General features: G+C 40.2%; 22 protein-coding genes across 25 annotated transcripts; 8 read left to right on the plus strand and 14 right to left on the minus strand.

Moving 5' to 3' along the window:
• Positions 1-2,926: 2,926 nt before the first annotated feature.
• On the minus strand, positions 2,927-8,084 carry cUnh7orf57 (chromosome Un C7orf57 homolog). Its single transcript, XM_083890940.1, has 8 exons — positions 8,022-8,084; positions 7,244-7,309; positions 6,822-6,995; positions 5,343-5,433; positions 4,885-5,014; positions 4,082-4,146; positions 3,798-3,895; positions 2,927-3,339 (listed from the first exon to the last, which is right to left on the minus strand). Exons 2-8 carry the CDS (start codon positions 7,302-7,304, stop codon positions 3,281-3,283), a joined length of 678 nt encoding a protein of 225 aa, XP_083747066.1. The 5' UTR covers positions 7,305-7,309; positions 8,022-8,084; the 3' UTR covers positions 2,927-3,280.
• Positions 8,085-9,311: 1,227 nt separating this feature from the next.
• Positions 9,312-11,925, minus strand: LOC310931350 (four and a half LIM domains protein 2-like; the record flags this gene model as incomplete). The annotated part of the gene is made up of 5 exons (XM_083894481.1): positions 9,312-9,463; positions 10,023-10,209; positions 10,825-10,994; positions 11,352-11,526; positions 11,770-11,925. 5 exons carry the CDS (start codon positions 11,923-11,925, stop codon positions 9,312-9,314), a joined length of 840 nt encoding a protein of 279 aa, XP_083750607.1.
• Positions 11,926-17,610: 5,685 nt separating this feature from the next.
• On the plus strand, positions 17,611-19,649 carry LOC310924547 (PI-PLC X domain-containing protein 1-like). Its single transcript, XM_083886330.1, has 7 exons — positions 17,611-17,765; positions 17,955-18,091; positions 18,269-18,394; positions 18,470-18,625; positions 18,748-18,860; positions 18,947-19,017; positions 19,088-19,649. Exons 1-7 carry the CDS (start codon positions 17,663-17,665, stop codon positions 19,354-19,356), a joined length of 975 nt encoding a protein of 324 aa, XP_083742456.1. The 5' UTR covers positions 17,611-17,662; the 3' UTR covers positions 19,357-19,649.
• Positions 19,650-20,271: 622 nt separating this feature from the next.
• Positions 20,272-45,128, minus strand: LOC310925577 (collagen alpha-1(XVIII) chain-like). 3 transcript variants are annotated; one of them, XM_083887558.1, is made up of 41 exons: positions 44,599-45,128; positions 34,552-35,093; positions 33,481-33,561; positions 33,337-33,396; positions 33,101-33,173; positions 31,385-31,527; positions 31,280-31,297; positions 30,433-30,639; positions 30,320-30,346; positions 30,177-30,239; positions 30,010-30,093; positions 29,875-29,925; positions 29,663-29,803; positions 29,528-29,581; positions 29,253-29,297; positions 29,032-29,094; positions 28,517-28,648; positions 28,380-28,445; positions 28,266-28,292; positions 27,935-28,033; positions 27,782-27,817; positions 27,368-27,451; positions 26,957-26,992; positions 26,809-26,868; positions 26,404-26,481; positions 26,268-26,303; positions 26,115-26,168; positions 25,948-26,019; positions 25,778-25,843; positions 25,614-25,644; positions 25,419-25,472; positions 25,282-25,316; positions 25,084-25,191; positions 24,835-24,982; positions 24,677-24,741; positions 24,392-24,520; positions 24,270-24,302; positions 23,635-24,192; positions 23,334-23,531; positions 22,701-22,810; positions 20,272-22,583 (listed from the first exon to the last, which is right to left on the minus strand). In XM_083887558.1, the coding sequence occupies exons 1-41, from the start codon at positions 44,915-44,917 to the stop codon at positions 22,370-22,372; spliced, it is 4,500 nt and encodes a 1,499-aa protein (XP_083743684.1). In that variant the 5' UTR covers positions 44,918-45,128; the 3' UTR covers positions 20,272-22,369. The 3 variants fall into 3 exon arrangements, with proteins under 3 accessions (XP_083743684.1, XP_083743682.1, XP_083743683.1); XM_083887556.1 differs by lacking the exon at positions 44,599-45,128 and adding an exon at positions 43,579-44,340; XM_083887557.1 differs by lacking the exons at positions 29,032-29,094; positions 44,599-45,128 and adding an exon at positions 43,579-44,340.
• A 16,780-nt stretch (positions 45,129-61,908) lies between these two features.
• LOC310927408 (abl interactor 2-like) lies at positions 61,909-78,072 on the minus strand. The gene is made up of 10 exons (XM_083889702.1): positions 77,950-78,072; positions 74,998-75,165; positions 74,613-74,789; positions 72,608-72,711; positions 70,733-70,879; positions 69,134-69,258; positions 66,786-66,950; positions 65,546-65,632; positions 64,645-64,830; positions 61,909-64,537 (listed from the first exon to the last, which is right to left on the minus strand). The coding sequence occupies exons 1-10, from the start codon at positions 78,064-78,066 to the stop codon at positions 64,362-64,364; spliced, it is 1,452 nt and encodes a 483-aa protein (XP_083745828.1). The 5' UTR covers positions 78,067-78,072; the 3' UTR covers positions 61,909-64,361.
• Positions 78,073-78,718: 646 nt separating this feature from the next.
• cyp20a1 (cytochrome P450, family 20, subfamily A, polypeptide 1) lies at positions 78,719-82,609 on the minus strand. The gene is made up of 13 exons (XM_083899353.1): positions 82,455-82,609; positions 81,869-81,918; positions 81,529-81,695; positions 81,293-81,438; positions 81,047-81,214; positions 80,764-80,842; positions 80,394-80,506; positions 80,249-80,303; positions 79,896-80,016; positions 79,673-79,784; positions 79,448-79,512; positions 79,279-79,368; positions 78,719-79,097 (listed from the first exon to the last, which is right to left on the minus strand). Exons 1-13 carry the CDS (start codon positions 82,524-82,526, stop codon positions 78,947-78,949), a joined length of 1,389 nt encoding a protein of 462 aa, XP_083755479.1. The 5' UTR covers positions 82,527-82,609; the 3' UTR covers positions 78,719-78,946.
• Positions 82,610-83,220: 611 nt separating this feature from the next.
• Positions 83,221-87,935, minus strand: LOC310937318 (transmembrane protein 237B-like; the record flags this gene model as incomplete). The annotated part of the gene is made up of 14 exons (XM_083901548.1): positions 87,867-87,935; positions 87,641-87,676; positions 86,168-86,199; positions 86,018-86,031; positions 85,850-85,921; positions 85,355-85,483; positions 85,135-85,228; positions 84,668-84,831; positions 84,450-84,582; positions 84,164-84,355; positions 83,743-83,816; positions 83,569-83,656; positions 83,367-83,488; positions 83,221-83,282 (listed from the first exon to the last, which is right to left on the minus strand). Exons 1-14 carry the CDS (start codon positions 87,885-87,887, stop codon positions 83,221-83,223), a joined length of 1,233 nt encoding a protein of 410 aa, XP_083757674.1. The 5' UTR covers positions 87,888-87,935.
• Positions 87,936-88,813: 878 nt separating this feature from the next.
• On the minus strand, positions 88,814-98,819 carry mpp4b (MAGUK p55 scaffold protein 4b). The gene is made up of 22 exons (XM_083899394.1): positions 98,402-98,819; positions 97,318-97,449; positions 97,105-97,226; positions 96,580-96,657; positions 96,396-96,479; positions 95,766-95,897; positions 93,379-93,460; positions 92,875-92,960; positions 92,694-92,768; positions 92,406-92,602; positions 92,089-92,147; positions 91,962-91,976; positions 91,835-91,876; positions 91,541-91,561; positions 91,398-91,412; positions 91,237-91,275; positions 90,979-91,152; positions 90,459-90,539; positions 90,123-90,216; positions 89,633-89,741; positions 89,384-89,518; positions 88,814-89,089 (listed from the first exon to the last, which is right to left on the minus strand). The coding sequence occupies exons 2-22, from the start codon at positions 97,373-97,375 to the stop codon at positions 88,895-88,897; spliced, it is 1,893 nt and encodes a 630-aa protein (XP_083755520.1). The 5' UTR covers positions 97,376-97,449; positions 98,402-98,819; the 3' UTR covers positions 88,814-88,894.
• A 381-nt stretch (positions 98,820-99,200) lies between these two features.
• als2b (alsin Rho guanine nucleotide exchange factor ALS2 b) lies at positions 99,201-117,282 on the minus strand. Of its 2 annotated transcripts, none has more exons than XM_083902109.1 (35): positions 117,159-117,282; positions 116,697-116,770; positions 116,079-116,224; positions 115,024-115,997; positions 114,536-114,902; positions 113,392-113,566; positions 113,219-113,315; positions 112,694-112,771; positions 112,348-112,596; positions 111,910-112,081; positions 111,623-111,812; positions 111,471-111,536; positions 111,150-111,312; positions 110,691-110,822; positions 110,436-110,564; positions 110,268-110,291; positions 108,071-108,141; positions 107,887-107,953; positions 107,605-107,807; positions 106,695-106,760; positions 106,514-106,612; positions 106,253-106,417; positions 106,041-106,152; positions 105,709-105,786; positions 105,318-105,451; positions 105,065-105,229; positions 104,828-104,945; positions 104,596-104,753; positions 104,050-104,166; positions 103,779-103,955; positions 103,625-103,682; positions 103,219-103,280; positions 102,514-102,663; positions 102,266-102,362; positions 99,201-99,216 (listed from the first exon to the last, which is right to left on the minus strand). In XM_083902109.1, the coding sequence occupies exons 2-35, from the start codon at positions 116,714-116,716 to the stop codon at positions 99,208-99,210; spliced, it is 5,088 nt and encodes a 1,695-aa protein (XP_083758235.1). In that variant the 5' UTR covers positions 116,717-116,770; positions 117,159-117,282; the 3' UTR covers positions 99,201-99,207. The 2 variants fall into 2 exon arrangements, with proteins under 2 accessions (XP_083758235.1, XP_083758234.1); XM_083902108.1 differs by lacking the exon at positions 99,201-99,216 and adding an exon at positions 99,341-101,799.
• Positions 117,283-118,722: 1,440 nt separating this feature from the next.
• atg3 (autophagy related 3) lies at positions 118,723-124,276 on the minus strand. Its single transcript, XM_083895752.1, has 12 exons — positions 124,114-124,276; positions 123,797-123,838; positions 123,641-123,690; positions 123,357-123,427; positions 122,661-122,768; positions 122,412-122,464; positions 122,180-122,276; positions 122,056-122,090; positions 121,794-121,946; positions 121,576-121,703; positions 121,358-121,426; positions 118,723-121,133 (listed from the first exon to the last, which is right to left on the minus strand). Exons 1-12 carry the CDS (start codon positions 124,183-124,185, stop codon positions 121,052-121,054), a joined length of 960 nt encoding a protein of 319 aa, XP_083751878.1. The 5' UTR covers positions 124,186-124,276; the 3' UTR covers positions 118,723-121,051.
• Positions 124,277-125,121: 845 nt separating this feature from the next.
• Positions 125,122-128,768, plus strand: cars2 (cysteinyl-tRNA synthetase 2, mitochondrial). The gene is made up of 14 exons (XM_083902190.1): positions 125,122-125,152; positions 125,246-125,363; positions 125,760-125,831; positions 126,008-126,113; positions 126,204-126,284; positions 126,441-126,570; positions 126,762-126,895; positions 127,072-127,139; positions 127,236-127,302; positions 127,456-127,594; positions 127,677-127,800; positions 128,160-128,258; positions 128,363-128,554; positions 128,640-128,768. The coding sequence occupies exons 2-14, from the start codon at positions 125,316-125,318 to the stop codon at positions 128,733-128,735; spliced, it is 1,356 nt and encodes a 451-aa protein (XP_083758316.1). The 5' UTR covers positions 125,122-125,152; positions 125,246-125,315; the 3' UTR covers positions 128,736-128,768.
• A 730-nt stretch (positions 128,769-129,498) lies between these two features.
• ddrgk1 (DDRGK domain containing 1) lies at positions 129,499-132,118 on the minus strand. The gene is made up of 8 exons (XM_083888505.1): positions 131,967-132,118; positions 131,235-131,393; positions 130,925-131,058; positions 130,723-130,824; positions 130,504-130,626; positions 130,377-130,415; positions 129,957-130,062; positions 129,499-129,835 (listed from the first exon to the last, which is right to left on the minus strand). The coding sequence occupies exons 1-8, from the start codon at positions 132,052-132,054 to the stop codon at positions 129,675-129,677; spliced, it is 912 nt and encodes a 303-aa protein (XP_083744631.1). The 5' UTR covers positions 132,055-132,118; the 3' UTR covers positions 129,499-129,674.
• A 14,381-nt stretch (positions 132,119-146,499) lies between these two features.
• On the plus strand, positions 146,500-152,152 carry atp1b1b (ATPase Na+/K+ transporting subunit beta 1b; the record flags this gene model as incomplete). The annotated part of the gene is made up of 6 exons (XM_083901211.1): positions 146,500-146,590; positions 150,214-150,342; positions 151,079-151,234; positions 151,382-151,566; positions 151,690-151,773; positions 151,892-152,152. 6 exons carry the CDS (start codon positions 146,500-146,502, stop codon positions 152,150-152,152), a joined length of 906 nt encoding a protein of 301 aa, XP_083757337.1.
• Positions 152,153-155,634: 3,482 nt separating this feature from the next.
• On the plus strand, positions 155,635-165,386 carry LOC310928982 (ubiquitin-protein ligase E3A-like). Its single transcript, XM_083891662.1, has 11 exons — positions 155,635-155,902; positions 157,126-157,170; positions 157,905-158,209; positions 158,398-159,647; positions 159,739-159,883; positions 160,185-160,390; positions 160,502-160,666; positions 161,385-161,540; positions 161,641-161,714; positions 161,937-162,080; positions 162,504-165,386. Exons 1-11 carry the CDS (start codon positions 155,826-155,828, stop codon positions 162,622-162,624), a joined length of 2,688 nt encoding a protein of 895 aa, XP_083747788.1. The 5' UTR covers positions 155,635-155,825; the 3' UTR covers positions 162,625-165,386.
• Positions 165,387-166,187: 801 nt separating this feature from the next.
• Positions 166,188-169,215, minus strand: LOC310935579 (cyclic nucleotide-gated channel alpha-3-like; the record flags this gene model as incomplete). The annotated part of the gene is made up of 6 exons (XM_083899509.1): positions 166,188-167,542; positions 167,626-167,732; positions 167,818-167,919; positions 168,385-168,513; positions 168,814-168,864; positions 169,118-169,215. 6 exons carry the CDS (start codon positions 169,213-169,215, stop codon positions 166,188-166,190), a joined length of 1,842 nt encoding a protein of 613 aa, XP_083755635.1.
• A 6,778-nt stretch (positions 169,216-175,993) lies between these two features.
• Positions 175,994-182,906, plus strand: ddx4 (DEAD (Asp-Glu-Ala-Asp) box polypeptide 4; the record flags this gene model as incomplete). The annotated part of the gene is made up of 17 exons (XM_083899622.1): positions 175,994-176,014; positions 176,643-176,699; positions 177,285-177,305; positions 178,164-178,214; positions 178,632-178,667; positions 178,742-178,787; positions 179,097-179,144; positions 179,238-179,380; positions 180,203-180,355; positions 180,434-180,588; positions 180,702-180,831; positions 180,913-181,079; positions 181,407-181,552; positions 182,076-182,175; positions 182,252-182,522; positions 182,629-182,739; positions 182,835-182,906. The coding sequence occupies 17 exons, from the start codon at positions 175,994-175,996 to the stop codon at positions 182,904-182,906; spliced, it is 1,728 nt and encodes a 575-aa protein (XP_083755748.1).
• Positions 182,907-184,384: 1,478 nt separating this feature from the next.
• On the plus strand, positions 184,385-188,594 carry ccdc14 (coiled-coil domain containing 14; the record flags this gene model as incomplete). The annotated part of the gene is made up of 11 exons (XM_083899741.1): positions 184,385-184,461; positions 185,085-185,143; positions 185,250-185,313; positions 185,631-185,703; positions 186,014-186,112; positions 186,187-186,708; positions 186,957-187,071; positions 187,214-187,293; positions 187,450-187,593; positions 187,856-187,958; positions 188,189-188,594. The coding sequence occupies exons 1-11, from the start codon at positions 184,438-184,440 to the stop codon at positions 188,592-188,594; spliced, it is 1,689 nt and encodes a 562-aa protein (XP_083755867.1). The 5' UTR covers positions 184,385-184,437.
• Positions 188,595-190,669: 2,075 nt separating this feature from the next.
• LOC310935872 (ankyrin repeat domain-containing protein 10-like) lies at positions 190,670-194,990 on the minus strand (the record flags this gene model as incomplete). The annotated part of the gene is made up of 6 exons (XM_083899862.1): positions 190,670-191,043; positions 191,137-191,220; positions 191,297-191,526; positions 193,471-193,562; positions 193,708-193,860; positions 194,742-194,990. The coding sequence occupies 6 exons, from the start codon at positions 194,988-194,990 to the stop codon at positions 190,670-190,672; spliced, it is 1,182 nt and encodes a 393-aa protein (XP_083755988.1).
• Positions 194,991-195,825: 835 nt separating this feature from the next.
• On the plus strand, positions 195,826-198,322 carry hsf2bp (heat shock transcription factor 2 binding protein; the record flags this gene model as incomplete). The annotated part of the gene is made up of 9 exons (XM_083899980.1): positions 195,826-195,903; positions 196,188-196,323; positions 196,452-196,555; positions 196,659-196,808; positions 196,903-197,044; positions 197,303-197,420; positions 197,549-197,652; positions 197,810-198,009; positions 198,293-198,322. The coding sequence occupies 9 exons, from the start codon at positions 195,826-195,828 to the stop codon at positions 198,320-198,322; spliced, it is 1,062 nt and encodes a 353-aa protein (XP_083756106.1).
• Positions 198,323-203,191: 4,869 nt separating this feature from the next.
• Positions 203,192-204,172, minus strand: LOC310937570 (trace amine-associated receptor 13c-like; the record flags this gene model as incomplete). The annotated part of the gene is made up of 1 exon (XM_083901856.1): positions 203,192-204,172. One exon carries the CDS (start codon positions 204,170-204,172, stop codon positions 203,192-203,194), a length of 981 nt encoding a protein of 326 aa, XP_083757982.1.
• A 6,991-nt stretch (positions 204,173-211,163) lies between these two features.
• gpd2 (glycerol-3-phosphate dehydrogenase 2 (mitochondrial)) lies at positions 211,164-231,100 on the minus strand. Its single transcript, XM_083901870.1, has 17 exons — positions 231,052-231,100; positions 226,828-226,934; positions 224,437-224,608; positions 223,714-223,838; positions 223,522-223,619; positions 223,246-223,409; positions 221,323-221,487; positions 220,732-220,876; positions 219,920-220,113; positions 219,276-219,410; positions 219,007-219,182; positions 216,062-216,193; positions 215,821-215,979; positions 215,496-215,608; positions 215,158-215,236; positions 214,974-215,072; positions 211,164-212,930 (listed from the first exon to the last, which is right to left on the minus strand). The coding sequence occupies exons 2-17, from the start codon at positions 226,927-226,929 to the stop codon at positions 212,805-212,807; spliced, it is 2,184 nt and encodes a 727-aa protein (XP_083757996.1). The 5' UTR covers positions 226,930-226,934; positions 231,052-231,100; the 3' UTR covers positions 211,164-212,804.
• Positions 231,101-233,157: 2,057 nt separating this feature from the next.
• LOC310937539 (nuclear receptor subfamily 4 group A member 2-like) lies at positions 233,158-236,850 on the plus strand (the record flags this gene model as incomplete). The annotated part of the gene is made up of 6 exons (XM_083901822.1): positions 233,158-233,976; positions 235,260-235,389; positions 235,557-235,714; positions 235,801-236,000; positions 236,308-236,486; positions 236,591-236,850. 6 exons carry the CDS (start codon positions 233,158-233,160, stop codon positions 236,848-236,850), a joined length of 1,746 nt encoding a protein of 581 aa, XP_083757948.1.
• Between the last annotated feature and the right edge of the window lie 16,309 nt (positions 236,851-253,159).

Raw genomic sequence — 253,159 nt, forward strand, 5'->3', positions numbered from 1 at the left:
AAAAAAAGAATGCAAACCCAAGCCATACTTTTGAGATAATATCCCATAATTATGAGATGCTGTGTCATAATAATGAGTTACTATTTCGAAATTATGACATAGTATATTATAATTATGAGACAAGTTAGTTGAGTATGAGATACCACATATCTCATAACTATGGGATGTTATCATAATGAGATATACTATAATATATCTCATAATTATGACTTACTGTCTCACAATTATGACTTAATATATACTTTTATGTTACAAGTGGCGAAAACAGACTTACATAAGCAGGTGGTTTAATTGGTCACTTGCTCCTTCAGGGTCCGTCACTGCAGCAGTCCCACTGGAAACCGAAAGTAAAAGTTAAGTTCCAGCGTCCTCTCGTGCTACAGTACTGTCAGCTGGAGTTTGTCTTCCTTGGGTGTTATCTCCCGTCTGAGTCCATTATTTTAATTACTGATATAAAAAACAAAAACTTGTATGATTTATTTAATAGATTTTTTGTTAACTGCAAAAATACTGTTTGTTTTGGAGATGTACGTTTTTACTCTTGATAGGAAACAAACATATTTCAATCATATTTCAGTCAAACTTCAAATGTAATGGTCCCCAGAGTGAAATTATCAAGAAATGGCGTCTTGTGAGTGACTTTATATTGAGCAAAATTATATTTTCTCCTAAATTTCAGTTTCCCAAATGAGCATTTTTAAAATTTTTGGTATTCATTTGCTTGAAATGCACAATCATTGCATACTTGTTTCTTGGCAAAATCCATTCAAGGTGATGATTTGTTTTTCCCTTTAAATGCTCTTGATTTGTTTCTTTATGATTCATGTAAAACCTGAATGTGGAAATTACAGTTTATCAGTCTTCCAAATAAAAAAATAACACTACTCATTTACATGCACATGCCCATTTATTTAAATGATAATTACGAGTGTGTGCAGTCATTTAAAAAAGCATGGTTTTATGTAGAGTTGGACCAGGTGTGGATTTTTCCTCACTACAAACACTTTAACAGCTGCTGTCTTTGCTCTCCTCTGATAGATCTGCATTTAAACATGTATTATTACCATAATAATCGGAAATAAAAAAAACCTCCGCTAAGTTATGCCAATAAAGGTGCTTGCAAACTGATAATAGCTCCAACTCACTGGGAGAGGATGAAGAAACTTCACTAAGATTTAAACTCTAAACACTGTACCTGAATATGTTAACAGTTCATTGAAAAAAACAAAACCTGTTCTTCAAAGCAATACTAAATAATAATACATTTCCATTCCTTTCACTGCTAAATAAGACCCAGTGTCATTAAACACAGTAAAGCATCTAATTTTTGGAACAGCACTTGAGACCGCTTTAATACTACATACAGATAAATTATGCATCACTGCTTAAATAGATTAGTGTTGCGAGAAAGTGACAAAATGACAGTTTTGCTTAACATGACACATCAAGTTAATTCTTTTCAAACGAGAGTCTGTTACTGCTGCATCATTCCCAGGATACAGGACGACCTTGGAGCTGAAAACTTGTCGTTAGACTAAGATACATTCAATTTTAATCATCAGGAACAAATGTGCCTGCAAGATTTTGACGTCACACTCAAAAACGCCATAACTCAAGGCCTTCACTGTCAATCAAATAGTAATTGCACAGGAAGTCAGGACAGGAAGAGATGGGGACAGGGACGGTAGTAATTTATTGATTAGACTCTAATTTGTCTTTTTCTCTCTCTTGTTTTAGAAGCGCTTCCTTGTGGTTGTGATGGTGTACCGTGACAGAGCTGCAGCAAAGAGCTGGACTCGCACTGAGGCTGCTGCAGTACTCCGCCTTTACACACGGGACTTGTTTTTAAACCAGGTGAGCTGCCAGCATGCCCCACATTTGAAGCTTCTTCTTATTAAAAATGATAAAGCACTAACTTTTCCTCTCATCTGAACAGACAAAATCCCACCAGGCAGAAAAACACATGTGATGAGATGGAGGGTTTGCTTGTGAGCAGGTTGTGTATTAATACTAACTTCTCCTGGTGTCTACCAAGTCAAAACACTGCATGACCAGGGGAAAACTGCTTAGTTGGCATGTTCAGAACTAACTCTTTTTGAAAGAAAAAAAAAAACTGCTCTGCCTTAAACTTCACAGGAAATTACAGTGAGATTGACTCTTGGGTTGTCAGTCTGCAGAAGGTGGCTGCTTTTGTTCCTAAAACTTCACAGAATGTTTTATCTGTTGTTGCACAAAGCTGGAGGTGAATGCAACTCAGTGATGTTGAGGAAAACACCTAATCGGTAGCAAGCTTCTGACATAACAGGACAAGCTTGGCAGTCTTATTAACACGCGCTTCCTAAATAATAGGCAGTGGTGTGAAATTTAAATGTGCAGGCAGTTTCTCTTCTCATGCTAAAACCGTATTTGAGATAATTACACAATTTCAGCCGAATGCGTTTTCTTTTGACGATGCTTATTCTGATTACAAGACAAAAAATCTTCATAAAAACACAGCTTGCAGTGTAAAACACTATTATAAATGAATGAATGTTTCTGTTTGAGGAAAACCTTAAAGACTGAAAAGAAGAGAAGCCTTTTGCAGAGCAGCAACCTAAAAATCATGTTTGGCCCCTTTTATTAACCAGACAACCACTGCGGATATAGCCACCAGTACACACTTTGGCATGTGGTCACAGCTGCAGGGTTACCGTCTCAACGAATGATCATATCCACCTCTACAGCTGAGGACACACACACACACACCTCGGACATCCCATCAGAAAGCAGGAGCCCTCGATCAAAACAAATGTTTCACATCACTGGAACCACAATTCATTATAGCACACCTAACACTAAAATTCACTAACTCAACCTTCATACAACCAGGGAGGGGAGTTAACGGCAGCCGCCAGCCAAATGGAAGATTTAGCAGGTAAGGCTGTTTTTAGATTTCAACCCGAATTGTTATTTTAACTCCCAGCGCACAACTTGTCTTTCAAATTGAGGCACGACAAAACACGGACTGAACAAAATAATACTGCGCGTACCAACACGTCTACTTAATAAAATATGTGCCAACTCGTTTTTTTTAAATTAAAGCAAACAAAAATGACAGTACCTTTTGCATAAACATGAATAATAATAATAATAATAATAAAAAAAAAAAAAGTCAGTGGATGTACAATTAATGCAAGTGAATCTGAGACGGGCAGAGTGGCGTGTTTGTGGAATTGTGACACCATGAACTGGAGTCAGGACGACCCCCGCTCTTTTCCCTCTAGATGAGAACCTGTGCACACTACTCCACGTCATCCACATCCTCCGTTGCAATGGTGCTGGTTTGCTCTGAGGTCATACCTACAAGAAAAAAGTAAGAAAAATACATACAGATAATCTTATTGCAAGTGAGTCAAAAAACATTAAAAACAGGTAAATTCATTGTTTTTTTAAGAAAAACTAACAAAGCTTTGCATCCATTGGTCGACATTTAAAGACATTCTAGTCACACACTCTTAGGTTGTGAGTTCATAGTCCCATAATAAAGACGAGTATGTTGACAATGTTTATACCTCAGGGGAGAAAAGGGAGGTAAAAATGTTCGACTGCCAGCTTTTTTTGAAACATTACCTATAAGGGACACTCACAGAAATCTTACAGAAATCAGTGGATAAATAAAAAAAATTGTAACAAAACGAAACTTCTTCAAAAGCCTTATATCCTAATGCTGTCTTGTGTAACTTGTACTTGAAAAAAGATAACAACTAGTAATGTGCATGTGGACTGTACTGTGCATTATAATAATCAAGGAGTCATACTTGAGGCATCGTCATCATTGGGAGACTTCTGCTCTTCCACATAACCGTGACTCAGCAGCATGGTCATGCTGACAGGAGGAGCCTTCTTATCATGACATCTGGAGAGAGAGAGAGAGATGGCAGACAGCACCATTACTGTCTTTGTCTGACAACAACCACCACCTCTAATTTAACCATAAAACCGTTCATCCAGAGTTTGAAGGGTTAACTTGAGTGAAAAGTGTCGAAAACACATTGGGATGTTAAATAATTGATTAGACCTGGACGAAAAGAGATCTACTCACACTCTCTTGTATTTGTTGGTTAGAGAGAGACCCTCCAACTCGCTGGCAACACCGTCAGGAGACTCCTGCAGCAATGAAATGTCACCAAACCACAGTTAATACGAACTCCACTCAAAACCACAAATGAACTTGTGGAGTATCTGACTAATAAATTATTATTAAAACAAGTTTGGGTGAAATTAGTCGTGCGATGAAGATGATTGAAGAGACACTTGAGCAATAAAACAAAAATGTGCACCATTCCCTGGAGTCAACCAAACAAAACTCAACACACCATCTAAACAAATCATAGACATATAGCCATTATACATTTGCTTATTATACTGTATTCAAAAAACAGGACTCTCTTGTAACAGCAAATGCTGATATGTTATTAACATTTTAGTCCATGTTTACATTCTAATACTAAATAATGTTTGCAATTATTGCACTTCACCTACATATGATATTATTTCAAGATATCAGCCTTGCTGTTTATTGAAAAAAATTCTTCAATTACTTAAACATGAGGTGATTTTGAAATGCATGTATAGCTTATATTTCAAATGAATGTCTTATTTTATCAGGTCATTTCCAAGCAACACTTACCTGAAACTTTATGAATATTTCCACAAAATTGCCATAGAGCCAAAGTACACCGGCAGAAAATGAAACCCACATGAAATGTAACAAAAATACGAAATAATGGAACGATGGATCACGTGAAAATAAGAGGAATGGTGATGGTAAAAAATTAAAATAATAAAATATGACAGGTATTGGTATGGTGTCCATGTTGGGGGTGACTAGTTTGGTCTATTCACCTTAACTTTATCAGGGAAAAAGCTATCAGTCTCTCTTTCCCAGGACCCATTGTTATCAGTGCCAAACGGCGCAAACAGGGGCTGGCTGCCCCCCTTCATCTGGCTGTTGGGAGACGTTGCTTTGTTTCCACTGTAAGCACAAAACCATGGTGACATACGATGTGAATTTATTGCTCGCCACCCTTTACATCGTGGCATATTTTGCCTGTTTGCGTAATTGCTCGACATAGCAGTTCATCACGTTTTCAAATGAAACCCAGGAACAAGTTTTTTTCCATTTATGACCTATTTTTTTTATATTTTACAGGTACATAATCACCAGTATACTGACATAAGAAAACAAGATTTACACAAGACTCTGATATGATGAAAAAAGGACTCCGGGTTAAACGGTACACCTATCGTGTCTCATGTGGACGACACATCATCAGGACAGATTACTTATTTCAGTGTCTTACCTCTTTGACTCATCAGGTCCAAACCAGCTTGTGGGTGGATTGTACACTTTCTTTGGTTGATCCTCCCCATCAACATCATGACTCAACAGTCCTGCAGGGAGAGACACAATATTGCAAATGTAACCAAAAACCTGCCAGCGATCATGACCACTGCATCACACCTTCAAAACACAATGTGTCATTTAACTTGCGTTAGCTTCAGGGATAAATAATTGCCCAAGTCCTCTACAGTGTAAGTGTGAATTTTTTTTTACAACGCATATTGTGATATTTAAAAAATACAAGAATTCCCACTAAATTACTTGAATAGCTCCATTTGGAAAGAATTAGGTTGATTCACCATGGTCAATGATCTAACATGTCATTCCCTAAAATAAAGGGGTTCATCTGTGAACAAAGAAGATTGCTGGTCTTGAAATAAGAGTGTTGAATCGTAAAATAGAGAGGAGAAAACGAAACCTATTATTACTTGAATGAACAAAACAGATCAGTGATTGTGCCACACACAGTCTGCTGCACTGAACAATCACAGCTCGTCTGTGCCCGGGAGTAAGACACGGCTTGTGTGTGAGACTCTGTATGTGAGCTTGCTGCGCTCACACAGTGCTTCTCTGTGTGTGAGCGTGCTCGACTCTCTGCAGAATTGTGCATTTCCTTCTCAGAAAGTATTCAAATGTCTCTAAATTTCTCACTAATTGGCCCTGTAAAGTCGCACACAGAAACGGCACAAAAAGTAAACAAACATTATTTCCCTTTCTTTCCCCTGGCTCGGTTCATTCATAACTCTGTTATTATATTTGTAATAATTATATGTTTTTGGTGGAGTGTTACAGCACAACTTCCAGTCTTGGCATGTGTACTACAGCTGCCGAAGATATTTCCTGATAAGATGCCCTGTTGACATGAATTTGGACAGTAGCACTTTGGTGGTAAGAAAATCACTTCAAGAATGTCTTGCCTTATCGTCACATATCTCCACAATTAACAGAGGGACAGTAGATTAACTAAGACAAACTTGAATTTAAAAAGAAATAATGTATTGTTTAGTCAAAGACATCTGTGCTGAAATCACAAAAAAGCCACAAATATTAAGACATAAAATTGTATGAACAAACACTTTACAAATAGATAACAGCTACTTCATCTTTAATCTACACTTTTCCTAATTGAGTTTGGCTCGTTTTTCCCCATTTGTCAGTGGCCATCTGTGCTCTTTTATCAAACTAAAAGCAATTAGGCTTCTGTTAAATGAGTATGGGGAAACATGTTTAAATTGGAGATTAATGAAGTCTGGCATAGTGTTCCTCCAGAGGACAAAGACAGATAGGAGAGCAAAATCATTGGGAGAAGATATTTTATCAAAATGCAACACAATACAATATGCAAGCTAATACACAATGGAATTAGCACGAGTGTGTGTAAATATCTACCATAAATAGTCAGTCATAATGAGGCATTACATTCTGAGTTTTTATTTACCTTTGTGTCCTCCCTGTTTTGCAAGCTTAATGTAGTCCGAGTCACTCTCAAATATCCCAACTCGCCGTCCACTGGTCCTCTCCACTGGAGTGCTTTCATCGGCAGTCTGGGACAGACCAGGGATCTGAGAGGACGGTCCAGTCACGCCGCTGGTCACAGGCCCTGGCTTTATGCCTGCAATAAACATATGCCTCAGAATCAGTCACTTGCTTTACTAAATGTGGCTCCATCTACAAGCAATGGTTTTCTCTCCATTTACCCTACATGCTAGGTTGATGTGCACAAATCTGCAGTAGCATATGTGGTTTTGATCATACAAATATCTTTGTCATGACATATTGTATTATTATTATTGTATGTTGTCACTCAATGACCCAAATTATCTTAAAGTATTTATCAAAATGCCACCAGACCCTGCTCACCTCCAGGCTTGGTCCTCCGATGGTTGGGCACAGCAGGGTTGCTCACAGCCGGGTTGCTCATTTCAACTGTAAACACAAAACAATTTCATGATCACACAAAATAACTGCATACTATCTAAAATGACATACAATAATTTTTAAAACTAGTGGAGATAAATAATACACTAATACACTAATACACTAATATAAATAATAATAAAATAAAAATGATGGATTTCACTTGGTAGCATGTCTGTATTCGTAGTTTAAAGCCAGAAATATTGACAACACATAGACAATGATTTATTTAGCTTATAGTGTAGCATTAAAACCATTATTTTAACGGAATTTTCCCTTGAGTTCCATTATAACGACAGCAGAAGCTCGACTGCATAATTATATCCTTTAAGCAACTGATAGATTAAACGTGCCACAGCAGTAGATACTTGGCACTTTTTTCAAATTTTCAATAAAACAGTACCCTACTTTGCAGAAAGAGTATCAATAACGACGAGTGATGAATCGATATTCGATGCATATACATAATAATATCCATTTACACAAAACACACGAGTTGAGAAACACATTCGTAGCTTATTTCTTTAGTGTTTTAAATTGTATAGTTTTTGCTTAGCATTGTGGCTAACAAAGCCTTGCTCATTTAGTTAGCCGCCTACCTAGCCAACGCGGTAGCTTTTACAGCTATAACCTTTTTCTGCACTCCAGCGATGCAATTTTTTTAAAAAGCGATACGACGGGTTAGCGATGCGAATCCCAGAAAACCGGACACATAGCTTACAGTATATGTTATCCTTCTTTTGTTGAAATTTTTAAGTGGATTATGTCAGTTAAACGCCGATAGCTTCTTTTTTCATCTGCAGACAGGGACGAACACACTTCCTGTGGCACCTGCTGCCGACATCCGGTTTGCTATACAAAGATCGTCTATGTACAGTAAGTCTCCATACAACCAAATATTGAACCTTCCTTAAAATCAAGAACTATATCACAAAGCCATAACGTCAAAGTGACTAAACATAATTATACACCCTAACCTATTATATGTTTATATATCATTTATCACAATTAACGTTTTTGTAATTTAGAGTTTGAATTGGAAACTGGACAGAGTGAGACTTCTCTCGAAAAACCGTCTTTTATTTTATATTTTAGTACACACAGACGATCTTTGTCATCTTCAAACCAAAAACCAGTGGAGCAATTCAACCCCAGATGTGAATTTTATCAAGAACTTTATTATTCACTACTATTCAGATGTTGTTGCCCTTTAAAATATTTTAATAAATAATTTTATCAACCATGAAGATGATCAGCTTTTGCCAAAATGGTCAAAACTCTTCAGTGTTGCAGTGATTCTTCTTTTCTTGTTAATGGGTTGCAGGTGGGCTATGTTTTAACTGCTGACCTCAGTATTTAAAAAATTACACATAAAAATAGTGTATTCTTAACAAGGGCTTGGATGCATCCGGAAAGCACAAGTAATATGTGTATTACCAATTATTAATTCAATGGATAAAGATACTGTTTCCTCAGTGTAAATGGTGTAATTCTCTAGCACAACAGTAGCTATTTGAAATACTTTTCAAACCACGGATCCACAGGTACATTCAACAAATCAAAACACCTTTATTGATTGACACAGATTTAAATTCCATCAAACAAAATATTTGTAATAAGACCAAACAGTATTAGTAATAGTACAATTCAGTAAAATAAATTGCTATTGTAGTGTCATCCATAAAAACAATTAAACATGTTCTTGATGGGCTCTGAAACATCTGTCAATCCTGGCTTTGTTGATGCCACACGCAGACTATCATTATTTCACTGCCGGTTGTTTTTAATTTTACAAATGATTAACATTTCTAAGAAACTAATTAAGCAGTTAAAATACAATTTAAAAGTTAAAATTAGGGATTGTCATTGCATGCAGAAAATAGGTTAATGTGTGAGAAATTGATAAATGATGGCATATAATGCAAAAAAGGTGGGGTTAAGAGAATTTTTTTTCCAAGGCTCTTTTAATGGCAGCCATCTTGGACAAACTCCTTTCAGCTTTGGAGTGCACTCAGAACTCTTTGCCGCAATCGGCGCAAAGGACGTCATCTTTGCACGTCAGGAAACCTCGGCCAACCAGGGACACGCAGCACTTCTTGCAGTTGAAGCAGTTGGGGTGCCACTGGCGCTGCTCAAAGGAGATGTACTTGCTTCCCCCGAGACCTGAGACAAAGGCAGTGAAGTGGAGGCGTAAGTAACGTGTGATGTGCTTTACAAGGAGAACAAACAGCCTTAACTGGTCTCATGATCCCTGTAATGTAATATTCTGTAATTGATCATGATTGGATACACAGGACGCCAAGGAGAAGCATATGACCTGGGAATGTTTCTGTGTCACTTATAGTTGCTCCCGTTGACCTTTACTTTGAGTATTTTGCTCATAATTGGTTTCATATGAAGGTCCTATGACTTTAAGAATGCAAAATAAAACAAAATTGTTATTTTTCTAAGTAACTTTAAAAGTCAAACATTGAGGATTTATATTTTCTGGATGGCGTAGCGTTTTAAATGAACACAGATTATATTACTAGTCGAGATTAGCCCGACAATGTACCTGAGAAAACATTGTATGAATGTATCTGTCACGTGTTGATGACATTAAACTGGGAATTAATGTTTTCCCAGGTAGAGAAAATTAAACCACTTTAAATTCATTAATTCTCCAAATTCAGTCAAGCAGATTTGCATAAACAAAGGTCATTGTGACAGAAGGTACATTTACCGCTGATGGGGATGGTGCAGGAGGCACATTTCTTAGCAAACAGGTTGCAGAAGCATTCAAGGCAGTAGGTGAAGTCGTCCCGAGAGGTGAAGCGCTGGCCGGCCAGCTGCTGCTTACAGCCGATGCAAACAAAGCACTCCTTATGCCAGGGCTGCTCACGGTAGTTCACTCCTCCAGTGGTGATGGGCTGGAAGTTAAACAGGAAATTAGGATAATTAGGAAAAATAGGATTACATGATGATTAACATAGAGCTTTCTAAGATTTTACACATGCTTTCAACCACACAGCTCAATGTCTTCCTCAGCAGACAGACAGTCTGACGACTCTCAAGGTCAAAAATGCATGTTCTTGTGCAACAAAGAACCTCGTTTTTTACTGTCATACCTGCTCATATGCACGTCAAATATGTACAATAATAGTAATAATCTAAAGTTATGCAACTGCATGACATAAAATGTTAACTTTTCTTCTTCTCCAAATTTCAGCCAGAACTTAATTTAAACCCTTTCATTTAACAGCTAGCTTTGCCCCTTTACTTTAAATTATTTAATTTACTGTAAGGGCTTTATACATGAACTTTAAACTTGACATGTACATTTCACTCAGTAAAAGCATAAACAAATATAATACATATCTTTAAAATACTGAGTATAAAGGATAACAAAAGTCACACATTTTGCATCAATGTACTGATTTACAATCACATTTCATTGACAGAAGCTGGAGAGAACCAGAGCTTCCTGTCAATGGTGAGACAACTGAATTTAAATCACAGCCAAGTTAATATTTAAATGGTTTCACCTGCTTGCATTGGACACACTGCAGAGCAAACAGCTTCTCGTAGCAGGGCAGGCAGTAGTTGTTGGCTTCCTTCTGGACGAAGGTCCTGGTGCCGATGGGCTGCTGGCAACGGTTGCAGGTGAAACAGTTCTCATGCCAACTGTTGACCTTGTGCTCCATCTTTTTAGTGCCTGGTTGGTGGAGGGAGGGTTTGGGGAGTTGTGTGTAAGAAGAAAAGACTGAATCATGCATTTCAGCATCCAATTGGAGCTGATTCCATGTGTCCTTCCTATACCCAGTGAAACTGTCATTACCAATAATAACATGTGGGTTTATTGAAATCAATGATTTTCATGATATCATTCATTGTATGATTACAATTGTCCTAATGGTATTCAAGTCAACCAGCTCATGTCATACTGCAGTTACAAGTCTAACATAATAGGAAAAACAATTGCTTTTGGTTGATTTTGAAATTAAAATGTCCACATTTCGCTTCATCTGTGTGGCGTTTAAACATTATTTAATGTACAATCAGGCCTCCTAACCTGGCATGATGGTCTTCAGACATGCATTGCACTTGGCAGAGAATTTGTTGCTGTAGCACTCGATGCACATCAACATGTCATCCCTGGTGGCAAAGGGTCGTTCCACCAGAGACCGGCTGCATTCCATGCAGAGGAAGCATTCGCTGTGCCAGTGACGGTCCTTAAATGATAGATCCTGGAGAAGTAAATGGAAGTAAAAGAGTTTAATGTCAAATTTAAATAACAGAGAAGCCTATTAAGTTACTAGTAAGACAAGAAAGCACATTTTAAGATAGGCTTCATTGTGGTGGAGATAAGACATACAGTCAGTTTTGAGTAAAAACAGGTTATGGTTCAGGTTAGCTGTAAACACTGATGGGAAAATGTAGTATATATAAATGAAAAAAAGGGGAAAATCCAGTCAAATCTAAAATGTCACCTTGTTGGTGCAGCCAATGAGCTTATGGCACACTTCACAGTTGTGGGAGAAAAGTGCCTCATAGCACTTAAGGCAGTATGGCTCCTCCTCCTTCAGGATGTACTTGTTCCCATATAAGGACTGCTTACATTCCGTGCAGTCGCAGCAGTCAGCCATACTGGTTAATATGCCCTTTGATTCCTCAGTCCTGTTAATAAATTGAATCAAAGGAGAGTGGCATGAACTTAACTGAACTGCAGCCAGGACATTCCCAACATCAAGCTCTATGTGAGCTTAAGAACTTTGATTTCAATTAATTACATCCATCATGGAAGTTGTGGCTTTGACCACAGTTGTCTGTCTCTTAGTAAGCAAGAATTTTGATTTCATTTTCTGAGAAATTAGCTTAGAGTCCAAGAAGCAAACCATCAAAGCAATTATATTGAATTTATTTAAGTTTTAAAAACACTATCACACTCATTTAGTCCAGTATGTCACATGATCATGACTTTGCACAAGCCTTGAGAGATGATTGAATTCTGAGTAGTACATATAATTAAGGCATAAGAATGCAGCCAACAACACAATTGAGAGAAGAGTAGATGCCTTCAATTTAAATATTACTTGGCACGATGTGACTTTTAAATCCAGTTAAGCTTACTCATTCAATGAGAGATGAATTGTAATTAAAAGTGAGAACATTGGTTATAACCTGGAGGGAAGAAAAGTGACAAGCACATTTTAACAACTTTTAACAAATTTACTAAAGGAAAGAACATATGGAGTGAGATTACAATTTATTTCCCTTTTCTTTTTCAGACTGTAAACCTCTGTACGCGAATGGTAAGCTATGGACAACATCACTGTAGCTACATTTGTTTAAGACGGTGCTTAATGCTTGAATATCTGAAATAAAGGAAAATCCAACCCAAGCATGTTGATTTTAAGCATTATTATAATTTCTAGGATATAAATTGTTGCCCGTCGTATTTTTACACAACTGAAATATTTGCGAATGAATGAATGGATTTTCTGTCTGAACACCCTTCCTTTAATCCCTATGTAAACCCTTACAACCTTCCTATTAATATTTTTAGATTTAGATCTGTATAAAACTCTTGCATCCCTTCAAACATTGCACTATGAACAATGTTCACTGTTCGAACACCTGTGTCATCCCCTGATCATTCCTCTCCAAACAATCCCGTCACATTATAATCCTTAAAGCCTTAAAATATTAAGTCAGTGTGTTAATTTGTGACAAAATGCTGCACAAGAAGATCAAATAAGTCTCTAAGGCACATGTAAGATGTGTTACAGGTATAAAATCACCAAAGTCCTATGAAATTGTTTTAATTATACAAAGATTCAAAATAAGTGAAGGAGTTGTTACCTGCGAGTGAATCCTGAGTGTCAGAGGAGGAACCTGTTCACAGACGGAGACCAGTGGAGTCTGACCAGCAAACTGTAGTTCATCTGCTTTATGAGAGCACGATGTGTGACTGACACTGGGGCAGGAGGTTGGAGGCAGTTATCTGACCAGAGTGGGCAGGTCACTTTATATCCAGACTACTATAAATTCAAGCAAAAATACGGAGAATCCTGATGTGAAATGAGGAACTCTTGTGCACAACACTTAGGGAAATGGTGTCCACTATCAAACTTAAAGTTACATTTGTCATTATATTACTGATTATATTACTTTTGTAAATACAGTCAAAAAGTGATCTTTATTTTGGAAGTGAATCCAAAAATCTGCAGTCAAACGGTAAAGATGGCAGCATCTCAAAGTATAAAAATCAGTATATTTTACTTTTTACTTTCAACTTTTACTTTTTCTGTCAAAGAAAGTCAAAACTATGCATATTATGACTGTTTTGTAATCCCTACATGTTACTAGGTAAAATAATAATATTACAGTAATAAATTATTTCAAAATAAACAATTTATCTGGCTTTTAAAACTCCTAAAACAGGTGGTTAAAGGTGCAATGAAGCAACCGAGTTGGGATTAGTTTCTTCAAATTACTAATCCTCCTGATTTTTGAGTGTGAAAATACACTTTTGTCAGTGTACTTTTGACACTGACTACATCAGCAGAAACTGCACAAAAAACACAAAATAACATCCGACACGTTCTCCATCATCCTGTGAGAGCAGGAAGCTGACGATGGAACGACATAACCTGTGGTTCTATGCAGCAATGTGACATGATACACATGGAGAGAAATAACATCATAATCATGGGTGAGACTCGCTTGAAATTTTGTGCAATCTCAGTAAAAACAGCCTTCTGGATATAAGTGCAAATGGAAACTTATAATGTGAGCGTGGCAGACGATGTGCTGTTTTGAATGCTTTCTAATGAAGAAATGGAATTAAGGCTTTTTTTATGTGTCATTCAGATTTGTTTGACATGAAGAGTCCTCTTTGAAATGGCCCACAGAGCAAGAAACTTGCAAAGACAATAATTAATGAGGACAAGTCGTCTGCCAAATTTCAATTAGAAAGTTAATGATCAAGAAAACATGTTGGCACAAACAACAACAAAACATTTCGTTGAATCAACATGAGAAGAACTCAGATTTAGGGTGAATGCACGCACTGTCCTGGATCTGAGTTCATCATGTGAACTGAGGCTTTGACATAAGAGGCAGATGAAAAGTTAACAAAGGTTCAATTAAATCAAGAACCTGAGGCTGCGCTGATAGAACTCTATTAATTACTGTAGGTTTTATTTAGTTTTACTTGATTGGTTTATTGGTCACTGAAAGAAAAAGGAGACATTCTGACTAACACTGTTAAAGGTGCAACCTAAAAATAGTGTGGAAAATAGCAATACTGATTCACTCAACGTGAACAAGGGGATGCAGGTGTTTTCACACACATCACAACATAATGGAGCTGTTTTGAGGGACTCACACACTCACTAAAACACTCAACGCCATATCTTTACTGCATTGTTTGAATGTTTAATATCTTGTTGAAGCCAGGGTCATGGGCCTCCTCTCAAGTCACAAGCTTCTGTAAAATCTGTAAAAGGGCAGCGAGAGATGAGCAATGAACTTTACTATGGAAGTCACTGAGAAGTCCCATGACTTGAAATTTAGAAGAAAAGAAAAAAAGAATAAACAACATTTAATTCGATTCAATTGACAATAATTTGAATTTAATTTGAGTGGCAATTCACATTCTTTCCTCTTCTTAACAGCCCTACAGTATTTAGTAAAAACGCTGTCCTGTTGTACTGATTTGCTTCGCATATATGATATTCCAGGTGTTTCCAGGTGTGTATTTCCATCTTGTCTGGTGGTGAAAGCAAGAATTTGTTTACGTCTGTGACAAAAGTATTTTTCTCTTTTTCAGATCATTCACTGAGTTGGTTGTGTGAGAAGAATCCCAGTGGGAAAACAATATCTGAATTACTCAGATCAGCCTGTCTGGCACCGACAACCAAGTCACTTTAATCACCTCCTCTTTTCTCCTCATTCTGGAGATCCGTTTTAACTTTAACAGGCTGATCTTGACCATGTCTACATGCTGAATTTGATACAATTGCTGCCAAACAATTGCTGCCAAAATTTACCTGCAAAAGTCCATATGTTATGTGTCCTTATGTCACATAAGGACACATAACATTTACATTCTGCTCTGACCTTCATTTACTTATCGTTCGCATTTTTTGTGTGTGTCATGCATTCCTCAGCAGCACACAGTGCGCAAATATATCAGGATAATCTAATATTGCAGTAATTGTGATCATGTGGAGGGTGAACGTACAGTTGGGATCCTACTATTCTACTACTTTTCTTTACTTTAATTCACTTTTTTAAATTACAGGGTATTTCACTGCCATTTACTGTAACCTATTGTATTGCAAACTTATCTTATCTTATCTTTTATAGCCAACTTATGAGGATAAATAACATTTAGATCTTTAGATATATATTTAGATATATACATATACATATATATACATACATAAAACAACGTTGGCACCGCACGAAAATCATGAGGATGATGAAGCAGTAGAAGATTAATCAATAAATGAATAAAGCATGTCTACATTCATGGCATTGGGCTCTGCACTAAATGCAATTGTAATGTAAATGTATTTTTTCTTACTTGTATTTATTCCTTACACAATGTACTCATTTAATCTGCTTTCTGAACGTAATTTGCAGTGCTCGATCATGTGTTGTGTTGACATTCTTGTTTGTCACTATATAAACAAACAAACAACCTTTTACCTCTTACCCCCTGACGTGAAATAAACTGCTTTGTGTCAAATTGGCGACAGAGAAAAAGATCTGAGCGAAATGTCTATCCAAGTGTCCATGCAATTACAACAAATGCACTTCTTAGATCCAGTCGTTTTAAAGAAACATCGAATAAGATTACATCTAAATTAAGGAATAAACTGTTTCTCAAGAACTGAAAGAAGCAAATGCAGTTTGGAGTCACGGGGGGGTTATCTAATGGGCTCACTGAGTTCAATTTAGTTTGACTTTTTGCTGTATTCTTGGTAATATTGACAGTTAGGGTTAAAGGGACACTATGTAGTATTTATGGGTTTATATAACCCAAAATCCACTTTTTTATACATATTATGTGCTCCTGCATTGTCTAGTCGATGTATAATAGTTTTTGTTTCATTTTCGTAGTGTTTCAAAAAGTCATGTAAAATAACATGGTCGCGGGCCGCGGTTGCATTGCCACTGTTAGCAGTGAGACGCCATGTTTCTACCGGAGCCTGTAAGGACAAACGCGAGAGAACAAATCAAGCGTCTCTTTACTTGTAGCGGAAGTCCCGCCTCCACTCTCTCCGCTTCGTCTGCTATGGCCGCGGTAACTCGCCCTCTCCCTCGCCTCACGAACCTCATCTGCCGACATGGAGAAAGACGAAAAGGACGACATTTGACCGGCTGAGGATACCGTAGCGCTCAGGGAAGGGAGGGGGTGAGCAGAGCAGCAGGTCTTTGTTGTAAATTTCAGCCTCTCCTCTAGATGGCACCATAAACTACTTACTTCACCTTTAAAGGCTAATTAATTAAGTTAATTCTGACAGGATGTTTGTTTCCAGCTAGTTTCTCCATCAGTAATTTGTTTGAACTTTTTTTTTGTGCATTTACTTTATTTATGTATTATTATCTTATTTAATTTTAATAAATTAATTAATCAATTAATTAATTATCGTTTATAATATCGTTTATTGACCTTGTTTGTGTGTTGTATTGGTTTTACGTTCTGTTTTTTTATTGTTATCCTGTCTGTTTTATGTATTTATGTGATGTACAGCACTTTGGTCAATTTGGTTGTTTTTAAATGTGCTAGAGAAATAAATTGGATTATTGGACTGGATTGGATTATTATATTTGTGGTATTTTACATAACAGGAGAATATGCTAACATGGGAAATTTTGTTATCAAGTGCATTTATAGTTTGATTATTGCGAACAGCTGACAGTGCTAATTTAAATTACAACCAATAATTTAAAAGCTGTAGCCTGTAATTCGTCGCATCTAATGGTTAGAATGCATGCCACAAATACTACAGTGGCCTTAACATACCAAATATGATATTTTTACTCTTCTTTTGCATTGTATGGTTATACAGAAAATGCACACTCTTGCTGGTTTGAGTTATATTTCAGTGACTAAATTAACCTGTAACGACAATATAATGCGAATGTGGCCTTTATTTTGAAAATAAACTCTTTGTGTATCAGCTTTAATTTTGAAAACAGGAAGTTGCAATTACGTTAACGACGCTAGTGGAGCTCGAACCCGGAAGAATTTGTAAACAGAGGAGTCTTTTTTCCTGAATAAAACAACAGAAAGTATCGACCGACATGAAATAATTAAACAGCGAAATGACAATATTCAAGTGACGAAGACGAAGGAAGGAGAAGAAGATGGAGGACGAACAGTGGACACATCTCGAAAGGAACCCGGACTGGATGTCCTCTCTGCCCGAGGAACTGTTGGATGTTCCGCTGTGGAATTTGGCCATACCCGGTAAAGAAAACAACAGGCCCCAGAGGGTAAACTGGGATCTTTTTTTTCAATAAATATTTAAATAAATAGACTTTGAACACACTCACACGGATGAGTTGGTTGATTTTAGATTGCATGTGAACTTCCTGTATAATGGGTGTTCTTCAAAAGTATGTGGACACTCAACATCTGGCTGTCCCATTCTTGTAGGAAGCCATGACAGCATGTCCTTCTGTCTGGATAAGTCCTCACCTGTACTGAGATCAGAGTCCTGCCTCCTCAGAGTCCTGGACAGTCTGTTTCCCTGCTGGACTCGTCCCTGTGTTTACCGCTGGGCCACCACACAGGTGAGATCTACACACGCACCTGCACAAAATGCAATATACCCTTCATTTAAATCATAGTAACACATTCTTTATTCATTTTTCAAAATGACACACTTTACATAGTATTTATTTCCCCTTATATTTTAATATTACATTTGTCGTAACAAAAATGTGCTAGGTGTGTTTTTTTGTGTGTAGCAATCAGTTCTCAGTGATCAGTGTGATCTCGGGATTCGATTTTTGGACCTACGGATCGCCAGGAAGCCATCGGGAGGCAGCAAATTATACTTTGCCCATGGCATCTACACAATCGTCTCTGTCAAGGTAACACAAATCCAGCGGAGTACTAAAATCAGAGGCTGTGGACTGGAACTGATAACTAAATCTGTGTGTATGTAGGAGGCTCTGTATGAGCTCGCTGCCTGGCTGGATGCTCATCCTAAAGAGATTGTGATCATTTCGTGCTCGCATTTTGATTCGCTGAGAGATGAAGATCATGTCCGTCTTGTGGAGAGCATCATCGCGCTGTTTGGAGAAAAGCTATGCGTCCCACAGGTAAAAAATAACAATAATAATTGTTTTGTTTACTGATAAAAATATCTGAAACTGATATCAGGTTTTTTTTCTGAAACTGTGCTGATTCAGCTGTATGTGTGTGTGTGTGTGTGTACATGAAGGACACACTTACTCTGCGCTCATGCTGGTCCAGATATCAACAGGTCATCGTTTCCTATGGAAATAAGCAGGTGGTGCTGCAGCATCCTGAGCTGTGGACTGAGATACCTTACTGGTAAAATACTCCCTTGAACTTCCTCTCTAATTTGAAATTACAATTACACTAACGTGACTGGCCTGTTGGTGGCACACTGTCTCCAGGTATGCTGACAGTCCAAACCCTAAGAAGGTGATCTCTTATCTGGAAGACCAGAAGCACAGAAGAAGGCCAGGTATTAAAATCATTAAGCATCATGAATAAACATTTAAGGACAAAAACGACAATCTGCTCTTTTTTTCCAGCTGGTTTTTACGTCAGCGGCCTTAACCTGACAGAAGACGCGCCTTACGTCGTCCTCCATCCCCTCCAGAACATGAGGAAGATGACGACGAAGGCTCTTTGGATGCTGCTGAACTGGGCGGGCGAGCAGCAGCCGGGGCCTGAGGACGGTGGAGTCAACATCATCTGCTGTGACTTTGTGGACATCAGTCAGTTCTGCTCCCTTGTGATTGGCCTGAACTACAAACTGCTGGGCGGAGCCAAGCACGCTCGCCACTCGTTCGGCTTTTAGAAAACCGGGTCATGCATGCTGACTGCGTCTGCGATACAACATACAAAACACACCTTCACACACACAAAACAACGTCTTCCTGTTTACACCGATGTGCCTGTCCCAAAATCACTATTATTAAATAACATATCACCTGATGGCGATTTCACACTGCAGATCACCAATACCGTCTCATCATGTGAATACATGAACCCCATGAACCCCTATAAACTATAAGCTCAGTTTAACTGATGTGAAAATATATATTTTTTATTATAGTTGCATTGCCATATTGCCATTCATTTTCTGTCTCTTTATGCTCCATCTGTACTATAAATAGAATTTTTTTATTATTGTAATTGTATTTTAAAAACAATATTTAGCATCTGGACTGAACACTTTGTTGCATTGTGTAAATAAATATTTCAAATATACTCTCATAACTGGTGTGAAATTGTCCTTTTTTATAATATGCAGCATGCAATATCATTACTGATTGTAAATTAATTAATTAAAGGGGGTTATATTAGTGTAAGGGTACTGAATGTTCGTTAAGAGACTAATTAGGTCTTAATCGCCCCTCACACAGTGGTTAGTCATTACACAGTGGAATAATTTCCCTGTATCAATTTAGGTTAATGATAAACATGAATGTTTTTCTGCTAAAATTGGGTAAAAAAGATGGGTCTTTGAGATAAATGTACTCAAATTCATGCTATGCTGCCCCCTTTGGGCCAAAACAAAGAAGTGGTTCTATCACACCCAAGCAGGGCTCTCACTCAAATGAGAGGGGGGGGGGGGGGGTCACTGAGCATCTAGTCTGGTCAGTTGGGGGCCAGTGAATTGAAAAAGAGCTGTTTTAGTTAGGTGTCACACAACAACTTAAACTTGAAAATTATGACATACACTCCAGACAAATCACAGCTTCACCTGAGATCACATCTCACAATTCCACATTGGTTTATTCACTGAGACGCAGCTTTTTCCAGGAAAGTCGCTCACAAAACAAAGGAGACAGACTGAATTCTGCAAGCGGTAATGCACACGTAAATGGATTTGTTGATGGCTCGACTAATACATGACGTTTGGTTTTGGCCAACAATAAGGTTTAATCCCTTCTCCTGTCCTGCTCTCCAATTTAAAAGCAAAACGACAACAAACAAGCACCAGTGCATAAAACAGTTATGGCTGAATTCTTTCCAGGTCTCTGTACATTAAATTGTATTTGTATGTTCACAAACTTTGTATCAGTGGAAAACTGAAACTGTAATCTCAGGAGTATAACCCATAATAATCAGCTTTGTGTGGGATTTTGCACATTAGCTGTAAGTACATATGTTAGGAAATGTCTGGGAAAGTGTTCACATCACACATTGTACACTCTTAGAAATAAAAGTGCCAAGTAGAACCATATAAGGTTCTTCGGCTTGTCCTCATAGGAGAACCCCTTTTGGCTTCAGGTAGAACCTTTTTCATAAAGGTTCCAGCTGGAACCCTTTTGGAGGGTTCCACCAAGAACCCTTTTAAATCCCTTTATTCAGGGAAGGGGTTTTAAAGGCTTACTGGAACCATTAGTGTTACCAAGAACCCTTGAAAGAAGCAAACGGTTCCAGGTAGAACCTCAGCCCTTGTAGAAGGAGCCTTTTGGAACCCTTATTTCTAAGAGTATAACTGAACAAGGAAAAATCAGTCTATAAAAAATAAATATCCCTTTGTTATTGCTAAAATTACGACTTGAAAATAACATCCCATGTAAGAGTGTAACGTGGGTTAAGGGTTACATCAATGAATAGGAGAAGAAATTCAAAAGAAAAAAACAAATCATAAACATTGTGTATCTTACTCATGGATGATGAAAACAACTTTAAAATGCATTTCAATTGTTCCATGTTCCATCACAGTGCACGAAAAACATTTTTATAAAGATCAGTAAATGTGGTATTTAAGACACAGGGAACCTTGTTTCAAAGGTTTGAACACTGTTTTTCAGACACTTGAGGAGTACACTTTCATGTCAGAGGCAGGAAAAGACAAAAGGAAACGGGAATTCACAATTCTGCAGTGATCAGGGCAACGTTTCAACGAACGATGACAGTGGTGTGTCCCACAATATTTCATTCATCTCGTCTAAAATCTTCTTAGGAATGTACATGTGGCACGTCATTTAGAAAGGAACATTTCCAAAATAAAATGGTTTAGACTGTCAGAATCCCTTTTTATGTATTATATGGTCCTCCTTTAGATATTCCTTAAGCATCTGACAAGAAATCTGGTGAGGCTGCTTTCTGTTTTTATAGTCCATGGACAATGGAATAATAATAATTAAAACAAAGAAATAAAAGACTTGCACTTTCTCATATGGCTTTTGAACTGTATCTACTCATTTTTTGTATTTTATAAGACTAATCATAAAATACAAAATACAAATTAGTGTTTGTTATTATTTGACTGTGTAAAGCATGTTGGGTTGCATTGTTATAAATAAATTATTGTTATTATTATTACCTAAAAAATTGATTGAAGTGAGAAAACTGAACTAAATGCAATTGTTTAATTTCATAATGTCTTGTTAAAATTCTCACCTTTCCATGCAGTTAAACATAGGGTGAGAAGATTTGAAAGCTACGTTCAAAACATGTATAGTTTAAAAACAGATGATTCTTAGAAGGAACTCACTTAACCTCCATTGCTTTGGGGGTTAAAATATCAACACCTGGATAAATGTAAACTTTGCCAGCAAGAAGCACGGTAATTTCAATGTTTTGTATCAGCATATGTGCTGACAAAATGACACAACACAAAAGAAAGACCATTAAAACACTAGATTAAAAAAGGATCTGGCAACCTACGTGGCTGCCAGAGGGAGTGTTAGTGTGTGTCACCTGAGTTTCACTTAGGTTCAACATGTGGTTTAATCCTGAAGAGCACCATGTTAGATCAGCTAACAAACATTAAGTCATTATTACTAGAAAAAAATGTATTTACAAGGCACTACATATGGAGTGTGTATGTGTGTGTGTGCATGTGTGTGTCTCTATCTCTTGGCTTGACCAATGTAGCTATTCTCGATGCACAGCACGACGTAAGAGCTGGAGCAGCTGCTGGAGCTCTGCTCGAGGAGGTTGCCACTCTGGAGTGACGACGACATCCCAGTCCGCGCCCGGTCACTCACGCGCCACGTCTCGCAGTAGCCGTCTACGAACTGCTGCCCACTACTGGTCGACCCATGCCACATCGACTTCTCTGGCCTGGGAGAACACAAACAGTGTGTACACTGAGTTCTTGCTGCTTTATTTTCAGAATATTAAAAACAGTAATTGTTTACTGGTAATTTTTATCTTTTTAATTTGTATTTTTTTCGTCACCATGTGTTGTCAGTGAGGACATTTTTGCCATCAAAGGAGTAGATCGGCACATTATCCTTCATTTTGCCATCGTTGAAAATGGCGTCCCAGTTGTCAAACAGAAGCTCATCCTGTGGAAGAGGAGACAACACAATGAGCACACACATCTGGAGATGTTTCCTTCACTTAAAAATTAATAACTTTTTAATCTACACTATACCGTTCAAAAGTTTGGGCTCAACTATCCAATTTGTTTTTATTTTCCATTAATAGACGCACTTTTATTCATCAAAAGAGTTGCAAAATGAAAAGAAAATATAGTCAAGATAAGAAATAATGATTTTTAATCAAAATAATAATTTTGCCCAGCATGGTGGTTGCTGGAAATGGGCCTCTATATTCCATTAAAAACCAGACGTTTGCAGCTAGAATAGTCATTTACCACATTAACAATGTATAGAGTGTATTTCTGATTCATTTAATGTTATATTCATTGGAAAAAAGTGCTTTTCCTTCAAAAATAAGGACTTTTTTTAGTCATCTTCTACAGGGATGAAGTCTTTACTCACATAATTCTGATTAGTAGAATGGTTATCTTGTGTGCCTGATCTGTGTATGTGACTCAGTTTGTTTTGTAAAACCTCCGTTAAATACCTTCAGGTTGACAATCGGCACACGCTCCTTGTCTGCCTTGCGCACTATGCTGTGGAGATCCTGTAGTCTGGCAGACAGGAAGGCCCGAAATGTTCCCTTCATCCCGATGGCCTGAGCCTGCGTGAAGCACAGAAAGTCTGCACCGCGGATTCCCCTCATGGAGCCTGTCTGGGGGCTGTTCAAGGCGATAAGGTGGAGCTGTGGAAACACCAACGTGAACGGTCACATATCTATAGCTCTGTTGTTTAAAGCAGTGCAGCTTCAGATGTGAAAAAGTCATTTTAAAAGTGACTTCACTTACACCCGGACCTGAAGTGTGATGGTGGACTGGAACATGGGGCACAGGTGGAGGAGGTCTTCGTTGAGGTGTGACAGCGTAGCGACCGTCTGGATATGTTGGGTGTTCGTGGGCGGTATGGACGGAAAACCTACCGTCTGGTTGGTTTATTCGCTCTGTGTAACTTGGATATCTCGGATCTGTTGGTGCAGGGTACCGCGGATCGGGCTGATACCGATGATCGGGCTGATACCGATGATCGGGCTGATACCGTGGGTCAGGGTGAGGCTGTGGTTCAGGATCAGGCCGTGGGTCAGGATCAGGCCGTGGGTCAGGTTGAGGATGTAGGTCAGGGTGATGCTGTGGGTCAGGGTGATGCTGTGGATCAGGGTGAGGCTGTGGGTCAGGGTGAGTCGGGTATCGAGTTTCAGGGTTTGATGGGTGTCGAGGATCTGTGTGTGTCGTATGGTGCACGTTGGGCTGTGAGCGACCATCAGGTGGACTCTGAGAGTCGGTGTTGGTGTGGTGATCTGGGGAGAAGGGGACGACTGGCGGGGGCTGCACAGCTGCAATCTCATTAGCCTGCAAATAATGTTCATGATATGTATTTAACAGGGCAATTTACATACTGAGTAAAAGAAGGAAAAAAAAGCACTCACATCCTCTCTGGGCAAAGCAATGTAGCCCCCGAGCTGAAACATAAGCATGAAGGGGACATCCACATTAATTACGTAATAAACCTTAATTATTCAGTGTTTTTATGTTCACTGAATGTGTTTACCTGGACTTGTCGAACTCCATCTCGAACACGTAAGTACAGATCTGTTTGGTCTAAAATGTAGACCAGAGAGCCTTCAGGTTGTCTTCTAGCAGTGGCCGCCATGGTGTCATAAGACCTCAACACCGTTACCTACGAGCATGAACCAATGAGTGGAATAAGAACATTAGGATAGGATTACAACCAACATGTTTTACATAGTGAATGTGCAATGACAAGAACTACATAAAATGTCCTACTCTTTGGTAAACTTTTTGTATTTAACAAGCAGAAAGAAGATCTCCTCACCCCAGAAGAATGTCCAGGTAGTCCTGGTACTCCAGGTGGCCCCGGAGGCCCAGGAATATTGATAGCTGTCAAGTAAAGAAATGACGTCACATGAGCTCAAATCAGACTGAACACACGTTATGTCTTATTTTAGAATATGTGGGTGTGCTCTGACTCACTCTGTGTGTCTCTGTAGGTTCCCGACAGAGAGGGTCCAGGAGGTCCAGGTGGTCCAGGTTCCCCTGGCCGCCCATCGTAGCCTCTTCCAGGTTGACCAGGTGGCCCCTGAGGGCCTGGTGGGCCAACAATGGAGTCACCTCTAGGTCCCTGATAGGACAAAAATATACAATCTGAGTTTCAGCTCCAGTTAATGAACAAAATTAGGTAATTTCGATTGTCTATGGGAAATGAAAATGGCAAAATCTTACTGGAGGTCCAGGAACTCCTTGAGCTCCACTCCCTCCGTAGCGCGAGTCATAATATCCTCCTGATTCTCCTTTCTCTCCTTTCATTCCAGGTTCACCTTTCATCTCATGCTGGTCAAATCAATGTCAAGGAATATGAAGTGAAATCTTACAGCTTCGCATAAACAACCACTTCGACAGGTCTACAGAGTTGAGGCTTACCATTAATGTGTGAATGTCATAGTTGGACCCAATACCTGGATCGGAAACAAAATGTCTTGCTTTACAACTGTCTTAACGCTAAAAACATAATTAATACATAAACATTTACAGCATGTCCACCAATAGAAGTGTGATACCTGGTATTTCAAGTAGCCCTGGTAATCCACGATCACCTTTTTCTCCTTTGACATCTAAAAACAAAGCAGAGAAAACCTTTTTCATCTCTTGTGACAGAAAAGAAGTCTTCGACATGTCCCAGCACACAATGTCAAAACTCGTCAAAGAAACAGCATAAAACCTCGATTAGCATTCACAATATGCAGTGATCTTACCGGGGTAGTATCTGCTGTAATCATCATGTCCCTAAAAGGAAAAGACAAATATAATCTTAAAAAAATGTACTGTAAGAAGCACCAATCTTTGATTCTCTCCACCTTCTTTTTTTTAATTTAAAATCCACAACACTCAGGTGAAGATATATAATGTCTGGACTTACTGTTAGTCTGTTGATGGGTGCAGGAGGTCCAGGAGGTCCAGGAGGGCCTGCTGGACCTGGAGGACCCTAGGAGAAAACAAATATCAATTACCGTGTGTGTATGTGTTGAAGGACTGACTATACAAGGCATGAATAACTTAAATGTATTGAATAATAAGCCAGATACTTACAGGATATGCATATTCAGATCCACCTCTTGAATCTCCCCTCTCTCCTTTGGCTCCATTCAGGCCAGGTCGCCCCTATAAACAAACATTATAAATATAATTTTTTATTTATATATAATATATATGTTTTATATTTAGCATATTTTCATTTCAAATTTAAAGATAGCTACCGGTCGTCCTGGAAACCCAATCTCTCCCTTCTGGCCTGAAGGTCCACCTGGTCCCTGGAGGGAAAAATGGTGATATGGATTTATTGCGATTGTGGTGTGATAATATTGTATTTATGAAATATGAGCAAAATATTAAAAAAATATGGTACGCACTGGAGGTCCAACAGGACCAGCAGGTCCCATCTCACCCTGTAAATAAAGGTCAACTGTAAACACTGACATTTTTACACAACAATCAATAGATGTTTGGACATTTATATTAAGGAATAATGTCACAGAGGTTTTTTACCGGCTGTCCTGCAAGGCCACCCAGGTACATCGGTGTCCCGTCAGGTCCCATGATGATACCAGGCTCACCTTTCTGTCCCTGAATAACACATTTTACCACAGAAGTTTAACACAATTCATTCTATAGCGCTATATCTCATATTATTTGATTACCATGGTGGGCCTATATGCAATTTGGAGTCATTAGTGAACCTAACTACAACAAACATGTCTCTCAACAAATCTCCTTTAAAAAATGCATTACAATTTCACGATTTCAGCCTTCACATATTGAGACTTTGAAATATAGCTACTTATTTTTACATTTTTTGCAGTATAAAATGTGGAAGAAATACATCTAATATGAATGTTTTGGGTGTGTAAAATAAAACTATTCTCAAACTAGAATAGATTAGAACTGTTCTACCTTAGCTGCAAATCCTGGAGGACCTTCATCTCCTTTGTCTCCTTTGGGTCCGACAGGTCCCTTCATCAGAACACACATTTACATGAATCACTTCCATGTATGTACATTAACAGGATTCTTCCATGTGCAACAGTGTGATGATACATACCGGGAATCCGGCTCGACCTGGAAGACCATTTCCTCCCTATAGGACAGAGAAAAAAAACAGTGTGAAGAAAATATTTTCAAATTTTCATAAGAAACAATTAATGTTAGACTTGAATTTAGGTTTATAGTGAGGTTAGAGTGAGTAGACGGTCATTTAAAGGACCAAAGGGTGTGTTGCACTCACCTGCCCCCCTTCGGTCCAATATGCGTCGTTATACTACAGCAAGACAAAGTTAGGTCAGTTAGTGCGGAGGTGAACGAACAATCCAGCGTGCGGTAACTGTTAGTGAATATGAGTAACTCAAACAGCAACAAGCCATTTTTAGTGAACAAGCAGTGACGTAGCAAACATTCATGATCATGTGCAGGTTATTTTGTTGTTGTTTTTTTAAGTCAGTGACTCAATTCTCACATCTCCTGTCTGGTAGACGATCTCTCCTGGAGGCCCTGGAGATCCGGGAGGTCCCGGTGGTCCACCTTCTCGCCCTGGCAGACCCTGCAACACAAAATTACAAAAATGATGCACAATAAAAGACAGTAAATTGCAGAAGTAGAAACATGGACAACAAATAATACAGTTGCAGCAGTTCAGTCAATATTTCAGTACACTACAAAAGTTATAAATCAAATCTGCATCCGACCAAAAGCGCACATAAGGACATTTTACGACCCCAAAATGAATCTTTTTTTATTTTTCTCAGCTCAAACACTGACGTTGTGCATAGAAATCAATTTTTTTTTTATCAGGCATGGATATTGGAAATGTGGTTCACACAATACATCCACTCAACCTTTTTCCTTCATATGAGACAAATGCATAACTCACCATTTCGCCTTTTTCTCCTCTGTCTCCCCTTTCACCCTAGAAATGGAACAAAAATGATTAGTATAGCGCCATGAAAACTAACAAGTCTAGTCAAATCAAATGGTCGAGTCTAAAAAACATGTGGTTTTTAATAAAAACAGTTGATGTACATACAGGCTGCCCAGCGAATCCGTCCATGCCTGATAACCCAGCCGGTCCTCTTGGTCCCTCTGCTCCTTTTTCTCCATGGCTGCCTGGTAAACCTGGTTTACCCTGGAATTCAAAATTATTAAAACATTACTAATAGTAACAAGGGATTATAGTGACAGATTGGTAAATGTTTTCAATCATACAGTATGTGTCACTTTTCTTGGGCTTTTTGGTTCCTGACAGCTTTACAATGTGCTAACTGTGTTGATGAAATTAGATTTTCCTTGGTTTAATACAAATTGTATTGATGTTTGCAATGAATAAACACAAATGCACACAGACTCTTTGTACTTACGGGTAAACCTGCGATACCAGGTGGACCCTGTTAAGACATGATGCAGGACAACGTCAGATATGACACGTGTAGTGAAGAGAAGGACAGTAGTGCAATGGATGAGTAAATAGTTACCTGTGGTCCAGGTGGGCCTGCAATTCCAGGTAAGCCATTGGTCATGTCGTATCCATCCTGGTCACTCTTTGTAAAGAGGAAGATGATTAAGACAGATTGCTAAAACTCTATGTGCAAAGTCTTTTTTGTCTACTTACATAGCCAATGCGGTGTGGTGGCCCCGGTGGTCCAGGAGGTCCTGGAGGACCAACTGGTCCCATGGGACCTGGAAGGCCTGCAAGCCCAGTTTGCCCTGTTACACCTGGCTGTCCAGGGTTGCCATGAGAACCCTAGGAAATAGAAATATGGACGTTTTGGTTTAGTGAAACATGGAAATACCTGTCAGTGCAGCCGCAGCAGAATACTTCAGAAGTAATGCCACAAATAGGTGAAATGCAACATGCAGAGCCAGAAAACCAGAGAGCCAAAGGACTGAGATCCAGAAAAACATCACACAAGTGAAAGACAGCAGAAGAACAAGGGGAATTATTTGTCCTCGGACTTTTGTTGGGTTAGAAAAACACAGTTTTGAGGATTATTTGGGTTCAAAAGTTCAGAAACTGGGGCCATAGCAAAATTTGGTTGCAAAAACAAGATGGACTACGAAAAGGAAACTGATAAAAATGACATCACAAAATCAGAAACCCCCCCAGCACAGTGACCCGTTACACACCGTAGAGGATGGAGTAAAGTAAGAGAATAGGCCCGTGAAAAAGTTGGAGTCTTGCATGTTTTGCTGGAGGAAGGCGACAAATAACAGAGATCTATTTGTGCATTTGTGTGCTCCTACCACAAAGTGTCCATGAAAACACAACATTCTTTTTTTTTTGTTTTTAATAAAAGCCACAGATTTGAGATTGAAGGATTAAAAAAACCAAAAAAACTCAAACTTACCTTTTCACCAGCTGTTCCAGGAAGACCCAGCTCTCCGCTGTCACCCTGGAGCAAAACAGATGGACAAATAAAAGGACAAGGACATCACACATGCTTTGTGGTCTCGTCTGCAGCTCATTGTCTCATTGCAGGCTCATTGCAGCTCACAATAATCAGAAAAAAACTGTACAAATATCTGCTGGTTTCCTGAAGTATAAAGAGCCACGATGTGTGTGGGTTTTTTTTGTATTCTTTGAGAAGCATTTAGCCATTCACCTCAATCTGTTCATTCTCACCTTATGTCCTCCGAGTCCAGGTTGGCCTGGTGCACCAGGAGGACCAGGAGGACCCTGAAACGGCAAACATGATTAATTCATGAAGAAAGTAATGCTTTAGGACAATAAACAATCATAAAAAGTAAGAACACTTACTGGCAGACCAGGGACCCCATCTAGTCCAGGTGGTCCAGGAGGTCCAAAGGCTATGGGACCATCGGGACTAAGTGCCACTGAGGTACCTGGGATCCCCGGAGGCCCAGGGGGGCCAGGGAGACCAGGAAGACCACGGAAACCCTGGAAAACAAACCACAATATGATTACATTGTGTAAAAACTCAATATACACTTTAATGACAGTCAACATACCCGGAATTTGTCCAAATCTGGGAAACCTGAGCCCTCCATGTCCACAAATGTCTAACAAAACACAATTTAATTAAGTATAGTGACCAATAAGTCAAGAAAACTTGAATACTGAAAGAAATTGAAGTGTGGACATACTGGGCGATCGCCACTGCCAGGTCCAGGAGGTCCTGGTGGACCTGGTGGTCCTCTGGCTCCAGGCTGACCCTCTCCACGGTCACCCTGCAAAGATTTAGAAGCCATCGATTATTATATTCTATGAAGCCCTTTGATAAAATGTACAACTCCATCATTGTATACTGTACCTTTTCACCTTTGGTACCAGGTGTTCCAGAATTTCCTGGGAGACCTGGCGGCCCAGCAGGACCCTAAAAACAGCAACATAACAATGAAATGTAAATTTCCACAAAGAAAGATTTCTTGGTAAGGAATTTTCTAAGGAACTTACAGATTTTCCATCCTCTCCTGGATCACCCTGGAAGACAATCAACAGTGAATGACTGTTCTATCATTCTGTATCTGTATCTAAAAACAAATCTCCAAACTCCATTTCCAACTCACAGGTTCACCATCAGCTCCTCGAGGTCCTATGGCGCCAGCCAACCCTGGCAGTCCAGAAGGACCAGGAGGTCCAGACACCTGCTGCACGACAGAGCCATCCCCGAGTCGGACAACCTCAGCTGCAGGCCCGGGAGGACCGCTGGGCCCAGCAGGCCCAAGTGCCCCACGTTCTCCTTTCTTGCCGGGGTATCCGAAGCCAGAACTGCCCTAGTGAGGAGGGAAAACAGAGAAATCACCAATAGAATACATAAAATGAAAATGTATAAAGGAAGACATGTTATTTAAAATTACATTTTTCTGTCAAAGAAAATCTGCACTTCAGTGAGGTGCAGAATCTACATAGACATACATATATATATACTGTATGTAACACACTGGTTATGACAAGTATTAGATGAATTGGATACGTGTTCATCCATTAATTTGTGTTTTTCAAGATGCTTAACAAGGTACAGTGAGATATCCAAGCTTATCTGTGCAACCTCTAACACTGCGCTGCACATAGAAGTAGTGTATGAACGTGTGAATACTACAAAAATACTACAAAAGCACTATATAAATACAAAATATTTACCATCATTTGGGCTAATAAACTAATAGCAACTGAAAAAGAACCATTTACAAGCCTTATTTATGTTTATTTATGTTAAGTTATGTATTATGTTTGCTTCTAAGTCTGGTTATGGTTTATGTTTATTAAGGATTTAACACTTAATTTCAGGGGGGTTGACCTTGATTGTCTGTTCATTTTTGTAGCATTGTTTTGCTGTGTGTTGTGTATTGCATAGATTTGAAAATACAATTTTAAAAGGAATGATCGACAATGCCAGAGATGATATGAACTTACCTTTTCACCCTTTTCTCCCTGGAAAAACAGAAACAATCAGACAAATCAGTCATAAGTCACTGATATCACTGAATGATACAGCTGAAAACAAGCACAGTCATTTACCTTCTGTCCGCCTTCTCCACCCTGAGAGGAGACCCCAGAGCCAAGGCTGAATCCTGACTCTCCCTTCGGCCCTGCAGGACCTAAGTCACCCTTTAAGCCTTTCTCTCCGCGGTCGCCTTTCTCACCTTTAGCACCACCGGGACCTGAAGGAGGCGTCACGTGGAATGGGTTACACAATGATCAGCACCACTTGCATATGCATGAGTAAAGACAAACTAAAATTGCTTGGTTTGTGGTCAAAAATAAGACATCTGAGAAAACACTGATCAACATTTTCTCGATTAATCGAGAAAATAATTGACAGATTAATCAATGTTGAAAATAATCTTTAGTTGCAGCTCTAATCAGGTCCACAACTGCCTTCTTTTACTTGAGCTTCTTGGCGTTAATTGCATAAACAAATTGGTGGCAGGTGGAGAAATAATTCTCACAAACTCAAACAACAGACGAAAAGAAAATGTGCAAAAAAGTCTGATGACACTGATTCACCACCACCACCATTAAAAACAAACTTGTTTCATGCATGACATGAAACATAAAACAATGAAATCAACGTGCACCAAAAAGCACCAAAAAGCAAAACAGACAAGTCTGTAATGCAGGGACTGATGTTTTTTTCCACCTCTTCATGAAGCTGATACAGTAGATGCAATGAAGTAATCTGCTCTGTAGAGGGCGACGCTGCATCATTCAAACCCGTCGATGAGACTGGATTCAGAAGTTCATGTGTATATTTTAATGTAGGAATCTCTAAGTAAATGTAAAACGATTTCTGTGATGTCACCACCAGCCTGTGTCCAGGGGAAAAATGTGCATTAAGTTATTAATTTCACACTGTCACCTGTTGTGATTCAACACAGTTATGTAGGAATATACCATATATAGGCACAAAACAGCAAGCAGAACCCACTGTGAGCCAACCACAACATCACTATTGTGTTTCAGTAATGTTTATATGTGAGAAATCAAATGTCATACAGTGAAACTGGAGCTTGTTTCTTATATGAAACAAAGGAAAAAGGAGTAGGACAACTCCATTTATATGAGCAGATTGAAAGGGAGCAACAAGCAAACCACCACCAGCGTGCTCACAGCTCCAGAATGACAGGACTAATCTGAATCAATATCCTATTGCCCCCAGAGACCCACCTCTAGGGCCTGGTGATCCAGACTGGCTGTAGTCCACTGACGGCTGCTGATACCTGACGTCTGAAGTCAACACAAACACAACATTACCTGCTGCTCAGTTGGATTACAGAGCAGCGAATGTAAGTTGTTAATTTGTGTCTGAATTTTCCAGAGGTAATAATTGACGAGACACAGTGTAGGACTTTGATATGTCCTATTTGTTTTAATTTGGGCATATTTTTAATTTAAGTTAAATGCTCAAACAAACAAGAAAATCGTTCTGCATCTTCAATAGTCCTCCTGAGGGCACTCAAGAGTTACAGTTCCACTCTGCAGAGAATGCTGCAACCCTGCAGCAACAACTCGCCCACACGCTCAGGTCCAAACAGGCACTCTAATGCACATATTTCTGCATAAAAACAAACTGATTCTATATGACACTTATTTGGCAGCAGCTGCTGCATGATTTAAAATGTATTTGCCACAGTCTGTTTAACTTCACTGTGATCAGCATTTTGGCAGGTGCATGTTGAAGATTTGCACTCAGGGATTCTAAAGTGGGTGATGAGGACTTTGTTTTTCTTTTACCTGTTTTGAGTCTAGTTCCTTCTGAGGAGATCAGTGGTGGCTCAGGTACTGGACGGAAAGGTGCAGCGGTGGTCTAAAAAATAGGACAGAGGAGAGCGGATTAGTGGATTATTAGCCGAAATTGTGTGTGTAATTGGATAATCTCGGAAAAGTAAGGGTCAAACTATCCAGATTTAACCCTAAATTTTGTCCAACAAAAGCAGCTGGCTGTGCAGAATACCAAATGAAAAACTGACCTTCACAGTGTGTCCTGTTTGTCTCCCTTCACCGTCACCACTGCCAAAGTCTCCAGAAGCCTAAGAAACAGCGAGGGGGGGAAAAAGGTGATTAAAGCGAAGCCACGCATTTTCACCATATAAAATTTCAGCATGAATACTCACAGCATCAGAGTCGTCCTCATCATCGCACAAACGCTCAGCTGCCTGAGAGTTTCCCACCACTTTGAGCTCTGCAATCTCCCCCTAAACACACAAAAACACACACAAACAGTGGGAAAACATTTTATTTCACCATGACACGACTCATTATACTCAATCAGGCATGAATTGTCTCGCTTTTACCACAAACAGATGGAAACTATGAGAGAAATGAGTCACACAGGGCTGAATATTGTGTCAGCTGCTTTTGCCACTCTGTCTCTGGTTGTTTTGACTCTTCAAAATGACACACACAGTTTTGATGTTTGACACAAGACTCAGGGTTGCCCGAGGTGTGGCACACGTGCCAAAGTTGGCCCGCTAAAGGGTTCCTTTTCCTTCAATATGTTAAAAACCTATTATTTTTGAAGTTCAATACTGCAAAAGCTTTGTGACCATTGCATGTCGTCACCTGGGTCACTGACTAGTGCAAGGTTAAAGCTCAGAGGTGAGGTCAAGTAAAACATTTACAAGAAAAGAGGAGGTTTAAGTCTGTCCTTCCTGGGGCCAGTGACCCAGACGCAAACCTGTCATGAAGTGCCACAGGGAGATATTAAAGAGGTCAAACCTGCACAGTGTTTTATATTCTGACTTCTCCAGCTCCCGTGGGTGACTTTTGTAGCATAGCAATTTTTGATTAATTTCTTTCAGATGAGTAAACATTATTCAAATCTCAAGCATTTCCTCTGCTGGAAACATGGAGTTTATGGTTAGAAACGGGACTCTAGTGTGTTTTATTGAACGGCACTTAGAATGCTGTGTTAGAATTTAAATATGGAAATTCATATTATATTACTTTCATCCTCAGAAGATGATTATGGGTCTTTTTTTTCTATACTTGATGAGATAAAAACTAAACTAAAATAATAATAATATAAAATAAAAAAATATATATATAAAAAGGTGGGTCTTAATTAAAACCAATCTTGGTTAACCATCCTATTTTGTCTGGAAGAAGATTTAGCTTGCAGCTTTGGTGTGGTTATCTATGTCTGCAACACTTTATGATCTTTTTTTTTTTTATTATTTCTTTACCTGGAACTTGTCAGCATCAGCTCCTCCTGCCTGACCCACAAAGATCCCCGCTCCTGAGTCCAGCTCCATTGGGTCCGGGGAACGCTCAAACTTCACCAGCTGCGGCTCAGAGTCGCAGCCGTGGTAGAACGTCACCTGCTCCTCAAAGACGGACAGCGAGAAGCGACTCCAGGTGTTCACCAAGCTCGGCACCTCAAACCTGGCCGCCTCATATGAAGCCTCAGAGTCGGGCTCGGTGTAGAAGAACTGCACTGACTGACGGCCGGAATTCACCTCACTGAGCTTGACCCCGACATACATGATCTTCTGAGGCCCATCAGTGATGGAGAAGAGGACGGAGGCAGCAGGAGTGGTGGGCCTGAGGTGGAAGGTGAGGGAGAAGTGGCGGTAGAATGGGTTGGGGACGTGGGCCAAAGCCGGTTGGCCCGACACAGCTCCGGCGGTAAAGGCATACGCGGGCTCCCCCCTCGGCCCGTTCACCGTGTTGAAAGCACCAGGTGGAGGGCCTCCTATCAGCTGAAGCAAGGAGATGCCTCTCTCCTCTAGAAGCGGAGAGAGGAACATGAAAATGGAGTCTTAATGTTAAAGATAAAAATCAGATAATCAGATAAAACTACCTTCAAGAGCAACTGGAAACACAGAAATGACTTGCATGTGATTTCTATTTCAAATCATTAGGGTTTAACTGGACTATCTAGAAGCACTCTGGCAGCATTAGTTTCAAACAGAGACACTGAAGCACAGAAATGATCAGCAAGTCACAAGTTCTTTGGAAGAGAATTAACTATCCACAGAGCTCTCTACCAGTCAATATGAAAAATCCAGGAGGTGTTTCCTTTGAGATGAAGGAATTCGTATTAAACTTAGAAAACGTGTCTGGATGTGTTATTGATTGTTAAACTTAAATGAGTCAACATCTCCGACAGCGAGCCGAGCTGCTCGTTATCCGGGTCCAAAAGCAAACCACAGATTCAGTCAGAGATTGCAGCACAGTCGATTTTGAAGATCTCACCATGCACCACGCCAAAAAACAGAACATTTGTAGGAGAAAAAAACTCACAATATATTACTTTGCTTATTGAATTCCCATTTATCACCTGATTCTTGCCAATATACAGCATACGCTAAAGCATATTGTTTGTTTTTGAGTAAACCAGTGCTTTAACTCAAGCCACAACAGACTGATTAACTCTGACATTCAGTTTCATAATGTTTATGGTACACTGTGTGCGTGTGTGTGTACGACTGGAGGGGTCAGTGGAAATTAAAGGAAACTGCTGATATTTCAGTTCCCATATAGACTAAAATAGCCTAAAAAGGGACGAGGCAGCAGCCTAGAGACCTACGATTACTTTCTCACATACAGTCATCGCAAGGGAGAAAGCACTTTAGCCTGGCGGAAGCTTGAACACAGCGATCTCCTGAGGGCGCTGTCATCGCAGATTCATGAGAGCACCTCACCAAACACTACAATCTGCGGATTAAAGGGTCACACATGTCAGTGGTGGTGGGGGTTTCCCAATGTTTCTGAACTAATGTGAAAGTATCAAAGTTTACTGTCAAAGTCTCTAAGAAAGAACAGAGACGCCTCTACAATAAAGAAACACAAAATTGAGGCTGCGCACTGGCTGATTAATGGTTGTACTAGTCCAGTATGGAGCATTAAAGGCTAAAAATTAGATTTCCTTCAACAGGATATTACATAAAACCTTTTGTTTCACTCCAATCCAACTCTCCATGAACAATTTCAACTCATACATAAAAATCTTCTTGTTTTCAAAGCCTTAGAATAAGTCTTTTATATGTACTTTAGGCAAGGGCCTTGCTTTACAGAGACAGCCATCTTGTGCTGACAAACCAACCAGAGCATCTATTTTGTGTTTTCAAGCGAAAGCTGACTACACAAACGAAGAAGAACAACATCATTTCTGGTATGCAAGGGCCACCGTAGTTCTAGTTCCTGATATAATCTGCACTCTCACCATTAGATAGCACTAATTCTTGCATACTGGAACTTTAAAAGGTGCCATATGTAAGAATGTGGCCAAAAACAGTTACTACATTCAAATTCAAAATACCGAGGTCTTTTAGGTTTCGTTTTCTGACGTAACTGGCAACCTGTGGTCGCTCGGCAGTTGAGACTCTACTGACTGCAATGATTGGTAGACGGTGGTAGGTGGTGCCACATGCCAGAACATGATTTCAAAACATAAACATGATTTGCAGTCTGCAAAAGATTTTTTAATGCAAATATTTTGGCTGTACTGTTGTTGTTGGTGAGTTCAGTTTGTTATATGAACATTATTCCTGAGACTCTGTGACATATTAGGAGGATTTTATGGCCAGTTGCTTTACATGTATTACATAATGCACCTTTAAGCATGAAGTCAATGAAGTCAAGTACTAAAACAAGTATAAACTATAAAAGCAAAATCACTCTGTTTTTCTGTGGCACTTTTACAGTTACATTTCTATTTCCTGAGGAGAATTAGACAGGCCTGCTCAGCCTCTACCTATTACAAAAGTTACATTTTGTTGAGCCATGGAAACTTATTAAGTGGTCAAGCAGTTAATAACCAACTGCACATCTGCACAGGCCAACCCAACACTGGCAGGGAGTAATCCTAAACACATGTTCACACACAAACACAGCAGTGGCGGGTATTATATTGTCTCGACCTGTGCTGCTACATCCTGTGGGACTTGGTCCAACTGGAGCTGGAATAGGACGCGCTGGCCGGGTGGTCAGCTTCCCACTGAGGGCACCTGCCATTGGTTAATCTCACACCGACACAGCTGCTGCTGCAGCTGCTGCTCCAATCGGTTGGGTCAGATTATGTATGTGGAATTAATTATTTTAGATGACAGTGTGGAAACTTGCATGACAGCATCTGAAGTACTCCCGTTTCATTCATACACGCTCGTATGTGGACGTCCGCCGAGCAGCGGATCTTCCACTACCAAGGAAGGAACAGTAAAGCTTCACATGAATAACTTCTCTTAGAGGACCTGAGCTTAATAATTACACACTTTTCTTTATCACGGCTCAAATCTCAGTCTCTGAATTTAATTATGTTTTTCCTGTGAAGCAGTGGTTCCGAACCCTCTGGGCTGCACAAGAGGGTCTCAACCCAAAACATTAAGAGGAGGGAAGCCAGAAAACCATTACCCAAACTGTTTCAATTATGTCCCTGAATGTCATTTAACGTACTGTATCTTTCCAGTCTTCCAGAAATAAAAAAGAAAGAAAGAAACAGATCTGGTTGTATTTCATCACATAGTGCGGCGGCATCATCTCTCACTTCAGTTGCACTGAGTCAAGTGACGTCTCTGAGGCAGACGCTAAACATTTCATACTATTGCACATGTGCAGAAGTGCTCCTGTGTCAAATCATTGAGATTTTCAGTTTGAATGGGATTGCAAATAGCTGCATGTAAACAAAAAGAATGTATTTTTATTTTGTTTTAAACAATGCTATTAGCAAATTGCAAATGCAGTAATTTATTAAAATTAAGTAAATGACCTAATTATTTCAATGTCAGTGATTGTTTCAATGATTTAACTGTTCTATTCTTAATTGTTCTCGTCCATAATTTAAATAACTTAATAGTGAATATTTCGATGGCATATCTCATGGTATCACTTTTTTATCACATCCTTACCCATAAGGTGCAGCTACAACATCAAAAGCTGTTTATATCTGTATGAAACAAACTAAACTACATACATACTGTCATTCTTAGTCCAGTATGTAAAAATAGTGACATCTAATGGTGAGACCACAAATTGTAACAAATGGCTGATTCCTAACATACCAGAAAGTATGTATTTAATCGGTATATACAACTATGAAAATCAAGCAATACTTATTTTAAACCAATTATACACTTACTGTATATACTGTACACCTTTGACATGTACCTTATATAATGTGTGCAAGACAAGAGCAGAGTTTCAACTTTGTGTCAGCAGTTTGAACTCTTTGAACTCCATTAATCTGGAGCTAATTCTAACGGTTAGACGTGTGTCTAATGTAATGGTTGTCCATTACATTGCTCATCCAGTCTCTAGAACCTTTGTTCTCAAATTGTGGTATATGTACCATCAGTGGTACATGAGCTTCCTCTGGTGCCACTTGGAGGAAACCCTGTTCTACACTCTTAGAAATAAGTGTTCCAAAAGGGTTCTTCTACAAGGGCTGAGGTTCTACCTGGAACCATTTGCTTCTGAAAAACCCTTTCCCAAAGAAAGGTTTTTTCAAGGGTTCTTGGTAACACTAATGGTTCCAGTAAGAACCATTTTGATCCAGAGAACCCTTGAAAACCCCTTTCCTGAATAAAGGGCTTTAAAAGGGTTCTTGGTGGAACCCTCCAAAAGGGTTCAAGGTGGAACCTTTATAAAAAGATTCTACCTGGAGCCAAAAAGGGTTCTCCTATGAGGACAACCCGAAGAACCTTATATGGTTCTACTTAGCACTTTTATTTCTAAGAGTGTACCGAATGTACCAGGGTATGTGATCAAAGTGGCATTTTGATTTGAAGGAATTTTGACCTGAGTGTATAAAAAATTAAACAAAAAAATTAAAAAATAAATTATAAAAGTTAGAGTGACCTTATCTCGCTCCATCTTAATCATACTGGTGTCTGAAGTATGTGAGGATGAGGAGGATGATGAGAGAGCACATGATCTTATCTGCCTCCTGTGAAAAGTCCATAAAGCTGACTTTGCTCAGCCAATTTACAACCCTGTATTTTAACACTGAACATAATGGTGGTAGTTGGAGAGCTCGATATTTTCTCAGAGGGTGCTTGTTAAAAAAAAGGTTGAGAACCACTGCTCTAGAGCAACAATGAGAGGCTGAGGACAGAGCTGCAGCCACTCGGTTAACTCAATGAAGTAAAATTTCCTCAAGAGAGCAGGTGGAAGCTGGAACCAAAACGTGGGAACATCATCATGTCTCCTCTCTGACCTCTCCTTCCTCCGTGCGAACACTGTATAGAAGACTACATAACATGCAGCAATGTTTAAAATAATGTACTGCGTTCCAGAGGATTAATGAAGTGCCAAGTCTGTATTTTCCAAGATGAATCCCTGGAGAAATCCTCTGCCCTTTACACTGAACGAAGAGACATGGACAGACAGTTGGACAGACGCAGGCGGGAAGGAATTGCGTGTCAGATGTCCATGGGAAAGTGGACCATGAGGGACTTTACTAGGACGAGGCACAAAGACAAAGAATCAGTCCCAAAGGTCTGCATGGTTTTAACATGCCAGTTGAAATTGGCTGAAACGTCACTGTGGAATACTCCCACAGGCCTCTGTAGACCACAGTTTAAATTATGAACATAAGTTTGTCTTTTAGAGAATTAGCAGAACAGTGTATGCAGTCCTGATGTGCCGTATGGGATTAATAAATCATCCCTAGTACTGTTTATTCTGTACATATAACTCATGTCCATGTTTTACAGTATATATTCAGATTAAACACTGTTTAACATTCTATATTTCTGATACTTCCTGGTCCTTATAATGCATATTTACTATTTATTACCTTTATTTTTTTTACTGTGTGCTGCTGTAATATTTCCCCGTTGTTGGACTTATAATGAATTATCTTGTCCTATGTTATGTTATCTTATCCTAAAAAAATGATGCAATGGAATGAAGGAATCTGACGATATGACGTTTTAAACATATGTTGAAAATGTATAATGATTAATGTAAAAGTCTGCACAAAAACAGAACTCATTCACTCGTTATGTATAATTAAATAAAGAGCAGTCTTCCATTATGTGAAAGCAATCTTGTATTTTTAGTTTGTTGAAACATTATCAAAGCATGACTCAACCAGAAATTATTTTACCTCAGTCTGAAAGATTGTGCTCCATATTTGGAAAAATTAGCAGTTCAATAACAAACTAATTTAAGTGTGTAATGATACCACTGTGAGGAATGTCTGCTGCTGCTTCACCTTAAACCAAGTTAAGGGGGGGGAAAAGATTTTGCTTTTAAATCTTGAGCGTCTTATTAAGAGACCTTTCCCACAACAAGAAACACTCACTGTTAATTAAGCCAGTGGATTCATCCATTTACTCCCTAAGCTCAAGTTCTACTCTCCGGGGACCAAACCAACTGGACTTCACACGTCTGACAGGCTGAGTAGAATCACTAAACACTTTAAACAGAGGTGACACAGCTGCCACACACTCACACTTTAATCCATGTTTGAATAAACTCAGACCCAATTAAAGTTGACTGATGGGGGGATCAGTGAGGAGAAAGCAATAATGTGACATCAGTGGGGTTTTTTTCTCTGTCCCATCAACCTTTTCTCTGAGCATTCAAATCTGAAGTAGTCTGGTCTCTTGGCTGTAATCCAATCCAAATATTTCCAGTCAGCAGCAGCAGCAGCAGGTACCACAGGCATGAACAGACACATACTTCATTTTCAACAATAACATGTGGAACTACCCTGTACTTAGTAACTTATGCCTTTTTGCATTTCATTCTTCCACTTTCACAGTAATGCAATGGACTAAAAATGCATCCTGCGACGTGTTGCATCATGTGCAAGTGGAGAATTGGGGCAATTTTTCCTTTCTTCTCACACTCTGTACGCCTCCATGCACAGTGTTTTGACTGCACTATATAACTGGACTACTGTTCTTGACCATCCATTAAATACATAAAATAATATGTTTTGTCTTCTCTTCAGTTAAAGAAATGCACCAATCTTTGAGTCCAGTTGAATGTATACATGAAGTAGTAATTCGAGCAACTGCCTTATCCAGGTGTTTGTCCGTGATTCAAAAAATTTGGTTTGATTTTTTTGAAATTTGACAATTTCAGTCATGTTTACATGTATGTATGTATGTACGCAGTCATTCCATAATTAAACGTACTAACTGGTACAGCCTTGCTGCGGACAACCAGTCAAATACTGAGCGAATCTGAGTCTGTTTAATGATGTAATTGTTAACTGGACCAAAACACAGGTTCATGTTCAGCTTTCTTTATGAGAATAGTGACTGTGTCTGTGAGTCAGCGTGAGTAAGAGAGCGGGTCATTCCGTGCTGGCACAAACTTTGTCCGGACATCATCTATCATCAAGTCAGCTAAAAACTCCACAGGAGGCGTCTGACTGCGCCCTCCGACCTCTGGCACAGACTTGAGCCGCCTCGTCTCATCCCTGTCACAGGGCTCTCTTGTTATCAAGAGTGACACCGTTGCCTTTTCGTCGCGCTAAGGCCACATTCTCTCTACAGAGCAGACCATTTTCCCACCCACATAGACTATCATAAATGCCATCCTCAGGCTTCCCTCCCAAACACACATGGCCCGATTGTTTTCTGTCTTCGGAACTTGACATGCACATCAGACCATGCGCCTCTGAATCTGTACAAAATTCCATACTCGCTGATCAGAAATCGTGAAATATGATAACAAAAAGACAGAAATGTGCGACCGGCATGCAAGATGCTGCACAAGAGAAAGCCCTGATTTTCTTGTCCAACCAAGAGAATCAGTCCAGAAATGTGCACACAGGCGTTTTTGAAATCCACACTCAGTAAAAACAGCCTGATGACGAACATAATGATGTGTCATATCATGAATTCCAATTTCAATAAATGTCAAAAACAGTCCGTTTCACTGCACATGGGGCCTCAGCTGCAGGACTTTATTGTATAACAGTCACTAGACTCAGTTCATAGCAAAAAAGCATTGCATAAGTTAGTGATGAGGACAGTTTATGGCAGAGTTCAAAGGTTTTCCAAACAAGAACTATGCTAATGGTGTACGTATGAATCTTCTGTACATTAAATATTACCATGGGATAAAAAAAATTATTTAGTGCAGTCATCCATTTAACCCCTAAATAGACGACGCCATATGAGAAACTTTATGGGGTTCTCCAGAGCATTTCCTGTCTTGAATGTTTCTTCTCAGGGAAAAGCTTCTGAGCTGCTTTTTTAATATAAATGCACAAAAAAAACTATGAGAGAGAAATATTACAAATAATTTCAACTTCCACTTATTGTTAATCCATGTTTAACCATAAATTAAAGCTGCGACTACAGTCAAAGAACCTGTCACGTATCATTGCTGACCATTGCTGATGTATCGTCCAAAAACGATGCTTTTGCAGATGCAGTGTTGTTCTGTGACAAAGACAAATCACATGGACGTAGCATGCACCCTGGGACAGTGAAGAGTGGCGCCATGCACCTTCGTGCTCGTCGACCTTTAGCCGCGACGTGCAGTGGACAGTGAGAGTGACACGACAACAGGAGCAACAGTTACACGGCCAAGACCAAAACCGAGTGTTTTTGCATGTTTTCTCCCATTAATTGTTTTGAACTTTACATGACTGTGGCACCCAACCTCCAAACCTCGAAATGAAATCACAACAAAGACGAACTGTTTTCTCTCTACCCTTCAGGCATCCTTGTTTTCTATTGTTTGATGTGCAACTTGCAGAGACCTGATAGTAAAGACATTCATCAAATGGGACATAATGCTGTGAATACATCAGTTAATATAATAATCTTATAATGTAATATAACGGTATTCATCAAGGGCACCATTACATGTCATTTTTGGCTAAATTCTTAATGCTAGATCTTTTCTAAGACTTATATATTCATTACAATAATGCCACTAATACTGAAGTAAATACCATCAATGTTTCTACAATGTCAAACAATGTTATTTATATGTTGTTTACCATATTGAAGTCTTTTAGGATTATTTTCCTGCTGTTTGGAGGTCAATTTTAATATTGAGGGCATTCTAAATCCCAAAATTTGGTTTGAAAACTAGTCATGTAACGTTTTTTTTGCATTAAAAAATAAAAAAAGTGGTAAAAAAAAACATGCAAAACCATTTTCAAAGTGACGGGCAAAGATATCCAAAATGGCGTATGTGCTCGGACGTACAAACAGACATAGACTAGCGACAAAAAGTGACATGACATCGGATTCAAAATGTATCACCGTAGAGGATACATTCTAACCCGCCGGGGTTACCTTTCCAGTTACTAACTGATACGCATGTGGGCTCCTGTGATCTTTCGGGCAGGAGGTGACACTCCACTGGGAGACGCCCGTCTTGCAGGGACGCCCAACAGCTGTCTCGCAGAACGTGGCAGAATCTGCGACAGGGCAGGTGCGTGGGAACATGGGGCGATGGGCACCTGGGTGCCAGCAGGAGGCAGAGGAACCACTCTGTGCCATGATGACACTTGTTCCTCAACAGCCACACCCACTTATGTAGGAACGCCCCCACCTCTTCCACAGATGTGTGGTTGAGAAAGTTAGGCAGCATGAACAAATCTGGCCGTTTGCCCGAGCACATCGGCCAATCAGAGGGCACCGGGAGACACGATGGGCCAGAAGCATTGATGCTACTATTAGCAAGAGTCGGCTTTGAATCCAGAACAACCTCCAGAGTCCCATTCATGTTCAAAACATCACTGGTTACATTGTTAGGAAGAACTTTTTCACGTCTAAAGACTACTGGTTCTAGATCCTTGACCAGATCACCTGTGGACCCTGATCCTGACTCAGATCCTGAGCTGGATTCCCTCCCTGATTGTGACTCAGATCCCGGTCTAGAATCTGACACAGATCCTGAGCCAGACCCCGACCCTGATTCTGATCCTGACCGAGATTCTGACTCAGATCCTGAGCCAGATCCCGACCCTGATTCTGAACCTGACCGAGATTCTGACTCAGATCCTGAGCCAGATCCCGACCCTGATTCTGATCCTGAGCTAGTTTCTGACCCAGATCCTGACCCAGATCCTGACCCAGATCCTGACCCAGATCCTGACCCAGATCCTGACCCAGATCCTGACCCAGATCCTGACCCAGATCCTGACCCAGATCCTGACCCAGATCCTGACCCAGATCCCGAACCAGATACTGGCTCAAATCCTAAATCAGATCCCGAACCTGATCCTGAGTCAGATCCTGACCCAGATCCATCCCCTGCCCCAAACCCAGACCTCTTCCCCACCATTTCCCTTTTGTATGTGTCTGTATTACCCGTGGTGTTAGGGTTAGCGCTCTCCACCTTCTCAGTCAGGCCTCCATTAGTGGTCGTGGTTGCCTGCGTCCTATCCCATGTTTCCACAAACTTACGGATTCCTGTGGCAATGTTGTTGATTTCTTCCCCAACACCAGACAAGTTGTCATCTTCCTCCTCCTTCTTTGTGCCAGGTGTCGTGGTTGCACCTGTCATTCCCGTTACTGTCGTCTCAGTTGGGATTTCGGTGGTGGGCTCTGGATTTGTGTTCCAAAACCAGGCCTCCAAACTCCCAGCACAGAGAACCAGGAGAAGCAACCACACTTGGATCCTAAACATGGTGCTGGTTCCTGCTAAAGTTCTCCAAGAGTCTCCGTGTGGCACACAGCGCTTTCACTGTTCCTCCAAAGCACCACCTGTTAGCCAGCCGCTCAATCTCAGTCTAATCCAAGCCGTTCTGAGCGTCCACTGAATGAAAGCAGAGGCATAAAACTCTGCTCACACTCACAGACCCTCCCTCTGGAGCTCCCAGTGCATGGCTGCTGAAAAATCTCTAACATGAACAGGGGGGGAGACCCAAGTGAGGAGGCAGGCGTGTTATATACTGATGCTGGAAGTCATTGGTTACTCAAGAGTTGCCCCAACACTCAGCAAAACTCCTCCCTACATAAGCTCTGCGAGCAGAACACTCAGTCCCCAAAGACCTTCTCCGCAGTGTGGAGAAAAACCAGGCAAGTGTTCCTGTTACCACAGTGTGACACACCCGTCACACGCAGAAATACCCTAAAAATTATAGAGTTTTTAAAAAAAATATTTACACCGCAATACACAATTAGGTTCAGTGTCTACACTCCACGTACAAATGAATCTACAGGTTGAGAAGAATTGCCCTTGAGCTGCAAAAAGCAAGGTTGTCAGAGACACAGGTACACAAGTGGTACAGTCTTAACCACTGCTCTTACAAACACATTAATATAGGTTTTCTTCAAAAAGAACACTTAGACAATTAGAGACAGAAGCCTCAACAATTTTCAGTTCAATGTCAGTGTGCAGTAAATAAAAAATGCCATTACGCCAGAGCACCATCAAAACACCATTAACTCTATACTTTGACAATGACAACATTCAATTTCAAAGTGTAGACTTCGTTGTTTGCCAATGGTGTTTTTTTTTGTATTATGATTTTGATTTGAAAACAACTGCTCACATTCAAATTTTTAAATTTTAAATTTCCATCACTGATGGAAAGTCTCTCAATGCAGTGGTGCCACAATTATTGCCAAACTCTAGTGTGATAAAGATCATTGTTTGCTCACACCGGAGCCCAGAAACCTTTGAATGAGCTGTATTATCCTAGAGTTGATCAGAAAAGAATGTTGAATACTTCTAATTTTAACATGAGCTTGTTCTAGTTTCTTAAATGTTCTAATTATTATTGTAAATGAAATATAATTCATGATTTTGCATACATTTTGCATATACTGTACCAGGCTGCAGCCTGACATGGTTGTCCAGTAGTACAATAAAATTAAAACTGTGGAGATGAAGAATGGTAAATAGTCATGGCTTTGCACTAATAACAAACAATAACGTAGCATCAGACAGGTTCCAATAACGTGCAGCAGATAAAGAGTCTTTGTCCTGTTTTACCAGCAGGAAAGTGACAAGTGATGTGTTCAGTGACAGTACTGTACGTTTTTTTCGTGGCGATTAACGGATCAATGTTGGAAAAGGGGAAGCAATGGGCTAAAACACGCGAGCGTGAAAAAGTGAACTTGAGAAGGTCGGAGGAGAGAAGAGCAGCAGCACACTGTGAGATGAATGACTGACAGCAGCTGTGCGAGCGAAGCAGCCGTGGAGGGCGTGTCTGATTGGATCAGCGTCTTTAAGCCGCTCTCTCCGGGGAACAACTCCATTGCCTCATCGCTGAAAATCCTCGGAAAATGTACCATCTCCAGGTTCTCACAGATGAGCGATAAGGGAAGTAGGGACCCCCCTCCCCCCTCCTCCCTCGCTCCTTTTTTTCTTCCTCTTCCTCCTCCTCTTCCTCCTCCTCCACACTGCCCCGAGTGCCCCCATCATCCAGCTACCCGCCTCATCTGCCAAGCTGGGACATCCAGCTGTTGCACATTCCAGCCCTCGGACCTCCCACACCCACGCTGCATGCGACATTAGGAGGTTTGGAATCTGCCACATTCTGATCAATTGTGCTTTCATACTGTATATGTCACACATGTACTGTATGGATTGTGTATACGAGCATTCAGTCTGACTACTACATAATGGAAACTTTGTTTGTTCTACGCATGTGTGAAGTGTTGTTTCTTCCTGGCTGCACTCAGTTAAAACCGTTTACCACAATTTGGGGAATAAATTGAATGTTATATTTTGTTTAAGTAGTTTTTCTGATAAAATAAATATAAGTCTTTTTGTTATCTTTCTTTTTCTTATTTTATATATCAGTCAGCTGAGCCTCGTGTGGAGGATAAAGTGGTAGAAAACGGATGGATGGATGTTTTTTTAAGTTATCTTCCATTTAGTAATTATTTCACAACTGAGTAAAAATACATATCAACCATTTAGACAGGTTACAGTAGGAAAATCGCAGGTTTAAACAATCCAATCGACGATGGCTGTGTTCCATTGGGCTTGCTCAGTCTCAGCCTGCATGCTGGTTCACTGTCACACTGTCCAGAGCCACTGATAATGTGGTTTTCCTGCTGAAACACGCCTAAATGTACGATAATCATGCATCAAAATGGTTGCTTTACAATAACACTGTCATTATGCTCATTATATCAACACAACAATGCTCATTCATTAACACTGAGCCAAACTTCCACTTACAATGCTTTAAATTGTAAAGCTAATTTTGACATTATATGATAAACTGCAATGGAAAAAGTGAATTATTTGTTGAATATTTTGTATTTTTTCAGTAACTACAGCGTCACAAACGCAGCGCCACAAGGAGATGTAAATGTTATTAGCCCTCTAAGTAGTATTTTCTTCCCTTTGTTTGAGCTACAACAGAAAATTATTGAAAGCAGGAAAACTACTGGCTGAGCTATGGCTGCACTGCACTGAAATGGAGCGGAGGAAGTCGCAGACAGCTGTTTCTCTGTTCCTCCCCCTGCTGATTTAGACTCATTTATAAATACAAAACAGTATTCAATCCAGTGCTGGAAACATATAGTCCAAATGATGTGAATTAAATCAGATGTTATTGCGCCTGTCTGATCCTATTCTATGGTTAAATTGATGACTTGATGCCCCTCAGTCACTTTATCCCACTGCCATGATTGGCTCATATGCTTCAAATTTATAATAATTGCCAAAAGCAATTAGACTTTGTTTTATAGGGGCAGCTGGATGTCTTGTACAATATTTTATTGCAAAGCGGATCCTGCTGTGTTTTTTTTTCTTTTTTTTTCTTCTGCTGTGCTAAAAACACGTACAAGAAACACAGGGAAGACTCTCTCTTTCTCTCTCGGATTATCAATATATGAGCGTCGATGCTCTCCAGACTCTCCCACTCTGTGTTTCCAACACTTTTCATCACTATCAGCTGCACAGGGCCATGATCAGGGCAAGTAAACACAACGCCAGTGAATGCCTTCTCATTTTGTGTATTATGCACCGACATAATGTGCATATACATGCAGTTATATTCAGTGTCAGAAGAAAGAACTCCTTTACCTCCTCGAACAGTGAGATACCATCAGTTTTACTGCATTTTTCTTCCCTCTTTATCTAAACCTGGTTCAGGCCCATGCAGTTAATGAGTGCAGATTTCCAAGACAGCCTTTCAATTACTACTGAAAAAAAAAAGCCTGGTCTGAACATGTTGATTTTATTTTGAGGAGAAGCCCTCAGGATATCAAGTGTTCCCTTTTAAAATAAGTCTTTCCATGGTGGAAAAAAAGCACAAACCTTTCCTTTATGATACCAGTGTGTAACATTTAGGAGGGTTTATTGAAATAATTTGAATATACTATATGTTGTTTTGTTTTTAAACTAAAACTACATCCTTTCTGGCATGTGAAGGCCACCTGAAATGTTACCATTCGGTGTCACTAATTCGTACAAACTAGACCTTTAACTGAAGCGAAGAGGCACACGTGTGTCAACAAACTAGATAAAGAGACAGTGAGCGGTAAAGGAGGGCGTCTCGTCTCGGAGGGGATACTGAAAAAGGAAAACAGGGAGGTGATAAGTTGCAGCTGTGATAAATTAAAACTTCATCTTATCACCATGGCAACAAAGTTCCTCCCTAGCTGAAACACTATCAGGAGATGAAACGCAAGAGACATTATTACTTTAAAAGTTGTTGCGATGTGTTTGTGCTTGAGCTGATTATATCTCAAGGAGAAAAGGTTGGTATCTTTTAAAGTCTGATGTTTATGTCCTGTAACTGCAAACATACTTTTTAGAGCCATAAATGATCCTAAACATAATGGGATTTCATCAAAGCCTTCCACACTCTTCTTTTCATAATAAAGATACAGATGCAGGAAAACCCTCTGAAGTAAATGTGTGTGTGTGTGTGTGTGTCCATGCTGAGATTTCTCAGGCCTGGCAGCTTCACTGCCTCAGCGTTTAATTGGCGGATCATGTTTCAGTTTCCCAGAGGGGAACCCCACAGTTCACACGCTCCCATCTATGTCTTTAACCGTAAAGTACGGCTGAAGGAAGACACATGGTGTCAGCAGTGAGGTACCGCATCGCAAAGTCTATCTGCTTCTTTTCTCTTTTTTCCACCTTTGTCTGTCATACTTTGGCAGCATCTCAATTACTATCACTGTGTTTTATTATTAGAAGATTAATATACACTGCCTGTACAAAATAATACAACATTGTATCGTAACTGAACAGTAATTATGTCATATAGTATACTACAGTGATTTAGCAGGATTTATAAATACTGTCTTTACTAAGAAAAAGACAACAAGTTCCCTGTAGTAATTTCATGTTGAACACAAAATATGATTATACTGTGCTTTATCACAGTTAACGCCTGTGAAATCGTGAACATATAAACCTATGGATGCACAGAGACAAAATTATCAGATAAAATGCAGCTGAAACTGTGCGTGAACTGCATTTCAGTGCAATAGTATGAGAAAAGACACACAAATCTTGTTGGAAGATGTCTTAAAATTAATTTGCACCTTCTAAAAAAGGTAATAAACGAAATCCTGCATGATTCGATGCAGGGGTTTCTCACTCCTGGTCCTGGGGAGCCACTGTCCTGCATGAGGTGTGTTGGAGTAGGGAAAACACCTAAAACATACAGGACAGTAGCTCCCCAGAACCAGAAGTGAGAAACCCTGATTTGATGTCATGCAAATGCCAAAAAGAAACAAGTTGAAATGCTGCCACCTGCTGCCTACACTCTGAAATACTATTTAGATCAACTTGTGGACAAAGAGCGGCCAAAAGGGAGCCTCTTTGCACCAAATCTGAGGTAAAAAACATATTTAAATTTGAAATTTGAAATGCAATTTGTCTCTCAAAGTTTTACAATGCAGAAATGCCCGCTGTTCTTTCCAGTTAAATTGAAGAAGCCCCCCGGAGGGCATCTTGGCAAAAGCTCTGCAGAAATCAACACCCAGTGATGACACTTATCCCTCCTCCTCCTCCTGCTCCTTCCACAGCCTGCGGTATTTGCTCAAGTGGGTTTATGGCACGGACAGAAGACAGGACTCGTATGAGACAGTTCTCATTGACCCTTTATCAAGTATCAATGCACGATTCACTGAGCAACACTGAAAGGCAGGGAGGCTGAAGACCAGACAGAGCTGTTCCTTTGTGTGTAGAACACCAACTCAATGCAGACATTTGTTGGAGCAGTAATGAGAAATAATGAGGTAAGTTGTTAAAAAATGTAAGTAAAAGCCAGACAGAGATGAACTGATTCCTCCTCTGATGGAGATTTTTTTCAGTTTATCTAAAGTCCGTCATAGGTGCATGTTTGCTCCATGAGTCTGAGCAGATGTGACATTCAAGTCAAGTGCAAAGGCCTCAGTGCTGCGGTAATGCTCACATTCCTGCAGCACAGACTTACTACTCGAGGGCAAGCATGGCTCATAACCCCAGTAATGCACCCAAAAACCACAGAAGCTACTGCACGAGGGAACAAAAGCAAGATCACAGCTCGACACGTCTTGAAAACAGCATTAACATGCCGTGTCACGTGAGAATATTACATTCAAACTTCAAGGAACAAGAAGTAAAGTTTTTTTCTCAGCTGAAGAAAAAACACATTTGGTTCATTGAGACTTGGGTGTGAGGCGTCTCCACAAGACGGGACATAATAAATCAGAACTTTAAAGCAATTATAAATCCCCTGTGGGCAACATGTCAGTCATAAAGACACTCAATACTCTTGTCGACACTTTACTCTCATGTCATTATGACACCTGTCCTTAATGAAAGTGGTATCCTCCGGCAGTTTAGTCACTGTTAAATTGAGAGAATTTGCAACGGTTCAACGTGCAGCTCCTGTGTCCCCACAAGCTAAAAATGCAGATTTTCTCTATGGACTTTGGTGCTGGACAGTGAGTGGATTACAGACACAACAACACACAACAACAACACACAAGTGACTCTTTAACACCGAAGCCTCAAAATGTCCGTCTGGACTTTTATTTTGCTTGATTTAACCATAAAAGGACCAGAAAATGTCCTGTAACTAAGAGCCTGTCCGTTTTTTCCAGAATAACTTCCAATATCTGGCAGTTACTTAAAATTCACTGCATGTTAAAACACTGTTTTAACAATTTATGACAGTTTATTACGAAAACACTGCAGTTGTACATGAACAACATATTCTGCGTGTTAAATTTGAGATTTGAACAGTGTAAAACATATGTAAAATAACATTTGTTTGAGTCTTTGTCTCAATGTGGGAAAACAGGCCAAAAAAATGGAAACTATGGACAGGTGTTTTTCCCACTTTCTCCTCTCTGGCGACAAAGACGCTGATTCGCTGGCTTCCTAAAACAGCACGAGTGGATTTGACATGCAACTTCTCAGCTTTCAAAAAAAAATAGCACAAAACGTCGCTTGACTACGTTAATGCAAATTGCGCTTATCGTCTGTGACATGCTTGGTGTTAAAGGGTTAAAACACTTTAAAAAAAACTTGAATGGTCACTTAAAAACATGTCTTCAAACCTAAAAATTCAAACCAAATTTTTGAGAGTGCAAAACCAAGAAAACTAAAAAAGAAGCACACATATGACCATATCGATGCAATGGAATGCAAATCGCAACAAACGACCGTGAACCGGCTTTACGCACAATTGAGGTTTGGTCATCAATCAGTGTGCAGTAAACCTGCCAACTCTGTCAAACTCTGACCAGCAACAACACGAGGATCGGCCTCTGAGCTCCTTCTTCCGTGCCACTTCTTGGCTGATTTACGGCAGCAGAGTGATTATGAATCAGCTTTAAGAGGTCTGAGGCCTCTGACTTGGCAGCAGGCCGGCCCCTCTGGAGGACATGAACGTTGGAACCTTGTTAGGCCTCCACAGTGGAAATGATGAAGAGCTTCACCTCCTCATGTCATTCTCACGTCTTCATCTATTGTGAACAAGAACACTGTTCTGTTTCATGTAAATAGCCTCAGACTGACTGACGCTCACAATCAGCTCTTTGTCTCTTTGCACAAACCTGTGCAATAATATCATATCACTTTGCACTTTTAGAATACTGTACTCTGAAGAGTAAATAACCATTTACATCTTTCTGTTTTGCAGAAAACTTCCCAAAAACATTATATTCTTTCATGTTTTCCGTGTCTTTCACGTCTGCAACCTGGTGTTATTCATGATGTTGCCTGTCTTTAAGGTCTTCCTTGAAAAAACATGTTCTTATTCAAAGTAGGATTTTTTTCCTGATTAAATAAATTAAAAAATATATTGCTACACTAATTGGTTTGTTAACATTGTGTCCTTTAATTTAATTCTAAGACAAAAAAGATAATTCAGTGATTGCATTGTATAAAACTCAATATCGCTGGAATTTTTGTCAAAATTATTTAAAAAATGTGTTTAAAAAGTGGGTAAGAATGATGAAAAGTTATTATAGAACATTGACATGTAAATATGGCTAATATCAGTCATTTTGAGAACAATAATCCTGTAATTTTACATCTCATTGGTGCAGGAAAGGTTTTGTCTCATGCTTAATTGGTCAGATTTAAATATTACAACAAATTACAGTGAACATAGGGCTGAAAATAAGAAAATAAATCCTCTTTTTCACTATGACAATCGTTATTTGCAGGAAAAACAAACAATATTGTCACCAACAGCACAGACTAAAATAGTTCCAAGTCACAAGCAACCTGAATATGAGCCCATTTTGTGACAGGAGGGATTTAAAGCTCAAACCAGAATTCTGATTCACATTAATTTCAGCTGAACCTTTGGCTGAGTGCTGACAGATCAGAGCAGGTGGGACAAAACAAACTGTGATGTTATCTCCACCAGTATCCCCCCACCTGAAAGCCACCAGCTCTGCAGCTGGGAAAACAAGGGAACAGGGAACATGGCAGCTTCACAGCGGCGGCTCTGACATCAGAGAAGAGGCTGCGGCAGAAAAAGATGGAAGATGGGGGAAGCAAAACATCCTCTCATCTCTCAGCATGAGATCACACACACACATACACACACTCCTCCACACTTCCGCTGTCACCTTCGACTATCTGACGGCAGGTACAAAAACACCCACAGCTGCCTCGATCGCGGGCCTCATTGTTTACACGCTGCTGTAAAGAGCTTTTGTGTTTCATTTGTTACTGTCTGCACGTCTAATCAGTCCACAGGAGCCTGGCTGAGGTCATAAGAGCAGTGATTGCAGATTAAATCGGGAATTAGTGACAGTGGCTAAGAGTCCTCTGGGTTATGGTGACAGTGAGGAGGAATTAAGGATGCAACGTGATATTTCCTGCAGAACAATTGCAATTCTAAACAATTGTAAAAGAAAATCACAAAGGTTGCAACTTCATCCTTCTATGTTTGGATTGTTCCATTGTCTGTCCTGAGTTCAAAACATGTAATCCATACATGTTGGAAACAACTAACGTCTGTGTAAATTAGACTGTAAAAGTTGAACTGTAATAACGGCAGGTCACATTTAAATCTAGAACACAGTGAGTAATGAATCGATCCTTCAGTTTGAAATCACAAAATGACATGCTTTTCAGGAATGTTCGGGATATACATATGATGTTTAATAAAAAAATTTTTTTTTTTGCCAGTATTAGTTTGGACAAATATTTAAAAGCATTTAGATAAATGCTGGTGGACAACATCATCAATAATAATAATAATAATAATAATGATAATAAGAGGAATCAGTGTCTTTGTCACCAGAGAGGAGAGAGACAAAAACTCAAATGAATGTTATTTTAAATACATTTCACAGTGTTTTTTTTTCTGGTTTTTTTTTTGTTAATACACTATTTTAACATGCAGTCAATTGTAAATAACTGCCAGATATTGAACGCTATACTGGAAAAATTGTCAAAAGCACTTATTCTCGCCCTTTTACTATTAAAATAAACTAAAAAAGTGTCCAGGCTGACATTTTGAGGCTATTTTGAGGTGTTTAAGGGTTAAAATGTAATCTGCTCATCTGATCTTTGTTCTTGTTAGCGTGTTACTGTGTTTGTAATGCGCCAAAACACAAATGCACTGATTCTGTTTGGAAAATGCAGCTTCACCAGAGATGCCACTAAATCCTACACACCTGAAGTCAGTGTCAATCATAATCTAGAATAAGAAATAATAAGCAGATAGAGAAAATTCAAGATGAGTCATGATGGAGATACGTGTAAGTAACAATAACCAGATACAGATATGGTACAGACAAGAAGTGTCCATACATAAACATCAAGATAAGTAGATTTAAGTTGATGTGTCTAAACAGCCTGTTAAGTTGAGAAAAGTTAAGACAAGACACAGATAAGAATCTAATCTTGACTGAAGTAATTCAAAAGACGTTTGATAGTTCTCAAAACTTCACAAGACATAAAGAGAACAAGAGATAAAGAGCGGCGTGGGCAGTTGGAGTTTGATGCGTGCGACACAGTGTATGTATCACATTATCAACATCAAAGCAGCTGATCCAGACATGTTCTCCATCCTTCATCGTGGTTTATCTCCAACACACACTGTAATTAGTGGGGTTTAACAGAGCAGAAAACCACACGAGGATGTTTTCATAAAACACACCACAGCGACATAGACTCACAGTCATAACCTGCTTTGTTTTCATGCAAACAAAAGATCTGCTTCGCTTCTCTCTCTCACACCATAATGATAACAATCAAACAGCAATTCAGCCGTGATCCATCCAGCGGAAAACTGTTGTGTGTAATGTTCTCTCGGGCAGCCGTTCATGCCAAGGATTTGCTGACACACAGGAAACAAGGTGTGCACCTAATAATTATCAATAAATCTGTAAACATTTGCTTGATTAAATGTCAGACAGAGTGTTTCAAATGAGACCAGTTATACATGAAACAACTTACTTAACTGATGCCAAAAAGAGAAATTAGAGATGAGAGGAGACAGATTCCCAATTCCACTCCTCATATTACATGACAACAGAAATGCTCGACAAGTATCAGTCCCCTTTTTAGCATAGCCTGCAGACGAAATGAAAAAATTACTTCCACGTTCTCGCATGTATCAGACTCCAACAGCTGAACGTATCAGCCTAAAAATGTCCCCATTAAAATGCACAGGAGATATTTCTGATGGCAGGTATGGTCGTCGTGTTCAGACAGGCTGAACTCAGTGTGTGCACTCAGGAAAGTTCAAGTTAAAATCAGGTGAAATGAAACAGCAAGAACCTCTGCCTATAAGCACTCATTATTTAAATCCTGATGGTGCAGTCTTGTAACTATACAGTTGTTGTGGCAAAAATAACATATTGTAATTTTAATTAACGTCATATATACATATATTTCTATATATCGTGGTTTGACCACCCATGCTGCTGCTGGTGTAACTGTATACTCCCAGGAAGTGCTTACACGCCGTTTAATCACAGCTACAGTAAATCTGAAAGATGTTAGATCTGTCAAATTCAACCTCAGACACTGTTAGACAATAAATTAGAAGAGTTACGATCCTCTTTGTTTGATTTTGAAAGCTCTTTTGGTGGTTACCAAAAATCCTGCTTTTTCCCTCTTCAAGATTGAAGATTTCTTACATTTCCCAGAAAGGATTCACTTTCAGCAATTTGCAATAGCTTTAATTCAATTTGCATAACGTGTTCAAAATCACTGGAACGGATATCGCAAAGCCAAAAATGCTGAATGTGATACAATCCAAACATCCTATGTACTGTGTACTGTATTCTAGCTGAGTCATGATGTGAAGAATTGTGTCTATGTAAGTGCTTGAAATGGCTGTAGGTGGTAAACACATCATTATAAATGTGTTGGGAACAAAATAAAACAACTGTATCAGACTGATATCTGTATCTGTATCGGACATGAACAAGTTATATCAAGCCATCCCTACTTTATTGACTCTATACTGGTGAAATATGCTTGTTACAGCAGCAAAAAATGTAATAGAATAAGCAATAAAATGAAATAAATGAAACTATATTTACTGATGTGAAATAAAAACAGTATGTTATACAGTGCAGGACTATAGAAATATACTAGAAACTATTAGTGTTTTTTTGTTTTTAAGGTGCACTATGTAATAAATCTAAAGCAACTGGCCATAAAATCCTCCTAATATGTCACAGAGACTCAGGAATAATGTTCATATAACAAACTGAACTCACCAACAACAACAGTACAGCCAAAAATATTAGCAATTTTGCGGACCGCAAATCATGTTTATGTTTTGAAATCATGTTTTGGCATGTGGCGCCACCTACCGCAGTCTACCAATCATTGCAGTCAGTAGAGTCTGCTGTAGCTGCTGAGCAACCACGGGTTGCCAGTTACGTCTGAGCTACAATGGCGGAGAAAAGCGACCTCTGTATTTTGAATTTGAGTGTAGTAACGAGTGTTTGGCCACATTCTTACATATGGCGCCTTTAAATATCCACACACACACACACACACTTTTCCAATAGGGAGAGTAAACATAACAGAGTGCAGTGGCATAGAATTGTTGCACAGATGTACGAAGCTGAATTTCATGCGTGACCTGAAAAATGACGGAGAACCTATTCTGGACATGATTTATTTACTCGCGGATAGATTTATTTCTTTGAAAACAAACTGCACAAACCACCGTTGTGCGTCCGTGTGTGTGTGTGTGTGTGTGTGTGTGTGTGTGTGTGTGTGTGTGTGTGTGTGTGTGTGTGTGTGCCGAGCAGAGGAGGGGAAACCACAGCCAGGTAAAGCTTTGGTGATGGGAGGGAGGAACTTAAGAGCCCCGAAGAAAGGAAAATCTGAGCAAACCGCAAATCCACACCCTGGATACACACGGCATATTGTGCTGCACTAAAAACACACACTGACAAAAGTCCACTAAAGTGGAAAAGACCACCACAAACACACACACACACACACACACACTGTGGTTTGTGCAGTTTGTTTCCTTAAGACGCTGCATAAGAAATATCCCTACCTTTAACCACAACCCCATAATGCCTGAACTGTAACCTTAACCGGGACCAGGTTTCGATCTCCAGAAGGACTACCGGTCCTGATGAGGTCATTGTTTATGCCAGAAAAGACCACCTGCATACAGTCTGAGGAAAGTCAACCAGACACAACAACAAAACAAAAACAAATAATACTAAGATTTCACTCATTCATCTATCACTGTCTGGATCTCAGGTATGCTTTCACATTTTATATCTTTTTCAGCTTCTTTTTGTGTTTTAACTTCACTTATGACACCACAAGGGACTGGTGTCGTATCTATTAAGTTTTAACCCATTTGGACGTCAGTAATGTAGAGGAGGATTCCCCAGAGGCCCGGTGTCTGCATCCATGAACAACAAGGTGCAACGGAAACAAGTTCAGAGCAGGAAACCTTAAACTCCAGCCACATTTCCACCTCCTGTTTCATATTTCACATTCAGACAAACAGGTTAGAGCAAGATAGACTGAATCCAGGGGTGCCATCCGCCTGCTTCAGAGGAAAACCAGACAAAGAGACAGTAAGGTACAGTGCAGATGATCATGTCAGCTATTCATGATTCCCAACAGACAAGTCCAGACAATCAAGTCAACCACAGGCTCATTCCAGCCTGAAAACAAGAAGCCAAGCTGAGTCAGCACCAAACCAGCTCATTATACTATGAAAATGTCACATTTGAACAAAAACACTTGTTTGTTTGTTTTGGGGTAAAAGACAAGCTTTGGAGCCAAACGCCTACAACAAGCAGCTGGTGTTTTACAGCATTTTACATAAGTTCTGGAGAATGTTCTGCACTTTCCTTTAACATTTCTGCAATATCTTCTTTAAAATAACTCACTAGTTCATTTAAAAAGTACAACAACAAAGAATAAATGACGTAGTGCAGCATCACTTTACCTCTTCGCTGTGACTTTATCTGAGTGACCAGCAGCAGGATGGAGATGCAGCTCACCGTCCACCACCTGTCGCGTCCACGCATCCTGATTGGAGTGATTGTTGTTGAAGATTCTGACACAGGAAAAACAAAAAATACTAATATTAATACTAATAAAAATCCTGTCGGAGAGTCACAGGAGGAGTTCAATGTCCCGCAGAGTGATTCCGCGGCTCCAGGAGAGACAGAAATCGGTGAAAACACCGGTCTCCTGTTCGCCTGTGAAGGATGCGCGCGTCTTTACGCACAGCCGTGTGCAGAAGTGAGCGAAGTCAAGTGAGGAACACGGGCACATATCAAGTTCCGGCATAAATTTCAAAATAAAAGCTCCACTCCGGGATCTATGTTTTTTTCACAAGGAAGATTTCACAATTTATGAATAACTGTATAATGAACCGTGTATATTTTAATACAACAGGCTTTTTGGGTTAACGTTTTTATTCTTTTGCTTGATATATTATATGTTACAGTTCCAGATAGCCATGGCTACAGGCATAATAATATGCATAATATTGGTGAAATTGCATTTATTTTTCTCATGAAATTTCAGGGGGGGTTTTTTGCAAAAAGATTAATTTAATGTAAAATAAAAGGAAACATTTTGAGTGCTTGTTGTTAATGGGTTATTATGGTAATATTTGACTGGTCATGCCAACTTGAGATCAAATTGTGCTGTATGTGGCCACAGAACTTAAAATGAATTTGACACCATTTTGTAAATAATACTTTTTTTGCAAATACATAAAATGTATATACAATTAAACTAATGAATGATCGTATTATTGCAGATGGAGAAACCAAACTAGCTTGAGTAACCGCAATCACAAAATGACTTTATTTTGAAAAGCCTAAGCTTTATTGAAGTACAACTTTGCCTTCAGTTTCTTTACAATGATGCCTGAAGGCTTAAAATAAAGGCCACATTTCACCTGAAAATTTGAGGTCTGAACCCTTTAAAACCTTCACCCCTGAGGCTCCAGATGGCTGTTAAACCAACTATATCTAATCTATCTAATCAAGCAGACAAAAAAGTTCACAAGCATTTGCGTCATCATTTAAAAATCAGAGACATAAGAACATTTGTTTAAACAGTTAATGGTGATGGGAAATCATTTTTTCAAGTTGTCACTTCGTGAGATGATTTATATTGTCAAATTAAAATCACTGAGGCGTTCACGAGCCAACATATTTGGAAACCACAGATGTGATGTTTTCAAAAACATTTTCACTGACACTGAATTTGAGTCTAACAGGAAGGAAAAACACAGCAAAAAACCAAAGTACAATTAAAAACACTTGCCCTCGGGCCCTGGAGTGATTTCTGCTTATGAAAACATAAATGTCAAACAGTCAAATCTCCATCAGTGGATCGGGTTTATACTTTTTCAATGTATTTGGCTGAGTCTCTGTTGAGGCATGTTGCTGCAGTGTGACACCTGTCTGTGGTGTGGACTCAAGAAACATTCCTTAAAGAGAGAAAGGCTTCTCATGATGACAGATGCTCCATAAAACACACACACACACTTGTACAGGTTTGCAAAGCTATCCTTTTAAGGACTATGCATTGATTTCCATTCATTTGGACAAAGCTTTATCCCTAACCTTAACCATAACCTTAACTTTAACCACGATTCAAATCAAAGCCATAAACTTAACCAGTTCCTCAGAAACAAGGTTGTGTCTCATGAGGACCAGGTTTTAGTTCATCAGGAGGTCAGAGGCTATTTTTGACCCACAAATCCACATTTTTTAGTGGACAGCTGCACAATCTTTCTGCATAAAAACAGTATTTGTGTTTTGTTTGCATGTATTTCAGTAGAAAATGGGCAGAAGGAAAGTAATCGTCAGTACACTGTTAGGGTTTGCCAGAACATGTCCTTCCCCAAGTCCAAATAGAAAAATCCCCCGTCTGACACATTTTCCCCCCCTCTCCCTTTGCGGTATCCTCACTTCAGTGCCAATCCTGTCTGCACATGTAAAGATAAGTCCACTTTTTTTTTAAACTGTGATTTCACCACCGCTGCTCTGTCTCTGCACCACCGTCGGCTCTTTTATTTTCTCACACACAATGCAAGTGTTGTTATAGAATGAGTCTCTCCCCTCTTCTCTGTATCTTTATCCTCCTCAATCACACACTTCAAATTTAAATCCCATCCATCTTCAGCTGCCAAAAGCTCAGGTAGTCATCCTGAAGGAAGCACTTATGTTGCGACCTTTAAAAACGAGTGCAACACCTGTCATTTTTGTCTTAGCACTCAAAGAAGAGGAGCATGTGAGTCACACATATTTTGTTTTCCCAATTCTTTTATAATGTGTTATAGAATTACTATTAGAAGTATTTTGGATTGGATCTAAACGCAAGAAGTTTGACTTTACTGGAATTGTAACAAAAACACAAGTCTTTCAAGTTTATAATCCAAGTGTTTTCAACTGTTTCTTTATAAATAATGTCAAAATCTCTTCTTCATTTTGCTGCAATAAGGCCAAACAAATGGCTTTTTTATTCAAATGCATCCGATTTTATGTCCCTCATCCTGCAACATGTCAACGAAATTAGAAACGATTAGAAATGAAAAAAATCTTCACTGCACACCTTTTCATAGTCGCACACTTCAAGCAAACACAGCAAAAATGTGAATAAAAGCTCCCGAGGTGTTAACACTGTTATTGTTGTGAGCTCTTATCGAACCTGAATCTAAATGTAGAACCACACTATTGACACAAACTGCAGGAAAATCACAAAACCTGAAAGAAATGTGAGAATCTTTAAAATGCACATACATAACAATACATGTAAGATACAAAGACAACGATATAAGCTTTGTTTTGAATACTAGCACACTGTTATTTAGCAAACCGGTTAAGATTCCACATTATTTTTAGTTGGTTAATTTAAAAAGTAAATGTAGCTTGTATAGTGTCATATTGGCTGAGTTGTGTTTGCTCTTTGTCAATGGATGTAGTCAGCATGTGGAACTAAGAGAGTGTGAGGACCTCTCGTGGTCAGATACGGAACAGTAAGATATAACATTTTAGAGTTTAGAGTAAATACTGTTTCGAAAAAACAATTTCAAGCGCTGCGTAGTCGTCTTTTAATAAATAAAAACAAACAAAAGTGACACAGTTCAGATTTTGCTCTGGAATTGTAGCCACATGAAATGAATATAAACTGTAAAATAAAGACAACAAAACCTTGGAATTAAATGTGTGAGAAAATATGTGAAAAGTGTGGCATAAGTGAAATTATGACGATTTTTGAAACCACAGTCACACTTGCACACACACAGACATGCAAAACCGAGTTCCTTCCAAATCAGGTTATGTCTCTAGGACCAGGTTTTTAACCTCATAGGTACAAACTAAAAGGAAATGTATTGTTTTAAATGATGCTTTCAAATGCTAAGTGATGCTTTTTAATCCCACATTTCAATATTGTTGGATTTTATAATGTAAAAACAATAAACATCTACATTTTACTACAATATTTCCCAGATGTCCATTTATGATGGAGTCATACCTCATGGGAATTACACATAATACTGTGATCTCATGGAAGGACTTTGACAAGCAGTTAAAACATCAACAACTTCCAAAAGGTACATGTTAGTCATTTAAATATGGAAAAATGTGTGCGTATTATGTTCCCAAATAAGCCCACGTGTAATTCTTTGAAATCCATAATCGTATTATAACAACATGGAAGCTTACATTCCCCATTAATTTATACAAATACATCAAAACAAGCACCAAGACATAACTACACCGTAAAGCTTCATAATTTTATTTGTTCTCATGATTTTACAAATATGATACTTCTGCAATTCAACTTTAACTGTGCAACACAATGGCATTATGGACTGTTAAACTTGACATGCCGAGGAAGTCTGCGACTCCTGGGGCTGTGAATCCTGCAGACACAAGGCCTTACTATTTTTTATAAAAGAGAGCAGAGCTGTGTGCAGTGAATTTTGAGTGTTACATTTGTCATCGTTTAACCTCCCTCACTCACTCCCACATGTCGGGTGTCTTTGTCTGCAGGATTCACAAGCAGCTTAGACACAGGGCTTTTTCACCACTGTCATGAGTAATGAAGGCTACAGACGGGGGAGGAAGCCGGGTCCCTCCCTTCCGTCCTCCCCCACAGGTCAGACTCCTCCTCGGACGTGGGCTTGAAGTAAAGTTGTACAGTCTCTTTGGATGAGGCTGGTGGAACCTGGTCAGAGCTGCAGGGGCTGCTTGTCTTTTTAAGAATGGGTGATCTCGCCACAGGTTTTTGGGACACCAGTACAGATAAGAACAATGGCATGCAAGACTCACATACAGTCCCACTTGTTATTATTTCTTCTTCTTTTTTTAATAGAAAATAAAGATTCTGACATAAAGTACAAGCACGGAGCCCTCGCAAACACCCAACATCCAAGCGTATCAGAAACAGTTCGGAGGACTAACGGTGCCTAAACTGATGCCGTTTAGAATTATTAGGGGCTTGCGAAGGTTAAACCATTTCAACACAACAGCTGGCTTCTTTTCATATTCAGCAAGTCCTGTTTTAAGGACATAATACATCTCACATTTATATTTCTTCTTCTACATCTTTTTTTTTTTAACTACAAATGTATGTGCTTTTGATTCAACATAACTTTGGAAAACTGATGAAAACGGAAAATATTTTTTTAAATCAATATCAGTCCACCTCTCTCTGGCCACTTTATTGCAAATGATGTCATTTTAACCTCTGAATAACAACTCACACTTCAATATGGCACAAGCATCTTAGAAATGACCAAATGCATCCATTGTAGTTATGGGTGAATGTTGAAAACCAAACCAAACCTTAAGATACTGATAATCTGGTTATTGCATTCGTTTTAGTTAAAAGTTTGGCTGCTAGAGGGACATGGGTACCAGTCTGAGCACGTCAGACTGCGTGTTCCCCTAATCTGGAAAATAATCCCGCAAATAATATCCGTGCGTTGTGAAGAACAGATTTCTTGCCTGAGTGCTAACTAAACTGGACTGGTGCACCTGTGGCCTTCTCTTTTCAAAGTGTTTTTGACAAAGGCCACAATGACACCATATCTAAAAGTATTAAGACATGTATCACCAGTAAGAGCAGAAAAGAAAGTTGGTTCTCCCTCGTTGAACATGCAGTCTGATATTCTGCAAGCAAAACCCTTTGTAAAACACTCAAATAAAATTCTTTGTCTCGAGGTGCATATGAACACTACAAACGATTAGTGTGCTAGTTGAGCTGAAAACATTTCTTCTGTTATTCATAAGTAAAACTTCAAAAAGGAAAAAGTTATTGTGTAACTGAGGATGTCTTGCTTTGCTTTCCTGTCTTAGCTGAGGGCCGGACCCAGAAAAAAGCACACTGGCCAGAAAAGTGAAGCATGTAGTGATAAACGCAGACAATGATTAAATTGAGGAAAAAGTGGAATTAAAGCATTCTGTTTCTGTTTGCCTTTTCAAAATCCACTTTGTCAATGTGTCACTTTCAGATAATATATGATGTGCTTTTCTTCGTAAATGTCAGCTTTGGCACACTCCGTGCTGAGGTACCTAACGAAAAGTTGTGTCAAGTAGAGAAACTATAACATTTCATAATTTGAGGAGGTTGTTGTTGCATCATACTTTGTCTATAGAGAGGTGTATTTTTCACTAAAATGTCTCTGGAGTGTTTGGGAGGAAAATCTACACATAAAGACGCTCTTCTCCAGCCCTTTCTCTGAGGCCGAGATGGGACAAGTCTCTCTGAGCAGCCCTGTCTTCCTGCTCACCATTTATTCCAGTACAAAATCAAAAATAAATATGGTTTAAAACAAGGGCATAGAGGTAAAAAAAAAATGAAGCAAACAAAATATATGTAGTGGCCTCATAATGTAACACAAAACTCTCATTTCATATTCAATAAATCCATCACCTTTTCAAGTCCTCAATCAAATAAAGAAACAAAGAAAGAAATATTACAGGGAAGGCTATATCTAGAGTAGTGGTTGTTTTACAATGGCGACTATGTCGAGAGTATAACTGGACTTCAGTTTATCATGTTGCAACTTCTTTAAAAACTGCTCCCTCCTTTCCCCGCCTCTTTCTTCTGTGAGCATACTGTACCTGATTTAAGTCTTTCATCTTAATAAACCCTTGGCTTCTCTCACTCTCCTCTCCGTTCTCAAACGCTCCTCGCGCTCCTTCTTCCTCTCGGACAGGGGTAGAGTTCAGTCGGCGTAGTGCATGATGGATTCGACGTAGTTGCCGGGAAAGAGACCTGTGGTCCCGTTCATCACGCCCTCGTACCAGCCGTCGTCGTTCTTCTTGATCACGTAGATGATCGCGCCCTCCTGGAACGAAAGCTCGTCCTCTTTGTCGCGGCTGTAGTCGTAGATGGCCACCACTAAAGGGAAAAAAGGGAGGTGATGAACACTGAGAAGGCAAGAAAATCCACATTGAAAGTCAAATGTAAAAAAAAATTGCTGCTTTATGCGAGTAGTGATGACAAACCTTTCTCTAAGTAAGTGCGTGGGGCCCACGGTGGGTCCTCCTCGGCGTAAGGGTCGCTGTACTCGACCACCGCCGACTCCTCTTCGTCTTCATCATCCTCGTAGTCCTCCGGTGGTGGAGGTGGAGGCGTAGGCTCCTCGAACACTGCCTCTTCGGCAGGTGGAGGTGGAGGCGGCACGTCTGAGACTAGAGGAAGTTATCGCAGGCGGGCGGGAAGAAAAAGACAACAAGTCAATACGAAGGAAAGGAGCAAAAAAAAAAAGATGAATGCGTTAGTCAGGGACACAGATGACCTGGTGGCATCCCCATGCGTTCAAAAAGGAACAGAAACAGGTCATGCTGGAGGCATATAGATTCTCAACAATGTACATTATTTACGGGAACTTCATAAGCACAGCACTTTAATGACCCTTAAACTGAGGGTGTGACATGACGTGAACAAAAGGTGCAAATGCAAATTCAGCATGCATTTATGGAAATTCAAACAAAGGAAAAGGAGGACTGGATTTGCTTAAAAAACATCATCATGCACATGGACAAAAACAAAGATGCATGATTAATTAAATTGTCCTATTTTACATTCATAAGTCGTGCTGTTAAGGTCCAGTGTGTAACATACAGGAGCAGTTATTGGTATTGGAAGAATGAGGACACTCTTTACACTATCTTACACACTGGACCTTTAAAGAGCAATCGACCACCAACATCAGCAGGCAGAATGGATTATCTGAAACTACACCAGTTTTTGAAGACATTTTTAAGGAGAATTTGGGCTACAAGATGCAGACAATTATCTATGCTCCAGTTGATGTTGGCAGTTGATGATGCTTTGATTGTGGACGAGAGGACTGAAAACAACCAGAGGTCATGCAGAGGCAGTGAGGAGCTAAAAGCCACTTACTAGTCTCCTGAACTCGGGCCACAAAGCCCATCAGAGGCAGCTGAGGGGTGATCTGCATTGAGGGGGGCGGGGGAGCAAGCGGGCCTGCTATCACCCAACAAAATCAATACACAGTGAGACGTGTGAGGGCGGGCCAGAGAGAGAGGGAGGAGGCGTGTCGGAGAAGACATGAGAACAACAGAGACATGGAGAATGATTTTAGATTATTAACAAAAAAAGCACATAGTGGAAATTAAAGAACAGGAATAAGAGTGACATAGGAAGAGGGTGATGATTTTAGCACAGCAAAGACCTGAGAAGCCCATAATTATTACACGTTTTTTCCATCTGTGGCTACAGGTAGCAGAACAACATATATAACGTGGGTAAAGTGTGAGGCAGGCAGACTGAAACCAACAACCAACAGCTATTTACTGAATTAGAGAATAAGTGATTAACCTATTAATCACTTTATTGTAAAAAGTTACTCTTAGGAACATACCACAAGCATTTTATATTTTTAAAACACACTTCTGCGGTATGAGTAAAAGCCTGGCACATGAACTGAATAATTATAAGACAAACAGTAATGACAGCAAAGAGAAGCGAGGACGTGAAGCTGAAGAGGTGGAGTCTAGCGGAAGAAATCGAGCTGGTGGGAAATTACAAAAACCACAAATCCAGACAGAGCTCACCTTTTTTAAGATATAGATTCAGAACAGCAGAGCTATACGAGTATAATGAACTATTTCCTCCGAACTGTGAGGATCCAGAATCTAAAGATCTGGATTCCATCTGAATCTGAGACAATTGATTTGATTTACAGCCCAACAAAAAGGAACCTTTCGCAGATATAAATCAGAATCTTTGTCTGAAATCTGTTCTTATATACTGTAATTCTGTTCTTTTGGGAGGTTGCTGCTTTTACATTTTTAATTATTTAAACCTATTTAACTCCTTATGCCTTTTAATGTTACTTTGGACAATAAACTGTAAACAATAAACCTTAGTGTTTAACAACATTTAAGGTACGATTCCCAAAATGATGCATCTGGGAACATATTATTCCAAAAGAGAATAGGTGTATCATTCCAGATTTGTCTATATCTGCTTATTAACATCAGCCGATATCATATAAGGTATTTTTACATTTAAAAAAATCAGTCACATTGATTTTAAATCAATTATATTGTGGAATTATTTGAGGAAAATGGCTTTTATACAACCCAGATCTTAAAATGTGAATATCAGTATGTCAAACCTGGGTTCTGGGCAAAATGGGGTCCACCATTGAGCTGGTTCTGGGCCACGTTGGGCTGACCAGAGACCGATGATGGTCGGCGGTATGGCAGGGAGCCTCCCACCTGTTGGTTCTGTGGCTGCTGCTGCTGCGCTGGGCGGTTCATGCTGTAGAACTGAGAGGCACCTGAGAGGAGACAACAGGAGGGGGCAGCAGAGAGTTGTTCAGCAAATGTGGGGGAGCACAACAGGCTTTTTGTTTTTCCTCCCTCTGGCTGAACTGAGCTTATCTAATTGTTTGTGCTAGTGTTAAAGGCTTTCTTTCATATTTGAGTTTGAAGAATTGTATATGGTTTAAAATTAAGGCATGAGGTCAGCGTGCCCTAATTTCTTGGTTCTACAACCATGAATTAAACACCATAAAGTGACAAAAATATATTAAATATTTGACCTGATCAGTTTCTTCTTCATCTTGTCTCTGTGCTATATCTAACTGAATAAAGCTTAAACAGGATTTACAAATAATCTTACATTTTATAGTGTCACAGCTTTTCTTTGGAACTTAAGGCTGTGTCCTGAGGAGCATCGGTGCATATATAGTGATAATTACAACATCCAGCAGCCACAGAACTTGCAAACAAAGAAGGGCCAAATAAACACAAACAAATAACTGCTGAGGCATTTCACCACACAGCTCATGCATTATCGATCAAAACATTGCCATCGTCAACACAGGCAGCGGATGAGATGCTGAGAAGAACGAGCAGAGAATCCAGCAGCAGCACACAATCCACATGTATGGTTGTGTCTAATTCAGATTTTGATGAATATTCTCCAGTGTTCTACAGTGACCTTAAATCAGAATTTATTTTCTCAGCCTTCAGCTATTTTTTATTATTTAAAAAAAAAAAAAAAAAGGGAAGTACAAAGGGAGACAAAAGGACACTTGCTGCTGAGGATTTTCCTAGAGTGCAGTGAATGCAGAGCTCTTCATTGAAATGCAGATGAGAGCGTCAGCATTTCACTTTATCTTATTTACTTACATTATCTGCAGCCAACAACACATTTACAAATAGTTTTAAAAGTGCAGCCCTCAGTGTGTGCACGTCTTAATATGAAGCACAGAAAACAATAGGTTGTGTCTGAAAGCTTAATTTAACTCTATTATTAAAACTTTGTGATGACGAGCATGTTTCTTCAGTGGCATAACTAAGCTGGTCAGATTAACTCAATTTAATTGCTCTTAAAATTCTTGAGTGGTGAAGTGCACGTGACTTGACCTCATGTTGAAACCGGTTCATTTTTCTGCTACTTTAAACTTGACTTGGAGTACAATGAAATGTCCCTGAATCAACCTCAACTTGAAAATGACATGAAATACTAACTTAAAACAGTACTCTGTGCTGCAACTTTATAATTAATCAAATGATTAATTCATTGATTGCACACTTCTGCCACTAGGGGTCTCTCAATCAAAAAAAATATACAATGAGTTAGGAAACAGTGTGGGATCATGTGATCCCATCTTGATGTCTTGTTTGGTTCCTGTGTGTTTGCACGTTACAGGCAGAGCTTTTGCAGCAATGAGTCGTTGTGTGATGTGAACGTTAGTCTTGTTGTTTTCAGATAGTTTAATACAGAAATGTTACATATTATATCTTAAAATGGCAGTTGCAGTCATAATTACAACGCCTATTATTCAGTCAATCATAATACCAAAGCAACCAGGATAAGACTGAATGAGTCCTGCAAGCTGTCAGACAATACCATGTGATGTTCTGCGTGGTGACACATGAGTGGATGAACACATCTGTGTCTTCAAGCAGGGGAATGTATGTGAGGCGAGGTAAGATGGAGGTAGTGCAGAGGAGAGGGTGAGCTTCTCCCACCAAGTCACACTCACCTTGTGCAGGGTTGCCATAAGTAGCAGTGCCTGTGCCAGTGGGGTTCGTAGAAGCAGGGAGCTGGGGAGGGGGTGGGGGTACAGGCGGGATCTCGACAAGGGGGTTAGGAGCCTGTGGGGGACTGTCTGGGGTAGAGGTGGGTGGGCCAGGGGTGGTGGCAGAGTTGGAGGTGTTAGGGGGAGGTTTAGCTGAATTGGATGGGGCAGGGGCTGAACCTGAAGGGGTTGAAGGCCAGGGGGTGGAAGAGGTTAAAAAGAAAATACAGAAGGAAGAAATGAGTGAAGGAGTCAGGCCAAGAAAAGAGTGGAAAGGAAGGAAAAGATTGCAGCATATCATGGGTTTTCACACAGACACAGTTAATCACAGATTTAAGAGTGTGCAGGTCAGATAAAAGATTAGTGAGGTTAGTTGGTTTCAGGCACTTATTCATCCTTCAGTCAAAGACAAAAAATGAAGCAAGCGTTACCTGGGAAGGCGGTGGGCGGGGCTGGGGTGGGCACAGCGATGGGTACTCCAACGCTGCCACTGCCGCTGTTCTCTCGGCTGCTGCTGCGACTGCTGCTGGGGTGGCTGCCGCCACTGCTCCCACTGCTGGTGGTAGGGCAGCAAACATTTTAGGACACTGACACTCAGACACAAACTTGTCAACGCCATCACACATTCAGAGCCTTCGTCAAAGCTGCACCTTGAAAATAATTCTTCTAAACCTTACTTTTTTTTATTTATTTTTTTTATAAATGTAACCATCCTGAAATGAACAGAAACCAAAATGTACTCTCGTCAGCTACAAAACAAACTATGTGGGAAAACACAAGCTTTATCTCTCTCATTAATATTCTGAGGTCAAACACTGACTTTTCCAAGAGTGTAGAGAACTGATGCCATCGAGAGAAACATTTTATTATTCTGCTTGTTTTTGCAATCACTGCTCTGTTGGATCTCCTTGAAATCAAGACAAACGAATGTTTGACCTTCACCCTAACATTAATACTAAAAGCAACCACTACTTCAGTACTGAATAAGCACAATTTACAAAGAGCAGAGAATTGTTTGGCAGCAGGGAAACCTTATCTATGCAGAGAAGATTTCTGAGCATCTGGAATGACTCCTGCAACGGAGACAGCTACAGTAATAAAGAGATTATTTACTTTAATGCCGTAATTTCACACCACCTGAGTGTCATTCATCTTTCTTATCCCGACTCATATTCCAGTTGCAATTGCAATATCCTGTTTCCTGGCTTCTCAATATCTCAGATTAATAATGTAGCACCCTCATGAGCAGGGATGTGTTAGTGTGATTTTGAAATGACTATGTCACAGTGATATACAATAAAGCTGGTAGAAGCCTCACCAAGGACACATGACACAGGCGACACAAGACAAAGAGATGACGGTGTGAAAGCAGAAAGCATCACATGGGACGGACTCTCTGGACAGAAGAGAGTGCGTGACTGGGAGATGAAGAGAATGAGCTGTAAATGGAGTGGTGCAGATAAAAACGTATGCTGAGAGGTGAATCAGGGAGAGTCATCAGGTCAATTTCCAGAAACAAAAAGATCAAAATGTTTGGCCAAGAGATGGAATCGCAACGCCGTGATTCGCATTTTGTTTTACATCTCTCACAGCAGACAGAGGAGGCTTGAAATATTCCACTATGTTTGAGATGAAAGTTCATTGTGGGAAGATGAGCCGACACTAGGACTATGAGGTTAGTTTCACATTAAATCCACATTCAATTCAGTGCTTAATCTCTACCCTGTCATCATTTCTTTATTTTAGCAACAAGGAGAGTACGCGGGTGAGGGATTTCCTAATGAAGTGACAATTGGTGGCTTTCTAGAACCATTTAATTTGGTCAAAACTGTGACATTAGGTAGAAAAAAGAAGGGAGTTAAAGTGATTATATTTTCTACGATGACTTACTTAAGAGAAGAAGAGGAGAAAAGATGGTCAGATGCTGGCTTCTTTTTTGGTGTAGGAGAGGAAAAGAAAGGGGTAGAAGGTGTAGGAAAAAGGGGGGCTCGTTTTAAGAAGTGTATAGAGGCATGCTGGGAACGAGGTACCTGTATGTGCGGTTCCTCTGATTAACGGATGCTGTGCGTGCAGGGCTCTGCAGGGGTTGCGTCATGTTGCGCGTCGGGCTTGAGACGTAGTCGTTAGGGACAACGGGTGGGCGCACTGGCTCGAGTGTCCTATAGGGGGAGTGGCGCCTGCGAGAGGGTCAGGAGTCGAGGGAGGAGGGTGGGCATCCACACAGAGGTGTGGAAGGGAGAGGGGAGGAGGAGAGCAAGAAACATACAAGTGCAAACTTAAAAAATGTTGGTGAACATCAGGGTTGGCTGGGGCCCACAGGTGCAGTTGGGACAAAATATGCTGTTGCTGCTGTTGCTTAAAAAACACACTTCCAGAAAGGCCAATAAGACCCGACTATACCAATATCTAACAAAACTTAAGTCAGTCTGTTACTTTAAAAATAAAAAAAAAAGATTAATATTTTTTAAAGTTAATTACAAATCTGAAAATTAAAACCTTTATTTTCAATTGACCTCTCAGCCCACCCTTGATAGTTCTCTTGATAAGTTGTAAAATGTATATAGTTTGCACTAGGAACAACAAAACAAGACAAAAGGGGCTATTTTAAGTGATCCTACATTATTAAAGGGACCTAAAGTAGTGAAGAAGAGCATTATATTGACTGAATTAAACTCCTGAGCATGACCGTGAATCCCTGCTGACATATTCTTTACCAGAAACCAGCAAATTTACAAAATATAGAGAGGAGGTGATTTTTAACCAGACAGCAGCACTATGTTAGTGACATTCTTTGTTGTTGTTTTTTTTTTTTAAATGGACAGGGGGAGTAATCAGGTTTATCGATCTAGACCTGAAACAATACACTGGCTTTAAATTTCTTAGCTGACACAGTGGGGCGACCAATCTCTGAGCACTGTTGCCATGGCAAAACGTTGCTATGAGAAATATGGGGCAGCCAGGAGTAGGTGGGTTCTTAAAAAATAAACTTAAAAAACATAGAGGAAGTTGAATAACAGAGGAAAAATTATATATTAAAACCATGAATGAGATGTCTGCTTGTAGCCACAGGCTGTGGCAGAAGGAGGATCATGGAGGGCTGGAGATGTGGTTGATCAGCATGTGTTTTGAAAGGACACCAACGTACACCTCATAATGATGAGGTGAAACACCATCACAATCCCACATATACAAACGTTCCTGGAGGTTATGGAGAGGGGGCGGACATAAACACACATATACAGAGAAACAGCCCAAACAGCATTTGATGCCCAGGAAGATCCCATTGGTGACAAGAACACATGTATGTGCTGCACTAGCAGCATCCCTGTGGGATAAGAGATAACTTCAAGTCAACAGTCAAGACACAGGACACAAAAAAACAACAAAAGCTTCCATAGCAACACTTTATCTCATAGATTCTAAATAACATTTATTTATAGTCATAAAAAAACCTCAGCAATTGTGAGGGACACATTTCATAACTTAATATTGAACGCAGCTTTTAATAAAGTAGTCTGATAAAGTAGTAGTCTTAAATTATGAATATTCTTCATTCAGTACATCTTGTAATCTATAGTTCCTTTATGTCTCGTCGTCATGGTGAAGTAATTGCTGGACTCTACATACTCTAAACAGCCATGTTGAAGATGGAACATGATACTCAATGGACCACACATTTTCAATATGACATTTTTTCCTGCTCAAAGGGCTGCTTGAAAATGGAGACTCCCAAAGCCGTCTCCATTAAACAAAGATTATCACTCTGATGATTGAGAACTGCCACGGACATAAATTTCAAACCACCTCAACTACACTAATTAAACACTGAGGCCAAGAGGTGGTCACAAGTCTGCCTCTTAATGTCTGTTTGAACATGCATCAAGGCTCTGACACAATTTACATACCCAAGGGTCCCTTTGCCTGTCATGGGCGGACTGGGGGGCTTCTGTGTGGGTGGGTTGGTGCGAGGGAGTCCCCCTCCTCCGGTCTTCATGTTCTGAGCGCTGGCCTGAAGCAGAAAGACATGGGTGAGGATGTTTGTTGGTTAACCATAGTAAAGAATGATGAAAAGACTGCGGCCAGAGGTAAACGGCATGAAACATAAACAATCTTTTTCTTTGCCTGAAAAGACGCCATCACAGTCAAGGCGCTGCAACACATATGACTGTTGAACTGTAAGTTTCATCGCAAAACAGAGAACATGACACGTACAAATTACAGATATAATAACAGAAACAGAAACAAAATGAACCAAACCAGAGGAAAGAAAGGGAAATAATGTCTGTTTGTTTAAGTTTAGAAGTTCAGAAGTGCCATGTGAGTGTACAAGAACGAGCTGTGGATGTTCGGTGCAGCCGACTGTGTGCGGAACAATTGCTGAGCTGTTGTGTTTATTCAAGTAAAAACGGGTTTTCAGCCCTGTGTGTGAAATCTCTAAAGACAGGACGTGTTCTATTGATATCTAGCATCGTTTCAGGCGGACAACGAATGCCAGTGCAAGAGAGAGCTGGGAGTGTAGCGTTTTCGCAGACTGCCGGCCACTGATTGCAGAGTGATTTTAGTTTAGTGGCCATGTGAGATGGATTCTGTGCTCCAGTCATGCAGGAGGACTGAACTAATCTTTTTTTTTTTGATCTAATGATTCAGTACACTGAAAAGAACTGCTTTGCTCATCACTAGTTTGTGACGTGCATGATATCAAACAGAATAGAGTCGAGTCGAACCAAGTCTTGCTAGAACTGTATAGTGGAAAGCTTGATAAGATAGATGGACGGACTGAAATGAGTGTGGTATTGATTTTTATATCCAACTTGAAAAGAATGCAACAGCAAATAAAATATTAAATAAGACTAAAAACCAATAATAAATGATCCTACAGCAATCAAAAGGGGAAAACAACTCATTCAGAAAACACAAATTCAACTCCCTCCTTTCAAGCTCTTACTTTTGAAAGTCTTACCTTAAACCTTTGCAACCACTATGGTTGATTTAAAAGAAAATAAATTAGGCAGGCAGAAAAAAGAAGAAAGAGAAGAGATCAGAGAATTAGTGAGTGAAGGGAGAGAGAAAAACATTAGTTATTCATCCATGTGTTACATAGGGCCACGCTGTAAGATTCAAGCAACAATGGCCCAGTGTCAAATTGGAGGAATTTGTTCTTTGAGACCTTTGGGAAACAACCCCATCTTTGTTCACAGAGTCAGTGGGACTCTAGCTTTTCAGAACAATCCACTATCACCTATTTATTTAATTAAGTCATGACGGGACAGGGACCCGTTAGCAGTGGCAGGTTCTGTTTAGAAGACAGAATCTATATTTAGCTGGATTTGTGTCTTGGGTGACATTTCCAAACCCTGGTGAAAAGCCTGTCATTGATTTATTTCTAACATTACTTGTCACTGAAACCCAGTTGTGTTGTTTGACCTCTACAAATCCTTTCCATTAGATTTTCTGCTGGGAACAGCCCGTGTTAAACCCCCGTTACTGAAGGCCACACATTGTTCCAGACAGTGCTAGTAAAATTTAAAAATTACATTATTCATTTCGCCACAGATTTCTCCAACTCAGTTGCATTTTAACACTTATCACGAAGCTGTGACTCATATCTCAAACTGAATATACTTTACTTAAGGCCTAATAAAAACTACAAAAGTATATTTTAATAAATGTTTGTTTTGGTGTTCATGTTTCTTACCCCATATACTATATATCACTTGTGTTAACTAATTTAAAAGGATCCTGTTTCACTTGAATAATCTATTTTTATTTACGACTGACCAAAATTTCTGCCACCTTCCCAGGAACATACATCACTTGTATCATCACTAGAATTAAGAAGCGCTGAGACTTCCACACAATTTAGTATAGTTGACAACAGAAAGAAACTGTTTAAAATGAGAAAACAACTACCTTGACTCCATGACCCATGTCGTCTAAGATGCTGTAGTCGACGGGTTTGCGGATGTAGCGCACAGGCCTCTCAGGATTGGCTGGGGCGATGATCTTGTGTGTGCGGGATGTGTTCTTGTTGGTGGTGAGGATGCCAATCTCCCTCCGTGCTACCTTCTCTTTGTGGATGTCCACTGTCTGAGGATGGATTGTAAATTACTGTGTTTAATTTCAGATTTGTCTTGCTTTCCTTCTCATTCAACTGTGCCTTTAGTCACAAACTGGTAAAGCAGTTGACAACTATATTATATTTTATGCGCTTACCTTCACAGCTGCTATTTAGAACTTTAAGAAAACAAGGTAACCATTTTCTTATGGTTACCTGGTTAACGTGTCAAAGTCTGACCTGTGAGATGTGGTTGATGGAGGACTCCATGCGGCGGAGTTGTGAGGCCTGGATGTCCAGCATTTGCAGGACATTGTTGGCCAGTGTGTTGATCAGATAAGCTACGCTGGCCAAAGACTGGGTGGTGTAGTTCTTGGTCTCCTCCAGTGCCCTCTGTTTGTCTGGAGACTGAATGAGAGGAAGGAGAAAAGAGATAATGTAGAACCAACACAAAAAGATTGATGTGCCAAAAACTTGAATGACCTAACAAACACCAATAGGAACGTGAAAAATTTCAGGCAGTGACAAGAGGGAAAATGGCTGCTTTAAGAAGGAACTAACATTTTACCGAAGCTTCAAAAAAAAAACCTCAATGGCCAAAGAGAGTTGCACATTATTCAGCTGCAGCCAGAGAAAAAGAAGGAATCTGCTGGTCGCGCCGTGGGCACAGCGTGGGCACTTCAATGGGAACATCAAAAGGCAGATAGATCAGTTCATGTTTCTGCTGAGAAAATGCTCCTCACTGACTAGGACTATGTGCAACAGTGTCATCCATGTTTTCTAATATGAAATTGTATACTCAGTTTAAATAATACTGTATATTTGCAATTAAATTGATTTTCAGAGTTGATGACAAAACCATTGTTCACTGTCACAAATGTCAGTGATCTGTCATTATATTTCAATAAATGAATTTATCTTTTAAAAAAAGTGGTCAAACCAAACAAGCCAATCATATTGGAAAACTACTACAATATGAATTTTTCATTACTTCCTCACCTCTTAATCTAATAAATGACAAATTTACCCTAACGGAAGCAATAAATAATGAAAATATTCATGAGTTGCAGGCTGCAGCCTGAAAACAAAACCATTCACCATCTGTCTGTTTGCATAGCATAGTAGTAGAGTGATTACTGGATGTAACATGAACATGGGACACAGCAGCTTTCGAGTCATGATTGGCCATTGACAGCTTGATTTATTTCAAATCTGGAGCTGTGCTGCAAAAGCCACAAGTCAAACTAGACTAAAACACCACACACTCCCTATATATATTTGTATTTCTGTTGTGGCAAAGATAAAATCCAATGAGTGTTTGCATGGAGCAGTCATCTTTGTTATGCTCTGTTTAGCAGAGAGAGGTGAATGGAATTAAAGCAAAGCAGTGGTGTCCACACTAGTTAAAACAGCAGCATCCTCAGTGATGACATGTCTACTCCTTCTGATGTAAAGCAGACTGAACAAGTAATACCAGATACATTTCTGAGTCGCCACAAAGTGCAGTCCAATCAAACAAATCATCAGACACTGGAGACCAGAGCATGCAGCATTGGCCACTGTATGAAAACAAATGAATATGCTACCCAAAGTAGCTTTTGTATTATTTTTTTATTATAATCTTACTCAGAAAGACTGATAGATATTGACGTGCATCATTGTCATTTCCACCAACTTGTTTTAAATTAGATTTTATCTTGTGTTTTTAATCGTGATGCACTACGTAACATTTGAGAGGTGCTCTGTAAATGAAGATGGCCAACTTTGTAGGAAATATTTGAGCAACTTTCAAGGACATGTAATGCTACTAAATAAATAATAATGTAAAGGAATTTCCTTTTGAAGGGACATTATCTATGGATAAAACATACTGGGTTGGATGTAAAGGCCCCTAAATTATATTTGTTTTACTGGTCTTGATTAATAAAATCCACTTGGTTTAACCTGACAAATGCTTTATTTTGCTCACACACACACCTGTAGCATAAGAGTTACGGGTGTAAAGAACTTGGGGAATTGCCCTGAAGCACTATACAGGCACAAATTCAACAAGTGTCCAATCCCTACATTGCTTATGTTACAATACTTGGAGACAGACAAGGCAGGGCAAAGATGTGGATTGCAGCGAAGATGGAGAGATCAAGTATCCCACAATGAAGCCCTGATGAATACTACTATTAGTGGTAATATCCACTGGAGAGCAGCTAAGTAAAGCTCGCCGGGTGAGAAAAAAACAAGGAAGGATGCCAGACAGCAAGATGCCATCATCCACCGCCTCCTCCTTCACAGAAAAACCTGTCAGACCTGATCAGCCTTGCTCATTAACATCAGATTTCAGTTCCAGACTTTGTCAAACCCTTGCTAATACGCCAAAGAGCCAAATGTCACGTATCACAAGAGATATGTGTAGTCTGTGATGATATTAAACTCAAATATGCCCAAATGGGTGATCATATGACAAATAAGAGGAGTGAAACGAGTAATGATCGATTCGCTCTCATACCTGCACTGCTATGCAAATCAGCAGCCATTTTTAAGATGCTGGCACAGAAAATGCAACGATATACTGACTTTTATTCAACCTGATGCTTTAGGTGTGAATGGAAAAAGGAAAGAAAGCAAAGGACATTTATTTGAGGCTTTGTCGTGCGTTGAAATACATCATTCCAGCGTGTATCTGCAGCATTACCAGTCCAACATCATAAATCAGTGGTTTATCCTCACGTCAACCTGAGCTCATCGCAGATTGAGCTGACTTGAAATCTGGTGCGGACAGTGCCCGATCAACTGGACCCCATAGTGGCACTGATCGATCGCGCAGGGAGTAGAGGAATTGATTTTCGCGGTGCTTGACTGTTTGGTTATTTAAACCGTGGATGATGCCGAGCAGCTGGTGAGAAAGCTACAAAGCTAACGTGGTAGCCTAACATGGATGTTCAAGGCACATACACCATTTTGTCGATAGAAATTTTAACCCAACACAGCGCCGATGCTTGTTGACATGGGCGCGGTGACAAGCTGTGTGTCAGTAGTGTGAAAAACGCACTGACAGCAGGTTGTGTTTGCCGTAGCCGAGGCTAGCTAACCACATCGTTAGCAACAGCTAGCCCAGAGCATCAGTTCGCCCCACCGTAGTGTCGCCGACAAAATAAGACCAGCCCGTCTTTTTCTATCACACGGGTGACAGCCTACCTGGACATAGTTGCTCTCGCAGTACTCCGCGACTCTTTCCAAATTCGTAAAACTGTCTAGTAGTGCGCTTCGTCCTGCTGGTATCTCTTCTTCCAGAAGCATTTGTAGCTCCGCCATTTTCACATCTTTAGCGGAGCAGTGTGTTTCTCCCTGTGTGTGTGTACGGAGGTGGTGATGCTCGCTGGCGCCGCCTCGGCAGAACGCGGTACTGCAGGGGCTCTCCCAGCAGCTGGAGGAACAAGGGTTCCCAAATTATTGATACAGAAAGACATGAAAGCAAACTCCCCACTGATTGATGTGTTTCTGAAGTTATGTGTTTTTTTCTTCAAGAGAATTATTGTGGTTTAATCTAGTCCTTTTATATGTTTTGAGGATTTTATCTGCTTCAGAGAAAACACACATTTTGTTTCCACTCAAAGGCATTTCATTCTTAGGCCCCAAAAGGGCCCCGATTCACAAGAATGCATAATAATAAAATAATCACATCTGAGAATGTGGACTTCAGGTATTTAACGTGGAGATGCAATGTATAGAGACACATTTTTTTAAATTTATAATTGGTTATAAACAAATTTGACACTGCTTTTATTTGTGTTTCCCTTTAGTTTCACATAATAGAAGCAAAAATGTGCGATACAATTTAAAAGAATGACAAACTCACTCAAAATCAATTATATACATATTTAATTATGTAATATGACTGGATAAAAAAATTATGAAATGCCATGTTGCCTAATTTAATAAAAAAAAACTATTTGTGTGAGACAGTATGAAAACACTGAGGTCGCGTCTTTCAACAAATGCAAATGCGACCTGTGCCCAGACAAGGCATCATTTGAAAAAACGCACCAGAAAGGCAACCATGGTGAAGTGGCAGTACAAGTACAAGTTTATGTTGCACATAAATTCTCCCAAGGATGACGCAAATTTAAAGTGACATTCAACAAATACTGATTGAACTCCTTGGCTCTTCTGTGGATTATTATTGTGACTTGTTCTAGTTTCTTTTGCTGACAGTTATCCAGGTTTCATCCTTGGGTGAGGAGACCAGCTCAGATTTGACCTCCATGACTTGTCCTTTCAATTTGTGCAGCTTCAGTTGCCGCACCAACGTGCTGAGCAGGACTGTAGCTAAAGTGTAGGCAAACCTGTCAGAGAAACCAAAAAAGAATAACAACACTATCAAAAGTTTGTCATTAGAATTTGATAAAACTCAATTTGCATCCAAAACAGCATATTAAAACCTCAGGTTGTACAGAAAAAATCCTCTTAAAAGCTTTCATCAGTCACTCAAGCTCCTTAAAAGGGACAGAAGAAATTCTTCAGTACCTGAGCTCAGGACACGTCTGATTCCCAGAGAATCCGAGCAGGCAGAAGGTCTTCCTCACTGACTCCTCCTCAAATCGATCTGGGTCAAACCTGGAAGATTTCACAGTAACAATCACTGGAAAACTCCATCCAAATTTTAACTCTCAATACTCATTGAAGAAAAACAAACATGTATGGAGTGCTCCAGGTGTCAGAATCTTGCAGGATTACTCCCAAAGCGTAGATCACTAGAGTCTGAAAGATAACAACAATACATTAAACATATTAATATTATATGAATACAAAACATTATTGTTATTTTTCCACTTAAGGCTTCTTAACAAGGCTTCTGGGTGTAATAATGTGATAAAGAGCTGAGGAGAAATGAACAGACACAGAGCCAGAAACCACACACCTCTTTGGGGATGACGTGTTGATCAACTTTGCCTTCCACTTCCTGAAGGCGGGCAGCGACGGGGGTCAGCTTGGCAGTCCTCACTGTCTCATTAATAACCTGCTGGCAGTATCTTTACAAGGACATGAATATTATGAATACTGGGTTTAATAAAAGCATCAACCATGTCTGTTTGTGTAAACAACAGTAGTTGGCGTCACTAATAAGTCACTAAAAATCTTACCTGAGCTGTGATATATTGTCCAGTGAAAGTGGTTCTGAACCCAAAACTTCCTCCAGCTCTTGGTACAACTTGTCCTGAACTTCCTCCGAGGTGGACAGGAAGTGAAGAGCCCAGATGCACACTGTCACACAACATCATTTACACCGGAAAGTTAGAGATTCATTTTGGGCATTAATTTCCCTTTGAAGGTGATGCTATGGCTAGTTTGCAATATGATGGCATTCTACTACAACAAATATTAATTATTATAAAAAAATAATAATGAAAAATGTGTTAATTAATAGTTAATTACTATGATGATATTGATTGTTTGTTGCAGCCTTGATTCAGTTATTATTCAAATTGTCACTTACAGTTTGCAGCAATGACGCATCCAGCCAATGTGAAAACCATGCAGTCCTCCATGATCTGAAACAAACAACAACACTCACCTCAGCGCTTCTCCACTTCAGTTATCACTTAGGCTTTACACCAGAGTGGGACCTCATCAGTATTCACCTGTTGCTCTGTGAGGCTCGACTGAAGGAGGCCATCTACAAACACCGTCTGCTTCCTCTGGGCTTTTCTTTCCTTCACCAGTGACAGCAGCACAGCTTCCATCTCTGACAGAGCTGAACTCCCAGAGAAAATATAATAAAAAATATTACAATTACATTTTTGAAAAATTCTGCACTTCAAGCATCATTTCTGCTACATTTCCTTCAGATAGCATCCACAATTAGTCAGCCTTTTCTAGCTGTCTAGCTGTATCAAGATTCAAGAGCAGAGACCCACTGCTGCTCCCACATGGAGACACAAAGCAGGTGTTAAAGGGCTGTGAAGACAAAGACAAAAATAGAGAAAAGTAAAAAATTAAAACATCTCTCACCCTTCTCATAATGTCCTTTTCTGCTGGCGCTCTTCTCAAGAGAACCGTCCAAGTAGCCTTTCCCGATTTCTGACCAGATCTGGTGGTGTTGATGTAAGGTAGAGGATGAGAATGAATATAGAAATACAGTTGACCCATTCCAGCAGAACCTTTAACAGGTCGATAAACTTTTTTTACAGCCCAAGATCTTCTACCTATATAAGATAGATGTTAATTAAAGAATGTGAAAAAGGCCATATTTTACCACCATGATGTTTGAGGTTTTTAAAACAGATTGCCTCACCGCATCATGGTTCTTGCGGAAGGAGATGACTGCTGTGTCATCTTTGAAGCGTTCACCCAGGGCCAGCTGGGTGACAGTCTTCATGGCCAGGCCCAGCAGGTGAGCACAGAGTGGGATATGCTGATCCTTTGGGAATGACCTCCACTTCCCGACAAGCTCCTCCACAAGCTGGAAATCAAAAGATCATCACAGAGGATGCATTTGATATCGCAGGGTATTTCTGTTCCATACCTCTGCTGCACAAACCTTGAGCACAAGACCAAAGTTGTTCTTCAGTGAATTGTTGATGGCAGTCTCATACACCTTTTTTCTTATCACTGCCTCACTGACCCCACTTCCGATCCCCGACTGGTATCCGAGCAGTGACTTCAGCATTGTCTCAAAGGAGTCAGCTGAGAGGAGCAAAGAGAAGGTTGTTTTTGTTCATAATTGTTTGAAGACTTAAGATGCATCTTTTTTTTCTCTTCTTGCTGTGGACCTACTGGTGTGGTTGGGGTTGATGTGCTGCTGTAGCTGCTCCACACAGCCCAGGCTGACCACTGGACGACTGCCAAACCAGAATGACGCCACAGATCCAAACTCCTGATGCAGGCTGACAAGGAACTCATGTAGACTGCCTCTGTTTACAATGTCCTGCAGGTTTCCATCCCTGTCGGAGCAGATGGCAATGGATGTGAATCTACTTTGAACAGCCATTTGATACACACAGCCGTGTACATGTGATGTGGCACTTTGTGATATATTTCTGAATGCGCTTACTCCACACATAATTTAAATGTTTACATCTGGAAGTTAATACCAGCTGGTGAAACATCAACTCACTTCTCATCTGCAGGGTTGAAGCCTGGAATGCCAGAAGCTCTTCTGGATGACTAGAAATAGAAATGGTAATGAATTGTTAATTATAATAAAATAAGAGATTGGTTGCTTGTACGATTGTATATATGGACAAGTGCAGTTTCAACAGAGGAGCCTGAACATAGACATGTCATCAATCAGCTTATTGTTCAACTTATTATTTGTCACATGGAATCACATTGGAAAAATTGCTAATTAAAGGATTCGTCTAGTGATAGCCACTACAAAACCACTTTTGTAGCCACTACAAAACCACTGTAAATACTACATGTTACTGTCTTAGTTACATGTAGTATTTACATGTAAATACTACATGTAAATACTACACGCCAATTGTAAGCCAATCGGCTTACAATTGGCGTGCTTTCCGGCATTTGATTTTATAATATTTTTAGTTTTGTAAGTTATTTGGCCATACAGATTGGCCCTGGTACCTGCTCACACTACATGTGCACTACAGTGAACCGTTGTTCAGTGTCGTGTGACAGATCATTAAGACTCAGCATTTTTGCGAGCTCAGGAGAGAGCTCGTTGCTAATCTGAAACATACCGGGTACAAGTAGAGAACAGCGCCGACTAAAATGATGACAAAGGTGACAGCAAAGATGGCAAAGTCCAGCATGACTGCTCGGTTCTAATAGGACTATTGTGTCAGCCTTTAGTCATGAATAACTGGATATTTCCCACTAACTCCTGACAAACAGTCACCACGTCTACAGAAAGATCCAACATGACATATCTGCGTTCTACTGCACAGCCTGGGGGGGCGGGTACAGGCAGACCAAACTCATGGAAAAAAGATGAAATCGATACAGCGACGATGTCCCATTTCACACAGTGCTGTCATAATAGTAAATTAGTAATGTGGCATTCACAAAGGGCTTAGGAAATGTACTTGTGTGTTTTATTGAGGTCAATTTTTATTGCTTTTATTGTATTTTATTTGGACAACTTTTGTGAAAAGGCCTCCAAACAACAGAACAATAATGTCCTCACTTAAAATAATACAAAAATCCAAACATCAAATACCATGAACATGTCACATGAATATTATCTCTTTCTATGGAATTTATTTATTTCAACAATGTATAATTATACAATATAATTATTGTAGAAAATAAATGATCCTCGAGAGTTTAAAGTGTCAGGTTCTGGCTGGTCACCCCATAAAGGTGAATAAAAATATGGTGGATTTGGTGAATAAAACCCCGACTATACAGTAATTTACAAATATAAAAATACTACAAAAAAAACACACTCCAAAAATATAGTGCAAATATTTCACATGTGCAAAATGACAACAGAGCTGAAGCTTCTCAGGCAGTCATTTCTGATTTTTCCTCTTTGGGCAGCTCAATCTCCATGGTCATCAGATTATCTGAGGAAAAAGGACAAAACAGTCAAGTTTAGATTTAGATTTTCCTATTTATTCAAAACACAAATGCAGATTATTGTCTCTCACCCTCAGTGTAGTCAGTCTCAGGTCGTGTGGCAATCAAGATCCAGGCAAGGCCGACAAGCAGCGCCACCACCAGGTTGACCGTCATCCATGGGTGGAGGATTTGGTGCTCTGATCCCGGAGGCCTGGAGAAGAAAAATACTCAGGTTTCATATCCTGATTCACAATAAAAAGTTAAACCGGGCATTAAAAATGGTGAGCTCACCACAGCGTTGTGTTGAAGGACGGGTAGAGGTTGATCCGATCAGCCGTCATCTGCTGGCTCAAACAGAGTACCAGCGCTGAGAAATACACTGCACGAGCGAGGGAAATACAACATGTGAAATGAAATCAAACACATTTCATTTGAGAAGAAAAAAACACTTTATTGTGTACTCACAAAACACAGCGAGAGCAAGAGGGTCCAGCGTGATGAACTTTCGCATGGCAGTGAAGCCTTTGGCCAGATTCACTCTGAGGAGCAGAGTGTTTACACACAGTGTGAATGACAAAACAAAGATTTTACTGCCTTTGTTTCATGATTGGGAATTACAGTCGAAACATAGCAGAAAACAGCATAAGGCAATCCAACAGTAAAAAGTCGAGGAAATGTCAGGGATTCCTGCAACAGTTTCTCCAGTTTCTGGTTCATAAAACGCTCTCAAAATGAGCAAAGAAGAAAGATTCTACTTGAGTAGTGATCACTTCATATCAGGTAGAGAATGCAACACAAAGGAACAGTATCAGTAGAAATTCAAGATTGCATTATTGGTATCATGTTGGATACTAAAAAGTGGTATGGAGCCATCCTGGATCCTTACCTGTCAAAGGCAGCCACAGTGCTGATGGCGAGCAGCATGTAGAGCAGCGACTGGTAGGGGTAAGAAAGGCTGTGGTACTGCTCCAGCAGGTTAGATAGAGCAGTGAGATGCTGCCCAGCCCACAAGTACAGCACCACGGTGTTCCACATGGCAAAACCTGCCAGGAAACCTTGACAGATGAGACCAAACTCTCTGAAGCGGATACAGCAGACGGAGAGGAACGATGTTACAAAAAGATGACACCGGCAGAGATGGCATGATGTTCTCATGTAAATGTTCCAGTCACCTGAAACCTCTGTGCACTCTGACAGAAACATCTCTGGTGTTCCACAGAGGCTGCATGTGGTGGAATTCTGTCATGTGGTCCATCTGGTTGCTGGTCTTCCTCCAGTCTGAGCGCTCCACAGCCTGGAAACGCTCTGCATATACACACACACACAGTTCAGTGCAACCACTTTAAATTTGGCAACCATAGCCACATCTTCCTCTTTGGTTGTCACTCACTGTTTCTCTCTACAAAGACTTTCCCAACTGGCTGGCTTTGACCCTGGGGGGCTGAGAACAGGGAGTGCTGGGAGAGTGGAGGAGGGGTGTCAGTGATAATATCGTCCTCCTCTATGTCTTCTAATTCTACCTCAGGATGCTGTGCCTCAGCGACTTTTGGCTTCCTAAAATTGCAAGAATAAAGGTTATTTAAAAAAATGTGACAAAGGGAATATAGTAAAACATTTACGAGTTCACAAATAAACAAATAATTTGATAATTGTTTTCAAGCAAAAATGCTAAACATTTTCAAATAATGTACTAATCTATGGCTTTCATGGTCCAACATGACTGCAACAAAAAAATAACTTAAAAATAACTGAATAACAAAGTCAAATAGCTGTGGTCCTCCATGGTGAGTAGATATAACATGTAGTGCTATGATGCGTCTTAATAATTCTACCTATTTTGTTTTCAGTGTCTCTTACCTTTTCCTTTTGGGTTTTTTGACCCCCTCCTCGCCATCTGTGGTCTGATCCGCTGCATCTCCACTCACCAGATCGGCCTGGTCATCTTCAAGATCTGAAATCCCGACACAAACGTGAACTTCCACGTCTTTAAATGTCATGTGCAGGAACTTTCTTGTCATGCTGGAAAAGCCTTCATGATTAAAGGAGGACTATGAGAACTTCGTTTTTTTTTTTTTACCAATAGTGGGTGTTTTCTTTTTCTTCTTCCTCCTCTGTGGAGGGGCTTCGGGAGCAGGTTCAGGGGAAAGTTGTTCTACAACCTCAGATTCTCTCCTGCTGCCCAGACCTCCCATCTTCATCTGCTGATCTAAAAAGCAATCACAGAGGACTCTTTTATGGCACTAGTGAGGCATTTTATTCTAAAAGGTGTTTTCAATAATACAAAGCTAACTTTTACATTAATTTCCTTTTTAATGTTTCGGTTTGTTTTTTTTGTTTTTCAGCTTTTGCGTGATTTAAACCCTTGGTTTGCTGGAAATGGATGTTGAAGTTGGTTAAATCCATTGCTTTGGTAAGAAAATACAACAAAACTGTTAAAAGATAGTGTTTATCTACAGTTAATGGGACAAATGCTCTATAATAAAGAGTGTGACAAAATATTAACAAATATATCATTGTCCTAAATCATCAAGTTAAGTTAATTAAGATGACAAAGGACATTTCTGTCTCGTACCGTCCACATCATCAACGCCACTGTTCTGTTTTCTCACTCTCTTCTTCCTGTGTCTCGGTGCTGCCTCTTCTGCTGCACAAGAAAACAAAACAAGTGTTAGATGGAAAATATAGAAGGATTGAACAAATCAAAATGTCATCATCATATTTTCAAAACATCCTCACTCACCAGCCGTGTCTTGACTTTGCGTTGCGTGCAACAAAAAAACAAATGAGAATAAGAAAAACCTGCATGAATACTGAAGGTGAATACACACTTATATAACTTTTTTTTTTTTTTTATCACAGTCACTGTCACAATTGAAGATGTTAAACATACCTGGGCATTGTGGGAAGTGTTCGGGGACCCCGCTGAAAAGACAAAATCATCCATGACTCAGTAACATCGTTAAAAAAAATAAAAAGTGTAAATCTAATCTAATCTTCCTGCCTTTTTCTTCTTCTTTTCATTAGAACGATAAGAAATAACAATATATAAAATACCTCATACCTTTGTAAACTGAGTCAGAAATATTAATTTCCCAGAATAATGTTTAAGAGAAATTATGTATTTTAAACATGAACAAAACCTGGATTTTTATTTACTACACAAGAAACAGAGTAAAAATGCTAAATTTAGCTCTCTTCGCACCACTCAATCTTACCACTTGACAGAGCGCAACTACTACACTCAGAACTATGACAACACTAACAAATCGCACACTTAACCAGTGGGGAAATTGGATTAGGACGGCACTTGGATCCATCAAACTTAGGGTAAATTAGATATGCTTGAAAACAAAGAGCCCAGTTGTAAAATAAGAAATGTGTTTGGAAATTAGAACAATATTTTTACGCTCTTTAAAACAAACCATTCAACATCAAGCACACCATAAGAGGCTAGTAAGGTCTTTGACAATTGCATAATAGTGGAACCGGCATGGATAAGGCAGCTAAGATATGAAATAAAACCTTACCATTTCACACAAGAAGCGAGTAAGAGTGAAGTGAAGCAACATGTAACATCCTGCCTGTTAAACCCCTTAGCTAATTCTGTGTTCACACTGAGGATTACTCAGTGCAGAGGTCAGAGCTTTTTTTTTTTTTTTCCAAATGTCATTGTGTCTCTGGTCTAACCATTTTGACAAATGACAATATGCTTTACATTGTGCCAAAAAGCACAAACAACTGTTAAACATTATTTGACTTATTATCAAGGAGTAAAGAAGTCACATTTTCACTGAGAGACTTGTGATTTAGGCAGATATCGGTAAAACTGCGTTCTCCTTCTATGCACCATGTACATGGATTAAAGAAATAATCTGCACAAATCTAATTTCACTACAGACACTGCCTTTTTTACACACTTTACTGCACCTTCTAATAACTTTCAACTGGAGTTGATTGGGAATGATTCATCATTCACAGTACTGTTATACTGTCCAAATAAAGTATTTTGTGTCCAAAAACTGTGAATAAGCTGAATCTGTGAAGCTTTTACTTTATACTTTATAAGTCGTCTGACTAAAGTACTGCATGGTGTATGTCAGTATCTAAAACCTTGTTATTAACTACATTATTATAATATTAATAGTAGCATAGTGTCTTTGTAATTAACTAATTTAGCATTCAACATTCAAATTACATTTAAATAGAAAGAGGAAGGTAGCGATTTCAGATGAATCTGTACACATATTCAGAGGATGTATGGGTGGAACTGGGACTGATATTTTTGCTGCTGTATGACGCACATTATTAACACCAACACAGTACAATACTCTGTTTAAATAACTGTAAAGAAACAAGGACAAACCGGTGGAAGAGGAGGGAGCTCCCTGGGTCGCATTTCCTACAAGAAAAATAATAACATGGAATATGAGCCGTTTACAAGTTACATTTAAAAACAATTCATTTCTGTGGAAAATTAAAAAATATATGCACAACCTTTAGCTGACGATACTTGAAATAAAAACAACAACAATGAAGTAAAAACTACAACATAGCGGTTCCTAGGCTTAGGTAAAATAAACATTAGATACCTTAGAGCCTCGTGTATCCATAACCCGAATTGTCTTAAAAGTGTGCCTTAAAATATCGATAAAGTTAAATAAATATTCGTCTGTTAGTATAGATAAGAGGGTACAGCCTGGTAACATCGAACAAATAATTACTTTTTGTCGTTCGCGCTACAAACGGAAACGACTACCCGGACGTATTTCATGAAACACTTTGTTCCTGTTCCTTCAAAATAAAAGTTCTTACAAGAGCGTTTTACAATGGCATTCCCATAGGAAAGTAACGAGAGTCAATTTCACAGACGAGAATAAAACACAATAAGTCCGCGTATACACAAATGTATAATGTTTATTAACCTCACAAAGTACATATAATAAAATGCCATTGCTTTGCTTTGTCAAACAAACAAACAAAACATGCAACACAAATGAAAAACAAAAATTTGTCTTTATTGCAGATGTATGTAAACAGCAGTCAAACAATTGACCAGTGTTCTTCAAATTAAACAAAATACAATACAGGATAGTTCTTTTTTATGAAAACACCCAATAATAATAACAACGTATAGTAGTTCCATAAACACTGAAAATAAAGTGTCCCTGTTTGTAAAGATAGTACAGCAACTGTCTAAAGATAATGTTACAACATAGTGCTCATTAGAGGAAATGCAAGCAACATAGAACCTGAAGGAAAGGGTTATGACCAGCCACTAGGTAAGAAAAAGGAGTTAGTCAGAACAGAGTAACTCAGGTTGAGGCGTATGAGGAGGTGTGCAGGCCTAGGACCTTACAATGGTTAGTTTTGCTACGAGTAAATTGGGAAAAAATTAAAAATAGGTACAAATGTTAAGTCCAGCTGCATCTTGTCTTTGGAGATTTCAAACAACTCAGAGAACCAGATGATATTCCAGAAACACCAAGACTACATTATTTAGATTTTTTTCTTTTAGTAATGAGGCATCAAACAAACTGATCACACGAACTGGTGATTTTATTTCCCAACAATTACTGAGGGATGGGGGTCAAATCCCTGTTTTGTTCTCTGTCCTCGCTTAAGACTCGGTGGTGGTGGGTCGTATCCAGCTGGCAGGGACCCACTGTGGCCCGTCCTGCGCCTTCTTCACTGCAGACAGCAGCTGGATGCAGGAGTCCTGCAGCTCGTCGTTGACAATCACATGGTCAAAAAACTGCCAGAATTGGGACTCCATCTTGCGCGCTGCTTCTTCCATCTCCTGGAAGTCTTCACTCTGTTGTTCACAAAACATCAGAGAAAAAAAACCATAAAACCAACTCATCCCTTATCAAAATAGTTGATTAATTTAGTAATCGCTTAATTGAGTAATTGTTTCTGACCGACTTCGGTTAAACAACTTGCATGATGGGTGATTTTCTGCCAAATCAAAAAACCCTAAGACGTCTAAAAATTTGTTTAATTCACACCGACTTATTAGACTGGCCTCACTAAAAAAATCAGTTGTAGAACAATCATCAGACATTATATTGGAAACATTGTTGAAAATGTTTGCCATGACAGAGCTTACTTTGAACGGTCTGTTGACATAGTAGTTTGTGGTGATGTAGGAATCCTGTCTGGTCTCCAGGAGGCGCTCCAGAGGTGGAGGCTTCACATAGATGATGTAGGCCTTCAACTCATGGGTCCTCACTGCCTGAATGGCCTTGACAGAGAAATCGAACAAACTCGAGTTATAGCTGTTGTTTGTTAAAGCAGCGAGTGATCATATGTTTTAACTAATTTCATCGTTTCACAGAATGATTTTAATTTTAGTTACGTTTGGCTCAATGTCAACAACGCAGATCTTTCCGCTGTTTAAAACGTCCTTCACAGAACTGATGCTGGTGCCGTACTGAGTCCCTTTATACTCGCCGTACTGCAGAAACCTGTTGAACATGTAACCATTACAAATAATATAGTGTGCACAGACAGGGTTTTCTCATTTCAGTGGGTGTAACAGGCAACAGGTAACATGCATTCCCCAAACAATCCATGGACAAAATGTATTTGTGCAAAGTAAATTAATCAGTTTTGTGCTTTAAAGGGACATTTAAATATAAATGTTGTAGAATTACAGTACTTAACATGTTATATTGCATAAATTGGACCAGCTTATTTAGTTTCAAAGAGTCATCATCGTATAGACAGGAAGAAGGTCAGAAAGGTCAATAAATAGCCAAAGTATGAAATGTAGTAATTTCTTCGGAAATATATGTCATGAAATGTAAAGTGTACAGTGGATGAATTCACAGTGGAGACTGTTGTACCTGTTGTTATAAACCATGTTGCTGAAGATTTCTCGGCTGGTGAAGAAATATTCTCTGCCAGATTCCTCATATCCTTTGGGTGCTCTTGTCGTGTCTGGTAAAAAAATAAAAATGAAAAGTCCCATTATTCAAATTTTAAAAATAAATATTTCATACTACCGTGTTTTTGTTTCACTTTGAAAAAGACACAAGATTATCTTGCACACATTAAAAAAAATGTGCTTCCAGAGAGTGAACCTGTGTGTCTTTTTATACATTTTAGTACCTATTTATTTAAGTGTAAAATAATACAATGAAAATGTACTATATCTATTATAATATATATTTAATACATACATGGTACAGCTCCCTGAAAGAGGTTGGGGTTCATTTCAATCAAGCGCCTCCGAAGTTCATTTACACCCACGCCAGACGGACCTGAAAACAATCAGACAATATCAATATATATTTATTGTCCCATAGGGAAATTTGTCTTGGACTCATGCTGTGCATGTGAATGCCCTCATAATACAATAGAATAATTACACTCCACAAATGAAACCTTCATCATCATCCCACATTTAATCACATTGATTTGAAGACATTTTATTCTTGCTTTTAAATGCCATATTTGATGTTACTTATATGTTTTTTTTTGGTTTATCTAAGACCACACGGTTGTTGCCTTTGCAGCAAAAAGACTGGGGTTTGTGACCTGGTCGGAAAAAAAGAACCTTTGCATGTTCTCATGTTTCCTCCCACAGCCCAAAAAACATGCAAATTTGTGCTTTAGGCAAATTGGACACTCCAAATCAGAGGTTTCAAACTCACAGCCTGTGTGCCACATGTGGAGGTACAAGATGGATGGACAGCTTACCTAAGAGTGCGATGAGGCGGTGAGTGTCCTGTGGGTGGCGCTGGTAGCGTACCACTTCCTCGTAGGGGCTGTTGAGGGCGCTGTAGCAGCTGCTGGTGCAGAAGGCTTGACAGGACGGCTGGGTGGTGCTGTGAGAGCGCAGCCTACACAGACGCATGCTACACCTGAAACCAGCTGCATCAGAAAAAAAACCAATATTGACAATATGAAGAAGAGTTCTACATTTTATTTATATAATTCTCATGGCTAAAGACTCACCTAAGTAGATCCCTTCAGAGTTGCTGCTGAAATCATCCTCTGTTTTTTTGGAGGAGAAGCAAAGAGAGTTACAGATTAAAAATGGGAAGTGGATGGATAATAATCTGCCAGTTAACTGTTCAGTGAACAGATTCAAAGAAAAGTAAAGAGGTGTTCTTCACCTTCTCTGAGCTCCTCTGACATTTCCACCATCAGAAAGCAAAAGTATTTGAGAAAAAAAACAACCCAAGTTCAGAAAACAAAGCGTAATTTTTGACACAAATCTCAGACTGAGACCAGATTAAATCAACAAAGACTTACCTACCAGATTCAAATGCCTCCTCATCTGTTAGTAAAGAAAAATACACATACCAAGAAATTAATCACAAAGCAGCAAAGACACACAAAATGTCTGCATAGAAAAGATTCTGAATACACAGCAGCCATTTTGAAAGTTAAACGTTTAAATAATCAAATGAATTATGGCTGTGTTCTGTTCAGTTTCTGAATCCATACGTTAAAGTGATCAGTGACATTCATACATTTTCCGCTAAAACATGGCTGAAGACTGGCTGCTGATGTGCAAATAAAAAGCTTCCAATGACAGGTGACATGTTACCTGCTTCAACACATTTCTCATCGATGGCCATCATGTCTTCTTCTGTGGGTGGGAAATAAACAATCACATGCAGAAGAGAAGATGTAAAAAAAATAATTTGTTTGTTTTTAGTGACAACTGTCCTTACCCTCCACTGTGCTCACTTCAGTAAGCGTGAATAAAACAACAACAACAACAACAACAAGTCAACTGTGAAGCAGAGATCGAAGAAGATGATCAGAGATGAAGAGAGAAAAACATTTAGATGAACTTACAGGTCTGAGTGCAGGTTTGTGGCTGATAAGGCTGAGACCACCAGAACTCCCTCTGCTTCCTGTCAGACAAGCGGATTCAGGTTTGTATTCATTCACATGAATCAGAAACATCATGATTTGAATTTATCTCAACACCCAGAGCAATCTCAAATATACCTATTTAGAAAACTAGTAAAATACACAACTTAAAAATGACTAATTGCTTACGATGTTAATGGCAGTGGCAGTTTTTATAACGTCTCACTGACATCTGCGTTAAATGTCTCAGCATTATTTCTCATCTTTCTTTAATTAAAAACCTGGAAAACCCTCCTGACCGTTTCAGCAGGTTGGTGGACGGGATGAGGCCAGCACAGGCCGCGTCGCTCGGCAGTTTCATTGCCTGCCACCAGAGGGCGTCCGTCTGGTCCACAATCTCAAGGACGTCGCCTTTTCGGAAGCTCATACCTGCGTCGGCACATGGGATGGTCGGGTCCTGCTGAGGGGTGTAGTCGACCAAAGCCCGCACATAGAGCTAACACCAGACAAATTAGACGAAGGAGATGATGTGAAGGCGGGGGAAAAAAGGACATTAAAGTATGAAGTGGGTAAAGATGATGATTTACCATCGTCTGGTTGTGGACCGGCCTTTCTGTGATGGGAACGACCTTGAACATGATGGTGCCTTGTGACCTGGCTTGCTGAATAAAACACCATGGTTTAATTAGCAGATTTGCAAACAGAGTGTTTAGATTTTACATAAATACAGAGGAGCAGTTAAGTTGAATTTGTATAACAGTGACCGACCACAACTTGGATAACTTGCTCCGGCTCCATTCCATCCACAGGAAAACCATTCACCTCTATGATACGATCTCCAGCGTGGAGTAGACCTACACACACACACACAGGGTTACACATCTTTGTTTGTTCATGCATAACCCTAACCTTAACCTAACCACAAGTTAGAGTTCCTCAGAACTTGTTCTGCCACCAATTTCTTCTCGTATTATGTATTATTATCAGTATGAAACCAAGACTGAGAATATTGCAGTACAGGTGAGATAAAAAACATGTCTATAATTAACTGGAAACAAATAATAATCTTTCTTTCTTGCAATTAGAGCGTCATATCATGGTATTAGGAAGAAGAATAGAAAAAGGGAAAGGCAGTGATGCAAAATTATGGATGCCAACTGCTACAAAACACCAAAGACTGAACTGTGATCAGGCTTTAAAGCTTAGGATAAAGCTCTGAAAGCAAGTAAATTAAAAATACAGTAAATTCAACAACATGAAAAATAGCTTTACCACTTCGATCAGCCAGCCCTCCGTGAATCACCCGAGCAATGGATATCTCTCCTGTGATCTCGTTCCTCTTTATAGTCGCTCCCTGGACGAGAAAGAGACCAAAGACACAGAATAAACAAACTGACTATAATGTGAGCCAGTTATACAAACAAAACAACCAAAACAGTCAAACAACAAATGAAGTTCTTGAGGTGAATGCTCCAGGTGTCTGACAGGGTTGGTGAAACGAAAGCTGGAGTGAAAATAAATGAAAGAATGGAAGGGTCCACACAAGACGATGGAAAAAAATGTCAACTTTTTCTCACTGTGCATGTTTAGAAGTCAGCCACTCTGCAGAGACGCTTTTGGTACTCTTCAGCATCTTTCATGCCTTCCTCTTCTTTTTCTTCTTCTTTTTCTTCTTCCGTGGATTTAAGTCGCCACCATTCTGCTTGGGCTCATCGAGGCCATTTGTCAGTGTAACCCTGGATCTTTGCTTCCGCGGTGAGGCAGTGTTTCTGGTTTTTACTGTGGGGAGAGGTGATCCATGGCAGGACACAGACAGGCAGCTGGTGTCCAGGGAGGTGGAGGGAGCATCCAGAGAGCTTAACTTGGTGTTTCGGAGACAGACGTTGCCCTTGAGTTGTTGCGGTTTTTCTTGGTGAGCTTTTTTTCTCAGGATTAGGTGAGTTGATATCAGTCCTAGTGTTGGAGAGGAGAATCTGAAGCCGCTCCACCGCCTCAGTGAGGAGGACTAAGGCCTGAGAGCGGTCCTGCACTGTCTCAGACATGCGTTCAGTGGCGTCTGCCATCTTCTCCCCCAGGAACTCGATGTCCTTGGTGCTGCTCTCCATGGAGCGGGCGGCCATTCGCACAGTTCCCCTGAGCTCATCCAGACTCTCCTGCTTGGCGAGCTCCACAGGTGGCATCTCCGTGACACAGTGAGGACGCATGGGACTTGGGGGAGCCATGCGGATCCGAGGGCTTAGAAGCAGTGGAGGCTGAAGGTAGTCATGTATACTAGAGTAGTAAGGTTTACTGAGGCGTGGACGGGACCCGGTCCAACACTGGGAGGTGGTCTCATCCTCATTTCCTCTGTCTTGCTCTTCTGCAACATTGTCTCCAATGAGAAAACAGACATTATTTATTTGGTGATTTGTGTCCAAATAATCATTCAGTATTCTTTTTTGGATCAGTTTGTGGTCTATACCAAATGAGAATGTTGTGTTTTACATCACAGCTACAGCCCACAGCAGCCCATAAGCATGAACTCAGTCTCAGTATAAAGCTTTAGAGCATTAACGTGGCATTACTGTATTATTATCTCCTTATTACAACAGAATTATCATCACGTCCAAGCTGGAAACTGCATTAGAAATTATGTAATGCGAGTATAAAAATGATTACCATGCCACTACCATGTCGTTACTGAACTGTAAAGTAAAGTGTTATCATATAGTAATCATCATAGACATGTAAAACAACACTTGGATGAGTTGTGTGTTTAACTGCTTGGTTCAAACAAGGCTCAGGTCTTTTCTTACCCATCAGAACTGAGCTGTAGACTAAAGGTGTCGAGCGCTGCAGACTTTGCTCCCAAACTCTACACTGACTTATTGGCTTCCCACAGCACAGCCCACATTTACTCGTCGACTTATAGTGAAGTGAACGAGACTGCCAAGGCCTTGCTGTGCGACATGGTAAATCATCTGGAGGGAAACTGCCTCTCCGAACACTCCACCAAGATAAATCATTAACGTCCGAGCTTTGGTTCTGAGCGGCAGAGCTCTGGACCGTGACTACCCCGCCTCGGTGAGGCCTCTGCCAGTTCAGGTGTCTCACGGTTTCCCAGTGACTTTGAAATCTCCTCAAGGACTTTTTTGCACAGTGAGTAGAAGCACTGGGCAGCGGCAGTTTGACTCTCTGAAAGTTGCAAAACTGTGAGACTAGTCCCTCAAATATAGAGTAAAATATTCAATAAAGGAACTTTGACATATAGTAATGTATACAGACCTAAATACAGGATCAAGGTGTGTGTGTTGAGTCGATAAGAAACACATTTTTTGAGAAGAAGATTAGGGAGAGAAAGACTACTAAAATGAGGCACTAGTCGCAGAAATGTGTATAGTTTTGTTATAGTTAGAATTTATGTTCTGGATCCATTCTTAAACTCTGTGATGTCTGTCTGATGGGTGTTTTGTGAGTAGGGATTAACAAAAATAAAATTCAATATGTACAAAGAAGGCATATCAAAATATGGCCCTGATTTATAGCTCACCACCTACGTACTGAGTCTGAAATGAACTAAAAAGGGAAAATATGAGCAAAATCCAAACTGCATTCGCATTCGTTCATTTCTTTTCTGATGCAACAATGTCGAATGAGGGAGCAGTGGTTGTGTAGCTCACCAGGGGTTGCTTATTTTTGACCAGGCAGACAATTCTTGTAGCTTCCTCATCATCTGGCAGGTCCTCAGGCATCGGTGGCAGCACTGGCTCAAAGTCCCTCTGGGCCACCGTATCATGAGCAGAGAGGAGAGCCTGCAAAACACGCAGATCACATCAGAGACATCAATTTTAACGAGATTTTTCTAATTTTAATGCATATTTCAATTTACAATAATAACTTTAAACACTAACAAGTCTGAATGTTTACATTTCAGAAAGTCTAAAGCAGCTAGGTATGAAATACAACTCTTAAATGGTATTCATTCATTAAGTTTGTAATTTTCCTTCATGAAATACTGTTCTATTATATTACATAGCAAATGTATTACATTGTATTGTTTTGTCTGTGACTACTTAATAAAACTAAAACTATAACAAAAACTACACTTACACTTAACTTATGTATCGTTTCAATATTTTTACTCAAAAATGCAGCAGAAAACTGTAAGAAACAAAAATATAACAAAGATATCTTGTCCCACTGTGTGTGGGTTTCTGACTAAAGCAATTCATATTACTCTTTGTTAGTAAATTATATGCTGAGAGCAAATAAATAAATAATTAAAGAGGAAATCAGACGTGCTTGATGACCTGTAAGTGAGGCTGACGCAGGAGACGATAGAGCTCTCTGGCCTCTTCAGAGCAGCCTGGTCGTGCCCTGATGTCGATCAACAGCTACGCACACAGACACGATGATGAACACATGATCACACTTCAATTCAAAGATTTCGCTGTGAGCACGACATGAATGATGTAAAACAGATCAGAGAGGAACCTGAAATGAGAGTCCTGAAGCAGAGTCCAGAAGCGGCACCGGGGAATCTCTGAGGAATTTCCCAAGACACTCGTAAACCTGAAAACAGCGACATCAAATTGGTGAAAATGTAATCATAAAAGCAACTTCAAGAAAAAGTATCACTCTTGTATATTAAAATCCTGCTAAAAAGCATCACATTCTGTTCACAGTCATCATAAACAGTGTTCGATAGACAGGCAGACAGATGGATGGATAGATGAAGATATGGTATGTTCATAATATATTAAAATATTAAAGATGATATATAAACAGCAATACAAAGCAGGAAGAACATATTGTATGTAAGCACAAACACTGCAGCTATACAAAGAATAAGGACTGCAAATTAAGAATGCAACACAACAATAATGAATATGTAGTGCAAGTGAGCATTTTTACGCCAAGTTATGAGCATAACTGTAACTGACTACAGTGGTTATTAACAGCAGAAGGATCATTCTTTTTACGAAAGTGTATTTCCACGTCGAACTGTAGCTTTCAGACCTTGAGCAGCGACTGCAGCCAGGAGGCGTTCAACAAACTGTGGAGAATCTCTGCTCCATCAATGTCCTGATTCAGCGACTGCTTCACCTCCTCAATCACATCTGTGAGGATCTGACGCAGGCCTATAAAATCACACACACACACACAGACAGTGGCTTATTAGTAAGAGAACTTCAGTAAAATCTATAAATAAAGCAAACACGCCCTACTGACCCTCTTCTCCAAGTTCACAGTAAGGGTTTAAGACCTGAGCCTCCACTGCCTGCCTCATGGTCACGACGCTCCTGACCTCTGACCTCTGACCAAAATCCACTTCAGAGCCGCTTTACCAGGACTGGCAATAACCTAGACACACATATATATGTATATTCAACATTCAAGCACTTTATTGTCACTGTGTAACACAACAAAAAAATCCTCTTCACTGTTTACACTGTAAATATTAAGTTGATGCTGTATTCTGGTTACACACCGTCTATCCTGCTGATAGTATTTTAGTTTTATTATCTTAATATTTTTCCAATATTGCATGTCAATAGATGTTAAAATAAATACATTTATTATTTATAACCTTAATTTTTCTACTGTAACACTGGGAAGTTCCCCCACTGTGGGACAATTTAAGAAACATCTTATCTCAAAATCTCAAGGTTTAAAAGAACAAAACACAAAAAAGTTTGTTATTATTTTAAAAGCAGACAAAAATGTAATAATATAACTAATAATTACTTTACTGGCATTAGTACAGGTAGCAAATAACCTAAAGAAAAAAAAACATTCATGACAAGGTCAGAATAGTTCAGTGGTTGGTGTAATGGGATCAGGGGTTAATGACACACTCTGCAGCACTTTGCAGTGTGAAAACAGAGGTGTGCGGCATAATCTATTGACAGGACCTCAAATACTGCAATGTTCTTATGCCATACTATTAAAAACAATTGCATTAGGTCCATTTGATGTGAAAGAGGACCAAAAAACAAATGTCCAGATGCATTCAGGTGAAAAACACTTGATCATCACAATCTTTGAATTTATGTGTGATTTTGAATCCAGCCCTGAACAATTTAGGAATCTGTTTCCATTATTGGGTGTTGCATTATTTTGTTCTTAAATAATTATACAATTTATATCAGTAAAGATTTTCAGATGAAATATTTTGTTCATTAGGTTTTGAGCAGAACACACAGACCGGAGCTACTTAAGCGGTCGCCACCCATCGAGCAAAGTTCTGTTATTACAACTACTTTCTTCAAGACCTTACACTTTTTTGAAAAGAAAACAAGTTAATGTATTTTACCTCGATGCCCAACTCCTTAGGAATGCTGCATCCTTTAATCCTGCAGGTTTCAGATCCTTAATGGATGCAGGACACTGAAAAATACGCCCAGGACACTGGACAGAGCACGGTGCTTTCATCGAGCATGAGAGAGAGAGAGGGAGAGAGAAAGAGGAGGGCTGTAATCTCTCCCGATCCCACTTAATCCAAGTGAGCCACCTCCCTCTGGCCATAGGAGGCCATATTCCTCTCTCACCAAGCTGCCAAATCTTCTTAACTCTTTCAGCTTTCAACTGCACGCAAGAGTAGTGAAGGGTAGAGGAGGCGCCAGACTGAAGGATAATGTAGGCGTTATACTTCATATCACAAGAGAGCTTAAAAATCCCAATATTCGGCAGTTTGTTTTCACAGATTAGAGTACAAATTCACTTTTGGTGGGGTAAAATAGTCTCGCTGTTATAGAAAATGTTCAAAAAGTTATTGGTGAATAATGAACAGATCAACAGCAAGAGTGAATGAGGAGTGATGATGCATGGATTAGAAATGTAGAGAATCCAAATATTTGTCAGGAATGATGAGGGGGGGGGGCAATAATCTCTTAATCAGTCATTAATTCTCCAAGGAAATTCAACAACTTATTTTAAAGCATGGTTTAACATATCACACCAGCAGTCAAATGACAAACACAGACTTTAAACCAGTTCAAAAAAATAACATGTAGCACATTCATACAAAACTTACTATATGCAATAATAATTGATTTGACTTCAGATTATTTTCCTTCATTGTAAAACCTATTAAATCACAAACTTACCGCATCCCCATCATCAGCAGTCCTGAAAATATAAAACAGAATCAGATTACACAAAAGAGGCAAATTAAACACATTTTAACTACTCGTGCATTAAAACAATGTGAGAGATTTGTTAGCAATGTCCATCAGAGTTTATTGCCCATTTTCCTGTTAACATGATGTAACGTATACACAGGTGGATGCCAGGTCAGTCAACTAAAACAAAACAACCAGGAAATCAACAAGTCATCAGTCATAAACAGGGTTTGAATTATAAACCCACATGTGCATGAATGAAAATTAGCTTCAGTTTACATTAATGACAAAGACTGAACAGTTCGGTTCTGGGTTTAAAACAACACTTCATGTCACAGGAGTCAGTTACAGTATAACAGTCACAATAAATGTCACAATGACCATAAGTGGTCACTGAAAATACTGGGGTGTCCTCCCTTTAAGAGGCAGCAGCAGGACTGGACAACACAATGAAGAGGACCGAAGCAAATAGATAACATAGCTTTTTTTTGTCTTTAGTATTTTGGGGGAAGAATTTCTCCGTTACACAGACAATATTGCTCGACTGTTTTGAGTATCAGGCATGGATGGTCTCGACAGAAACAGGAGCAAATAACCTGCGACAGAACAGCATTATCATGACAAAAAAACATTGATTCCAAAAGACTGGGTCGGGGCCCACAGATGGGTCATGGGAGGGTTTTTTGGGGGGTCCCCAAAATTTGAGTTAAGATTTATGCTTCCCCAAACATTTAATGATATTATATATAGAAAGTTTGGGAAACACTGTACAAACAGTATGACTGAAACCGGGTTTACAATAAGAGACGCTGCATCAGTGGATGAATTATCTGTAAAAACGTTTTAATCCCACCTTTAGTTGTTTAATAGTGTAAAAGAGCACAAATTAGATGTGATTCATTTTCTGTTGTTGGACTTTCAAAAATCCTGCAGCTTCGCAAAATCACACTCGACTCATGAAGAGGCTTCTGATTTGACTGTTAAATCATCATTGGAAACAGAAGCCATGATATAGCAACAACAAACAGGCTCAATCCTCCTCTAAATCCTCTCGAAAGCCATTTTTCATATGCAATACAAAAAAGAAAAAAATCGTTCGTGCTGCATATGGTTTAAAATACAACATTCTATATAAGCAGATACTGAGCAGAGAATTGCCTCACAATTAAAAAAAAAAAATCTGTTTTTTACCCAACAAAAAATTCTACAGCAGTAAAATGGGCCTATAGTATTCCACTTTTTACAGCACAAAACGGATGTAATAGGATGTTAAAATCATGTTAGTTTCATCAAAATTATGTTGGGACTTCAATGAACATAACTTTACATTTTTACAAATTTCAAGGCAATCTTGAACTTTGTGATCATTCACTTTTTTTTTTTTTTATCTTTAACTTGACACTGAAATCATCTCACTAGTAAAAAATGTTTTTACAGATCAAAGAAATTCTATATAAAGACAGTGGTTCTATCCTCTTTTTTGTCGACCAAAGTAGGCAACTTATTAATACTGAAAACTGTCTTGCTTTCACTGCACGTTATCTGGTTATTCCTCAGCCCATAATACAATGAAAAGTGTGCACTCAAATCCAAACAAATCCAACTGTAGCTGTACCTTCAGTATAAAGTTACTGTGATGTAAACTGTTAGCACAGGAGCTTACTCTTCGTTGAGCAACATTATCTCTTTAAATGGAAATCTATAGCAGCTGGTTTGCAGCCAAATACTCTGAAACTCAGTCATTAGCATCAGAGTCAAGTTTCAGTCAAGTCAGTTTACATTTACCCCACTACATGTCATGCTTTACACAATATATATTCGATTGTTTTGCTGTCCAATCCTCTACATGTGAGACAGTTAGAAGTGATTGTGCTGCTGGTGGGTTAACAAGAGTACCAAACCAACCAGTTAAGTCTTCTCCCTTTTAAATCTATTCTCTTGTAAAACTGAAAACCACTAACAGGTTGGTTTAGCATGAGGACTTCTGGTCAACTTTCCCCTGCTGGCTCAGATTATATCCACATAATTAAAAGTGTTATCACAGAGATGTCTTTCCTTGTTAGGTCCTGGTGCCTCATGTAGTCGTCAAATAAGAAAGAAGATTCAGTAAAAAAGAAAAAAAATTATTTCACCAAACTTCGTGCATCAGTAATTAAACAGAAAAAAACAGTTTTTCCATGGTGCAAATTAGGTCCACTTTGTCAGTATCCAGACTGAAAATAAAAACTGAGGACAGACCAGTCACATTGGTTTAAAACAAAAAAAAACAAACAAAAAACAATTTGATTTCAGGATTTCCTACTGTCCTGCTGTGGACATTATTGACCATCATGACCTGTAGATTTGAGACCATTAAAGGTTACTGATAGTGTTTGATCGTGTGTCAGAGTGGACCTTCCGTCTCCATGACAACAGCAGATGGAGCCGTCCGCAGGTTATTCCAATGATCCTTCGTTTTCTATTGGCCACCTCACACATCTGTCATTCTCAAAGCCTGGCTGGGAGGGGGTGGGACAGCAGGTTCCAGATCGCTGATGGAGAAACGCCTCAGCTATGTGATCTTCTCATGCTGGATCTGGTAGTAACAGGCCTGCAGGTGGATGCGTATATTAAATTCATCACTTGGACGGAGGATGTGGACGGAGGTGGATTTTAATAAAAGCTTGAGATGTACTACACGTTCAGAATCAGAATAAGAAGTGCACTTCGATGAAACTCAACAGTAAATGAATAGGTAAAACAGAAAGGACTAATTCCAACATCTTCATAAAAGCTGCTTCAAATTGTTACACTTGATGTAAATGGAGAGAAAGAATCAAAAATCACCTCCACCTTGTTCTCAGTTTTGTGCCATTTCTTCACATGACCATTGATTCTGACAACACACTGTTTAATACTTTCCCCTTTAATGTCACAGTTTCTCAGTCTTCCCAGTTGTTGCCACAACAATCACTAATTTAATGTAGAACAGGAACTTCCATTGTTAGTAGTAAAATATCATTATACGCTTAAGTTTTGGCTACCGGATACGAAACAACAACGTTTGAGTGTGTTACCTTGAGTGTGGTGAACATGATTCCATGCTCTCCATGCTGAACACAGGGATCCATCAGGTCTTCAATTAAGCTGACTTCTGAACCCAGGTTTCTGATACTGAAAAGGAATCATACATTCAGCGTCATAAAAAATATTCCACAATACTGAAAATGATAGTCAAGACTTGCGACTGTGAATAATGCAAAATAAAGTGGTGTGTATATGGTGTAGATTCAGTATGTGTTTATGGGTTTGGTCTGATGCTGACCGAGCTCGCAGCACGACATAGAGGAAGACGGGGAAGAGGTCGTCCATGGACCACAGGAAGTCCTGCTTCAGAAGGGACTGCACCTCCTGTGTGATCTCCTCGAAGGTGAGCTGGATCACCTGCAGCTTGTCAGACGGGGTGAACGTTGTGCTGCAAACACAGAAACCACGGAGACCAGGAGTGGGTGATATTTTCTTTCCAAGGGCCACTTAACATAGATGAAGCAAGCAAACAGCCACAAATAAAAACCCAGCTTATTATGCAACATGTTAAATGTAATCTGAACAAATTATCGAAAACAAAACATCCACATCTGAGATCAAAATAGAGAGCATTACGAAAGATCTCCATTAAGCAGCCATATATGCAGTGGTCAAATAAAGGTCTGGTTGTATTTCACTCAAAACAAAAACTGTTCTGTATTTGCAGTACCTTTGTCAGGGCTCCACAGATTCTGAGCATTGTCTCCATGTATCTCCATAGAAGACATAGCAACTCTCATGCAAAAAATGTCGCTTAGTTAAAAACAAGATATTTCTGATTCTGAGATGCTCATCTTAGCTCAGATTCTGTTATCACAATTGTTAATGTCACTTTCTCATTATCAGGCTTTTGCAGAGCTTGATGATGAGCTGGCATGCAGGGCAGACGGGTCCTTTAGGACCAGGACACTGGACTAAAGCAAAATAGTGTTGGACTTGTTACCTGATCTGCTGCAGAGTTTCTACCGCAGAGGCAAAGCAGGCGTCTTTGGTGCTGGAGAGGACCTGGAGGAGACACACAGGCAAAATGGCTGATCTTTATATGTAAAGGCCAATGATAAATCTCAAAAAGCCTTTGCCTGATTAGATTCAGTGAGCAAACAAGTGTAACCTGTATTCCTACATTTGAAGAGCTTCCCACAGCTATTATGGACCAGTATGACTTACTAGTCATTTTCAGTTTTACTGTTAAGAAGATATTAAGATACAAGGGATTTGGTTTGATTTTTGGTGCAGGACACACACAGAAACACTAGAAATAAAGATTAAAGAAGACAAAGGATTAAAGTAGATTCAATCAAGAAAAATTACAATTACTCCGCAGAACATATACATTACAGTAAACGTACCTGCTGCTTCTCTCCCACTGCAGGGATGGACATGGAAAATGAAACCGGCCAGAACTTTCTGTGGGAGAGGAAGAAAAAGTAGAGGCCGTTTTATCAGGGGTTTACATGCAAACAAATAAAATGAATCTATCAGCGTGACAGTGTGTCAAATTACTGTTGGACGCCCAAGAAGGCAAGTAAGGCGAGGTCAGGCTGCTTGTTGAGGCGAAGGACACAATCCCAGTAGACGCCGTCTTCCTTCTCCTTGTCCAGAGCATAGAGGGTGAAGAGCGGAGGGTAGAGACGAGGCAGCAGGACGGGAAGCAGCAGAGCAGATTTGCTAACCACTTTGCTGAGTGGAAAAAAACACACAGGAGAGTTTAAATATGAGCAGTCAAAATGTGACGACTTACAGCTCCTTAGGGACATAGTAGTGCAGTCTTTACCCAGGTTTGGGTGACTCCAGTGGGGAGTCAGTTGAGTTCAGCTCCTTCTTCTCCTGGAGGTTTGTGGTTGGCTCTGGAATAAGGCCGCCGTCTTCCGGCAGGTCCGGGAATAAAAACCTGCAGAATGGGATGCTTGTTTTTACTTCTTTAAAATAAATCAATATCTGAATGTCAGTCCTCATCACTTGCAGCAAATGTATCATTTCCACAGTTGATTTGATTCATTTGAATCAGGGGCTACAAAATAATGCAGGAAGCACATTATCAGGAAATCATTTTTAAAGCTTGACAATGGTTTGCAGATTAGATTAGTGTGAAATCAATGACATTGTGTTTTGGTGGTGTGGTTGGTGTTTCAGAAAACTGTGATGACTATTTTTTAATGTTTCTGGTGACTAAACAGTAATTGCCTTAAAACCTGTTGAGGTCTCTAGCAATTTATGAAGTCAAATTTGAACATCTGTTCATTGAAACGGCGAATAAACCCTTCTTTACATGTTTCATCCATTAAAAGTGGAGTTGGGTGCTGTAGTGTTTGCAAGGTACCTGACGATTTTGAAAATGCGGTTGAGATATGACTTGATCTCATTAACAGCCTGTGGCAGGAGTCGTCGGTTGGCGCCAACGCCGACGTAGGTCATCCTGTAAACGGCTACCAGGGTCTCCACCAGTCGGCCCAGTGGGTGGAGAGGGGTGTCACATGCCTGAGGGAGGGAATGTTTTTAATATCAATGTGAATAATTAATATGTTATTAATGGAAATGAGGAGTGCTTTTACCTTGATAAGGTAGAGGCGAATGGTGTGATATCGTTCCAGATTGATGGGACCCATGTGGTGTGGGATGACCTCCAGACTCTCCAGGGTTCTGCTGTGAGTCATAGAAAACGTCTCTGGACTAAAAAAACACACATTAATTAGCAGTTAGAAAAACATTTGGTGATACATCCGGAGAAACCAAATATTCATCACACTTTTTGCCAGTATTGCAGACACTGTACGCCATCTGGTTTGTACCTGTCCTGGATCTGTCTGCGGCTGGTGGTGAGGGCCACAGCAATGTTTTCCCATGCCTTTGCGTTTTCTCCTTGTCCTGGCGCGTCGCAGCCCAGCTGACTCCAGCATTCCTTAAACACTGCCTGCCACTTTTCCTCTGCCCGTACACACAGGCGCCCAAGCTTACTGCGACATCGAAAACCAAAACACACACAAAATATATGAAGTCGGTGTTTTTTCCCACAATGGTTAATTTAAAATTCCATCAACTTACACAATGTGGGTCTTGTCCTTGTCGGTGTCAAAAAGGTGGGGTTTAAAGTAGGAACCCGTCACCTTTAGACCTGAGCCCCATTCGCCACCAAAAGAGCCCTCCAGGTAATCACCATTCGCCATGGTCAGCACACCCTGAGGAACATTAGACAACACTAATGTAACACTAATACTTTTCCACTATATTAACCAAATGTGTAATACCCAAAACATTTTTTACTACTGTAGGTGCACACTGAAACTTTTAAGTACGGATCTATTCTAAAGTCAATTTGTTAGAATTACAACCATATTTACCACTTCATTTTCATTTAAAAATACTTTAAAAACACCTAGCCTAAATTAATCACACATCTACTGTATGATAATGTTTTTTTAATGCTCGTTGTCACCTTTCCATTCAGGGTCCAGTCATCAGAGAATTCTCCTTCATATGTTGTGTCGTCCTCTGACAGAAGGATCCCAGTTCCCTACAAACAAGCAAATTCCATTAATTTCGTCTCCTGCTTTTCCTTCACATCATAATAATAGAGAAAATAAAGATTTTCTGATGCCGTAGAAAGTTTATTATTATCACGATTCAAATTTAAATAAAGTGAGAATAAATGTTTTTTTTACTTCTTTCACGGTCTGAATTTATGATCAATAACATATATAACATAACGTATCCAAGAGTTTCTGGAGATTTTTATGAAGAAGAGAGAAGAAAACGATCATTTCTCACCATCATCTTATTATCTTTGAAGGTGCCTTCATAGTACAAACCAAACTGGGTGACGACGACACCAGTGCCCAGTCGCAGGTTGTCCTGCCACATTCCCATGTACTTTTCTCCTCTGACAAACCCAACAGACAAAGAGCTTTAACTCGCAGAAAACGCATACATGTTTACTGGCTCATTCACACCACTTTACACTCTTTTGCACATGAGCGTACTTTGTTATATCATCAAACACTCCATAGCCAGTCTTCTTGTCCTGCAGCCACTGTCCGATGAAGACACTGGGGGAGCAAGTGTTGAGCTTGCCGTTGCGTAGCATGCCATGGCCATGTCGCATGCCATCCTGGAAAGATCCATCATAAACTTCACCGCTGGCATACCTGCAGACAATCAGACTTCTCATTTCAGCATTTTTCTATTGATCAACTAATTTCTCCTCGACTAAAATGCTCATTTGTGAGTCAGATATTTGTCACCTGTATGTCCCCAGGCCATGCATCTTGCCATCTTTCCATTGACCTTGATGCTGATCATTCTTGTTGAGTGTTTTGTTCGGAGCAACAAATTCACCGAAGCTACACAAACACATGAGAGGTTAATGAAGAAACAGAAGCATTCAAATCACTGTTGAAAACAATCCTGACGCTTAGCACTTACCCGTCTTCATGTCCATTTTTGAACTCCCCTGTGTAAATTCGCCCATCAGGCCATTTTAACACTCCTCTGAAAAACATAGTTCATCCCAGTCACAATTTATATTGACCTCAATATTTAAAACAAAGCTTTATTTCCATGCAGACCAACAGTGTGTGTCCTACTGATGGGACAATACATGATACCATCGCACATCATGATAGCACTCACAATAAGTGGATAATGATTAATTATCGGTATTATCATTTCACACGAGTGACTTATTAATGCGATATAACATGTCAACATATACAGTAGTCCTAAGGTTTAATTTTGAAGTATCATAAGGGAAAACATGTATCTTATCATTTTCAATATAGGCTTTTATTTCAGCAGAAACCTGTGAGTAAGTATTTGCCGTTATTTGTGTGAGAGACTTCCAGTTTGGAGTTTTTGGACAGCAGTTGTGTAGCTTAACACTGCAGACAGGACAACAACTTTGATGGATATTGTCGCTTCAAGACAACAGGTATCGTGTGTAGTCAGTTGTTGAAGAGAAAGTCTTTAATGGAATGGGAACATTTTGATAATCAGCAGCAAATAAGACAGGAATGTGGATCCAAAGCCCTGAATAAACATTTTTCCTTCCCCCAACAAATAAGGGAAAATCACTGTGGCTAAAAGACTTAAAGACTTTTGAAGAAGCCACTGAAGCATCTCTGTCTGAAAGCAGACTCACACTGTTCACAGATACGAGGAGAAAACGAATACCAGAAGTGGCATACATTGACAGCAAGTGGGACCCTTTGTTATTTCCAGTTTTTTGTAATAATAATAATAACAATATTACCACGATTTTTAACACTCCTTACAAAAGGATTGCGAGAATCGCAAGGATAATCATGACAGGAAATCATTTCATGCCTGGTCCTACCTGCCATTGGGTTTGCCAGAGAGCCAGCGTCCTTCGTATGTGGCCTCTTTCAGACGTCCTTCCTTATAAAAAGTGTAGGCGGCCGTCCTAGAGACTGGGGGTTCTGACTTCTGCCCCGACCCTGAGCCCACTGATGTCGTATCCTGCCCAGCTCCAATCAGCACCTGGTCCACTGCATGGTTGATGGAGCGAAGCCACTTAGCCTGGAAACAAAGTCACACGGAAGTTTGAGATCCACTCAAAACAAAGATCGTTTTAAGGTGAGCATTAAAGATGATTTACCTTCTCCATGACCGAGGAGGCCAGTAAGGTGAACGTTTCCTCCGGTGTGATCACTTTTAAACCGTATCTGCACACACGTTACATGAAAAGATTAGTATTTTGTGTGTGATGACTCATTTAAGGCCGAAATGAATCCCCAAATGAAGTTTTCCCAAGTGGACGAATGGCAACGACTGAAACTCACGTGCCAGTGTTCTCCTCTGGGATGGGCTCCACCCACAGTGTGGCCAAATGGAAGATGTGATGGGTGGAGAACTGAAATGGAAAGGGGAAGGGATGGAGGGAGGAAAATAGGGGCATATCAAAGAGAAGCCTTCATTGATGTGAATGAGCATTAATAGGTGTAACCAATCTGATCTTAGTGAACAAACAAAAAACTGCTTACAAAAACTCAGACGCAGCAAATTAAATACAAACTGTACTTGGAAATTATGGATCTGGTTTCTGCTTCACAGCTAAAACTAAGTGAAGGAGCAACCAATGTGTTCCATATGATAGGGAAGACACAGGCCCAGCAGAGGAATTTTAATTTACAACAAACTATACATTTTGTATTTAGCTAAATTAATCTCCATATACACATCAGTATGTATTAGAATGTGTACAAGACATGTACACATACTAATCACTTGATGTCAGGTAATATGCTGGGCTTTAGTGGAAAAACAGAAGAAAATAAAAAGCAACAACTCATTAGCTCTATTCCCAATACTGATGTGCTGTATCACATACAGCTGTTATATTCCTATTCATCCACTTTAAATATATATATAATTTCATTAATGTTTCATTATGTTTGAAAAATCCTGGGTCAGTCATGCATGACTGCTACTCATTCATACAATTGTATAGGTTTTATATAATAAGACGGATGATTTAACTTTCTTTAATTTTAACCTAAAGAACAGAACTTATTCAAAGAGCCATAAGAGTGGGACAAAGCAGGAGGAGACACACATGTTAGTAGAGGAGGTAGGGTGACTAAAATATTCAGAAGCACAGGATGCAGACCAGAAATGAACAGGGAGGAGCAGAAAGTAGAGAAAATGAGAGACAAACAGGGGGAGGTGAACTACAAGGTGCTGGTACTTATGTCTTTGCATTTAAAAAGGACACAGAAGATATTTAAACTAAAGCGGACATCTTCTCCTTTTAATTTTTATATGGTTTCACATGGGATTCCACAATAACCAATGCTTTACCAGAGAAACAGAAAATTTGATGGTGCGAAAAAAGCAATTTATTATAGGTTCCTATAGATTTTAGAAACCCAAAAACACTGAGCTTTGATTTTTTCAAGTTCATCCTCCCGTGCAGTCTCCCACAGGAGGCAGTATATTGCGAAGCCATTGTTATTTACAGTCAAGCTTTGTGTTTTATGTCCATAAAATTAAGAGCAGGAAAAGCAAACCAAAATAAATTCAGAAGCATGAAACTGTGAAGCCCACTGAGACAAACGTGTGATTTGAGGTTAGGAGATGACTGCTCAATTATGTGGTCTATTATCATTCCATAGTCCCTGAATGTGAGTGAGATCATGATGTTCCTTAGCCCATACTGGATGAATCCAAACTAAATACAATTTCTGTTTATGACAGACTTTTGAAGCTACTTGATTTGTTGAGAACTAAAGTAACATGCATTAACAACACATAACATTATAATTACCCGCCGATGTTGATTCATGAAATAATTGTTATTATTCATAAAAATGCACAATTTTGTTCTCAGAAATCTTAAGTCAATTGTTCCGGTTACATTTTTTTTATGTACTTAATATTTAACTCAAAAACAATTTTTTTTATTAAATACATAGTGCACTGCACTGCAGACACAAAATGCAAACAGGAGAGACAGACCACATCAACATGGGTGTTGCTCAATAAATATGTAAGTTAAGCAACTTTGTGTACATCATTTCATGTATCAGCCATCAGCTGTCCTCATTTTTAGAAAGGAAATAAAAACAATTTTGGTCAACCACGTTTTATCATTCACCTTCCCTTAGACATAAAACAATATCCAAAAATTAAAATTGTAATAATAATGAAATACTAGTACAGTCCTTATAACTAGAGGACGACTAATATGTTTTTATAACTAGAGGACGACTAATATGTTTTTTTTTTATACGTCCAATGCCGCTTTTTAGCGATCAAGACAGCCAATGGCTGATAACGATGCTGATTTTTTGGCCAATATATTTAGACATATTAGAAAATTATTCCAAAAAAATTGCTTAATTTCAGTAACGATTTACTGAACAACACTTACAACAATCATTAAAATGCACACAAACACACACACAACAGGAAGATGAAGATGAAGAGAAAAAGAAGGACAAGGCAAGAGCTGACATTTGCTTCCGATTGTATACTTACAAGATTTTTATAAGGTGCCACGCCCTGACAGCACGAAGGCAAGCACACACAAATTCTTGAAATACACCAGGTTAAAGTGTCTCAAAAATGGTGTGCCAAAAAAACCCAAAAAACAACATGGACAGAGGTGAATGTGTGTGAGTGTGTGTGTGTGTGTGCAGGGCTGACCTGTGCGTGGATTAAAGTGTCAGTGAAAAGGATGAACCAGTTGACGGAGAACCTGCCGGCATTCTGCAGGGTCAGAGCCTTGTTGCTGCTCTCACAGATCAGTCTACGCTGAGGTTTCCTGAGAGAATCCTGAGGACACACAGTGGCACCATTCAGCCATAAAGAACATCCCATGACACCTCGAGGACTCTGCGGTATCAATGACATGCAGTCGTTATAAAGAGCATGCACACACACAAACTCAGCGACACTTACCGTCATTTTCCCAGGGAAGCTCTTCCAGAAGTGAAATGTGTACTCAGTCTCTTTTCTTTTTCTCTTCAACTGGAGAGACAAAGCTTCAAACCTGGAGCAGCTGTCCTGTAGCTTCTGGTAATCATTGGAGCACTGACAATGCAGAGGAAAAATTCACCATGAAAAAAACTGTATAATCTGGGTTTTTTGATATAGCAGATTAATCAGATCATGAAAAATGTTCATACATGATGACAATTTTAATAGTAATGCTGCTATAAAGATAATATGCATGTTCAAGATTAAATCGATTCCAACTGTTTAATATATTTTTAAGATTATTAAGAAAAGAAAAAAAAACATGAAATAGTTGATCTCTATTCTCTATTCTTAAAATAAAAACCAAGTAGCCTGCCATGATGAAGCTGAACTAATGCATCATCCTTTCTATGTGTGATGGTCAATTGTCTTTTCACCTACCACTTCAAAGCAGGTGGCCAGTTTGAGCAGTAGCCGGCCGTACTCATGAATGTGGCGAGCTGGGAGGTAGAACAGCGCCAGCAGGAGGTCGGCCATGGTTGGGTTCTCCTCGCTGCACTCAGACAGCCTCTGCAGCAGCTCTGGACTCTTCCCAAAGAAATCTCTTCAATAGAAATCATCACAAGTCATGGAAAAATCCAAGTCACTACTGTTTTTTGTTTTTTTTACATTTAGCCGAGTTGTCTGTCACTGTTCGTCTGGTTTGTGTTTCTGAATGTTGCAATACATGTAATGTAGTTCTGATGATTGGTATGAACTCACAGTGAAGGCTTGGTCAGAGCCTGGGCTCCTCCCATCACCTGGAAGTTACCCAGAGAACTGCAGTACCTTAACAGGGAAAAAGAAAGTGATTATCTGGGTTACTGATCTGTTGTTTTGAAAGTTTTGTTAAGATAGCAGCAGTGAAGACATACTCGTTGTAAGAGTCGAGAAAGATGGCGGTGTGGTCAAGCATGAGCAGACTTTTTACATCTCGCCCACGACGCAGGTTGGCTGTGAGGCTGGCAGCGTGCTGCCCAGTCAGATGACACAGGAGGTTGAAACGTCCTGCAAGAGTCTGCAGGAGCTCGAAGATCACAGGGCCGAGAGTCGAGCTCAGAGTCTCTGAAAGAAATAGAGGAAATTAAAGCAAAGCTTCAGGGAACATTTGGAACATTCTCTCTGGTCCTCAGTGTTTTTTTAGCCTTCCTGTCACTCTTACCCAGCTCCAGCAGGGGACGTATTATATGTGTTTTGATGTTACACAGCTTGCAGTAGAACTTCCTTTCGGCTGCTGCTAGCTCATGAAGGCTGGCTATGAAGCCCATCACATTCTTGTCCGAGAGCGCCACACATCTCCGACCACCCGCAAACACACTGCTGACATAACCCAGCTGGAGAAAATGTGAATGTGAATTTATGTCATATTTCAAAAGTAACTTTATGCTGTTAAATGGAGTGAAGCAGCAGTTTACTATACATAGCTCAACTTATGTTATGCCATGAACAAAATATTGAAAACTAGATCCGACTGTGACTCAAAAATGTAATCAAATTATAACAAGAACGTTTGTCAATCTTAAAGCTGCAGTGCAGTGTAAATACCTTACATTTGTTCCTGTCATTATAAATCTGCAAAGAGAAAGTGCCAGTAACTTACATTCATGCAAAAGGGAAGTAGTACAGGTTGCGGTGTGTAGCCCCCTGTGCGCTCCTGCTCCTTCTCATTGCCTTCTTCCTGATCATAAACCTCCCTGGACTCCTCCACCTCCTCTTCCACATCTTCCTCCCCTTCTTTCACCTGCTGTCCACTGTAATAAATGATGGGCTGAATGCAGTCACCGTCAGCGAGGAGGACGGTGTGTTTCTCTCCGGCGCTCACATCCCACACCCGGATGCCTTCTGACAGCTGGATGAGGAGACAAAATAGTTAAAATGATGGAAAATACAGAGACATCGAGGTTTTATTTGAATGAAGATTATTGTAGAGGAGGAGGCTCCTTCACCTTTGCAAGACGGGGAACTGTGCTGGGTGAGTCCATGTGTCCGAGCTGACCGGAACTGTTGCTGCCCCATGAAAACACCTGGAAGAAAACTTCATATGACTCATACTGTATCACACTGTAATGTAGCTGTGAGAAGATTTTATGGGTTTTTCTGATGTAGTTGTCATTATGAGCAGAGGAGGCGGCTGATGTATAAACAGAGAATATTGATAATCACAACCTCAGTACATGAGACCACCAAGATTTATAGAATATAGTTATGTGATAAGTGATGTTCTGTACTTGTATTGTAATTTAATAGTATTGAAAGAGTTGGGTTATAAATAATACACTCAGGCTGTTTCTCTGAGCTTATGATATTATATTGTTTATTAAATACCATTAATATCACAATATTTCACTAAATGCCTCAATATAAGTGCCTTTAAAACCTTTAAAAGACATTGCAGCTGCCATATCAGGATATGATGATGTCCAAAATGTTAGATGATAGCTTGTCTTATGTCAAGATATTGATATAATGACCTGAGACTGAGCGGTCAGAGCGACGGAATGTTGAGCACCAGCAGCCACTCGCACCACCTCCTTACTGTTCAGACTCTTGATGCACGCTGGTTGTAATCTGCAAACACAAATATGTGTGGATAATTATTATTTTCCCTTCTTGCATCTGTACTGGTGTCCTTTAATTAACCTACCTGGCCAGATTATCTCCATGTCCCAGCTGTCCCTGCTCGCCATGGCCCCAGCTCCACACCTCTGTCTGCAGGGTGGGCAGCACCTCCTGGACCTCAGGGACTGCTCCTCCCAACGGGGTGAGGGCAACAGCCCGCAACCTCGAGCGACCAGCTTTCCTCAGAAGCCGAGGGGACACTGGAAGCAGAGAAGAAGAAAACTTAATGTGGATTCCATCTTTTCTTCAGCTTGGAAAGATGCATGCACAGGCACAGGACTGAGTGGTGAGGAAATAAAAATCAGATCGTGTCTAGCCAATACCACAGAAAGAAAGTACAGATAATATGTGAGGGTGACACAGTCAATGAAATGAGGAAGTGTTTTCAAGATAGGCTGAAATCAACGTCACAGGAAGTGTGTAAAGAATGAACTCTGGGAGTAAAGTTCAAAATAAATCAATGAATGTTTTCAAAAACACACTGGGACACACAGACCAAATCACATTAGCCAGCTAATGTAAAAGCACATGCTGTTACACAGCAAACGCAGAGGGGAAAGTCTGCAGGCTGCAAACAGAACAAAGGCTGATCAGTGAGAAAAGAAGAGATCAACTTGTTTTCTTCTTCAAGGACAACTTTGTAAGAAAGACCATTTTCTGGAGAATACTAAATGCCACGTGTGTATTTAAATCTTTAAAAACAAACACTTTTAATGAGGTTCAACTTGTATCACATTTGAAACTAAGAGTTTTGTGACAGGTTTCCTTCTGCAATATGTGCATAATGCATTACTTTTATCGAAAATACTGTATATTAATGCTCTGCAGTGTAGTCATGAAATGTAAACTATTTGTATTATTTGTACTCATTCAACAGTTTTATTTTATCAGATGGAGGGAAAAAAGAAAACTGGCAAAATATATAGACTGAAATTCTGCATAAATTGGCCATAAGTTGCCTTGATTTCTAAAACTTGGCATCTACCATAGCAAAAACGCATATTGGTCAACCTCTTGTCTGCATACAAGATACAGTACACTTAGCTGTGAACAAATCATGCCACAGTGACAAACCTTTGCAGTTCTCACATGGTGGATGGGATGAAGAAGCCTGGGGCACAGAAACAACCACACCAACATCGAAGTACACATGCGCAAGTCATACTTACGCAGCTGGGTATAGGAGGATGATAAGAGGTGAACAGCGTATCTACCCTGTGACAAGAGTCCTGGTAGTGAGAGGCGGCGCCGCACACTCTCAGCCTCCTCCTCGCGTATGTCTCCAGTGCTGCAGCTCTTCTTGCCCTGCATGGAGTCATCCTTGCGAACACGGTCGGCGCCGTTATCCCCCGCTTCTGGAAGAGTACCAGTAAGACCTGCTGGCCTCGACACCCCTGAAGGCAGGTAGTTCATCATCTTCTTCAGGGACAGGGCCTCATAGGTGGAGGCAACACGTTCGCCCACTGCGGAGGCACAAGTGGCCACCAGATTGTTGAGCGTGGCACTCGAGGTGGCAGCAAACTCTCCTGCTGACGGCTGGTGGAGAAACAGAAGAAACAGGTTTAAACAAAACAATGTCAAAATGATCGTTAACAGAGGAGAAGAAAACATGTTGGTATTTATTTATTTTTCACTATTATTGTGCAGTAAATCTCACCAGCAGACTGTGCAGTCCTCCAGCAGTAGTCTTTGCTTCTGTCTGTGTGTTGTCTGACAGTTTCTTCAGGTAGTCTTTGACAGCCTGCTCGTCTGGATAGAGTGAACTCTTAACCAATAATGCGTTACCACTAGCACTCTGGCTCTGAGCCGTGTGGTCGGAGTCTGAGCATGGCAGCACTCCGTTGGCCACAGCTAATCCTCCTATCTCCGTGTCCTGGATGGAGGCAGGGTCAGAGGGGTCAGCACTGACAGAAAGTGCAGGAGACTCAGAGTTCAAAGTGGATGTCTGGGAGGGGAGGACTGGCTCAGATGGGGATGTTTTAAGTCTATGGGCTTGGTCAGGTGCCTCCAGCTTACCCTCAGTTAGCTCACCACCAGGTGGGCAGTAGTGATTGTCAGAGATGATGACGTGATCCTCTTTGTCTGTCATGGTATACAGCAGCTGGTTACACTGTCTGCATTTGTCCACAGGGGGCCTGTGGATGTCCTGGGGACTCAGACAACGCACCAGAGCCAGGCTGTGTGAAGCCCCACAGGCCACCTGAAGTACATACCTCCCTGCTAAGTGTTCAACCTTCTGTGGTTTCCACACAGGGAAGGTGGCAGTGCTGAGGCCCAGCTGGCAGCCGCTGCCCCAGGCCCACACCTCCCTCTGGACAGACAGTGCAAGGGTGTGCTGCCCCCCGCAGGCCAGCTCCAACACAGGCACTGTCTGCGAAGGACTGGTGTCCAAGTCCAACAGAGCCACTGGAGTTGGGTTAGAGACAGAGCTAAGGCCTGACAGGCCGCATTGCCCCGCCCCATTGTCCCCCCACATATGAACACCACCATCTTCTGTCACTGCCCCACTGTGGAAATTTCCTGCTGCAACAGCGACCACACGCTGCCCACTGAGAGCAGTCTCCAGAGCAGGACCTCCTGGGACATGGCTCTGCTTCCACAGCAGCTCTCCAAAACTGTAAACTTGTCCTCCTGAAACAAAACGAATACAACACAAATATTAAATAACCAAACCAATATGGGTTGATGAGTAATGCTTTAGTCAAGTTTTACCTTCCACTAGCAGAACTCCATGTCGGGTGCCCAAAGCGACTTGAAGGACTGGTCGAGGTAGGAGCAACCTCTCAGGGGTGACGCTGCAGGAGTAGCCCTTCCAGATATGGAGCAAACCTCGCTCTCCTCCATCTACATCCCCAGAGCTGAGACAAACATCTCTGGGAATCATTATGGCTCCGATAATAGTGCATCATATACCATGTATCATAAGATATACCAGACGCTCCAGTCAAACTTTTTGCTCGGCAGAAATTTATGGCATATGCAAAGGTTTTTAACATAAACTTGATGCATGCTCAAGCTACCTTGCCTTTTCATATAATTTCAAAGTTCAAAATATATTGGTGCAGGGAACAATTAAACATAATAATAGATTAATAGCATTCAATGCACAGAAAGGGTGTGGGAGGCTGAAAAAAACAGCTGTAAACCGCCTGCAGGTCCTCAGCCCAGCCTTCTCTTCCACTGCCTTAGGCTGTGTTTTATCTAAACAACAGAGGTTTTGTGGTTGAAAGGAAAAAACAGCACAAGCCCCTCAGTAGCTGGTGTCACATGGTGATCACATCTAGGCACACTAGAAGCAACAGTGAAATAATCCTCTTTAGCGAGACCTACCTCTTCCTCTGGGTTTCCATGAGTGAGATTTACTTCTCCATCTGCATGTCACCCTCTCAGGGCTGCTGTCACTCCTGAGAACAGACAGTGAAAACAAACAAAACACACATCATTGTCAGCCCAGAGCTGGAGAACACCTTAACTGTCAATGCAAATAAAGCGTGTTTGCTTATGTTATAGATGGGGGGGAAAAAGTATGAGCCTCATAAAAACTCATAATGAAACCAGTGAAGGTTTCGTTTCCATGTGTTTCACCCAACACACAACATGCCTCGTGAACTAGCTGACAACCAAAACTGACGCATTTGTAAAAAAAAAAAAAAAAACACTGCCAGATGGTGTAAATGATCGACAACGCTGCTAGCTAACACCAGCTAAGCAACCCAGCTAGCTAAGTCAAACCACAGGTGTCACCTCTCAGTTTTCTCATATATAAGTTCATAAAAGCCTCGTCTTTCATACCAGCTGGTTTTCGTCTCTTCGCTCAGTCGCGCAGGCGACCAACACAAACGTCCGTTAGTTTTTAATTGCAGCTAAATGCCTCTGGTTGTCTTTGCTCATCTGCTGCTGTTGACACAGGGAGGAGCGGCTAGCGGCATAGATCGTCTACAAGACAGGAGGTCTGACTTAACGATAGCAATGATGTACATGTCTTAAAGCGATAGTACACCCTAATGACGTCTTTCAATCATCAAAAACTGATGTCGCACCTGATTGTAATTTCTGTATTTTGGGACTCTTTGTGTTCATTTTAGATACTTTTAGGCAAAGTCGGGTAACATGAATGAGAAGCTAATCAAACACAACTCATTGATGCGTGTACACCAATTATACACATTATAAACTACAGTAATGAGACTATAAACAATATCAATTCACCCAGCGAGCCTGTTCAGGTCATGAGTTTATATTGGAGTTAATATTAACTTAAACTCAGAACAACAACAGAGTGAAACCTCCTTCCTCCACTTTCCTTCTAACCTGCTCTCTGTTGTTGTGATACATCCATGAAATCCAAGAAGGCTCAGAATACGCAAAACGCGGACGTGTATTTCAGCGAATTTTATGTAAGTAGAACAATTAGGCAACATAAACATTATTTACATACATTTGACTTTACGCATGTGCTATAACAGACATTTAAATGTATTAATTGTCAGTTGTATTATTATTATTTTTAAAGAGGTATAGAATAGTTCTTGTTAAAATGTGGGTGAATTGACCCTTTACATCGTTTCTAATGCAGTTCATATACTCAGCAGCTGGGTGCAGCAGCATCACACACTTGATCCATTATTCTCAGTGGGTCAAGGAAGACATCACCCAATCATCCATACAATACATCAAGTGTAACACTTTTCTTTCATTATGGAAGCCCATCTCCACCACTTGAAAAGTAGTTATGTGATAGTAAGTCATTTTTATGAGATACTCATAATAATGACTTCCTATTGCATAACTATGGTGTATTATCTCATAATAATGAGATACTTAATTATTTTCTTTTTGAACATTATATTTATTCAGATTTTCCAAACGGGTACAGAGCCATGCAGGACACAGATGCTCATGGACAAGGGGAGTGGCTCACTGTGGAATCTAACTAGGATTTAGAAGCAATTCAGAATTATTTGGTTATTCACCTTTGCGTTTGCAGGCAGTCCAGATGCTGAAAAAAGAAGTGTCAGAAGTGAACTGTTTATGACGTGATTCTTTTCAATGGCAACCCAAACAGGAGTGTCTCTTGAGACCTCCATTGTATAACTTTCCTGCCAGTAGACTAGGGCCCTGAGATTTGCCACCCAGTAATAGTGCAGGAAGCATGGTAGGCTCAAATTGTATAGGTGAATTTTTGATATTCCGTGACCTTTGAAGCCTCAGATAAAAGGTATGATGGAAGATAGACTTTTATAGAACATCTTCGTCAGGAAAATGCAGTTCTATGCACAACCATCAGGGAGCCTAAAGGTCATCAAACAACCCTCCACAAAAGAGACATAAAAATTCTGCTTGCAATATTTGGGAAACTCTTTATTGGTAAATGTGCATTTCTTTAAAATGTTCAGGTGTCACCACTGAGCGTGTTACATCAGGACACTAGAGCAACAGGTTGTACAGAGAATACGGTTCAATTCCATCGACAGACAACAGCAAAACTAAAGCAGGAAGGACTGAAGCTTAGATTTCAGTTTAGTCAAGTAATGTCGCTGTAATGACACAAATTCTGTTTGAAGTCACAGACGGCCTTTAACAAAGAGTGTATTGATCACATCACATTTTTGCACAAGCAGAGCTGAAACAGAAGAAGTGCCGCAATGTTTTGACACAAGTTGCAGAGGAAGGAAGAGCTGGAAACGAAAAACAGCTCATACGGTGACCACGAGAATCGCACGTGAATGAAAAGAAAGAAGTCAGCATATTCAGAGAGTTAAGTTTAAGACAAACTGGCATGATAAGAGCCGATTCATAATCATGAGGTTCAGCCATGAGTGCCTTCTGAATAGAAGCAATAAAACATGGCAACAATACTGTCAAGTAGGCATGAGACGATTTATGTTTTTATCATTTTTATCATTATCATTTTTATTATCAGGATAATTGTGAATGAAGAAAATCCTTAGCATTATATGAGACGACATGGGATGCTTAATATTTCATGACATGACTATCTTAACCAAAATAATTGAGATTTATGATAGAATTGCAATAAATATTATTTTAAATCTTAAAAACACATTGAAATGACATATTTTAGCCACTTAAAAAAAATATTAAAGATTTTCCCCATTTGCTATTATACTGAAAATAAAAATGAATCACAATCAAATTAATGTGAGTGCGTTTAATTGTGATGCACACTTAATCTAAAATAATCCCATTCCCTACACACTACACACTGTACAATATACATTCTGAGTTATTTATTTAAAGTGCCACAAGGGGGAGCCTGCATCTTTTCACTTATTTCTTGTTTTTCTAAAGTTAAATGTTGTAGAGCTATTTTCAGTTTAAAGCAGATTTTTACAATTATCGCAATAATAACCTAAATTGTGATTAATTTGGTCAGAATAAACGCGACATGAAATCATCAACTAAATCATGTGTCTATTATTAATTCAAGAATATTTCATCAATGCTGCTGTAAGTTACAATGAAAAAGATACACATTTTGCACAGTTGGGGCAAACATCGTGACAATGTTACAGTTAATTTTTTTTTAAACCCTTACGTAAGAACAACCGTATACTCCCTGCTCAGCTGCCAAACACAGGAGACCAGACAAAAGCTACAAGGAAAATCAGTACTAGACTTACATTCATCATTTGGACACATGACAGTTAATGCTTATATCTGTACTGAAAACGGGCCATTTTTAATCTAGAGTGATTCCTCACAACTCAGGGAGGTTCATTCACTTTCTGAACCAGACTCTGGGATAGGGAGCAGAGAGGCAGTGAGGAATGGCGGAGGTTTGTCATCTCCTTCACAAGAACCTGGTGAGAGCGCAACACACTGTGGTCATGGCATTAAATGGATCATTTTGTTTTTTTTTAAATGAGGTTGAATAAAGTCATGGCACATAGTCGCCGACTCTTGGTGAAACCACAGCTACCAGATTTGAGCCAATTAAGAACTGGCTCGCCTAATAAAATCAGCTTAAGTCTAGAAAATGTTTGTTGCTTTAACATTGTTGGGGAAAATCAGTCATTTTAAAGGAGTAGCTGATCCACTGCTGCCAAAATCAAAAAAATCTACCAAACCAGTTAAGCGGCAGCTGACAGCTCCCGTGTTCCCATGATTGTGTCATTACATCATACAACCACACTTAAAAAACCTGAACTAGCCCATTAAAAGTGTAAAGAACCATAAGACATACAGTCCATGTGTTGGGACACAGCCTCGTCTGCAGCGATATCCCATAGTCAGATGAGTTTCATTAACTCAGTATGTCTTGCACAGAGTTACGTTGTTATCTTGTTTAGCTTTGTCACAAGTGGGAATAAAAAAACAAAACAAAATTCAATAAACTCTGACATGTTATTTTTATATCATGTTACATAAAAGGTACAATGCAAGACTATCATACGAAACAAAAAAAACATTTGTTAATTCTTCTTATAAGACTGGGTTTCATGGAAAACAAGACTGTGTCCCAAAACTGTGAGACGCTTTCTTTAACAGACATATTTTGTCACATACCTTTAACATTCCCCATGTCCTGCACAAAGAGTCTCAGAGTAATACAAACACTCCACACAGTGGCTGCAGGAGGAGCAGCCCACGCACAAAACCCCAGCTTTTTCTTTTTCCCCATATGCAGATGTTATAACAGCTGAAGCTGAACACGGATAAAGCTACATGGTGAAGTGTCTCGTGTAGTCGTATTCTATTGTGGGAATGACCGCCTGAACAAACTTGAGGAAAATCAGAAGATACCTGGAAGTAACAGTTAAGGAAAAAAAACAACCAGAAAGAAACATGATAGGAGGTTACAACACAGTTACAATGCAGATGTGATGAACAAATTATTGTTTTCAAATTCAATCAATGATCGCAAAGGCTGCATTCTCTTATAAAATGTGCCAAAAGAGAATAACAACAGCAGAAAGTAAATGTTCACATAACAATTGAGATAAATTAGTTTTGATATACAAGGATACATATGCACGCCCAGCTCTCCTCCTCCTTCTGCCACAGTCTCAATAATCTTCTTCATCACTTCAGCATGTCTGAAAGTCAAGGTCAGATTAGCCAGATTTTCCACAACAAACATGTACGTATATCTTTTTAAGTGTGGCATCTGGCACTGATCTCAAAATACTGAGGTCCTTCAGGCCGTGCAAAGCCACATTACTGATGTGTCATTAATATTTCTCACCTGCAGGGGTGGACGGAGCACATGGCAGGTGGAGGGAGGTGAGGGTGGTTCTCAATGGTGACCGTCTTCTTCACGTGGTCCTGGCTAATGTCCTCGTACATCTGTTCTACCGTTAGTGGTTGCCTGTCCTGGGAGAAACCGCAACAGCTCGATGAGCTGACATTTTGTGCCCCAGATTCTCAAAGCTTGAAACAAGTCAGGAAAAATTCGATACATACTTCATCATATCCAAACAGCCAGAGTCGAGGGGTCTGGTAGTATTTATCATATGTGATGTACAGGTCGTATGTCCTAGTCTGAAGGATGGCATCCTCACTGCCGGGCTCTACTTTGGCTTTAGTGTCTACTATTTTAGTGGTGTCCAGCGTTGCCTAGGAAACAGGAAACCAGTGTCAAGTAGTAGTTGGACTGATGTTTACTGCTATAAGATCATACAACAAATGATATTCTGCAATGTTTTGAGATTATTATTTTTTTTACCTCATCTGTTTCCAATAGGCCACTTTCCTCGTATTCTGAAAAAACAATATTAAAGGAGATGAGGCAGTTGTTTGTGTGTTTAAACATATCTGTTTTATTACTGCCAGGGTACCAGTATGAATACCTTCCATATCCGCTGCTTCTTCATCTTCCTCTTCATCTTCATCATTGTCACCATCAGCAGCACAGCATGCTGCAGACTTAGCATTCATATTCTTGTCCTAAAGGAAATCACATTTGTTTACAATGAAAAACAAGGAGGGAAGGAGGGAAAAAGTGGAGAAGAGCTGAATCTGGAATGTGATTGATTTCACAACCACAATCAGCACAAAAACAATAACATGCACAAGCCATACCTTGTTGTTGTCCAATGAAATTTCTCGTACAGCATCTGTGACTCCCAGCACACCTGCTGAAACAAATTGACATCTTTGTAGAGGTTTTGACTCAATCAATTGTTTTCATCAATATATTTTAAAACGGATAGTTCTGGGTCTGATATTGTGGTTGTACAACCAAGTTTCAAAAAACCTGAATTATCTCATCCTGGGTATGCATTAACAGTCATGCATGTCAAAAAAATGTGAATCTATGGGCAACTCAACCTGAGTTGTGGTAAGTGTCCACCCATCCCCCATCTCCATCGTCCTCCTCTATGATGGCTTCCAGCTCGTCTGAATATTCCATCTGTTTGCAACGCTTGTAACAGGGAACTGCAACACCACAAGCACAGATTCACAGAGGAGACGTTGACCACAAAACAGAACAAGTAAAATGGTACGGTCTTCACAAGTCTGACACAAGTTAGCTGATAAATATTAAGCATAAAGACAGTTAGAACAGCAGCAGAGTGCCAAGATTACTTTGCATGGACAGAGATGATACATTTCTTAAAAACGTGTTGAAAAGTGTTTTCAGGGCAATTGAAAGATGTGCAGTAAATGGGGCAGACTCAAAACCTAAACTTTGTCAAACTGACACTGTAGAATGAGAAGTAATGGAAGGTTAAATCCGAAAAGAGGCAGGGATGCAACTGCAGATGCCAACTGCCTCAAAACACCAAAGAAGAAGACTGACACTTAATTGACTTACACAAAAGTGCAGTATTAGTGATCACAAATAGACATGGGACGTCACATCAAGATTTGTCTGAGCAAAATAACAGTGATTCACAATATTGTTGCAATACATGTCCATGACCAACTTATTGTGAGTACTTTCCCCCTTGAGGTGTGGCAAAATAGAACATTGTCATATCCCTAATCAACAATAATAAATGGAGGAACAAATGCACTACTTACCATTGCGTGTCAGGAGAAACTGTTTATCCTGGGGCAAATATTGCTTCACCTTGACCTCTTCTCCTGTGGCCCTGCAGGGGGATGGAAACATTATTATTTATTAGGCAAGAGTTTCTTTGCCAATACTGCCTCCACAAAGGAAGTTTATGTTTTCACGGGCTGATGTTGATATGTTTGTCTGGAGCAGGACTACAAAAAAAATACTGAACAGAGCTTCACAAAAATTGGAGAGGGGGGGGGATATAGGCAGAAAAGGAACACAGGATTCTCAAGTGGACACTCACCATTTCCATGTGGGACAATGGTGAACCAAGTGGTCTCCAGCTGCAACAAACTACAGCACAAAAGAAAATGTGAAGAAAAAAAATGTAAGGTACACATATTTCCAGTATATGCTAATAAAACACAGGATCCAGATTTGTGGCAGAATGTGTTCTCACCTCTTCTGGTGTAATCACTCCAGTCTCTTTAAATTTTGATTCCTGTGATTGATAACAAAAGAAAGTTAGTGGGACGTCTCTGGTTGTAGCATTAACATTAAATTGTAAGCAGAAGTTAAGTACTGTACAGAAAAGACAGGTCGAAATTCCTGAATATCAACCCTTACCCCTTTAGCGATTGAGATTATAGTAATTAAGGTGAACAGTGTGCATGTGCATGCTGTGGTAAAATAGTACACATCAGTGCTGCTCTGTTTATGACAGCTTATACAAGGCAACACCTATCAACAAGCTAGCTCCTGCAACGTTAACTTTACCTTCAGCACAGGAGTGAGAAACTCGGCCACGCCGAGCGCCGTTCCTTTCACCGTGTTTATCACGTTCTGCATTTTCTTCGGTCTCCTGTGAATAAAAAGTCAGTTTCTTCGTTGTCTTCTTTAAAAAGAAACACACCCGGTGAAAACAGAAGTCGGTGAGTTATTTGGCCATATCTGCCCACAAGCAAGAGCGAATCATATGATACTTGCGAACACTTCCGGTATCAGTATCTCGCGAGAATTATGGGGATGACATAAAGTGGCATAAAGTAGCATAAAAGCAGAGAAAAATAAAGCGCATGTGGTAATTCATAGTAGTCGCCATGGCATTATGACGAGTTCGAATTACGTCACAGATATCTGTTATGGTAATTCCAATAGTCAAACTTGATGAAATGTTTAAAAAAAGGCTTGTTGCCACATCCGGTTCAAAACGCGAACTCTGACTGATTTGTCCAAAGGGGCTCCTGTCAAAACATGTTGGCGCAAGATGGCGGCCTCCATTGACTTGCTGAAAAATACGAGGCTTATGCAAAACTGTTTAATTTGACGCCATTATTCACGTATACGAACCTCTTTATGTTTGGTAACTTCAACCCGCATATGTTACTCACTGGAACTTGTACGAAGAAGAGTACTGCTGTTTGCTAACGTCGGTTAGGCTTTTCAGGTGTCACTATGTTGTGGCACTCGTTGAGGTCGGTGTCAGGGAAAGCCAATGTTCTCTGCAGGATGTTCAACAGAGCTTGGCCAGTCAGACATCACAGCTCCTGCTGCGGTGTGTCAGGGAAGAAATGGGTGACACCCATCGGGTTTGACACGGGTGTGGAAGCTTTCAACAGCCTGACCAAACAGAAAGAGCCACTTATTCTGTCGAGAGAGGGAGTAGCTACCTGGTATGTGACACAAACTGGATATGATTAATATTTGCCTCACATTGAAAGCTAAATATCAATATTACACAGTCGTATCATGTGTTCTTCCTCAGGTATAGCTGTGGACCCACTGTGTACGATCATGCTCACCTGGGTCATGCATGGTAAACACATACACTAAGATTTTGTTCCACACAAGTCAAGCATGGCTGAACTTAACAGGTGTACTGTACATGTGTGTATGTGTTTTGTCACAGCTCTTATGTCAGGTTTGACATCCTGCAGAGGGTCCTGTCCCAGGTGTTTGGAATCACCGTCATTCACGCCATGGTGATCACTGACATTGATGATAAAATCATCAAAAGAAGCTGGGAGGTGAGATCATAACAACAGGAGAGGTGCAGCCAGATTACATTTCTCAGTGTACAGCTGGCTGGAAATTGTTATAAGGAATATGTTTACCACTACATCTCACTGTTGGACAGCTGATTGGAAACTGACATTTGTGTTGCTTTGTAAACCTCTCACCAATGCTTAATTTAGATTAACCAAAGTGCAAACAAACCAGACACGGCAGCAGTGGACCAGCAGCTCCTGTGTTCCTGTGAGCTAAACACTCTGATTTTCTCAATGGATATTCTTGAGAGGACTTGCCTACTTTGCCTTCCTGTTTCGTGCTGGTTCTCTTCGCAGGGGGTGCTTAAAACCGGAATTATCACTTTCATTTAAGTCTGTTGTTTATTCTAAGAATGTGTGTTTTTTTCTCTACAGGAAAATGTATCTCCAACCATTATAGCCAGAATGTATGAGGAGGAATTCAAGAGGGACATGCTGTCCTTAAAGGTTTGTCTTTATGAAGTTTGATTTTTTTGACTGTTTTCAAGCCTTTGGTGATAAAAAACACTTACATTATAAGCATTATAATCTCATTTTAATACACCAGAACGCTCTAGAGTTTAAGTAAGTAGAAGTAAACCTTTGATATAAACGTATCTTCCTGTACTGTTGTTGTATTTGAGGTGATTCCTCCTGCTGTGTATTTAAGAGTCACTGAGAACGTACATCACATTATCCCATTCATTGAAGGGATCATCAAAAATGGACATGCCTACGCTACAAAAGAAGGTGAACATTTAGCAGCTTGTGATTTGTCATTTCACTAACAAATGACTGTCATGTGTGCCATTCTAACATTTGTGATGTCTCTGGTTGCAGGCGATGTGTATTTTGACATTCAGTCCATTGGTGATCGTTATGGCAAGTTTGTCACAGCTGTGGAGTTGCAGGAAGAATCTGGTAAGTATATGAGACTTCACACTTCATAAAGCCGAACTGCATCTTTAACTAAATTATTTCACTGACTGCAGCTTTAATTTATTTTAAAAAATGTTTTTGATTTGGCCAATGCAAACTGTGATTACCAGCACTGCTTGCTCTGAATTGGTTCTTCAGGCAGGTCACACAAACGAGACTCAAGGGATTTTGCTCTGTGGAAACATTCCAAACCTCAAGAACCGTTCTGGGACTCTCCGTGGGGCAGGGGAAGACCTGGCTGGCACATTGAATGCTCAACCATAGCTAGGTGTGCATTGAACTTTTATTTAACATATCATTGGTGTTACATCAATAAAGTCTTACTGTTAATACAACAATAATAAACAATACTTATTTACTGAGTATAAGTTTGACAATGCAACACTATGAAATGTCATTCTTTTTTATTCTTTTTTGACAGTCCAGATAACAGTGCTATTTTGTGTGTATTACTTGTAGCTGTTTGTTTGGGAGTCAGCTGGACATTCACTCAGGAGGTATTGACCTGGCTTTTCCTCACCATGAGAATGAGATAGCTCAGAGTGAAGCCTTTCACCACTGTGACCAGTGGGCGAACTACTTCTTCCATTCCGGTAAATCCACCTTCACATGTTATGAGACCTAAGTAAATGTTTTCCCAATGCTTTTTGTAAGATTAATCATTTTGTTTTCTAACACAATGTTTCCATCCAGTTCTCTATTTATGAATAATTTTATAAGGTTTCCAGGCTGAGCTTTTCTGTTTGCCTAATATGTTGTCTTTTTTCAGGTCACCTACACCTGAAAGGCAGTGCAGAAAAAATGTCCAAATCTTTGAAGAACTATATCACTATAAAGGTACAGTCGTCGTAAGATACTATCACTTGCATTTTGTATATTAAATGTTGACGTTTGTGAAATTAACAGTTACATCTTGTGTATTGTGTGTGTCAGGATTTCCTGCAGACTTACACTGCCAATGAATTCCGCATGTTTTGTCTGTTGACAAAATACAGATCAGGTGGGGAAAACAGTAACATAATGCACTTGTCACTTGTCTCTTTCTACACTACTACCCATACAAAATTCCATTGAGAAATTCGATTATTTTTACATCACGGCTAAATGCTGAGCTTCACGAGAATATCCCTGATGTCCTGTGGTGTTTCTACAGCTATAGACTACAGTGACCGCAGCATGGAGGCAGCTCGGACCTCACTGGGAACCATCAACACCTTCATTCACGATGCTCAAGCCTACATGAAGGGACAGCTGAAGTGTTCTCCTGTACAGGAAGCTGCTCTCTGGGAGAGGTAAGAGCTCTCCTCATCATAATAATATCAGATGTTTACATGACATTGCATCTGCATGTTGACAGAATTTGTGTTTCATCAGGTTGGCTGAGACTAAATCCAGCGTCCTGAAATCTCTGGCAGATGATTTTGATACGCACAGTGCCATCGGCGCTGTGATGAATCTGGTTTATCATGGGAACTGCCAGCTGCAGCCAGTGTCTTCTGTGGGTTCACAGTCTCTCTTACTGTATACTTCTTAATTTGTCTGTTGTTGTTTCCCAAACCTCAGAATGATGACATCCTTAAATGTCTTTGTTTTGACCAAAAACCAAAGATAAAGGAGCAAAGACACCACAACTTATTCACAATTTAGAAACTGAAAACAAACAAAAACACACACTCACATATAAATGTTAAATAATAATTAAATGTTCATCAGAATAGTTGGGCATCACTAAATGATTAATTGCTGCAGTCCTTTAATAATGATCGCTTAAAGGTCCTGTTACCATGAGACCAAGGTATAGCACTGAACCAGAACTGGAATGACACCACCTGTGTGTGTGTTTATGTGTTTGGTCAGTGTGATGGAGCAACTTGCAGCCCAGCAGTGTTCGGAGCAATGGTCAGCTACATAAGAGACATCTTGGATGTTTTTGGGATCGATCTGCTTCATAGCAAGGTCAGAGCACATGGATTAAATGCACTTATTAGTTGATTTGGAATGTTTTTTTTTAACTTGGCACATTCACAAATCTTGTTTTATTGTTCCTCCATCACACACAGCAGGATGATGTACAGAGCAGTGATGAAAATCTGCAGGGCATTGTGGAGCAGTTGACTCACTTCCGAAGTGAAGTCCGATCGTTGGCACTCGCTCATCGCAAAGATGAGGCCACTGCGTCCCTCAGAATGCCTCTCCTCAAAGCCTGCGACACCCTCAGGAATGACCTGGCAGCATTGGGAGTTACGATAAAGGTATCCAAATAAAAACTTTCTCTTCTCAAGAATAAAATCTCCAGTCATGTTCATTTGGAAGCTGAAGTGTTTGTGTTGATTTCAGGATAGAGGAGCCACCTCCACATGGGAGATAACTGAGGGGAAACAAAGTCGGAGTGGACAGAGAGTTCACGATGAAAGCCAGGACACATCCAGCTGAATTCTAGCACAAAGGCTTTAAATAAACAGACTGTAAATGTTCTTCTTTGTAATATCAACTTAAACTGTCCAGGGTGTACCCCGCCTATCGCCCTATGTCAGCTGAGATAGGCACAGCACCCCCCGCAACCCTCCAGTGGAGGATAAAGCGGTAGATAATGGATGGATGGATGGATTGATTTATTGTTCCGATTGGAACAAGGGCCTTTCATGTGCTCTCTGTTTGTGAGTCGGCTTCCTCTCACAGTCCAAAAACATGGGTGAATTGGTCACTATATAAATGACTGTAGGTGTGAACGTGAGAGTGATTGGTTGTTTGTCTCTATATGTGGCCCTGCAATCGAAAACTGTCCAGGGTGTACCATGCCTATCACCCTATGTCAGCTGAGACACAGCACCCCCGCGACCCTCCTGTGGAGGATGAAGTGGTAGAAAATCTATGGATTTAATGTTGGCTAATGTTTGCCTGTCACAGAGGGAGATTTTACCAAAATAAAAGCATCCCATTATGGGTAACGTGGTGAAAGGGATCAAAAATAATCATGTGGGAAATGTGAATAGTTTTTTGGCTCATAGGTGTACAAATATAGGACTACTATACTAGGATAGGAATCTTATAGTCCTCGGACTACTTATGACATCACCATCACATTTTGTAACACTGAACAATAATAAACTCACAAGATGTGACAAAAAGAAGGAATCAAACTTTCATTGTTTCTCATATTTTTTCATGTTAACTTAAAGTCTTACACTGTCTCTTTTTCTTCTTTTTTTTTTTACATGAATCAAAAATAATGACAATGTTGCTTCACTACTCAACAACATTCCATAATAGCAGATGAACAGTTCACTGCCCACTTTTCACTAAGGCTGTAGCAACATCTTCCCACAGTTGGGAGTCCAGATGATTGTAAATCTGTCAGTAGTCCAATGTTTATCAGGCGGCGCTGCTGCTCTCAGGCACCAGGTTGATGAGAGAATTGCTGGCCTGAGCCAGTTCTGTGATCGACACTCTGCCTCTCTGCCTGATGAACTGAGCCACGGAGTCCAGCTCCTCTGGAGTGATGAAGATGAACTTCCCCCTGTCATCAATCACTCCTGCACAAAATGTACACGGACAAAAATAGTCAGTGTTTATAAAGCACTTTTCGAGTCTTGATGTCCACTCAGTCATTTAGGAGCTGACATATAGGAACACTCCTGCCTATTTTACACTGACCTGTGAGGGAGCCCTCAGCCAACAGGTCCTGCAGTCTGGCAATAGCGTCCTGCGTCCTCATCCCAAAATGAGAAGCCAAGTCCTCCAGGAGAACCACCTTATTGCTCTGCAGGACAGAGGGACATTTTTTTCTTTCCATAAATTCTTACTTGGATTTTGAAGTGTGATTTTATGAGGTACTGTGCTGGAAACCACAAAGACAAAAAGGCAGGCGAAGCCAAAAATATCTTAAGTATACATTTTGTGCTTGTTTTGAGTTGGAAATGGAACACACACAAAAAATCTTTGACCTGATAATCGTGATCTAATTATGAGGCCAGTGGAGAGGCACAGCTCTATTGGTCAGTGCTTCATACCACCACATACCAAAAGAGCTAACCCTAAATCAAAAAAGAATGTAGAGTTGTGAGTCAGACTCACCTCAATGTACTGGATAAATTCCTGCAGAAGGTTTCGTGACTGCAAGTATAGAACACAAACATTTTATTATGTTATTATTATTAGAAACTAATATTAAAATTAGTTATTGTGCTGATAGTTGTCTGACCTGGTCCTCAGAGAGCTGCTCCTCTTCTCCCTGGTCCTCGATGATGAAGGATGCTTTGAGTTTTAAGTACTCCTCCTCCTCCCGTCGCTCCAGCTCCTCTTTTGCTAGACGCTCCTCCTCCTCCTGTGACAAATGCCAGCACAGAGAGATTTAAAGTCAGTGGAGAACAAGTGAGGGGGACGAACAAGTCGAGGAGTGAGAAGCCTGAGTGTTTGTCACCTTTTTCTCTTCCAGCAGCCGCTCCATCTCGTCTTTCTCTCGTTTATCCTGTTCCCTGAGCTCCTGCATCCTCTTCCTCTCCTCCCGCTCTTCTGTCTCAGCCTGGAGATAAAAACCACATCATCGCACTTCAAACACACAGATCCGTACTCAATTCCAGCATGACCAGCTCAGAAACAGTGCACTTATATGCTTCTCTCACCTCCCTCTGGGCTTTCTTGGCTTGCTTTTCATCCAGCTTCCTTTGCTTTTTGGCGCCAACCTTCGCTGTCGACTGGAAGTTCTGCTGCTGCTGCTGCTCATCCTCCTCCTCTTCTTCCTCAACAACTTCGTCCTCTGAAATCAACAGCACAAGCCATACATCACACACACTACATTCATCACATCTGTTAAATCTCTTTGAGTGAGCCTATAGATCAAATACATTTTTTCCATGTGTCTCCACTGGCAGTAAGCCATGAGCTATCCCCTTCAGGACAACACGTAAACAAAAAAAACCTCTCAGTGCTTACCATGCTCCACAGCTTGGTTCTGTGGTCGTCTGGCCATCACAGTAGCAAGGTTCCTCCTCCGACGGGGCATACCTGCTCCTCGCTCTTCTGCCACTTGCTGTGGGCGTCCCACTGGTCGTCCCACTGCCCGGACAACATCTTGCTGCTGCTCCTCATCAGCTGAGCACACAACATTACGCCAATGAATGCGTATATTGACAGCAAATATTTCAGACTGACCAGATGTTTCAGATGGTATCAGTTAATGACCTGAACTATTGACACTTCATAATATAATTTCCAAACAAGGTTAATATCTAGGTCATTATTTTAAAATACATATTTATATTCACCAATTTTCATATGCACAGCCAATATCTAAGTAACTTTAATACTTAAGGTGTAGAGATTAGGGAAGGGGAATGGCTTTCAGAATCACACTGTTCGATAATTTTCATAGGTAAAGGTAAAAAAAAAAAAAAAAGTATTTCCGGTTTTACGACAGTCAACAGGAGCAGCTTCCGTCGTTTGACAGCTGACGTAGCCTGATGTGACAGCTTACAAGTTAGCTACATCACAGTTACTTCTTTTTTCTGCTTGAATATAAACTGCATTACTTTTCCATAAACATACAAAACAGTGCGTCTAACAGATCAACGCGCAAGTTTTACAGAGTTTATGTCAAAGCAGCTTGAAAGAAGCTATGTTAACAGCATTTAGCTCAGCAGCAGTGTGTGTGTGTAAGCGCCTCACCCTCCTGTGTTTTCCTCCGCACCCTCAGCACGAACACAATGAGGACAATGAGGAGAGCAGCGGCGCACAGATACAGTGTTACGTCCATATCTGGTCCACTTTTAACGGTTTACTTCCAGAACGTGTCGATGCTTCTTCCCCTTCTTCTTCTACTTCACTCACAACAGAGTGAATGCTTGTTCTTCTTTCTTGAGTAGTAACGGCAGTAGGCAAATTAGATTATTACTGCATTACCGCCACCTACTGGGCTGGAGTGTAGCGCAGTCAATTAGCTGGAAAAATAAAAGGAATGGGAATGTCAAGGAATGCTGAGTACTTATGCCTTTGATGTGTGCTTGATCTTTATATGCAGGCTTTGTTATTATTATTATTATTATTATAAAATTGTTGGGAATCCCCAACTCTGTGTCATACAGTTAATCAGATACACAACACAATTATGTGGTGAATTGTTAGTCTTCGGTCTTCCCACATATCCATATACATATTATATATTTTAATCTGACACCAAAGGAGGAAATATTATAAAAAACAACATTATCATTCAGTACGTCGTACATCATTAAAAACATTAATGAATTGGGCCCCTGGCAATGGCTGATTGGAAAGATTTCTAGATCTCTGCAATAACATTTGTTTTTGGATAGAAAAAAAATGTCTTCGTAAACAAAAAGACATGCAACCTCTGCAGAATTCTGAAAATGCATCATGTGAGGCTGTGTGTCCTACCCCCAGGTAACACACAGTGTATCTTGCTTGACAAACACTAGATGGCAAGCATGTTGCCTTTGCATCTCCTCATCTGCTGACACATGATTAATACTGTACATGGTGTGAAAAGCCTACCTCTCTCTCTCTCTTTCTCTCTCTCTCTCTCTCTCTCTCTCCTGCAAGTGGACCAGCTGAACCTCATCCATCAAGCCAGAAAGAGGATCATGCACAGCACAGCGATTCAAAATGAACCACACCTGAAAGCATCAACTAATACTCAGTTAAATGCTGGAACAGAACTGCAACCATAACCATGGTCAGAGCGAAAGAAAACTATGGGCCTTTCAAAAGGTTTAAATCTTAAGAAGCCTTAAGTCACAAATTACCACATTTAAACTCACTGGTGGGGGCAGCAGTGGATCAATAAATCCTATTCTTTATGGACTTTATGGGAAATGTGATGTGTAATAGTGAGATAAAGCAGCAAACATATTCTTGAAATATAAGCAAGAATATATTTTTTGAGGTGACCTTTTGAGTGGCTATATGATGCTGATATGACAACCACACTTCAAAAAAAACCTGAAGTATGGCAATGCTTCCAGGATGAGGAGACTTGTGATGGAGCAAACATGCAGCGTGAGTGGAAAGAGACACCGTGAAGTGTTACATCATTGTGTGCGTGAATGTGGGGTAGTGACGTGCACTGAGCTCATTCTCTTGCGTCCGCAGCAGGAGCTAAAAAAAATGCCCCTGTCAGCTATTTTTTCTTTTTTCAGAGTCAGAGAGAGAACACAGTGGAGAGCAAATGAAAGTGAGGACGGTTTAATCACATAATCCTTTCACCCAGGGAAGGATGTGAAGCTCCAGCGACTATGACGGTACTTTTCCATCAACAGTGACATCTGGAGGACACAGACTCCTTCTGAATCACCCACAATCTGACAATCCCTCTCCCTCTGTGTGTGTTTCTTCTTTCTTGTCTGTGGAAATGTTTTGTTGCTGCTGACAACACTTTCCATTCATTATGCTGGTATGTGTGTGTGTGTCAGTATTATGTTTTACTTTTGAGTTGTCAATGATTCCCATTTTAGATTCCACCTGATTGGTTGCATTGAAAAATGCTCTGTCGACAGTTGAAGGTGAAGGACACTAGTCTTCAGCAGTCCTTACTTCCTGGTTGCCTGCTCAGGTGATCTGCGAGGGGGAGGACAGTCTATACTCCACTCCTCTCGTGGCATGGCCTTACAGAAGAACGCTGCAATATAATATAGAAAAAGTCCTCTTTTCCCCTTCTTCTAACCTCCAGAGGTCAGTGTGGCCTCAGTCCCACGTGATTAAAGTTAGGATATCATCTGCTCAGCTCAGTGTCAGAGCAGGCTGTGCAGGTGCAGCAAAAGAGGAGGAAGCAGAATTGAGAAAGTGGGCTGGACAGGAAGAGGAAGTCAGGAAGAGCTGCAGGGACAAGGTGACTTCTGTGCAGAGGGAGGAAAAATGGCTGTGTTAGTGAGAGGAACCGGAGTAAAGTTACACACACACACAACTGCAGCATCTCAGGGAATCAACGCATTTAACATACACTCACCAGCCATTTTGTTAGGTACACCTTTCCAGCGGGTCATTATCAGCCAATCACGTGGCAGCAACTCAACACACGTTTTAAGACATGCTCGATGCGACCTGCTGAAGTTCAAAACCGAGCTTCAGACTGAGGAAGAAAAGTGATTTGAGTGACTCTGAACATGGAATAGTTGTTGATTGAAGTGAATATTTGAAGGAAAATAGTCTGAAAAAGAGAAAAGAAGGAGCAGCCCAGTGAGGTCGTCAGTACTGACTGCACTGTGCACGCCCAACCAATGTTATTCTATTATTAATAAGTGATATGAAATGACAATCCACTGCGATAATATTGATAATAAAGATAACACACTAACTGAAACACAATAAGAACAGTTGTGGACATTGGTTACTTCTCTGCGATGACATTAAAACACACTGGGTGTGTGCCGACAGATGGAAGGGAATGTGTGATGGAAGAAGGTCGTACAAGAACACAGAGGAGCAAATCACCTCTACAGTTTATATTCTTCACTTAAATTGTGTTTATTTAAATGTTATTACACTCTGTGCAGACGTAGTTGCACATGCAAGGTGACCTTGGTGGGATTAGTACTTCATTAGTATCTCCAGATGATGACCTTTTGGAACTGGCTGTTCAAAGATCAAGGTCAACAGAAATATTGTCTGAAAAAACACACTTTCTTTAACACAGATGGATCACAGTGTTTCACCTTTGAAGCTAAATGTGATGAAGGTCACACTGAAGCCAGAATATGACATTATGTACAAAACAATGTATACATTTGACTATAGACCTGCTATCCTGCTATTTGAATCTGATTTATGTATAACGAAAAAATTATTTTCATGTGGTGGAACCATGAGGTCATGACATTGATGAATGTCTTTTCTCTGTCCTCTGTGTGTGTGTGTGTGTGTGTGTGTGTGTGTGTGTGTGTGTGTGTGTGTGTGTGTGTGTGTGTGTGTGTGTGTGTGTGTGTGTGTGTGTGTGTGTGAAGCACAGCTCCAGCCTCATATTAACACCTGCTGAAAGGCAGAGAGACACCGTGAGTCTACCTGCAGCCATGACGTCCTTGAGGCTCCAGGTGAATGTCACCCAACACTCCCTAACACAGCCACTCAGACCTGTAGTCGTAAAGAACACACAACCATTAACAGAACCTCGCTCTGGTGTATTGATAAGGGAATTTTACGCTCACTAAATCAAAGCGTGGTCGTTTTCGATCCTCGTTTAAAAAAAACCCGACCGATAAATAATGCCGATAAAAACAGATTGATAATTTTAAGTTGGATCATCATAAGTATGACTGATATCAGTCTGAAAAAGCTTTCAATTTCAATTTTTGAAAAATCTAACAGTGGTGATTTTCTTTTACGTGCACACGAGTGGACGTCACCGCTTTCTATTGTGACGACAACAAACTCACTGTTACAGATCACCAGTCATTTGCACACACCGTCAACAAAGTCTGTTTTTAGACGAGGGCAATGTTCCTCCGAACTGTCCTTCACCTGTCTCCTGCTGAAAATGGCAGCACTCAAGGTGTGTGTGTGTGCAGTTAAAGGTGCAATCCAATGATTTACTTTTTCACTCTTGGTCTGTGGTTGTATAAGATACTGTGTGTGCCCCAGTGCCAAGAACAGCTCACTCTCACTGAAGACATGGCTGCCAGCACAAGAAATTATTACTATAACTTATCCAAAAGGCTCTCCTCATAGAATCTGCACTTTGCTCTTTTACCTGTTATGCAGCCTTTTCTGACTTATGTTTGCGTTGTTAGAAAACCACTCACCTCCTGCACCAAAGTCCGTATAGAAAATCAACCGCTTCTTCCATAATGACATCAAATGTGTTCTTTTGTGACTAAGATGTTTGAAATTCTTAGTTCGGATTGTATTAAGTGACATGAACTTACCAAAAAGAGGCAGAGGTAGACCAGCTGCATGCGTTTGTGTTCCTGCAAGCTAGAAATACCAATTTTCTCGATGGACTTTGGTGTGGGAGAGGGACAAACAGCACATTGAGGGAACACATCTTGGTGTGCTGTGTACAATGGCTGAAGCCAGCAAATTGGGGAAACCCCAGGCAAAAGGGACAAAGTCATAGCAAATCACAGAATATCAAGGATTTGCACAATTCGTATTCCATTGTTTTGCCCTGCTTTGCCTTGTTGCAACACGCCTGACTGAACCCGGTTGTTACTGATCAGCAAACAGCTCCAGTGCTAACTGCACAAACAGATTGCAACAAACAAGTGAAGTGATGGTAAATTTCCTTCTTCGTTCTGGATCTTTATCTAGAAAAAGACTGAGTTTCATAATCACTATGGGGTGACCGCGGCGCTAAATTGTCCCCAGTTCAAAGAGTTGGAGTCTAAATCTTCAGTTCAGGTTATCTATGTGGCTCAAATATTAACCATCACATGAATTATTGGAAGGTATGAGTTGGTAAACTTTGAACCGGAGTAGGCAGCGGCTAAATATGAGTGAGATGTGGATTAATTTGTAACCAGTGCACAGTTTCACAATAGTGCGTGTTTCTCCACCGCATCAGGGTGAGTGGCCAGTCAGGATGTGTGATGTTCTAAACACGGTAGGAGAACGGTGGCAAAACAATGAAAGTTTAATAGGGAGTGTGTTGTTACACAGTGGACGCCAGCAGCTGGTCACATAAACCCTGGATTCCACACTATACTGGTACATGAGTGCTGACTAAAAAATATGTAAGATAGTGTAGACAGTTGAGAATAGTTGACACCCATTTCTTCCATTTTGCCTTTTCCATTTTTTGCATTGTAGTTGCAAATATAGACGACAGCGAAGGAGTTCATGAAATGTAAACCGTCCTATCTGGTTCCCCACCTTCGCTTCTTTGTGACGTCATGAGCTTCCATCAAGTGATTGGGTAACAGAGTCCTGTGAAGAAAAAAAACATTCCCCCAACTCTGTGTATCATCGGCGGAGCATATCAGTGAAACAATACGTTTTCATGAAAGGTCCAGTGCGTAACAATTAGCAGGATTCATTGGCATAAATTGGGTTTACTACCCATAAATGTGTTTGCGTAAGCGTATAATCACTTAAAATTAGAAACGGTTTTCACATAGGCCTTTTAAATGTATTTAAGATAAGGGCCTTGCTTTATAGAGGCCGCCATCTTGTGCTGCCTGTTTCAAGCTTGCTACAGAAATAAGGAAGAGTGACATACTTCCTGATAGGCCACCATAGTTCCCTGACTTGCACTGGGAAAAGTAGTGAACATAATGAGTCCTTGGTTTGTTGCAATCTACACATTCTTACACACTGGACCTAAAGGAAGTATGGGTGTCTGCAGAAAACAACAAACCCCCTCAAATGGAGAGAATTTTGTTGTAAAAATGACTATACCAGGTCAGGAAAAACGGATTACAGAAGTGTAAAAATATCTTCAGAATGTGTTTGCCACCTTGTCTCCATCTTTCAACAGCCTTTTCTGACTGGATTTTGTATTAGTCGCTGTACCAAAACCAGCAGAGGAAATCTTCTTTACAACATCATTATGTTGATCTCAGAAACTAGAACATGTCTATTCAGTTCACTAATTTCATAGCTCTTATTTTTTGGTGAAATAAAACTATAGTATTTCTCCTACTATCACTACTATCATGTCACTGTGCGATATTTGTGTTCAGTCAACTGTCAGGACATGAGATTTTTCCACTGTATTCCAAAAGCAAAACTAGATGTTTCATCCTTTGTCACACATTTGAAAACGATGATATCCTTCATATTTAAATGATCACGACTCGAACCACACAATTCTGGTTAAACTAGTTAAATGTAACCACACATTCTTCTCGTGGCTCTACACATTAACTCGTGCCTTTGACAGACTTCCCATAATGATCCTCTGTCAATTATTGACCTCGGGGGGCATTATGGTGTGGTCTTGGTTTGTGAGAGACAAAAAAGGGACTTTGGTTGTTCTATACAGCAAAGTTAAAGGGAAACAGAGGACGGCTTTAACATTAATGAGTTTCTGTTTTTTCTTGGAGATGCAGCGAGTAAAGTGCTTCCACTTTGCTAATTTGCGTCTCACAGCCTCAGTGTGAACGCAATCTGTGACAGATTTTGGCTTTATCTGTCAAAGTCAGGGTTTCTCACCCCTGGTGCATGTTTTGCTCCAACACACCTGATTCAAATGGTCAGCTCGTCAGTCAGCTCTGCTGAAGCCTGAGAACGACCCATTTATTTGTATCAGGTGTTTTGGAGCAGAGAAACAACTACAATATGGAGGGCAGTGGCTCCCCAGGACCAGGAGTGAGAAACCTGGGTCTAAGTGATGTCCAGGTGTGATTGTATGAGATACTGACGTGACAAAAACTTGAACTATCCCTTTAACACTCAAACATACAATACTGGTTAGACAGTCTATGCTAAATGTGCTTATTTGCACACAAATATGTCATCAAAGCAAAGAAGTGTAACTCAACAAATGCTGCACTTCTTCTCTCATTGAACATTACACTAATTATAATCTATAGTCAGGTGGGAAAGTCTGTGCATCCATGTTTGACTGCAATTAATCAGTCAAAACTATTTTGAAATGGCAAACATTAGAATCATAAATCAGTTAACACTTGACGCTTCACAAATATCATTATCTCACTTGCATTCTGCAAGAAAATGCCCATAAATCTGCTGAGAAGTTACTGAAAATGAAGATCCCTGATTTTTGTTGACTTGTTTGACCTTTAGTTGTGTAGATCTAAAAAATAAAAAGCTACGTAAAAATGTGGAACATAAAATATATTCAGGAATTAAAGTGGACAATAGTTACATGATAGCAAGAGTTAAAGTTTCAACAGTAGACAGAATAGAACATTATCACGTTTCAGACTTACAGGCAGTCATTTCCGCCTGTATCTGTATCTTTGCCCACACAGAAAAACGACCTTGACCATGTCTGATAGCAGACTGTACCATGTAGTTGTTGATAGGAGAAACACTGAGAGGAATGCCATGGTACGGTTTTGTTGCAGGATATTGCGTGTGGCGTTTTCGGTGGGAGAACCAGTTTGAAGGATAGAGCTGGAGTCAGTGGCAGCGACTGAGACACGTGCCCTTTTCACGTTTAATATTATGGATTGCAACACACCTTTCTATAAGAAATGTCTGGCACCATCATGGGAGGAAATCACAATTCCCCCTGCTGCTTTGATTTCTTCTTTCTTCTTCCTGTATGGTTTTACCTCTCCGGTGAACAGTCAGCACTTTTCTCCTTAACATCTCTCATTACAGAACCTGAATCATATCCACTTAAATATTGATGTAGGAAAATGTCCCAGAAGCAACATTTGTGTGGCTCAGATAGGGCTAGATATATATATTGCGTGGCTGATGATGGCACATGGACGGTTCACTCCTGTTTACCACATCTCAGCCACAAGTTGGCCACTGCATCTCAACATGGCAGCCAAGTCGCTAGTATCAATTGGTCATATTTTCCCCCAACAATGGACCACTTTGGGCTCACATTCATATTAGCCTTTGGCTAAGGGTTGTGCCACATCTTTACCAGAGCTGGCCCACACTTGTCTGAAGATATTTGGGCCACATTTATTATTTATGACATGACCCACTTTGGGTGGTGTGTGTGGTTACACACTGCCATGAGCACCACATTGGCCCCCTTTACACCTGGCATTAAAATGTGTTTTCTGTGATCGGATTGCAATTGGATAGCACCTGACCACTTGTAAGTATACAGGTTTAAATGCACCTAAGGACAGATCTGATTCGCAAAAACCACTTCGAGAGGTGGTCGGAGACGAATTGTGACCTCACTGAACAGAAGTGTAAATGCAAAGAGTCTCTGATGCGTCTCCGCTCCACCCACGTTGGTGGCTCCAAGCACAGCTTACATGAACGTGGTGACAAAACAGGCTTTTAACCCAAATTAAGAAAACACCCTGGATTTATCTTCCATTCACTGGCTGCCAATTGATTGCAGAATACAATTTAAGATTTTATTAGTGTCGACTTCAGACCAAAGACTCTTGGTGGCCCCTCAAACTAATTGCAAAACCCAAGTCCAGGCTGCAGCACCACGACTTTGGAGTGCACTTCCCTTGCCTTTATGCTGTCTTGAGTGTTCTGTTTCTTTTAAGAGAGAGTAAAACATGCTTGATGTGTGCATTTTATTTGCTGTGAAGCACTTAAAGAAGTGATTGTTATCTGTGAAAAGTGCTATAGATATGAACTTTGCTTGCTTCCTCTGCTTTCGTCAGTTATCCACTTATCGAAGATGACTTCTTTCCCTGCTTCGAAAAAAAAGCTCCATTAGATAGTGCAACTTCACGTGCGGCTAAGATTGTTGTTGTTGTTGATATGACAGCACATAGAGGAGGAGGAGGTGACGTAAGGGGGGGGGGGATGACTGTGATCAGATAGTAATCTGATCTTGATTTGGACACTGGAGACGGAAGTAAACATCAGGTCTAAATGCATGTGGTGACGCGCTATCCGATCATAGAAAACCAGTGTTGTAATGTAACGATTTTCATGTATTTCAGGTATATGTACTTTACTTTGTTCATCTTTCTAGCCTTACTTACCTTCCATTACGCACCGTCAAACCTGTCAAGTAGGTTTTGTGGGCTGCAGTCGCGTCTGAGTAAGAAAAGAAGTATAGATTACTTTTTAAAGATGGCGTCAGTGAACCCATTTTGTGTCACAGCAATAAAAGGGGTCCACAGGTCAATGACTCTACCAGCGGTGTTACAAGTGTCTCCTCTGAAACAAATGAGTGAACTATGAACTCCAATAACAATAAAATCAGATGTGTTTGTGACAAGGACTGTCATTTGAAACACTGGACTGATGTTGTACTGTTAAATAGACTGAAGACATGTAATCTCCTCTTATTTGGTGTCGCTCCCAAAGATTTGTCTCCATACTGTACCACTACCATGAATGGCTCGTATGTCTGTGGCCTTAAAAAGGCCGGAAATACAGTGGAAAAGTTATGTGACTGGGGACATTTGGGGAGAATAAGTCAGAAAGTATTCAGTTTTCTCCCTCGGGTGACAAGCAAGTGACGGCGTGTGACGATCACATCGAACAGGTTTAACCAAAATAATACTAATCTGTCCTCACTTCAGATTGAGCAAATAACTGGAACTGTGTTTTTATATTTGTGTGCTTGTGATGTATGTATGTGTACGTCTATGTTTAATTACCTTAAATGATGGGGGAGTATCTGCACCTTTATTTATAAAATAAACCATAATATACACAACACGGACAATGCAGTCACATCATTCCTACTGAAGCCGCATGAGAGACGTGTGGGGCGACAGTTATCAGGGTTTTATAATTCCACAGCTCTTTTTTAATCAATTTAGTAATTAACCTCTTGGATCCCACCACTTGTGGAGGGTCGGTTTGTGCGATCTTATGTGAGGTGAACAAAATCCAAAAAGGTTTCACCGTGCAGGGAGAAAATGAATACGCTTTAAATACATCTGTGTTGTATCCTTGATTTAAGTGTGAATGTGGAAAACAAACCATACCAGTGAGTTATACACAGATGTACATATATACACAAATATATGCGGTGCAGGCTTTATAATGTTGCTTTTAAGACTGCATTGACGTCGTTTGTACTTTATCTTTTCTCCTGATAATCCAGACTGGTGTCTGTTTGCTTAGCTGTGAGTCAGTAATTCCTGTGAGGAGGAAAAATGACAAAGCTGTGTCATGGGGACATGACAAATAAGACATTTGTTCTTAAAGCGATAGTTCAGGCGCTCTCACTACTAAAAAAGGATCAGTCTGAATATGTTTGATGCATTATCTCACACTTTTTTTACAGCTGGAAACTGAAGTTTACTACTGCTGCCTCGTTTGGTAAGTTTGTGTCAAGGAATTTCAAACACCCAAGTCACAAAATAAGACATTTGAACTCGCCGGTGGAGGCAGCAGTGGTACAAACAACTCCTGTGTGCTGTGATGCATGCACATGGTAGATTTTCTCTATTGAAATTAGTGTGGGAGGGTGAGTATTTTACAAAGCAATACAAAATACTTTAGTTTCTAGTCAGTGAAGGCTGCCTGGTGGTGGGATAAAGTGATTAACATATTCTTGAAACGAGAAAAGCACTCAGAGAGCGCAGACCTTCGCCAAGGCAGCACACCCTGAACATTTCCTGATTTCATCCAAATCCGTCCATGACTTTTCGAGTTATGTTGCTACCAGAGGTGGAAAAAGGACTAAAATATTGTACTCAAGTAAAAGTACCAATATTTTGATGAAATATTACTCAAGTAGAAGTAAAAGTAGTCATCTGAAAATGTACTCAAGTAGAAGTAAAATGTAGTTCATTTGAAATGTACTTTAAGTAAAAGTTACTTAGTTACTTTGCGTGGGGTGTGAGGGTAGTAGAAATATGACAAGGAGTCAGATATCCAAAACTATTTTGGAGCTCATGCGCCCGGCTCGACACAGGATATTACATCACTTTTGGTGCTCGCCCTCTATGTTCACGCACAAGTGCTGGTCATCATTCACAACAAGCAGCGCGACTATCATCATTCGTCTAGTTCTGGTGTATATTTTTCCCCTGTAGGTCTTCATTGTGCTGAATTTTTATTTTTACTCAGTAACGGATAGGATTTATAAAGTAACTAAGTACAATACTTAAAGTAAAATACAAAATCCTGATTTTAAATTGTACTTAATACACAAAAAAATATTCAATACAGTAACTTGAGTAAATGTATTTCGTTACTTTCCACCTCTGGTTGCTACCAGACAGACAGACAAACATATACCTCCTTGGTGGAGGTCGATAACTATTGGACTTTCAAACCAAAACCCCACAATACGCCTTTTAACTCAACTTTCTCTGCCACTAGAAAAACCTATTGTGCTTTTGAGGTAATACGATTGTGTATACTCTTTTTCTCTCAGCCCCGGCATGTTTATACGGGAGCCCAGTTTCATCAGTGTTACACACCCGTGACAATCATGAATACTACACTGAAGGCCTGAGTGGGTGAAAACGGGACCGAGAGTCGATCAGATAGAGACACCTGCATTTGTATGAAGAGCAGTCTCAACGGGAGGACTCACTCTCACCTTGAGTCCGCCCTCCCCCCTTCCCACCTTACACCACACACATGTTTACTGTGTACACACACTGACGACAGGCATCAGTTGTCCTGGGTGTGGCTGCTGTCAGACACCAAGCTGTATCATTAGTAAAATGGCAGGCTTTACCTCAGCGACTACTCCGCTAACCCTGCCCGTGTGATTCCTGCCTGGTGCTTTACGCCTTTGTCATATCAACACAGGAAATGAGCATTGTGCTCGTGCAAATTATCAATATACCCCGGGATCAGGATGACTATACAGTAGCAGCATTGAGTTTGAGACATTATGTTCAGGGAAACAGCAGAGAGCTGGGAGGGGCCTCACTGACTGCCCATTGAGAGAAAGTAACCAGACTTAATGTGTTGAACTTCTTTTCTGCATCCGGCCACATAAACTGGCCAAATTATAGTATCCACAGTTTAAAATACTAATGATTTGGGAAGGCAGCTCTCTGTTGTTCCTTACTCCTTAGCTCCTTACATCGGATGAAACAGACAACCTGAGGCGACCTCTCCGTCTCTGAAACTCTCTGCTAATATTGAGTCAATATGACACATGCATGTTCTTTCTTTTTTTTAATGTTTCTTTGAAGTGTCAAAGGTTGTTGCTGGTGCTGGAGTGATGATTATTCCAACAGAAGGGAGCAGAGCTGATGCACTGTCCTGTTTTTGTTCAAAGCCTCCTGTTTCACTACATGTAGAAGGAGATAATCTCTTAGATTATGCTTGATTATTATATTTATTGATCAATAAAGCCAACAAAAATCCTGCCCAATGTACCTGTTGGAACATTTGAGTTGAAGATCGTGAGTGAAATTGGGATAAAAGCTTTAAAACATCCAAGATATGAAAAGTGGAAGATAATTTATGTGCACAGGGAAATTAAACGTGATTTTTGGATTTCAGGATATCATAGAAAGATGAGACTTGCAGCATCGCAAGCTGTAGATTTGACATATTTTGTCCTTGAGGTGATCTTTAAAGGTCAAAACCCACCATGTGATATGACACACCTACCTACACATGTATGTTTACATTCAAACATACACACACACACTGCCCTGAAGATCTCAGAAGGCGGCGCATTGCTGTGCGATTTCACACATGCTTGTATAAACACACACATTTCACACATGCAGCTCACACATACAGACAAGAATGTGAAGTTTAAGGATCTATGAGTTGTCCATGCAGTCGGCATGTATGTGTGTGTGTGTGTGTGTGTGTGTGTGTGTGTGTGTGTGTGTGTATGTGTGTGTGTGTGTGTGTGTGTGTGTGTGTGTGTGTGTGTGTGTGTGTGTGTGTGCATGCTTGAAGGACAGTGGTGGTTCTCTTCTAGAAAGTGTTTTACTGAAGCACACAATATATTTTAGCTCAGGCTCACCAACTAAGATCTTCGGAATATGTTTGTCTGCATCCCCTCAACAAAGTCCATGGAACAAACCTTGTCGATCAAATCTTGTATCCATTGCACCATTAGTGAGATCAGATGTGTGTTTTTGTGACCTCTGTGTTGAAAATGCTTCACTTGGACCGACCCAAGTGACACAATCTTGGTGTGGGAGAGTGAGCGGTTTGTAAAACTTTAGTGTCCACTAAGAAAAAAAATGCTGACTGTGAGATAATGCAGTGTGAGAAAAGCGAAGGGGTGTTTTTTTTTATGTTGAGACACTTTGGTGACTAAGACAATGACAATGATCACTCAAATGAGGTGTTTGCAGTCTTTATTAGCCGGAGTCCTTTAGTACTCTGTAACACAGCATAAATGAACAGATTTTTAATTTGAGCTCTGATAGAGAATTTGGGTCATGTGTGCCCCCTAGCACTGGCAGCAGAAATGCCCTTGGGGCTGGCTTTAGAAAGGGGGGTTACAGAATAAATATACAGGTTTGAAGTGTGTGTATGCTTGGCTATGTTGTGTAACTAGAGCTTATTATCCCTGTGGTGTGATGGGGGATCCACTGCACACAACAACCCAGGACACCCACCGCGTTATACTGGGAACCGATAAGTGTGTGTGTGTATGGATGTGTGTGTGTGTGTGTGTGAGAGAGAGAGAGAGAGAGAGAGTCACAGGCTTCAGCGAAATCAGCTCAGTTGTGTTAGTGGAGGGGATGAAACAGTAATGATTGTTTTAGAGGAAGCGACTGTATTCAGAATTGTAGGTTGGTGCACTGTAATCTGGCAATCCCGCATGTGACTTGGTGTAATTGACGGCAAGCAGCGACTTAACCTGAACAGTCACACTGAATTACAAGCTTCTGTGATGTTTACAAAAAAAAGAGGCCTGTGAACCAGATTGTGTCTTGGATTTTTTCTCATCAGTCACACCAACAAGCAGAATTGTAATCTCACAGATTACGTAGACGATTCTCTTTGCAGAAAAGGGATATTTGAAAAAGAGCGGTTGTATGAGGAACTCCATGAGGTTTTACTCATCATACATTTAGTTGTTCCTTTATGCTGTCGTTTGTACTAAACAACGATAATTAGGTGCTTGAATGTTCTTTTCAGTGCACACACCTCATAAAATGCACACCTGCTTAAGCCAATGAAATTCATTCCAAGTCCATACCATATCCTCCTTTATTATGGTGTTTCCCAGAGCAACCTACAAAACTGTGTGTTTTATTGTGTAGATCTCTTTTTGTGACAATTTGCTGTATGAAAAGTACAAAGTCTTATTAATTGATTTCTGCAGAGTAAACTTTCACTTTCCCGTGTCACTGTTTCAAGGGTCAAAAAGGGGATGAGGAGCCTTTCAAGGTTGTGCTTCACTACGCACAGATAGAGAGAGTAAAGAAACACTTTCTTTTAACCAGGCTGAGAGATGTGTAGAAACCAAACGTCCTCCTGTATAGGCTCTCTGTCCGTCTTCGTGACGTCAGAGTTACGCACGGCCGCCGCGCTCCCCAATTAGCCGCCGCCGTTCCGCCCTCCCTCTAGGTAACTTGTCAGGAGTTTCGGGCGGAGTCGGAGGAGGAACGGTTTATATTAGGGGAGTCTGACATCGGAGCGAGCTGGGTGCCTCTGCGACTGAGCTGGGACTGAGCTGCCACACGGAGCTACGGGAAAGAACACCGTTACCACGGGGAAATAAATCAAGATGCCTGCAAATAAAGATGATGGCGGATGGAAGAAGTTCTTTTGGAACTCGGACACCGGGGAACTGCTCGGTCGCACCGGTGGAAGTTGGTGTGAGTATGACCGGCGTTAAGTGACCGAGAACCGGCGGTTTCAAATGAATTCCAAGAAAGAAATTACAATGTACGCGCGTGCTTGTGGTGGCGGCGGGAGCGCGCGCCGGTTGCCTCGTGTTTCTTTCTCGCCACCTGTTTGATTTGACTTTGCTGCATTTAGGAACAAACCGGTGTAACGGAGGGAAAAACGGGAGGTCGTGATGGGAACAGAGAATTGTTCATTAAAGTAGTCGCGCTGCTTGTTGTGAAGTGTTGAGCCGCCGTGGTGCAGGTCTGGTTCTCAGCAGCTGCTTCTGTTTTGGGGGTAAAGTTGTTGTTTTTTTTGCCGTTTTTTTTTCTTCTGGTACGGGCAGTGTAAAGGGTTAAAAATGCATCATAGTCCAAGGTGAGCCAAGGTGATCGAAAGATGGGGCCTGCTCGGAAATGGAGAAGGGGGACTATCGATCCGTGTCGGGTTCCTGTGATCAGGTGTCACCGTGTGATCTCATGAACAATACAGCTGATTAACTTGCCCGACCTTTCTTCTCCTGTTTCCCCCCGAGCGGCGGCAGCAGTTGCAGCGCGCTCCCGAGCCCCGACCCGGTGCCTCCTCCTCCTCCTCCTCCTCCTCCTCTCTTCGCCCTCCTCGAGACGCTCACACCTGGGTAAAATGTTGTCCCGGTGACGTGATGTCGGTTCGTGAGCTGAACTGAGCCGAGGTGCGTTAGTGCAGCAGCAGGAGTTACAGCTGAGGAGGCTGATGTATGAGGAAGAGGAGGAAGAGGGAGGTCGAAGCCATATTCGTCCTTCTGAGGTCATCTGAAAAATGCTGATGCATGTAGGAGGTGTGCCATGCGCACGCCCGTGCTGAAGGTGCAACAGTTAATCAATGATCGATCAAGCACTTAATTAATTGCGAACTATTATGTCTGATTTCGAAGGTATGCCCAATTAATTAGGCTGATATTATTTGTTTATTAATCAGCATTGATTATTATTTAAGTAATTGGCCGATTATTACTCATTTATTCAAATTTAACACATTTTGTTTTCCATAAACTGGATGCATTTCTTTACATCTGTTTAGACTGTTTATATGTAAATTATATATATCCAGTTTATTTGCTCTAGATATTTGAGAATGTTTGGGAAATACTGTTGGACATTTTTCACATATTTCTGAACCAAACAACTAATCACACATTTGGATTAATTATGAACATTTTTTTTATTGACATAGTGTGAATTAAACACACCATATCTGCTATGCTAAGAGTGTGTAATTGTGCCAAATTCATAGCATTCAAATGTTTTAGGGTCAGGCTTCAGTTACATAACCACTGTAGATTTCAACCTTGAAGAACCATTAAGATACAATCAAAACGTTAACTCAGGTTTATGCATTACGCTTATCTAAAAAAAAGGGCATTTATTTGAAAAATACATGATTGTTTAATGTGATAATAATAATCTCTGAAGTGTAAGGGTTGTCCTTTCACTCAGGGCTCAGGATTATAGTGAGCATGACGGGGACAAATGCCATGAATCTGTAAATCATTGACAGTAATGTTTTAAGACTGGGTCAGATGGATTGCATAACACGTCTTAAAGTGCATTTGCCATTTAATTGCAGTTTTGGTTTGAAAATAATGAATTGTCCGGAGTTTAGAGTGAATACATTTCAAAAAAAAATTTTTTAATTGAAACATAAATCATGTTTATGCTCCGACTCATCTGCAGCGCAGATAAGGAGCTACAGATATGCCTGGTTTACAATAACCAGAGGACACAGTCACACGCTGACTGTACGTCCTTCGGTCTAACTGGCTCAAACAACGTGTCATGTGCTTCATGTTTCAGGAGCTGTGACCTTTTGACATTGCCTCATGTAGCGGAACCCCCCCCCCCCCCGACTGACTAGATGTATAGGCTGCTGTAGCTGCAGGCGTGAACACATTATCCAAGCTTCACGCATAACCTCTCTGTATGGATAATGGGTTTCGTGACGCTCCGCTGCAGCGTCTTGGTGCTAAAAATTGATTAGAATGAGGACAACGGTGCCTTTTGGTGATTACCATCAAGCATGCACAGGCTTTACAACAAAATTCCTGCAAATATGTAAAGACAATGGCTGTCACTGTTACAGTCTTATCGTGAATGCTGCCTTTGTGCTTCCTGACGCTGATAGTGGAGTCAAAAGCTGTGTTGGTATGTTTGTGTCCCACTGACATTCACAGAGTTGGAGGAGCTGCATCAACCAGTGGGGATGAATGGAGGCAGATAAGTCACATGTGTCCAGTCACATTTTTCTTGTCTTGGCTTCAAACACTGGGTCAGGTTTAGCTCTGACTTCTGTGGTCAACGCTGTTACATGTTCGTTATCTTCTTCTGCCCCCTACGCCCTCACTGCAGAGCCATAATATGCCATGTTGCTGCCACCAACAGACCCCATGCCTGGAATTTACATATTTGTTTAGAAATGCATCAATTCTGCCCCTCATTTGCATGTCACCCTCACCACGCAACCTTAAGTGCTTTTTTCTAGTCTGCAGTGGCAGAAAATGGGACCTTCAAAAGCAATGACGCAGTTACGTGCATTAGTTTTCTAGTCTCCAATTTCCCAGTATGACACTGATTTGCACTGCCATTGCTCTTCATGGTGCTTTCTTCTATTGTGTTGTTGCATGTTGGTCGTTGACGCCGTGATTGAGGTTTAACACTTAAGAGAGGGGGAAAAAACTCCTATAATTGTTACTGTATACTAGGGCTCTCCACTGAGACTCAAAAGAATTGATTCATGTCCTCCCTCAATTATTTAGCATTTAAAATTTGGGATCCGTTTTTTTCGAAACGTGCCAACGATCTGTCAAATAAAACAGAAGTGCTTCTTGTTCTCGCTTCAGATTCCCAGATAATATCATTCCATTGAGTCAAAGTGGTGGATGGGAAGCCCATTTTCTTATCAAAGGGTGTTTAAAGTTTTCTATTATCCTTTGAGTGCCATTCTGAATAACTGAACCCATACTCTATGATGTTGGAGCTGCTGATCTATGAATAGATCCGTATCATTTGATGTCAACAGAGGAAGCCATTCAGTTGCATTAAATGGCAAACTGATTGTTTGCAGAGTACTAGTACGTCAACCGCACGTGACTGTCTTGTAACTTGGAAAAACATGACCAATGTCATACATTATGCTGAGTTTCCAGCACTCTTTAAATCCATAGAAATCTGTATTTCTATTTAAGTTAACAAACCGTTTTGCTCTGCTGTGAAACTGTGTTGGATTGATTCACAGGAGGTTGTTGTGTGTATTCATCACTAATGGATTACAACCTCTCATTGCTGTCTGCTGCATGTTCTGCTGTAAACACACCGGAGAATCAAACAAGACAAAGACAAAACAAACAACAATTCCCATGCTGCTCCATGATGTCAAACTTGTGGTGCATTCAATTAAGATTTGAAGTCGGAACTGGTCGTGACGTGTCCATTGATGAAAACTGAGCAGTACTATGTGACTGACATCATGTAAAACAAATAAGACAGACGTACAAATAACTTATAATGCACTGTAGGTCTGTTTTTTGTTATTATTATTCTAATTAACTCTTTCTTTTTTTTTCTTTCTTTTTTCACAGTCAAAATTTTCATCTTCTATGTCGTTTTCTACGGCTGCTTGGCTGGCATCTTCATCGGCACCATCCAGGCCCTGCTGCTCACCATAAGCAACTACAAGCCCACCTGGCAGGACAGAGTCGCACCCCCTGGTAAGAAGTATGCAGAAACTGTGGACTACAAACACCTGTGCTCACAGTGGTTGTAGTAAACGTAGTATACGAGTTTGTTAAAGGTGCCATATGTAAGAATGTGGCCAAAAACGGTTACTACATTCAAATTCAAAATACCAAGGTCTTTTAGGTTTAATTTTCTGACGTAACTGGCAACCCGTGGTTGCTCGGCAGCTGAGACTCTACTGACAGCAATGCTTGGTAGATGGTGGTAGGTGGCGCCACATGCCAAAACATGATTTCAAAACATAAACATGATTTGCAGTCTGCAAAATATTTTTTTAATGCAAATATTTTGGTTGTTCTGTTGTTGAACATTATTCCTGAGTCTCTGTGACATATTAGGAGGATTTTATGGCCAGTTGCTTTAGATCTATTACATAATGCACCTTTAAAGTTGGTGACTTGCTGAATGGTAATGTGTCCTGTATATTGTTTTGGAAATGGATTGTTCACATGTCTGCTCGCTGTGGTCCCAGTGCAGCCTTCACTGTGTGTACACCGAAGCCTGGTTTCCATGGTGGAGGAGGCCAGCTGGGGTTAAGGAACAAGTGTTGAAAACAGTGGAGGAAGCTATTGTTTCAGAGCATTGGCCAGTGACACAAAAAGGGCATTAAACCTGACGTTCTGTATCTACTGAACAGTGTTGGAGAAACAATAACGGAGAGGAGTGAACTGTGTAGAATGTCAAGTGACAGATGTGTTGTTCCTGCAGGTCTTTCACACACCCCACGGTCAGAAAAATCTGAAATGGCCTTCAACCCCAGAGATCCTGAGACCTACCTTGCCTACACTAAGGCATTGAGGTCTTTCATGGCAAAGTATAACGAGGAGGGCCAGGTGGACCAGATGAAATTTGAGGACTGTGGAGGTAGGTTTTTACGATGGTGACAGACTGAGTGTTGTTGAATATTGGAAAAGTTTCTCCTAGGTTTACTGTAACAGCCCTGAGACTGAACGGTATCACAACAATGATAACGCAGATTAACAACAGTTAACCTTTCACGCCCATGTCCAGACCAACCTGGCGATTACAAGAACCGAGGCGACCTGGAAATGGATGTGGGTGTCAGGAAGGCCTGTCGTTTCTCCAGGACCTGGCTGGGACCCTGCTCCGGCCTCGACGATGGCGAGTTTGGCTTCAAGGAAGGCAAGCCCTGCATAATCGTGAAACTCAACAGGATCGTGAACTTCCTTCCAAGGGTAATTTGAAAGGATGCTGTAAATCCAAATCATCACTGGGGAAATGTCTTAAACTACAAACCCAGCAGCAAAGTGTTTTGTTTTTGGATTCCTCCTGATTCCTTGACTTTCTTCTGTTTTCAGGCTCCTGGCACAAATAACAGCATCCCTGAAGAGGCACAACCCAAGGTGCAGCCAAATCTGATCCCCATCTACTGCACCAACAAGGTAAGAGAGGTTTATTTTTTGGTTTATTTATGTTGCCAGTGTCGCATCCATCTTTTTTGAACAAATCTGCCCATGTTATTAAAAGCATTTCTGCAAACTCTCGCATGTATGCTTCCAGAGAGAGGAGGATGCCGGTAAAATTGGAGAAATCAAGTACTACGGCATCGGCGAGGGCTTCCCGCTACAGTATTACCCTTACTACGGGAAGCTGTTGCACCCTCAGTACTTGCAGCCACTGGTGGCGCTGCACTTCACCAACCTGACCCGAAACATGGAACTACGCATCGAGTGCAAAGTGTTCGGAGACAACATTGCCTACAGCGAAAAGGACCGCTACCAGGGACGCTTTGACCTCAAGATCCAGGTCAATGGTTTATGACTGCCATCAGAACCATAGTACTTTGTCTGACCACCATCGCCATCCTTGCCCGTCCTGTCTCTTTAGTCCTTAGCTAAATCTACTGTAGGAGATGAATAGTGGGGGGGAGGGGTGTAGGTTTTAGCGGCTATGTCAATCACAACTAGTCTTTAAATGAATAACGAAAGGAGAAAATGATGTGTAAACTTTACTGCTTTCATCACTCGCTTCTACACTTCTAGCATTTAGACTGTAATTTAGAGGAAGAGTAGAAATAGGTCTAATAAATATTTATTCTGCTGTAAATGAGACTTTTCCACAAGCCATGGGACATTTGTTCATCGCTGACTGTAAAGTGTAATTCCACCGCGTGTCCCCTCTGTGTATTGCTGCCTCGTGTGGCTTCGGTAGATATCTCTGCAGTGCGCATTAGTCGAACGCGGCTTCTTTCAAATCACCTCATTCTCACTTTCCGACAGCAAGCTCTAGCTGTGTGACGTGAGCGCGTGTGTGCGTGTCTGTGCGTGAATGTGCGTGTGTGTCGGACACGAGCACACACTCCACTTATTTAATTATTGAAATAGTTTGGCTTGGTACACTCTTCTACCTGTGTAAGAGAAAAAGCTTCACTCCAGGGAATTTTCTTTCTTCTTTGTATTCATTTTTACCTTTGATCAAGGGAGACTCTTTTTACTTTGCCTTTTTCTCTTTTTGTGCTTGTTCAATCACTTAAAATGTGTGAAGGGGTTTTATGACTTGGTTTCAAGCCTTTTAGTTTTGATCTTTCTTCTTTTTTTCTTATTTTTTTGCCTTGAATGTAGAGTTGTGTGTCCAGCATTTAGCCTGCTGTAACGGCCAGTGGTGCTAACAAGTTTATATATATTATTATTTTTGTTGCTGGACTCATGACAGCATTTTGCTGTACATACCCGATTATTGGTGAACACGGAAGAATTTTATATTTATGCAGTTGTACATTTTGTTTCCTTGCAGAATGTTGTAATGTATAAATGCAATACCAAAGTTGAAGGAAGCCTTCATCAGAAGCAATGCAGTACTTGTTTTTAGGATCTCATTACGTCAAGTGCTAAAGTCAGTGTCTCGACTCACAGCCTCTAAACTCTGGATTTGTGTTTTAGCCATAAATGTCGTTCTGTGTAGAATGAACTGCTGTCAGGCCGTTTAATTCCACCGTGACTTAACCACAGTGCATTTCAAAAAGAGATGGAGTTCTTACAGAGCTCATGGCTTTAGAAGACTTTACCATTTAGGCTTTAATGTTCCATGAGGTCTGTTCATCCACCTTTGTCATTCAATCAAAGGTAGAAACAAATAAAAATCATATTTGACCTTTTTTGGGTGTGCGTTTTCTCTTTTTTCACAAATAAAACTTTGCTGATTTATTTTTTTGCATATAAATTTTTGTTTTATATATTATATTCTATAAACATATGTTAAATACTTATCACCAGCATGGGGCAGTAGAGAGTACTTTTTTGTTAAGAGAGTTGATAGACCTGAAGACAATGGTTCAGACATATCAGTCCATTCAGACAAAGCCTGAGAGAATCTGTTAGGAAAAAAGTCTTCTTTGGCCAAATAGTCCTTTAGACGGCAGCCAGACAGACAGATTTCCAGCAGGAAAAGTGCAAATAGTCATATTTATAATGGCCAAGTTCCATTTTTCGCTCCTAAATTCCAGAGTGCATTGCGATTTACTGGACACTGTCCTGACTTGCATGAACTGAACAGAGCCATCATTAATGTGATCAGTAACACCTGTGCTTTCCTGCAAAAACAGCCCCCATCATTGTGCTCCATGTATAAATGAATGCATATTATGTGGTCAACACTACGCTGCAATGAGTTGACCTTTTGACTCATTCCTGTAAAACATGTAGGGGATGGGAGTCATGGCTTAATTTCAACTTCAAAAAGTTGCTGGATGGAGGGAACAGAAAGCAGCATCTGCCAGGCTGGCTCTGTTGGCTGGTGACTTAATACCTGCTCGGTGCTGGAGCCTGAAACAACATCCCTCTGTTAGCTACTGCACAGCAGCGTCCTCCTGTAATTACAGAGCCGTGTGTCTGCAACTGATCCGGCGGGCCTCGTCCTGCCTGTGCACTGAGAGCTGAATGATTGGACAGAAAGAGAAATTGTGCAGTCATTGTGCTCCTCTGCCACTGCCAACAGCAGCTCATTCATTCATTCATTCATTCATCTCAGAGGTCATGTAGGGAGAGGATAAAGAGACGAAACATAAGACATGTTACACTTGTATTATATCACCATAAAGGGCTGCTTATAGAAAATAATCACTGGACTCAGATATCACCATGATAGTCAGAACTTGCTTCAATGTTTCCTGTGGTTGTCTGATTTACTTCCTCTAGAGTCAAATTTCCGGTTCTTACTATATCACCCCACTTACTGCTTTTGTCTTCATTTATCCTTCAAGTGAACAGGTCCTACATTTCTAATAGCTGTTGTTATAGATGAAATCGACACCCACTAACTTCATTTACTGCAAGGCAGGCACTCTATTTTTGTTTGGGATATGTTGGTTAAAATTGCATAGTTTTGCAGCCACCTGCTAAATTAGAATTTTTGTTGTGTACGTGTCTATACTGTCCTCTGCTGGAATAACTGGGTATTGCAACACCAATGACCCATCAAATGTCCTCATTCGAGATTAGATTGGATTAGATTCGACTTCACTGCTCCCACACCGGGGAAATGCACAAAGTATGAGTGGAATAAACAATAATAATAAAAAAGATAGAATATAAGAAGAAATAAAAATACAAAATGTCTTGTGTTTTGGGTGGAACTGGGTATTTATAGAATTTGGTTTTCAGTGTGGATGTTTTTTGGAGGTCAAATAACATAAGATTGAGCAGCATTTGTTTGAACATTTTTATTTATCGATAAAATTAATTTGTTATAGAAAGTATGTGTAGATGACATATGGATTGAAAGTACAAAGATTCATTTTTCATTTATTTGCCAAAATAAGGAATGTGTTTGGTATGGCGTCTTTGTTGATTACCTATATAGTTAAATAACACAACCACATACATGCAGAGTACCAATTACACAATAGGGATTTTTTTTGTTGTTGTAACATTTAATTTCAGGCATTACATATGATGTAAAACATTCTGATGCAAATCAGCTTGCAAGTATTGTACATCCCCTTTTGTATCTAATAAGTCCATTAAATCACACACATTCTTATCTCTCCAGGTCATCTAAACTATAGATTTTCTTTACTGAAGTATATATCTTTTGCTCCACAGCATCGTGTTATGAGGCGAGAAGTTATGATTGTAAAATAATCTCCAAATAACACCAGGATCTGATGGTGATATTTAGGCAAATAATAGTAAGAGATAAAGAGTGAGTCCAATTCCGTTCCAGTGATCCACTTCCAGTCCATCGGGTCTAAGGTAGCCAGACCGCAGTGCATTGTGGGATGTGGGCTGCTGGTGAAGTCAAGATGGCAGAGAAGCTCAGGCAGGGTAAGAAGCCTGCAGTAAGAAGGCCGTGAATAAAGTTCCTATGAGAAAATCCTTCGTCGCTGCCCATTCACACTCTCACCATCGTGCCGCTGGAGTCGCTATCCATCAGTGACGGACTTGTATACCTTCACCGACAGCAGAAGGATCCCAAACAACTGCGGATAAAGTCTCGTATGAATTCCGACGAGAAGGAGGACTGTGAGTGTGCGCCACCACAGGCCGAGACCAGCCCCGCAGGAGGATACGATAGGTGGGGACGTGAACAGGAAAGAGTCGGGGATGCCGGGGATGCTGGGAGAGGCACTGAAAGACCGAGTGTGCTAGCCCGTTAGCTGCTGCTGGTTAGCTCTGTGAATGCTATTGCTCAGTTGTTTCTACTAGTATATTCAATGAAAGTGCATATTTATATTTAACATGTGTTTTGCTGTTTTTTAAAAGTAAATTTGCATGAACAATATTTCCACCAAGGCCTGCGTTCTTGCAAGTATGTGCTCTGCTAGCTTGTCAGCTAGTTAGCACCAGGATGTCAAAGCACCTGACACTTCTGCTTCTCTATCCATGCAGCGATGTCGGTTTTAAGCTGCTTTCATGTTAATAGCCACTAACTTTTTTGTACAATCAAGCCGTAATATCAAGTGCGCTAACTGTGACTCAAATCAGTCACAAGAGTGATCTGGTTGCTGATATCTACAATACCCTGACATTGATGTTGCTGAAAGCGAGGCTGTCGTTGTGTTTATAATCACTTTGACACTTGATGTCATTTTAGTCCAATCTCAAAATAATCACCATCACTGGCTCTAACTATCAGCATATTGCATTTTGCATTAACATTTTTAAGTAAATCTGACAGAATCTTGCAGACATGTCTGCACAAAGACGGCGACTCACACGTTCACTGTCAAGTTAATACATTGACGAGATACAGAACAGATTACGGGATGCATGTTCTAAAAGGACTAGTAGAGATACTCGTGCAGATGCAGTGAATTACAGATGTGTAGTTTATTGATTAAATACCACTGTTAATCATAGAATAGGTTCGTTTTACTGTAAATCTACTTTTAACAACATAAAACTACAGTTCTACAAAACAAAAAAGCAAAGGTGTTCCTCTCCTGCCTGTTAAAAAGCAAAACGGAGGATTACAGTTCTTACTCTTTTCCATAAATCACTTTCTGGCCACAGGTTCTCATCCAAAATGAAATCTTTGAAGGAACTTTGTCTGTGGATGATGTTATCCCAAAACATTTATTATTATGAATATGTATCATATCCTCATTTTTAATAAAACTATGTTTTAAGAGGTAGTTTTAGAAGTTCTGAAAATTGGGTGAACTGATTTATGATTTTCTTTAAGCCATACAATTTTATTAGTCAGAATATGCTCTCATAATACTGATCCAATTGCATGTGTTGTAATTATCATGTCAGTACTCTATCTCCATTTGTTACCATTTGTTGTTCCACTAGAGAATACGAGGAGCCTGAAATAGAAAACCCAGAAGCAAGCCGAATGTAAGTGACACTTATTTTCCCCATTGACTCATCTGTTTGTGTGTGAGCATGTGTTTTAATATCTGACTTTCTACAATTGTGTTTGACTCTTCTTACTACTACTTCCCTTGCAGTCCTGTTGACTGAGGTTGTTCTAACTTGAAAGTGCAATGAAGTGTAGTAACAAATTAAGTGATTCAAACATGTGCTTGTCTTGAGTGAAATGTGGCTGTTTCCATTAAAGTGTGTTGCAAATTAAAAGAAATAAATAACGTAATTTTTCATAAAGACATTTTTTTCGTGTGTATTATGCGGAAACGTTATTATGGAATTCTTGATCAATAATGCCAAACAATCCTGCCTACTCTAACTTCAATACATTTTTACTGCTGACTTATTTTTTTTGATTGGATTTGTTAAGTGTCGGTATATCTGAAATCGCCATATTTATTTCATATTCCACATGCTCTAATGGAAGAGTACACATTTTCTTTCACATCATGCTGTTCAGCACTTTGGCACACTTTGAAACAGCCTTGTCTGCTCTGAACGGTCAACAGCTGAGATGGCGAGTTGTAAATGTCACTACCTTACTTTTCTCCTTCCTTCCGATCAGCTTTAAACACACTAATAACAGTTGCCTTTGACTGACACACTTTTAACCTCACTAGGTGATAGACATCGTTACAAGTTTCTTTTCTGTCACATAGTTTGTCCTGCTTTGTTTCTAACTTGTGCCTTACCTCTGAATACAGGAAGCGAGCAGCTGCCAAACATCTTATAGAGCGCTATTACCACCAGTTAACGGAGGGCTGTGGGAATGAGTCATGCTCCAACTCGTGGTGTGCCTCGTCGGTTGGATTCAGCCGAATGGATAACAACACGGCGGCGGTCAAAGCCCTGGAGCTCTACAAGGTCAACGCAAAGCTATGTGACCCCCACCCCTCGAAGAAAGGCACGGCATCGACCTACCTGGAGAGCAGTGCTCACAGCAACTCAGCCTGCAGCAACAGGAAGATGAATGACAAAGATGTCCACTCTGTACGGGACAATTTCAAAGGTGAGTTGAAGGCAGACGTTCAGGAATTAAGGATGGGAAATGTTTGTGCTGTATATATCTCCATCCTTTTATTGACAAGAGCTGGTGCTGGTGAATGAAATTGGCCAGAATATGTACTTCCATTCATACGCATTTCTTATTTGTATAGTTTGTCATTTTAACCACGCAATGTGTGATTCTGTGTGCAGATGTAAATTATCTGACGGAGGAGAAAGTGTATGAGATCCTGGGCATCTGTGGAGAGAAGGAGGATTACTCACCTCTCATCAGTGTAATTGGTCGAGTGTTCTCCAGCGCTGAGGGCCTGGTGCAGAGCTTTCGCAGGTCTAAACCTCACACCAAGGAGGAGCTTAAGTCCCTCCAAGGTAAGGATGAGGACAAGGACGAGGATGAAAAGGAGGCTGCTGCTTGTTCTGCCGTAGCTATGGAGGATGACTCCCCCGCTGCCTCCTCATCAAGGCTCGGTGAAGGTCCCTCGGGGGAAAACGACGTCCAAAAGCTGGGGCCAGATGAGGTATCAGTGGACATTGAAGCTGTGCGCCGCGTATATGAACGCCTGCTGTCCAATGATAAGATTGAAGCAGCCTTCCTGAATGCACTGGTCTACCTCTCACCAAACGTAGAGTGTGACCTGACATACCACAACGTGTATTCACGAGACCCAAACTACCTGAACCTGTTCGTTATAGTGATGGAAAACAGCAACCTGCACAGCCCAGAATACCTGGAGATCGCACTCCCGCAGTTCTGCAAGGCCATGAGCAAACTCCCGCTGCCAGCTCAGGCCAAACTGGCCCGCTTGTGGTCCCACTACAGTGCCGAGCAGATCCGGCGCATGGTGGAGACCTTCCAGCAACTTATCACCTACAAGGTGATCTTTATGGAGTTTAACAGCCGCAACCTGGTCAACGATGATGATGCAGTGGTGGCGGCCACCAAGTGCTTGAAGATCGTCTACTATGCAAATGTGCTGGGTGGCGACCTCGACATGGAGCACAACGAGGAAGAGGACGAGGAGCCCATCCCAGAGTCCAGTGAGCTCACTCTACAGGAGCTGCTGGGCGAAGAGCGGCGGAACAAAAAGGGCCCACGGGTGGACCCGCTGGAGACGGAGTTGGGGATCCGCACCAACGATTGCCGGCGGCCGCTTATTCCCTTTGAGGAGTTTGTCAATGAGCCTTTAAATGAGGTGCTGGAGATGGACAAGGACTACACTTTCTTTAAGGTTGAAACTGAAAACAAGTTCTCCTTCATGACCTGCCCATTCATCCTTAACGCAGTCACCAAGAACCTTGGTCTATACTATGACAACCGCATCCGCATGTACAGTGAGCGCCGTATTACTGTGCTTTACAGTTTGGTACAGGGTCAGCAGCTCAACCCCTACCTGCGGCTCAAAGTGCGCAGAGACCACATCATTGATGATGCTCTGGTCAGGGTACGTATGATGTGAACATATTGAATTTAATCAAATGAAAGTTGCTTTAGCTGGACGCTCATTTCACTCAATTTATCTTCTGTATCTTCAGCTGGAAATGATAGCAATGGAAAATCCTGCAGACTTGAAGAAGCAGCTGTATGTGGAGTTTGAAGGAGAGCAAGGTGTTGATGAAGGAGGGGTTTCCAAAGAGTTTTTTCAGCTCGTGGTAGAGGAAATCTTCAACCCAGATATTGGTAAAAAAAAAAAGAAGAATTTCCCTTTAAGTTGCTTTAATGTTGTAGAGCTCAGTGTTGAATTCAAATACATGAAGCAGATACCTTTTTAGATTATCATTGGAGGCCAAAGAAGAATTATAGGTTTTATTTGGCACAATACAAAAAGTACACAAACAGACATGCAATCCACCATATGGTAATAGATGCGCTATTAATTTGGTCGTCTTGTTTAATAAGCGTGAAATTCTTGGCACTAAAAATTCAATGTTTTAAGTTTGTTTGTATTGCCACCCGCCAATGTCTCCTTTTCTTTCTGCAGGCATGTTCACGTACGATGAGCGCACCAAACTGTTTTGGTTCAACCCGTCATCTTTCGAAAACGACGGCCAGTACACTCTGATTGGCATTGTTCTTGGTCTGGCCATTTACAACAACTGTATCCTGGATGTCCACTTTCCAATGGTGGTTTACAGGAAGCTCATGGGCAAGAAAGGAACATTCAGGGACCTTGCTGATGCCAACCCGGTAAGGACCACCTGTCTGTTGTGATTGTTAAGTTGAAACAAGTACGGTTACATTTTGAGCAGTCATATTTGTTCATTAATGATAAATGCGATACGTTACTGTGTTGGAAAGGTTCTCTACCAGAGTCTGAAGGAGCTGCTGGAGTACGAGGGCAGTGTAGAGGAGGACATGATGATCACTTTCCAGATTTCCCAGACAGACTTGTTTGGGAACCCACTCATGTATGATTTAAGGGAAAATGGGGACAAGATTCCAGTCACAAATGAAAATAGAAAGGTGAGCCAAGATTCATTTTCTTTCTGACCTGCTGCTGTTCTTGAAAAGCTCTCTCAGCATACAACATATTTCTGTTAGCGGTGTAACAGGTAGACATGAGACGATTTGAAAATCTTCACAGTGTCACAAGTGTCCTGATATTATTATTGTGATCAGTGTAAAATTGTGCTTTAATCCCTTAAAATGTCTTCAAAACACACTGAAACAGTCTTTCCATACTCTACCTTAAAGAGACACAATGTAGGATTCCAACCTTCAAATAATGTCTCCAAGTTTATTTTGATGGTACATCAACTTACAACAGGGTGAATGGCAGCCCTGTCAAAGCCTGAGCAGGTCAACATCCCCTAAACTGGCATGATGTAATGTCTGGTATCGGGTCCGTGCAACAAAAAGAACTATATCATTCTACGTTATGATAGGTTCTGAAGTGCCATGGTCTGAAGACATGGTTGTTTTTTTTTACATTAGAAGTCCTGCTTCAGAGTTCATGGTATTGTTTACTTGACAGATTATTCAGTTGTAACTAATAATACACCACAAAGGGGGAACACAAGCAAATCCTATCCAAAATTGTGTTACTTTTAATTTGGTTTGGCTCTCAGATAAGCACAAAAATGGATGAATGCCAATAATACAGAGGATACTGATTATCTTATGTTACAAAAACTTTGTCAGGATTTTAAATGGATATTAACTGTTACTTGTGTTTTTGCAGGACTTTGTGGCTCAGTATGCCGAGTACATGCTGAATAAAAGTGTGGAGAAGCAGTTCAAAGCATTCAGGAGAGGCTTTCACATGGTCACCAACGAGTCGCCACTCAAATACCTGTTTCGACCTGAAGAAATCGAGCTGCTTATCTGTGGAAGCAGGGTGGGGTTTGCTACTTCAAATCTAAGTATGTTAATAAGTCATTTAAAGTTGCTTAAAGGCTTAATTTCATTCATGTATTTGTCTGTGTCACATGCTGCAGAACCTGGACTTCCTAGCACTTGAAGAAACAACAGAATATGATGGCGGTTACAACAGACATTCTCGAATCATCAAGTAAGAAAAGAAATACACAATTGTATTCTGGACCCTTGGCTTTTTCGTGCTGTTAGCATGAAGCCAAACTTACTTCAAATGTCTGAGCACATTTTATGAACAGCTATATAAAACCCACAATGTTAATGTTTAATGATAGGATTAGTGTGAATTCTACTGGGTCTGGTTGTGTGTTGACAAATGCTGTGGCTCGTAGACTGAGGTGTGTGTTTTGTGTCATAGGGAGTTTTGGGAGACGTTACATTCGTTTGGTGAGGAGCAGAAGCGTCTCTTCCTGCAGTTCACCACTGGCACTGACAGAGCACCTGTGGGTGGACTGGGCAAGCTGAAGATGATCATTGCCAAGAACGGACCTGACACAGACAGGTAAGCGCCCCTTTTTTCTCCATCTCTAAATCTCAATAATGTGATGTCACTACACACTTTCTGTATCTGTGTGTGTGTGCGTGTGTGTGTATATTTACACTACCAGTCAAAAGTTTGGACACACCTTTCCATTTACTTGAATGAGGAAGTATGTTTATACTTTTGACTGGTAGTGTACATATATATGCGTGTATACACGTGCATATGTATGTATATATGTGTATGCGTATATATATATATATATATGTATATATATATGTGTGTGTATATGTGTGTGTATACGTGTATATATAGTGTATATGGTTTGCAGTTGAAAAAATGGTGAGATAAAATATCGTAAGTAGTTTTTCTTCCCCATTTCTTGTGGCAGTGGTCAAGTGCGAGAGGAAAACTGACCCGCTGTGTGTTGTCTTGTCTTGGCAGGTTACCGACGTCTCACACTTGCTTTAACGTACTACTGCTGCCTGAGTACAGCAGCAAGGAGAAGCTGCGAGAGAGACTGCTGAAAGCCGTCACCTATGCCAAAGGGTTTGGCATGCTCTGAGCCCCTGCTCTAAACACTCAGCAAAGGGACTCGCTCTCAGAAAGCCCATGAAAACCCTGCCCCCTCCCCCCGCCCCTTTCCTGTATCAGACACAATCGAAAACGGTGACAAAAGACAGACAAGAGTATGTTTGGAGGAAAAGCAAGTCAGTAATGTGAAAGAGTAGACATGGTTCCAATAGAGCGCTCTAGTAGTTTCTTCTACTGTGCCTGCATCATCCTTCATCACTCAGTGTAAGCACAGAGACCTCCTGATCGAAGTACCCACATCCACATCATGTGAATGTGCTGCAGTCTCCCCTTTTTTTTCTATGTACAGAGAGGATCATTTTCCTTATTTATTTAAAGGCTAAAATAGGTGATTTTTTTTAATGCCTGCCTGTTCCTCCCCAATCATGGAAAGGGAGAGGGTTATTTAGGACGTTGCATTAACAAGTCAATATAAACCTCATTTATTGAACAAAAACGTGTTAGCGTAGCCCTGAACTCGACGGAGGAATTGTAGTTCTAGAGAATCCTTGAATACAGAATATTGTATTCCCCACGGCAAAAAAGGAGCTCTAGCTAAGGCTGTCACGGTATTTAACCATCGTGCATAAAGCAGTTGCACTGTTGCTTGTTTTCCCAGCTATGTGCAGCGTAAATGTCCATTAACTCACACGGATATATAATAAAACCCTGGGAGGATAACGAGTTTGACTCTCCAGTTGGGGACGTGACCAGATGAATTGCTATTACGGCGACAGCCTTAGTTCCAGCTGACCATTCCACTTCCAATCATCACTTAATGTTTCTACCATGTCCAAGGTAAGCAAATAGAAAATTCCTGTCATTTGATTCAAAATGGCAATTTTTTCTGTTTTTGTTTTGGGCCTTTCATTTTTCTTTTTTCTTTTGGGGAGGGGTGGGGGGAGCGGACACCGCAAGTTAGACTAAAAACTTTGTCAGAGCTGTGTAAGTGCACTTAGACATTTTCAGAATGTTTGTTTTTTTTGGCCACAGTTCGCCATTGATTGTCTGAAGCGTTTTATTTCCATGTCTTCCTGTGTTGACGATTCTAAATAAAAACAGTATTTATATATCAGTGCGGTTGTAGCTATGCTAGCATTTCATGCATTGTTTGGGCAGGATTTAAATCAGTCACTGATGATGTTGTGTCTTGTGCCAACCTATACATTCAGTTGATGGGTTAAACATCACTAACGCTGCACTTGCGTGTACACATTGCTTTAATGCTTGTTGGTGGGCGTGCCAACTTCGTAGCAAGAGTTGCTGTTGTTGCTAAAGTGATGGCTACATCAACGTGGCGTCAGCGAGACAAAAACGCTCAATCTGGGTCTGCGTGCTCCTTTTGATCAAGGTGATTTGATTAGCTAACGCCTGTGTTGGAATATTTGCATAACGTGATTCGATTGGCTCAAGCCTGTGCAGCTGAGGAAATTTCTGCTGCACCCAGCATGAGCAAATTGAAGCAACGGATCCGCAATGCATCCTCCATCCTAAGTCGAAGCCTCCATTGCGTGTGCGTGAGTGCAGCGTATGAACTTTGTGTATGTTTCTGTCTTAGTCTTCTATGAATAGATGGCTCACGTTGAAGCCTCTGTTCAGATTATCAGAAAGATACACACACACATGGTGTGTTCATACGACATGTACGTCTTTGGTAGCCGGGTCTGTTTGGAGTTTTGTGAGTAACTTGGGACTGCTCCTAACCAACAACCAGCAAAAATCCAAGAATTTGCTCCATTCATGTCGGATGACGCGGTAGTAGCTGCTCGAGTCAACCACCAATGCTATGTTACATTAGTAGCTACCAGTGTTTGACTCATGGGTGCCCTCCATGTTTCTCCAACTGTTTGGGTTCAGCTTCTAGGACAATCAGGAGATGGAAAGAACACCATTGTCGACAAAACCCTCTTTTGGACTGAGCCAATTTCACGAAAACGCTTGAAAACAAACCGAAAGATGTGTTTGACGGCTCCTAAAAACTAAGTTAAGATATTTTATCAAGAACTTAAATCGCTTGGGTATAAAGTTGTTGCAATAAAATGCGGTAATATTAGAAGTGTGTCTGACCTCCAACCTATGTGTTGTCACAGGCACTTAAAGGTGGTGTTGCTTGGAAGGGGCATGAGTGTGACTTATTGCTCCTAACACAGGTCTTGTCCTGGTGATGTGAATGCAAGGCTCTGATATTCGGAACTCTGCTCAGCCCGTGGGCATGATGGCGCCCACAGCTCACCACTGCAGTACACGGCGAATCTGAGCCATTTCTTTTATGTTCCAATGCTTTTATTTCTTTATCGTCATGGTTTCAACTAGATCTGGGTGAAATGATGTTGGTGATGATCTTTTGTTCTCACTTGGAGAAAGTGGACAAACACTGGACTGTGTTGCCTGAGTCACCACAGCACTGTAGTAAATGTACATTTGTGTGATCAACAACTCGAGTAAACCTCAGTCCTGTGCACGTTTAAAACAGGCTTAAGGATTGTTTACAACTTTTATTGAGCCCAGATCTGGTTTTCAGCTGTTAAATGTTTATTTGTACCCCCCATTTCTGTTCTGCTGAAGATGCTGCTCACCTGGACTGTGGAAACTTGTGAAAGGTCAACCTGATCTTGGAAAGAAAAGTGATTTCATGAACTTGTTTTACTCAACAGTCACATTCGAGAAGAAAAAGGCTAAAAGTACTTAGTGTTGTTGAAACATGCTAAATAAAGATGACTGCTTTTTTCAACCTGTATCGCCTTATAACCCTGATTGAAGTCCACAGGTCCCTTTTGTTGTCGTTAAAATGACTGGGACAATATGAAATTTAATGACCAAATAAACTCTTGAAATGTCTCTTAAATGAATTGAAATCACGACGTATATTTGGGTTAGGAAAGACAATTTGCATCACATCATAAATTAGGTTGTTGATTTTAATGGGGCAGCAAATGAAAAATAATGGAAAATTGTACCAAAGACCAAGGTTATAGCCTTGCTTGGAAAGAAAAGTGGTAAACACATTTATTGTGGTTCATGGACATAAAATGTTCTTGTCCAACTTGGCAAAAACATCAGGGAAACTGCATTTTAATAGTGGTAGCAATAGTAATCTTTGTCAATAATAATAATAAAAATCACATGTAGCACTGAAATATGTTATTGTTATTGATAAAAGTTATTTATTTTGTGGTTATTTCAGCTATGAATCACTCGAGTAACTTCACAGGTGCAAGGATAACTTTTTACTCAAAAAGTATTTTTTTTTTTTTTAATGAATCAATAAAGTAAATAATGCTGTACACCAAAAAGCATCTGTTAATAGTAAACAAGATAGAGAAGCTGTACAAACTGCAAATTCCATGTAATATTTTTTCTAGACTCAATGCATCACATCATGTGTGTGAATGCTGTTATTCCATGGTAACCTCATTAAAGGCTGGAGACAGACGGTTCATCTGCAGGTCAGATGCCTTCTGGTGTGTACAAAGCAAAGAGTCCTTCACTACCACGGCATGACCTCGCAAATGAAAGGAGAGGCAAAGCTTCGCAGTATTAATACCAAACCAAACGTTACTCATCTACTCTCATGGTTCGGACCTGGTTTGATATATTCACGAGGCGCTGCTTAAGTTTACGCTGAGAAGATTCGTACTGCTCGGTCAGCTTTTTTAATTTGCTTGACATGATTTCCATGCTGGATTCAACGTGGCTGACTTTGTCCTCCAAGTCTTTGGCATCAGCAGCAGTGACCAGTGACTCATCTATGAGATTATCTTTCATCAGGATGGCCCTTCCCTTTTCCTCGAGTGCATATTTTGCATCGGGATACTCGGTGAGCGCCTCCATCAGGTCGTCTTTGGACAGGGCAAACAAATCAGAATAGCCAACGCTTCGGATGTTGGCTGTTCTTCGGTTTCCTGCCTTACTGCCCTTGATTCCCAGGATACTGATTTCACCAAAGTATGCTCCGTCACTGAGAACCACAAACTGGGTGACCCCATCGTCTGCGACAACAGCCAGTTTTCCTTCTTTGATGATGTACATTTCCCTGCCAATATCTCCTTTCTTGCAGATGTAGTCACCAGGACTGAAAACCTGAGGCTGAAGCTTGAGGACCAACTCAACAAGCAAACCCGCTTCACAGTCTTGAAAGATGCGCACCTTTTTCAGGGTCTCCAGGTGGACATTGATGGCTATCTCAGCTTTTAGTTTGTCTGGCAGGTTCTTCAGTACCTGCTTCTCGTCACAGGTTTTGTCCTCGGTCCACAGATAGTCAAACCACTTCACCACCCTTGCCTCCAGGTCCTTGGTGACCTTCCGAAAGTGCATGTACTGTTTAATGGAGTCGATCTTTGCCTGGAACTCAACACGTGCAGCATTCATGTTGGAAATCATTGCACCAACATTTCCCACAATTGTGGCAAAGATCAGAACCCCAGTGAGGAAGTCGACGACCACAAAAAAGTATTCAACGTCTCTGACTGGCGGAGGTGTCTCTCCAATAGTGGTCAGGGTGAGAGTGGACCAGTAAAAGCAGTAGATGTACTGCCTGGCCAGACGAGCGTACTCGCGGTTCTTGATGTCTGGATAGACCCAGGTGTCCGAGCCAAAGCCAAGGACCTTGGAGAAGGCAAAGTAGAGGCAAGCATTCCAGTGGATGATGATGATGATGTAAAGAACAAGGTTAGCAATTCGGAATATGTTGGGGAAATTGGTTCGAGTTTCCGTGCGATCGAAGAACTCAAAGAGTCGGCCAAACCTAAAGAGACGGTTGAACCTCCATTCTGGGTTGTTGACGCCAAGTTTAATGAATGCAATATCAGTGGGGATAAGAGATAAGACGTCAAATTTGAACTGACGTGTCTTAATGTATTTGTCTTTCAGGACCTTTGATTCCCTTACGAGCAGTCCTTGCTCTAGAAAACCTGTTGACACATAATAATGTGATTAGCATGATCGTATAATTAAGGTTTCCTGTAAAATATCTCATTATTCAGTGGTCACTGACCTGTTCTGGCTCTCACAAACGTGTCAGTGGCGTACAGGGCGTCTGAAATGTAGTCCAGAACGATCCATAGTGTGGAGTTTTTATACTGCAGTTCATTAAAACAAGACCTGAAAGGAAGCGCAGAGATGACGCAGATCTCTGGAATAGCAACAAAATATTAATACAGAGTAAAAACAATATATGAATGCAAACCTGGCCACCAGGAACATGAGGTTGTAGAACACTGGGATGGATATTGTGGCCAGCCAGTAGTAGTACATATCTGTGGCAGGGTCCATGATCCACACTTCCTTTCTGAGAGACAAAAGAAAGCAAGCGAAGAAGGCCTAGAAGTGTCAGTTTTGAAGTTATTATTAAAGACCGATCCAGTATCGGGACCTACATTCATCCTGAGTGCCTAAGTTACAAAAATAGTGTATATCCCTTGATAAATTTGTCTGAAAAAAGTCAAAAAGGTTTTTTTTTCTCTTTACGTAAAATGGAGCTCCATGACAGCAAAATTACAATGACGTTACTTTTTAGATTTGGAGAGAGGTGGATAAGGGATAGGATTGAATCTTTACGTTATCAAAGAGTCAAAGTAGTGGCTCAGTGGCTTGTTTCTAAATCTTGCGAAATTATTTATGTAGTATTTTGGTTTAAACCCGTTGAAACAATAATATAAACTCAAATAATACATTTACTGGAAATATACACAAACACAGGTCAAATTCTGAGAATATGTCAATAAACGACATGGAAATATGCACTTATACTTACGGCGGCTCTTCCTTCTTCTTGTCATCCTTCTTGTCATCTTTCTTGTCATCCTTCTTGTCATCCTTTTTATCATCCTTCTTCATATCCTTCTTCTCATCTTTTTTCTCGTCCTTCTTCTCATCTTTTTTGCTGTAAATGTCCATAAATAGAGGCAGTTGAGATAAGTACGGCGTGTTTTTCAATATCCTTGACATTCAGTAGTCCATGGTTTCCTGAGGGGGGCGCTGTGACACAGTACACTCATGTCCCTCTTTATCTCACCAGTCAGTTAAAGTGAGTTGAATGTATTTATTTATTAAATAAGTCACATCACCTGGGAACAGAGGTTTCTGAATAGTATTTCCAATTAGATCTATACATAGAATAAATGTTGCAGAATAACAAATATTATACTGTCATAACAAAGAGTAATATATAGTATCATCTTACCCATCATTGTTGTTGCAGTTGTTCTTGTTTTGTACAGCCAACAAGCCATTACTGCAAGAGAAACACACCTGCATGAGTATTAACCAACTTCAATCAGCAGGACTGATGGAATAAACTGTCCCTGAAAAAAATGTGATATTACTTTTGGCTAAGATTTAAGTTTGTATGTTTTAAATAACGTGCAGTGATTCGGTGACCAAATAAAAAATTATGAAGTGACAAAAGTCACATGCTCTTGCTGTCCTATCATCATTCGCTCCATCTCACTGCAGTGATTGAATGTGGTTGCAGGTGTGAAACCCACCCATTCTTGCTCCTCATGTTGCCCTCTGTCCTCTGGCTGCAGGAGCTGGACTCTGCAGGACCAACGCTGCTTTTCCTCGAATGCATCATGTGGGACATGCCTGGGAAAAAGAGATTGACAGGGTGATGTTTACTGGTTTATCAGCAGATGATGCACATGGTGAGGTCTTTCGGATCAGGACTACACTGGATTTAACATCAGCATCAAATTAACCGGGCCCTGTCTCTGCTAAAGATGGGTGTCCATCAGCCTGAAGACAACGACACATTTATTGTGGCTCTAATTCTCGCTTCGACCAAAAAGAACATCAAATCTAACTACAATTAAATATTAAATGAAAATATACGGTTGTTGTCACTTGGACTGATGCTGCTTGTTAGCTGTGTTTAGATCATTAGATCAAAAAAAATGAGTGTTTGTCACTCACAAGGACACAGAAGTTGCAGGTTTTCAGCACCAAATAGCTTCTGTTTGCAGCTTATTTAAGACTGATTTAAGGATGTTTAAATGCAGGATAAAGTAGCTGCTTAGAATTTTTTAAGTGGATAGTCTGTTTTTCCTTGTGCCGTTTTCCTTAATTAAAAGTGTGTCATATATTATGTTGGATGTTTTTTTCTGGACCACAGACACGTCAGTACTATCCTCAGGCCTGTTCACAGGAGGCAAACATGGACAGTGCAACAGGCAAAAGGTAAATTCTGCATCAGCTAGTTAAGTCTCATTAGCTCAGCATGTTTCTTCTTTAAATACTCAAATCCCTCTCTACCAGATTACATCTGCTAAAATTAGATTTTCAGCTCAATGCGATTCAATTATAAAGTGAGATATTTTTGTCTTGCAAAACTGCAAAAAAAAACAAAAAAAACATCAGAGTTCACCTGGATGTAAGCGATAAAGATGACTGACAGTCAGGAGAATCCCTCTCCTACACCTCCAGCTCCCTTCCTCCCCTTGTTCCTCCTCTTTCCCATCACACAGCAGACTTGCAGCAGAGCTGAGGATTCATGCTCAAGTCAGATCCTACTGGGAAAAAAAGCCGGATGTCTGTCCTCTAAAACAAGACACTGCAGAAAAGCACTTGTTGTTTTCCTGTGGAGAAAATCATCCTCTGCTGTGGAGGCGTGTTTCTACTGATCTGGTCCAAGCTGCACAACCTCCTGGTAGATGATGAGGGAGGGAGGAGGAGGGAGGAGGAGGGAGGAGGAGGGAGGGACGAACAGGAAAACACCCTTTAACTGTCTTCACAATAAAATAGCTAAGCGTTTATACAGTGTGAGCCCAATTAAGCCTAATGAGGCTTTCTATGTGTTGTCTGTTTAAAAAAAGAAAAAAAAATGAGGGTGTGTAATGATATTATTATGGACAAAACCACACACATAGATAGCAGCATATGTGTATGTTTTAAGTTTCAGTTTAATCCGTCTGTTGTGTTTCATCTAAAATTCAAGGGGAACTGGTAGATAAACAGGACAGATTGGAGTCATATGAGCCTCCACCTTTATTTATATTCCTTCCAGTCTGAGTAAATCCTCTTGGAGTGTGTGCAGCTAAAGTGAGACATCAGACTCCACCTGCAGCTAAGAAAGGAGCAGGGTAATCCTCCTGCAATCTCAGTTATAATCTCTGCTCTGCGCTGCTCGCCTCCTCTGCCATCTGCAGGATCTGAGGTCTCGGGACGAGAGCAGCCGATGATCGGCTCCAGGTGTAAACACACTGTGAAAGGCCACATGCAGAGACCAGAGATAATGAGATAGAGCTAATGCGAAGAGATTATTTACATAAACAGACCTGCTGTATTATGAACATTTGAATATAAAGATGTAATATACATTGGGTTACCTTTCATTTGAGATGATGCCAGAAATATGACATGATGTTATGATGTCATCCAACAATCAAACATGCATGTTTGATTGTTTCTCATGACATCACAGAAGATCAAAGGATCACAAGGGGTATTTGCAAAGCCAAGAAGAGCCAAAAGGATAGAGAGAAGAATGGAAGGAAAGCAACATTATGAATTCTGACTTGTACAGAACATCACCGACTGACCAATTAAGTCATTTCCGATCCATGCATGCAGACAGTACTTGTCTGTACTGAATGAATCTGCTTTATTTCAAAAAATGGATCAAAAGGGAGACGGAATGCACGTGGGAAGAAACCGTCCGCTGCTCTATGTCATGCCGTTTGGAGAATACCCGACGGCGAATCAGCTCGACAATCTTGATATAGCCGTTTTAAATGAGTTATGGGACGAGGGGGTTTCTGAAGACGAGTACGTTGAACAAATGATTCATTTACAACATGAAAGTGTCCTGGGCCAAGACTATGACATAGAAGAAGAAGAAGAAGAAGAAGAAGAAGGAGGAGGAGAAGGGGAGGGGGAGGGAGAAGAGGGAGAAGGAGAAGAAGATGGAGAAGGAGATGGAGAAGAAGAAGAGGATGAAGAGGATGATGAGTATGATGAGGAGGATGAGGAATCTGATAGTGAGGATGACGATGATGACGATTATTTTCCTGACGACATTGAATTTATAGAAATTGATTAATTGAAATAATAGAGAACGACCACAATAACAACAACATTGATGCAGCCTATAATGACCTCAATAACAACAACAATATTGTTGGTGAAAATAAGATCAATGCCCCCAGCAACTCTATGGGCATATGAATTCAAGTTTAAATGCAAGATGATTTCTTTTTTATTTAAGTATTATTATCCAGTGCAATAGAAGGAGCCGTGTTACTAATGGAGATGAGTTTAAGAAACCCATTTCAGAAGGTAATAAGAAACGTGCCATGCTGTGTGTCATAAGGAAGCATGCCTAAAATAATGTTTGGATTTTGTATTCCTGGGTTCAGGTCAAAATGTAAGGATATCAAGCAAAGCATGACCTTGACCAGAGGAAGGACAAAGATGGTTATGGATGCCACCTGCCATAAACAACATCCTCTCTATAGTAATAGGATTCAAACTACAAAGTATTAAGTTTGGCCATCGTGCAATTGTATATGGCGCGCTTTGTATATATACATACTTTGAGAAGAAAAGAAAAACTCCCTTTTAAATATATTGTTTCATGTGCCCAATCCCTTTGCACATGGTTTGAAAACTTTCTTGATAATGTATCAGATACTGGTTTTCTCATTAAATGTCATCAAAAAGAAGTATTCCAGATGGGTCAAGCTTTGTTTTATACGTAACGTGTTCCTAAAGAACATCACCCTGAGATTTCTGTGTGTGTGTGTGTATGTGTGTGTGTGTGTGTGTCAGGCTGCAGAGTCAGATTAGCTGCTGAACATGAGATTAGTGTTAATCTGTTGATGCCCCTTTGCAAGCAGGCGGAGAGTAAGTGACAGATCACAGTTCACACTGCCTTGTTGGTGTGTGGATATCGAAAAACTGTTCATGTTTATCTTCATATAAATGATGTCGAATATGAATTTCCAACACGTTATTTTAAGTTTTGTGATATGCCTGAAAGCTGTGGAGGTCATTTTGCATTACGACAGAATTCTGAAAAACATTTGCGAATGTCGTGAAAACAAACTGAGATTTGGTATTTTGTCTCTCTTTCAGAGGAAAAGTTCATCTTGTCACACGTGATTGAACGCTGTGTCTCTGACTCACTGGAGCTCATGTTGATAATCGCCGGCCCCATGTGCATTTATAATTGCTCAGTTGCTCTGGATTCAGCTTGTTGTCTCAGGTTCGTGTCAGGTTGTTCTGCTCAGCGGTTCAGAAAACATCGAGGTCATAGAGGAGTGTGTGGAAATAAGTGCGTACATGACCGACGTGGGACGTGTGCATTGTCAGTAACACTGTAGCCTCCTATGGCAAGCCTTTTTAACATTTGATCGAACCACACTCCTATCTGTAATTACATTTGAGATAGCCATAAAAGCATTTCTCCTAGTCAAAATTGTATTCTCACTAGTCAGAATGGTAATTAAAGATGTCCACAATAACATTCTTAGTAGTGGAAATGTTACTTCAAGATATCTACAACTTTGTTCTAGTCAAAACTACATTTAAGATATCTAAAAATCCTTAAAAAGTGTAAGAGGCCGTTTTAACATTTAATCGCTAGACTGGATATGTATTACAGATATCTGTAATTCAATTCCTCCTCGTCAAAAAGAACATTCAGGTATCCACAATGACATTCTTCCTATCCAGAATTTTAATTTCAGATATCTACAACGTCATTCTTCCTAGGACAAATGATGTCACTTTTGCCATTCATGTGTATTGGGCTTTCGATTTCAGATATCCACAACGTCATTCTGGATATCAAGAATTAACATTCTCGATATCTGCAATAGAATTCTTACTAGGACAAACTCCCATTTCAGATATCTTCAATCCAATTGTTACTAGTCATAATTTTCATTTACCGTAATTGTAATGAAACTGAAGTGACGTCATTTGTCTGAGGAAGAATGACATTGTGGACAAGAAGAATGTAATTGTGGATATCTGAAATTAAAAGCCCAATACACATGAATGGCATAAGTGACGTCATTTGTCCTAGGAAAAATTACATTTTGGAATTTAGAATTTAATTACAGATATCTGTAATACATATCAGTCTAGCTATTAAATGTTAAAACGGCTACCTGTCAACAGATATCAACAATGCTTTTATGGATATCTGCAATTATATTGTTTCTAGTCATAATTCTAACTGTAGATATCTGAAATTAAATTTTTACTATATATACGAATTGCCGATATCCATTATGCCATTTTTACTAGTCACAATGTATGAAAATTATGACTAGTAACAATTGGATTGAAGATATCTGAAATGGGAGTTTCTCCTGGTAAGAATTCTATTGCAGATATCCAGAATGTTCATTCTTGATATCCAGAATGACGTTGTGGATATCTGTAATAGAAAGCCCAATCTGTAATACATATCCAGTCAAGCAATTAAATGTTAAAACGGCTTGCCATAGCCTCCAGTCCGACCTTGATTATGGGACAGTTATCTGTAACTGAATGCACTCCACTTTGGGTGCTGATGTCCAAAAACACATTCATTCAGCAGAAAGGAAGCATGGCCACATGGGCCACATTTAAAAACTATTTCTTAGAATTACTAAACCTGGACATATCAAACCAGTGACTAGTTCTATTGCTGTAGCAGAGGATGGTTGAATAAACTTGAAATGAGGATCAGTCTCTGTGACATCACTGTTGATGCCAACTCCCAGTGCTGCTGATGTGTTAACAACGTGCTAACAGCTGCCACTACCCTGACTCACCAATTAAACTGGTTTCAGCCTGAGCGTCAACTCTGTGTTCCTTCTCTTGGGAGCACGGTATCACATTGGAGTCTGCATCATCCAGAATCTAGGAAACTATCTGAACGAAAGTAGTGTGACAACAGGACCACATTCAGAGAATGCCTCCTGGATTCATGAACATGACAGTGAGCTCAGTGGACTCCTGAAACAATAAAAAAAAAAAAACACATCTTAAAACAAAATAAACACACATCTGGGCTTGTGACATTTGTTATTAAGTTTTAATTTAGAATTTTAAATACCATCTTCTAATCTGTCATGACAGTGATGACTACATACCTCATTACCTCATAGAGCCATACAACCACCCGAACTAATCCTTTACATCACTCATCAAAGAACACATAATTGACCACTTTTCCCTTTTTATCTTAGAAATTATGAAAAATACAAGATTGGTAGACTGTGATATTTGAAGTCACGGTATCACATACTAACATTTCCCAAACAACAAAAAAAGCAGATAAATAAATGGTGAAATAATATTAATAAATACATTATCAATTATATATGTTATTTAAAAAGGCAATTCCCAGTTTTCTTTGAAAATTGACATTTATTAGGGAAACACCCGGGTCAGTAGACGGCGCTAATGCCCAATAATGTTGATGGCCAGCCGCCGTAAAAAAAAACCAAGAAGAAGAAAAAGTTCTTTGAAAATGAGAGAATGATGTCTTTGGGCGGGAAAGTAACGGAACTGGCAACCCTGGCTAGCTGTGATTGTGCACACGGCACATGTCGTAGACGCAGAGACAGTCAGTCGCAGAACGAGGACGACGCAGGTGGTCACGCAGTTTCACCTGTCCTACATTTCGTTAAGTATGGTTATATATAATTACATATTTATATTTAAGAAAAGCTATTCGTTTTTATGGTGTATTTTTAACACTGCAGGACAAACGATGTGCGTGTAAATTTAATTTCATTATTTCTTGACGTAAGTTTGACGGAGTTTAGTCGCATTAAGTTTCAAATCTTGTTTGCAACTATAAATGTGCGTTATTTTAGTTCACACATTTTTTAGTATGTGCAACCACGTCGAGGCGACAGTGGCACGTCTGTCGCGGCCTGTGTCAGGTTTAGCCGCCTTGTCAGCTTAGCAATGCCAGGAACATGTAGGGCCAAATGTCACTGACCTTGATAAGGCATTTGCATGTGGTTTAGGTTGTCTTAGTTGCAAATTAATTATTCAACCAACCACCGAAACACTACTATTATTTAACAAATGTTCGAGGTTCGTCGGCCACAGTTTAAATTTGAAGCTCTTAGCTTAGAGTTAGCTTAGCTCAGTTGCTTCGGTGAGAGCACGAGGCATTTAGTTTTTTTCATGGCGTCGTTGCCCAAATAAGTCTCGCGGTATTTCGACAACCTGTGCTGCTAAGCTAGCGAACTACAAGGTATTACTCAAGCATTATTGCTTTGATACCCAAATTGAATTTAAAAAAAAAAAGTGAAAGTATATGCTTTTCCTTATTTTATTTTTTTTAAAGTGAAATTTATAAAATATATATATTTAATTGTTTGTGTTTTTGTACTTCGCAGGCTAAAGTAATAAAAATGGATGAGTGGGAAGAGACGGTAAGATTTGATTTGTTTTATTAGGAACTTCTTAACCAAATAATGGAGAAGATGTTTTAACCAATCGACTTTCTTCTTCCTGCCTTTAAGCCTTTCGGCACATAATATTTTTCTGTCATTACAGGAAACTACGAGCTCTGTTACTCCAACCAGCCACACCGCAAATGAAGGTATGCGTACTCCCTTGCTATAGAACTCATTCATCTTCTACTGCTTTATCTTCCATATTAGGTTTGTAAGGTTGCTGCTGCCAATCCCAGTAGTCATAGGGGAAAGGACGTTACCTGTCAATCACAGGGCCACAGAGAGACAACCACCCACTCTCACACACACCTGCAGTCAATTTAGAGTGACTTAAGTGATAATCGGTCACTTTTAGATATGTTTTCTGGCTTTATCACTTCCATTTTAATAACTTTTTTTCACTTAAGGGTACATGCATATACACACACACATATATTGTTGTTGTGTATGTGAACTTTTAATGATGACACCCTTTTAGGTTCACATGGAAACTTGTGGAAGACTGATGGTGGTGACTTTGGAACAGGTAAAGAAGATGGGAGGAGCAATGATCATCTCTGCCCATGGTGTCATTGCTTAGAATGTGGTTTCTGCTTTTCCTCAGGTCGTGGAGGTCGTGGCAGAGGCAGACGAGGGGGATTTACAGATTCCTTTTCCACAGGTGGCAGTTGATCCCATAATATTAAGAAAAAAACAAGATGTAAAATTCCAAATGGATGACATCTGCATCATTTGCTAGATGCAGCTGTGGCCATTTTACAAGGGAATGTGTAAATTAATTTATAAAGATGACTCAAAAGAAAATTCTCAAGCATTGCTCATAGTTGCATGGACAGTGTGCTCTGATCCAACAGGACATAATGCATACATCCTTAAAAATCTGAGATTTGCTAAATGTCATCTTGGTAATTGTTGCTGCGTTCATTAAATTGAATATGGGTTCTATGTGTGAATAATATGAATCTTTGTAATGTGGTGGATATGAAGCCAGACACTTGGACACAGGTGAACAGTGACTGGATGGGAAGACATCATCCTCTTTCCCTGCTCAAACACACCTGAGTCAAATGGTCAGCTTGTCAGTAAGAGCTACTGACGTCTGATAACAACCCATTTATTTGTCTTGGGTGTGTTGGTGCGTGGAAACACTTAAAACATGCATGAACGTGGCTACCCAGGAGTGAGAAACTCTGCTCTGAGTCATATTAGAATGAGACTAACTTTGTTTTTGATCTTTATTCTGTAGGTGGTGATGACAATGGCACTGGTAAGTACTTGCAGTGCCACAGTATTTCTGACATTGATTAAAAGTTCGTCTTTGAGCTGTTAATTGCTATTTTCTTATTTCTGCCACATGGTGGCCACAGTGCAGTACAACAGTGTTTCACGATCAGTTGTTTTTTTTTTCCTCTTAATATAGGTTGAACTATACAGTTTTACTACATTAGAAATGGAACAATGGGCAAAACTATAAACGGCCCTTAATGACGAGGAAATTGAGACCTTTAGAAGGTTTAATCAGGATATCTGATAAAATTATATACTGGGTAACATTTTTAATATTAACTAGGTTGATTTGTCCATGGCAGATGCTGACAACTGGAACAACTCGGGAGGAGATAAAGGTGGTTTCAGAGGGAGAGGAAGAGGTTAGACACTCATTCACTCGCATGCATGGAAAATGTTTAACCTGAAGAAACTTACATGTGCAACAAAAAATATCTTTATTTAAAAAAAAAAAAAAAAAAACTATTCTGTTTTGGCCTGGAAGTCTGCAGTAGATTTGTGCAGTGAAGAAACGCTTATCAGGTTTGAAATTAATTGTTAATCCTTCAGATTGTCCTGACGAAGTTTTTTTGTATTTTTTAGGACGTGGCAGGGGGTTTGCCAGAGCGGACAGGAGTGAATTCACTGGTAATGTTCTATTCTGAGACAGCTGGTGTAGAAAAATAAAATGAAACTCGACTTGGATTGACTTGATATCTTATTTTTAACCAGGAGATGATGATGGACTGTGTGAAACTGGCAAGTGTAGACTTTAATCCTAAATTTGATTTCAGCGATTTTATCCACTGTCTGCCTTTCCTTTTTTTTTATATATTTAAATACTGTGTTTTGGAAACAGGGTTTCGAGGAGGAAGCCGGGGAGGTGGCAGAGGAAGAGGTTTTAGACAAGGTATGAGAAACGGGTTTCAAGACTTGGAATTATAATAACAGCTCTCCTTCACTGTAACGATTAGGGCTGGTTATTGCCATCAAACTCATGATGCATCCTGTATAATTTTCTTCTCAGCACAGCCACAGGTTATTGTATTAGTTAAAAGACCTTTGCATGTTCTGTTTATCATGCAATATATTCCTGCATTTATATAGATTTTAACAGTTCACATCAAATGGGTAATTTAAAAAAGAAAATGTGCACTGCTAGGACTCAAACCCTCTTCAGTGGTAAAGTTTAATCTCCTGAACCACGAAAGCGACCATTATTTTTGTTTGAATCAATTAATGCAAGTTCTCAGCAATGTCTTGTCGTTAAGTCATGTTAAAATCTGTTCAATTTAAAATCTGTTGACATATGGGTGATGTGTTGTAGGTGGTGAAGATGGTGACAGAGGAGGCTTTAGAGGAGGTAAATACATTTTCATTACATATTTTGCATATATGCATTTCATATTAACAGTGTAGCATGTCTCATCTTTTCAGGTTACCGTGGAAAAGATGACCAAACCTTCACCAAAGGTTTGGGCAAGTGTTTATTTTCCCATTTTTTTTTTTCAGTTTTGACTAGAGCTGCAACTAAGGATTATATACATTTATAATTCAATGATTTGTTTTATCCCTTAAATGTTGAAATTATATTTTCAGAATGTTTCTCAGTTTTAATGATTTCTTTGCCAAACAATCAAATGGGAAAATACTCGCATATAAGTAACTGAAATATCAGAAAGCTTATTTTAATTATTAAAATAACCTGAAAAATCAAATCATTTTGTAATCAATAATTGTCTTAACTCTCGCAGTCCTAGGTTTTCACTGATGTTACTGTTTGTGCTTAAAGGGAGAGACGATAATGACTCGGAACAGAAGGATGAAAATGGTGAAGAAAGTAAGTGAGGGATGCATTCTTAGGAAAACGCATTCCGCTGTTCTGCGATGAGATGAAACCTGGTCCATTCCTGTGTTCTGTTTTCACCCACAGAACCAAGGGTCACTTATATTCCACCTTCCCTCCCTGAGGACGAAGACTCTGTTTTTGCTCACTATGAGTCCGGCATCAACTTTGACAAATATGATGACATAATGGTGAATGTCAGTGGAACCAACCCACCTCAGGCAATCATGGTAAGACATCATGAATTTAAATGATGAGTCATGAATTCATAAACAGTCTTATACTTGGATTACATGCTGTACATCCATTTTTTTATGTGGCAACAGGTTCAGAAGAAAATAAAATGTTTAAAGGGTGATAAATTTAAGTTGGTTTAAAATAATTATAACTATTCCCAAGGTTGATAGTGAAGTTTTAAATGCAAATTTTTGTTATGTTGAAATAAATGGTGCTGTTGTGGCGATGTTTTAAGCTGCAAGTTTACACTTTTCTCAAACACCAAATTTTGAAGATTAAGCTTGTTCAGTAATCAGGGAATCCGCAGGGTCTTAAAAAGTCTTAAATCCAATAATTTGTATTTAAGGCCTTAAAATGTCTTAAAGTCTCATAAAAGGTCTTAAATACAGTTTTGAAAGGTCATAAATCTATTAACGTTACTTTTATTTAAAACATGCATAAACTTCAGTCTCGCTTTGAAATGTTTATATTTTTGAGGATACGCTAGCATAATTACAACACGGAACTAAAGTAGGCCACCTGTGTTCCCGGATGAGAATTTATCGAGCACCACTAGTTAGTGTGATGTGCGCGCGCCGTGGTGTTACAGCTTAGCAAAGCAGCAGAGAAAACTTAATGAAAGCCCACAGCTAAGCCGAATTGCAAGTTCAACGATTTGTGGCTCCAATTTTCCTTCAGGTCTTTTGTACTTTTTTGCCTGTATGGATTTGAAATGGGTCTTAAATTGTATTCATTATGGTCTTAAAAAGGTCTTAAAGTCTTAAATTTTACTTGTTGAAACCTGCAGAGACCCTGAGTAATGTGAACTATTTCAGAGTTTTGCGGAGGCTGCGCTGTGTGAGTCCCTGAACAAAAACATCAGCAAATCTGGGTACGTGAAGCCGACCCCGGTGCAAAAGCATGGCATCCCAATCATCTCTGCTGGCAGAGATCTCATGGCATGCGCCCAGACAGGATCTGGTAAAACGGTGAGATGAGTGAATCATTACATGACCTTGGAGTTGGTGTATGTAAACATAGCTGAAATGCATGTTTTCTCCCTGCAGGCTGCATTCCTGCTCCCCATGCTACAACAGCTAATGGCAGATGGTGTGGCAGGCAGTCGCTTCAGTGAGCTGCAGGAGCCTGAAGCCATAATTGTGGCCCCGACCAGGGAGCTCATCAACCAGATTTATCTGGAGGCCAGGAAGTTTGCGTTTGGGTACGTTTCACACTTGGGCTTCGATTAAGGAATCACCCAGGGGCAGGATTAGACACCCACACATTACACAGGAGCTGCTGTGTGAAATCAAATGTTTGCTCTAATCTTTGTAGGACCTGTGTGCGTCCAGTGGTTGTTTATGGTGGAGTCAGCACTGGACACCAAATTCGTGACGTGTTGAGGGGGTGCAATGTCCTGTGTGGGACACCAGGTAGACTGATGGACATGATAGGAAGAGGAAAGGTAAATGAAAAAATTTGATTCAAACTGAATCGAAGAGAGTTGGTCTTAATTGCGTTTAAGTGGCGTGTGTGTTCTTCTCAGATCGGTTTAAGTAAGCTGCGGTACTTGGTTCTGGATGAGGCTGACCGCATGTTGGACATGGGCTTTGAACCTGAAATGCGCCGCCTGGTGGGCTCCCCTGGGATGCCACCCAAAGAGAACCGTCAGACTCTGATGTTCAGTGCCACCTTCCCTGAGGACATCCAGAGGTTAGATTGTGGACCATCTATGCTTAATCTGGCTATGTGTACAGGGACAAAAGTAATTGTAATAAAATTGTGATAATACAGCCCATTTGGAAAGACATTTTGCTCTGAATGAGAGGATTGGTATATGACGATTGGCGTTCATTTGAACAGTCAATCCGATCATGACTTCCTGGTTATGGCATGTCTGATCCATGTAAATCTGCTGTATTTTCAGTCCAAAAAAGAATAACGAAAACACAGAAGTCGCAGATGAGGATGCATAACACTGTATGTCAAAATGGTGCATTCCTACTGAACGCTTGATGATGTGAACTATGTGCTTTACAGGTTGGCTGCTGATTTCCTCAAGGTTGACTATCTGTTCTTAGCTGTGGGTGTGGTGGGTGGAGCCTGCAGTGATGTAGAGCAGACGTTTATTGAAGTTGGAAAGTTCAACAAGAGAGATCAGCTCCTTGATGTTCTGAAGACCACCGGTAAAAGTTGATTCATCTTTGGTTTCTACTGTTTAGAGGTTAACAGCATAGTTTGATTGTCAGTGTCACACATCAAGAGTCACAAATCGGATCAGTGCAAAGCAGTTAATATATCTACAGGATGCTGATGGGGAAGAGTCAACAGACAAAGGATCAGAGTAGCTTTGAATGTGAGCACTTTGGTTTTAAAACTGAGTCTTAAACAAAAGAATAATTAATCAAAATCATCAAATAATTGCTGCTTAATTTAATCCCACAGTAATACCTAATTTAAATTAATGAATATCACAACATGCTGAGAAATAAAAGCCAAAACTTGCTGCTACTAGAAAAATAATCCACACATGGGGATTTAATGATTGTCAAGTACAGTTCCTTTTTGACTGAGCTCATTTAAGTTCTAAGTGTCTTGTTTGTGTTTTTGAATAACGCCTTTGTCAAATTCTTGCAGTTGTCGTAGTTTCTCATTCAGTAATTTGATGCCATGTCCCTGGTTGTTGACTTGACAGTGATTGTGTTGCAGGAAAGGACCGCACCATCGTCTTTGTGGAACAGAAGAGATACGCTGATTTTATTGCCACGTTCCTATGCCAGGAGAAGCTTCCAACTACCAGCATTCACGGGTAAGTGATGTGTTCAGCACTCTGCAGTGTGTTGGCACTTATTTAAAATGTATGTGGTTGATGTGCTAAATTGCAGTGACCGAGAGCAGTATCAGCGGGAGCAGGCCCTGGCGGACTTCAGGTCTGGCAAATGTCCTATCCTGGTTGCAACCTCTGTGGCTGCTCGTGGTTTGGATATTCCTGATGTACAGCATGTGGTGAACTTTGACCTTCCAAACAATATCGATGAGTATGTCCACCGTATTGGAAGAACTGGTCGTTGTGGAAACATTGGCAGGGCGGTGTCTTTTTATGACCCAACAACTGATGGCCCTTTGACTCGCTCCCTGGTTTCAATCCTGTCAAAGGTGAGATATAGCACTTCCAGGCTTTTATCACTAGGAGGCAACGCTTTAAAACACAGTGGGTGAAAGTATTGATTGTTTTTATTGTTTTGTTGATCGGGATTGACAGGCTCAGCAGGAAGTGCCCTCGTGGTTAGAGGAGTACGCGTTCAGCAACCCCAGCACAGGAGAAGATTTCAACCCTTCCAGGAAGAGCTTTGCCTCCACAGACTCCAGGAAGGTAATGAGTCTGACTCTTTCAAATTTCAAAGGGTTTTACTGTTGCTCTGTCCCCCAGTGTCCTTACTTTGTGTCCTTTGTCCTCAGGGTCAACAGAAAGGGTCATTTCAAGAAAGCGCAGTGAATAGCCAGGTGACGGCTGCAGCTGATGATGAAGAATGGGAGTAAAGGGAATAGTAGCACCACACGTTGACCCGAGTTATTGTTCTTTTCAGTTGTCCAGGTTGTTGGAAGTTTTATCACAGCAGTTTGTAAAAAAGAAAAAAAATGGTGAAAATATCAAGTGAGATACAGATGTTCAGCTTGTTTTACTAGAGTGGTTTTGTTACAGCGAATAAAGACTGAAAATGTCAAGTGAGATGTAAAATGGTGAAACGGCATCATGTCACTCATCAGACCAGTTTGTTTTACTTTTTTATTTAGTACTTGAATCACTTGTTAAAATGTTAATGTCTTGAAGATGAACGACAAAATAAATGTGGTCCAAGCAAAGGTTTCTCAATGTGAGTCTTAAGTACCTCAAACTTACTGCAAGTGTTTCTTTGCCATTTACCGTAGCTTAAATCCTTTATGATCCATCAGTTATATTAGATGTTAACTAACTGGCGCTCACTACTACATTTAATGTAACCTCTCCCAAAGTCATGTGAGACCCTGGAGCTTTCAAGGTGGATGAATTGCACATGCAGGTTCCTGAGGTTTTGTCTCATTAGAACATGCATCAGCCATGAACATACACAATTAAAGGGAACCGTGTTGATTCAATGGAAGGGAATGTCAACTTCAATGTTAACCGTAACATTTGAAATTTGAAATTCAAAGTCAGACTTTATTTAGAAACTCAAGGTCTCCCTGTAAAACTTAAGTTGGATCATTAAAAAGAAACGGTATCTCCCCAACCTCTACAAATGTAGTTTTGTTAACAGAATAGTTGTCAGGCCAGGACAATGGGAAACGATAATCATTTGCAAAATGTTTGCATTTTGTAATTGTGGTCTTTATATATAGTTTGTAATATTGGCAGTTTTATGTAGATATATATACATATAGTAATTAATGTATTCATTCAAGTTATAATCCTTTACTTTTGCTCATAAGAGTGAAATTTTGAGTCATTTATATTTTATTTTGCGTAATTGCACCCGTAAAAAAAACAAACCAAGGGACAAAGAAGGCTTCGCTGATGGAGCTTTGACGCCCTCCAGTGGCGGCTGGTTGGAATATCTGCTTGATTTTTGAAGGGAAAAATAATCGAAATTCCCTGCTCGTACCCGAGCTGCGCCCACGCCACTCTCTTCTTGGAATTGATGAACCGCTATTTATGTTTGCTCGCCTGTATTTCACTCGTATATAAATTATTACACCCCAAAATGAAAAGAGCCTCATTTGTGGAGCTTTGGCGCCCTCCAGTGGGGCCGGTTGGGAACCTCTGCTCAATGTTTGATTGGAGAAACACTTCCTGGTCCTGAAGCTGCGTCCACACCACCCTCTTCCTCGGATTGGTTTGCGCTGTGTTTCCCGTTTCAAAACTTGTGTATCAACCGGAAACTGAAGTCATGAGTGAAGTAAACGCCTCAAAATAAAGCCCTAACTGTCAAACAAGGAAACAAGAATAAGCTCACACAGTTAAAGCGGACACTCGGCCAACGAACAACAGCTTTTAGCTGTTAGCTTTGATGCTGCAGCTAACGTGCAAACTATGAAAGCAACTAACAAACACAAGGTAAGACTATCCAAACTTCATAGCAGCTAACACGTTGGTCTGTGATAACTAACTAACTGCGAGTGTGGGTGACACGCAACAAATTAAGCAGTTAATATAAACAAGCTGTGACCTGTCAGGTAGACGACAAGGTTTTGTGTTATGCTAGCACAGTTACAGTTTAAACATAAGAAACGGACACCATCGACTAGGGATGCACGAAATGAGACTTTTTGTCATATTTACCAATGTCCCAGCAGATGTTGATATACATTTTATTAATTGAGCAACAACAATTAATATTTACTGATAATACTCACCATAGGCTTATAATAATATTCATCAGTCATCTGGTCATTGGCTGTTATTATTTTATTGATTATATTGGTTTACCTGACAGGGACAGCACATGTTTATGAACAGCAGTAGTAAAATGATAGTTCCAAAATAGTTATTGAAGACAGATGTTATCTGAGGCACTTGTGAAGGATGAGCGGCATCAGCTGTCAATTTAAAGCAACACCGGGAAAAAATATGACATGTGAAGTGTCCCTTTGGATAATCCAGGTCACATGCATGTGGTAACCTTGTGGGTCAGGGGGCAGATTTCACCCCTTTCAACTCTGCTGTGTTGTTGTGACCAGCAGGTAGTGACGTCAGGGAGGCTGACAGGAGGAGTCAAAGGACAGCAGGCCAGAAGACCGTAAGCACTCAAGAATTTTTAACATACTGCTTACCCTCCATCCTCATTATACACTGTGTGCTACAGTTAGAATGCTGCTAACTCTTGCTCTCGCCTGTGTTGTTAGGGCGACCGCATCCTCCCGTCCAGAACCAGCCTACTCTTTGTACTCCACTGACTCTGAGGAGCAGGTACAGAACGGCCATGTGTTTTAAAGATGGATGCAAATATACAAAGTCAAATTCAAAACCAAGTGCAATCAGGCACAGCATCTATGACCAGATGTGTCTGCCTTCAAAGATGTTGAAAGTGTCCAAAAAGACCTGATCATTTAGTTTCAGATCATTTAGTAGATTGTTCCATTCAAGCTGTCTAAAATGGCTTGGCCTATGTAAAATGTTTAATGCCAGGATGGGCTGACTCATTCGAGCCTGGCTTTCTCTGTAATCCTGGATTTCTCCTGCTTTTGTGCTCAGTGACGTTTACAGCTGTGTTTTTGTGCTCCCAGGTCACTTATCTGCACGAAGGTCTGGACCGCTGTGCTGCCCTGCTCACTGACATCCTCCAGGCTGACCTCACAGGTCAGAGGAGTTTCCATAATGTCCTTTGATGGTGTTGAAAATGAAGAACTTAAATCAAGCAAAAAAAACCAACCATTTTGTATTTGGTTCTGTATGGGGAACTTTTTGAATATGGCAAATAAAAATATAGTTTTGTGTTGTTTCTGTGTGGATGTGGCCTTAGATCGTGTATAACATTACAGTGAAGTAAACAGATAACATCAGAATTAGAATATAGTGTCCATGTTAGGGCTGCAATTATTAATCAATTATCATGAAGTGTTTTTAAAAGTATAATAATTCTTAAAATAATTTTTTGTGTGTGTAAAAGCCTCGCCAAGCCCTCCTAAAGCAGCAACGTTTCGAGCAGCCAAATCAAGACCATCCACCTCACTCAAGAAGACAGTGAAGAAACTACCTAAAAAGACAGGTAAGAGTGGTTCTGCTGTCATGGTCTTTGTATGAGTCTGCCAAATGATCACCCGTCTCCATCTCTGCCTCCAGTCCAGAAGAATCCTCAGTCCCTTCAGCGTGGAGCAGCAAGCACCACTCCAAGGAGAGCTCAGAAGTCTCCAGCTGCTCATTCAGGCGTGACGCTGCATCCACCTCAGAGGCATACTCCCAGGAAAGCTCAAGCCTCCCCTTCCATCGCCCCAAATCAGCTGCAGACCTCCATACCTCCTACCCAGACATCCATCCCCCCATTTCATCCTCAGAGCGCTGTCCTCCTCTCTGTGAACCAGTCATCTTCTCAGCCAGGCCGAGTGCCTCTTGGAACTGAACACGATATTGAAGAGGAGGAGTCTGTTCCCGTGAGAGACGTCAACACCCATCACGCTGCCACAGCTGTCGGACATGTGCCTCCACACGTCCTCAGCTGTCCTTCAAAGGTGTCGAACATGCGCTTGGACCATGGACATGTTGATGAGATCCCTCAGGATGCACACGTCAGCACAGAGAGGGCGGCGAAAGAGAAGAAGGTGGAGTATCTATTGGGAGAACTCAAGGCTCTGCTCGCTGGACAAGGTAACCTGTGTGTTGTTATGTTTTCAGTTTGTTCTCCGAAGTGTTCCCTTGAACTCGTGAATGAATCGATTAGATTTTGATGTATAAAAGTCAAAGGTTAAAGTAAGTGTTGCTTCCAAACTTACTTTTTTTTTGCCTTGTGAGCGTAAATGCATAGTATTATGCACAGATCCTCACAAATTCAATATCTTTAAGTGGTAGATCTGGTATTTAAGTGTGTGTTTGTGTGTTTGTGTGTGCGCATGCAGGTAGTAAAGCAGAGAGGCTGCTCAGTCACCTGGAGGAGGCTGTGACCTTAAATGTCAACAATGAGAGTCTTTCAGACCTGTCATCTCTGCACAGCCAGAACATTCAGCTGCACAGGTAACACCACACACATGACTCTCTCTCTCTGTGTCTACCTGCATGACTATGCAACAGTAAATGTGTGTGTGTGTGTGTGTGTGTGTGTGTGTGTGGGGGGGGGGGGGGGGGGGGGGGGTGTGTGTGTGTGTGTGTGTGTTAGGCGTGTGAGGATTCTGAATCAGCAGCTAATGGAGAAAGAGAAAGCAGAGAGACGACAGAACACCGATACACACTCAGGAGGTAAAGCATGTGCGTGTGCAGATCTTTTGATGGCTTTTTATCTCAAGACCATGAAAATTACTTTTTGAGGTTTAAGCCTTAGGTTTTTTTGGTTAGATTTTGTGTCAGGTTCACAGCAGTGTGAATGACTGTACTTTTGTGTGTGTGTCTTCACAGTGACGACTCTGCCGGACCAGCTCACTGCTGCTCAGTGGCGACTGCAGGAACTGCAGCATGACCTGACAGAGCTGCGGGCAGCGCTGCAGGACACACGGAGCGAGCTGAGAGACAGAGAGGCCGAGAACACCATCATCAGGACAGGTTTGAACTGGGTGACATCTGTGGTCTACAGCTCATACAAGTCAAATCAAGCAAAAAAGCAATTTCTGTTTCAAAATGCTGGCTGGTTTGTCCTCTTGGGCTGCTGTAGCAACATGGGGGCACAAGATGGCAGCCTCTTCCATAGTAAAGGCAACAAAAAAACAACAATTCTTTATTTTAAAATGATCAAACACTTACAAACACACACAGTAAACCCTCCTAAAGCTTTCCATTTTTAACTTTTTTTATCCTCTGTACACAGATTTGGAAGCGACGAGACGCAGGCTGGTGGATGTGGAAAGAGAGAAGAGTGAGTTGGCCTCATTCTTCCAACAAAGACGGGAAGAGATTGGGAACCTGAAGAGGTGGGCGTGTGACATTTTGACTGGTCCTCATGTTCTATCACACCTTAAAAAAAGATCTTTGTGGGGTTATGACATGGTTTTAGGGTTGGGGATGTAGCTGTCATAATTAAGGTTATGGTGCTAGGGCATGCATAATGTCTGTGTGTACCAAAAAATGTGGGCATGAGAAATGTAGGTGCAGCAGATGATTGTGAGAAATCTACCATTAACCTCCTTCCTTCTCTTCTCAGGTTGCCTCAAAGTCAGGATTCATCAGCTCCTCCTCCAGTGATGGAGAGCTCCGTGACGCCACCGCCACATCAGCCTCCCACCGAACGCATCACTCACTACCTGATGTCTCTCGACCGCCCTGGTCCCACACGCACTCGGCATGCATCTGCAGAGACAGAGAAAGGAGGCGGTGTCAGAGCTGTGGACATGGCAGCGCCTCCTGTCCTCCAGTCTCGCTGCTCACGTGAGCTCCAGGTTCGTGGGCGGCGCCTGGACTCCACACTCTCCCAGTGTGACGCAGAGTCTGAGTGGTCAGAGTCGACGTTTAACACAAGAGACGAGATGGAGTTCAGAGACGGCCTGGCAGCTCTGGACGCCAGCATTGCCAGTCTGCAGAAGACCCTTCAGCTGGATTTGAGGAGGTGATCTACCAATGCTTTTGTTTTGTTTTTAATTTTTATGTATTACAGCACAAGATTCTGTTTTGTCCCAGTTTTTATTATTTATAATCTAAGATTGGAAATAAAGCAATATATAACACTATTTCTTCCTGGTCTGACAAGATCTCTGCAGCAGCCTGGTATGGACTAGTTTCAGTTTAGTTTTTAATTTAGTTTTAGTCTTAGTCTTTCAGGTATTAAGAGAAAGCCTTGACTTGTAGATGCTGAAAAGCACCAAATATGGATTATCAAATCCTTTCATTTCATTCTTTGACCTTTAACACCTGCAGGTAAATCAAAAGCAAAACTTCAATTGGTCTGTATTACAGAATGAAGTTGTGGAAAAACAAAGACGAAGATGAATTTATCTACCTTTCAGTTTAGTTTTAGTGAACTATAATAACCCTGGTACAACATTCACTAGATTAACATATGGAGAAAATGACAATTAGTAAATTGCAATTCTGTGGATGCACATTTTCCACCACCAGCAGCAGTTTCCTCAGATTGTACAGATCGTACATAAAAAACACAAACACAGATCTATTTATGAAACTGCAAAAAAGATTTTAATAGGAAAAAGAGACACAACCAGAAATGGTATAAAACAGTCAGAAATAGGAAAGTATTTCTTTGGCACTTTGTGCACTTTCCCACAAAGTTGATGTAGTGTTTACACACAATTCCCTTAAAAAAATTACAGTGCAGCTCTGCGTGAACACATTCATTTATCTACTCTTAACACATAAATAACAACAGGATTGTAGATACACACAAACATTCCCTTTGGTTGATCAAGGCCCGCAGGGTTTTTTGTTTTGTTTTAGTTTCAGTGCAGTTGTGTTTGTCTGTGCTGAAGAACAGGACACACCACCCAGTCCATTAAACTAGCCCTTAATGGTGGAAAGCAGCCAGCAGTAGCAGTATAATAGAAACATTAATGTTGTTTATGCAGGAATACACTGTGGGAAGTAATATGAGTTTCCAGCAGCCATTTTGATGATTTAGCAGGAAAAGCAAACGTGTTACTGACATCACATTGAAGTAAGTCGCACCTGTGCCTGTTTCCACTGACTGTGAAAATGTTTGCCATGAAAAAAAGCTTATATTGAAGATCAGGCAGTGAGAATAGGTCATGTCAGTTTTAAAAATAACATAATCCTCTTGTATGTGTGTGTCTGATTTATAAAGGGTGGAAGTGGGTTAATGAAAAGACATTTAAATCCACAAATGTGATCCCTATGTTGTTTACATCCAAAAATACCGCTGCCTTAAATGAGCAGTTTGACATCCGTATCTTAGTGCAAAGGGAGTTGTTTTCATTTGTTGTTCATGCTCCTCCATTGTGAACACCTGAGATCCACTTCAGCTCAGATGGGATGAACTCGATCTCATTTCAACAATGAACACTGTTCAAAATGAGCACATTTAGCACCACAAAACCACAATACAATGCACAAAGAAATGCTGTGTACAGCTTGTGCATAGTAGTGTGAGTTTCAGTTGTCTGGGATGGATTTCTTCCCATTCTAGTGAAGCTAGTCTGGGGTCTAACTAAATTAACAATGCAGGAAGAGACAGAAAGAAACAACATATTTAAGTCATTTAGGCTGACCTTAGCCAGTGTAACTTTACACTATCTAAGAATATGTTTGCTGATTTATCTGACTGTTATACAGCCTTTTCCGTCACGAAACTGAAGTTTGTGTGACTTTGTAAACCGTTCACCCCTCACACCATAACCCAAAGAGAAAATCATCAATTTTATATCACAGCACCCAGGAGTTATTGATCCTCTGCTGCCACCATGACATAGTTGATATCCTTTTTTGATTTTGGTGTTTGAAATGCTTTGTTCACATTTACCTCAGTGACATAAAGTTACCACATGAGGCAGCCGTAGACTCCACTGTCCCCACAAACCAAAAATGGCAAATTTCTCGAGGGATTGAGTGGTTGATAAAGCAAATTATTCCCTTTTAGGATTCAAAAAGCAAATCAAAATTGTGTAGCCCCCTTCCCTGTCTCCTGCAGCTGTAAAGGCTCGCACACCATCTGTGTTTATGAGCTGTGGTAGAGATGGACAGTGCTGGCCACAGCCTGCTTGTATCTGTGCTCCACCTGGATTCTGACGCTGTCGCTCAGATCCTCTGCTGTGTCTCCAAAACCGTGGTAGTGTCCGTAATACTGGAAATCACTGGAGTCTTCTCCCATCAGCCCCCTCCAGCCTGGCCGCTGGGACACACAGCTGCTGGGGCTCCTGCTCAGGTGCAGAGAGCCGCACATGTCGGGCGAGGAGCTCTGAGTCGGCATTGCTGCTGCCAAGTTATTATCTGGAGGGGATGGTGTTGAGGGGAAGCTTCTGGGCAGCTCAGGGTCATCCTGGGCAGCACCAGACAGTGTGTGATGATGGTCATCGTGGATGGTGTCCTCACCTGATCAGGAGTTAAAAGCAAACAACATGGTAAGCTTGCAATCTTAGTTTCATCAGCATAATGTCAAGAATCTCACAGAAACTTCACTCCCACCTGAGTGGAGTTTGTGTGCAGACTCTGTGTTCATGCTCTCCACCTCCTCGCCTCCACTGCTGCCGTTCATCTGCAGCAACATGTCTGCAGCAGAAGACACAAACAACATCATGCAGCTGATTGACACCCCAAAACAAAATTACCCTCGCTGACTTCTTACTCTCTGCTCTCCTTGCTTTCTTCACATGTTCACAGTCCAGGGTGGTCGTCAGTCTCTTTCTGCTGAGCCGGCCCTGACCGCAGGGTGCGTTTCCATTCTGCACATCATTTATATGGAGATCGCCGAGCTGCAGCAGGTGCTTGTGTGCATTGGAGATGAAGCTAAAACAGTCGAGGAAGCCGTGTGTGTGCGCCAGGTCTGCTGCTGTCTGCCCCCTGTTGTTCCTTAAACTGAGGAGGGAGAAGAAGAAAGAGTGAGACAAACCACTTCCTGTTGGGGCGTAACAGGTCTCAACTCTAAGCTGTCTGTATCCTATGATGTTACTATAATGAATCTCAGGTTCTGACACATATTTAGTGCGGCCTGAGCCGTGTGCCTTACTCCTAGAACAAGCATAGGACAGGCAGACACTTGCCAGCAGGGACACAAGACATTTTTAGGCACAATTTTAAAATCTATGCCTGCTTGTATCTAAAATATCTTGAGAATGATATTTGCTATTTTATCTCTGTCTTTGTGGAGTCTGTGTTGCTTTTTGTGACTTTGGCTATTGAATCCTTCATTCAGATTTGTGACAAAAAGTCACCAAAAAAAGCACCAGTAGACCAGCAGCTCCCGTGTTCCTGTGAGCTAATCTCAATAGATTATGGTGCAGGAGACTTAAGTGGTTAACAAAGTTAGGTTTCCAGTCACATAAGGCTTTTACAGTTGGTGTATATTTTGTTAGTTGAGCGTTTTGTTTTCATGTTTTAAATGAAAGTGAGCCTCCATGTCTTAGGCTGGTTCTCAGTGCAGAGGGCTCATGCTGCACAGTGTGTGTCAGTACCTAACACAACCACACCTCAAATAATATAACCACCCCTTTAATACCAACCATGTTAATACAATCAAAACTAATTAGAGTTGAAAAATATATAAATGGAAGCATTTAAATGTATGCATGATCTCCTGACAATTAATCATCCCTGTCAACCCTTGGCTAACTCCTGAGGCATGTCCAGTTAGTTCAGTTTGTTAGCACTGTGTCTGTGAACAGTTAGTTGTAAGCTAGGCATGCATGTCTGCACATTATCTACAATAATTATCATCTGTGTTTTTCTTAGCATTGAAACCATTCACGACAGGAAGTACCTCGCCAGCGTGCCAGCTGCAGAAACTGTAGGGAAGCGATTGTGAACACACATTGCCACAACTGTAAGACGCTGGCTGATGCATGCGTGCCACACTCTGCAGTGCCTATACGGACTGCTTCCTCTTTCTGCCATTACTTGAGACAATCATGTTCAAATTGAATAGCTGTAAAACATCAGAACGTGCAGGGTGTTGGTCTTTGCCAGCACAGTTTGGTTTAACTTTACACAATATAAGCACATGATCCACAAATATTAAGAAGTTAACACAAGTTAGGACCAATAACACAGTGTCAGGTTAAATTATTGTACACTCTTAATTCATGGTGCTATACGTGAGAGGCTGAAAAACTCATGATGTTTTTTCACTGATATGAAATTCATCTCCAAATCCACCACCAAAATGTATCAAGTTAAAATTCTGAATATTGAGGCATAATAATCTAGCAGCATTGGAATTCCATCCAAGTGGTTTATATTAAAGTGCCACAAGGGGGAGTCTACAACTTGTAATGCAAAGAAACAAAGGTGTGGGGATTTCCGTGTTTCAAGCACATTTTCACATTTAATTATCTAAATAATTCAGGACAGGTCATCGGTGAACTTAAACTTTATGTGCTTCTGGTTTTTGTTGGTGGCAATATTTAGATTCTAATTAGAAATACCGTTTTCCACAGCAAGTAACTTGCAGAAAAATCTTCTGAAACAATGTGTGAAATAATCATGTCATCCATGAGCTTTTCTGCCTTTGCAAAATTTCAACATTCACACTAACTAACCCGTGCAGATAGATACTGAAGAAAAACAACAACAACAGACCTAAATAACATCATTATCAGTGTGAACTATTATTTATTAAATGTTTCACTTAGACAAATCTGTCAATCAGCTGTTTGGAGAACAAAAGCCAATAAAACATATAGAATATCTGGAATACATAGTTGCTTAAAGGAGTTTTCGCAAAGTGTACAATGTAATCCCTGAATCTTCATAGATGCTCAGTTAAACAGCTACTGCACTGGGGTTAAACAACAGGATGCTTACTGTGGTTTAGCTCCTGCTATCAACAGAACTTGAATACACTCCAGGCTACCTGAGCGAGCCGCCTTGTGGATGGGAGCCTCACCGACAACGTCCTGAAGACACAATGATAATCTCTCAGAATGTTCCAATTTAAATCAGTACTAGTGAACACCTGAAGCATCATCCACCACACAGGAGCATTGTAACTGTGCAGCCAGATGGTATACCACTGCTGCTGGGCAGTTCTGGATAACTGACCTGCCTGTTGACGTCAGCCCCAGCTTGAGTCAGCCACACCACACAGTGAGGATGTCCTCCAAACGCTGCAGTGTGCATTGGCGTCTGGTTGAGGTGACTGGTCGCCACATTGACCTCGCAACCCATCTGCACCAGGTGCATCACACACTCCATCTGCATTGGAAGTAATACAGAATGCAAAGCAGGACAATATACTGTGACTAGGTATCCTGTTATCAGCCTTTTTATAAATGTGTGTAATTCTTGACATTGTACAAAGGTTTTATACTTGTGGCAGGTGAACAATTGGCATATTGTTTGAAGGTTAAGGCAAAACAGTAAAATGCAAATGCTTTTTTAAAAAATGTCAACATGTACCTTCTTGTACCTCTTCAATATTCAATGAGCAGTGATTTATTTATATATATATATATATATATATATATATATATATATATATATATATCTCAATCAGAGCAATGTTGTTGGCAAACAAAAGACAGACAAAACGTAATAACAGATGGAGTGAACATGGTGTAAAACTCCATCTCATCTATATAAAAAGATGATTATATCCTTATATATATGTATATATATACTGGTATTAGTTAATCAGACATGGACTCATGAACTTAAAAGCTCTAACCCTTTACATTTGCCTCCTAATAATACAAATTGTATATCCACTTCCTGTTTATGATTTGGCGCCTGCATCCCTATTGGCTACATCTGAACCAATCAAAATACTCCAACCCGTTTAGTTGATTTTTTTTATTTTCACTCTAGACAACTTTATTATACGGTAACAACTGGACATAAGGAATTCAATTGTATAGCTAACTTCCCCAACTAACATTATTTACATTAAACATGCATATTAGTCGCCACTCTATTCGCCAAAATATTTAGTTGAGAGGAATGAGAGGAAAAGCCTTACGCCGTGACAGGCCGGCTACAGTTTGAGAAGCTAAGTTTTGCAGCCTTCGAGAATACATTTTATAAAACTGAAATCGTGACTGTCAGAGTTTGAATTCGTTTTAAATATTAACAAGTACCTGTCCATAATGAGCAGCCCAGTGTAAGGGAGTCCAGCCGTGGCAGGAGTCCTCGGTAGTGAGAGGAGCCCTGGTCATGAGCTGTCCTGACAGCGACACCAAAGCCCCGACATCTCCATCCCGGCAGGCGCGATGGATGGGGAACCGGCTCACAAACACCTCATCACCGGACAAGTCTAGTCCTTGTCTCGCAGACATGAGTGAGCTGTAACAGACAGAAACGTTTCTCTCCGCCGCCCCCGGTCCCATAAATGACAGATTTCAAAAAAACAAACGTTCAAACACAAAGGAAGAGGCGATCAGCTTATCCGAGCGGCTGGAACATCTCAAAACCCGGACTGGAGGTGCTGGGCAACCAGGAGTGGTGGACTAGTTCTTCTTTCGCAATCTGTGGCAGTCTACACGCTGCAAAGGCGCATTGCTGCCCTCCCCTGGTCATTTTTGGATGTTCATTTGTAGTTTATATTCAATTTAAACTATTTATAAAGGAGACCGCGATGGAGAAAGTTTGCCAACGTTATTGCGGCGTACTGTATCTCAGATTATCGGCAGATTCGGCACAGTTTGGGCTAAAAATATACTATTGGTGAAAAGCGATAGGAAGATACATCCGTTATTGCGGCCCCTAGAGGCCGGATGTACAGTATACCCTAAACATACAAGTAAGTACGAGCCATGATTGACCTTAAAATATCTTTAAATGTACCGAAAATCCCGAGGCTCCCTCATAGACACTGTAAATTAGTTTGTAATGATGTTAGTTTAGCAATAACTATTTTATTTACTGTCTGAAATACAGTTCTTAATGCTTAAGGAAAATAGCTTAATTGAAGTTTAGCTTTGTTAGTGGCATAGCATAGCTGAAATACCTTAACATTTGTTTGATATATTGCTTCAATATTTGCAAATTAGCAAATATCAATGTGCAAAAAGTAAAATAAAAGTGTATATTGAAAACAATAAATCCAACATACATACATTAACATATTTAGCATTAGCATACTGAGAAATATTGGCATTAGTATGGCCGATCATCTTCACAACCCACACAGGAAAATAGGACGTGCAGAAAAAGAAGAGAAAGATGATAAAACAACACACCAACAAGAAACTGTCTGCACCAGTAGGTGGGAATCCTCTGTTTCAGAGTCATGGAGCAAAGGTAGGCATTGTCACAGGTCACATACGGGAAGAAATCATTGCTTTTTGATCAACTGATCTGTTGTTTTGTCCATAAAATGTCAGAACCATAAACCGACATTCAATTACCAATTGATTAATTGTTGAACTAACAATTCAAATGCAATGTGTCACCTGATGTCTGTAACTGTTTTATTATTATTATCTATTATTATAATTTTAGTTTGTAGGTGGACATGGGTCATGCACTGGAGACAACATGATCTCCTTTGAGCTTGACTTGAGTTTTCTCCTGATTTCTCTGAGGATGACTTTGTCAGAGTGAGGAAGAGAGATTTAGAGAGGCTGACCACAGAAGTCATGCAACTGAGGGAGTTCCTGCCCAGAGTCCTGAACAGTGACCTCATTGAAACGCTGCATAAAGCCCAAACAGCTCACACAGGTGCGTGGATGCAGGGTTGCCAGGTTTGTGCGACAAAACCAGCAGAACTCATAATATGCTTCTGCCAAGTCATGTTCACTGTTTCTTAAGTGTGGTTATTTGTGGCACTGGTGTGTGTGTGTGGGTAGTGAGAGAGCACCTTGTGCAGGAGCAGGAGCAGCTGCATCAGGAGTGTCTGCACCTTCAGTCTCGACTGGATGCAGTGCAGACTGAATGTCAGAAAGAGAGAGAGGTGAGAGAGGGGAGGCGATATAAGTAAGATGTACTGTGTGTATTGCTTTTCCGCTTATGAATATCACAATAGCATTTAAAAAAAATGTTTTGTGTGTGTACAGGAGAAGCTGCTGCTGCGTGAACGGCTGTGGCAGAGCGGTGCAGAGCTGCAGCAGCAGGCAGACTTCTGCTCTGCTCTGGGATCTGCCACCTGTGGTCTGCTGTGGAAATGCTCGACCAGCGAGGACACAGTTGAATGCTGGCTGGCTGATGTGAGTCGTCTGCACCTGTCTGTGTATAGAAGTAAAATGCAACTCTCTAAACAGATTTGTTTCCCCATTTCCTGTGTGTGTGTCGACGGTGCAGGCAAACCTGCAGTCGTTTCTGTTCATAGCTACTCAGACTCTGGAGAGCTTTGTACGCTCTTTAGACATGGAGAAGACTCAAACTGAGGACCACAACTCCAACGAGCACCAGTTTGTGTTGGCTGTGGCTGGAATCATAACTAGTGAGTTCACAGCCTCTGTGTTGCAATTGTTTTCATTGTAGATGTATCTGCTGATTATTTTCTCAATCAATCATTCAAGTATTTTAGTCCATAAAATGTTGATCCGTGTTTCCTAAACCTCAAAATGGCAACGTCTTCAAATGTCTTTGCCTACAAAGCAAAGATATAAAGTTTTACTATTGTAGACAGGCAAATAAACAACATTATTTCATTTAAATAATGAACTCACCTGCTCTGTGTTTATTTCCTATGAATCAGATATAGCTGCTGTATCATGTGGACGGAACTTCCTGTCCACCTCGGCTCAAAACCTCCTGGATAATCTGATGAAGCTTCTGATGCAGATAAAGCCTGGTGTCTTCCCCAAACTGAAAGTGTACGTGTATAAGATTATAAGCGGACTAAAAAGGGGGCAAACATGAAGTGAATAAAGTTAGTTAAAACCGAGATGTGGGCCATTGCTTGTGTTTTCACGACACTGTCTCTACTGTTGTTGTGCTGCAGGCTGATGCTGATGGCACTGTACAACGTCAGCATCAATGTGAACGGGCTGAAGCACATTAGTCAGAACCCAGGACTCATGCCTCTCATCTGGACCCTGCTGAACGGTGAGAGATGCACTCGTCTAATTTAGAGCGACCAGTCCACCACACTTCAGTGCAAAGTAGTCACGCGTAACATAAATGTCATGATGATTCTGGCCAAAAATAACTGGAAGATGTGTGCTTTCAATCTGAAAATGAAGTGTCCACTCTGATGTGACAGATGGACACTGGGAGGTTTGTCTCCACTCTCTGCGTCTCCTGCAGTCTGTGTTGTTGGAGGAGGAGGTGCTGCTCCTGCTCGGCTCCACCCTGCTCAACCCAGAGCTCCAGGCTCGCGTCAGGGAGCTCAGCACAAGCGAGAAGCCGAGCCTGAAACTGGCGGCCCAGCAGGCGCTGGAGGATCTGCACACCCTGCAGCAGGTAATGTGCAATCAAGAAGTGTTGAGGACACTTTTGATCTGTGTTAGAGGTAATCTGAAAATGGTATTACATCACCATTCACCTACAATATAAAGAGATAAAATATGAAATTATTCACTTTATAATAACAAATAATATGCAAAAGTGACTTAAATGAACATTTATCAAACATCAATTATTGTCAGTCTCTTTAATCTGCATTTTGTATGCTCTAAATATTAAATACATTAGTCAAAAAAGGTTTTTATAACCAAATATGAACAGGGTCTTTGTGTATTTTCAGGGTCGGGGAAGTAAACAGAACATCGTGTGATGCAGATTCAGCATCTTCAGGCCGGTTCTTGTGTTTGAGATGTTGTCAGCACTTCATGTGCAAAGTGTGAAATGTACAGATGGAAGATTTAGTCTGAGTTTATCGTACGTTTTTAACATTCAAATGTTGTTGTCAAAATAGTTTGTTACTGTTTTAATGTGAATGTGGCAACACAATATGTTCATGATACATTAAAAGTACTGTCTTTCTAAGATATTTGAAATGTCTCGCACTGCTTCATTATTAAGACAGTGTGTTACCGACAGAGAGTCAGAATCTAGGTCACAGGTTTCTCTGTTAATCAGCAGTGATTGGATGCACCTGTGTTCTCCCACAGCTGAGGATCACTCACAAAACACTTGGCATTGAATACACAGTACACCACAAGTACAATATATCAAAGAAATCAACATAAATCAATTACATTTCTTTAGACGGAAAGGACAACAAAGGATTTAATTCACAGAAAATAAATAACAAGATAATTATTTCACCTGCCTAAAGGTAAGATATGATAATCTTCAAAATGTCACTTTTTTGCTTAATTTAACAATAAAAGGACCAGAGAATGCTCTGAAACTAAGTGTTTTTGCCCATTTTTCCAGAATACCTTCCAATATCTGCATGTTAGAATACTGTTTTTACAATTTAAAATGAATAAAACCAAAAAGGTTTGTTTAGAAACACACTGCAGTTGTAAATTGTAATATTTTTTGAGTCTCTCACTGTTCCTTTGTCTCTCAATGTGCAAAAACAGGCCAAAAAAATGCAAACTATGTACAGGTGTTCTTCCCACTCTCTCCTCTCTGGCGACAAAGATGCTGATTCTCCGGCTTCCTGAAACGGGGGTTATAAAGGGTTACGAAATTAGGTTATATTTGTCACATTATTAAATGTATTGTGGGGTGATGGGGGGATCCTTCCGCTTGACCCATATCCACTGGCTGCTTCTTTTGGACACTTCAGAGATCTAATTGTCTGCCTGTCCATGGATACCAAGATCTTTTAGCAGCCTGATGGTGGAAGATGCCACAAAACCTCTGCATCCCACTTCAAGACTTCCATCCTCGTTGTTGCGCATCTGCTGCCAGTTCTTTGTAGCGCAGTTTCTTGCACTCACAGGCCTCTTTGGTTGAATTCCCCCAGGGAACTGTGAGCTCTATGATGTTGACAGACTTCAGTGAAGGGGACCAGAGGACCATGTCTGGCCTAAGGGTGGTGCCTGCAATCTCAGGTGGAAAGATTAGTTGCAGGCTGATAGCGACCATCTTCCAATCCCGGGCCATGGCTAGCTGTCCAGTTTCTTGTTTGGTAAGGGGATGGTTGGGCTTTCTCTGTCCCTCTCGGATGAATGTTGGTGCTGTGATGGAATTGGTTGCTCTCAGGAGCAAGGACATAGTGGTATTCATCTTGTTCTCAAGAGCTGCTGCCAGACTATTGAGGAACTGGTTGTGCTTCCAGGTGTAGCGGCCTTGTCTGAGGCTGGTCTTACAACAGGTCAAGATGTAGGGCAGAGGGCACAGGTTGGGTCCTCGCCATACCATACGTGGAGGTTTTTTTGGAGATGGGAGCACATCATAGGTAGCTCTGATGATGAAGCTGATGTTGCTTTCCTCCATTTCCCAGAGCTGCCTCCAGCAGAGTTTTTTCCTCTCCAGGCCTTCTCACCTCATCCTGTTTGTCAAGAGAGAGACAGCCTTTGTGTTTCTTTCAGCCTCCTCCTGATGGCAAACCTCCTCCACCACCATTTTCCTCCTCTCTGAAGTTGAGGCCTAGTTGGTTTCCTTGCCGCAAGGTCAAAGCCTCCTCTTCCCAGCTGGAAACGCCCCACAATGCCATTGTGCTTCAGGGCTGACGTGACATGCTGCACCGCTTCGCATGGTGTCCATTTCCGTCCAGTTCACAGGGGTGATGCTTTACAAAAATGTTTACTACCTACTGTATGTGTGTAATGTCATGTAAACCTTTGCGCCCAAGTTTTGATTTTTTTGTGAAAAAAGTCCCAGATCATTTTTGCACTTTGCTTAAGAGAGGTTTGTGGCCATTTCAGTTGATGTTCTACACATTATACCTAATATTAAAGTGGGAGTTTGTCTTAATATATATAATATGCCAACTGGGGCTTGGTAATGTATTTTTTATATTATTACTAGTGCAGTGCCCGTGTAAAATCTGTTTTTGTCTGTAGGCTAATCTGTGATGGCAAGATTGCCACTTGTTGTCTGAAGCTGGTTGTGCTTTGCATGTGCGGGATTCTGAAACGTCCTTAAATTTGGGACCATTATCGCTCGTTTAAATTTGGGACCTTGCAGTCAGAATTGTCGTTTGTTTATTCAAAGTCTAAAGACTATCCAAAGTAGGCTGGGCTGTTCGAAGTATCAGTTTATTGCATATCATGTTTTACATAGTTGAATAGGCACTGTGTACTGGTGTTTGTTGGCGTGTTGTTGCAAAATCTGCTGACTCATTGTAATGCACGTGCACCACATTCAGGGAGTCTTTATTCTTCTTCATCTTGCAGGTCAGGTCACCCACAGTGCTCTGTGAGTGAGAGGGGGAGTGGCTACAGTAGAGCCGCGATAGCCAATATGTCTTTGTTTTACCGATATATTTAACGATATCTTTTGCATTACTTACCCAGACAACGTCAAACTTTGCACTGCCCTTACTCGTGCCCGTAGCAAGACAACTATCAAGTTTGAAATCGATCGGAACATTGGTTCGAGAGATATGCGAATAAACACACAGACATTCCTGGAATTTATAGATAGATGTTCTAGACATTATACCTACTTTTATATTGAAGTGGGAGTTTGTTTTAGTTTCTGGGGCTGGGTAATTTATTATTATTATATTATATTATATTATATCGACATGAGACAGGATGTCATCATACCATGAAATGTCTTTACCTGGTTTAACAGATTGTTGCAGTCACTCATATTGAGGCGTGTGGTCAACTGTAGATTAAAAACACATCAGCAGCTATGATTATTGCATGATTATTTGTGTCAGAGCAGAATTTGACCATATTTATAGGCAATAGTGTTAATGTTTAAGAAACATTAACATTAAAAAGCCAATAAAAATTCAACATAAAATTCAAGGTTACAACTGAGTTTTGTGTATGTTACAGTTGGAATACAGACATTACAGTATTTTCTTTTATTTGATAGTATATTCTGTATATTACAGTATTTACAATACAGTGTCACAAACCTCTAAAAAGACAACTTCATGAGCTCAGGTATTTTTTCATTATTTATTATCTATGAAGCTGCTTGCGTTGTAGTTTATTCGTCTTATCCAGGTCACAGGTTTCTTTGCTCATCAGGCTTCACTGGCTGCACATGTGTGATTTCTCCCACAGCTGAGTACAATCAGCCTGTGGCTGCAGCAGAGTCTTTATAAGCAGGTCGGAGTCCAAGTCTTCCGTTTGGGTTCTGTGTAGCTGTTGGGAATGAAAGTCTCTTCTAATTTGGGGGTCATACTTGGTGCAGAGTTTTGTTAGATTTGCTTGTTCATCACACTATGACCACTGACTGTCAGGTTTTATTTTCTGGGGGAAATGGATCATGACTTTTTGTCCTGTTTATGTTGTATATTTCATATAAAATGGATTTAATTGTATTTTTCTGCCCATAGAGCTTCATCAAGTGTCCTAAAAATGACAAACTGTCATGTTTTTCAGAGAACGTATTACCCCAAAAAGATAAACAACTGAAATATAGCAACATTTTTTGTTGTTGTGTTCAGTGGCATCATCCTGTCATTATCTCAGCTGATACCAGTCCAACAGCACCATCATGTGGCTGCAGCCTGTATGTGTTTTTCACTGTGGGCCTAAAATGATCAGAAAATATGCTTCACTGATAATAACAGGAAAGTAATTCTGAGATGCTTTGATTCTTTTAACCAACATGACGAGTGTTGTTTAATGTAGGAGACAAGAAGACAACTGGACATGATATTCACAATTAAAGGATAAAGAGGTCAAACGAGTCTTTTACAGAATTTTTATTTTGCTCCTGGAAATGTACAACAGTGACAAGCAATCCTAAACAAATCAGTCATTTCCAGATTTTTTGTAATAATGTAAGAGTCAGTGTCTGCATAAGGGGGGACATGCATGGACTTCTTTCAAAAATCAAATACAAACAAACCGATCAGCTAAAACTGATTTATATGCTTTATAAATCAGAAACCAGTGATTCTAAAACAGTGTGTACATCAGTAATCGCAGGATCACAGGTTCAGAGTTTCAATTCCTTGCTCACAGTCAGGTTTTTCAGTTTTATGACAATTTTAATTGTCTTCCACTCTCACATGCAAAACAGTGATGTATATGGTTTGTACATGTTTAAACAAAGCTACTAAAAAACATCATGGACCGACTAAAATAAAATAATAATTAATTAATTTTAAATCTATAAACTAAGATATACGAATCTCAAAGAACAAATGTGTGCATCATATATATTATTTATGGAATAGGTAAACCAGTCATTTCTTTGAGAGACATGAATTTAAACTTCATCTTTGGTCAGTGATTTATTCAATAAATCTGAAGTAAAAGGCTGTAAAAAACAAAAGAGAAAATTGATGTGGCCAAAAATATCTCTAACTCGTACATAAAGTCAATAAAAAATAGAGCATTTATGCATTTAGCGTTGAAGAGTGAAGGAAACCTGTTTACTTTATGATCTGTAACAAAAGATGAATTAATCTAAAGGATTATATATTAAGCTTCTTGCGTTTGCATGTGATTGGATGCAGTTGCCATGGATACGGTGTTTTTTGTGAGTTTACACTTCATAGATGAGGTGCGATGAGGGAGAAAAGTGTCTGCGCTGCTGACTCGAGCCGTGTTTACAGTATCTTGGTGTTGCGGGAGTGAGCGTGCAGTATTCGGAGGGTGACAATGAGTTTGACAGCTTTCCTGAACCAAGGGTAGAAGAGGGCGTAAATGAGAGGGTTCATGCAGGAGTTGAGCAACATGACCCAAGTCAGCGCAGCGAAGTAAGACAAGCTGGTGGAGGTGCTCTCACCTGCGAGGGCAGGGTAGTAATACGGACAGAAACACATTAGAAACGCGGATATCACAACACCCAGAGTCATCGCCGCCTTCCTCTCTGTTCTTTTCACAGCAGGAGCAGCAGAGGCCGCGGCGGCGACTCTCTGCATGACTCTCACCTGCGAAATGGCAACCACAAACACCCGCACATACAGAACAACCATGATAGTGCAGGGCCCGACAAACGAAATGAGGAGGTCAAATATGCCTGAGAGGTGGCTGATGACCACCACACACTCCCCATGGCACGAGCTGAACCTGTTGGGCCACGTGATGTGGTCTTTCAGGATCAGACCGTTGTAGAGGACAGAACAAGTCCAACATAAACAGATCGAAACCTTCACTCTGTTCAGTGTGATTTTAGAGGAATAGAGGAGTGGGTCACAAATGGCCATGTAGCGGTCGATGGATATGAGCACCATGTTGCCCAAAGAGCCAGAGAGCAGACTGTAGGACAGCAGAGACATCAGCGCACACATGAGTCTCCCCAGCAGCCAGCATGTCTCCATGTAGCGCAGGCCCTCGACGGGCATCACAAACAGCCCCACAACCAGGTCGGACACGGCCATGGACAGGAGCAGGGCGTTGGTCGGGGTGTGGAGCTGCCGGAAGTGAGAGATGGAGATGATGACGAGCAGGTTGAGGGTGACTGTGAGCAGAGAGATGAGGCTCAGCAGAGTGTAGAGGAGGGAAATCTCAGAGTGAGGCCGCAGCTGCCGCCTGCACGACAAGTTAACACCAGGGAAGCAGAGCGGGGGGGCCACAGTGTTGTCCATGACAGAGCAGGGGGGGAAGTAACTCAACTCCTGAAACAGAAGGTGAATTTATCCTCTTCAGCCACATTGTGACTTTTTCCAAGAGCCCAAAAGAGATGATGCAACTCCTCTCCATCATCAAATCATCCTCATCTCTTGTTTGTTTCCCAAGTAACGGCACACGGATTTTAATCCTTCTGTTAACCCTTGCATTCACACATGTGATGTGTAGAAGCAAATTAAAACAAACATAGACAGGTAATGTGGTGAAGCAAACAACAAAACAACCACTTTCTTGCTTTCCTTTGTCACAATCGCTTATTTACCTACTAGGTGTGTAGGAACCAATTAAAACAGGTAATGTGACAAAGAAATAAGAAGTAAATGAAGCAAAACCAGGAAGAGTTAAAATAAGAAAATGGAAAATAAAGAAGGGGGAAATTATCATACAGGGAGTTTGGAATGTTTTAATACATTTCCGTTTAATACGATTTTTCCCTGGATGCGTTCCTACCAAAGGAGAAGAGAAAGGGGAGTCAGGGTGTCGCCAGTTCTAGGGTTGCCAGGTCGTTATCCTTGGCGACTACTTCTTATGTGGTCAATGTCTTTTCTGCTTGGTGAGTGGGGCAGGAATTTGGTCCACACTCTTTTCGCATGGTTCCAAAATCTGTGCATTGATTGTGCAAATAGTGTCATTTTGTATAGTATACCAGGGCCTTAAGAGGAAAAGAGAGTGGGAGGAAACTGTTAGCAGCGCACCACAGTCACAGCCAGTGGCTACCTGCAATAACAACACAGCAACTTTCAGGTCTCTGACCCGGCCTGAGTTGGACCAAAGGGGGTATACGGCAGGTGAAATCATCCATTTCAGATGCTTTGTACAGAGCAAACAGGATAAGTCTCCTCAAAAGCTGCTGCAGTCTGTTATATATTTCCCCAAATGTCTAAGTGTTTTTCTGACACTGCAGATGGCGAGAGTTAAAAATGAACTTGAAACGAAGCAAACACAACAGCGCTTCAGTGCACTGAGCTGATGGCCGTTGAAACTCAGCTCGTCGGGAACTTGGACTTTGAATGTCAGACAGACAAAGGGAGAGAGAATAACATTTGAGAAAAGGAGAAGAGAGTGAAGTGAAGGAGATCCTTTGACAGGTCTGTGTGTGTGTGTAAGGGGGCCCCTCCAAGAATTTGTGCCCAGAGGCCCTGGCCCTCTTAATCCGGGCCTGCATCTATGTGCAGTGCATTTTCTGTCACTCATCTTTCACAGCCATCCACAGGCTGCCGGCACAGCCACAGTCAGGAGCAACATGGGGTTAAGTGTCTTGCTCGAGGACACGTCGGCATTCAGACTAGCGGAGCCGGGAATCAAACCTGCAACCTTCCAGTTGAAAATAATAGAGTATCATATTTTTTTTAATCTAAAAACAAACCAACACCTCTTAAAGTAGATGCTATCTTTTTTGAGTCAAGTATATGTTTTTATGGGTGTTTTTGTTTGTGTGTTTTGCTCACTGTTGCATCATATTATGTGTTGATTTCGTTTAACACCTCGCCGTGTCCCGGAGCCTCAGCGGTTTAGAGGTGTCGCTTTACAGGCGTCAAAACAAGGAAAGTCGCTCATTTCTGCTAATGAGACGACACACGCTCCAACTGTAACTGAAGTCATCCTGCTTCAGTGTTGGGTGAGAAGTTCTAATTTGATCTCAGAGGTATTAATCTGATGTGCACAGGTGCACAACGTGTTTGTTTGCATGGAAGATTTTTTATTTTTTTTAACTTTAATACCTGCAGTAGTGACGAAGAGACATTTTATATTTTAGAATAAATCTTCATTATGTGGTTATATGATATTGTAAAATAAGTTTAGGTTTATTGTTGATAATTGGACACATTTTAATATCAAAAGCACGACCACTGACGTTTATAGGACCACATGTTAAAGAAGAAGAAAAAAAGAAAACACCATGAATTCTGAGATTAAAGACATTTTTTATTTAATCTCAAAATTCTGACTTTAATCTTAGAAGTCTGGCTCTTTTCTAATTCCAATTCTAATTTTCTCAGAATTCTGACTTACTGACTTTAATCTCGGGATCCTGATTTTTTTAATTTGTTGTCAGAATTCTGACTTCCTGACATTAATCTCAGAATCCTGACTTTTTTAGTCAGAATTCTGACTTCCTGACTAATCTCATAATTCTGACTTTAATCTCAGAATTATGATTTCCTGATTTTAATCTCAGAATCCTGACTTTTTTGTCAGAATCCCGACTTCCTGACTAATCTCAGAATCCTGATTTTTGTCAAATTCCCGACTTTCTAACATTAATCTCAGAATCCTGATTTTTGTCAGAATCCCGACTTTCTAACATTAATCTCAGAATCCTGACTGCTTGACTTTAATCACAGAATTCTGACTTTTTTGTCAGAATCCTTACTTCCTGACTGTAATCTCAGAATCCTGATTTTTTTTCTTTTGGTCAGAATTCTGACTTCCTGACTTTAATCTCATAATTCTGACTTCCTGACTTTAATCTCATAATTCTGACTTCCTGACTAATCTCATTCAAACTCTTCCGTATAATATCCATGACCTTTTTAGCTGAATAAATAGTTTTGACAGTCCGACTGTGAAATAAATGTTTAAAGGCAGACATTTTTTGGGCTGCGACTCAAATCGATAAATCTGTCAATCATTTCCTTGATTCATCGATCGGTCGTTTGATTCCTAAAATGTCAGACTGTTGGAAAATGTTAATTGGTGTTTGTCAAACCTCAAACCGATGATGATCTCAAATGTCTTTATTTTGTCCACAAATTATTCAGTTTGAATGATTTTTGTGACAGAAAAAGTTGACATTTAAGAAGCTGAAAAGTCAGAGAACTTGTTTTAATTACTGCGACAAAACAGTTGGTGATTCATTGAATAACAGATCATCATTGCAGCCCGAGACTTTTTTATTGTAGTATTTCTGGGAGACATGGTCAATTCCCACATTTCAGAGGAAAATTCCACTGCATTTACACTGACAAGACTCCTGTCGTCGATTCTTTGGTCCGTCTTTGTTTGAGCTGATTGGCAGGTGTCCATTGAAATGCAGCAAAAAGAACTTCCTGTCTGCACGCTGAAAAGCTGCAGACGCTGTGAATGACCCAGGTAAATGTCAGGAAACCTTTGCAGAATGGCTTTTTGTTCGATGAGAGAAGGTTCAAGAAGGACCCAGAGGGGCCTGAGCCATTATTTTACAGTATAAAGTAGAGATATGTCATGGTTCACAAGGTGATTCACTGTTTTCCACCTCAGTTCTAAACATTTTTTTAAACACATCTTCACTCCTGTGTACACCAGAGTGTATACTTTAGATGTTACACCGCCAATTGTATTTGAGGATTTCAAACTAACCTTCTTGTTTAATGACTTTGACTCGCATCGAGGTACAAATAACAGCAGATAATGATTTATTTTATATGCAGTCCTCCCTGAACAGTACCCTTCCCTCTCCCATGTCAGTATTTGAACTTTTACTTCCTTGCAAGATGTTGACGTGATTAAATTCTTAAGCCGTCAGTTAATTATCGTCTTATTTACCACGCTTATGAAGTGAGGGTTTTCTGAGTTGTTATGAGGGGACAGGTCTGGTTCCACTGCTCTCACCCACAGTTCTAATTTAAAGACATCAAAATGTGATTATTTTGTGAGTTGTTTATGGAAACTGCTTGGCTAAAGAAGGTGCTTTTATGGATATAATACATGCAAAGTATAGTGAGACTAGTCCGTTTAAAGGACCAGGGTGTAACATTAGGATGGTTTATTGATAGAAAATGTAATATAATGTGTTTTTTTATGAGTGTATAATCAGTGCTTTAATCATCTTTTATATGTACTTTAGACAAGGGCCTTGCCTTATGGAGGCAGCCATCTTGTGTCGCTATATTTCTACAGCAGCTGGAATGGACAAAACATCTGTGGTTTATTTTGAACACTGGACCCATTAACCCTTTAACACATAGCCTCAAAATGTCCGCCTGGCCTTTTTTTGCTTATTAATTATATGATACATTATATTCTGTTAACTGTTGCGAAATTACGGTAATGTAAAGAGCGCTTGCCCAAACATGTCGCAGACGATACGCTCGGTGTTAAAGGCTTATAGGTGCATTTTGTAATAAATCTAAAGAAACTGGCCATAAAATCCTCCTAATATGTCACAGAGACTCAGGAATAATGTTCATATAACAAACTGAACTCACCAACAACAACAGTACAGCCAAAATATTCACATTATAAAAAATCTTTTGCGGACCCCAAAACGGAACCTAAAAGACCTCCGTATTTTGAATTTGAGCGTAGTAACCGTTTTTGGCCACATTCTTACACATGGCACCTTTAAATTATGCAAATAATTTAACTCTCTAACTTTCTACCCTTTGCTCTTACCTTTTGTTATTTTTGTTATTTTTTTATATTATTTTATTTTTATTTTGTTGTTGTACGGCGACCTTGAGTGTCTTGAAAGGCGCCTTAAATATAATGCATTATTATTATTATTATTATTATTATTGTTATTATTATTGTTATTATTAATAATAAAAAGATGCATTGAAATCTGATTTGAGCAGCCATAGCATTCAGATTTAGATGCACCTGTAGAAATGTGATCCAAATTTTGCATTTCAAATCACCTAAGTGTCCATGGCCCATAACAAAGAAGAACATCTATTTCAGCTCAGTCAAGCAACCTTAAGGTTTTAAAAAGCAGCTAAGTTTGAAGTCTGCATTTGTCTCCCTCTGTAGGACACCGAGCTGAACTGAGAAAATGAGAGTAACGTAAGATCAGGTTATCTGTTTGAAACAAGGAGAGGAAGAAGACAAAGAGGAAAGACAGTAGCTGACCCCCCCACCCTCCAATCATCCTCAGACTTTTCAATTAGTGTGCAGGCAGACACCTCAGCGTGGCTGCCATCACCATCTTAATCCTCCAGAGAGACAAAAAAGAGCATTAGTGGTCATGTGGCAGCCAGATTTGTCCCATTATTCATTACAATTAATTGCCTCCCCGACGTACTCCCGGCCTTTCCCCAGGAAGCGTCGTCGTCGCTGCAGACTGTAATATGAGCACAGGACTTAAAGCTGTCATTCAAATCTCACTGTGACCTTTAGAGAGAAAAGGCATGTTTTTCAGCCAGTTTGCAGGGATGAAATTCAGCGTGTGTGTGTGTCCTCGTGTTCTTCTGTCCTTGTGTGGGAGTCAATCCTGTGAGTGAGGCTGCTTTGTTCTGGTGCAACCTGAGCCACTGTTTTACAGTTTACAACTCTCAATACTTAACTTAAACCCACCGCACATCGTTCCATGAAGTGTTTGTTAATCGACAATTCTTTTAGTACTCTTTTTTGACATATAATTTGCTTTAAGCTTCTTCTGCTCAACAAACTGATGTATATTCTCTGGACAGTTCCTAAAACATTACGCACATGAACGTTGGCGCTTTCGTGTGACAAAATCAAACAATTATGAACCAAAACTCAATGGTCTGTCACAGAAATTGTACATAACGAGAAAATTAAGTATTATTCAAGTCAAAATCAAACGTATAACCGCTGAGATTAAGTTATAACTCATACATTAATCAAGAAAATAACAGTTGCAGCCATTCTGTTCATGTCAAAAATATACACACGCTTATAGTTTCTAGTGCAGGTCCAAAACCTTTTATTCTTGATATTTGTCCTGTTGCCAAGCTGCTATGTTTTCATACATCCCTCTATTTATTTTTGTTGTTGCTCTGGTGAAACATTTGTGACCTGAAGATACTAAAAACATTATTTTACGTGAATAATTTGTCTCTGGTTTGGACATCGTCAATTTTGCTGAATTGGAATATGGAATATGTGGGGATGGTTTTTATATACAAACATTTTAAGTTGTAAATTTGAAATTTGATGTTAAATGCACTTAAACGACGCTTGGGAAGTGTTTTCCAGATTACGATTAAATATTCAGCTGTGTTCTGCATACATTTTATTTTATTGACCTCCGTCAGGAGGTATATGTTTTCACCAGAGTTTGTCCGTCTGTCTGTTAGCAACATAACTCAAAAAGTCATGGACAGATTTGGATGGAATTTCCAGAAAATGTCCGCAATGGGACCGAGAACAAGTGATCAAATTTTGGGCGTGATCAGTAGATGCTATTTATTTGATATTTTGTGAAGGACTTAGCCACCTTGGTGGCAGTCTGCGCTCTCTCAGTGCTTTTCTAGTCTATCTAATTGTTTTTGCTGACTCTCTTAGTTTGTTTGATTGGTTTTCTCTGCACTATTTTGTTCCTTCTTTATATGAAACTCTTCTGTCATGATTAAAATCAATAAACATTTTAAAAAGAGAACTGAGCCTGTTTTTCAGAGGCTGTCACTTCACATCGCCGCTGTTGTGACGCCAGGTCTGATTGATGCCCACAAGAAACACACACAAAAAACCACAATGGTTTGCAAGCAACCAGATACATTTAATGACATAATTGTTTTGTTTCTTTCATTTTTTTTTTTCAACCTGAAGACTGACTCACAGTATTCTTATAGTACTGGATGGAAGGAATATGATTCTCTTTCACTTAAGGATAAAGCTGTAATTTCATCCTAGAGAAGACAATCGAACATGGGGATTTGTGTCGTGCTGCCCATGAGCGATTCTGAAGGTGGACGGCCGCATTGTCGTTGAACCCCCGTGTGACCACACACTGACACACACTTCACTAACAGCTGCGGTGTTTGGTACATGAGAGGAAGCAGTGTGGAACGATTTACTGCGTTAAAAAATGATCCAAAAAAATAACGTGTGGAAAATGTTCTGTTTTTTAATTGTCAGAAATGTCCTTCCTTATTGCCTTTATATCATATCAGAGGCCTATGATGAGGAGGAGAAGACGCGCAGAGTTGAGCTGTCATTTTTATTCACCCTTTTGAAGGAGGAGTTTGTTGCAGTCAGAAAAAATCTACATACCTTTTTGTTTGAGATTTTTTTTAATAGCTGGCAGTGTTTAAGACTGGAAATAAAACACACACGTGCTGAAAGGGATGTTTTAAAAGATGGTGAATGTAGACCAAAGGAGTCCAGGTGATGTTTTAATAGATGAATTAATGACCATTTTATAATAAAAAAAAATTAAGGAGAAATCTTTTCGTTTATCCAAAAGCAACAAAGGGCAGTGGAGAAAGAGTAAATCCAGACAGACAAGGAGCTGCTGCAACTTGTCCCTCAAATGAATTAATTCAACAAACATAAATATTAACAATTTAAACAGCAGTAATATCAGTTTGAATCCCATATGTTTCAAATTCTGGTGTCGTGTCCATAAATATGTAAATAGTAAATACCATACTTTATTAAACATTCTTTTTAATAAGTGACATAAATAACATGGTCCCTGTGTTTACTGAATATGACAACATAGTAGGTGAATGAGTCATATCCTCAGTACATTAAGGCACATGTTCATGCAGAAGCTGAGGATGAAGCATGCAGGAGCTTTACAGCATGCACTTTAGCAGTGTGAGGCCATCAGGCAGGCTGGACTGTGCGTTAATACAGCTTTTTAAATGTAAAAAACATTACATTATATAGAGAATAAGGTTTACCTGTAGCATGCAATTCCACTTATATAAAAATAACTGTTTAAAATCCTGTTTTCATGATGCTCTTTTGACTGTAGTTAAATCTAGATCATCTCATGTCTATAACAAAAAAAGAATAAATAATTCTTACATAAAAAACAATATTTGGAAAGGGCAGTGATTTAAAGCATCAGTGTCTTTGAACAACAACATATTAGCCCAAGAAGACGTAAAAAAAAGAAAAATCCCCTTCAAACGTCACCCTAGTCATTTTTTTGAACCCTAGAAAAGTGCTGCAGACGTAATTCAGAAACCTCTCATAAGTATTTTAGAAAAGCAGACGAGTGCTTGTAACATGTTTAGATCAGAAACGTTGCACTGAGATGATCAGTTAAGCTTCATTTTAGAGGGCCCCTATTTTCCAAAAAGGTTGCTTTGTCTGTCTGAAATGTCAAAAAAATCACTTTCGTCTTCTTTCTTTGTTGGTTTAGGCCATTTCCGGTGGGAAATGACTGACAACATGCAAACTGAAACCTTTAGGAAAACATGGACCTGTAAAATGAAGCACAACCAGAACACTCAGTTGCCATTTGAAGCATTTACACAACAATATGTGTTGTTTAAAAATGAAGAAAATTGTAAAAAGGGGCGTTGGTAAAAAAAAAATATCTGCAAGGATACAATGGCATAAACATGAAAACTGTAAATTCTAGTAAAAGTACTGTATAAAATGGATGAATTCTCAGCTGCCTTCATATCAGAGGCACTGGATGTTGACAACACACACACACACACACACACACAAATGGATCTATTGTCTCACTTTGTTTACAAAAATAAAGTCTCAGACTCAATCACTGGCGTTCACAGAAACACACACTCAGGATTCAGACGCTTTTGCCGATGGCCTACATTTGATTTGGAGAAATTTGATTGCTGTATTGTCATTCAATGAGCACCATTTGCACGAGTAGTTGTTTTTACCGCTTTTATAAAAGAGCAGCTGCAGCTGAAGGTCGTCTCTAAACTCCCGTCCGCCTCCTCAGACTCCGCCCCCACTGCGGTCCACAGTCACTGGCCCCCTCTTATCCAGAGTCTCCTCCGCAGTCTTCATCAGAATCGCCAGACGGCTGTCAGCCACTTGGCCCTTCTTCACGGCGCTCATCAGCTGCAGAGGTGACAGACAGTGGAGGACACGAGGTACAACGAGGAAAAGGTTAACTTAAGTGAAAAGGAGCCGGAGATAATCACATGTATGACACATGTTTGGAGGGGGTAAAAAAAAAAAACCTCCAGCCACAAACTCAGAGAGAGCTGTCCGACCACCGTCACATGCCTGGTTTGAAGAAGGGAAAATAAACTGAAACCAACACCGAACTATCTTCACGTGTTAAAGCTGAACTAGGTGTGATTTTTTTACTTTTAATTTTACAGGAAAGTGAAGTTGCAAAAATAGATGCAGACCGACGTCGACGGTATTTCACATTTAGTTCACTGAAAAGTACTTTCTGTCACTTTACTCTTATTAAACTGAAAGTATAAAATATTACGAGTGTAAAAGTACAAAAGCAAAAAAGTGAACTAGTGCAGCTTTAACACTTCTTGGACATGTTTTCAGTTTGTCTTTAGAGTTTTAGAGACTTCAAACAATTTTCCCCAAAGTGAAAAATTGGGTAACTTGTTGTTAATGCCCTTCTTCCAGTCTGTAGTTGTTTCCCCATCAGTGCTATACACTACCTGCTGTGCCTAAGTCATCCATGGGCTGGTCAGACACACACACACACACACACACATATACACACGAGCAGAAACAAACAACGTGACTCAGCATCATAAGGAAATCACAATCAGGCAGCGAGTCAATGACGAGACTTCACAGATATTCTGACTCTCGGTTTCCTCAGCGATGAAAGACTCAGAGCAGCGACGGAGCCGCTAATGAAGACTAAATCATCTAATGTCATCAAGTTCTCCTCTAACGACTCTGTGAGAACATAATTTAGCTGCAGACGGATGTCGCAGCCCTTCAGGCCTCATTACACGAGTGGCTGACTGAGATTTCTCCTCCCTCATTAGCCTCCGCAGCGCAAACCTGCTGCTTTTAGACTTCACACCTTCTGTTTCCTTTACATTTTCTTTACTCTATGAGGGGGGAAATGTTCTGATATCTACCTGCTATAGAAAAAGACAGGAATAGTTTCAAAAATGCTAATCTGTATAAGGAAATAGGGTAAAAGTAAGAAACAAGTGTTCTCCAAACTATTTATATGGGGACCCAGTTTTTAAAGATTAAATAATTTCAACCAAATTCACAATAGGAATCACATGATATAACATTTCACAGGGGTTTTTGTAACGCCTAAAATTGTTTTAAACTAGATATTTTTCATGAAATGTGTTTGATAAATGAGTCACAATATTCAATTCATGCTGTTTAAAACAAATCTAAACCTTAAAGCTGCAGCGCTTTTGGTGATATTTGTTGCATTGCTGTAATTTAGTTGTTTTTTTTAATGTAAAATTTGTAAAACAAAATTAGAAACACTGTGCTTTACTACGTTTTAATCACATCAGTTATGGAGTAATAAAAAGTTGGCTGAATTGAATTAAAGGTGAATCGGCATTACTTTAGGTGAGAAAGTTAAAGCATTTGTGACCTTTGACCCATCTTGACTGTTACATCCAGTGTTTACATATTTTGTTTGTCAGCACTTTAATTTGTAAGGGTTTGCCTTTTAATTAAAAACAATTCATGTGAGATCTGTGTCCCGTTTTTGCATGACAAGAAAAAAACCCAACCTTGTTCAAAGAGTACATTTTAAACAAGCTACTTTTACTTGAGTGCTCTTTCCACTTCCTAATTATTTGTATTCTCTGTCCTTCATATGGAAAAGGAGCAACACTGTCATACAGCAGCAGAGCAAGGTGGAGAGTTTGAACAGTAGAATTCCCTTCTGAAGTTTTTTATGCACAATTCTGTGTTTTCCTCCAACCTGTTTGCAGTCGTCTCACTTTACTAGCGCAATGTTGATATTGCCAAATCGCTCCCTGTGTAAAAAGGAGATCTAAAACGCTGCTACGGCTATCGATCGACGATAGATTATCGACGTGAATAAGTGACGTTTGTTATCACCAGACGTCTGCTAAAGCTTTAGCGTTGCAGATCCTCCTCGCTGAGGTGTCACTGTGCGTGCATGCATGTGTTCCGTACCTGCAGGAATTCATCTATTTCTACTTGTCCGTTCTTGTTGAGGTCCACTTCATTAAGGATTTCATGGAGTGCATTTTCACCAATGTTGACATTGATGCTCTGCAGAAAAGGAAAAACAAGAATGAACAATAAAAATACAAGGGAGTGAGGGAGGAAATGAGGAACAAACGAAGGACTAACTCACATCTAAAACTTGCTGGACGTCAATGGTGGTGATGAATCCTTTACTCTCTTTGTCAAACTTTTGGAAACGTTTCTTGTATCTGTCACAGAGAAGAACAGTCATTTACTCTGACACTTACAATCATAAGGAATATTTTTGACACAGATTTTGACAGCTGTCATCACAAACCAATTAAAGTTTGTTTAATGTGAGAATATGGGTCAGCTAATGTCTCAAAATAAAACCTATAAATCCAAATGAAGATACCAGGGAACCCGTCTTTCCTTTAAGTGAATGCACCTTCACTTAACAAAGACAACAAGAGTATTGTGGATTGAGAAAGACGGTGGGTTTATTACCTGACCACTTCCTGGTTGTCTAATTTGATGTCAGAAGTTTTAGTCAGCTGCTCAGAACGAGACCTGTAGCCCATCTCTTGGTACAGAAACCTCTTAGCTGCTTCCAGTTCTGCCTGTTTTCATATGAGCAGAGAGAGAAGAGTCAGAGCTGAATCAGTATTCCCTCCATTCTTCACTTGGTTCATCTTTAACCTAAATTTTACCCAAACAATAACTGCTAATTTGACTTTACATAAGTGTCTTTCCCCACATCTTTCTCTTTCATAGAGTTAAGAAAGTGACAATAAAAATGTTATCTGAGGTAACCGATGTAGTCAAATCATACCGTGCTCCTCTCCTGATTCCAGCCCAGCTCTTTCCCCATGATCTGAACGATGCGTGGAAGAGCTTCGTCGGCTGCCTGCACATTCAGGAAGCCCAATCGCGTTCGTCGGGCGATGACATCAATGGCGGTGCAGGCGTACTCCTTAATCGCATACAGCACCTGCGAAAAAAACACACATACTCATATGTTGAAAAAAGCCCTAAGACGCTCAACACAGTGTTTGCAAAGATTCCAAATTTACCTCACTCTCAATGTAAGGAAACTCTGACACCAGTCGTTTCCCTACGATCGGCCATCTTTGTCCAGTGACCTGAGCCATCTTTGCAACTTCAAACGCCTTCGAGCCATACGTCGAGGCCAGATGCTGGGCGACCTGTGTGCACACAAAGATGTACAATTATTAAATACAACAGAGAGTGATTTCTTTGTTATGTGGAGCAAAGAAGCAAAGAAAATATTCATATTTAAGAAGCCGAAACAATCAGAAACCTTGTTTTAATAAAGGAAAAAAGCTTCAAAACAATTAATCGATTAACAAAATAGTTGACGATTCATTTAATAATCGATTAATCAATTAATTGTTTCAGCTCTAAGCTCTAGAGAATCACCTGAAATTGTATCATATAGTACAATATCAAAAAACCCAATAATAGAAAGTAAGAATGCTGGATAAAAGCTAATTGGGATGCATGTTTTTAGGACACTCCCAGTAAAAATGTAAATTTGACTGTTTAAAAATGTATAAATCTGTAAGATTTTAAGTACAGTGCACACAGCTTTGCCACTTCTGGGGAAATCAAAATCAGAATGGCCAAACAAATTCCTTTAAGAACCCACATTATCAACTTTGTTTCCATTTATTTACACACATTCACTTCTGTTGCATCCTGGACACAAAGTAGGTATAACAACATTGCGGCAGCTCAGTGATCAATTTCACCTATTCGCAGTTAAACGATAAACGTTATCGCCGCTTTGTCAATACCGCGTCATCGGCGTTACAGAACACAAGCGATCTATTTGCTATTCAGATGGTTGGCTTTGCCTATCATGCTGAAAGGGCAAACGTTGTCCAAATATCAACAGTGACCTTTTCGGAATATTCCAGAGAACAACCAGAGCCGCTGCCAAAACGCCTCTAATGAGGAGTAAGTACAGCGTAGACTCTCGCTGTGCACAAGTACTTTTTCTTCATGAAACAATGTCCTACTGGGGTTTAATGAAAACACTCAGGCCAATTATTGGAAAGATGGCATGTAGCTGATGTAAATCAATGTGCCCTTACTTAATGCCATTGATAAATTGTTCAGCATGCAGTGTGTTTCAACGTGTGTCCAGTCTTTTGTGTAGCAGAAATGTCAGCATTGTTACAGGAGCAGCTTTAATGTCAACTCTGCTGCTGCTGCTGAAGAAGAAGCTCATACAGGTTTGTTTGCAGATGAATGTACATGTACAGTGGGTAGTTAAAGCTTTACCCTTTTCTTCATCTTGCCACATTGGAAATGTATTAGTGAGTCAAGCTGCTCTTTGTGGCAGAGCTGCTGCTACAGAAACATCTTTCTTAAACTTTTGTCTTCATTCTTAAACTCAAGCTAATTACTTGCCTGTGTGCAGAAACCTGAACTCTATTCTTTTTGCCTCGGGGTAGTACATATACTTTAACCTAAACCTTGTGTTGTGTTGACCTAAGGCACAGTATTCAGTGACCTACGTTATTCCCAAAGAAGCCGTGCAGACATACACACTTTGAAATAAGGGTTCGAGAAGGGTCCTTCTACAAGGGCTGAGGTTCTACCTGGAACCATTTGCTTCTGAAAAACCCTTTCCTGAAGAAAGGGTTTTAAAAGGGTTCTTGGTAGAACCCTCCAAAAGGGTTCCAGGTGGAACCTTTTTATAAAGCATTCCAGATTAATTCTCATTAATCACAAAAACGGCTCCAAAGTTCAAGAGACTGAAAATAACATTGATCTTCTCATTGAACTCATAAAGGCAATCAAGGCACTCCAAACACTGATTGCCGCCATTTATGGAAAGAAACATCCCTTTAACTTATCTAAATGTGAACAAGCAGACATAAAACGCATGTTAAGAGTTGTTTTACAAGGAAGTTGATTAAATAAAATGTCCATAATTCCATTAGAATACATATAAAAACTGTTAATAGTACCAATAATTCATAATACTGTAGTTTGAGTGTCAGCAGAGACAAGCTTTTAAAAATAAGGCACAATATACTTAAAGGGACTGCTCAGGTTTGTGTGGTTGCGTGAAATATTGACATGTGATCGACACTGAGTTGGCCAAGCACGCCACTGTTTTTGTGACACAAAAACGTGTTTACACTAATAATATTGCTGCCAGCAAGGACAGAATGCACTTAATACAGGGCTCATCTAATAAAATCCACTCCTGCTAAAGTCTGCTATCTTAGGAATATGCTCACCACTTTTTTCACTGTTAGACTTCTGCAGCTAAAAACTTCCGAAAGTTGTTTGTTTACATCTCACTCGACACACCAATGTCCACAGAGAAAATTACAGCACACAGGAGTTGATCCAGTGCTGGCTAAAACAGTAAGTTCAAATGCGGGCACACGTAAATCCTGATGCTGGAAGTTTGTGTAGAACTCTGTGCTGCACTGTGCAGCTAAGAATAGAACACTTCGCAGACTTCCGCTCTCCCAGCTCCGCGCGACAACAATTCCAGGAATGTATCATTGTGACATAGTAATGAGTGTGGAAGTCAACATGTATTATCTCCTGTACTTAGACTAAGTGGGACCACAAAACCACGGACATGAGTCATCTTTTTTCACACTTTGCCTACTCATAGGGCCTCTACAGTCCCAAATATAAGTATTAAAATGATTAAAAAGTTGATTTTGTATAATATGTCCCCTTTAAATTCTTCATTTGGGTCAACACAACTAAGTAAGCGACACAAACTCGCCAAACAAAGCAGCAGTAGACCAGCAGCTCCTGTGAAGTTTAAAAGGGAAGATTTTCTCTGTGGAATTTGGTGCTGCAGCATTTTCCACCTCATCTTTTCATTCATTCTTCTCTACAAGGGTCATCTTGGAGTTAATCATTGAGAGAAAACTGTGCTTCGCTGGCTCCACTCAAACATAGGCCCTTAGAAATAGAGACTTGCTTTACAAAACACCATCAGCATACTTATGCAACTTACCTCCACCTCGAGGCCATAGTCCTGCACCAGGCGGATGTAGGTGGTTGCCGTCCAGCCCTTTCCTCCCTCCAGCATCAGACCCACAGTTTTGCACTGCTCGGCTGACAGGTTGTGAGCTTCGATGGCTGCATCCAGAGTTTCTTCAGCCATGGACCTGTAGGTGGTCCACTTTCCACCTGGACACAGACTCAATCATGAATTATATTTAAAAAAACAAAAAAAAAAACAAATAAAACACCATATTTTCAAACATACAAAAAGTAACTGACCAGCGATGGTGACAAGTCCTCCGTCACTGACGCTGACGATGTGGTTCCTGCAGATGGACTGAGTGTCTTTGGAGTTGGGATCGGTCACCAGTGGACGGATACCGCTCCATGCTGCCAACACGTCACCTCGACGCACTGTGCACACAAAGACAGTCACATTGTAGGACAAAAACTAACTGGATTAATTCCATTTGAACCAGTACTAAATGTAATAATGAGTTAAGTTCTTATCCTGTATTGTAGACAAATTTAAATTTTTAATGTTTTATGAATGTTATTTGTTTTTTAGTAACGAAAGAAGTACTAAAAAAGAAGTAGAAGTAACGAAAAGCAAACAGCCAGACGAGTTACTGCTGTTTGCTTACAAACAAACTTTATTTAAATTAATGTTTGCATTTACACTAACCGCCTAAACTTAGAAAATATAAGTCTTAAAATGGTGAAACATGTTTTCAGATTTGTTTGGAGAAAAAGAAAAACATTAGAATGAGTAAAGGCACGGGAACTTAAGAAGTTGCGCAGATGAGGTCAGAGTGGAAGAGTCAGTTGACACATTTTAACAGCTAAATATTTCAAAACATGTAAAGAAAACCCTTTATGTGACTATTCATTGAGCAAAACAAGACAAGAGAAACCCTTTGTACCTTCTACATCAGGGCTGAGGTAGTTGCGAACCTCATTCAATATGAAGTTGATGTCATCCTCTCCTGGGATTGGATGAGCTGTCACACTGGTGGGGGAGTCGGTTGTTCCCGCAATGGTCATCTTCTCCCAGGGCAGGAAGAAGATGACACGTCCGTCACTTGTGGCTGGATCAAGCAGACCCATGTTGTCAGGACTGTCGAAACAGAGGGTTCATTACTGAAACAAAGGCTCGTACTAAAGGCTGCAAGAGATAGCAAAAGGTATTTCTGGCTCATGTTTGTCGCTGCTATGGCAATTTCATTTAACCATTACATGGATTAGCAGGTCTAATACACTGAATCAATGAAGGCATCATGAACAATAGTAAGAAAAATAATGACAAATAGAGAAGATGATCAAATTAAGGGGTAGAAAGTAAGAAACTCGGGAAAAATGACATGAGGAGGTGGAGGAGAGTGAGAGCAGCAGAGTCAAGAGTAAGGGAAGGAGAATTAGGTGGTTGGCATTTCTGCTGCTGTTCAAAGGGCTCACTCTCCCTCGGGTTTTGCTCAATAAGCTTTGTTGAACTTTAAAACCCTCAAACTTCAACAAAACCACTCTATTGCTCTGCTGTATCTAAACCAGAGAAGATTGTTCTGCGCTTGTAAGTATAGGTCAGATAATAGTTTAGCCGCCTTACTATTTACACAGGAACGCAGGAAAACAATCCGATAAATATGAAAGTTAATGCATTTGAAAGAGCAAATGCTTCCATGACTTAAATCAAAAATTCATGCTCAATTCACGTGTATTACGGTGTAGGAGTGATCACCTGTAGTAACCAGGGATGACGATGTGAACGCCAGCACTGGGCTGGCATATGTTTGCAGTTGCCTGGCTGTCCATCTTCCTCACTGAGTCTGTGAAGGGTCCGGTGGCGTTGATCACACACTTGGCCTTGACATCAAATTCCTTTCCTTTTTACAAATAAGTCAGCAATTTTTTTTGGATTATAGTGGGACAATTATGTGATTTAATAGACCAAAAAGTGAGGATCATAATAAAAGTTTTAATTTAGCAAAATATGACTTTCATAACACTTAAATGTCCAGTGTATTAGAATGACATCTTGAGCTGAGACTACAGACTGCAACAAATGGAGGAATCCAGTATTAAGCTTAGCATGTTGGTTTTTGTTTGCTGTTAAGTTCTGCTTCAAAATGTCTGCTGTAAAAAAGAAACATATAAACAGGTCACAAAACCCTCTATCTTGGACCTTCAACACTAAAAAGCCAAATCCAAAGTGTGTGCAAACAGAATATATAGGTAAATGTAAAATGTATTTGTCCTACTGTATAAAATAATATATAATAAAATGATGCTAGAGAGACTGAACATGTAATATCTTGTAAGATGGCCTCACCTGTGATGACATCCCTGCAGCGGGCGCCGCACACCTTTTCTTTGCCAGTCTGTGGGTCGTTTGTCTTCAACAGTTGAATCACCTCGGTGTAGTTGGCGATAGTGGCGCCGTAGCGTCCGGCGGTTAGAGCGATGGCCAAGTTCATACGGGCGTCATTGTGCTGCCCTGGAAATAATAGAAGTATGTGTCACTTTAAAAAAAAAAAGATGAATAGCAACTTTATTCTTCTGTCATGACCTATTATATTAGTTCAGACTGAGAGCTGAATGAAAGTTACCTGAAGTCATAAAGAATTCTATCTTGTCTGTATTTATTCTTGGTAGCGAACTAACTCTTTGACCATACATATTCATGAGGGGGGCAGATTATGCACTGTGAACTGTTTGCTGTAACTACACTGTAGATGCCATCAGAGCACATGAAACAAACTCAGTCACACACCAAGCTAATTCAAAGCAAGAAAGATGAGGCAGATTCATCTGAGAATAAAAGAGCTTCTGCTGCTGTTGGTGGCAGAAAGAGCTGCGGTAACCAAGACAGCAGAAGAAATGGCAGTTGTTCAGCCGCTCCAACCGCCACCACAGCCGCTCCTTTGCGCTCCACATTGCCAGGAGAGAAGGTCAGATTTCGAAATGTCACGGGCGTGATTGTTCCAGACAGCATAATTGGAGAGGAGACCCTCCACCCCTCCACCATCATGGCTCTGTCCCCCCTCAGAGCAGGTGATGGTGGGGAGCTCGAGGAGGAGGTGGTGGAAATCAAACATATGCTGCTTTGCACAAAGAAAATGCTCTTCCTATTTTACACGCCTGAACTGAATCCAGTCCTATCTGACCACTTACATTTTACATTCAGAGAGGAAATGGTTCTTTTACTTTGGTTTCAAAAATTTAACTTTAATATCAATACAGCAAAAATCACAGCATCTGCTGCTTTTTTATCATCATATACCGTTAAATCCAATAGAAAAGAAAGAGAATAAATTGAAGTGTTTGTCTCTTAAAGATTACTGTGAACTTGAGAATTAGTGTTATGTAAATAAACAGCAAGTGATGTGATGTTAAAAAAACGTGTGACTTCCACATATCAGGAACAAAGTAATTTGTTTTTTTTTAGTGTGTTTGTTGTTTGATTTGATTAATGTGATTTATCAAATATGATCTATCAATGTGTAATTTGGTCCTTAAAAAAATGTTATGTCTCCAAAACCTAAAAGAATAAAGACACCTTCAATGTTGAATAAACAATAATAGTAAAACAATTCTGTTTACTGTCACAGAGGAAAATAATATAAAATTCAAATTAAGAAGCTGAAATCAGAGTTTATATTTCATAAAAACTCACTCAAACCAATTAATCCAGTCACAACACCTACCTGCTATGACATGATTTGCTGAACAGATGAACAGATACCCTGATGACCCACAGACACAAACTTGTTTCCTCTCCGCCACTGCAAATAACAACGCCCCTGGCACAAATCTCCCTACACTCAGCTGGACACTGAGCATATGTTATGTTCTCCTCTGCACCCTTCGAGGCAACACAAAACCTTTACAGCCTCAGGGCAGAGAGGGCATCCCAGCATTTTGTCAGGGTCCAGAGGACACGTGAGCGCCACAGGCAGTGCAGACTTTCATCTCCTGACTGGATTCATCGTAAGAACCTCAACATGATACGAAAGCACACTAACACCAGCTGATTTAAGAAATGTATATTTTAAGAGCTGCTTGGTGGCGCTTTTGTGTAGTTGCATCACTGGCAACAAAAAGGGCCAAAAAGCAGCAGCACTGACTCAGCCGCTTTGTTCATGTGTACAGAAAATAAAGAAAAGCATCCTTTTTAGTGACTGTCCACAAACTGTCGTGTCTATGTGAAAATATACAAACGCAAGAACGAGGGAATGAGGGAGCAGTGACTCACCGTCATAGTAGACGATTGCTCCCACCAGCTTGTCCTTCTTCAACATGGGGAACAGTTCCAGAGCTTTGGTTTTACCGAGGACATAGCTGCTTTTCAGACAGTGAATCCCAGCCACCAAGTCGTACATCTTGATCCCAGCCCAGTAGTAGGGCAACTGCCACCATCTTGGGAATGAACATAGGAATTCAAGTTGTAAGCAAATGCCATTTTTATCATGTTGAAACAAAACTAGTGATTTTCGGTGATGAAAATCCATATACTCCTTCTCCTACTTACTTGTAAACAGGAAGCATGATGGGTAGCGGTGCAGATAGGTGAGGCGCGATCTCCAGTAGGTTGGCTCTTTCGTGAAGGGCCTCTTTCACCATTTTGTACTGTTTCAGATGGAGAACAAGAGCAGAACAGTGATTGCAGGAAGGAACAGCAACAAGACAAAATGACGAAGAGTGGAAAAAGGTGAACAGGAACCTGTTCGTAGTCCAACTGCATGATAGCCTTCTGAAGGTAACGGACTCCACCGTGGATTAGTTTGGTGCTGCGGCTGCTTGTGCCCGACGAGAAATCGTTTCTCTCTATGAGGGCAGTTTTGAGGTCTGAAAATAAGAATATATTTGAACACAATAAAGCTGCCTTGGATTTGATTGAAGGTGCAACAGGCAACATTCCTGTCCCTACCAATGTTCACTTACTTTCAAGTGAAAGAAAAGCTTTTAGGTAATGAATACAAATATGGATTGTGTCATACTGCAAAGTTTAAGCCAAAATATTGTCCAGCTTTTTTGGAATATCACATTTTTTGGGGGAAAATGTGAATCTATATGAATTTCACCAACAAAAACCATGTAAAGAAAAAAGGCATGAGTCATATTGGCTTCAAGGAACTGATGAGTCAAACCAAGGTTTTTTACTTTGAAGGAAACCTATCAGCATTTTCAGAACTTGGTTATTTAATCATTTATTTGGACCACAGAAAAGTGTGCAGTGCTAGAGTTAAAACACTGTGTGAAATTCCAAAGGTCTGTAATCAAACTAAGGTGAAGATCTTATCATATTACAATACAAATAATATTTTAGACACTCCTTTTTTCTTGCAAGCCTGCGAGTTTCCCTCCATAAGGATCATTTTAGAGATCAAAACCTGTTCACATTCAAGAGGAATGATTGAAAGCATTATACGATCTGTGGGCTTACTGCGCGTGACAGCGTCTAAGGCACATCCTGCCCCAGTGGCTCCTCCTCCGATGACCAGAACATCAAACTCGTCGGTGGTTTTCAGTGTCGTGAGCTGGGCCTGACGAGAAGGAAGCTCATCTGCGAAGGGAGCCTTCAGCTCTGCTTCTGCTGCCACATGGGCTAACCGAGCCTGAATGTATCACAGAGACACGAACACCAATGAGCTTGGCATCTTTCATGACTTCAGTATTACTCTGAACTCCCGGACAATTGTGCAAAAATAGATTTCTTTGTTAATTTCTGTGCTTTAAAGGCAAATCAAACCTAGCAACACTTGCCTTATAATGCACTTGAAACATGATAAGCACAATGCATGCACATTCACAGTGTCATGTGTATGCATTATTCGTGTATTATAATTACCTCATAAAATAATGTGCTATAATGCATAATGACTTGTATAAATTTGCATACATTTTGATTTTGGTGTGAGTGAATAATGACATTAGTGTCAAACATGGTTGTGTGCCTGCTTAAAATGTGGATTACCTTATTGTAATGGATAGACAGAAGCAAGAAACACTTAATGTATTTAATGACATAAAGATGTGACTGTGACATAAAGCCGACATCACTCAGTTACCACTGTTCTCTATAGTTGAACTGAATAACGTCAGTTTGACTATTTGATGTGTATAATTTCTCATTTGTACCAAAAGAAGATTTGGACTGACAAAGGCTTTCTGATGATATTCTTGTCAAAAGGTGGGATTAAACTGAAATTGTGTTTATGTCTCATTTTCACCTTAAGTTTGCAAGTGTTGCTCTGAAAAAATGACCTTGATGTGATTAGTAGCAAAGCAAAGTTTGCTCAGGGTTACTACCTACCACAACATGCTGTTCATCTTTGCAAAGAAAACAAAATAAATCAAATTCAACATCATCTATACTCATTGTTTGATTAGCAAAATAATTAAAGACATAATCACAGCTGCAACAAAGAAACACACACAGCTCCTTTCTCATACCAGGCTGTTGGCTTGCACTTGGAATGGAATATTTATTCAATTTTCTATTTAGCAGTTCAGACTTAATGATTGCATCAAGCAGCTTTGAAGCAAACGCACCATTTGACTTGCAAATGGTGGCAGGCGTTTGTAATTTAGACCTGCGACACCAAACAAGGCGATGATATTATAATCATTGTCTATTTTTTGAGGATGCATACAGACAAACATTGCCACAGAATTAAGTCCCAGCGTGCCCCTGTAATCAAGTTAAGCCAGTGAATGGCGCAGCAAGGCTGCTGCTAATAGCCAATCGGCCGCTGTCGAGCAAACTTCTCCAAGCCATATGCCTACGCTGAAGGAGGCAAGACGGACATTTGAGCCATCAGCAGTGCAATTACTGGGATTAGACGCATGCATGATTATTAACTATTGTGAAAATAATTAGATGGCATCAGGGTTGACACATTTGCTTACCAATCCGGGCTTTGTTGAGAGGATGACGGTGGGCAAGAGTAGACATTACCGTGCCAGGACACAAAACAGAGTTCATATTAGGTTGTACAGTCAATTTAAGTCTGGTATGTATGTATGTGACAAGCCTAAAACAAGCCTACGGCAGGCCAGGGGTCAGGGGAAAGACAGGTGCTCGTCCATTTCTAACAAAGTTATTTGTGGGTCCATGACGATGATCTGTAGCTGAGGACACAGACACGTGTCTTGCAAGGCTAGGAGCACTTCAAGCAGCACCAGTTAAGAGGCGAGACATTGTCATTCGTCGACTACCATTAAAACCCTCCAGAAAACTGGTCCGTGGTCCATCTAAACTGTAAACATTGAGTTCTTTCAAATTTTCCAGGTGGTGATTAAAGAGTAAATAAATATACAGGTTTTTCCGTATCAAAACTGTTTTTTAAGACCTTTTAAATATCACATAGAATGTAATTTAATTCAATCTCCTTTGGTCAAAGACACTTTACCTTCTGCTAAGCTCAGTTAGCAGCCTGCACACCTTCACACGTGCATGTTTGTTTTTAAGGCGAGGTCATATGTATTTTAGTACAACCAGAGCAGCATCTGAGCTTAAGTTCACAAAACGAGTGTGTTCCTTTAATAATTTCTGCACACTTACACAGCGGTTTAACGTAAGACATGAGCACACACCTTAGAATCAAACACATTCCAAAATCTAGAGAGGACATGCCTTGAAAGTCAGCTCCTCCTCTTTTTTTTTTTAATTTAAAAAATCATACTGGATCAAGATGTCACACAAAGTTTGTCTCACAGTTGCCAAGGAGGAAAAGCATAAACAGGAGACAAGCTTCTCATTAAATCCTGCAAAAACAAAGTATTGCACGTTAAAAAAACACTCTGTCAAAGCTGCACAGAGTCAGAGGCTTACCTGAGTCTTCTTGTACTCGATTAACTGTGAGAGGCCAAAATATGTGGCTGCAGCCCCGCCCCCTATGAACACCGTCCGCTTCAGAGCCTTCCTGAACGCCATTGTCCCTGCAGACGGAGTGGAAAGCAGTGAGAAGGCAGAGCTGGGACACCTGGTTTTTACAGCAAGTCTCGCTGGGAGGGGGGCAGGGAGGCTTTTAAAATGCAGCAACAGTGTGACAAAAGTTCACGTGGTGAAAACGTGGAGAGTCTGTGGAATGCTGTCTGTGTGTGTCTGTTTACATCACATGTACTTCAGAGCAAAGACAACGCTTTCATGACTGGACACTAACCTGTAAACTGTCTTTACAAAATTTAATTTATATAGCACTAGAATCAAGGTGGGCGATAAGAACTTAAAATTATATAGCAGATTTCTCCTGGAATATTGTAATATAATATTATTCAGCTGGCAATGAAAAATGTACTTACATACATAAAACATAAAAGACATAACAGACATTTTAAGAATATTGCTCTTTGATCCTTTAAGTGATCTTTATTAATTTGCTTTTTTGAACAAAACAAAAGATATATGATATATTTATTATTGCCTGCTTATATTCAATTCCTCTATCATACTGGTCAATTAACCTGCTGCATCTATAATACAGAAAAAGGAATTTTTAGTTTGTTAAATGTTTCAGTTTGAAAAAAATTAAAAAACAAACATATTCCCTCTGGTAAATTGTGATGGTGGTTTGTTGTTTTTGACATTTTAAAACACTACATGATCAGACAAATTGATTAGCTTGCGAACACTAATTGGCAGACTCATCAATGGCGAAAGTGAGTGATAGTTTGTACTGAAAAATCATTAGGTGTCTGATTATACTTATAGCTTATATGCTGCGATAATTAACTGTTGTGTGCGATGCATTGACACTGTGTGATTTACTAATTAATTGTGCATTTGACTGGGTTAATGCTGCAGTAATTCCAGACAATATAAAGATATTCTGGCAGACAATAACATAAAGAGATGTGACGCTTAACCAAACAGCTGATTATTCAATTAGTCTACTGGGGGACACAGTTGGGCTAAAGATGTCACTATCATGATGAAACGTAAGTATTTTAACTCATTTTGAGCATTTTGGATGACCTATTGAATATGGCGGTTTACCATTTAAACTAGTCTCCGGAGCAGACATTCGTTCATATTCTAAGGGACAAAAACAACTTCAAAACAATTAAAAGATTAGATTTGCATCAATACAACCCTATGGAATGGTATCAGGATCAATACAGGTGTCGGCCACTGGTTTGTCCACAGATTCTTGCTGTCAGTGAATTTATCAAATGTATCGTTACTCAGCTGTGCAAATCCCCACAAAATATTATTATTTACACACTTCAGCAATGTATGAACTGACTAAATAATTATATGATCATTTAATCTGCTATTTTTAAAATGGTCTGACCTTTTATTACTATTTTATCTTTATTTATTATTATAGTTTTATTAGTGTTAACTTTTTTATTTATGTATTTACTCATAACTCTGCCTCTTTGTAAACTGTTGAGATAGGGTTTCCTCAGCTTCTTTTGTGTGAGCTTCATTCTTATCTATATCATGCACTCTGTATGCATGAACTGACTGTGTTTGATATACGCACTGATGCGTGTTAGTGCCTGTGTCTTTGTGTTGTTATAAGCGAGGCACTGAAAAGTGATACAAAAAAACATTTTAAATGATTCATCAGTTTTAAATTGTAGCGCACACAGCATGGTAAACTCTCAAACATGAAATTGGCACAGAGTATATTGAGTGTTAAAGTTAAAGCACCTGTCCTTATAATAAACATGTGATACATAATGAGCAGAACATGACACCAGATCCTGTTTGGCAGGACTGGGAACCTCAATTCCCCCCAAGGAGCGGCGCCAAAAAAAAAGTATCTGCATTCCATTTAATGAACTTAGAGTAAAGGTTTCCAGGGAGTAAACTGAAGCAGCTTCTAATGAATTTTAATAAAACACAACTACAGATGGCACAAATGTCAACAACTGGTGCGGTCTAACAAATTAACAAGACGTCATTCTACTGAATAAGCCAGTATCAGCACTAAAAATCAGCATATTTTCCACTGCCCGAATTATAAATTGTTGCTCAACACAAATGTTAAACTGCAACAAAATGTCACTGTATAATTGACCTTACAGTTTCCATATCATGAACAAATGCTGGCCTGCTTTGTACCACCAAACAGATGCACTGCAAGATTTTAAATAGACCCACAGGCAACAATTTACTGCACCTCAGTTTAGGGAAAATCACCCGTGTTTTATTGCTTCTCATGAAGAGGTGAAAAGAAATTTTCCACAGTCTTATGTGGAAGTAAATCATTTACTCTATCATATCACAACTGTATGGGTTAGGTGATGAAGCGCTGAGATATATGACCATACAGTCATCAAACAACAAATAGTTTCTAGATGAGCTTCAGTGTACCCTTGGTGCTGCCGACAGCCGAGCTAATGTCTAATCACATTTGTGATCAATATAAGATTAACCATAGGGGAAATGGTTAAATTGCAGGCATAGTAACAACAAGTATTAAAACAAATATTTATCAAATTGCTAAAAGAAAATGTAACTGAATATTTTTAAAAGAGAAATAACACAATGTCAGTAGATACAACCCCCATGTGTTAGAATGTTCTAGTACTTTATATATATTTGGAACTCACGCTGCATTGTATACTGGCCTTCAAATCCCTATAAAACAGAGCCTAATAAGAAATATACCATCAGCTTTCACACCCTTTCATATAGTCTGCTCATTACTGAACACCTTAAAGGCCAAATATGACGATAATTAGCCCGGAGCAACCCTTCTGACAGGAATCTGCTGAAGCCTGTATTTTAGCCTGATGAACCACAACACTGTCTAATTGTTGCGTTTTGCCACAGAGGTGATGTTTTTGGTCGCATTTTTCTGCCACGGAGCAGCCTGATTCAAAAAGTAAAGGATGAAATGTATAATGTAGGTTATAATGTAGGTAAGCAGTGCACAGACACTATGGGAAACTGTGCCGCCTTGGTGGGTGTTTGCACTCTCTGACTGCTTTCTCCAGTGTCCAGTCATGAGTGAACCTGTAACACTAATGAGTGACAGAAAAGGAAACTGTAACTCTTCATCTATGTGGTGAAACTGTGGCACTTCTCATTACATCAGCCTGTAGAATCATTAGGTGTCAGCAGGGGAAAGTGTGGCAGTCAAAACTGCTCTGATCTCTGCTTTTACTACATTATTATTATGTACTTAACTGTTCCCTGTCACTTCATTTGTAATTGTGCAATGTCATTTGGTTCAGCCTATGCTTTTGTTTTCATATTCATTAGGTTTTTGAGGATAAGACTTTTTTTAATCTGGCAAAAAAAAGTATATTGTATTCCTTCGTATGTATTCCTTCGTATGTATTCCTTCGTAAAATTGTTAACTGCGTACTCCCTACTTTTAGAACTATTTCAGGAACTATTTTAACAATACTTTATCCTGCTTCCTTGTATTAAAACTTTCAATTATTTTAGAAATACTAAATTTTAAAATAATGTTTGTTTCTTTCATTGCTTTAAAGAACACTGAGTGACCATTGAGTTTGATTGTGTGCTTTAAAATTTAAATTACCTTTGTCAGGAAAAAATAACTGCAAAAACGGTATGCTTTATGCTGGAATTATCCATTAAAAACACCACTCACAAATAACAATGTATTCCAAGGACTGGCACTACTGTGTGTAGTAATCACAATTTCATAACGACAGCAGGAATTCAGCATTGTATCTGGCCCTTGTATTGTTAGCGTTTTCTTTCATCACACAGGAGGAGGAAGTGGGTGTCACTTTCAACTGACAAATTATTGTCGTGGATTTAAATGTCAGCTTCTAATCTTTAAAGGCAAAATAACAACAACACGCTTCGTCTGGAAGAAGCTATTCACCTTAAAAACACATATTCGTATATTTCAGATGTTTTTACGGATTTGAATCGCCAACGTATACACAGTTTATCTGGCATTTCCTTCGCGATAACTGAGAATAGCTTAATTCTTCACTAGCAAAAAATTTACTTATAGATGTTCCGCTCCGCTTGTTTGTGCCTTTTTGCCAATGAACACATTATGTTGACACATTATAAACCGTTTAAAAACCGTGTGTGACGGCATACATTCTCACTTACAGGATTTCTTGTAATTTTGGAGGAGAACAGTTGGTCGGGACGATGCAGGGCGGCGACTGAGGGCATCGTTTGTTGTTTAGCCTGGGTTTGACAGCTACAACCAGGAAACGGAGCTTCGTTGAGTGACGTCAGTCTCAGCCAATAGAAACGCAGACGTTGGTCAAGCTCGTCCAATTGTGTACAAGAGAAGGCGGGGCTATGATTTTGTAGTTGGGGAGGGCGAGGTTGCGCAACGCAGGAGTTCTCTCATCCTCCTCCTCTTCCTCCTTGAGGATAATTATAAAGAGGGAAAGAGTCACCAGCTGTCGTTTTCTCCTTCTTACAGCCACGAATGGATTACTGTACAGTGGCCCTCAGTTTCACATTCAATATGCAAGTGGATAATCACACCAAGTACCATGATAACAAACAATTGATATGTTATTTTGTATGACTATTCACTATATTTCTACCTTATCATGCAATCACATGGACTTTTGCTGGTATTAATGTTGCATAGTACATGACAATAAAGAATCTTGAAGACGATCCAAAATAAACACATAGTCATGCCAAAAAAGAAGCAAAAAGCGGGAGGGAGATGCAAAATTAACACAGCTTCCGAATAAATATGAACATATGCACCCTTTGTATTACTGGACACAAAGAAACTAAGCTGCCACAATAAATGGACAACCACAAAATGACACAATATTTACACACTGATGTTGGTTCACTAATGATCTTACAATACTAAACAGATACATTAAAAAACGCAGACATATAACAATGGTAATGTACTGGTATATACACTCAATATGTATAAATGTGTCATCTTTTCTGGAAATAAGTAAAAAAGATTAAATATGCAGCTTCCAACACAGATAAAATAACAGACTTGCTGGTGACAATGGCACAAAGTCCTACAAAACAAATAAACGAAACAAACACAGATAAGTAACAGATATAACCAAAATATCTACAAGTATATGAGATACTCAAGTACTACATGAATACAAAAGACATATGCACCTATAATAATAAAAATAATAAGACAACCACCGAGAGATGCACAACCATCACGCACAACCAAAATGATCTCAACAATTCCAAAAGGAGACAACAGAGACTCAAAATATCCAAAATCAGTGGAATCACAGCAAAGGAATAAATGAGACAAATCACAGACACAAAAAACGTGATACATGACATACAGTAAATCAATGATACCAATTTGAACAATATGTCAAATTGGTCAGATATGTGAATATGTATTAACATTAAACATTTTCATATACTAACAAGTGTGAAAGGTGAAACAAATGTGTTACTTTCACTTGTACGTATCAGTAAATTACTTACTTCAAATCTAGTTCCAACATCTGTATTAGTCACATGTTACTTAATGAAATTCAAATCACATCCAAATCCCCTACCTCAAATCCTCTCCACCCACCTCTGCTTTGTGCGTAATAGGGGTTTGGCGCACGATGCGCAGGGCACACCTCGTAAACAAAAGCACATTGTCGGTGTCACTGCTCATCAGTCTGCGAACCAAGAGTGCAGGGAGAAGTCATTTCAGCTACTCTTCAGACACTGTGGTGTTTTTAGTCGCTGCTAAATATTTAATCGATCAAGCAACACTAGAGCAAAGATGGTTTTATTTGTCACCGTCAACGTACACTGGATGGATTTTTAAGGTATTGCACATTCTGCTTTTTTTCTCCAATTATGAAGACAGCAATGGTTTCATGTTAAATCTTGCAGAGTGATGCAGTGGTGATTTTTTTTTTGTTTAATGCCAGACAAACTCCAGTGAAAATCTCCTAAATAAGACAACTGTAGCTAAGGTAAAACGAGTTCCAGACTATTTCTCTGCATGCTTACAAAAGAAAATAATGTAACAAATATATAGGTCTTATTTTAAATAAACTTTATTTTGTTTGACAATACGTTTGATAAAAAATAACTTGGTAAAGTGGTTAAAAAAACCACCCAAAATACATTAATCATTACATAGCCTACCCAATATTGCATGTTTTAAAAAGAACCAACTTGCAATTTGTTTAACATTCCTTTGTCCACTTTGTCTAGTTTGGACTGACTGTGTCCATGCTTGCAGGGATCATGCCGTGTGTCCACACACAGTGCGGCTCCTCGCCACAGGGAGCCAGTCCAGCTTCTCAGAGCGCCGGCGGAGAGCGAAGCTGCGACTTCCTCACGCCAGAGTTTGTGAAGTTCAGCATGGACCTCACTAACAGTGAAATTTCTGCTGCGTCGTCCGGCAGCAATCTTGGCCCTTTGACGGACTCCTACAACTGTGGCTACGACGTGAAGCCGCCGTGCGTCTTTCAGATGCCAGTACAGGGGGAGATCCCGTGCGTAAAGGTGGAGGACGCGCACGGGTGTCCGCGGTATCAGCCCAACCAGCCTCCACCGCACCATTCTGAGGAGCTGCTCTCCTCTCCAGGCTCCGTTTACTATTACCGACCTCCCTCTCCACACACCACGTCAAGCTTCCAAACTCCAGGACACATCTGGGATGACTCCGGTTCTCTGTATAGTTTTCGACAAGACTATTTGGCGGCGGCGCACAGGAAAAATTCACTATGCAGGTTCTCGCTGTTTTCTCTCAAACATGCGCAACATAGCGGCCAGAGCTTGCCAACCTGCCAGATGAAGTTTGACGGGTCGCTCCACGTGTCCATGAACCTGGACGCATCCGGGACGCAGCAGCCGCTGGACAGTTCCGGGGGTTTGGGAAAGCGACACACTGTGGGATTCCCCCAGCCACTGCACCTCGCACACGGTCACCCGTTTATGGACTACCAGAATTCAGCCTCGAGCCGTGGACCGATGGAGGGGCTGTGCGCGGTGTGCGGGGATAACGCAGCGTGCCAGCACTATGGAGTGCGTACCTGCGAGGGCTGCAAGGGTTTCTTCAAGGTTTGTTCTTAGTGCGTATTTAAAGTAGCAGGAAACACATATCATTTTCATTGGAATACGTGCAGATGGACATAATAACAAATAAATACAAAATCTAATTTATCAAAAAGTGTATATAAATTAGATTTAAACGCTGCTTTTTTAAGTTTACGACTGTATCCCTCTGTGTCATAATGAAAAGAAAAATCTGAAAAGGTGGATATATTTACTTTTTAAGATGGTCACGGTGCCCCAATAAAACTTAAACTCCGAGCCATAATATGTAATCCCAGTGAGACTTCTGACTGCCCTCCTAAATTGGACATTATACTTCAAATGCACGTTTTGATCCCTTGACACGTGCGTTCAGGGGGCAAATGTCATGTATGAAAATGGCCATCAGCGTGCCCTGAATAAAAACACGCCCCTTATTGTCTCTAAAGGAGATTCCCCCGGCGAATCCCCAGATTATGAATGGCCACGAGCCTGTATTTACCCAGACTACACGCCTGCTGAATGCCTGACGCACAACCTCAGCTGCTGCTCTTCATTTTAAATAGGAATATTTAAGACTCAGATTGTGGCACTGTTTTCAAAGAACCATTCCAGATATAGGTGACATCGTTCACGTGGAATAAGAAAGAAAGGTTCCCCATTCCAAAATATTAGTTGGACTAAAGCCCACTTTGAAACAGTTCTTTAAAAAAGTGCATCAAATGGCAGAAAATGTGGCATTCAGTTGTATGTTTTTACAGATGATCAGAATTGTATTCAAATCTGTGCTTTAATTTGGTCATTTTATTAGTATTACTTTTGATTATTATTTGAATTGACAGATTGTCAGTGTCAAATAAATGGATTAGACGAAAATCAACCTCAACGCACCTCAGATCACTGAAGTTGGATTTAACCATACAACAAATACCACAACTACTACTTCTAGTACTACAAATAATAATAATAATTCACACAATGATACAAAAGTGAAAAATCACAAAAACAACAAATATTCTGTACCTGATTTAAATTAATTACAGTACACAGTGTGTCATTGAGCCACAACGGTGTGCAGCCGATCCAGGAGAATAAAATACAGAAAAATCAAAACAATAAATAAAAAGGAAGTCAGTAGAGAGAAAAACCAACAAAACACACATTTGAAGTTACTTGAGCAGAATTTGTCCATGTAAATTGACGGAGACAAGCAAATATTTTGAAGCACAGAGGACTCGATGTCCTTGAGGAATTATGTTTTTCACCTGTAACTAAAGGTATTTTAATATTTTAACTTTGTCTTTATCAAGCGCACAGTGCAGAAAAATGCCAAGTATGTGTGTTTGGCAGCCAAAAGCTGCCCGGTGGACAAACGAAGGAGGAACCGTTGCCAGTACTGTCGCTTCCAGAAGTGCCTGACAGTGGGAATGGTCAAAGAAGGTAAATCCACACACCTCAAAACCACATTTCGCTTTTTAATTATCCTTTCCATTCACATTGACATTGAAGAAAAACACACATTTATTAAATTGAAAGTCACCATGTTGTATATGTTGTAATAAAGTTTATCCTAAGTAAAATAACAAAAGTATTATACTGATCTGCAGTGGTGAGGACCGACAGCCTGAAGGGTCGAAGAGGTCGCCTGCCCTCCAAACATAAAGCCCTCACAGACTCATCCTCACCTGTCAGCGCCCTTCTGAACGCCCTCATCAGGGCACACGTCGAGTCAAACCCCTCACCCTCTCGCCTTGACTACTCCAAAGTAAGCAGAGTTAACGAGAATCATTTGCCTTAACACAAAGACACGATGGTATTTCTCATCACCGACACTTGACAACCTTTTTTTAGTTCAGGGAGAGTCCCGGAAGTCCGCTGGGAGATGATGCACAACATGTCAGACAGTTTTACGACCTCCTGACCTCTTCGATGGAGGTGATTCGAGGGTGGGCGCAGAATATTCCCAGCTACGCCTCCCTAACTAAACACGACCAAGATCTCCTCTTCTATTCTGCTTTCCTGGAGCTCTTTGTTTTACGACTCTCATACAGGTACAGACCTCCAACACACGCGCGTTAAGCCCTGTTAGTATATCTCAGTCAAACAGTAAGCTGCATACTTTTTTGACACTGATGAGACTAATTCCTTTGAAACCAGACACATTAATGGTATTACCTGATGAAGAGGAAGTTTGATACCCAGAAATGAGAATTTACTAAGAGCACAGCACGTGATGAGGCCTACAATTTGAACTTTATTCTAAAATTCTGATAATATACTGCATACATGCAGAGGCCTGACAAGACAGTTCTGCCCCTCAGCATTTTACTTTTAGCACAAGCTGTCCCAATCTTTCAGATCAAATCCGGAGGAGGGAAAGTTGATCTTCTGCGATGGGTCGGTGTGGCACAGGTTCCAGTGCCTGAGGGGCTTCGGGGAGTGGATCGACAGCATCGTCGAATTCTCCGCCAATCTGCAGAGGATGAACCTGGACGTCTCCACCTTTTCCTGCATATGTGCCCTCACAATGGTGACCGGTGAGATGTTCACAAACACATAGATTCTGGCTTACGTTCTGGCTTGTGTCATTTTGTTGGATTTAGATAATCCATATAACTGAATCTGTTTTATGGACCCACAGAGCGACATGGACTAAAAGAGCCAAAGAAAGTGGAGGAGCTGCAGAACAGCATTGTCAAGTGTTTGAAGGACGGCGCGGCGTGCACTGATGGAGGCTCAGAATGTTGGTCCAACCATTTGTCCAGACTTTTAGAAAAGCTGCCTGAACTCCGCACTCTGTGCATCCAAGGCCTGCAAAGGATATTCTATTTGAAGCTGGAGGATCTGGTGCCACCACCTGCAGTAATAGATAAGTTATTCCTTGACACGTTGCCATTTTAGAGACGGGAGAGTAGAGCCGACACGCGGGGACAGCTTTATTTTTCTCAGCAATGGCAGTCCTTTGTGTCCAAAGTGAAGTGAAAGCAGAATGATTTCCATCATAAAACGTTATTTATAGTAATTGTTTATTATTGTCATTTTCATCATAAGAAGCAACATCTTTTGGAACAACCAAATCTATGTTTGCATGGTAATGGTGACTAAATAATAATTCATTTTAGTTTCATAAATTCCTCAAATATTGTTGTTTTATCATTTTACAATGTGACTGCCAGGATAAAACTAGAGATTCTAAGTGAATAAAATAATATTTGGCAGGTAAGTTGTTTTGTTTCCACACCTTTTTATGCTTCCCAGCTTGTATGCAGGCATTTTGGTACAAGATCTGTGTCCCATCTTGTTACCTTTTTTTTTTTTTCTAAAATTCATGCACTATCGGTAATATCGTGATTAACACAGTATTCAGTCGACGACCATGGTCTTTGTGTTCTCAGAGTAAAGTGTCATTGTCAATAATTTAATAAATAAATGAGGTTACAGATGTTGCATTTTGATTTATTTCAGTTATTTGAAGAACATTATTTTAACTTTTAAAAATGTTATTTATATATATCCCCCCCCCCCCTTTTGTATTAACTGGCTCAACATTTTTCATTTTGTATTTATTCATTTTTTTGTACTTTCCTATTTCCAGACATGTCATTATTTTTTCTGTAACATTAAACACTGGATGTGAGTAAATTATGTTTTGCCTGTAACACACAGGTTTTCATGGGCAATAAAGATGTTTTTCTTTTCTTTTGTTTGACACTGTGCAATAAGAACAGATAGGCTAGATGGTATATAATGTAGCTAATCAAGAATAAAATCAAAAAGACAAATGATTTAATGTACTTATTATTTAACTATAAGAAAACATTCTTATAGTTATTTTTAATCTAAAATCAAAGGCAAAGTTTCATATTTGCATAATTGCATAAATGTCGGAGGTCAGATTTATCCTTGGTGTGTTTCACATTTCTTTGTCAGAAATGCAATCCAGCCGAAGATTTTACACTACATATAATTTTCTCCTTCATACGGTTAAAGTGTGTGTGTGTGTGTGTGTGTGTGGCCACAAGGTGCTTGACATTTCTGCAGCCCTTTGGTCAAATGTGACATTAAAGATGCCACTTTCTTCTGATAAAGGCCATGAATTCAGCGACAGCACCGGGGGAAAGTCAAACAGCTGGAAATAAATACCGCTGCTGATTATTGTAGCAAATAAAATCTATGACGACAATTATGTTAAATCCTAATCCGATCACTATTGTGTATGACATGTTCCCTTTTCTTTTCTGCCAGAAAAGAATTAAATCATGTTATTATTATTATTATTATTGTTTAAAAAAGAAGTCAAACAAGGATTTATTATGGACAGGGATCAATATTACAGGCTGTTCACTGCTCCAGTGTGGCAGGCTGAGATAGAAATGAATCAATGATAGTATGTGAGAAAGGTTCAGTTTAGTCTGATGATGATGATGGTGATTGATGGAAAGACATTGGAGATAGAGAACTGTAAATCCATGGGAACATTATTGGCTTATAAGAATTCCAGTGTTAGACAGTCACTGTAAAGAGTATTTTCTATAATAATATCATCACAAATTATTGGTTGTGTGCTGGGATTGCAGTTAAGGAGGCATTTTGTTCCATGCATGTCATTTTAGTTTTAATTTAAAAGAGTTTTCACAGAATATTCACATTTAAATTTGAGCACCTGATATTATGTAATTATGTATTAAAGAAACAAACACTGACCCAAGGGTTTGAGGTTAATCAAGCACATAATACTGGGGGAAACCATTGGACTGTGTTGCGATAACGTTAAGGTTAATGCATACAGTCAATTTTTAATTGTGATTTTATGTTTGTCACCATATTAATTCCTCTGAATATTCTAACAATGTCTGTCCTAATTAGCTTAGCTAGTCATATTATCAAAAATGGTCATATTAGTATTTTTGCTTGACTCACAAAAAGAAAGGACTAATTTATTAACCATGGAAATATGTTGAGCTTAAACTGCTTCCTTCCATCCATCCATCCATTAGCTACCGCTTTTTCCTCCACCAGAGGGTCGCGGGGGGTGCTGTGCCTATCTCAGCAGACATTGGGCACTTATATAAATATAAGTAAATATTATGGAGAATTACAATCAAGTAGAATAAGATAATTGATTAAATGCAACAATAGAAATAGAATAGAAATATGGAGTGGATCATGTCAGAAGTGAAAGAATGTCTTTATGTTCTACAAGAAAAGGCCAATAAAGACAAACATGACAGGTGCATCAGGGTCATAGGAAACCACAAGACATGAGGCTGGAATAATATACAATCGCGTACTAATAAAATGTTTTCGTGTCCAGTAAATTCATGAGGGATGGCAGTGAATGCCCAGCGACTATTTATAAAGACAACATGCAAAAATCCTAACAGGAAATCAATGAATTAGACTTTATTTATGTACCACTTTTTTCACAAAAGCAATGCAACTCAAGTGCTTCCTATAAAAACAAAAAAACAAAAGAAGGAACAAGTCAATCTACCAAAATTGGGTAAAAGCCTATATGCTATAATGTTTTGTTAAGCACGGTTTATTGGAGGATTATTTTTCAGCGAGTTCAGTGACACAAGGGCATCACATGGAGGTTAGTTTGAGTACCAGTACAGGAAAGTAAAAAAACACCACTCAGTTAGCAGACATTTTCTGAAATCTTCAAGTGTTGCTTCGCTGCCTTACTGCCAAACTATTCATAGATAACATAAACTTTAAGAAGAGAGGTTTCTATCTTTTTTTTTTTTTTAAGGCTGCCGGCTCTGGTCGTAGAGCAGCATCTACTACTTTATCTCGAGAGCACGATTTGTGGGATGTTTTTTTTTTGCTGAGGCTCTGCCGACTTTGATCTCTGCATCCATCCAGCTTCAATACAGCTTAACCCTTATCACTGGCAGCCCAGACACAGCCAGCATCAACACAGATTTATAGGCAGGCACCCCTTCAGTTACTTTCAACATGTAATCCATCACAGATTATTACAGATTATCGATCAGATGCTTCAACAGCGGTAGTAATTCTGAATTTAATTGTCGGCAGTCAAACAACTGAGATTTGACCTTGTTTGCGGCTGTTATAGGAAATCAATTTTATTTGATAGGAAATTAAATAATATTTATTTCTCTTTGATTGCCACTTTGCTATTTTAGGAAACACAAATAGTTATTTCATTCAGTGACATTAAACTGAATTCACTCCTCTGAAAGAGCTTCTATTTGGATAGTTTACTTAGCCTCATTGTCCAATTACTTTTTATTGTGTCGTGGTATTACATATGACACATATGTCATATTATGATGTTTAAAAGTTATAGAGCTCAGTAACAAACGACAACATAAAATCAAAGATGCAACATATGAAAAAATAGGAATAAGAATATAGTCTTATAAGCGAGATTGTAAGTAATTCTTTCTGCCTGTTTCTGGTAATAATCACCTCATAATTGACCCTCGATCACTACAGCGCTTATATATTAAATATTTATAACTGACTGGCTCTGAGGACAGACATATTTCACTCTGGATGTTGCATGTCCACCATCACTACCGTGAAATCGAAAAAAGCAGCTTCTTCACTTTAAAGCAAACAGCTGCATCTCTGATGGAAAGAGGTGTGCCATTGATTTGTTGACCATCAGACGATATTCCAGTCACACCACCACACCAACACGGATAGCAGCATATGAATTGACTAATACTGATTGGAGTCTTTTTGTCAAAGAGCTTAAATTTGTTCAGGATTGACAGCAAAACAAATACTGTGAAGACATAACACTTAGAAACAACTCTAGCTCTAAATCTTCCTGTCATTAAAGCAACACATTCATTGGAGAGGATTATAGCATTTATTATATCGGAGGCTAAATCGCTCAGGGAGTCCCCGTCTCTCTCTAAGAGAATTAGCATTCTCTGCTAACGGGACAAACAGTTGCCTGAACACTTGAATCACTGATATGGATTATGTCAGCACCAGAATACAAACAGTGGATCCCCATGAGGTTCATCATCAAGCACTCAAAATACCCAAAAAGTGAAGTGTTTTAACACAAAGTCTGAGCTGATTTATTAATGGAAATGTGTTTTGACAAATTAAACAGTCGTTTCTTGCCAATACATGAGAAACACTGGTCTACAATATGCATATTGACCAGTATACACATGAATATATGTACGTACACACAAACAGGTAATCCAATTTTACATATATTTGCTTTTTGAAGCTTTAAATATATGTCAGACGGACTATGATAATTAGTGAAAAATATCATGTTGTTCTTTTTGTTGAAAGTATGAGCAAGAACGTGAACGACAGCTGTGATCAATATAAATGTCCCATCGACAGCCTAGAAACGCCGCTCCGTCCTGTCAACCGAAAACATCACAAGTGATTTCACATGTGGAGCAGCAATAAAAATAGATATTATTGATGAGAAAAATCTTCTTGCATTGATTGCCTTTACAGTCTATCTGCAGCTTTGGCGTTAAAGAGAATAAGTGCAGACAAAATCATCAACAAACAAGTTTCTGGGAAGCAAAAGAGCAAAAGCAAAAAACTCTGGCTGAAGATTGTTTGCGTCCACGAAAGATGATTTGTACCTTGTTACATTAATATTCATGTATATATGCACAAGCATCACACCATTGATTTCATTTCCTATGCACTCCCAGCGCAGACACTTGATTGGCTGAATTTAAACAATGCGTGGCCCAATGTCATGTCCATAAATTAAAGATAAACATTCCACATGTATGCTTAAGTTAGTGACTGGAATCCTGAGGTACAAGTGTTATGTACATTTATATTTGCAGACATTTCTGTAGGCAGTGTGTAGAAATGTTACGTTATGTTGTTGTTATGTTGTTGTGTTTTTTATCCATTTTTTTCAACATGACATTTTGATGTATGTGGCTGAGTTTTCAGCTATTGAGATAAGAGAAGTGTTGAATGTGTGTTTACAACATGGATGTATAAGTACTGGATTGGCTCAATTCATTCCTCTGGAGTTGCTCACCCAGTCATGGATGTATTATAAAATCTGGATAGAGCACCACCTGTCATGGTGGCCACTCTGGGTACTGCAACAAAAATAATGTGGCCCGATAGTAATGGCGCTTTTCCACTATAGTAAAAGAGACGCCTGTAAAAGTGTCCAAGGGACACCTCGAGACATGGACACAGGCTTTTATAGATCTTTATAATCTATATTATAAATTAATGGTGTTTCATCTTTGAAAAATCTTCCTAAATGACATAAAAAGCACAGACAAATCTTATTTCCCCAGAGTGACGTCACAGCTGTGTACGAGCACAGCAAAGCGCGGTCATGTGGTGTCTCGGGAACGGCGCGACTGTCTTATCGTCACTATCTGTTCATAAAGTTACTGATAAATGTGATGAACACGTAGAGTTGAAGGTTAACAGTTGGAGTGAACTACTTTTAACTTGCTATTGTTCCTAATAATATGATCATGTTAGAGTCTGCAGGTTTTCTGGCTTGACTTTATTTTAATAATTTATGATTATTAAATTAACAGTAATTTATTATGTAAACCACCTATCCAAAAAAAGTTACACAATTGAACTCCTCCTGGCGCAGTCTGCCTCCCCTCTCGATAAATCTAATTGAAATCATCCACTTCCTGTTTGCCAGTGGTACGTTCCACACACACGGAGCCAGCAGGAGCAGGAGGACCTGGAGGAGGACGAGGAGCAGCGAGGACAAACATGTGGTAACTGCTGCTTAAAAATGATCCACACGTTTCTTAGATGTTCTGTTGACGCTCTGTTCACACCTGCTGTGAACATCTGACCTGAGTGATATCTGTAATCTGATCACAGGTGTTCAGATTACACCTGCTGCTGCTGCTAATGCTAATTCTAATGTGACGTCACTGCTCCGCAGTAAACACACACCTTTCATTTCATTTGTCTTCACATACAAAGTTCTGTAAGTTCTGTTTGTTACAGAAAGACAAAGCATCCAGGAAATGTTCATGTTATTATTTTCTTTGTTTGGTCCAGAAAATGTTTTAAAAATGTTGATCAGTGTTTCTCAAACCTGGAAATTATGATTCTTAAATGTCTTTTTTTTTATCCACACACCAAAAATGATTCACCTTTAATTATTTATTTGTTATAAGGAGAAAATAAATCAGAACATTGTTAACATTTGTAATACAAATAAAACAATTAACAAAAAAAATTGATTATTAAACTATTTGACCATTATTTGGCAATGGCTGCAGTAATCATTACATCCCTACTTCTTGTCTATAAATATAAGTATATATGCATTTTTTATTTTTTAAATCATCAGAGACACCGTGATACTATTTATATTTGCAAAATCATATATTGCGTTACAGCGCGATTGAAGGTGAGCACTTTGCACCATCTAGTGGACTGAAATTGTAATTTATTTAGTTGTTTTTTAATGCTGATCAACCAAAAAGTTTGATGCTTATTTGTAACAAAAAAAATACTTACTTTGTCCCAAAAGCGAAATAGTATATTGCCACACAAACTGTCTCAATATGTCACTGTATTTGTTTTTCCCACCTCCGCGACTAAGGGCGCTTTCACACCACTAGTTCGATTATTTGATCTGCACCAGGCAATACAGTTGTTATTATGTAACATATGACTCCAGTGTGGTCCGCTTTCACACCAGCAAACGAACCAAAATTGGCACGATTGACGTTTCATCAATGTGTATATATCTTCCGGTAGAAAAGCGCCAATTTTGACTCACTATGGAGCAACACGTTCGCACATTGCTACTTGCTCTGATCTTCGTTTATTACATTCTATGTATTGGCCATTTTTGGCTAAATATCCAATTTGAGAATGAGTTGCGGCTGCGTCTGGAGAACAATCAGCTGATGCATGGGAGTCGGCGAAGACGTATATCGCGTCATTTCAGGCAGAGGAGATGCGCTATTTTCATGAATGTGGTCGTGCTAACTATGAGACGAAGATTGCTCCAAAGACCTACAAGGTAGGCTATGTCCATGGCATTTACTGCAGAATATGGTTTGGACCCGAGTTCGCGTTCTCGCCAGAGGGAGTCAAGCGGACCGAGACCACCTCTTTTTAGCGGTCTCGGTCCGCTTGATTTGGTGCAGACCCGAGTGCGATTGATGCTTTCACACCAACGAAAACGAAACGAACTAGAGTTTTTGGTTCGAATGGATCGTTTGGTGCGCACCAACTGCTGTTGGTGTGAAAGCGCCCTAATAATACACTCAAACAGCGTCACATCCTGTGTGCAACCAACCATAGCAACCACCACAACATTAGCTGTACGTAAAGTTGCACTATTGCATAGATGCAGTTTTGTAGCCACTTTCACATTAGACACACTGGAGACGCATCGGAGACTCGTTGCATTTACACTTGTGTTCAATGTTGTCACAATGTGTCTCCGGCCACCCCCCATAGTGGTTTGGTAGATTGGATAACAATCTGTCCTTGGGGCTCATTTACTCCTGTAATTGCAAGTGGTCATGTGCTATCCCATTACAATAATATCACAGAAAATGCATTTTTAGGGATTATTTGACTTTTTGCCCATATCCGATATGCCCATATATCATAGTGCTTGGAACGATATCAGTACCGATAAACAGTATATGTCCTTCCTTTTGTCCAACTGCAGAGGTCATTAAGTCTCTTCTGTAGTGAAAATAACATACTATTTTTCATACTTATGTCGCAGCAGATGTGAATATGAAATGTATTTATTGTGCAAAATAAATAAACATAAAAAATAGCTGTAGGGGGCGCCAGCATAGAAGTCAAGGAGGTAGAAGCTTTTTCAGTCTACTATTGTAGTCATTCGTTATATCTGCAGATCTTGCCGTGTTTGCCGATATCCAATAAAACTTTTCAAAGCCAATATCTGCCCATACAGATAATATCGTGCGTCCAGAAACATTTCGATGTCAGGTGTAAACAATATATTTTGCTATGAACAAACTAGGGCTGAAACAATTGTTTTTTTTAAACAAATTAAATCAAGCTTTCTGATTTTACAGCTTCTTAAATGTCAACATTTTCTGCTTTCTTTCTTTCTGCTTTATGGAGCAAAGAAATCATTCAAACTCAATCATTTTTGATTTGTGGACAAAACAAGACATTTGAGAACATCATCATTTTCCAGGTTTAAAAAACCTGATCAACATTTACTGACATTTTATGGACCAAACCACGAATCCAGACAATAATGGAAACTTTAATCCATTATGGAAACAATGGCTAGTTGCAGCCCTAGAACAAGCACAAATGGTGTACATGTGTATTTGTTTATGGAGCAGAAAAAGTAGGTGATTCACCTGTGATTTCGTCACCTCAGACGGACGTTAACAGCACTTGTCAACAGAGCCTCTGTTTAATGTGTCTGCATTGATTTCCATGGTTAACAGGTGACTTTAGTGAAAACCACATTCACTTGTTTGCTGGTTTTCTGAAGCCAGTCCAACTCAACTGCAGCTGTTTGGAGCTCTTCAGTGTTGGGATGTAAACACAGAAACGTGACAAACACTCATTTGTATCTTTATTCAAACACTTTAGATGATCCATGTTTAGAATAACTGCACCTTCTAAATACCATTATTGTTCACTATTTGACTCATGTTTGAGCCACTCCCACATTTATACTAAAGACCGACCAACAGCTGCAGTTAAATGGATAGTTTGGGCTTTTCTCAAGTCTGCTTGTACATATCATCAACACTGACTTTGTCCATCAAGCAGCCTGGAACCCCCCACACGCTTGCTCTGCCTGATAACATGGCTGACATCAGGGACAGCCTTTTGTCTTTGTCCTTCTGTCCCTGCTGGCAGCCACGTTATGAGTGAGAGTGAGTGTCTGGAACACCGGCTGCTTCACGGACAAAGTCAGTGTCGATGATGTGTACAAGCAGATTTCAGAAAAGCTCAAACTATCCCTTTAAAGGGACACTGTGTAGTATTTATGGGTTTATATGACCCAAAATCCACTTTTTTATACATATTATGTGCTCCTGCATTGTCTAGTCGCTGTTTAATATTCTTTGTTTCATTTTCGTAGTGTTTAAAAAAGTCATGTATAATAACATGGTCGCGGGCCGCTACTGCATTGCCACGACGCCATGTTTCTACGGGAGCCTGTATAGACAAACGCGAGATAAAAAATCAAGCGTCCCTTTACTTGTAGCGGAAGTCCCGCCTCCACTCTCTCCGCTTCGTCTGCGACGGCCGCGATAGCTCGCCCTCTCCCTCGCCTCACGAACCTCATCTGCTGACACAGAGAAAGACGACGAGGACGACATTTGACCAGCTGAGGAAACCGTAGCGCTCAGGAAAGGCAGGGGGTGAGCAGAGGAGCAGTTCTTTGTTGTAAATTTCAGACTCTCCTCTAGATGGCACTATACACTACTTACTTCTTAACTGCAGCTGTTAGTCGGTCTTTAGTATAAATGTGGGAGTGGCTCAAACATGAGTCAATCGGTGAACAATATTTACAAGGTGCAGTCACCGAAACATGGATGATCTAAAGTGTTAAAAATGAATGTTTGTAAAATTTCTGTGTTAACATCCCAACACTGAAGATCTCCAAACAGCTGCAGTTGAGTTGGACTGGCTTCAGAAAAAGCAGCAAACAAGTGAATGTGGTTTTCACTAAAGTCACCTGTTAACCATAGAAAAATGATGTGCACACATTAATGACACTGACGTCTAATTAATGTGCGGATGATTTTTTTAAGCAGCAGTTACTGGACACCTGAACCCAAACTGTCTGGTGGACTCTCCAGGGTGTGAACCCCTGTCAATGTTTTATGTTTTTTTTTAATGCATTTTAAAAAATGTGAAATAAAATGGCATAACCCCCTCTTTTCATGTCTCTGGAGGTCCGGGGGGGCACAAGCCCAGCCCCGTACTCCTACCACGCCACCACATGCACCACCACCAGTGATTTATCTCTTGGGAACAACGCGAGGTGGAATCGAACCTGCCATCACCAGACTGGTACAACCTTGCGGTTGTGAACAAAGCCACTACGCCACACATCCCTGTCAGATATGAGAGCTTTTGGTGCTTTTCAGTGTTCACTTTGGATGTGGAACCTTAAAATGTTGAAGTATAAGGGAGTCGAACCCTCAAACTCAGTACTTGAGCATTCTGATGCCTGCTCTTTAACCAGCTGAGCTAACTCCACACTCTTGTTCCAATTTTCGAACACCTATTTACTCTTTTTGGTTGAATAATGTACTTAAAAAGTCACTGCATGTAGGATTCGAACCCTTTCCCACAAGAATCTCATGAACTTAAGTCATTCTCTTAGTCACATGAGCCATTTGTCCTTGTTTGCTTTTTTCAAAATTTGGAAGCCTTTCAACAATAGTACCCATGACTCCTGCGTATTGAGATATTTAAGTATGTCAATATCAATGTCAATACCAACATCGACAGCCAAACACTTGGTGTAATGGTTTGGTCACTTGTCTTAGGAGCAGGAGACCAGGGTTCGAGTCCCACTTGCATCAAGTGCCTTTATGCATGCAGTTTTTCTGGACCCTCCACACACACACACCCACCTTCCCGGGCAGCGCGTGCAAAACTTCATGCATGAAGGCCCTTTTTCCGACCGGGACTCGAACCCAGGTCTCCTGCTTCAAAGACAAGTGACCAAACCATTACACCAAGTGTTCAGCTGTCACTCTTCGACTGACGTTGTTAAATATCTCAATACGCTGAAGTCATGTGTTCTATTATTGAAAGGCTTCCAAATTTTTGGAAAAATCAGGAAAGGCAGAATAGCTCACCTGGTTAAGCACTGTACTCCTGTGCAGAGCTTTGCAATCCAATCCTGCCTTTGGAACAAGGTTTGAATCCCGGTCGGAACAAGGTCCTCAATGCATGGAGTTCTGCACGTTCTCCCTGTGTCCTCCTACAAACCACCCACGTTACAGGGAGAAAAACTGCATGCATAAAGGTACTTGATACAAGCGAGACTCAAACCCTGGTCTCCTGCTCCAAAGACAAGTGACCAAACCATTACACCAAGTGTTTGGCTGTCGGTATTGGTATTGACATTGATATTGACATACTTAAATATCTCAATACACTGAAGTCATGTGTACTATTGTTGAAAGGCTTCCAAATTTTGGTAAAAGCACACAAGGACAAATGGCTCATGAGACTAAGAGAATGACTCAAGTTCATGAGATTCTTGCGGGCAAGGGTTCGAATCCTACATGCAGTGACTTTTTAAGCACAATATTCAACCAAAAAGAGTAAATAGGTGTTCGAAAATTGGAACAAGAGTGTGGAGTTAGCTCAGCTGGTTAAAGAGCAGGCATCAGAATGCTCAAGTACTGAGTTTGAGGGTTCGACTCCCTTATACTTCAACATTTTAAGGTTCCACATCCAAAGTGAACACTGAAAAGCACCAAAAGCTCTCATATCTGACAGGGATGTGTGGCGTAGTGGCTTTGTTCACAACCGCAAGGTTGTACCAGTCTGGTGATGGCTGGTTCGATTCCACCTCGCGTTGTTCCCAAGAGATAAATCACTGGTGGTGGTGCATGTAGTGGCGTGGTAGGAGTACGGGGCTGGGCTTCTGCCCCCCTGGACCTCCAGAGACATGAAAAGAGGGGGTTATGCCATTTTATTTAACATTTTTTGGGCTAAAAATTCATTAAAAAAAACATAAAACATTGACAAAGAGGGGGTTATGCCATTTTATTTAACATTTTTTGGGCTAAAAATTCATTAAAAAAAACATAAAACATTGACAGGGGTCCACCAGACAGTTGGGGTCCAGGTGTCCAGTAACTGCTGCTTAAAAAAATCATCCGCACATTAATTAGACGTCAGTGTCATTAATGTGTGCACATCATTTTTCCATGGTTAACAGGTGACTTTAATGAAAACCACATTCACTTGTTTGCTGCTTTTTCTGAAGCCAGTCCAACTCAACTGCAGCTGTTTGGAGATCTTCAGTGTTGGGATGTTGACACAGAAACTTGACAAACACTCATTTTTAACACTTTAGATCATCCATGTTTAGGTGACTGCACCTTGTAAATATTGTTCACCACTTGACTCATGTTTGAGCCACTCCCACATTTATACTAAAGACCGACCAACAGCTGCAGTTAAAGGGATAGTTTGAGCTTTTCTGAAATCTGCTTATACACATCATCAACACTGACTTTGTCCGTGAAGCAGCCTGTGTTCCAGACACTCACTCTCACTCATAACGTGGCTGCCAGCAGGGACAGAAGGACAAAGACAAAAGGCTGTCCCTGATGTCAGCCATGTTATCAGGTAGAGCAAGCGTGTGGGGAGTTCCAGGCTGATTGATGGACAAAGTCAGTGTTGATGATATGTACAAGCAGATTTCAGAAAAGCCCAAACTATCCATTAAACTGCAGCTGTTGGTTGGTCTTTAGTATAAATGTGGGAGTGGCTCAAACATGAGTCAAATAGTGAACAATAATGGTATTTAGAAGGTGCAGTGAGCTGAACATGGATCATCTAAAGTGTTTGAATAAAGATACAAATGAGTGTTTGTCACGTTTCTGCGTTAACATCCCAACACTGAAGAGCTCCAAACAGCTTCAGTTGAGTTGGACTGGCTTCAGAAAACCAGCAAACAAGTGAATGTGGTTTTCACTAAAGTCACCTGTTAACCATGGAAATCAATGCAGACACATTAAACAGAGGCTCTGTTGACAAGTGCTGTTAACGTCCGTCTGAGGTGACGAAATCACAGGTGAATCACCTACTTTACTGCTCCATAAACAAATACACATGTACGCCATTTGTGATTTATGGGCTGAAATATGCGCCACCAGAAACTGAATTAATTAACTGAATCCACCAGAAACTGAATTTGAATCGTTTATATTTGATTTGAATAGCTAAACTTGAATAATTGCATTAAAAAACTGAATTTGAATCACATAATTTGAATTTGAATTGCTAAACTTGAATAATAGCATTAAAAAAAACTGAATTTGAATCACATAATTTGAATTTGTATTATCTAATTTAAATTATTGCATTGAAAAACTGAATAGTATAATTTGAAATTGAATTATTCAAATTCAACACTCCATGTGTCTTTGAATTCAGTTCTCACGATTCAAATTCAGTTCTCAAAATTCAACTTCAGTTCTCAAAATTCAGATTCAAATTACTGCGACAGACATCCGGTTAGTTCAAGGATGAAGGAAGAGCAATCGAGTGCAGATACAGGATAATCGCTTTGGATTTTGCCAGAACACAGCAGCAGAGAAAACAAACCTGAAATAAATATTTTTCTGTGTCCCAGAACGCGGTTTTAAGATCATTTGAGGCGAGAAATTAGTGATTTGGAATTCAAAAATGTGGTTTGTGTATTAAGATGTGATGTATTTATAGTTTGGCAAATACTTTGTAGGAGGTGATCGGCTCCGCCTCAGCGGACGCTCGGTGCGTGCAGTGCCCGGCACAGAGCAGCCTTATCTCGGCCTGCCCTGTTGAAAGGATCCGCTGGCTCAGACGGCTCCGTCATTAGATATTGACGTCAAGCCGGCAGATCCTGTATATGCGCTCGATTGCTCTTCCTTCATCCTTGAACTAACCGGATGTATGTCGCAGTAATTTGAATCTGAATTTTGAGAACTGAATCTGAATTGTGAGAACTGAATCTGAATTGTGAGAACCGAATACGAAGAGATATGGAGTGTTGAATTTGAATAATTCAATTTCAAATTATACTATTCAGATTTAGTTTTTCAATGTAATAATTCAAATTAAACAATACAAATTCAAATTATGTGATTCAAATTCAGTTTTTTAATGCTATTATTCAAGTTTAGCAATACAAATTCAAATTATGTGATTCAAATTCAGTTTTTTAATGCAATTATTCAAGTTTAGCAATAAAATTTCAAATATAAATGATTCAAATTCAGTTTTTTTAATGCAATTATTCAAGTTTAGCGATTAAAATTCAAATATAAACGATTCAAATTCAGTTTCTGGTGGCACATATTTCAGCCCATACATTGTGACAACATTGAACACAAGTGTAAATGCAACAAGTCTCTGATGCGTCTCCAGTGTGTCTAACGTGAAAGCTGCGACAAAACTGCATCTACACAACAGTGCAACTTTACGTACAGCTAATGTTGTTGTGGTTGCTATGGTTGCACACAGGATGTGACGCTGTTTGAGTGTATTATTAGTCGTGGAGGTGGGAAAAACAAATACAGTGAAATATTGTGACATTTTGTGTGGCAATATTATATCGCTCTTGAGACACCAAGTGTTTTTTTAACTGATGTTACAAATAAACATCAAACTTTTTTGTTGATCAGCATTAAAAACTAACTAAATAAATTACAATTTCAGTCCACTAGATGGTGCCAAGTGCTTACCTTCAATAGCGCTGTCAGTATAACGCAATATATGATTTTGCAAATATCGTCATAAATCGTATCATAATGATTTTAAAAACATGTACATATAAAACAAGTAGGGATGCAACGATTACTGCATTATCAAACCATTACCAAATGAATTGTCAAATAGTTTAATAATATATTAATTGTTTTATTTTTATTACAAATGTTGAACAATTTCTGATTTCTTTGAACAAAGAAATAATTAAAAGTTAATCATTTTTGGTTTGTGGATAAAAAAAAAAAAGACATTTGAGAATCACCATTTCCAGGTTTGAGAAACACTGATCAGCATTTTCAAACATTTTCTGGACCAAACAAAGAAAACAATAACATGAACATTTCCTGGATGCTTCATCTTTCTGTAACAAACATAACTTTGTATGTGAAGACAAAGGGAATGAAAGGTGTGTGTTTACTGTGGAGCAGTGACGTCACATTAGCGTTAGCATTAACAGCAGCAGCAGGTGTAATCTGAACACCTGTGATCGATCACTCAGGTCGGATATTAACAGCAGGTGTGAACAGAGCGTCAACAGAACATCTAAGAAACGTGTGGATCATTTTAAAGCAGCAGTTACCACATGTTTGTCCTCGCTGCTCCTCGTCCTCCTCGAGTTCCTCCTGCTCCTGCTGGCTCCGTGGTGCATGGAATGTCCCACTGGCAAACAGGAAGTGGATGATTCCAATTAGATTTATCGAGAGGGGAGGCAGACTGCACTTAGCACGCCAGGAGGAGTTCCAATTTGTAACTGTTTTTGGATAGGTGGTTTACAAATAAAGCTAATTTATCGTTATAATTACTATTATGGTGAATATAATAATCATGAATTATTAAAATAAATTCAAGCCAGAAAACCTGCAGACTCTAACATGATCATATTATTAGGAACAATAACAACGTGTTAAAAGTAGTTCACTTAACATGTTTATCTTCAACGGAGACAAAGCAAAGTGATGAGACAAAGCAGCCTCCCTGGGAATCAGTGGTGAAGTGAGCGCAGGTCTCAGTGCATCACATGGTCACATCTCCACAGTCCACACCGTCATCAGTGTCACGATGTCAGTCTCCTCTCCTCAAGGAATCCACACAGCAGCTCGGGTTTTGGCATCACAGCTGGCCGGACAGGGTCAGCATAGTCGTGACAGTAAGTGTCCATTGTCGACATACAAACTGCCCTATGTTTATGGAGAACAGGGAGCAGTGACGCCAAGTCTTCCAATGTAGCTTTGGGCGTTTGTCTACTGGCTCGCATGCGTAGGCAAGGCATGGGACTGTTGTCATTGATGACTCTGTCAAGAGCAATCCTCTGAGCTTTTGCAGAAGTGAAGTCCATCTTGTGGGCGACCTCTCCGGAGACTTTGTGAATTCCAGCTGGTATATTCCAGTAAGCAGGCACTTCTGTCACAGTCTTTTTTCCGCAGATGAGGACTGTTGTCCTCAATCTTAAACAGCAGAGCCTCAATATGTGTACATTACTCTGCAATGTCAGCCATGCATGTACAGTGTGCACAGCAAACCTGGCAATCGTTGGCAATGATGACCCACGGCTTCAGAGGAGTCTCATTGATGCGTTGAGAGTGCAAGACCTGAGGAGACATAAATGATCACACATTACACATTTGTTCATTTGTCATAAATCTGGAAAGAACAGCAGTAATAATAAAGTAACACTTTACATTAAAAATTACATATAAGGACAACACTTCATCATGTTTCATTCTATGACAGTAAAGTACAACATCTGAATATTAAGTTATATAGCACACCA

The sequence above is a fragment of the Microchirus variegatus genome (assembly GCF_963457635.1).
Source record: "Microchirus variegatus genome assembly, chromosome: 1".
Lineage (NCBI taxonomy): Eukaryota > Metazoa > Chordata > Actinopteri > Pleuronectiformes > Soleidae > Microchirus > Microchirus variegatus.

Coding starts and splice junctions, on each gene's coding strand:
- als2b (XM_083902108.1), bottom strand. CDS start 116,716: ATGGAAACCCAGAGGAAGAG. Junction 110,565..110,690: donor GCTTCCCTGGGAAAATGACG/GTAAGTGTCGCT, acceptor GTGTGTCCTCAG/GATTCTCTCAGGAAACCTCA. Junction 102,664..103,218: donor GAAACTCTGCAGCAGATCAG/GTAACAAGTCCA, acceptor CTGTGTTTGCAG/CACAACGTTCACCCCGTCTG.
- cyp20a1 (XM_083899353.1), bottom strand. CDS start 82,526: ATGCTGGACTTTGCCATCTTTGCTGTCACCTTTGTCATCATTTTAGTC. Junction 81,439..81,528: donor CATCAACCCCAACCACACCA/GTAGGTCCACAG, acceptor TGCTCCTCTCAG/CTGACTCCTTTGAGACAATG. Junction 80,017..80,248: donor ATGCGTCATTGCTGCAAACT/GTAAGTGACAAT, acceptor GTTGTGTGACAG/TGTGCATCTGGGCTCTTCAC.
- ddrgk1 (XM_083888505.1), bottom strand. CDS start 132,054: ATGGACGTAACACTGTATCTGTGCGCCGCTGCTCTCCTCATTGTCCTC. Junction 130,063..130,376: donor AATTTATCCAGTACATTGAG/GTGAGTCTGACT, acceptor TCTGTCCTGCAG/AGCAATAAGGTGGTTCTCCT. Junction 129,836..129,956: donor GGCTGAGGGCTCCCTCACAG/GTCAGTGTAAAA, acceptor CATTTTGTGCAG/GAGTGATTGATGACAGGGGG.
- LOC310928982 (XM_083891662.1), top strand. CDS start 155,826: ATGAATTCCGACGAGAAGGAGGACTGTGAGTGTGCGCCACCACAGGCC. Junction 160,391..160,501: donor ACCTTGCTGATGCCAACCCG/GTAAGGACCACC, acceptor TGTGTTGGAAAG/GTTCTCTACCAGAGTCTGAA. Junction 162,081..162,503: donor AACGGACCTGACACAGACAG/GTAAGCGCCCCT, acceptor TTGTCTTGGCAG/GTTACCGACGTCTCACACTT.
- mpp4b (XM_083899394.1), bottom strand. CDS start 97,375: ATGAGGCAGGCAGTGGAGGCTCAGGTCTTAAACCCTTACTGTGAACTT. Junction 97,227..97,317: donor CTGTGAACTTGGAGAAGAGG/GTCAGTAGGGCG, acceptor GTGATTTTATAG/GCCTGCGTCAGATCCTCACA. Junction 92,961..93,378: donor AGGGCTGGCTGATCGAAGTG/GTAAAGCTATTT, acceptor GTGTGTGTGTAG/GTCTACTCCACGCTGGAGAT.
- LOC310924547 (XM_083886330.1), top strand. CDS start 17,663: ATGGAGGACGAACAGTGGACACATCTCGAAAGGAACCCGGACTGGATG. Junction 18,092..18,268: donor ACCGCTGGGCCACCACACAG/GTGAGATCTACA, acceptor TTTTGTGTGTAG/CAATCAGTTCTCAGTGATCA. Junction 19,018..19,087: donor GAAGCACAGAAGAAGGCCAG/GTATTAAAATCA, acceptor CTTTTTTTCCAG/CTGGTTTTTACGTCAGCGGC.
- gpd2 (XM_083901870.1), bottom strand. CDS start 226,929: ATGGCGTTCAGGAAGGCTCTGAAGCGGACGGTGTTCATAGGGGGCGGG. Junction 220,114..220,731: donor GTCATCCCTGGTTACTACAG/GTGATCACTCCT, acceptor CTGTTTCGACAG/TCCTGACAACATGGGTCTGC. Junction 212,931..214,973: donor AAATAGATGAATTCCTGCAG/GTACGGAACACA, acceptor TCACCTCTGCAG/CTGATGAGCGCCGTGAAGAA.
- cUnh7orf57 (XM_083890940.1), bottom strand. CDS start 7,304: ATGAGCAACCCGGCTGTGAGCAACCCTGCTGTGCCCAACCATCGGAGG. Junction 5,434..6,821: donor AAAACAGGGAGGACACAAAG/GTAAATAAAAAC, acceptor CTCTCCCTGCAG/GACTGTTGAGTCATGATGTT. Junction 4,147..4,884: donor TTTTCCCTGATAAAGTTAAG/GTGAATAGACCA, acceptor TCATTGCTGCAG/GAGTCTCCTGACGGTGTTGC.
- atg3 (XM_083895752.1), bottom strand. CDS start 124,185: ATGCAGAACGTGATAAACACGGTGAAAGGAACGGCGCTCGGCGTGGCC. Junction 123,428..123,640: donor CATTGTCCCACATGGAAATG/GTGAGTGTCCAC, acceptor ATCCCCCTGCAG/GGCCACAGGAGAAGAGGTCA. Junction 121,134..121,357: donor GGAGAGCTGGGCGTGCATAT/GTATCCTTGTAT, acceptor TGTTACTTCCAG/GTATCTTCTGATTTTCCTCA.
- LOC310927408 (XM_083889702.1), bottom strand. CDS start 78,066: ATGGCGGAGCTACAAATGCTTCTGGAAGAAGAGATACCAGCAGGACGA. Junction 74,790..74,997: donor CCATCAACCACATCTCACAG/GTCAGACTTTGA, acceptor ATCCATCCTCAG/ACAGTGGACATCCACAAAGA. Junction 66,951..69,133: donor CCCGCCCACCGCCTTCCCAG/GTAACGCTTGCT, acceptor GTCTCCTCTCAG/GTGCCTCTCAGTTCTACAGC.
- cars2 (XM_083902190.1), top strand. CDS start 125,316: ATGGTGATCACTGACATTGATGATAAAATCATCAAAAGAAGCTGGGAG. Junction 125,364..125,759: donor TCATCAAAAGAAGCTGGGAG/GTGAGATCATAA, acceptor TTTTCTCTACAG/GAAAATGTATCTCCAACCAT. Junction 125,832..126,007: donor GGGACATGCTGTCCTTAAAG/GTTTGTCTTTAT, acceptor GTTGTATTTGAG/GTGATTCCTCCTGCTGTGTA.
- LOC310925577 (XM_083887556.1), bottom strand. CDS start 44,011: ATGAATGGGACTCTGGAGGTTGTTCTGGATTCAAAGCCGACTCTTGCT. Junction 25,192..25,281: donor ATGACATTCACACATTAATG/GTAAGCCTCAAC, acceptor TGATTTGACCAG/CATGAGATGAAAGGTGAACC. Junction 24,521..24,676: donor TACCTGGACATTCTTCTGGG/GTGAGGAGATCT, acceptor TCATGCTCGTAG/GTAACGGTGTTGAGGTCTTA.